The sequence below is a fragment of the Castor canadensis genome, chromosome 12 (genome assembly GCF_047511655.1).
Source record: "Castor canadensis chromosome 12, mCasCan1.hap1v2, whole genome shotgun sequence".
In the NCBI taxonomy this organism is placed as follows: Eukaryota; Metazoa; Chordata; class Mammalia; order Rodentia; family Castoridae; genus Castor; species Castor canadensis.
In genome coordinates this window covers 121,630,723-121,919,080 of record NC_133397.1, presented here as the reverse complement: position 1 = coordinate 121,919,080, position 288,358 = coordinate 121,630,723, and the positions used below count along the sequence as shown (strand labels likewise).

The 288,358-nt window shown below is 35.7% G+C and overlaps 1 protein-coding gene across 2 annotated transcripts; it reads right to left on the bottom strand.

The window, feature by feature from the left end:
• Positions 1–77,977: 77,977 nt before the first annotated feature.
• On the bottom strand, positions 77,978–280,359 carry Olfm3 (olfactomedin 3). 2 transcript variants are annotated; one of them, XM_020154970.2, is made up of 6 exons: positions 279,910–280,359; positions 118,885–119,031; positions 104,801–104,956; positions 100,804–101,023; positions 81,913–82,019; positions 77,978–80,793 (listed from the first exon to the last, which is right to left on the bottom strand). In XM_020154970.2, exons 1-6 carry the CDS (start codon positions 279,976–279,978, stop codon positions 80,116–80,118), a joined length of 1,377 nt encoding a protein of 458 aa, XP_020010559.1. In that variant the 5' UTR covers positions 279,979–280,359; the 3' UTR covers positions 77,978–80,115. The 2 variants fall into 2 exon arrangements, with proteins under 2 accessions (XP_020010559.1, XP_020010558.2); XM_020154969.2 differs by lacking the exon at positions 279,910–280,359 and adding an exon at positions 129,664–129,907.
• Positions 280,360–288,358: the final 7,999 nt, after the last annotated feature.

Here is a 288,358-nt window from a genome sequence, read left to right as displayed (position 1 = left end):
TGGAGTTCCTTAAATCTCCTGGACTTCTGGCATCAGCAGTGATAGAGGCAATCTTTCAACTGTCCAGACCTCAGTTCTGAGATATAATCTCAGGCCTGTGGTTGACCTGTGAGTGCTTTTCTAATCCACCTACACTTTCTCCACTATGTTATAAACACTCCATTAGCTAACTCAAGGTTACACCACCACCCGTCAACCCAGAGACTCTTCCAAACAAAAGGTTTGGATCAGCTGCCAACTTCACCCAGAAATACAATAGTAGTGCAGGACAGATGAGTCAGGCTTTGAAAATATGCTCATTTTTACCAGCTCAAGATCATTTCCAGTAGTGCAGGGGTCAGCTGGGGACAGGCTGCCATTATTCATTGCCTCTTTTGTTAGGGTCCAATAGCAAAAGCCTATGTGGTTTCAAGAGGAATGACCCACCTTGGTAACCAATTTGTAACTGAACACAATGGGTTTGCATCTTCCTGAGTTCAAAGCCAAAACAAGCAGGGCCAAGAAAGTGGAGAAAGATTTGTTTCCTGCAACAGATAAGGGGAACATGAGAGTTATTTCCAAAGCAATGCCTTCACCAAATAAAGAAAACCCAATGGGCTTATATTAAGGAGTCCCTTGCCTATCCATATAAAGGGTTGGACACATTCCTGAGAACACTCAGTTTAAGGTCATAGTTTAAGAAAGATGGCAGACATATGTTTGGGCATGCTTAGATCAAGGTCATGGAGCACATGTTCAAAAGATAAAATGGCAGGCAAAAATACCTCAGGGAATGTTCTGCTGTGTTATAAAGTTTTAGCTAAAAATAAAGGAAAGGACACTTCAACAGTGCATTAATATAGGAGTTTGCCCCAAAAGATGCTTGCCTCACTTGCAGGTCATAGCTCCAGTCCAAATTGTCTTGAATAGAGAGCAACCTGTGTTCTTGTCTATATTCTTTTGTGTGTCAGTCTTACTTTCCACCACATGGAGCTCTCCATGCTTTTGATTCAAAGTCTTTTCTTCTTAGCCAGACTTGCTCTCTAGGTTAGCACTCGCTGTATCAGTCTCTGACTTTTGCTGTGGGTTTCCAGAGATAGGAAATGTAGGGCCTTTTTGACTCCCAAGCAATAAGCTTAGACAAGACCTTCTTAATACAGCTTCTGACACTGCACCTTGATTATGTCAGGAGGAACAACAAATTTCTCTAGTGCCAGTGCACTATACAGATTCATGTCCCCTTTCTATTCCAAGCATATATCTCTCAGTGCCAAGACTTTGCAAATGGTGTTTTCTTTCTTTTGTGTTTATTCATTTATTCACATGTGCATATATTGTTTGGGCCATTTCTCCCCTCTGCCTCCCTCCCCCTGCCTTTCCCCCACAACTCCCCTTGCTTCCAGGCAGAACCTGTTCTTTATCTCTAATTTTGTTAAAGAGAAAACATAAGCAATAATAAGAAAGACAAAGCATTTTTGCTAGCTGAGATAAGGATAGCTATACAGAGAGATTCCTAGCATTGCTTCCATGTAAAAATATGTTACATCCCAAGTTGATTCATCTCTAACTGACCTTTTCACTAGTTCATGACCCCTTTCTCATATTGACCTCTGTCACTTTAAGGTTTCTGTATTAGTTTCTCTGCAGTGAGGACATCAAACGCTTTCATGTTTTGGGTTTCCTACCTATCCCCACACCTCCCATATGTGCTCTCCCCTTGTCATGTGACCCAAGTCAAACAACATTGCTGCATTTTCCCTAAGATCTAAAGTCTGCATATGAGGGAGAACATGAGATTTGTGGTCTTCTGAACCTGGCTAACCTCGCTCAGGATGATGTTCTCCAGTTCCATCCATTTACATGCGAATGATAAGATTTCAGTCTTCTTCATGGCTGCATAAAATTCCATTGTGTATAAATACCACATTTTCTTAATCCATTCATCAGTAGTGGGGCATCTTGGCTGTTTCCATAACTTGGCTATTGTGAATAGCAATGCAATAAACATGGGTGTGCAGGTGACTCTGGAGTAACCTGTGTTGCATTCCTTTGGGTATATCCCCAGGAGTGGGATTACTGGATCATATGACAGATCTATGTTTAGATTTTTAAGAAGCCTCCAATTTTTTTTTCAGAATGGTTGCACTAGCTTGCATTCCCACCAACAGCATATGTGGGTTCATTTTTCCCCATATCTTCACCAACACCTGTTGTTGGTGGTGTTTTTGATGGTGGCTATTCTAACAGGGGTGAGGTAGAATCTTAGTGTGGTTTTGATTTGCATTTTCTTTATGGCTAGAGATGGTGAGCATTTTTTCATGTGTTTTTGGCCATTTGAATTTCTTCTTTTGAGAAAGTTCTGTTTAGTTCAGTTGCCCATTTCCTTATTGGTTCACTGATTTTTGGGAGAGTTTAGTTTTTTAACTTCCCTGTATATTCTGATTATCATTCCCTTTTCTGATGTATAGCAGGCAGATATTTTCTCCCAATCTGTGGGTGGTCTCTTCAGTTTAGAGACCATTTCTTTTGTTGTGCAGAGACTTTTTAGTTTTAGGAAGTTCTACTTGTCCATTCTTGCTGAGCTGCTGGGGTTCTATTGAGGAAGTCCTTGCCTATACCTATTACTTCCAGAGTGTTTCCTGCTCTTTCCTGTATGAACTTCAGAGTTTCAGGTCTGATATTAAAGTCCTTTATCCATTTCGAGTTGACACTAGTACAAGGTGATAAACATGGGTCTAGTTTCAGTTTTTTTTGAGATGGATAACCACTGTTCCCAACAACATTTCTTGAAGAGGCTGTCTTTTCTCCATTGTATATTTTTAGTGCTTTTGTCAAAAATAAGGTAGGCATGGTTGTGGGGATTCATATCCGGGTCCCCTATTCTGTTCCACTGGTCTTCATGTCTGTTTTTGTGCCAGTACCATGCTGTTTTTATTGCTATTGCTTTGTACTATAGTTTGAAGTCAGGTATCGTGATACCTCCAGCATTGTTCTTTTGACTGAGTATTGCCTTGGCTATTCGTGGCCTCCTGTGCTTCCATATAAATTTAATAGTAGATTTTTCAATCTCTTTAATGAATGTCATTGGAATTTTTATGGGAATTGCATTAAACATGTAGATTACTTTTGGGAGTATAGACATTTTTACTATGTTGATTCTACCAATCCATGAGCATGGGAGATCTCTCCACTTTCTATAGTCTTCCACAATCTCTTTCTTCAGGAGTTTATAGTTTTCCTTGTAGAGGTCGTTCACATCCTTTGTTAGGTTTACACCTAGGTATTTGATTTTTTTTGAGGCTATTGTAAATGGAATTGTTTTCATATATTCTTTCTCAGTTTGTTCATTATTAGTGTATAGAAATGCTAATGAGATTTTTCTATGTTGATTTTATATCCTGCTACCTTGCTATAGCTATTGATGGTGTCTAGGAGCTTCTGAGTAGAGTTTGGGTCTTTAAGGTATAGGATCATATCATCTGCAAATAAGGATATTTTGACAATTTCTTTCCCTATTTGTATTTCTTTTATTCCTTCTTCTTGCCTAATTGCTCTGGCTAGGAATTCCAGTACTATGTTGAATAGGAGTGGGGATAGTGGGCATCCTTGTCTAGTTCCTGATTTTAGAGGTAATGGTTTCAGTTTTTCTCCATTAAGTATAATGCTGGCTGTAGGTTTATCATATATAGCTTTTATAATGTTGAGGTACTTTCCTTCTATTCCTAGTTTTCTTAGAGCTTTTATCATGAAATGGTATTGGATCTTATCAAAGGCTTTTTCTGTATCTATTGAGATGATCAAGTGGTTTTTGTCTTTGCTTCTGTTAATATGGTTTATTACATTGATTGATTTTTGTATGTTGAACCACCCCTGTGGATGAAGGGGTTGATGAAGCCTGTTTGGTTGTGGTGAATGATCTTTTTGATGTGTTGTTGGATTCATTTTGCTGACTTGATTTCAGTTTCTCTCCCAATGTTCTAATGACTTTCAACTCAGGGATTTTTTAAGCTGAAATAGTGACTCCTTTTTGTGTTATAGTTTATTTATGCTAACTTCAGGTTCATAACATTTTCAACCTGCTTCATCTTTCAATAGGTTTTGTAACAATTTCTGTTGTCTTTTCTTCATTATAATATATTGATTCCTTTTTTAAGAGAGCCAAATACATTGACTTAGTCTTGAATTTTTATTTAAATCATTTTTATTGGCTTTGTCTTGTTACAATAGTAAGAAGGTACAGTTTAGTAAGTTTAGACATCAGAAAAATTATAGAGAAATTTAAAAATTAACTCATAATCTTGCAACTTAGAGATACAGATTGTGAATATTTATATGTTTCTTCAAATGTCAAGGTGTATGGCATGAGGCAGTATTTAGATGCTTAATAGATTGACATGTGTACAGACCGGCTTAAAATTTTAGCTTCAACAATAAATAAGGATGTTGCCTAAGGCAAGTTTTTAAATCATTCTGGCCTCCTGTTCTCTTTCCCAGTCAATGGAAATAATAATACCTCATCAGATTATTGTGAGTGATAAATGAATTAACACAGATAAAATGCTTAAAAGAGTACTAGGCATAAAATAAACAGAATGTTAATATTATTAATTGTTCTCCTTTTAGCCATGTGATTCCAAATGAGATCTAACAATTTCATATGGATTTTTGCCAATCTGATCATTGTGATTGCTCTAGGCATGAGCCCTTCACAGTTAAGAGGAAAGAGTCCAGTGGCTTCTCCCTGGTGAAATAAACTGATTTGAAAAGGTGAAGAGAGAAATTTCTTGTGATACTTAAAACCCTGGTTCCAACTATTCTTGGGTGTTTGTACTTTCATTCTTCTATAGCTTATTCTTCTCTTATAAGTGGTGAGCCAAAACTTTTCTCTATACTACTCAAGTTTAGTTTATTCAAAGTCAACATAAGAATTTTGAGGAGCAGTTGTCTTCCTGAATATTAATGTGAAAGGGACACATTTATTTATTTATTTATACAGGGTCTGTTTATGTAGCCCAGGTTGGCCTTGAACTCACATTCTTCCTATCTCAACTTCCCCAGTCCTGGGATTACAGACACAAGGCACCATGCCTGGAAGAATGTTTCTACCACAAACATCAAATACTTTACACATATCTTTTCTGTATTTACCATAACCTATATGATATATGTTATTATCTCCATTTAATATCTGAGAGTACGGTGATACAAAGAAGTGAAGATGTTTTATTCCAAATCAAGATGTCTGTTCTTAACTTCTATGCTATTTTGACACGCCCTAGTCACTTGGACTATATTTTCATTTGTAAAATGCAAAGAGAATATAGATTCCATTGATAGAACTTATGTACTGAAGAATCTCATGAACTAGCATCAGCCCCTTTGCCATGGCTCCTTCATGCTTAGGCCCTCCACACCATTTCTCACAGTGTATTGAGAAGAGATAAACTACTAAACTTGGTCTCACCTGGCAAAATTATTCTGATCTGATGTTTTAAACAGGTCCTTTGTCTTTTTTTCTCCTTTGCTCAACTCTTCCTAGAGCTGGCAACAGGTTGGATGAAAGTTTTCCCCTTAACACTTTGTGTCCAAGGTGAATTCAGAGAGAAAGCAGACCTGTATACCATTTCTCTTTGACCTGTGGGTGACGATTGGGGCAATCTCCTTTGGAGGGGTTTCATGATACAGTTTTGCAAAGCTGATTACTAATTTCTCTGATCTAGGTTTTACTTTCTTCTACTTCCACAAAGAAACAAGCTTCATAAGCCAGGAGACATGATTTATGAAGGAAAACATACTAGTTTTTAAAACATCATCACCCTTACTTTAATATGCCCATTTCAGTTTCTTTGGGTTGGCTTTTATTTTCTCTATAGTATTTTGTTCATCTTCAAAACTTCATATTTTTTTGTTAGTTTGTTTTAGTAATTTTCTTAGAAGATATACATGTCTGGAGTTCATCTAAAACCTAAAGGTAGTTTTTTGCTTTTTAATTAGTGTGTTTAGTTGCTTGGGTGGGTATGCTTTATTTTTTGATATGATTTGAGCTATTTGGGTTTATACTTTATGTATTTTGTTATGCCTTACATTTTTCATCTAATTTTCTTTCTTTTACCTGGGGAAACTAGCTCTTTTATTTTAGCTCCTTATGTATGTTCTCTCCATACTATTTAAATATCTTTGCTCCTTGCCTCTACTTTCTGAAAGAATTCCCTCAAATTTTCCTTTACAGTACCCAATTGATGATTTGTATTCACTTCTAGTTTCTTAGCCTTCTTAGTTGTTTTACTTATGTACTATGGTTGAAATTTTTTGTGACTTTTTTTTAAGTGCATCAAACTCTTTTTCCATCTCTTTTGTAAGGACAGACCATTCTTTTATTATTTATAGTTCATGCTCTCTTGAATATCTTCCAAATTTTTCTTTTATCTCTTGGAGAGAACTATTTTTAGTGTTTTTTTCTTCTAAGCCTTCAAAGCAAAGACTCCTTTCCCTTGGTTATAAATATATTTTCAGAAACTTCATGACCTTTGTCTGTCCCATCTGCTCACTCTTGAATGAAAAAGTCATTTTCCAGCTGGTTTATTAGTGATGGATGTGGAATCCTTAGCTGCTCTCAATGTCCACTTGAGTCCTAGCATCTCACCCTGGAAGGCACTTCTGTTTTCTTGACCCTTAGCTCTACTTGTCAAGCACCATAGCCATTCATATACTGAGGCTCATTGAAGGACAGTTGTTGGTGTCCTTGCCTTGGAGGGTGAGCTATATTCTATTGGCAGTCCTGCCTTCTAAGTAAGGACTTGGAACACTATATCACAATATATCACAGTTATCAGCATTTCCATGTCTGCTTCCAAACACCTTTACTTAGTTTTCTCAACTGTCCTGCGTGCAATGTGCAGAACCATGCAGTTATAGTTACTGTCATAGTATATGAGGAAGGTTTTATTCTCTGTATGATTTGAAAATAAAGGCTCTGATGGGGGATAGCTAAGAGGAGGACAAGGTTCTGGCTCATTATTTTAACACAGTTGAGCACAGTTATTTCTATAGTTAGTATAGTTCTGGTATCCAAAAAATAGTTGTACATTTTTGGTGTTAGTAATTGTATTTTCTCTATCAGTTATAAGGTCTTCTAAATTCCAATGAGGTTTGTATAGTATATTCCAGACCCTTGATTCCTAATCCATGGTCACTGAATATTACCTTGAGTAATAATGTACTTCAAGTGAGAATATGGCATTCCCCACAGCTTTGATTTGTAAGGTCATTGAAAGTTTTTTTTTTTTTTGTCTTTTTGTGGACTGTTCCTGTAATGCCTTACTTCTGTTCTGATAATCTGGTAACCAAGAAGATCTGTCAATTTATCTCTTTACTTAATCTGATTCTATATAAGTTTAGACTTCCTCTTTCCTGAAGGATAGAGGAAGGATAGAAAGACCCAAATCATGAAGGAATGTGTTTGGAAAACAATATATGGAGTTGACAAATCAATTGTTTGGGAAATTCATTCAACAATCTGACTCTATATTGATCAATCTATCTACCACCCAACATCAGAGGTTTCATCGGCCTATGATAAGGGAAAGAACATGGGCAAAAGATGGGGAAGCCACTATCATCATATTCCATCATGGTATAAAAATGACTAGATGCTTGGTGTTACTTTAAGTGGAGAATGGAGTAAAGGGAGCTGAGTTGGGTAAGGCAGGATGAAACCAGACTTGTTAAGCTAGTGTTTGGATTTTGTGTGTTAGCTCTGTGGAAACAGTGAAGGTCACTAAGCACCGGAGTGACTTGTTCAGATTTGTATTTCAGGGACTCAGTAGCTGAAGCATCCACTGGTGAGTTGGGAAGGGAGGGACCACAGGCAGAGATAGTAGACATCTCTAGTATTATGATAACTATTGTAATAACTTAGATGAGCACTTCTATAAAGCCAATAGTAAGACTGTAGTATGGGAGTGGGACAAGAGGAGAAATAATATTTGAAAAATACTAAACTGATTAAAAAAACATAGATGGTGGATTTGATATGGTGGACTATTCTTTTTATTCTGTCTTTATTTTTATTAGCATATTATTGTTGTACAGGGAGCACATTGTGGCATTTATAAAAGTGCTTATGATATATCTTAGTTAGATTCACCTCCTCCATCATTCTCCTTTATCTCTCTTTTCTTTCTTCTTATGATAGTTTCAACAGGTCTCATTGTTCCATTTTCATACATGAATACAAAATATTTCCACTATATCCACCCTCCTTCACCCTTTCCTTATACCCTTTCCCCTCCCACTGGTACCAACCCCCAGATGAGACCTGTTTTACCTTTCTGTCCTTCATTTTTGAAAAAAAGACATTTTCATTTGTTTTAAGATAGCTACACGGGGAGTTTCGTTATGATTTTTCCCAGTTTATATGTATTATATCCTGAATTGGTTCACCCCCCTTCCATTTTTCTCCTTTCTACTTTAGTCTCCTTCTTTTGGTGATTTTTCTATTCATTCTTGTATAGAAAGTACATCAGACATGTTCACCATCTTTATTTCCTTCTTTTATATTCCCTCTCCCATTAGTGTGACCTGTTTTTCATTCTGGTCCTTTGTTGTTTAGGTGTCCCTTGTTCAGGAAGTTTTTTTCTTGGTATTACACCTGTACATGCATTGTACTTAAGTCAATCTCATCTCCCTTGACTGTACTCCCTCACCCTTTTCCCTCCAATGCTGCACTGTTCAACAGTTTTTAGTGCTTCCTGTGTCTTGTTCTTACACAGATATGATGTTATGTGATTAGTATTTTCTATCTTTCTTTCTTTCTTCTCTTCCATTCTTAGTTTCCTCTGCCAATCACACTTTTGGGTACATGTTCTGTGTATATTTCTATGTATATGTAATATTACTTGTATTTGTATTGAGTCTATATTCCACATATGAGAGAAAACATGCAGCCTTTGGCTTTCTGAACCTGTCTAACTTCACTTAAGATGGTATTCTTCAGTTCTATTCATTCACCTGCAAACAACAAAATTCCATTCTTCTTTATGACAGAATAAAATTCTGATGGACATAAATACCACATTTTCTTAATCATTCATAAGTTGTAAAGAATCTTGGCTATTTCCATAGCTTGGTTATCATAAATAATTCTATAATAAACATGGCTGTGCAAGTGTCTTTATTGTAACATTACTTAACATTCCTTTGGATATATGCCTGGGAGTGGTATTGCTAGATTATATGGTAGTTCCATATTTAGTGTTTTAGGGAGCTTCCATACTGTTTTCCGTAGTGGTTGTACTAATTTCCATTCCCACCAACAGTGTATGAGGATTCTTTTCCCCCCATATTCTCACCAAAATTTGTTGGTTTTTTAAAATTTTCATATTATTGTACTGGGGGTACATTGTGACATTTATAAAAGTGCTTATAATATATTTTAGTTAAATTCACCCCCTCCATCATTTTCCTTTATCCTCCATTCCCCATGCTTATAACAGTTTCAACAAGTCTCATTTTTCCATTTTCATACACACTTTCCACCATATTCTCCCTCCTACACACTTTCCTTATATCTTTCCTCCTCCCTCTGGTATCAACACTCAAGCAGGATCTTGGTGACAGCCATTCTAACAGGAGGGAGGTGGGGTTTTAATGTGGTTTGATTTGCATTTCCTTTGTGGTCAGAGATGTTAAGCATTCCTTCATGTGTTTTTTTTTTTTTTGCCATTTGGACTTCTTCCTTTGAAAAAGTTCTGTTCAGTTCATGTTTCCATTTCTTCATTGGGTCTTTGGGAGTTTAGTATTTTGAGTTTCCTGTATTTTCTGGTTATTAATCCCTTGTCTGACATAGCTGGCAAAGATTGTCTCTCATTCTGTGGGTTGCCTCTTTAATCTGGTGATCTTTTTTTTTTTTGCTGTGCAGAAGCTTTTTAGTTTCATGTAGTTACACTTGTCAATCGTTTCTCTTAGTGCTAAGCCAATGGGGTATTATTTCGGAAGTTATTGCAATGCCTATAAGTTCCGATGTATTTCCTACTGTTTCCTGCAGTTGTTTCAAAGTTTCAGGTCTCATATTAAAGTCTTTAATCCAGTTTAAGCTGATACTTGTACAGGGTGAAAAACATGGATCTGGTTTGTTTTCTGCATGGAGATATCCAGTTTTCCCAGCAACATTTGTCGAAGAGGCTGTGGTGAACTACTCTTTAAGTGAAGACAGCTGAGAGTTTTACTGAAGCTCACTGGGTAATGTTAATTTCTCATTGCATGAAGACATAAGAGGAGGCAGCAAGTATCTGGGGTTTGACCTTGTGATGTTTTCAAATGTGAAGTGTCTGATGGACAACCAGAGGGAAGGGGATTAACCTTTATCAGCCATCCACAATTCTTGGGCACCATGCTGGAAACCTTACGACATCAACCACAGCATGGAATTTAATAATTCCATTTTTTATAGACAAAAATTCTGCCTGCTTTTCAACTTAATAAAGTTGTCAAGTTCTCATTGCTAAAAGAAAATTCCTATGATTATTATAGCAGGGCTCAAATTTGAGCCCATATCCCTCTGTCTCTAAAATTTATGCATTTCCTATAATGAGATTCTGAGAAGCAAAAAAACTTGGGTGCAAAAACCTGGGAACCAGGTTCATGACCCATCTCATCTTGTAGCCTGAAGCAAGATGTCTTAGCATTCTGTGCCTCATCTCCCTCTGATAAATAAAAAGAGAAAATAGTCATATCTCCTCCATAAGATTGATTTTTGGAGCTTAAATAGCATGTATGTGTCATGTATATATCATGCATACACAGATACATGAGTAAGTCTATAATACATATGTAATATACACATTATATATATATATATATATATATATATATATATATATATATATATATATATATATATAATTATTTATTTATATCACCCAAAACCAGATTCCTATACATATTAGCTCCAGGTAAGTGTCTAATAATAATATTGGAACTATTATTATTTTTTCACTATTATTATTTTTGGTGGTACAAGGGTTTGAACTCAGGGCCTCATGTTTGCTAGGCAGGTGCTCTACCACTTGAGCCACATCTCAGGCCCCCTGTTATTACTATTATTGGTCTTATGACATATGCAGTTTATGTGAAACTCTTGAAGAATTGGAGATACATATACAAAGGCCGAGAAGAAAAGTTAGAGATCAAACATTGTGATGTAGGTCATAATAGTTAGACTCACTTCACTAGAAGGATATTAGTTTTTTTTTTTTTAGTTTTCAGTATATTCAAAATTATTTTGAATATATAAAAATTGACTTTCTGGAAGAAGACTTTCTTTCAGAAAATAAACCTTATATTTATAATATAATAATCCTCCCAAAGTATAAACTTCAGAAATCTTCACCTGTGTTTTTCTTTTAATATATTAAAACTGCTTTGTTGTTTTTGATAAATTTTTATCAGGGTTTTCTAGAAATGCTTTTGGGACTTTAGTGAGGAATAAAAAAATACTGTTTTCATATGTAAGTGTAAAGCACAAAGCTTTCTTTTACAGAGTAATATAATAAGAGACCCACACAAATCCTGATGGATTCAAGCTCTGATTCTTACACAGTATTTCAGAAGAAATTATGATAAAGGCAAAGTGTAAGCCCCATGGACATATGAAGCTGGGGTTTGCTATCGAAATCTTCTTGTGTGGGATTTGGCACAGCGAACCTTAATTATCCAAGAAATTCTAAACTTCTGCCCATGCTGTTATTGTGTTAATCCTATAAATTCCTCATTTTGCTTTTTCCTTGATTTATCAAATTTTTTTAAGTCCTTTCAATTCTAAGACCTGTGTTAAGGGCTCAGATACGAGGCTAACTAAGGTACAATTCTCCGCAACAAGTAAGACACAGTCACGTGAGAAAGACAGACAGGAAATGGATTGTTAAGCAGAAGATATTATGGAACACAAAGCAGATGACAGTTGAGAGAGGAATGTCTTCTTTGAGGAAATGACATTTTAGTGGATCTTTTAGGGACATGTCAGGTTACACAGGTGGAATAAAGGAGAGGAAGGAAAAGTTCTGGGGGACTTGGTACCAGCAGGAGTAAAGCTATGCAGGTGCAATGTATGCTGGCAAAAGCAGGAAACACTTAGCCTTTTGATGTTCTTGGAACATGAGGGGCAAGTCCTGGCTGTGTCCCTGGTGAGAGTGTAGAGTTCTCAGATCAGTGTTGGAAAAGATGGAGGCAGCAAACAGGCACATTTTACAACTATGTACTCGTTCAATGAAGAAGACCCTTAAGAGTGAAAAAAGGAGAAACTTAACCACATAACTTCTTGAAAATTGATTCTAGTTAGTAAGGTCATAATGCTTCATGCAAGTGACAGATAATTATGAAATTTCTTGGTATATATAGTGTTGTTATAACTCAATAAGAAATATCCATCCAAAAGAACGTATTCTTTGTACAGAAAGAGGTTGTGTTTCTCTGAAGACTTAGATCTTGAGGGCCTTCTCAGCTTGGTCCAAGTCTGCTTGCTCTTACTTGCTAGAAGCTATTCTGTTAGTTGGTTAAGATCATAATTTTCTCAATGATTCCCCAAACCCATCAAAGAAGGCAGCAAAGAAATTATGAGAAACCAGTTATGTCTCAGCTTGTTTCATCTTTTTAGCTAGAATAATATGTATAGAATGACTCTAGGTTCAAATGGTAACAACCATAAGGTTGTTATAAGAGATACATGTAGGAGCATGAAGGAAATGATTACACATTTAATCTTATGAAATACTAACCACACCCTCATCCTAGAAAGGCCCCTTACATAAGAACAATAACATTTTTCTTTCAGGATCAAAGCTTTTCACTTTAAAAGACATGTCTATATTAAAGTAGAAGGGCAATGTGGTTTACAGATGCAATTTCTCTTTAAAACTAATACCAGCTAACTTTGAAAACTTTCCAAAATACAATTGTGGATTAGTATTTGTGCAGTTATTTTCACCCTACTTCACTGGACAACTGGGCAAACTGACCTATTCACATGTATAATTCAGAAGAGAATAAGGTGTAGAGCTGTCCAAAATTTCCATGTTGTGTATAGTTTTCCCATGCTTCCATACAAGGGGTGAGCAGTTTCCTTCTTTCTACTTTTCTAAATCCAGAGATTTATCTGTCAATCTGGGCTGTCAATAGAGGCAGCTTCTTATTCCAGGCAGGATGCTGAATTTACAAGGTAAGGATACTGTGTGGGAACTTTATTTACATACATTTACTTTGCTTTCCTTTTTTGAAAGTTATTAGGTGCACTTTAATAAAGGAGACAAATTCGAAAGAGTATAAAAAGGAAATAAAACACCTTTTCTTTTTGTACGTGTTGTATACATTTTCAATATCTTCTTATTCTCAACAGGGAATTGAGTGCCATATCCTATTAGAGAATATAGATTGGGTTTGTAAGCTAAAGGATCGCTGGAAATAGGTTTGGTCATAGTTTGTGAGTTTAACTTGGTCATGTATGTATTTTCATTCTAGAATCAATTTTATTTCTATTCTTAACAATGAAAGAAGAAAACATATTTATTTAAAGTCTTGTTTGATTGCCATATTTTAGACAAACTGGATTGAAGTAGTCACATTCCTAAATTTAAAAAATAGACCTGTGATTGAAAAAGGAAAACATAAATAATAATAATAAAATAAACCCCACAGAAATACTAAACAACTATTTTTCAGCCAGCTGCTGCTTGAAAACATGGGGGCCTGTCTTCAGAATACTTTTGAGAGTTGCTGAAAGGAAGGACTGCAGCTAATACAGCTACAGAGGAGAAACAGTTATTTTTAAATGTCATCTATTTGCTGGACCTGAACTGGGTAAGGACTCAGGTTTGATTCATTCAATTACTGTTCCCAGCAGTGTTCTCACCAGCATATTGCTTTTTTGGCTGCTCCAGAAAGCTGAAGTAAGATTGGGTTGTATGCAAGAAAGGCCTCAAGAACAGAAAGAGCAGGTTATTGGCTTCTAAAATCACAGACTTCCCATTTCATATTTCCCATTGTTTGAGTGAATCAGAATAGAGCACTTTTTGAACCTCAGAAAAGTCATAAAATTGACATTAAGTTCAAAACATGAGTCTGAAAGTTATATTTTGGGAATCTCAAAACACAACACTCTAGTTTTATGATAAAATTATATATTCTATTTAATGCTGTATTAAAAAAGCATAAGGTAAGAGGTAGTAGAATTAGGAAAATTTATTTTCTGCTCTTATACCCAATTTCTCTTTATAAACCAAATATTTGAGTGATATACCTCATACTTCAAAGCTATGTTACCATATTCCAAATGAAGTACTGAGTTACTAGGAAGTAATTTCCTAAACAGATCAATTTTATTGATTTAATAAATTTTTGTAATAAGCCCCATGTAGTATTGTTCTAATTATGTTTTTAATTAGTTTATTTTTAATTGACAAATAGAAGTTGCATATCTTTCTAACATACAACTATATGTATATTATTAGAGTATATGTTCATACATATGTATACATACATACTATTATATATGTATATATACTGTATATAATATATAATATATAGTATATATACATATAATATATACATATATACATATATACATATAATATCTACTATTATATATGTATACATATGTATATATATATGTACACACAGCACACATATATTCTGGAATGGATAAGCTAATTAATATATCCTTTATTTCATATACCATATTTTTATAATGAACACATTTAAAATCTCCTTTCTTACTAATTTCAAGTATGCATTATTCATGATTGTTAAATGTAGTCACTATGTTGTACAGCAGATCTGTTAAGCTTATTTCTCCTCTCTAACTGAAGTCTTATTTGAACAATATCTGCACTGATATTATAGTTCTGTGCATGTAACATGTTCTCAAGAAACTTGCACTGAACTGGAAAACTTCTATGACTTTAGATGCCTAGAGACACATTAAGTTTAAAAATTAACAGTGTAGTAGAATTTGCTTTCACATTATTTGTAAATGAAAAAAATTATTTATCAGGAAATTACTGACTATCAGTGGAGTCCTTAAAGTCATACAGGCAAGTAATTATTAGGTATATTTTTTCTCGAATGTCCTGAAATACTTATTTTAAAAGGGACATTTTAATTGGGATCCTAGAACTGAAGTTAGAATATTTGTCTCCAAGTAGAGTTCATAATATTTTGTCTGATGGACTTAATCACCTTGAAATTATTGCACTGACCTCTTACTTTTAAGATCGGGCCAATGGAAAACTTTGTGATGAGAAAATATTTCTGATGAATCATTTTCTATTATATTCTGCTGAGGTTAAGTTTTAGAATTTTATGACTTTAATGAAGGAGTTTATAGAAGGTGTTTTTTCAGAAGACCATTAGAAATATATAAGAATTCTACCACCAGTGACAAATGACTTCAACACATAAGTGTAAGTAAAATGTGATATCAGTTGAAGCTGTGTTTCTCCTGTCTGGTAATTTTATTGGAGTGCCTCTTTTTCTAACTAAGTAATGAAGAATTTCTTTGTTCATCTTTTTCTTGTTTGTCTTATTAGACATCTTCTGATGAATTACAGAAAAAATTTCAACCATTAAAACATAACACTAGCCTTATAACAAAACACAATGTAGTAAAAAGCCCTTATAAATCACAGGTAGACCAGTAAGTGAATTTTAATCTTTCTCCTCTCTAGCCCTTGAACACGTGCTCCTCTGGGTAGACAATCAAGTAGAAAAAGATTGACGCATGGCCAGTGTTTTTTCCCCCATGAGTTTCTCAGGAAGGATGCCTAGGAGATTCCCATTCCTCACTGAGAAGATGCTGTTTTGCTATGTGGCCCCAAATCAACCAACCCAGAATATACTTTCCCCAGATTCCACAAGAATGTTGCATTAAACAGAGTAGAGCAGGTTCTGTCTATCTAAAAGAGAAAGTGAGGTTCCATTGTAAGTCAGCAGAATGCTAGAGTAACTCAATCCTAGGAAACTGGAGAGTTGTTTGAACCCATCAAGGTCTTAGAACTAGAATTTTATGTAGTATATTAGTCAGTAGGTTCATGTCCTGATTGATACTATAGTTCTCCAGGAAGTCTGTGTCAATACCACAGTGACTCTGTGTCTTTGATTTTATAAGACAAGTATGATTGTAAATATTTGATCCTTAGAAATATTTTTTAAATGCATTTATTCCACAGTAATAATGTTGAATAGTATTCCGAAGTCAAGTAATTTTGTTGTTATTGTTATTGGTTATTTGAATATTTCATCAGGGATCTTTTATTACACTCATATACATTGTGATTCTCCAGGACTTATTTGGCTACAGAATTTTTTATTTTAATTTTTAAATTATGATCATCCTCTTACTTGGAAGGCTCATCTAGAAATACTTTTTTTTCAAGTGGTTGAAAAAAACCACATAGCACATTTTCTTAGCTATGGATTTCTCATGCATTGAAAATAAGAAATTAATGAACTCATATAGAGACAGAAATAAAGTTTGTCATGTGTAGTTTATAAGCCAGGTGCAGTAGCTCACACCTGCTATCCCAGATAGTCAGTCAGGAGGCAGAGATTGGGAGGGTTGAAGTTTGAGGCCAGCCTGGGCAAAATGTTAGAGAGATCCCATCTCAACGAAACAAGCCAGGTGTGGTTATACAGATCTATCATCCCAGCTGCCCATGGAGGCTGTTAGTTAGTAAGGAGGATCATGTCATTGGGGAAAAAAATCTGAGACCTTATCTGAAAAAAAAAAAAAACCTAAAGCAAAAAGGATTGGAGACATGGCTCAAAAGGTAGAGCTCCTGCCTCCTAAATGTGAAGCCCTGAGTTCAAATCCTAGTCCACCAAAAATAAGCATTATAAATCAGTGTAGTAATAGATTTCCCATATTAAAGAATGATCTTGTAATGAACTGTGTGTTACAAGATACTGCTGCCAAGCTGTCTTTATAATTCTGTTTTAGAGATTTGGCTTCATTCTTTCCTTAAGGCCAAACATTCAAACTGAGACTTGGAAAGTGTCCTCATTTTGCTGGGATACAACTGTTCTTTCAGTTATACAAAGAGGCAGCAAACACTGCCAAAGACCAAAATTATTATTTTATAGTATGATGCCAGCCCAACAGAGGTCATTTTGAAGTTGGTAAAACAGCTCTTGTAGGAGCAGAGACCTTTGACTTAGACGATGAACACAGCCACAGTGTCTCCAGAGATTGCCCAGCTCAGTGAGATTGTCTTTTAAATAAAAATGCGTGTGTCATTTCTATCGGTTACTGTTTTAAAACCTAAATGAGCTTAGACCCAAAATCTTACAAACAAATGAATTTACCTCATAGGCCTGTGGTTCACCTTTGCAGAAATGACAGGGAAAGGACATTTGCTATGTCTTCAGTAAGAACAGGGCTTCCTCTGACAAATTGCAAGCTAAGGTTCTTCTAACCTACCTCCTGTAGCTCCTGTCTCGTCCTCCTTAAACACTGTCATCTTCTTAAATCCCACTAATGACAGCAGTTCAGGCACTGGAATAAGGCAGGGATGGAGATACCTGAGAGCTGAAAGCCTACGCACAACTCTAATACCACACTGTGTAAGCTAAGACCTGCTAGTCTATCATGGGGGGCTCGAGCAAGGCTGGCAAGCCCACGTTAACTGGAAAGAACCTGGCTTTATCCAAGGGTCATCACTTACTACCTTGTGGTAGGGAAGATAGGGAGAATTTTGTTTCTCCCTCAATTTTTGCTTTTATAAAAGTGAAGACAATAAATTTTTTCCTTCACAGGATTAAAGGAAAAATGTCAAGTCATTAAACTATCTATGACTCAGTTTCCTTGCCTAGAACATGAAAATGCTGGAATATATTATGCTTGTTGCATATTGTGCTCTTATTCCTGATCATTAATGTTCCTTTTCTGCCCCCAGAGGGGAGCTACATTCCAGCTCAGTACCAGCTAACTCCCAGTGCTTCCCGTAGGTGAGGTCACAATACCCATGGAGGCATTTCAGTTTTCAGCAGAGGTTGAGTCTGAATTAGAGCCAGAGGTGGCCTGCAGTCCACATTTGCTATGAATGAGAACTGCAATTGTAAACCATCTCACTAAGTTTTCTGCTCTGCTCTATTTTTTCGTAATATTACAAACCTTTACTAAACTATTTCTGCAACTATTTTATTACCACTCAACTATTTTAATAAGTTTAGACAAGATGAATTTGAGAGCTGTGTGTAGCAATCTCAGTCTATCAAGTGTGTCTTCTAAGTAGTCCGTCACTGAATTTTTAGGCTGACCTCAGTCGCTGATAAAACATCAACTTGACAGCCAATAAACTCAGTAGAGATGCTGCAGCACAACTGTCGACACACACCTATTTTGGAAGGCAGCCCCTAAATTGGTCCCTAATAATCCTCATCGTCTAGTATTCATGGCTTTGTATCACTCCCTTCCCTCAAGTAGCTTGCTTCTAATTCACATAATCCCTCAGTGTTGAGCAGATGTCACTTCTGTTATTAGACTTCACAAGCTACACATGGGAAGGAACTGAGGTTGCCCTCTGTCCAGTAGCCAAAAACAAATGGAAGCTTTCAAACTCTCAACAACTCACCAGGAATGAGATCTTGCTAACAACTATGTGATCTTAGGGACCCTTCCTGGTCAGGCTTTAGATGAGAGGGCAGTTTTGGCTCCTTCCTTGACTATTTAAGAGAGAGAGCCAGTAAAACTTTGAGATAATAAGTGCTTATTATTTTAATTCTCTAAAGTTTGTGGTAATGTTTTCCACAGGAATAAATAACTACCATAACTCTGACTTATTCATTCAACCCATCTGTTCATTCTACAAATGTTGATGAAGTATTAATCACGTGCTGAATACAGCATTGGCATGGTGATACAGCAGTGAACAAGCAGACATGGTTATTGTCATATTGAAGATTATTGTTGGTGCAGAAGGCAGACCATCAAATTAGAAATTTGAATAAAGTATGGTAAGAGGGTGCAGGTGGGATCATAGGGGTCTACATGGAAGAAAAATCTGACTAACAATATTGGTGTTTGGAGGATTTCTCTTTTATGACCCAGATATGAGAGAGAAGGACAGAAGCTCTCAATCTTTGGACCCGAGAGATGAAAGTCTATTTGGATAGGTTGGGATCAGAATATAAAGGCCTGGTAAGCCATCTTTCAGCAGTAATGCTTTATCTTGAAGCAAATAGACTACCAACTGGCCATTTCTAACAGGTGAAAATGTGGTTCAGGTTGTCTGTGGAAGGAACATGAGATGGCACCGTGAAGAACGGTCTGTGTAGTAGAGTGCAGATGGTGAAGCGTAGCCATGAGGATCTTTGGGAATGGGATTTACTGCACAAAATGAGCCTTACACAAATGTGTGAGAATCAGAAATGCAGAGGTCACGAAGGGGATTTTTGCATGGAAGTCTTAAAAAGCCAAACACACTGGGCTACCAGAGGGCATCTGAAGGAATTGTTCACAGAAAGGTCTGGGGTTCATAGGCTCTCATAATAGGCCCGTTAGCAGACCAGTCATTAGGACAAGGAGGTAGTGCGCTCCATCTTTTCGCTTTTTCTTTTGTCTATAGCATTCATCACCTCATAACCTACCATGTGACCCTGTTCAATGACTGTCTCTTAACTAGAAATATAAACGTCATAGGTATATTTGACTCTTTTATCTAATAAAAAAAATCCTATCTTCTTTTTTTTCCTTTATTGTTGTGCTGAATGGGGGTTCGTTGTGGCATTTACACAGGTTCTTGCAATGTATCAAATACATCGTAATTGAATTCACCTCCTTCACTGCTCTCCTTTATCCCCCTCCCCTGATTTCTAGAGTACTTTCAATAGATATCATTTTTGCATTTACATACACATGTACAACTTTTCCCTAAGCATATCTTCCAAATAACTTAGTTCTAGCCTAAAACAGTTCTGGGCTCATCAGAGTTATACAATAAATAGTCATTATATATAATTTAACTTATAAAAGCAAATGGGATAATTGTTGATAATTCTTTAAATCCATTAATTGGTTCTGTTCTGTTTATGTTGAAATAATAGTTTATCTCAAACATGATTAAAATTTTATAAATGTCCACACATACCAGGATTGAAGGCATTTTTACTTTAGTTCTTACTTTATTTTTGGCCATTACTGGAGTTTGAACTCAGGGTTTTGTGCTTGTGAGGCAGGTGTGGTACACTTGAGCCAAGCCTCCAGCCCCTTTTGCCCTGGTTATGAGACACTATGTCTATACATGTGTATATGTCTATATGTAGGGTCTCACTTTATGCCCAGGCTGGCCTGACTGCAATCCTCCTGTTTATGCTATCTCTGGATTACAGGCACATGCTTCGCACCCAGCATTTTTCCTTGAGATGGGGTCTCACTAAGTTTTTTCCCAGTCTGACCTGGAATAATGATCTTCCTGATCTCAACCTCTTAAGTAGCTAGGATTATAGGCATGAGTCATCACAGCCCTGCTCTCACTTTGCTTCTTCCTGCAGAGCTGAAAATGAAATTACTTTGTCAAATAAATTTTCAAAAATCCAGATGAGAATGATTGAACATATTAAAATAAGAGGAAATTCTGAGTCACATAGGAACACAGACTGTTTCTCTTTTCTATAATATTAATCTTCAGCTCATATATGATCAATTTATTTTGGATGATGCAATCTCCAAAATACGAGTTCTCCCTGTAGTAATGAGTTTCCATATTATTGGACTGTTCCAACAGTGGTAATTTTCCTAATCGCTAATTCTTCTAAAGTTTTCATACTTGTTCTGCATATTGGGACTTAGATGAGGTGGCATAAGTTTTCTGTTACCATTAGAGATGATATCTTACTAAGATAGACCTGATTTCTGCACTTCATTCTCCTGAGATAAAACCACTTTGAAGTTTCTTGAATAACTTGCCATCGTATTTCTCATTATTGGTATTCAGTAATTTCTTTGGTCTCTGAAGTCTTCTTACATATTAATGTTGCAAAGATAAGCCTGGTTTTGATTCATGGAATCGGGTTTGGCAGTTCATTACTTGCCTCCTGGGAAATCCAATGAGAGGTCTCTTTGAATATGAGCTTGTCTTCATGCATATACAGTGACTTCCTGGGGCTGTGTCTGTGAAATTCTGCTAGAGATGAATTCAGCAATCATGGGGTATACTTTACATCTTTGCTGTGCTCTACTTCTCCTTTGTCCCCTACCTGTCTCCTAGGTCATCTAGTCCTGAACCACAAGCCAGAGTGCTAGATGGACATTGTAGGAAAAGTCTTTGAAATGAGACAGTTTGAGTTTTAATTCCAGGTCTGTCAGAAAGGCCATTAAAATTTTTGAGGTCTTTGACATTTTACTTAATTTTATTGACCTCAATTTTTCTCATGGTAATACAGAAAATTTCATATCTCAACATTGTATGAAAATACAAATTAGATGTGTGTGTGTGTGTGTGTGTGTGTGTGTGCCTACAGTCTCTGACACACTTTAGGGAGTAAAAGAATGTTGATTACTCGTATTAAACATAAGACTGGAAAGTAAAATGGCATAACAAACCTTTATGTATATTAAAACAGCCTTTTTACTAAATGTGGAAAACAGGATGAAAATTGAATGTATGGGTCTTGTGATCCTAAATAATCAGGGAGCTGAGGGGGTAGCTCAGTTATACAAGGTTTGCCTAGCATGTGTGAGACACTGAATTTGATACTCAACAGCCCTCCCACACACAAACACAAGATCTAAATAATCAAGAATCATTTTCCTAAATCAATTCTGAACTAGTCCTTTTTTCTTGCTTTTCTGATTTTATTGAGGTATAACTGACACATAAAAATAGCATACATACATTTGAAGTGCATGTGATGATTTGGTGTACATGTACATCATTAAATGATGGCCACAATCATATTAATGAGCGTATCAGTCACTTCACATTTTCACCATTTTGTGAATGGTGTGTTTGTGTGCTGAGGACACTTAAGGTCTACTTTTAGTAAATTTCAAGTAAACAATACAGTATTGGTAACTATAGTCACCATAGGATGCATTAGACCTCCAGGACCTATTCATCTTATAACTGAAAACATTGATTGTACCCAACACCTCCCCTTTCCTTGTCACCACCTATTCCTATCCCTTGTCAACAACCTTTTTAATCCCTGTTTCTGTGAGTTTCAGTCTTTTAGATTCCACATAAAAGTGAAGTCATACTGTCTTTGCATTTCTGTGCCTGGCTTACTTCACTTAACATTACATCCTCCAGTTGACCCATGTTGTCATAAATGGCAGAATTTCCCTCTTTACAAGGCTGAATAGGTTCTCATTGTAGATATCACATTCTTTTTATCCATTTATCTGGTGATAGGAAGGTAGGTGGGTTCCTTACCTTGGCTACTGTAAATAGTACTTCAATGAACGTGGGATCACAGATACCACTTTGCCATACTGAGTTCATTTCCTTTGGATATATAGCCACAAGTAGAGTTGCAGTTCTATTTTTAATTGTTTTTCTTTCCTTCTTTTTTCCTGGTACTGGGGTTTGAACCCAGGGCCTCACATTTTGCAAGGCAGGTGTGCTCTTACCACTGTTTGTTTTTTTGTGATGGGTTTTTTCAAGATAGGATCTCATGAACTATTTGCTCAGACTGGTCTCAAACCGCAGTCCTCCTGATCTCTGTCTCTTGAGTAGCAAGAATTACAGGCATGGGCCACTGGTGCCTGGCTCTATTTTTAATTTTCTGAGAGACTGCTTAAGTCTTCAATAGTAGGTATGCCAATTTATGTTCCTACTAACAGTGCACAATGGATCATGTTCTTTTTCTTTTAGGTGTGTGTGCTGCTGGGGCTTGAACTCAGGGCCTACACCTCAAGCCACTCCACCAGCCCTTCTTTGTGAAGGATTTCTTTTCAAGATAGGGTCTCCTGACTCTTTACCCAGGCTGCCTGCCTTCAAACTGCAGTTCTCCTGATCTCTGACTCCTGAATATCTAGGATTACAAGTGTGAGCCACTGGAGCCCAGCAAGGGCTCACTATATCTTCACAAATGCTTAGTTCTTGTTTCTTTTTAATAATAGCTATTCTAATAGGTGTAACATGCTACCTTTTGTGGTTTTTGATTTGTGTTTCCCTGATGATTTATGACACTGGTTGTCATACCTGTTGGCCTTTTGTATGGTTTTTTTTGGAAAAAAATGTGTACTCAGGTCCTTTGCCCATTGTTTTTGTTTTCTGTTGCTGTACAAAATATCTGGAGATTGGGAAATTTATAAAGAAAGGGGTTTTATTTTGGCTCATGGTTCTGGAGTCTGAGTAGGTACTGGTATATTCTCAGCTTCTTTTGAGAGTCTTGTGAAGAGTCAACTCATGGAAGAAAGGGGAAGAAAATTGGTGAAGAAAAGGAGAATACAGAAGAGATGAGACAACCCACTTTCATGAGAATTTTATTAATTCCTCCCTGAGGTCAGAGCCTTCCTGACAAAGCACCTTTTAATGGCCCCACCACTTTTCTATATTGGTACATTAACAATTAAATTTCAAAATGAGTTTTGATGGGGATAAACTAGATCCAAACCATAGCACCCATTTGGTTCAACTTCATTCTTTTGCATGTGGATATACACAGTTTCTCTAACACCATTTATGGAGAAGACTATCTTTTCCCCCATTGTGTGTTCTTAGTGCCCTTGTCAAAGATTAGTCGACTGCATATTTGTGGGTTTACTTCTAAACTCTCTATTCTATCCCATTGATCTGTTTCTACTTTATAACAATTCTATGCTATTTTATTTATAGAACTTGGTAATACAGTTTGAAATTAGGAAGTATGAAGCCTCCAATATTTTTTGCTTTTACTCAAGACTGCTGTGGTTATGTGGGATCTTTTGTGTTCGCATAAAAATTTTAGGATTTAGTTTAGCTTAGTTGTTTTTCTATTTCCATGAAAATGTCAACCAGAGAAATGTTCAAAATAACAATAAAATGAAAGGAGTAAATACCATGTTGTGTGTCTGTGTGATGAGGACTGAGCTATTCATATGCTCATGTGCTTATATCAACTTATATGGTCCTACAGCTCACATGCTCATCAACACTGAACTAGGGGAGCACTAGGGAGGCAGGTGAACCCAAATATTTAGCTTGTGAAGTTATGCAAGGCATATGCAAATATTTGTTGTTGCTGCACATAAAACATGCCTCCTATCATCCCCATATTCTCCAGCCACTTTCTTCTTCTTAGTCTCTTTCATGGCCAAATTTCCAAAATTTCTACCTGTACCATTCTGTAGGATTTTTTGTAAGTTCAAAGTTTGCAAATTTTAAATGGTGAGGTATGAGACACATGTACACTGGTACTAACATACCTGTGTGGACAAAATTTGAAATTATTCAAAGCACAGTGGTTGAAATGTTAATCAAGAATCATTCCAATCCAGAGATGTAAAACCCTCGTGTATAAAATAATCACCTGATCTTGCCAGACTGTATCTTGAATTATAACAGTCTTGAAGAATGCAAGGTTTTCAAGAATGTTTTCTTCCCGTTATGATCAACCACACTGCCCTCACTGTCTGTGTGCCCTTACCATCTTTTATCACGATCTCCATATCATACCACAGCAGTAGCTCCATGAATTCTGTGCCATTAATTTTAAGGGATATTTTGCATTGTTAAATGTCCTCTTCATCTTAAAACATTATCTTTACTGAGCACGAAGTACTTCCTGCCTCTCTAGCTTTTTAAAAATAAATTGCATATATTTAAGATACACAACATATTATGGGATACAAATAGAATGCAAAAATGTTACTATACTGAAGGAAATTAATATCATCTCCCTTACCTGCTTATTGTTTTCGCAGCAAGGGCAGTGAAAATTTTACTCAATTTAGTTAGAGTACCAAAGACAGTGCAGTTTTATTACCTATAATCTTATTGTTGCACCTTAGATCATTAGAGCTCAAGCTAGTTTTCTGTTTCCTCGGTAAGCTTATCCCTGTAGGCTTCACTCGGGGCCCTCTTCTCTTTCATGCTGTCTTGTGCTGCTGAGCAGTGTTACTATGGCTAGGACTAGTTATTATGCATAAGTTGAAGAGTCAGAAATAGAATTCTCTTCTTTCTAGTGGATATGCCATCTTCTTATTGTCACTCATGATTTGTCTACTTCTTTTCAGTTCCAACCCTGATGTACCGATCCATAACATCCACGATACCATCAACTCACAGGGATTACACAGCAGTTTTCTGCTCTTTCACACTTGCACCATTTTTTTCCATTTCAAAGCATAGTAGCCACACTTAGGTTTTTAAATGATAACATGATATCTTCACACTCATGTGCAATTAAGTAATTATTTTTGTTTTCTATATTATGAATGAAGAACAAAATACTTAATTCCTTTGATACAGCTTTATATTTAATTGTCTCACCTAAATATGTGTTCAGACCATTTTTTGTACAACACTTGTTTCCCATTCTATTTGGAAAAGGTACACTAATCTTTTAAAGTCTTTTTTTTCTCTTTTGTTTTCTTTCTTTTTTTGTGACACTGGTTTTTTTTTTTTCTTGTTTGTTCATGTGTGCATACATTGTTTGGGCCATTTCTCCACTGCCCCCCTTGCCCCGCTTCCAGGCAGAAACTGTTCTGCCCTTATCTCTAATTTTGTTGAAAAGAGAGTATAAACAATAATAAGAATGACAAAACATTTTTGCTAGTTGAGATAAGGATAGCCATATAGGGAGATTCCTAGCATTGCTTCCATGTATAAATGTGTTACATTCAAGTTGATTCATCTCTAACTGACCTTTTCTCTAGTTCCTGATCCTCTTCTCATATTGACATCTGTCACTTTAAAGTTTCTGTATTAGTTCCTCTGCAGTGAGGACCTCAAATACTATCATGTTTTTTGGGTGTCTTTCCTATCCCCAAACCTCCCGTGTGTGCTCTTGTCTTATCATGTGACCCAAGTCCAATCCCCTTGCTGTATTTGCTCTAGATCTAAAGTCCACATATGAGGGAGAACATCCGATTTTTGGTGTTCTGAGCCTGGCTAACCTCGCTCAGAATGACGTTCTCCAGTTCCATCCATTTCCTTGAGAATGATAACATTTCGTTCTTCTTCATGGCTGAATAGAATTCCATTTTCTTGATCCATTTGTCAGTAGTGGGGCATCTTGGCTGTTTCCATATCTTCGCTATAGTGAATAGCGCTGCAATAAACACGGGACACTGGGGTTTTAACTCAGGCTTGCACTTGCCAGGCAGGTGCTGAATATTTGAGCCACACGCCTATCCCCTCCCCGCCTCTTTTTGCATCCTGTTTTTCTTCTTCCATGAGCTATTCCTTTTGTCTGGTATACTTGTCCTGTCCTTCCCCAACTTAGCCTAGCCGCCTTTTCCTCAACTCCCACCATAATATTCACTTCTTCTAGAGAAGTCCCTGGTCTCTTTGACCAGATCAGTTGTCTCTATTGAAAGTTCTTATAGTATCATGTACAACTCTGTCATAGCATTAATGGCTCATGTAAGTTGACATTTGTGTAATATGAGCCCTCAAGTATTGCTTCTCTCTGCTATGGTGAGGTCCAGAAGACTAAGAATTCTACCTTTGTTGTAGTTGACTCATTATTTACTTCACTCATTATTTAACTTTGACACCTACCCCTGTATCTGACAAAAAGTAGCCGGCAAAATATACCTTTTGAATGAGTGCCTGACTGCATTTGGCGTACGTGTTTTTTATTCTACTACTCATTTCTAGAATAGTAGGCATAGACTACTTATCTTCCTTTTATGATCCAAGCAAACAAAATAATAAAAGTGCTAGAGAGTATGTTAAAAAGAAAATAACTGGGCTGAAGTGAGGTGATAGAAGTTTGGATGTTAAAGCATCAATTTTAATACTTGACTTACTTTAAGCATTATGTAATAATAACAATGAAAATAGCAAGGCTAAATTTTTTGAAGAATTTATTGTATGTGCCAGATATGTGCCTAAGTGATACAAAGATATTATCTAAATTAATCCTCAGAATCTCTATGTAATGCATTTTAATATAAAAATAAAAACAATAACATCTTACATCTATAGCACTATGTGCTCAGCTCCCTTTTGAGCATTATATATATATATATATATATATATATATATATATATATATATGTTATTTCTTTTCATCTTTCTTAATAATATTGTTAGGAGGATAAGATGAAATATTCATGAGAAACACTGTGCATAGTGTATGCCAGAATACAGGAATTGAGTAAATAATTATTAGGTCTCCATGATCTGATTAAAAGGTACCCCATTTTTGGTACAGATGTGGTGGTATACATATATCTGTAATCCCAGTTACATTGGACACACAGGTAGGGGGTACCACCATCCAGACCAGCCCTGGGCAAAATATGCAAGACAGTGTCTGAACAAAAACTAAAGCAAAAAGGGATTCCAGTGGTAGAACACCTGGCTAGCAAGTGCAATGTTCTTAGTTCAAACCCCAGCAATGCACTCCCACAAAATGATCCACTTTAAAAGTTCTTCAGTCAGGACTACGTTCTTTTATGCCCTCTTTTGCAATAACCCATTGCCATTCAGTTTTCACTGGTGAGAATTTTGGCATATTCAACATTGCATATTTAGTATTCACAACTCCTTCGCATGGCCAGAGGAAAACACTGCTTTACATCCTTATAGTGTGGAATAACTGCAGAGAGTTGATAAATTATTTTTATACCCTTGAGGCCTATACAATTATATTTTAAAGGTGTTCACAGGCTTAAAACTCAGAACTATGCATATCATAAACAGGTTCCTCTTCCATGCATTTTTGAGATATTTTACTAAATGAAAAGTAATTACTTGTTTCACTAAACTGTTTGACATAAAAGAGACAAATGTCCTGAGTCCATTTTCAACTTTTGAAGAAAATACCTTAAGTAGTGACATCATATTTTAGACTATACAGAGCACCAAATTTAAGTTGAATCTATTGTTCTATTACAAACTAGATAGCATTCTGTATGGAACCTTACGATGCAGAAGAAGAATGGAGAAGAGTACTAAAATGTTAAATTATTTATTGCACGAAGCCTAGTACTTTTCTATTTTTCCTGAGGTGCACAGAGCTTTCTTAAAAAACATAGGTTTTTTTATCACTATGTTTTTGTTAGCCAAGCATAGACCTTTAGTAGTTAACTTCAGGTGTTTCTCTATCTATTAAAATTCATTTTTATAGCACATTTTTCATACTCTCACATACCCAGCAGCAGTAAGAATAGCATGGAAAATTGCAAGTTTGCTTCCACAATAAGGAAACTTGGGATAGAGAGACCTACATCCTACCTCAATTTAAGACAGGGCTTCTCTCTGTTTCATCTTGTGAAAGGCAAGAAAATTGGACGAGAATTTTACTTTCTTTTTATCTTTCAAACAAACAGCTTTTATGAGAGTTACAATGTGTCAGGCATTGTTCTAGATGCTGGGAGAAAAGTTGTTCATGAAGTTTATGTTCTAATGGGAAGACAGTTAATAATAAAAAAATGAGTTTATGATGGAATAACATTCTGTTTTCTGTATTTTAAAGAAATATTTTTTAACTTTCTTCATTTCAACAATATGTTATGTTTATACTTATTAAGTTGTTTATATTATATTAAGGTGTGTCATAATCACTAGTTTATAGAGAGTTTCTAGTTGTCTCAAAAATTGGCTTTTATTTATAGGTTGAAATACTTAATATCATTTCTAGACATACTGTAGGTTTCATGATGGCTGGCTAAGGGAATGAATGATGAATGGAAGATGGAGGGGATAAGTGAAAAATCTGAAACCTACAGGGTAGCTAATTCTTCCAATAATCCTGTTTAGGCTATAATTTCTGAGTGTAGAATTTTCATGAGTTTATGAAGTCAAAAATACATTCCCAAAGATTCGCTTGCCATTACTCCCATGGTAAAGTCGAAAGGTACACTCCAAAGATCTTCTCCCTCCACTAATATTTAACTAACATTCTCAGGTAGGTTAGAGTATTCTGAGGAACAATGATGATATATGTAAATTTTAGTTTAGAGAGTTTCCAAATTTAATTAATTTGAGAGTAAGAATAACCTGTGACTAATAAATACAATTGAAAATGTGAATTAGATGTGGGCTTGAAGAACTTGCTTTGTGAATAAATATAACCAATGCTATTAAGATCCAGTCTCTTTGTCTGGCACAAAAAGAATTTAAAAAATGGTGGCATTACTGTCCCTTACCCAGGTTGAACTGAACAAAGTAAAGTACACACAGAGTGGCGATACATTGAGAGACCCTTTTGAACATTGGCTTAGTAATTAATAATGAAAGACAGAACTATAAAATAAGTACAGTATATGGAGGGTACTTGTGGGACTTGGGAGGGTGAAGGAAAGGGATGAAAATGAGGGAATATGGTTGATGGACTTCATATACATATATAGAATAGAAAATAAAACCTCTTGCAATTACTTTAAGTGGAGAGGGGAGGGGTTGGGGGAACTGGTGGGGGTGATTTAAGGAATGTACAATTAAGTCTATTTGGAATTGTCAGAGTGCATCCCCCTTGTACAACAAAAATGTCCTAATAAAATGAAAAAAAATTATAAGCAAAAAAACTGGGATTCATCCATATACCAGGCAAGGTTACATTGCTGCTTCCATGCAAGACAAAGAACTGTAATAAGTAAACATTAAATAAAATGTCAGAAGCCCAAACAAGGCTCTGAAATAGTCTGTTACAAAGTATTTCAGATGAGCTTCATTAGACAGTTCCTTCTTCCTTACTTAGATGGAGTCTCTGTCTCTCACCACATAGTAGAAAAGCTGTATAAAAGTGGATAGACAATGTCTCTATAGCATTAAGAGTTATGAGAAGAAACATCTAAGGAATAATTATTGCATTTTTTTAAAAAGTGGCATCACTTTTTCACCCATCAAACTCATGGAGATTAATAATTTTTGACACAGTTTTGTATGAAACATTTTATCTTTTATATAGGTATGTGTGTTTACATGTATAACATATATAGTATATATGTTCGCCCCAAAGAATATATAGAAAGACGTATAATAGATGATATATTCCTTAACATTTTGAATTAGATGGTTCCTCAAGCATGAGTAATTTAATTTGAATATATTTTATATCAGCATTTTGAACTCCTGTCATAAGTGTTTGACTAAAAGTATCCAATGACCTAACATTAAATAATCGCAGAAAAAATGTAACTCTATACCTACATGTGAGTTGCTCTTAGTAAAAGTTAAGTTTTTCTGCATGTATAAATCATCTTTAAAGATAAAAGAAAATAAAAATTCTTCACTTTTAACATTGTTTAAGTTTTGGTGTGGATACAAGTGCATGGATTATATCTCAGAATGAAATCAGTAAAAGTTCTGGCTAATGGTAGGAACTTTCTGCCAGAACCAAGGTCAAGTTCAAATTTGAATGACATTATCTCTGAAGCATGATGGGAAATTGTGCTTTGCTGGACCTGAGGAATGGGGATATAGTCACTTAACAAATCTAAATGCTAAACAGCAGTATCCAGATCCCTTCTCTGTGTCATTGGACTTGATTTAAGCCCTGGTGAACACTGGGGGCTTTATCGAGTTGAGGGTAATGTCTTGGGACATCACCTTGTAGGTGCTCTGAAGATCTGGTAGATGATCCATGACCGCAGAAATGAGATAATACATCTAGAGCTTCAATAAAGTGTGCGATGTACCTCTTAAAACATGGTGTTTATTATTAGGGTTAATTTAGATTTTTAATGTATATACCAATTTTGATGTCTCCAGGGTTCCATCTTGAATTATTTTGATATCCATAGCAAATTCCCCTTCAATATTGTTTGTGTACTCCTCATGGTTACATTGCTTGGATTTTTTTTGTTATTTTTATATTTCAAAATATCTTAATTTTATTTTTTTTTTTTTTGGCAGTACTGGTTGGTAGGTGCGCTACAATTTGAGCCACACCCAAGACTTCTTTTGCTTTTAATTATCATTCAGATAGGGTCTCACATTTTTGCTCTGAGCTGCCCTGCAACTGTGATTCTCCTGATCTTCAGCTCCCAAGTTGCTGGAATTACAGTGCTAGCCACCATGCACATCTCAAATTCTTTTCTGAAAGTTGTTTTCTGTGCATATAGAAATGTAAACCAACAATTATTTTTGGGTGGATCCAAGATGGCCTTTAGGATAGGGAATCAGAATTCCTGAGCTCTGTGATTCCAGAAACCACCTTGAGATGTGGGAGCTACACTTAGTAATTCTGATTGCTTCTAGCCAAAATAATAACAGCTGATACATTAGGTGCACATAAAATTCAAGGACTGACCATTGAAACAGCCTTCAATTGCACCTAAAAGCCAGGAAAATCCCAGCAGGCACAGCCAACAAGGTGTGTCTGCCCTGGGGAAAAAAAAGCCCAGGCCGTTTCACCCCCTTTCTTTTTTCTTTGTTCACTTAGGGTTCAGCTCCTTGCCCTGCCCATGTTCTTCAGGGCACGCTCAACATTGCACCCCACCTCTGTTATTGGTGTTAGGTTACCATTTGTTTATACTTTTCAGTTTTGTTGAGTGGGTTTTCTCTGCCTGGGGGCTGCTCTGGATTATGTTCCCAGGAGGTGAGTAGGGGAGTTACATGTGGTGTGTGTTCCTCACCTGTTGGGTGCAGGTTTATGCAGGCAGCTTTGAAACTGGCCAGTGGGGAGAAATGGCATACTGTTTTTCTCAAGGCACCACCTTTACCAATTATCCAAGTTTCCAAACAACCATTATCCCAACTCCCACTGTTTATAGATATTATCACCAATGGGTTTTATATGTAATAGATAAACAACTGGTCTGGCATTGAAACTGTGAACTTGATATTGCTAATTTACATCTCCAGGCTAGGGACAGAAATAGCACATCAACCTAGCTAACAACTAAGTTAGTCACAACACAAAAATTAAACCAAGGGAAAGAAAACAGGCAATTAAAACCACCAAGTGGTCAATCAAGAACATAATTGCCCAGCACCGAGTGGAGCAATGGGGAGAAGAAAAAGGAAAGGAAACTACACTCCTCAAAAAAGCAATTCAATGGAGGATTTGTTGGGAAATGAAGAAAATGGATACCCAACAAAACAATGATAAATGTCTCTAATGAGCCCAGTGATACCCACAAAAAAATCCCTCACAAAGGAAATCGTGGAAGAGGTCACTGAGAAACTCATGGAGAAGATACTAGACACCGTTAACAAGAAAGTACAAAATACACTCAAGAAATTTCAAGGCACCACAAATAAAGAACTTGAGAAGACACAGAAACAACTAAATGAACTCAGAGAGGATTTTAACAAACATCAAAGTGAAAACAAAGGTGACTATAAAAAAAGAGATATGACATAAAGAGATAACACAAAACATAAAGAGAAGTTGAACAAAGATGTGGATAACCTCAGAAAAAAGAATCAAACAGAAATCCTGGAAATAAAAGTGACTTTAGTCAAATGAAAAACACAGTGGAAGGTCACTCCAGCAGACTAGAACTAGTGGAAGAAAGAATCTCAGAGCTTGAAGATAAAATAGAAATGAAATTAAAAACAGAAGAACTCTTAGTCAAACAACTCAAGAGCTGTGAAAGGAATATACAAGAACTCAGTGACTCCATCAAACGACCAAACCTGAGAATCATGGGTATTGAGTTATAAGCCAAAAGGATATGTAATGTAGTAAATAATATAAAAACAGAAAATTTCTCAAATCTTGAGAAAGATTTGCCCATTCAGGTACAGGAAGCCTCCAGGAGACCAAACAGACTTGACCAAAATAGAAACTCTCTATGGTATAAGGCATCAAAACAACTAGCACAAAGAACAGAGAAAGAATATAGAAGGTTGTAAGAGAGACAAAGCAAATAATGTATAAAGGTAAACCCATCAAAATAACAGCAGATTTCTCCATAGAAACCTTAAAAGCAAGCAGGGCATGGAGTGAGGTATTTCAGACACTGAATGAGAATAATTTCAGCCCTATGATACTCTACCAAGAAAAACTATCATTCAAAATTGACAAAGCAGTAAAAGTCTTTCATGATAAACAGAAACTAAAACAATATATGACTACCAAACCACCACTATTGAAGATTCTGCAAGGAATTCTGCACACAGAAGATGAAAGCAAACAAAACCACAAGAGGATGGGAAGGATTAAACCACATGAGAAGAAAAGATAAGAAATCAGAGAGTAGCATTGATTAGGCTGCACACAATCAAATCTTTAAACAACAAAAACAACCAAGTGGCAGGAATCACCACATACTTATCAATATTAACACTGAATGCCAGTGGACTCAACTCTCCCATCAAAAGACATCACTGGGCAAACTGGATTAAAAAGGAAGATCTGATAATCTGTTGTTTACAAGAGAACTACCTTGTTGATGGAAATAAACACTGGCTTAGGGTGAAAGGCTTGAAGATTTACTAAACCAATGGCCCTAAAGACAGGCAGGTGTAGCAATACTTATACAGACAAAGTAGACTTCAGGCATACATTTACATCTCAAAAGAGACAAAGAAGGTCACTTTATACTAACAAAAGGGGCAATACATCAAAAGGACATAACAATTACCAACTTATATGCACCCAATGTCAGTGCACCCAATTTCATCAAACGTACTAAAGAACTTAAAGGCACATATAGACTCCAACACAGTGGTAGAGAGGTCATTCAAACAAAAAAATCAACAAAGAAATCCAAGACCTAAATGACACAATAGATCTAATGGACCTAACTGATGTCTAAAGAATATTACATCAACAACAGCACAATATACATTCTTCCCAGCAGCCCATGGAACTTTCTCCAAAATAGACCATAACTTAGGGCACAAAGCAAGTCTCAACAAATATAAGAAAATTGAAATAACCCCCTGAATTCTATCTGATCGCAATGCAACAAAACCTAGAAGGTAACACACATGCACAGGAAATCAATGTGAGTCAATGCCCTGTATAGCTATCCTTATCTCAACCAGCAAAAACCCTTGTCCCTTCCTGTTATTGCTTATACTCTCTCTACAACAAAATTAGAAATAAGGGCAAAATAGTTTCTGCTGGGTATTGGGGGGGAGAGGGAGGGGGTGGAGTGGGTGGTAAGGGAGGGGGTGGGGGCAGGGGGGAGAAATGAACCAAGCCTTGTATGCACATATGAATAATAAAAGAAAAAGAAAAAAAATAAAGCCATAGTATTGTGACCTTAAAAAAAAAAAAAAAGCAACAGCAGAAAACACTCAAAAAGTTGGAGGCTAAATAACACATTGCTTGATGACCAGTGGGTCATAGAAGAAATAAGAGATGAAATAAAAAAGTTCCCGGAATTTAATGAAAATGAAAACACAACCAATCAGAACCTATGGGACACAGCAAAGGTAGTCCTAAGAGGAAAGTTTATAGCCATGACTGCATATGTTAAAAAAGAGAAAGAGCTGAAATAAATGACCTAATGCTACATCTCAAACTCCTAGAAAAACAAGAACAAGCAAAAGAAGCAGGAGAGAACTAATAAAAATAAGAGTAGAAATTAATGAAATAGAGACCAATAAACAAACAAACAAACAAACAAAAAAAACCACACAAGGAATCAATGAAACAAAAAGCTGGTTCTTTGAATAAAAGAAAAGGATTGACAAGCCTTTGTGAAATCTGATTAAATGAGGAGGCAAAAGGCCCAAATTAGTAAAATCAGAAACAGAAAAGGGGAGATAACAACATACAACACGGAAATCCAGGGAATCATAAGGACTGCTTCAAGAAGCTACATTCTAATAAATTGGAAAATCTTGAAGAAATGGACAATTTTCTAGACACTTATAACATGTAATGAAATTGATGCAGCCACAGATTCTCCCAAAAAAGAAATGTCCTGGACCTGATGATTCTCTGCTGAATTCTACCAGAACTTTACAGAAGAACTGATACCAACACTCCTTAAAAATTTCCATAAAATAGAAAGGGAAGGAAAACTGCTAACTCATTTGATGAAGCCATTACACTCATCCTAAAACCAGACAAGGACACATTCCCTAAAGGAGAACTACAGGGCAGCTTCCTTAATGAACACTGAAGCAAAAATCCTCAATAAAATAATAGCAAACCAAATCCAACAACAGATCAGAAAGACCATTCCCATGACCAAGTCAGCTTCATCCCAGGGATGCAGGGGTGGTTCAACATATGCAAATCAATAAATGTAATGCAGCACATTAACAGAAGCAAAGACAAAAACCACGTAATCATCTCAATAGATGCAGAAAAAGCCTTCAATAAGATTCAACACCACTTCATGATAAAAGCTCTGAGGAAACTAGGAATAGAAGGAATGTACCTCAACATTGTAAAGGCTATGTATAATAAAACTAGACCCAACATCATACTTAATGGTGAAAAACTGAAACCATTTTCCCTAAAGTCTGGAATGAGACAAGGGTGCCCACTCTCCCTACTTCTACTCACCGTAGTCCTGGAATTCCTACCCAGAACAATAAGGCAAGAATAAGAAATAAGAGGAATACATATAGGCAAAGATGTAGTCAAACCATCCCTATTTGCAGATAACACAATTTTATACCTTAAAGGCCCTACAAACTCCACCCCAAAACTCCTAGACATTATAAACAGGTTCAACAAAGTAGCAGGATACAAAATCCACTTACAAAAATCAGTAGCCTTTCTATACACCGCCCTGTATAGCTATCCTTATCTCAACCAGCAAAAACCCTTGTTCCTTCCTATTATTGCTTATACTCTCTCTACAACAAAATTAGAAATAAGGGCAAAATAGTTTCTGCTGGGTATTGAGGGGGGGGAAAAGGAGGGGGCAGAGTGGGTGGTAAGGGAGGGGGTGGGGGCAGGGGGAGAAATGAACCAAGCCTTGTATGCACATATGAATAATAAAAGAAAAATGAAAAAAAAAAAAAGAAAAGAAAAAGTGAAGGGATGAGACACCAATCAAGATAAAAGGACAAACCTGGGATTATCTCTTTTAAATTATCAAAATCAGAAAAAAGTAATCTAAGTACTGAATTCATGTATAATGATTAAAAGAATTTAATCCTGAAACAAGAGAAGAGTTTTACAGAAACAGAGTAACTAGAAAAATGAGTAATGAGTTATAGAAATGGGCTGTGTACTTATTTATCAATGTAAGGTCAATTAAAGAATGTTGGAAACCAATTTTGTTCACATAACCATGTCCTAATGAGTATTACTCTCAGTTGTTATTACTGAACTGCCTAGAAGCCAGAAAATAAATATATTCCTTAGGAAAAAAAAAAAAAAAGAAGTCCTATTCAGAATGTTATCTATGCCTATATCTTGAAGGTTTTCTTCTGCTAGTCTCTAAGTTTCAGGTCTTACATTAAAGTCTTTGATCCATTTTTAATATATTTCTGTACAGTGTGACAGAGTTTCAGTTCTAGTACCATTTGTTGAAGAAGTTGTTTTTCCTCCAAAGTATGCTTTTTATCAAGAATCAGATGGCTGTAGAAAAAAAAAAACAAAAACCAAAAGACAAAAATCAGTAGCCTTTCTATACACCAATGAACAAATTGAGAAAGAATATAATGAAAATAATTCCATTTACAATAGCTTCAAAAAAATCAAATACCTAGGAATAAACTCAACAGAGGATGTGAAAGACCTCGACAAGGAGAACTACAAACCTCAGAGGACCTGGATATGAATCCATACAGCTTGTCTGCCTAAATTTTGACAAAGGTGCCTAAACATATGGTGCCTAAACAGATGTTGTTGGGAAAAGTGGTTATCTGCCTAAAGAAGACTGACACTAGATCCATGCCTGTCACCCTGTACTAGTATCAACTCAAAATGGATTAAGGACCTTAATATCAGACCCGAAATCTTGAAGTTAGTACAGAAAAGAGCAGGGAATATATTGGAAGCAGTAGGTATAGACAAGGACTTCCTTAGTAGAACTCTAGCAGCCCAGCAACTAAGAGAAAGGATTGACAAATGGGACTACATGAAATTAAGAAGCTTCTGCACAACAAAAGAAATGGCTTCTAAATTGAAGAGACCACCCACAGAATGGGAGAAAATCTTTGCCAGTTATACTTCAGACAAGAAACTGATAACCAGAATATACAGGAAGCTCAAAAATCTAAATTACTCAAAAATCAATGAACCAATAAAGAAGTGGGCAGCTGAACTAAACAGAACTTTTTCAAAGGGAGAAGTCCAAACTACCAAAAAAAGAAAAAAAAAATATGAAAAAATGCTCACCATCCTTGGCCATAAAAGAAATGTGAATCAAAAGCACACTAAGATTCCACCGCACTCCTGTTAGAATAGCTATCATCAAAAACACCACCAACAACAGGTGTTGGTGAGGATGGGGGGAAAAAGGAACCCTCATACACTGCTGGTGGGAATGTAAGCTAGTACAACTGCTTTGGAAAACAATATGGAGACTTCTTAAAAAACTAAACATAGATCTGCTTTATTATTCAACAATACTACTCCTAGCGCTCTACCTGAAGAAATGAGACTCAGGTTGTTACAAAGGCACCTGCACACCCATGTTTGTTGCAGCACTATTCACAGAAGCCAAGCTATGGAAACAGCCAAGATGCCCCAGTACCAATGGATGGATTAAGAAAATGTAGTATTTATACACAATGGAATTTTATTCAGCCACAAAAAAGAATGAAATTTTTTCATTCTCAAGTAAGTGGATGGAACTGGAGAAGATCATCTTAAGTGAAATTAGTCAGATTAGAAGGTGAAAAAGCACATGTTCTCCCTCATATGTGGATTATAGACCCAAAACAAATGCAGTAATATTATTGGACATGGGTCACACACTAAGGGGAGAACACACACACAAATAGGGAAAGGGAAGGAAACCTAAAACTTAAATGTAGTTGATGTGCTTGCTGTATAGGAGAGAATCTAGTAATCTTAAACTGACAGAGGCCACTGTGGGAAGGGGACTAGGAAGTAGTGAAGAGGTCTCATAGAGATGAACCATTTTGGGTTATAATACACACATACATGGAAGCAATGCTAGGAATCTCCCTGTATAGTTATCTTCATCTCAACTAGGAAAAACTCTATTGTTTTTTTATCCTACATGTTTTTTCTTCAACAAAATTAGAGAACCAGAGGACAGAACAGGTTCTGTCCAGAAGTGAGGGTGGGGGGGGAGGTGGTGGTGGGGGTTGTGTGCAAATAATGTATATACATGTAAGTAAATACAAAATGCTAAAATTTAAAAAAAGTTATTTTTGTTGTAACTTTACAAAATTGACAGTTTTTTCCATTATCAATTGAATTTCATCATTTTTCTGAAAAAAGTTGTGTATTAAATCTTTTTTGTTCCATTGAATAATATGTTATAAAATTATAACTTATTTTTAGATATTTTTCCTTTTGTTTCAGTTTTTCTAGGGTGGATTTTCTTTGTTTTAATACTTACAGTGTGGGTTGCTGTCTTTCCTAAGATTTTAAAAATTCTCCCTGTTATTTCTTTCTCTTTTGCCTTTGATCATTTTCTTTCTGATTTACCTTTGGGACTCTAACTCTACGTTTGTCAGGAGCCTAAGTACTCTCTACATTTCTACTTTTTAAAAAATTGCCAAATTATGTGTGTATGGATTTTCATTTGTACATTTTAACTATCTGCTATTTAATGGTTTAATATTTTATCATTCATTTTTCAATCATATTTTCCTTTTGGGATTATTTTTCTTTTTTCTAAAAATTAAACATGTTTCCTGAAATACTCGAACATGTATTTAGTGAGAGGTTTTTGATAAAAAGCGTAGTTTTTTAAATAAATATTTAACAATTCATTTTCATTCTGCAATGAAGATTGTGATAGTCTCTAATTATAGGTTAATTAAACAATTTTCTTCTCTTGGCATTTTGAAAATATTATTTCACTGTTTTCTCAATTCCATTTTTTTTTGTTCTGAGGCTCCTTTAATTGAATTAATTCTATTGCAAGTATAATCTTTGTGTTTTTCCCTTCATATGTTTTTGAGGTTTTTTTTTTCTTTTTTAGTCTTTAAATAATGCTTCTACATGAAAATTGTATTTTGTTTATCCAGTTTAATATTTGTTGAACTTCCTGGACCTGATGATTTATGGTTTTAATTAATTCTGAAAAATTCTAAACCCTTTTAAAACATTTTATTGAAGTATAATATATAATCAGAAAAATGATCATAAAAGTACAATTCAAAGAATTTTTATAAACCATGCATACTGATCCAGTCAGCAAACAAATCAAAATATGCAACATAAATAGAACTCTTTTTATAAATTTAGAGAACAAGGGGGCAGAACAGGTCTTGCCTGGGGGAGTTGGTACCAGTGGGGGCAGGGAGGATATAAGGAAAGGGTGTGTGAGGGTGAACATAGTACAAATACTGCATACACATGTATGTATGAATTCAAGTATGACATATGTGACATATTGTAAGAACTTTTGTAAATGTACCCTCCACCCAGGAAAACAATAAAAAAATGAACTCTAGATGTCCTTTCAAATCCCACAGAAAAGGTGTTTGTGTAGTGAAAATCTGCACATTAATGACAGGGAATAGTGAGCAGAAGACATCAGGCACAGAAGAATGCAATTGGTCCTCCATATCTGTGGGTTTTCATCCATGTATAGACTTTTTTCTTTGCATATGAAGCATGTGCAATTTGTCCTCTGAGACTCCTAGGAGCCCTTAATGGATTTCTGTTTGTTTTATTTTGTTTCTTTCTTAGGTTAGTGTGTTTCGTGTGTGTGCGCACACACGTTTGCATGTGTGTGTGTATGTGTGTGTGTGTGTGTGTGTGTGTGTGACATTTGCCTGAGAACGCTGGGCTTTGACCTGTTGATTATTCAGGACACTAGCACGTTAAGTTAATATTCTCTTAGATCTCATAGATAGTATGAATTAGAATTCCTGTCACTTGAAGAAATTCCCAGAGGAGATTTATTTTTGCACCTAAATTTCACATAAAAGCTATTTCTTCATTTCTTCCCCCCTGTGCTGACAGTATTTTTTCTCACTTATAGTTTTACTGAAGCCATGGACCTCTGAGGCTTCCATCTTTATGTAAGGAGCTCAGTTCTAATATTACACCATTTGTGAGACCCAAGATCTTGCTACTTTTCCCATAACTGACAAAAAAACCCAACTACTTTACTGAGATCAGTAAATCATCTTAGATTAGCGATAGCTTTAGAGTAAGCTCACTATTCATGTTCCAATTTCATATTCATGCTACCGCTGAGGTTCCTCTGAGCTTCTTATAAATTCAGCTATATCTTTAAAATGATGTTTGCTATATTTTATAGATAATTTCTAAATGTTTTATATTGGGAGTTTTTAAAGACATCTATTCTGTCATATATTTGCAGTAGAGAATTTCTCTTATTCTGTAAGAATACTGTACTTCACTGAGTTACTCCCTCAGCAATTAGCTATACAGTCTAAGTTCTCAGTAAGCGTTAGCCATTGCTATTCCTTGTATTACTAATATTGTGACTGACTCTTTGGAGAGATTTATTTCCATTTATTCAATAATTGTGTTGACAATAAAACTGATAATATTATCAATTTTATAGCCTTTTAATGCCAAAATCCTTTCATGTGAGCTTCAACTCATGCTTCTAATTTTTCCTTGAATAGTAGTTTCTTCAGAGTTTGAAGATTTCATCTATTCTAAATTCTAACTCATTATAATAAGACAGACAGATTCCTGGCAAGTCTTTCTTGACACATACAGAACTCAAGGAATGTGTCTTGGTGTTTTTTCTGTTACTATAACAAAATACCTCAGATTGGGAAATTTATCAAGGAAGGGAAATTATGTAACACAGTTCTGGAGGCTGGAAATTCAAGGTCAAGTGGCTGCATCTGAAGAGGATGTACCATGGAGACAAAACAGGAGGGTGGCTTTGCATTGTGACAGCCTATATTCATGATAACTAGTCCAGTTCTATGGGGGGACAGCACATTCACTTCTGGGAAAATTAACCCAGTTCAAACAGCAGCACTAGTTCCTCTAAATGGCGTCATCACTCTTAATGTCCCACTACCTCTCAACCATGTTACACTGGGAATTGCAACATGAATTTTGGAGGATGCAAAGCATATTCAAACTGTAGCTGAATATAATTTTCTGATAATCTATTCTCACCTTTCTTTGGATTATGGAAATGATATCTGTACTAACGTAATAAGATGTACGTAAAAAGGGCATAATTCCTAATGCTAATCATTGGAGAACCAATGCTAACCTTGAGAGAAGTGAGAAGAGAGGTCATTAAAAAAACGAGTTGGTTCAAGGTCATGCATTGACCTTGCTTCTTTCATTTATCTTCAGACTTTTTCAGTCAACACTTCAAAATGGTTTCTAGATTCAGTGAGACAACATGCCTGTGACTTGTATTTATGAGAGGTCAAATTTTTGAAAAAGTATGCTCAAGTGTTTCTGTTGATTCATTTAAGATTCTTTTTTTGTGATTTAATGTTTTGGAGACCAAGATTAAATACCCTTTGGAACTACACTCATATAGTAAAGCATGTTTTATTGAATTATACTTTCCAGGCTAGCTTAGAAAAACAGGTGTAGTTTTAAGCCTGACAAGTTTAGACCAGTTATAAAATCTAATATTTCTTACTTCTTGTTGTGTTATTCCTACAATGGCATTTTCACAGTCCTGCTTTAAAATATGAGAATGAGTGTTATAGATTCTACTTTATTTCTCTCCTTCTGGCATAGTTTTAAAACCCTCATAAAATAATCAGGGAAATTGTCTCCGTGAACAATTATGAAAAGAACTATTCCAACTGAATGCCTCTAAGTGAAGTTTCGAGAATGATGTTAATTTGTTGTAAGACACATTTCTGATGAGAATTATGATAAAGGGAGAACAAAACCATACGAGAATTTCAGGAGTCCTAAAAACTAGCAGCACAGTCATATAGCAACTTCCTTTCCCTTTCTCTCTTTCCCTTAATATTTTGAATGAAAAATACATAAGAAGCCTCATTTTCACTTATTGTGCTGGTAGTGAGCATTCTGAGATAAAGGCTGGATCTTTTCAACTTCAGATTCTCTCTTTCATCATTGCAGCAGAGATGAAAAGTGTCACTTTTCTTCCAATTCCAGCATATGAAGAGAATCCAAGTTTTTCATGTTAGCACTTCAAAATTTCTATTTCCTGGCACAATATAATAAGACTTTTCAAGCACTAGCAACATTATTGATGGTGTAAAAAAAAAGGGTGCTCTTTTCTTACAAAGAGCATATCTCTAGTAGTAATTTTCTCCTTCTTAGGAAATCACATTGACTACCACTTACCCAAGAATGATTTAAAAATCTTTAATTTTGGAACAGCAGACCTGTACTTACAATGACTCATCGTCATCTGAATGTACCATGAAGAATGTTTCTAAATTTGAACTCCTCCTTATCTTTCCCCAAACTCTGCTTTTCTCATATTGAATGAATATCCAAAACTGGACACCCCCTAGACCTCACCTACTAAATAATTGTCTTCGCTTCCTACTTTTAGAATGGACCTTACAACTCTCCTTATCAATTCTTCCTAGTTCTTTCTATAGGACATATGGCTTTGGATCTTACAACCTTTTTACACTCTCCTCCCTTTGCCTGGAGGACATGTCTTCCTCTGGAATCCTTTATGCGTCCTACTCATCCTAACTTCCAACATCCTGACTCTTCTAGGAAGTGATGATAACTTAAGAAGTTTGCAGTCCAGGAAGAGAAACACGTGGCTGAAAGTAGTTTTCCATACAGAAAAATGTGATGGCAGAAATTCCATTATATCAATTTGTTTGTATGTCTCTTTACTCTTTTCCATTGTGAACTTTTTAAGGCAATGGTCTAATTTATCTTTATTGCTTAATCTAATTACCAATAAGTATCACTGTATGCTTATTGCAAAATTAATGCTCAATAAATATTGGCTAAATCAATGCAGCTTTTATGAACTACGATTACAAAAATATCACACCAGGCTCGATAGCATTTCTTTCCCTTCTCACATAAGCTCTAGTCACCAGCTCACTGACGAAATTCAAATTTACATGAGATTCTGAAACAGAGTCCCAGGTGTTTTTTAAAATTAGCATAATATAGTTCACATATTCTATTGCAGACTGTGATTTTGAAATGCAAAGTTACAGCATTAAACTATGGCAAAGATGAAGCTCTCAGAATGAATTTGTATGAGAGAATTATTTCCTACACATGGAAGAGGGTTTTTTCCCTCATATTGCATGAAGGCTTCTGTTTTGCTATTGGTCTGAGGACATGAAGATCTGGTTTGTAGTTCTGGTTCCTCTATATGCCAGTGATACAATGTATGAAATTTTCTTTGAGGATCAGGTTTCTTACTCCCAAATGCAGGTGATACTACCTGTCATAATTGCCTCATGTATATATTGTGTCCAAATGAGCCAGTGCACAGGAGAGAATTTTGGAATATATAAATTGATGTGAAAGCATAGGTATTATTGTTAGTTATGATGTATTAGTTTACTAAGAAGATCAAAAGAGAAAAAAGTGAATATTTTGTGTGAAAATAGATAATATTTCTGAATTTATTTTAAAAATGTTTTCTTATCAAATACATTGTCTGAGACTAGCTAATTTCTTGAATGTTTATGATGTACTAGAATTCATAGCTCATCCTACTTAATTCTAATTGCAAATCCATAAAGTAGGAATGATCCTTTCTACTGCCTTGTAGACAAAGGCTTTATAGATACCAAGTGGTAAGCTTATTTTTGACAAATTTTGACAAATTTTAGCATCTAAACTAATTTTACTGTGGTTTTTAAAGTGGTCATTGTAAAGAAAGAATAAAATGGAAGGTTGCACTCTTGTTAGTGACTTATTTACATCTGCAATATTTTTCTAAGTATTATCCTAAGGCAGTGCTACATAAGATTACTACTAACGTGTTTAAATATACCTGACTTAAAAAAATGTCTAACTGCATAAGAGTAGCACACAGTAGTACATTAGAAGGGGAAAAAGTGCTGCTTATTGGAATCTATATGAGGTGCTGTACTATTCCACTAAACTCTGGGCCCCCCTGAGGCATTTCTTTATGTTCCCCAACATTCATGGATGCATCATTCACGGATCTATCTTGTAGCTCAAGGTAGAACCAGTGGGTTGTTATTCCTCTCCTCTTCCCTGCTTCACTATCCTCATTCCATTCAGTTACAAATTGCCTTTTCTTCTAGCTTGTATGTATTTCTGGATTAAGTTATCTTCTATTGTTTGCTTTCTATCACAGTAATCTAAGACAAAAATGTCCTTTGTCTAGAATACAGAAAACATCTCAACTGATCTTATTGAAGCTAGTTGTTTAACAATAAGTTTAATTCATTCTCTAAAAGCTAAATTGATCTTTTAACCTTATGATGTTACACCCGTACTTAAGAGTCTGTTGATCCTAGTTATATTTCAAGTGCAGTTGAAAAGCGCTTGTATGGATTTTAGTCTTGTATGATCTATTTTACTTAATCTCATATTTTACTATTCTCTTCTTAGTGTATCTCTTCTAGACAAGCTGGCCTTATTTTAGTTTACCAATACTAATGCTTTTTCAAGCCTTGGACATCTGTCCATGTTAAATTCCTCTTCCTGGAATGCTCTGTCACTCTCAACCAAACACCTGGATTCCATGGAATGCATTCTTCTGTCTGCACCTTATGTGCTACTTCCTAAGAGAAGCAGTCCTTTTTAGTGTGTGTGGTACTGAGGATTGGACTCAGGACCTCTTGCTCTTGCTTGCTAGGCAGGTGCTCTATCACTTGAGCCAACCCTGTGTGTGTGTGTGTGTGTGTGTGTGTGTGTGCTAGTTGCTTTTGAGGTAGGGTCTTGCTTTATGCTTAGGCTGGCCCCGACCACAATTCTCCCTTCTGTGCTTCCCCATTTGCGGCTAGGATAATAGGTGCATACACTGAATCATTGGTTGAGATGAATTCTCATAAACTTTTTTCTTGGGTCTGGCCTGGACCTGTAATCCTCCCAATTTCATGTAACTAGGATTATAGACATGAGCCATCAAGCCCAGGGGAGGACTGTAGTTTTTATTGATCCATAGATTAGGTCAGATCTTCCACTTAATTGTTCTCATAGCATGCTGTGGTTTTCTTATTAAATAGTTTATACTACATGCTTCTGAATTACTGGACCAATTATCCATGTAACTCCAACAATAAATAGAAGTTGTGTTTCTCTTATAGCCTTATCCTTATACACGAACAGTATAAAAATTTTATTTCCCTCAGAAGGTGAGATGGTAAAAGATCATGAATAACCACACTCCAAATTATCTTCTACCATCTCTGTTTAATATCTGTTTGAAGGTATAATTTCTATTTTGTTCCTTTGCACAGTGCTTGGCATATAGTGTATTCAATGACTGAATGACAAATGAATATAGAAAGTGTCTCTAGAGATCATCTAGAATCCTACCTATGATAAAATAAAATACAATGCAGTTCTCACTACATAGATGAATTGAATCTCTTGTCAGCACTGAGGTCTTTTCTAGATGTTATTTGTCTTCTGTTATCCTTGGTATCTAATGTATTTGTTTATTTTTCTTGTCTCTTAAATTCTAGAGACACTAGTCTGAGCTAGAGGTCTTTATTCTTATTTTATAGATAAACTTAATATGGCAGAAACTTCTAGCTACCTTCCAACTCCTTTCTCTTCTTCCTTAGTGACAAGACTCTAGGTGGCAAATAACTAGACACCATTTATCTGACTCTCTTGCATTTAGATGTGGTCTTGTGGCCAATTCTATTTAGCGTCCTGTGTGCTACATTGCCTTTTCAGCATGGAGCTTTTCAGGGAATGGGTGTATCTCCTGCTCTTGCTTTTTTTCTTAGGATTAATCCTGTATGTGAGGACTCAGCCTTCACTACCCAGAGAACACTCAAAGGGACAAGGAACCTGAGACTGTATCCCTAGATCTCTGTGCTGAGGAGAACACCCTTTGGGCTAGGAACATACATATAAGTGGGGAATTAACTATTATGTCTAAGTTGTTGCAGTTTGGGGGCCAGTTTTTCAAGTTTTCTTATAAGGTAAGCTCAGAAGCTTCCATTGCTACCTCAGGCCACCAGGTGGCACCCAATCTCAAGACTGCTTGGTTCAAAGACCATCCATCTCCCTCAGGGCCTCTCTGGTGAGCACGGTTTAGAAATGTCTTTTTAATTTGTGTACCTATTTAACCTTGGTCCATCTATCCTAATACTTATGTGATTTTTTTTCTCTCTTTTACTTTTTAGGTGATAGCATGTTTCAATTATTTATGCTGTCATTCCAAAGACTAGTTAAATAAAATCTCTGCTCTCAAGAAGGCTGTTGGTGTTCAGAAGAGGTCAGGAATGGGAAGTAAAAGAGAACACAATGAAAGAAGTAGTGTATATAAGAGTGAATCCAGGTTTGAATGCTGCAAGGAGGAAGTACCTGTCTTGTTTATGTTAATATTACCTGGTGATTAATTACCCAATAACCTGCTTGATTTATTTTCTGCTTTATAATCCAGTAAGGTCAGAGCACTTCTGACATCTCTATTTGGGCTGGAACAGACTTGGGCTTGAAAGAGGAGGCCTCTGATGGGATTCTAGACCTTCATCTCCTTGTAACAGCCCTTGGACATTGAGCCACAAGTCTACTAATGAGAACTAAATTGTATCATTAAGCAGGTAGTTTGGTTTTCATTATCACCAATTCCTTCAATGTGGCATGGATAATCTTTCCAATTAACCACAGGAAATCACTGCCTACCAGTCAGGCAACTGGACTGATGAAAACCTGGTTGCTATGAAGTAGTTGGTTTAAAACATAGTAATTTGTTCAGAAAATATTTTAAAGGAAAGAATAATTTTAAGGGGCATGTCTGGACATGAACACTTTAAAAATAGGTCTGAGTGTTTGTCTTGGAAATTTTACAAAGTAAAATATTTTCAGCAGTTTAATAAATTATCTTACTTTTTGAACATTTTCATCTATTCTTGGATTACATAGGTATTCTGTGGTATAGGTTGTTACCCCCCCACACACATTCACTTCACATACACGTACACTTTCATTTTGTAATTTCATCTGTAATGTCAAGAGAGCATTGGTCCAGACAATACAAGTTTCAAATTCATTAGTTTTCTTTTATTGACATATTTTAAATCAACCTACATTTTATTGTAGTAGAAATATATAGACAAGGGTTTTATAGAAATTGCCTCTGGTACAAATCACAATTTCCCCTTTGTTTTTCACAAGACAGCAAGCCAACCTTGAATCAACAGAAATCATTACAGGTAATTCCAGGTAAAAATACACACATGGTCCTTGATGTATCTGATTGCAATCATGTTGTAGAGCCTTTTAAGAAGGTTCTTATTTCATAGCTTTAACCTGAATAAGGCCAATGGTTAATCATTGAAAATAACAGAAGTAGAGGTTTTAGAATAGACTATGTTAGAAAATCAATTGCTCTTGCTATGAAAAAAAAAAAAACAAAACTTATCCTGAATTGCTCCTGCATTGATGTATGGTAGGAGGTCGCTGAATAGCAAAACTATTTTTTGTGTTTGGCATTAGTTTTTAATTTTACTCTATGTTTTATAAATACAAAACAGAATTTTAAATCTTTATTCTATTGTGCAGTTTTCCTACCTAAACTCATCATCCTTTGTTTCTTGTTTGTTATAATGCATGAAATGTAGAATTGATAAGAGATTCTGCTACCACTCCTTATCATACCTTCTCCACTTGATTTGTTTTACTTTCTTCAAATCTTATTGTTACATTACTATTTTTAAAGATGTTTCTTATATAACCTTCAATTTTCTCATTACCTTCTATTGCAAGACAGGCCATTATAGGCTATTCTAATAATAGCACTGAACCCAAATCTCATAAGCCTGTGTATTGTTGAAATTATTTTTCATGAGAAAGAAAAGTTGTAGAATAAGTTCTTCAGTGTCACTTTAGATTTGTCTGGGGTTAAACTACTGGGAGTCAACAGCTAACTTAGTTTTCTATAGAGTGAAACAAACTGGAGAGCACAGATTACTTACCTCTGTAAATAGATCTTGCCTGGTCCTACTTATTTGTTTATGGAAAGATTATATCTACCTGTCCTGTATGTTTATGGAGAATTGGAGATGACTGAGATATTATAGAATTTAATTATATTAAGTGACAATTTCAATGAGAGGCTTGAAGTCAGACCAAGAAATCTAATGGGAATCCCTTCTAAAAAATATATTTAATTGAGGCTTGAACATGTTTTAAAAGCAGAGATGAATAATTATGTTAAGAAAATGCCTCTAACAAATAAAACTACTAATTGAACTGTAATGCTGACCTTTAAAATAACAGACATGATTAAATGCATATCGTTAGAGAGACCTCCTTGTCTAGATGCAATGCTTTTAAGTGTTTCATTCCTCTCTGCATATTGACTTTGGTTAATATATTCTGGGGATTTACACTTGATGTATTCAGGAAAGTAGAAAATAATTAACCACCACTTAGGTTACTGTCAAGAATGATGAAGTAACAGAGATCTACTAGGCTTTCATGGACTGCTAGCCTCACAACATTTTAAATCTTTAGGATCTCATTAGTAATACTTCTAGTACAGTATCTTTGAGAATGAGTCCTACTTCCATTTTATGAAAAGGACACCTGATTTTCTTGTAAATTTAACTTAAAACAAATTGCAACAAAAATAGGATCTGTTTGACAGGTACTAGCTAAATACTTGAATGATCTCAGAGACTGAACTCGACGATTTGAATGGTTGGCATGGTACCAAATTCTTACTCCCTTGCATTTCTGCATTTTTTCCATGAAATAATGAGGTAAGAAAACCCTTACCACATGCATGACCTTGGGCTTCCCCACCATCAGAATTATTAAGAAATACAGTTTTTCTTTGTAAATTACCAAGTCTCAGGTATTAGGTAATAGCAACAGAAAGCAGAGTAAGATCGAATATTGGTTCTCACGAGTTAGGCTGCTGCTCTAACAAATATCTGAAAATGCAGACATAGCTTTGGAACTGGGTAATGAGTAGAGGCTGGAAGAATTTGAAGAAACAGACTTTAAGAAAAATCTACAATACTATAAATGGGGAGATAAGGACAATTCTGGTGAGGGCTCAGAAAAAGACAAGTTAGAGGGAGAGCCTAAGTCTTATTACCTATGTGATTGAGATCAACACATGGACATCCAAGGCCATTCTGATAAGGCCTAAGATGAAAGTGAATCCCCTCCCTTTTCTTTCGTTCTTGTCAGTACGCTCTTCTTCCCAAGTTCCAGACTATAAAACACACATGTCTGTTTGTTATAAATTACCCAGTCTTAGCTATTCTGTTGTGACAGCATAAAATGAATTTGGCTTGCTTGGTAAAGTTGAGTAACTTGCCCAGAGTTACAGTGCTGGAACTCAAATCTAGGTCTCTGCGGCTTCACACTGATTCTAAGTTGGACACTGTTTGGAAAACAAGGCAATGAATTCTAACTAGTGAAAAAGAGCAGGGGTTGTCACTTGACAGACAACAGGGTTAAGAATGAAAGGGAAGCAAAACAAGGATTTCCACAAAGGAGAGACCAAACAGAAAATCTTTGGCATTTAAGATTCTTTGAGGTATTTTTTCATAGAACTCAAGATGTACATTTTACTTCTTTTCAGCTGTGTCCCATTTAAAAAATGCAAAAATTCTTAATAGCCACTTTCATTTTCTACTTAATGTTCTAAAAAGAGACACACTTAAAGTCAAGTGTCAAGTCAAACATGAATCAGTCTATAATTATTTTATACGTATGGCCTGGCGAACGTCCTTTAAGTTACTTCCTATTCATTGCATGATTTAACATCACTCCTTTTTATATAATTAAAATAGGATTCACTATGGAACTCATACAATTACTACCTTCAGCTATTAATTAAGAAGTCATTCAAGTGAGAATGGGGATCCTTTGATGCTAAAACATTTTTCATTTTGTAAAGACCAATGGAATGACCCATAAAGCTAACAGTGACCTATTTCAATGGATTGTACAAGAAAATTATTTAGAATATAATGACAATTTGGGATTTCAATTTAGACTATTCCCACCCATGTCCTGAAAATGACTTTGGGTGTGACAATAACATTTCAAATAACATTATCTGATGGTTTGAACATCACAGCAATTTACCATAAACTTGTCATCTGGTTTCTTGAATACACATTGTTTGAGAGCAGAGCAAGTAATTGTGCACACTGCCTCAACTGTTTTAATTAACTCAAATATAAGAAACACCATTAGCATAACAAATGATGGGAAAAGGAACACTTCTGCCATCTTTCATTCAGATCAGGGAAATAGCAAACTTTGTCTTTTCTGGGGTTATTGTTGGTATCTGTTACAAGCACTTGACTGCTGTGGCCAAAAGGCAGCTACACAGGATGTAAATGAATGAGTGTGCTATGTTTCAGTGAAACCTGATTGTGAAAACAGGCAGTGGGAGGATTTGGCTTCTGGGCTTTAATGTGACATTCCCTAACTTAGAGCAACTGCTTACCTTTTGGAAAGATGTGTCAAGTAGAAATTGAAACTTTAGAAATATAAGGAATTTTTGAGGTTTTTTTGGCATTTCCTCCATTGATTTTAAGTGAGAAAAATAAGGTCTGGAATAAAGGAGTGGATTGACTATAGCAGGACAGACATTCAGTCACAAAGACAAAGAATCCTGGTCTCCCAAGCCACAGGTTCCTGGGTAATCACTGCTTTGTTTGCAGTGGTCACATTAACAACATGCCTACCTGAGATCGTAGAGGGACATCCTTTTGGTACTTCAATAGCGCATCTTTCTGTATGTCAATATATGCAAATACATGCTAATTTAAATGGGATTTTTGGCAGGCCTTAGGGATTCCCATTTAGTTGCTATTAAGGAAGTTATCCCCAAAGAATACTAACTAGAATAAAATTGTTCCAGAGCCTGGCTAATTTTTTGTGGTGTGAATATTCTGCCTGCACATGTATCCAGTTCTCTGAGCTGTGCCTCCTCTGTGGCTGTCGTTCATTTTTACAAAGATCACATAGCCACTGTGTTCAGACTCATTCCTTTCATTTGAGCACACAGCTACCACAGCTGAGCTGGGCTCTGTGGATCCTGGTGCACACAGACAGGAGGTCCTTGCAGACTGAAATTTTTCATGTTCAGTGGTAGACTGGAGTTGAGTGACTTTAAAGTTGGGATGAGCTTTGGAGATTAAAGGAGGTGGTTCATTTTTGGAACTCAACTCTTAGAACAGGAGACTAAAAATAGGAGCAACTTTCCTGCAATTTGTTTTTGTAAAAAAAAAAAAACCAACACTTCAAAAATACTAAGGACAAACTGAAGGTATTGCCATTGAAATACCAACATAACAACGAATCTGCACAAAGTTAAGGATAAGTTCTTATAAAAGGAATAATAAACTGGATATAATAAAGATGATACCAGCAAGGAGTTTCAGAAGGCTTACTGTCTGTCAGATATAGTTCTAAGTGCTTTTGTGTGTATTAAGTCATTTACATTATGTTTTGGATCCCTCACGAGGGCTCCATTATATACAGAATAAATCTCAAATCCTTCACATGTAGATCAATATTCACCCACATCTGTTTTTCATACTTTCACTATTCTCCTTCATATACCATATGCCCTAGACATTTGGTGTTACTTGCTAACTTATTATCTTTTCTGGACCAGACACTGCTTAGGTGTTGGGAATATAAAAAATAGAATTCCTTTTTTACTTTTGAGGAGCTGTCTGTCTAGCTGGGGAAATAACTTTTGGCTGGTTATAAACCTCTAAACCTAGCTGGAAAAAATGGAGATTACTAAGCCCTATGTGGAACCCCAAATAGCTAACTAATTAACCAGGATAACTATATTTATTGAGCATTTTGATCCTCCCATTCAAATATTCTCTCCTTTTTTTTACTTGAGTACTTTCCAAGGTTCTGTTGAATAGAAAGTTCATGTCAGATAAATATTGGCTTATTTAAGCTTAGTCACATCTAGGGAAAAAGATAAATAAACACCTATGCAGAAGCTATTCTAAATGTCGGAGGAAAATAGGACTGATTTTTTTTTTTTTTCCTAAAGGAAGGGAGAACAATCAGAATAAAAAGACAGTAAAAGTAAGAGATATTGAAAAGGATAGATAAGAATGAAGGCTGAGATAAGGCCCTTTAATTTGCTAAGGAAGTCACCAAGAAAGGATTTTTTTTGGCAGAGCGGCAGTAATAGAAGCCAAATTTCTAGTGGCTACAAAGGAAATGGTTGACCATGGTCTAGGAAGTAGTCATTTGCATTGAGTAGAATTTACTCCATAGCAGCTTAGAAACATCAGAGGACCGAGGTCTACATTTTCGGAATCTCCATTAGTTACCTGTGTTATCTACAGGAAAAGATTGATGAGTTCTGTTTATACTAGTTTTCTACACAAAACATTTTTAATTCTAGAAAATCTTGTGTTGATATTGTAAGAACATACAACAGGAAGGGTATACTTTTAAGGCAATGAATCATACTGGCCCCTTTCAAATCCCTTTGTTTATTGAATTATCTTTTCTAAATTTTATTTTCAAATTAGCATACATCAATATTATGTATGCTATCATATATAATTATCATAGTGATAAGTCCATATGTGGGAAGTGAAGAATTATTTTCATTCCAAATATTGTAAGAGTAACTTTTTCTTATTGTTGTTCAGGGTGGAGGTACAGTGTGACATTTACAATAGTTCTTAGAATGTAACAAATATATTGAACTTGAATTCACCCCCACCAACATTCTCCTTTGTAATTCCCCAACCGCCCCTTATTGAAACAGTTTCGACAGGTCTCATTTTTGCATTTGCATACATGTGTACATGGTATTTACAGTATATTCACCGTTTCCCCTCCCACTAACACCAACCCTTGAGGCAGGGCCTGTTCTGTCCTCCTGTTTTCTAATTTTGTAAGAGAAAAAAAAGTGACATTTTTGTTTGTTTAAGATAGCTACACAGGGAGTTTCCTTGTGACATTTCCATGTATATATGCATAATAACCTGAATTGGTTCATCTCCTCTATTTTTCTTCTTTCTTTGAAACTTTGGTTGGTGATTAAAAAACAAGGTATCTGACAGAACTCGAAGTAGTCTATAGAAAACACAGAAGAAATGGCTGGCTTAGTTTGAAAGATGGTACTGATTTCTTTTTCTAGAATGATCATACCAAATGTTATTTGGACCAAATTTTAGTTACAAATATCATTTTTTGAGAAAAGGTAATTCTTGTGCCATTCTTAAAATACACAATAAAATCTACCATGTTTTTACTTACCAAACAGAGAGAATGTGCAGTATTAAGCAGTGCCAGCTCTCTAAATGGATTCACTTCACTGATTTACGAGGAGTGCTGGCATAATGGCTGAGAACTCCTTCTTGTTTATTCTTCTTGTTTATTAGACTCTTACATTCCCTGAAGGCTGAGGACCCTCAATTTTTAGCTAGAATAAATGTTCTTTGCATCTAATTATGGAGAGAAAAATAAAGTCTGATTTATATAAAAATGTTAAAATTTTCAACTGATTATAGTGCCCATTTACTAGAATCTTACCTATGATTATGACTTGATGGTTGGAGAATTTTTAATTTATTCCGAGTGATTTTGGCCAACTTAGCTGTGTCTTAGCATTGAATCAGAATCTTTCAAAGCTTAAAACATTTGTTGAAGTCCCTCCAAAAATTTCAAGGTGTTTGCTATCATTTGGGGTATAATTTTATTTCAATGTTATAAAATGCATATCTATTGAGTATGTTAGATGAAATAAAGTGATATTTTTCAAAAATGTTTACATTGTGTAAAGAAATGAACATCTGTTTTATGGGCTAATTATGTGATGGGAAGCAAGCTTTTTTGTTCATAGCTATGTTTTGAAGCATTGGTCAATGAGTCATACTGTAAACACTGTCAAAATAAGATTCTTGTGCACAAATAAATCTGGGCTTTTTTCTGTACTCTCAGCAGATTTTTTTCATTAAAAGATTTGATTTTTAAATGTATTTTGTAGCAAAAATGAAACAATTGACTTTAAATCATGTTAATAGGCAAAAAAAAAAAAAGAGTTTGATTTGGTGAAGCTCATTGCTTCTTTATCAGGAAATTATTCCCTGGTTTTGTTAGTCCCGAACACTAAGCTGAGCTTCTGTGAATTGGAGGCCAAAGGAGAGAAGTGGGGATGTGTTTTTGTGAAAAAGGGAAAATGCTTCATAGTTAAGGATTTGCATTGCATCCAATTCCATTTGGCAGAAGACAGAGGAAAAACTGGAAATGAGATAAAGCAATTGCAGACTGCTCTTGAGGGTGGGAATCACTACCCTTCTTTAGTCCCCCACAGTATGTGGGTTTAGAATTTCTGCTCAGTGGCTGCTTGACACTCAGATGAACAGTCCTCCTCTTGGTTTGCTTTTGATGTTTCCTGTTGCAGGGACCTGAGGTAATGGGCCATTTTGCACAATTTATAGGAACAAAGTGAAAGCAGCAATTTCTCCTTCAGAAAGCTACTGAAATGTCACCTGCAGTGAGCATGTGTTTGGCAACAGCAAGGTCATGTATTTGACCATTTATACAGTTTGATCAAAACCTAAAGGCTCCTTGTTTTGAAGTGCTGCAACTTCACTCTGGACGTTATTATTTGGCTCAATTTTATCAGTGTCTTTTTTTAGTGGGTCAACTCTCAGTTAGATGGTCACTATTTCATTCTAATAGTTTCCTGAATTATTAATTCTACCTGTGATGTGTGCCTTCCATAGCTGTGGCTTTACTAGATAAAATAGATTTAGCTGCTTCTAGGCTTTAAGGATAAATAGTGTGGTAGATAAAGCGTGTGGGTTTGGGAGCCCATCTATCTTGATGTCTTAGTTGGTTTTCTGTTACTGTTACAAATAATCCACTTGAAAAGAGGAAAGGCTTCTTTTGGTTAACAATTTCAGAGTTTTACTCTATGGTCAATTGGATCCATTGGTTTTAGATCTGTGCCAAGTTATCATATCACAGTGGGGGGTATGTGGTTAAGAAAGTTGGTCACCTCACGGCCAGGAGGCAAAAACAGAGACAGGAAGAGGAAGAGACTGACTTCACACAATCCTCTTCAAGGGCACAAATCATTACCTAAAACCTCCCACTAGCTCTAAACCGAGGACTAAACATTTAATACGTGGACCTTTAAGGGACATTCAGATACAAACAATGGAAACTGAGGTTCAAATCTCAGCTCTGTCATTAATTAGATGTATGATTTTGAAAAATTTACCTAATATACCTGTGCCTCAGGGATGTAAAATACCTGTAGTGTAACTACTTCAAAGCTTGATTGTGTGGATTAAATAAAATAACATAAGTGAGAGTGCCTGGCATATTTTAAGTACTCTGTTAGTGGAAATTACTTTTTTAAATACTTCACTCAATTATTACTTTTTGGATGATCCAGAAAATGAATGATACTGTCGTAAAATTGGTTCTGGAATACTGTCATAATTACTGTTGAAAGTAGAAAGGCAAGTTATTAACTCTTGATGAGTATGACGATGTTTGACGGGGATGCTTTTGAATACCAGAATAAAGATAGACAATTTTGAGATTCGTTTTGATTAGCTAGTTGAGGAATAAAGTAAAACAAGTCCAACAGTTGATGACAACATTAAAGATACTGGACGGACACACAGATTAGTAATACTTTTGTGTTGATTGAAGCTCTTTGAACTTCAGTGTCTTCTTCCTGTGCATTTAGGTCTAGAATGAACACACCATCTGGTTCTTTTTTTTTCCATTTTTCTTTTATTATTCATATGTGCATACAAGGCTTGGTTCATTTCTCCCCCCTGCCCCCACCCTCTCCCTTACCACCCACTCCGCCCCCTTCCTTCCCCCCCAATACCCAGCAGAAACTATTTTGCCCTTATTTCTAATTTTGTTGTAGAGAGAGTATAAGCAATAATAAGAAGGAACAAGGGTTTTTGCTGGTTGAGATAAGGATAGGTTCTTAAGGCTACCTGGTATACAGTAAATATCTGTTGAATAATCATCCTCTCAATTCCTTCACATATACATTCTCATCCAGGGTTTCTCACACTAGGCAATTAAGTGTTCTGGCTGGATTATATTTTTGTTGTGAAGGACTGCCTGGTATATGTGGACATTAGAAATGTGCTTGGGCTCTGTTCACTAGACCCACATTCCCCACTCCACCTACCTCCAGTTATGATAATCCAAAATATCTCCAGACATTGTTAAATGTCATGATGGCCACTATTACTTCCTTTTGGGAACTGAGAACTGATTCTTGATTTATCCTTAAACTTTCTCCTGTGGAGGATGGTGGTATCAGATTTCAAGATTACAGCAGAGAAAATAGAATTTCAGAGCATTGAAGTGGATTATGTAGTGCTTTCTGGTTAGTGACTATTAGAGCCAACACCTGAACTTGGTGTGTCTTCCAACTCTGAATCCCATGTCATTCTCTGACTTACATGACTGTGTATGGCATACAAGTCCACACAATTGAAGTAGGCAGAATTTACCCAATGCCTAGCCGATTCACCTGAGCCAGTGGTGACCACACAGCTGCTGGTTAGCTGTGTAGATATTCTCTGAAGAAATACAAAATGCCACAGCAATAGTTTCTGGGGATCAGTAATATTTCCAAGAGGAACATACTCTTTACTTACATTAAGAGGGAACAAGTGTATATGCTATTCACAGAAATAGAAAAAGTAGCTTGATGCAGTTTTCCTACCTCTGAACAGGGATTCTTGATGTGGAAGGACCCTCTGATTTTGTTTATATTTGTGATAGTCTAATTCAATTTCCTTTCTTTTGAAAAAAATACTCAAATCTTTACTTGGGGGAAAAAGGTAAGGAAAAGAGTGCCTAATGTCTAGAGTCTGGTTTAAATCATTGTGCAGACTGGCTGGTGAAATACAATTGCTGTTGCTTCCAGGTGGTTTTATAGACACAGGAGATCTAAATTTTACATAACTGTGAAAATAAATTAGGGTCTGCTCCAGATAATGCTCCCTGAACTATAAATCTCTTTTGTAGTTTCAAATTCTATCTACACAATTTGGCATTAAAATTCATTCAATAAGATGCTGAGCCAGAGCAGGTGTAAGCTATGATTACGATTAATAGAAAGACAACAGAGAGAAAGAGATACAACAGAATGGAATGAGGAAGCTAGAAGAAGTCAGAGGACACTGTGAAAATAAACTTGCCAGAATGACTTATATGAAGAACTTAGTAAAGAGGTAGACCAGAACTCTTGATTTTAATTCATATTTCTTTATATGCATCACAGGGAGCACATGGACACCCAAGCCATATTTAACCTAAGAAAGTGGACACTGCTAGAAAAGAATTTGACAGCTTTATAGTTATTTATAACGCTGCTATTAATGTCACCAGTAAAATATTCATTGATTTCATCATGAGGAAAATCAAAGGATTTGAAGCAAAAGTGAGACCCAAAGCAATAAAAACAGATGTTACCATTATCTACCTATAATCTTAGACCAGTAATTCTCTGACTTTATCCTAAATTGAATCTGAAGGACTTTTGTTTTTTTATTTTTTTCAAGATTATTTTCTTTCTAATGTTTTTATTTGTATAAAATACTCGTACAGGGGGTTTCATTGTGACATTCCATATAGGCATACAAGGTACCCTGGTTTGGTTCAACACTCCATTATTCTTCCTCTTCCTCCTCCCCCTTGTTAAAGTGACTTTGACAGGTTTCAATGTTCCATATTCATACATGTTTAGAAAGTACCTCAGTCATATTTATCCTTGTTTACCCTCTTTATTAAGCCTCCCCTTCCCACTAGTGCCCTCCCCTCAATGTGGCCTGTTCTACATTCATGTCCTTCATTGTTTAAGTGTCTGTCGATTGTTTAGTGTGGGTTTGCTTTGGTATTTCATCTATAAATATATTGTACTTTAACTAGTCTAACACCTTCTATTACTATTTCTTACCTTGTCCCCTCCTACCCTGTGTTTTTCAACAGGTTATAGTGTGTTTTTTGTGTCTTGTTCTTATACAGATGTGATGTATTTCAGTATTATTTACTTTCTATCTTTCTCTTCTTTCCCTCCTCCCTTAGTCTCCTCTAACAGTTCCACTTTGGAAACATGTACTTTCTCTCTCTCTCTGTATGTATATATATATATATATATATATATATATATATATATATAGTGTACAATTGCTGTTGCTGTTGCATATATACATGATACATCTATATGATAAACTTGTATTTGTATTTGGATCTGTCTTCCACATGTGATCTTTGTCTTTCTGAACCTGGTTCACTTTACTTAATCTGATGTTCTCCAGTTCCATCCATTTACCTGCAAATGATAAATTTTCATTTTTCTTAGTCTAGCCATCAGTAATAGGGCATCTGGGCTTTTCTCATAGCTTGGGTATTATGAATAATGCTTCAATAAGCATGGATATGCAAGTGTTTTCATTTATCCTGGCTTATATTCCTTCGCCATATATCCCAGGAGTGGTATTGCTGGATCATATTGTAGTTCTATGTTTAGTTTGTTGAAGAACCTCCATACTGCTTTCCATAGGGTTGTACTAATTTACATTCCCAACAACAGTGTATAAGCATTCCTTTTCCTTTTGGAGGACTTTTAAAACAGGGATTACTGAGTTTTAACTAAGAGTTTCTGGTTCGATGGGTCTGAGATAACAGCACAAGAATTTGCCTTTATAGCTAGTTCCTATGTGATACGAAAGCTACCAGACTGTCACCCATGGGTTCCAGCTGTTATTGGGAACTGTATGAAGCCCATTTTCTAGTTGTATAATGTGGCTAAAGACTAACTATCACAAAAATTATTTATATGTGAGGAGTTTTAAAAAGTAGTATGTGTGTGCATGTGTACATACACTTTAAAAAAAATCCTTCCTATCAAAATAAATATGCTATCTGTGTGGGAAGATGGCATAATGAAACTGAAAGCTGCTGAATAATAGAGGATGAGGAGGAAAAGGTTGGGAAGGGTAATACAGGATATTAATCTGATTAGTGTACAACATATTCATGGTGAAACACCATGGAGACACCCTTTCAAACAATGAATATCCTTAAAAATGAAGGATAGAAATGTAAAACAGGCCCCATTAAGGAGTGGGTAATAATGGAAGGTGGGAGAGTATATGAAAGAATATATTTCATATATATATATATTTCATATATATATATATATGTATATATGAAAATAGAACAATGAAACCTGTTGAAATAATTTTAAGCAGGGGGACAGGAAGATGAGGGAGAGTGATGGTGCAGGTGAATCTAACCAAGGTACATTCATTATAAGCATATATGGAAATGTCTCAAACCCTCCATACAACTAATATATGTTAATAAAAATGTAACTTAAAAAATCATTCCAGCTACAGTCTAAGACTATTCCACTGCTCTGACCTACTTTGTTCAGAACATATTAGATTATCATAGTATTTGAGAACTGTACAAATACTGTATGTCCTTGTGAATATTCTGCATAATTAAGAAATAGATGTGTTCGCAGGGTATTGATGTTCAGGCCTTTTAGGAAAGCCTATTTCCGTCTTAGCTTTCCTCTTATTTTCTGGTGTTTTTTACAGGAAATTGGAAAATACTCTTTTTGCAGAAAAATTCAGTAAATAACAATTCTATACACAATTGATAATTTATTTCACAACTCCTCAGAATTCCAGACCATCAATAATTAAGAACAGTGTCATGTTTGATGCTGAAATACTAATTTAAAAATCCAAACATTTTACCCCTGACCTGTAGAGACCTCTAACTTAGAGAGTGGCTAACTCGAATTATATGGACATCTGAAGGACAAAAATGTTCTTTAAAAAGTAGTGGTAACTAGAATACTTCATAAAGTATCTCTTCATTTTTTATGTAGATCTATAAATAGGAAGAGACATTTAAGATATCTAGATAAATATTTTGTCCAATTTTGGAGAAATCTTATCCATATTTAAACAAGCATTTTGAGCTACACTATGTGTGGGCATTATACCAACTGGTGGAAAGATACATTTAAATGAATTAAGTTTTTTGAGACAGGATCTCACATGGTAGTCCAGCCTGCTTCATTTCCCAGGTCTGGGATTACAGGTGTGTGTTACCATACTTAGTTCTTGAGCATACTTGGTTCTTGAGTTTAAGAAATTTGCAATATGTGAGGAAAATAATTTATAACTGGCTAGTGATATTTAATGTGATATGAAATTTGTAATGTAATGAAGACATGTGCAAAATAGAAAAAGACAAATGAGAATGGAAAATGCAGCACAAATGGAAAACTTTCTAAAATGAACTACCTCATGACCAATTAAGTAATCATTTAAAATGAAGATGGAACAATGAAACCTGCTGAAGTTGTTTTAAGATGGGGGAAAGGTGAGGAAGAATGATGGTGGGGTGAATCTAACCAAGGTATATTGTAAGCATATATGTAGATGTCACAAAGAAATCCCCCTATACAACTAACATATGCTAACATAAACGTTTAAAAATAAAATTATTTCAGCTATTCAGAACCACAAAAACTATTAGCTTTTGTGTGAATAAGATGCACAATTAAGAATCTGCCAGTAAAATTTCTCATGTGTCCTTGTTTTGCATATTATTCAGGCCTAAATAAAGGTCCTCATACCTTGATTACTATGTCTCTTTCCATCCATCTTTCCATCCTTCTATGTGGTTCTAAAGATGATTTTTAAAATTTTGGTGTGACTGGGGTTTGAACTCAGGGCCTCATATTTGTTAGGCAGGCACTCTACCACTTGAGCCACTCCAGCAGCCCCTAAGTGGTTCCAAATGTTTCACTACATTTGAAATACATGACCATTTGCTGATGAGTTACAGAGGTATACCCTGATGCTGACTATAATTTACCACTATCCTTCATATACAAATACTGAAGCACTCATAACCTTTTAATCACAGAATATTTTTGAATCTGGAAGTTAATATAATTGTTAAGATTATGTAGTATCATTGAATATTAAAGCTAAGACTAAAGTTCAGATATTTTGATTTTTAATATAAATGAAATTTCTGCTACATTGTTACTTCCTTTTGAAAGCTGAAATGGACCTGTGTTTGGAACATACTCAAAAAGGAGTCATTTCAGATGAGAAGCTTCTTAAGCTTGGCATGACAGTTCTGTTGGTGAATGGGGGTGAGAGGTAGAGTAAACTGAAAAGAGGAACTTGAATTAACATTTGATAGTGAAACATACAAGTTGTCTCTTTTTAAGGAAATGCTTTTCAATTTTAAGTTTTAAATGCCTATCTGCTTGTAGAATATTAATATTTATCTACTCAGAGCAGGGTCACCCCTGTATTTTAGGTTCCTATCCATAGCAATTGAATTGACCTGTTAGTCCTGCTTCATTGACTAAGAAAGAAATTACTTGGATATGGACTGATTGCATATTCCCAAAATTTATATGTTGAATCTCTAATCCCCAGTGTGACTATGCTTGGAGATAAGGATTTTTAGATAGGAGGTCATTAAGGGTAGGGCTCTAATCTAAGAGGATTAGTGTCTCATAAAATAAGAAAGAGACACAAGACATCTTTCTGTCCACAAACACAGGGTAAAGGCTCTGAAAAGACATAGTGAGAAGACACTTATCTGCAAGCTAAGAAGAGAGGTGTCCCCAGAAACAATTCCTGTTAGCATCTTGATTGTGGAATTCCAGTCTCCAGACCTATGAGAAAATCAATTTCTGTTCTCTAAAACACACCATCTGTGGTGTTGTGTTATGAAAGTCCAAGCTCACTAATACAGTAGTTAATGGTATTTCATCCATTAACCAGATTTCATCCATTTGACTTCACCGATCTCAATGTCTGTAAGATACGACTACATGCTGGTTGAGACTGGATGCATTTTTCTTAAAATATTATGTTTGAAAGGGATGATAGGCTCCTTGGTTGAATGGTTAAAAAACTGGCAAGAAACTGCCTTATGGCAAAGACGGAATGATTCTATATAATAATTTAATGTAATAATGAACTTTTGCAGTTGAAATGTATAAGTATTCATTCTCTGAATAATGAATGGTTCCTGGTATATTTTAACAGTGTTTGCTTAATACACTCCTTACATTCATGTATGGAATGTCCTCTGACTAATACAAACAGAGAAGTCATCTGATCCATTTCATTAAGAAAAGATTAGGTAGAGATTCTGAAAATTTCCCATGAAACTTTGATGTACAATTCATTGCTTAATTAAAAGCAAACAGCCTTGCGATTAGGCTACCTAATTATACACAAAAGGGAGAATGTGTTGATAAGAAATGTTGGAGCAAGAAGGGAAGAAAACACCAGCAGAGTTTGCACTAGAAATTATGGGAAGTATACAGTCCCAGAAAGTGTGGTACAGAATGAAAATTAAAAACACTTTGGAATACTCAATGCTTCAAATCCTTCCAACTCGTGAAGAATTAAACTCCCCGGTGCTCCAGCCACAGGAAGAAATGAAGCCAGTAAACTTTGAGAAAAAGTGCAGATAAGAAGAGACTGTTGATTCAGCTATAGAGGACGTCTATCTGAAATTTCAGAGTTTATTTTGCCCTCCCATACTAACTCACTCTGTAACCATAGGCAAGTGAGTTAATCTTCCTGTGACTTCATTTATGCCTTTGTCAAATGGAAATAATAACACCTACTTCATGGAGACCATTTGGAGGTTTAATTAAATTAGTGCTTTGAGCTTCTTAAATGAAAGTTCCTGTAGAAATGCAAAGTACAATTATTAAAGTCATTTTTCCTTTTCCTGTATGAAGCATGATGATTGAAACACATTTATTTTAATTGGAAAAGTGACAAATTGCCTAAAGAAACCCTTCTTTATGGTATATGATACATGGGACAATAGGTCAACCCTTTTTATAATCAACTGGATCATAATCTAATTATTTATTAACAACAAAAACTTAACCTGGTACAAAAGAGTAAGTTATTTCAAGAGTCATTTAGTATATAAAATTCCAGTGCCTAGAAGGACTAGCTGTGGAATTTAGTTTATAGTCTGGACCTGAAACATGGTGCCTCCCACACCACTGTTTATAGGATTCGTTCAATCCCTAACTCTTTTACTGAATTGATTACACTTGCTTCTTGTTTAGAAAACAAAAGCAGTGATGCTGTATGAGTAAGGAGGATGCCAGGTCTCTGAAAAAAAGAAAGTTTCTACCAGAAAAACAGTTTGTCTAGGGTATGACAAGGTGATCAAGTCACTTATGATGCAGTTGTTGGTAAATGGTTGGTCAGAGGCTTGAAAAGCTCCAGTGTTGGAAGATCATATATACCAAAAGAGTGGTAATGATCAAAAGACTGGGAGAAAAAAAGAAGACCTGAGGGTCTGCACATGATTCTGCAAAGGAGAATGAATGCAGAAGCGTGGTGACAAGGGATGAACTAAACACTAGTATTGTTAAGATAAACAAATATTAGGTAGAAATGAATAGCAGAGAGGACCAAGCCTTACCTCCAGACGCAGGTGTCTGAAGTCCATTTGGAGAGAAGATAGTTGTCTTTGGAAAGGAGACTTTCCATTAGACTCTGTAGAGGTTCTTAGCATTGATTACACACTAGAATCTCCTTAGAAACTATAAAAGCAATACTGCTGCTGGGACTCATCCCAGGCTAATTAAATCAGGATATAGCATGGTGGATTCCAGAAAACAGAATGAGCAAAAACAAGCAAATCATGTAAATATAGTCAGCTGATCTTTGACAAAGGAGCAAGGGCAATGCAAGGGAACAGAGATAGTCTTTTCAACAAATGATACAGAACCAACTGGACATCATTTCTAAAAATTTAATCTAGACACAGACCTGAAACCATCAAACATTCAAATCTAAATGGACCACAAACTTAGATATAAATTATAAAACTAAAGCTCACGGAAGGTAACACAGGAGAAAATCTAGATGACCTTATGTCTGACAGCGACTTTTAGTTTTAACACCAAAGGCACAATCCATGAGGAAGCACTTGATAAGCCGGAATTCATTAAAATGAAAAACAAAAAACAAAAAAACTTCTGGTCTGTGAAAGACACAATCAAAATAATGAAATGACAAAATAATGAAAAAATTTTCCCACTGAGAGAAAGTATTTGCCAAAGACATTAGATAAAAGACTATCACTCCAAATATACAAAGGCTATTAAAACCCAGCAAGAAGATAAAAAAAGCTGATTAAAAAGATGTACCAGACTTTAAAACACACCTTACTAGAGAAGGCAGAAAGATGATAAGCAAGCTTATAAAAATGCTCTATGTCACCATTAAAGAAATGCAAATTACACAACAACGGGATGCCATTACACTGTTAGAATGGCCAAAATACAGAACTCTGACAATACTAAATGCTAGTGAAGATGTGGAACACGAGAACTGCAATTCATTATTGGTGAGAGGGCAAAATGAAGCAGTCACTTTGGAAGATGGTTTGGTAGTTTCTTAGAAAACCAAATGGTATCTGACTGTACAATACAGCAATTGCATACCTCATTATTTCCCCAAAGAAACTGAAAACTATGTTTGCACAAAGCTTCTTACAGGTGTTTACAGCAGCTTCATTCATATTTGTCAAACTTTGGAAGCAATCACAAGGAACTTTGCAGGTGAATGGATAAACAAACTGTGACACAGCAACATTTAGACATTGGAATATTCGTCAGCACTAAAAAGAAATGAACTCTCAAGTCATGAAAAGAAATGCAGGAAATTTAAATGCATGTTACTAAGTGAAATGCAATCTGAAAAGACCACATACTAAATGGTTCCAACTATGGAGCTTTCTGGAAAAGGCCAAACAATGGAGACAGAAAAAAGCTGGGCGATTGCCAGGAATTAGGGAAGAGCAAGAGGAGCTCAGAGGTTGTATAGGGCACTGAAATTGCTCTGTATGATTGTATAATTGTAGATACATGTTCATTACAGAATGTACAACATCAAGAGTGAACAATGCTGTTAAGTTTGATCTTTGGGTAATAATGATATGTCAATGTGGGGTCATAAATTATAAATTGTAGTCTGCTCTAATGAGGATATTGATAAAGGGGGAGGCTATGGATGTGTTAAGTACCCATGTGTTTTAGGTTTGTTCTCTAGGGTGGCACTACTGGGAGGTGGTGGAACCTTTAAGAAGTAGAGCCTAGTGCGGGGGGCCTTTAGATCATTGGAGTGTACCTTTGAGGGGGATGCGAGACCCTGGTCATCCTCCTTCTTCTCTCTTTTGTTCCCAGCCATGAGGTGAATAATATTGATCCATAAGCTTCCATCATGAAGGTACAGCTTCATCACAGGTTAACACAGGGTACATAGCAGAGATCTCTGCACCTTTTGTTCAGTATTTCTGTGAACCCACAACTGCTATAAAAATAATGTTTGTTATTAAAAAAAAAAGCCAGCAAATAAAATCTATCAGTCACTTCTAGGAAATTGAGCTAGGCTTAAAAACTACTGCTGCTGGCAGGTTTTCCATTAGATCAAGGTAAAGAGAAAGCATACTGGGAGTAGAGGTTAGAAAGACAGGAGATACTGTTTATGGAAAATTTTCCATTCCAGAGGACATTTTGAGTCAGAAGACTGAAAATGTAGATCCAGTTCCTTGGGGGGTAGGAGTGACTTGTGTTAGATTGATGACCTCAGGCTGTGAACCCGGGGCAGAGGGTGGAAGGCAGGGAAATCCTTCCAAGATCACACAGAGTCCTCTTGCCTCTCTTTCTCTCTTTACCATGAGACACAAGGAGGAGAAGGGAGGATAAACTTTATTTTCAGTAAGCAAGTCCCAATTTTGACCCTTGTCATTTGGGAATAGCAATGAGTATAAGCCAGAATCAAGATTTTTTTTTTCTCCTTTATTTCTTATTTTATATACTCCAAATATTAGCCTTAGTATGTTTCTCTGTTTTTAAAAATAGCTTTGATTAGTACACTTGATAAAAGAATTGTGCATTCTTATTTCATGGTTATTCCTCATACTTAGAAAATCTGTATCTCATTCAGGAGAGCACCTTAGGCTTTGACAAAGGAGGAACTCAGTGCCTGCCAGCTTTATAAATAGCATTCAGTAAAAGGGAAATCATCTTAATACAGCTGCTTGTTAATGACAAGAAAGGGAGAAGCAGGTCTCCCCACTGTGGACTAAAACTCAGCATGACTCTCCTGAGGATTGAACTCTGCAGTTTGGCCTCTCCAGTGTCTAAGTTGCTGGTGAAATGAGACTTTTCAACTCCTGTGGTTCTGAGAGTCAAGTTATAGAAAAGAAAAACATCAACATTAGCTGAAGACCTGATGTGGTTTGATTTAAGAATTTAGGAAGACAATAAAGTGAACACAGCATTTAGGTGCAGAAGATAACCTGTAGGGCCTAAATTTTCCTGTACTCTTTCTAAACTGTGGCATTCGGGGAAAATAGGACTAACACAGAACAGGACAGTGGGCAAATGACCCAATGCATCTAACTTAGCCAGACTCAATGCCTATGTCATATACAACACTGAAAGCTTTATGATCCTTCTACCTAACTGTGTCCTATTCTCTTAGATCATACGTCACTCTTGTAAGGCATTTATTTTATTTTTCTGGCGAAGCAGTGGGTGTAGGCACAGCTCTGCAGAATGTTCTGGGGAGACTCTAAAGGCAAGTTACGTATTACTGCAACAGATGTTGAGGATTTTTAGGGAAATGCTGACTTTATATTGTGAATCTCTCTCTCTCTTAGGGAAAAATAAGGAATTTCCAATTGCCTCCTAGCTATAAGAACAGAAGGTCTAAACAGCCTAGCTATAAAAGTAGAGCACTAAAATTCTGACAAAGAAAAAAAAATAACAGAGAAGTCTCATCTCAGTTCTTATTAGAGAGGAAGCAAATTTCTCTCTCAGTGGTTCATTTTTTTGTTATGGTTCCGCAGATATGACTATGGAAGGGAAAATGTTTAGCTCTACCTTCCAAAATACTAATCTCTGTTATCTGATTAGATACAATAATTAAGCTGACCACTGATGAGAAAGCAGAGACTGTTCATCTTCCCTACTGCTGGAAGTTAAACATTACTAGTAGGGTTCGTAATATAGAGCGGTAGCAGCATTTATAGAAAATATTGTGATAATCCTGTGTCCCGTTGTTACCATTTGACAAGTGGAATAGCAGGGTTTTGGCATGTGTCATCACAGATGTCTTTTAACCTGCTACTTAATCACTGTGCTTGTGTTTTAAAAACATTTTTCTTAGTTTATAATAGCTGTACACAGGGTTTCCTTATAACAAGTCCATACCTGGATATAATGTATCCTTGTTTGGTTCATTCCCTCCACTTTTCCCTCTCCTCCTCTCCCATCTTGAAATAACTTCAACTGATTTCCATGCTCTATATTCATACATGTGTAGAAAACACATCAACCATAGTCACCCTCCTTTGGCCTCTACATTCACTCCCCTCTCACTAATGCCCTCTCCTTAAATGACCTGTTTTATATTCCTGCCTTTCATTGTTTGTTTGCTCACTGTTCAGTTAATCACTGTGTTTAAACAAACAAATATTTAAATCTATTATAACTATAGGCTTTAAAAAGATCCAAAACAATTCAGAGGTAACAAGGAAATAAATAGCTAAACACCAGACATTTGAGGTGTGCAACCTGGAGTCCTGACTTAGAGATAATTTTTTTTTGTTTTGGTGGGACTGGGGTTTGAACTCATGGCTTAAGGTTTGCAAAGCAGGTGCTTAACCATTTGAGCCACACCTCCAGTTCATTTTGCTCTGATTATATTGGAGATGGGGTTTCACATATTATTTGCCTAGGCTAGTCTAGAACTGTGATCATTCCAATCTCAACCTCCCAAAGAAGTAGGATTACAGGTGTGAGTCACTGGTGCCCAGCTAAGATAATGATTTTTAACAATTGATTGCTTCATTCCTTCATTTGTTCATTTATTGATTCAATGGATATTTACTAGGGAAACACCACATTCCTACTACTTTAGGCACTGCAAATAAAAACAGTGCTGGGGCCTCTACCATGATGGAAGTTATTTGCTGTTTGACAATATAGGAAAATTAGAGAAAATAATCAGATTTGATGATATGAAATTGTCTCTTGTAGGTGCATCAGATTGGGAGGCATTTACCAAAGTGACTGAGAAAATGAGCCTAGGTAGCCCAGAGTGGAAAGCAGAAGGGTTTTCATTGGTAGTCAATGGCTGCATCCTGCTCTTATAAAATTCAAGACACAGGACGTCACTTACTATGGACTGCAGAATCCCCAAAAGTAGCCCCTAAGTTTGCCTTTAATTACTTGCTATGTCCACAGTAACTAACACCTAGATTATTTAATAGATACCCTTGGAATTACCTGACTATACCATGAATATTTGCTGAATGAAGGAATTAATTGAGTCATCTCAACAACCAACTTGTGTATAACCTAAATATTTTATTTTAGTTCTTATTGGTAAGCTTATGTATATCTTTGTTTTCTCCCTTTCTTCTTTTATAACTCATTCTGATCTAAACTACTTTGGGGGATGTCCCTTGTCCTGATGAAGCTGAGGTATTAAGATTTGAAGATGCTTTCACTAGACATAAATTTCAAAGTCTAACTAAAGAAAGCTCTATAGAAGTTAAGGATCCCAAGGAGGGATGTCAGCATAGTTCAGCCTTGTTTGTACAAAAATACTCAAACTTATTTTGGGAATTCAGTAAGGAAGTCTTTCCCAATAGGACTTTCCCTCTATTCCCAGTAGTATTTCTGCAGAGTAACATACCAAGGTGAGTTGATGCAATAAAATGTTGGTTCAAATACCAGGCTTACTTAAGGCGATATTGCAGCATCGTTAGTCAGTTTCTGACAGAGGTTGACCTAACAAAACAGCTCACACTTATTTTGGAAAGCAATTATTTGAGCTATAATAAGTCAAGGGCAAGTTTTTTGTGTGTGTCTGTTTATTTTACAAGCACATGATCTAGTCCTTTCCTGATCATCATTTTACCAAAAGTCACTATGAACTCCTGAAGAGTCAAAACCATTATTTCCTTGTAAGTTTGTCTGACTCCTGTTCTACTTTGTGTTTTAATGTTGATGCTGCATATGGAATTATTTGGATTGAATGTGCTTTAGGTTGGGACAAGAAGAACAAGTGAAGATTTTTAGGGCATTCAGAATCTGGATCCCAGATAAACTTAAAGGGAATGAGTCTTACGTTATGTACTAAAGGATAAAGAAGATGGCTTTATAATGGGACTAGAGGAGCTATGTTAGGAATATAAAGTCATGCAGGTAGATTCTGACAGAGCAGGTACAGATTGATATAATGGGAAATAGGGAGATATGGCTTGTCGCTGAAAAGAGGGGTGTGTCACAATCCTTTATCATGATGAACCTGATGGAAGAAGGTAGGTTAGATTTTGTGTGACTGGGACAGAGGTACCCACCAGCAACATTTTCCAGTATATTTTGCAAGTAGAATCTGGTGAGACCTTGTGTAACTTATGGCATTGGGGAGAGTTCATAAGATGGAAGAAAAAAATATTTTGAAGGAAAAAATAACAGACTATTGCATTTTAATAAAAGGGAAAAATGTGATGAGCATTTGCACCTAAGTTTTATTTAGATAACTAGTAGTTCTGAAGTTGGAGATGCAAAATGGATTTGTAAGTCATTCAATTATAGTTGAAGCCTTATGAGAGGTTGGGTTCATGAAAGCAGTAAAAAGAGGAAAAAGAAACCTTCAGATTTTGAACTGTGTTAGGTGGGAGACTATCCATGGGAGGAGGTTTGAGTCAAATAACAGATATTTGAAATATTCATCTGAGTTTTAACATAATATAGGTAACTCTCTAGAAACTAAAATTTTTGGAAAATGACTTAGTAAACTTTCACTTTCATTCCTTCCTTCCCTCTGGTATTTCCCTTTCAGTCTGCTCTATTCAAGTATCTGAGTCCCAGTTCATGTACAGCCTTCATTGATCTTTCAGAAACATAGATCAGTTGAAGGTTACAGCTGAAAGGAAACCTTGGGGACCATCTAGCTAAGTGGTTTTCATAGTCTTGTTTTTAAACAACAAAGTGTGTTGTGACAATAAAAGCTTAACATAGACGCATTCTCAAAAATAGATAAAAGTAAAGCTGTTTTCATTGGGGGCAGTGGGAGAGTTTGTGATTTATTATTCTGTCTAAATTAAGTTCATTTATGCTTTCATGGAAGACCCTAAGGGACCATTCTGGAAACTCAAGCCCTAAAGGGCAACTATGAAGTCTATTGCTAGCAACCCATGTTTTCTTTTACAGGAAATAAGAAATTTGATTAAAGACTTGTAATTAGACCTAAGTTTAGAACAGATATTCTGTCTTCTAGAAGAGTTGCTTGCACTATGGAAAGATCTGCTCTTCACTTTTATTTAAAAGGCATCTCCAGATGCATTTTCTTAGGATGACTGTGCAGTGAACATCAGGCTGCTTGCTGACGCGTCCCTCGAAAACACAGGCTAAGGAGGAAAGGAGTAAAATGCGAGAGAGAAGTATTCCTCCTAATTTTTTAGGTGTCTTACCTATCCTCACCCCTCCCTTGTGTGCTCTGGCTTTTATCATGTGCTCATAGTCCAATCCCATTGTTGTGTTTGCCCTTGATCTAATGTCCACATATGAGGGAGAACATACGATTTTTGGTCTTTTGGGCCAGGCTAACCTCACTCAGAATGATGTTCTCCAATTCCATCCATTTACCAGCGAATGATAACATTTCGTTCTTCTTCATGGCTGCATAAAATTCCATTGTGTATAACTACCACATTTTCTTAATCCATTCGTCAGTGGTGGGGCATCTTGGCTGTGTCCATAACTTGGCTATTGTGAATAGTGCTGCAATAAACATGGGTGTGCAGGTGCCTCTGGAGTAACCTGTGTCACAGTGTTTTGGGTATATCCCCAAGAGTGGTATTGCTGGATCAAATGGTAGATCAATGTCTAGCCCTTAACGCAGAGAAACTAAAGCAGATACCTTAAAAGCAACTGAGGCCAATAGGAAAAGGGGACCAGGAACTAGAGAAAAGGTTAGATCAAAAAGAATTAACCTAGAAGGTAACACACACGCACAGGAAATCAATGTGAGTCAATGCCCTGTATAGCTATCCTTATCTCAACCAGCAAAAACCCTTGTTCCTTCCTATTATTGCTTATACTCTCTCTACAACAAAATTAGAGATAAGGGCAAAATAGTTTCTGCTGGGTATTGAGGGGGGGAGCGGGAGGGGGTGGAGTGGGTGGTAAGGGAGGGGGTGGGGGCAGGGCGGAGAAATGACCCAAGCCTTGTATGCACATATGAATAATAAAAGAAAGAAAGAAAAAAAAGAAGTATTCCTCCTTTGCCTGGCTTGGTAGTACATGGCCCTTTGTTAAAATCGTGTCTGTTCTGCTAAAAGCAAAGCATATTCTCAGAAATGTCTATACTTAGAGAAGAAAAAATGCAAAATAGGGAGGCAAAAGTTGAGTGGGTGGAATGCTACAATGACCTTTCCTTTTAAGGTTGGATACAATGAGGCAAATAATTATGAGTATCTTTTATGACACTTCCTCCTGCAGTAAATTTACCATACCAATGAGAGACAAACTCACCCAAGTTTTTTTTATACCTTCTTGACACTTCCTATATTTAGAATATGACCTTAATAAGAAGTAAAAACTTATTTACAATACAATAAACTTGCAAATGCTAATTTCTCATGGTGTTCCCAGGCTGTAACAAAGACTTCGGTGTTTAAGACTTGACCACTCAGTCTTATAATTCTTTGGTTATTAACATTGACTGTGGTATTATTCTGTGTTGGTCACTTTGATTAGGACAGGTATATAAGGAAAACAAACCATTGGTCCTATGATGGGGAATCTATACTAACTTAAAAGAAACAAATCATCGCAATCTGATATGAAAATTTTGACAATAGGAAAACAATCCTATGAGAACACAAAAGAATGGCTTTTGTGTATCCTTTTGAATGAAGACAGTATTTTAAGTGAATTCTTAAAGATGAATAGGAATTTAATCAGCGGGTAAAAGGTAAATCTTGACCATGAGTCATGAGGACAGGAATGTCCTTCACCATTTCATCTGTCTTGGAAAATAAGGACTTACATGGCCAGGAAGCACTTCATGAAGCCATAGTTGACGGAAGAGGTCCTTGGCCAAAGAAAGAAAGCAAAATGGATCTTAAAGGAGAGGAATCAGATGTCAGTAGACAAAGTCCCATACAAGGCGTGATTGGAAGTTAATTACTGAGAACAAACACTGGAACAGGCATGGATTTCCACAGATAGATTTTATCTCTTCATAAAAACATTAATGTAAGAAACTGCTTAACATTTTTTGCAATGCTTATGATGCTTCCAAGAGAAGCTTCTAATGAAGTATAATAAGGACATTAGACAGAAATGAAAATACTTATTTTTCCCAGCACTTAGGAGATTGACAGGAAGGTTACAAGTTAGAGGCCAGTCTGGGCTACATAGCCAGACCTTTGCCTGACAAAATAATACTTACTTTTATCATTTTTTGTGTATATTGGAACAGAAGCTAATGGATAAATCTTTTCAAACTATTTTGGAGAAACAAAATAGGCATCACTTAGCATGGCTTTATCTGTATAAGCATGGCTGGAGGAGATTTTTAAATAAAACTTTAAAAAATCTTTCTGTAGCTGTACTGTATAGATCATACGCATGTCAACTAAAATAGTTTGTAATCCAAGGCAAGTGTTAAAACATTTCCCTTTGCTGCTTACGTGTTGCTTTGGTAGCTAATTTCAGGAGTTTGTAGTTAAATTTGATGGAACACACTGTAAAATCTGCTCAATTCCAGATGAAAGGTGCTGACAGAGGCCGAATGGAAATTTTAAGAGGATGTTCTCCAGACACAAATAGATGTAGGACAGACCTCCTAATAGAAACTCTCTGGTCCCCAAATTTGGCAAGAATGTCCCTGAAAGACTAGATCACAGAAAAATTGTTGAATTTGGTCCAAATATAATAAATTCTCTTCAGAGTTTTCATAGGGAGCAACTTAATCTTGAGATCTTTTGAAGCAAAAAACTTAATGATAATACTATCATGTTGATTTTGTTTAGCAAAGAGACAAGTTGGAACTCTTGAGGGCTGCAGGAAAGGTCACAGATATTCAGTGCTTGTTATAAAGGTATTTGATAAGCTTGAAATAAAATTAATTTGAATTCACAGAGTGATGGTCTTTTAGGTCATATCATTCTTGGAAATCTGATGAAAATTGTAAACCCTCTTCTAGAAAGGAAGCACAACCACAGATACTTATCAAACTTGCCATATATTTTCAGGGAATTCAGCTTCTCCCAGAGTTATAAATTGAAAAAATATATATATCTACCCCCTCCACCAAACTTCTGCCATTAAAAAAAAACAAAACAAAAAAACCCCTAAAAACCCTTAGGAATATTTGGTTGATGGATTTCTAGGAACAAAAAGGAATTGGAAGTCAAATTTTTTTTCTCATAAAACATGGTGACATTCCATTCTTGGAAGGAATTTACCACACAGGCTTCTTTCCAGGGAGATCTCTGTGTTTCCTTTAAACATCATCTTCAACCCTACCTTGTCCCTGGAAAACACCTGATAACTCTTTACCATGTAGATTTAAACATTTTTTATAACAACAGCATTAAATATAATCACAATTTATTTTACATTATGTTTTTTTCCTATTGTTGTAGCCTGCTCCCAACAGAATAGAAACACGGAAAAACTTGTTTATCTGTTGATAGCTTTGCCTCTAGCATCCAGGGCATCTGATAGTGCTGACTAATGATTACTTATTAATAAATAATTCATTAATAAGTAGTTTTAAAGCCCATAAACTACCCATTGGTAATATATACCAACTCATATAAACTTAAGAGTGGTATAGACAAACAGCTACCTGGATATGTATTACTATAGTGTGATTAAGTTCTATAATATACTTACACTTAAAATGATTAGTGTTTTATTGCACTCTCTTACTCCATTTTCAGACTTTTATCATATATTTTCTGGAAAGTTCCACTGATATGTAATATTTCTGAGTCTTAATTATAGTAGAGAATGATGTATTGTGGCAATATTTTTGTTGGTTAAAAAACAGAGGCCTGGGGATAAAGGAGAATGATGGAGGGGAAGAATTCAACTATGATACACTGTAAGAACTTTTGTAAATGCCACAGTGTAGTACAACAATAATAAATACTAAAATAAATAAAATTTAAAAAGTAAAACTTCTAAGGGCATTTGAAAAAAAAAAAACAGAGGCCAGGTTTGGCATGGTGTTTGACACCAGGAATCCAGGCTACTCAAGAGGTAGAGATGGGGAGGATCACAATTAGATGCCAGACTAAGCAAAAATTTAGCTAGACCTCATCTCAACAAAACAAGCCAAGCATGGTGTTACACATAGGTAGTCCCAGCTATCTGGGAGGTACAGTAGGAGGATCATAGTCGAACATCAGCTCAGACAAAAAGAATTGTGAGACCCCATCTGAAAAATAAGCTAAAGCAAAAAAGAGTTGAAGGAGTGGCTCAAGTGATAGACTTGCCTAGCAAAACATGAGGTCCTGAGTTCAAAACCCCAGTACTGCCAAAAAAATAGAGGCAAGGCATAATGGCATGTACCTGTAATCCCAGCATTTGGAAGGATTGAGAGTTTGAGGCTAGCCTGGGCTACATAACATGGCCTTGTCTCAAAAACTAAAAATAGATAATAACTACATGCCAGCACTCTGGGCACACCGTGGCTTTGGTGGGAATGAGAGTTGGTGTGGAATGGTTTACCAGCCCTGAAATATTCCTGAAACTGCTTTATCTACATTTGCTAAGTCTCTCATGTCTCTAACGAGGAATAATGTTTCCAGATGGTCATGGTTCTGAAAGTTTTTGCACACTCTTGACTAGACACAGCCCAATGCTCTGCGTTTATGTCCTTTTTAGTCATGGTTAGTAATAATTTATTTTTGTGAAGGTTCTTTGGCATGTCATAAGCTGAGCTCCAAGGGTGGTAGGTTTGATACCAGTAGTATGACATTATGGAGACAAGGCACACTCCACATAAGAAAACAGCCCTCTCAGCTGATGAAACCCATCAACCCGAAGGGATAAGCTGTGTGAAGTCATCTCAACAAGAGAGTCACATAAATCAGCGTAGGAAACTCAGTTTGGAGGAGGATTTTCTGACTGGCTAGAGAGTAGAGAAAACAGCTTTTTAGTTTTTTGTTTAGTTTTTATTTTTTGAGGCAGGATGTCACTGTGTAGCCCAGGCTGGCCTTAAATTTGGGATCCTCTTGACTCAGCCTCCTGAATGCTGGGGATTACAGATATGTACCTGAATCGAATCCATGAATTCATTTTTTTTTCTTTCCTCCTCCTTTTTTTCTTCTTCTTCTCCTTCTTCTCCTCCTCCTTCTCCTTTTCCTTCCTCCTCCTCTTACTTCTCCTCTTCCCTCCTCCATCTCTTTTCTTTTTCTTGAGTTTTTAATTTAGGGCCTTGTACTTGGTAGACAGGCCTTCTACTACTAAGTCATGACACCAGCCCACTCTTTTTGTTGTTGTTGCTTGTTATTTTTCATATAGGTTTTTGGGCTGGCCTCTGATGGCTATCTTTGGACCTAGGCTTCCATGTAGCTGGGATTACCACTGTGCCTGGCTTTTTTGTTGAGATGGAATCTAATTTTTGTCTGGGCTGCCCTTGAACCAAGATCTTCTCATTCTCTGCCTTCCAAGCAGCTGAGTGAATTCATGATTTTTTAGAAAATTGCTGGAAATTGTTAATGAAGTTGTTTTTTTCTTCCTTGTGCTGATGTTTCCATGGTGCTTTTTACAATTTCAGTAATTGAGTCCCAGATATTCTCTGAGCTCTCGATCCTGTCAAATTCTTAGTTAATAGCTTTATGCTGAATTTAGTTAAATTTTAGAAATCAAGACCCATGATAATTTTAGCATGGGTACAGTTTGCTGAACCAAAGTCTTTTTAACCTGGGTGTTTTTAGAAATAACTGTTTCTGGCCAGTGATTGAATTTTACCACCCTGCAGCCTCCAAATCTTGGTTTTTTTTTTTTCTTTTTGGTGGTGCTGAGTTTAAAATCGGGCTTTCATGCTTGTAAGGCAGGTGCTCTACAAATTGAGCCCCACCTCCTCTCTTTGCTCTGGTTATTTTGGAGATGGGGGGATCTCACTTTTTGCCCAGCCCTGCCTATATCCTGGTCCTCCTATTTCACTCCTCAGTGGGATAACAGGCCAGCGCCACAGCACCCAGCTATTGTTAGAGATGGAGTCTTGTGAACTTTTTGCCCAGCTTGGCCTGGAACTACAATCCTCTGTATCTCAGCTTTCCAAGTAGCTGGAATTACAGGTGTGAGTCACTGGCATCTGGCTAGCATCCAAATCTTAATTCCTGCTCCCAGACTCTTGTACTACATAAATGCTTTATTGTAGCCCTTCTTTTTTATGTCTTTCTTTTTTCATTTATTCACATGTGCATACACTGTTTGTGTCATTTCTCCACCCTGACCCCTCCCCCTGCCCCTCAGTTCCAGGCTGGTCCTGTTCTGCCCTTATCACTAATTTTTTTGAAGAAATGACATAGGCATAATAAGGGAGACAAAGCGTTTTTGCTAGTTGAGTTAAGGATAGCTGTAAGGAGAGATTCCTACTATTGCTTTCGTGTACCCACGTGTTACGACCCATGTTGATTCAACTCTAACTCAATGATCTTTACATTGGTTCCTGATCCCCTGCTTATGATAACCTCTGTCGTTTTAAGGTTTCTGTATTAGTTCCTCTGGAGTGGGAACATCAAACGCTTTCATGTTTTGGGTTTTCTACCTATTCCTATATCTCCTGTATGTGCTCTCCCCTTGTCATGTGATCCAAGTCCAACAAATGTTTTTGGGAAAAGTGGTTACTCATCTGCAAGAAACTGAAACTAGATCCATGTCTATCACCCTGTACTAGCATCAACTCAAAATGGATCAAGGACCTTAATATTAGACCTGAAACTCTGAAGTTACTACAGGAAAGAGCAGGAAACACTCTGGAACAAATGGGTATAGACAAAGACTTCCTCAATAGAACTCCTGCAGCCCAGCAACTAAGAAAAAGGATGAATAAATGGGACTTCATAAAATTAAAAGGCTTCTGCACAACAAAAGAAATGGTCTCTAAACTGAAGAGACCACCTACAGAGTGGTAGAAAATATTTGCCTGCTACACATCAGACAAAGGACTGATAACTAGCCCTTCTTAAGGTCTGCTTATCACATGGGTATGCAGAAGGTGAAGTATACTTTATCTCTAGATGTTGTTTTGATAATGTCTCTGGAACATAAGTTGTATGTGTATTAGAGATATAATTATTGTTATTCTTTTAAGTCAACAAGATTCCATTTTGATTCTGCTTCCAAAATTACCCCATTTCTGAAAGATGTGGTTTTAGAAACCCTGCAATGGCTATATTTTTTCATAATTATAGAAACAATTTGGTAATTCTGAATGCTGAGAAGACCAAATAAGTTTTTTTTTTTAATCTAATTTAGAAGATACCAGTTACACAGCTCAGTTAGGACTCAGACTTTCTGAGTTTTGACTCCTTTACTGCTAGGATTATGTGGCTGATTTAAAAATACTCATTATTTACCTCGCAAAATTAATTTTATTTGGTAGAGATTAAAAAACAGTGGTTAAGTTCTTATTTATTTCAGGCACAAAACTGAACATAATTTGCTAAGAAATATTCTTTCAAACTGCAAGTATTTAATGCAAGCCACATTTTAAACTCATGTCACACCCACATCTAATGACAATAAATCCCTGCTTTCAGCATATACACTATAAATTGGATTTGATAATGAAAACTTACAGAGAAAAAAATGGGCTCTTTACAAGCTGCAAAACTCACAGATAAAGCCATGATTATTCATACTTTTAATGTGTGGTATACTATATAGCATCTTTTAAAAAAAAGTAATGAAAAGATATCTATTAGAGGTCATCACTTAAAAAAATTATCTCTGAAATTGATGTGAGTTTCCAGATACAAACTTGATATACAAAGTACTGACTGATTATTTTTGTGGAACGTGTACTACAAAGGAAGCTCCTAAATTTTCCAACTCTCAACAGCAGAAGGGAACATATGTAAACTTTTTAAAAGAGAAGATGACATTACAAAAGGATCCACAGCACTCATCAGATCATGCTAACTTTTCATAGGCAATAAAAAGAAATCTTTACTAAACTTTATTCATTTCAAGATTGTTATTAAATTCTACAATTTGACAGTGTTATATTTGAGAATGATGTTTTATTTGTGACATTCAAAATGGATTACCCTAAATATTAGTGTTTCTTTATACAAGGCTTTTATCTGGATAACTATGCTGTTATTTTTCAAAGAAAATTGTGGTATCATGTGTGCATGAAACTCAACATAATAATTTAAGGTATGTATTATTTATCATAGACTCTACTTCTTGAATTGTAAAACCACTATAAGTGTCCATAAAGCTGTCTTAGAGAAAGTCTTTTCAAAGTATGGACTACATCCAAACTCAAAGACATGTTTGATATATGCTTTGTAGAATTATTCACATAAAGTATTATTAAAGCTTTCCTTTTTTGATTACATTATTTCTGCCGGTACAATGAGGCTGGGACAATGAATTGACCTCCTCATCTCATTTTCTGAATTCATTATTTACACATTTGAAACCAAACAGACAGCTCCCAAGTCTTTTCATCATTTTCTTTTGCACAGCTTGACAACGACACTCCAGGTCTCCTAATGTAAATCTAGAGGACATTACAGAAATTTTCTTCTTTTTAGAGTTTTCATGTGCTTCATGTAATTTTATAATTATGATACAAGGAATTGCATAGCAAGTTACATGTAAAATATAAATTAGAATGCTAATATATTTAATTATGAAGAATAAGATGTGCATTTGTATAAACAAATGAGTAGAGTCAGCTCGAATCCAATTTTTGTAACTCAGCTACATCTTTGCAAGCAATTGTATGTGAAGCTTTCAGTGAGCAGGATATCTGGTCTGATTTTCTTTTTAGTTTATTATGCAAAGGGGTGAGTCAAGAAGATTCTTCTTGACCACACTTGAAAATTGACTCAAATAATAACTGAGATTAAATTTCAGTGTATTTTTTATAAAAAATATTACTTTCACAGAAGTGAAGAAATACAATTTCACAATGGTGGTTACAATGGTAGAAATACATATTGTCAATAAAATGTTAGCAAGAGATCTAAAAACGGCTGTACAGCACCGCATCAGAGAATTGTGTTAACAGCAAAATGATGAATACTATTTTCCATATAAATGAAATCCTTAAATCTGTTTTTCAAGAAATAAATGGGGGAAAGTACTGTTTTTTTTAACCCTAATTCTTACTAAAATATTTCCTGATGTGGAGCATAAGACAGTAAAAGATGACAGTTAAAAAAATAAAAAGGACATTCATGCATTTAAAGCTACCATTAGTCTATGACTCTAATATAAGGCAGATCATTAATCTTTTGCAAAATTATGACTTCAGCCACTTAAACTCTTTTTAGTGCTTTTCATGACAAGGACATGATAGGCCTTATAAATTTAGGAGTTAAGATGCATTTCCAACAAGCTAACTTAGACAGACTTGGCTGCTCTTTTGAAACACCAAATTTACAATAAAAAATGGTTTGCTTTTGAGAAATGATGAAAAGTCATAATAAAGAAATAGACAGACAAGATCCTACAGAGTTTATCACAAATGACAGTGTTTAGATAGAGGACAAACATATGTCCTTTAGATAGATGACATCTGCCTATGTGTCATCCTCAGTCTTAATGATGTGGAAAAGGGTGACATTGAACAGGACCTGGTGGCCATTGTTCCAGGCATAAAGAGCTCTATCTCTTGCATTGTAGTCAAGCATTGATATGTGAAAATATTGATTATGGAAGGGAATGTCTGTGTACTCATAAGTGGAGGTTTTGGTGGAATAGGAATAATACACCTTGGCTCCAGTTAAGTGGGAGTTGGTGACATACAGGGTCCCACAGATCATGAAAGATTCTCCTGCACTTCTCTTGGGATAGCCCGTGCTCCAGCTCTTCATCACCTCCAAGGTATCTTGGTTCAGTTGGCTGATGACAATGTTGCCTGCATTCTGGTTAGTTGCATACACAGCCCATAGCCCGATTTCATCAGCCATTAGGTCGATGTCAGAGAATCCACCCCATGTGTAGGGGTAAACATTGTGAAAACCAGCATATTCTAGGCTTCGTTGGGCAAGCACTCTCCCCAAGTCCAAGCTGTATTTGATGATGATGTTACTCTGATATTTGTTAAAGTAGAGTGAGCCATTGTACACAACATGGTTAGTTCCTGCCCACTTGAAAGGGAGGTTGTATGTCCTTGATTCAGCCCCACTGACAAAGTCTGCGATGGACTTGTACTCACGGACAATTTTATTGTTAGTGTAACTGTCCATGTACCAGACCTGAGAAGAAGAGAAAAAATGGAGTGACTAAGTTTTGTACTTTTATGAGAATTCCAAAGTAAAGACAATGAGAGTCAACACATATTAATATTATAATTTTAAGAAATGATCTTGCTTCTTAACTGCTACAATTGATATTATAATTGATTAATGTTACATTACACTAATTGCTACAATTGATATTAAAGTGTTGTAGGTTTTTGTAAAAATATTAGCATGGTCTGTGTAGAACAGACACAGGTGAATTTCCTGCCTACAAGTTCATTTTCTTTTTCTCTCTTCTTTCTTTTTTTGGCTATTTAGTGCATATTGCTAAGTAAACCAAACATATGCCAGTGCAGATTATACCACCTGACAGGTGAATGTGATCAATGACAACTGAAAATTATCATTATTCCACTTCTTTTTCTGAAAAAAATATGTAGTCTAATTTTGCTTATTCAACTTATTTTTATTGTATATGTACCACAGAAACTTCTAGTAACATTTGTTCATTGGATCAGTTTGTTGGTGCAACTTCCTTTTAAATAAACCATTTTGCTAATTAAAGAACAAATCTTATTTGAATAAGAAACCGTTTGAATAAGTAACCATTGAGAATCCAAATGTGTGCTAAGACCTGCAATTAATAGAGGTATGGCAAGTTCCTAGTATATTGGTTTATGCAATGCAGGCATTGACAACTTATGAAAACATTCTCCCTAAACTACAGTGTTACTTCTTTTGAAATTGTCTTTAGATTTCCAGGATATATTAGTTTTATTTAGTGAATTGGTTAGCTCATAAGTTTTTCAGTATTTAGTGGTATTTTGTCACACTGAAGTCATGTTTTATAAAGAATATACAGGGAATTTTGTGCACTTGTAATTAGCACTGTCCAAACAGAAAACAAGACTCAAATCAAAAATTAGAATAACCATGCTGGTGAACTATAAAATGGGACATTTCAGTAAAATGGATTTGTCATGTAATTTTAGATATGTTGGTATTTCCAAATGGAAAATATTTGCAAATAATGTAGCATGCTTCCAGGTGGAGCCAATATACAAATGAATAATCCAGGGGGAAAGTGTAAACAAAACGTAATTCTAAACAAAGACATCTGTGAAAGCAACATACTCGGTTATTTTTCTCAGAAGCTAAAGGATCTGTCATCCAAGCGCCAAATCGAGTTCCAGAAGTCTTGACTGTGATGGGACCGGTGATTTTCATCAATTTCCCACACGCTGAAATCAGAGAGAGAAACATAAACATGTTTGTGAACACAGGCAATAATTCCAACACAAGTGCACATACCAATAGCAAAGTGTGGGATTATAAAACAAAGCAAATTAATGGGATTAATATCATATATTCTTCACGAAGTATCTTTCATACTGGCTGCAGTGCATTTCACCATAATATGAGCTGTGACTTCCTGCTTCGATGGAATTTTCAGAGAAAAATTATCTATGTAATCTGGAATGACATCAATTTTGCAGCTGTTTCATCTAAGTAGCAAAGTAAGAAAAATTAAATTAATTCTCTGGGGGCCTGTGCATCTGATCACCAGTAACCCCTGTCTTTCCTCTTCCCCCACACTCCGTGACCTCAGATAACTTACACAAACCAGACAGGACTTTAAAAGCTTACTTTCAATTTGTGCTGGTGAATGAGTAGCCACATGAAAAATATCCTTATAGATTATAACAGTGAAATATTCCATCAGTTCAAACTCTACCTGAAATAGCTAGAGTTTTAATGGGTTAAAAGTATAGCTATCAGGGCCTAACAGAGCAGCCATTATTATGCAAGGAATAAAAATCCAAAATCTTGAGCCTCCAGTGCCACAAAAGTGAAAGATACTGAAATGCAATATATATAATGAAAAACTTAGGAGTTTCTTGAAAAAAAAATTTATCACCCTAACTGTGAATAAGATGTTAAGAATAGCTAGGATTCAAAGAGAAACCCTTCTGCTGTGAGATTTTTAAAGTTTAAAAGTGATTTATTGTTTATGTTATGAAAGTTAATCTGACTACCTACAAATGTTGACCTTGGTCTAAACAAAAGAATACTCTTTCTGTCCATTTATTTCTTTTCTCTTCCTCCCCCTCCACTGCCTTCTCTTCTTCCTTCTTCTTCATCATCTTAAAAAATTTTTTTTTTTACCTTTTTGGGTCTTATTTGTTCCATGTGTCTTCTGTCCTTCTCTGCCTTTCCTTAGACTTCATAAATGTCTAGTTAGTTACTATTGGTTCCTGTATGTCTAGATGATAAACAAGCACTTAAGACAAATAAATGGCAAAAGTGATTTTAGTTTGGAGCTTATTTTGATACGTGTTTCTCTACCTATGTTCCTCATAAAAATGACTTGTAATTGACAGGATACTAAGCTGTGTAGTTAGGAAGATAACTTACTTTGCTCTATTATTTCAGCGGTTAAGTACAAATTCAGTCATCTCTAGCATTTCAAGAAATGAAAGATATTGAAGAATGGGGGGCTGGGAGGTAAAGGGGTAAGGGAGAGTATTTGAAGGGGTTGAACAGACCAAAGTAAAGCACAACCATAGAGGACATACATTGAGACACCCCTCTGAACATCAACTCAAATATTAATTATGAAATCCAGGACTGTAAAACAGGCACAGTGTGTGCAGGTTGGCAGGTACTAATGGAAGGGGAGAAGGTGAACGAAGGAGATTAAGGTGACAGTATATGGTAGATGGACTTTATATACCTACATAAAACTAGAAAACCTCTTGCAATTGCTTTAAGTGAGGTGGGGAGGAAGCTGAGGGGGAGAGACGATGGGGGTGATGTAAACAATGTACAATATAAGTCTAATCGAATTGTCACTATGAATCCTCCTGTATCATGAATATATCCTAATAAAAATTTATTAAAAAATAAAAAAATTGTCTCAGTCTAAGAAAAAAAAAGAAACCTTAGTTGAATACACTCTCCACCTTTTGTGAAACAAGCTAAATGTGCTGTCATAATTATATCATAAAATTGCTTTATAATTTCCTGAGACTTGAGAAAGCAAGGAAGTTTATTCAGAAGATTTAATGGCATTATATTGAATGTTAAGAATTTTGGTTAAACCTGTTTAGAACATATAAATTCAACTTTCTATAAACATATGAAAATCACATGAGTAAAGCAGAGTGAATTTTAACCAGCAAACAGTTAATGCATTCTGAATGGATCTAGTTGAGTATATGATCAAAATATGTGATAGATAAGTGAAAGTAATATACTATTTAATGATGTCCTACATAAATATTTCCAAATTTATAAGTGATAAGAACATGAAAAATTTCAAAAATACGTAGATTGAAATAAATACAAAGGTATTCCTCTATTCGCCCAAACAAAATGCTACAAAACTAAACATGATTTTTTCTTAATCATGAAAAAGTAATTGTAGCTTAAAATGATGGACTAAAACATGCTTTCATCTCCTTTCTTTTCCATGATCCCATTAAAATAATAGTATAGTAGCACAAAAACAAAAAGAAAAGAAAGCAGTACACGAGCCATTAGTGGAGAAATTATAGCAAATTTCTGGAAGGCAATGGTTATTGAAAGTGGTCATTAAAGATGTAGATAAAGTAAGATGCTTCAGGGTCTATGCAGAAGGGGCCATACCCCAGCAGGGAGAGGCTTACCTTGAAGGAGCAAACTAAGGGATTCAGAAAAACAGGTTGAAAAAGTGTTGGGAGTAAGACAGGACATTGGAAACACAAGCACCACTAAACCAAGCCTATGAACATGTACCTTCATCCTAGATGCAGGACCTCAAAAGGCACGTTTAAAAAACCCTACACAACTGTGTTAATTACTTGTTGAAAATACTTAGGGTGACCTCCCATAAGAGGTTCTGCACAATGACATTGGTAGTCTCCCTGTCTATGAGCTATGGAAAGAAGTGTCAAGCTCTACTTTAAATACAGACCTGCCATGGAGATTAGTGTTCAAAAATGTAAAACTTAATGAATATCATGGATTATCAGATAGATTCAAAACTTAGTATAGGAATTATTAGGTAAAAGTACAGAAAAAAAGTAGTGTCCTGATAAAAGAGAATTGACCCTACTGCCTTCAGAGAAGTTTGTATACTATAAATTTTGGACTATGAAAAGAAAACACAAAAGACCTATTTGAAATTAAAAATATGATTGCATGGTTTAAAATCAGGAAGATAAAAGAAGATATGCCAAAAATTAAAATGAAAATGATAAAATTGAAAATAAAAGAAAAAATATGGTGACCTCCAGGATCATCACTTCAGAACCTCCAACATCTAAAAACTGAACTTTCTAGAATAAAAGTAGAGAGAGAAAGAAGAGAAAATTATCAAAGAAGTTGTATATGGAATTTCTCCAGTTATAAACTCTAGCTATTCACATTAAAAGGGGATATCATAGTGAAAGAAAAAAGATCTACTCCTAAAACAATTACTGTGAAATATTAGAAAATTTAATCAATGTACAGTACAATATAAACTTATTTGGAATTGCCACAATGAATCCCTTATATACAAGGAATATATTCTAATAAAAATGAATAAATTGAAAGAAACTTTTCAGAGAAAGAGTTGCAGGGTCACATGCAAACAAACAAGAATTAGATTAGAATTGGGCTTCCCAACGCCCACACTGGATGCTGGAACACAATACTCAGTGCTTTATACTGAGGAAGAAAAACCAGAGGAAGACAAAATAAGGATATTTTCTGACATGTGAACTTTCTAGAAATTTACCTACAAGGCAATCTTTCTTATTACTTGAGGATATATTGCCACAAAATAAGTGAGTAAATCAAGACAGAGGAAAACATGAGATCAACAAAATAATGACTTCATGTCCCAGAATGAAAATGATTCAGTATACCTTGAGAACACTTGTTCCAGAACAGACAGACAGCAACAAGAGGGAGATCTCAGTGACAAATTCGTGGACATGGAAATGAGTGTAGCGTTTTTGGAAACCAATGTGGAAGTTTCTCAACAAAATAAAAATAGAGCTACCTTTTGATTTTGCAGTCCCACTAGTGGGTATATATCCAAAGGAAATGAAATCTGTAGGGCTGGTGCAGTGGCTCAAGTGGTTGAGTGCCGGGCTAGCAAGCACAAGACCTACGTTCAACCCCCAGTACTACAAAAAAAAAAAAAAAAAAGAAATGAAATCTGTGTATGTAGAAGAGACATCTACACTCCATGTTCATTGTAGCACTATGCATGGCTTTCAAGAAATGAGAACGACCTAAATGTCCATCAACTGATAAACAGATAAAGAGAGCATGGCAATATACACAATAGAAATATATAGAGCCATAAAAAGAATTAAACCCTGACATTTGTAACAACATGGATAGAGCTGAAGATCATTATGTTGAGTGAAATAAGTGAGGAAGAGAAAGACAAGTGTGGCATGATTTCACTCATAGGTGAGTTCTAACAAAGTTGATTGCAAAGAAGTTGAGAGTGGGTATTAGCGGTTGGGGAGTGTGCAGAAATTTTGTCAATGGGTATGAGGTTATAGTTAGCAGGAGTAAGATTTTCTGGGGTGTTATTGCATAATAGGGTGACTATAGATAACAATAATATACCTTTAAAAAGCTAGAAGAAAGGATTGTGAACCCATAAAGAAATGATAAATGTTTGAGAAGGTAAATGTTTAGCCAAATTTAAACATTACACAATATATACAGCTATCAAACCATTGCGTTACTTCATATGCACAGTTTTTATGCTTTACATACCAGGTAGAAATAAACCTAATTTTTATAAAAGAGAGATAAGGGAAATTGGTCTATAGATAGACTAACAGTCTACAGGCAAACCTAGGCAGGGTTAAGGCAATTATTGATGTATAAAAAAGAAGATTTCACTTAACATTGAATCACATTTATATTGAATGGCACAGATGCTGTGATGCTGGGCTTAGACAGGAAGGGACAATATCTGAATATATCACTTAGCTTCCAAGGAACAAAATAAGCAATCATAATATTTTTAGCACTTGTTTAACTTGTAGAATCAGCTCATAAACTAATTACAGAACACCTGACAGACATTTCATTCTCTCTGTGATTCTGGAAAAGTCAAAATGCCTCTGATGATAACAGAGAAGATAAAGTTCACATTGTTAGGGAATAATAAATTGTGAGAAGAGATGGAACCGTAAGAGTCTGTCTTCATATTTAAACAAAATACAGTTGTAAAAGTGTTTTTTCTATAGTTGATGAAAAATTATGGAAACATAACAAAGTCTGAAAAATCACAAAATTGACATGGGTCAAACTATAGGTTACCACAAAAGTGTGTTAGGAAGAGACAGGAAAGAAAATGAGGCTTACTAAGTTACCTGGATCTTTTTTTGTAGAGCAGGAACTCAGTAGACAATGTTTAAAATTGGTAGTCAAAAAAGTAGAAAAATAAACATATTTTTTAGAAATATAGATTTAACCACGTGAAGCCCTAAATTAAACTGTGAAAAATGGCTACTTCTGGGGAGCAGAGCTGAAGGAGAGTTGATTTGCATTCTAAGGCTTTTTTTTATATCTTAAGCATAAAATTTTCTAGCTACGTGTGTACAATATTTAAGTTATAATTTAAGACATTAAAGTAACTGCAAAACTTCATGACCATTAACTTAAAAGGTAAAAATAATCACATTTATATATTGACTGTTGAAAAATCATTTCCAGGTTTTATGTGCCATGCATCTGTGCAGTGCTAGGCAGTAGGTGGAAATGAGAGCTGGAAATAATCTGTAGAAAAGGAAACTGTGAATTTTCTGCATTTTAATTTGGTTTCATTCCTGCAAATATTAGACTAAAAATGTTTTTTTAAACTTGCAACTCTTAGGGTTGACAGAGCAGTCTCTCCTCTCTTTCTCTCTCTCTCAATTCTTTCAACATCAGAAAATAACACTATGAATTATAACATTTATCAGTTAACCTCACATGGATGTTTTCTTAAACAATAAATTGTGGGTTTATAAAGGACAAATTGAATAGAGCTATAGCTCTTACTAGGTCTCACTGATTTGATTCTACACATGTCTCTTAGTTGGAACTATATTGCCTGTATGAAGGAAATGTATCCCTACGATATAAGTAAATCAATTTGATTTTGCAAACTTTAATTCTGTGAACTTTCTGTGAATGGCTTTTAAGCAAATCATTTTGGAAATATGTATATGAAAGTGTGCGAGTTTTGGTTTTAAGAAAAGATATCTTATATCTAGTCATTGGTCAGGGAAGATTTTATGAGTAGCTGAGAATTTGTGTTTTTCATTCTTTGATTCTCTTATGCATAATCTTCTTTTGGTCATTTTCTTTAGTGTTTGTTATCACGACCTATCTCCCGACTTCCTCTGACACAATACGCAATGCTAAGCTTTGTCTCCTTGGCACTGTTCTGCATTTGATCTCAAGTTTTTATCTTTGAGTAAACAGATTTTTGTAGTATTAATCTAAGAAGCATACATACAGATTTAATGACCTAAAGCACTGGGTCATTAAGATATTAAAGTTAGTAATTTACAAATAATAACTGTGTCCTTCATGAGTATTTCAATTTCTTAATCTGAGAAAGTGAATGCACTCAAAATCTTGGACTTCACAACAATAAACTTGCTTAAAATTCCAAATAGGTCTGTGATAAATATATCTGAAAATGTCCTTTACTTTTCAGTTAGTGGACAAAGTACTTTACAAAAAGTACTTTGGATAACTTTGTCAGTTAGTCTCTGGCTAACTGACTCTTAATATGTTACCAATTTGGTGAGAGTAATTGATTCTTAACCTTACAAAGAAAATTCTTAGCTGTTTAAAGCAGACATGTTTTATTTATTCATTCCATTTATTTATAAATTTAACTCAGATTTACTTAGAAGTAAGCAGTGTCCTAGATATTAAAGTTACAGTGATAAATAGGGCATGGTACCTCTACCCTGGAGCAGTTTACATTGTGGTGAGAAAAAAAGAATATTTTCTTTGTTGGTAGTGGGGTTTGAACTCAGGACCTCATGCTTGCTAGGCAGATGCTCTACCACTTCGAGCCACTCCACCAGTGGGAAAAAATAGATAAATAAACAAATCATCTAAATAAATCAAGTAGGGACAAATTTAATGAAAGGGGAGCTACTTTATTTATTTGAGCAGTGTGGGGTATGAACCGAGAGGAAGTTACTCTAGGAAGGTAACTGACCCTTGTTTGCTTCAGTTATTTTTTGGACAGTCTCATATTTTTTGCTTGAGGTGAACCACAGACCACCATCCCACTACCTATACCTCCCCGTAGCTGGGATAATAGGCATGTGACAACACACCTGGCCTAGGGAGCTACTTTAAATTGGGAGGTCAGGGCAGATCTCCTGGAGAATGTGGTGTTTCATCTGAATTCAACTGATAAGGTGTCAGCTGTGGACTCATAAGATGAAGGAAAGAATATTTAGGCATGTAGTTCTTTAGCAGGTCAGCCATTTAGTAGATTTAACCAATCACTAGATCAGCTCAGGGAAGACAGAATCTTAAAATTGTGTGTGTGTTGGGAAGGGGGTTGTGGATTAAGGATTTTCACTGCCTGGATTTAGGTCATGATTACATCCATTACATTCTAATGCGTTGAACAATGTGTTAACCTCTCAATCTCTCATAGGTAATAATATTAATAAAATCTCTCTCACAGTGTAATCAAGAATGTTAAATAAGAAACACGTGCTAAGGATGTTTGTACATACATAAATACTTAAGAAATATAAGCTATTGTCAATATTCTTGCAAAGGACCTACGTTGATAAAGGTTGGAGAAATAAATAGTGTAGATCATGAAGTTTGTAAAATCAAAGTAAGTATTTGTATTTATTTTGGGTATGATTGAAAGTCATTGTAGGATTTATTTATTCTTTATTTTATTTTGCTGGGAATTGAGCCTAGGGCTCGAGAATGCTAGGCAAGTGCTGTGCCACTTAAGCCATGTATCCAGCAAGTTGTAGAATTTTAGAAAAGAGAACGGGAAGAGTAATCAAATGTGAGCTGCATTTAGAAAAGATCACTCTAGCCCCTGGGAGGTCAGTTAATTGTACATCAAATAAAATTCAGGCAGAAAGTCTCGTACAGAGGTTATCAACACTGGTTCAGGTGAGAGATATGGAAGTAGTGACAGAGATGGAAAAAAAGTGGATATGTTTGGTTTTTAAGAATAAAGGTGATGGAACTGGCACATGGATAACAAAGATCTCAGGTTGAAAAATAATCTAGAATAACATCCAGATTTTTGGCTTGTCCAGTCGGGAAGGTTATAGTACCATTTACTTAGATGAAACAAGGGAGGAATGGGTTTGAAGAGACAAAAATCAGGAATCCAAGGCAGGTTAAGCTTCTCATGACTGTGAAACAATCCAGTGGGGATAGTATATAGATCAAGGCAGCAGGTTCCCTTTTGAGATACAGTTTTGACAGTCTCGAGTGGGATGATAATGAAAACAAGGGCGATGTGTTACCTTATGGAGAGGCAAACACAGAGAGAGGTATCTATATCAGAGCTCCATGAGTCACGATATTTATGGGAACAAGCAGAAAAGCCCAAGAAGTTATAAATAGGATAGAAAAAAAAATACTGTGTGGTACCAAAAAAATCCAAAAGAAAATGCTTTAGGAAGAATGTGGGACTGAGCTGTGGAGAATACCACCTAGATAGCTAGCAAGATACAATCAAAAAAATAATGATTGAACTTGGTGGGAAGAAGTTATTGATAATCACAAGACTGAAATGTAGAGTGATGGGTCAGAACTGGGATGGGAATGGTTTGAAAAACCTTAAACCAAAGCACCAGGTACAATAGATTCTTTTAAGGGAGAAGAAGTAGAGAGAAAGGGGTAAGGAAGATATTGTGTTACATTATTGCTGTTGTCTCTTTATGTTTTGTTTGTCTCTAGTAATAATCTAGTAGAAGGAGCTATTGATGATATGAGAAACAAATGTATGAAGCCTGTGAGCAGATGGCACTTGATCTATTTAGTAACCATGGATAACCACGCCTTTGTCTATCCTTAATATTATGGCATGCCCTGTATAGCTATCCTTATCTCAACCAGCAAAACCCCTTGTTCCTTCCTATTATTGCTTATACTCTCTCTACAACAAAATTAGAGATAAGGGCAAAATAGTTTCTGCTGGGTATTGAGGGGGGGAGCGGGAGGGGGTGGAGTGGGTGGTAAGGGAGGGGGTGGGGGCAGGGGGGAGAAATAAACCAAGCCTTGTATGCACATATGAATAATAAAAGAAAAATGAAAAAAAAATATTATGGCATGGGCATGCATGTTCATAATTCCCTTATTTGGAAGTTCTGTTATTTGTATAGCTAAAAAACTGGGACAAGGAGGTAGGAAATCTTGGTGACACCAGTAAATCATTGTATAATGCATTTATTCTTTGGAGTGGAGTTTCTTCATCTATAAACCACAGGTTCTTTACACTTTGTCATTTTAACTAAGGGGACATTGACTAGATGGTGGATCAACAAACTTTTATATGCTGGTGAGAAACTGGTACTTGTGGTTGTAGTCAAACAAACTAAAGAAACATCATCAGCTTGATTCTGGAGATCTTCTTCTTCTTCTACTTTCTCCCCCTAGGAAGCAAAACAACATCTTCCCACTAAAAACATCATTGACAAATGACTGATGATTTCCTAAGCTAAAATTTGCCTTGTCAAATGAAACTAGTAAAACTAAAGTTGGAGGACTTCATAAGATTCCTGGCTGTTTTTGCAGTTATAATTTCATGGACCTTAGTGTTAAGGAAAAGTGAGTATCCTTAGATTCTAATAGAGCACAGAAACTGTAAAGATAAACAATAGCAGCCATTTCTGTTTCTCATCTCCCCCAAACTGGCTTTGGTTCAAATGAATCATTATCTTTCTCCTTTACTTTCCCTTTCTAGGAGGACAAAGGGAGCCAAACTGGAAGAGTAATTTCCCCAAGTGCCTGGAAGACAAATATTCCCGCAAAGGTGGATGGCAAAGAAGGAAGTTAGGAGGCTTGCTTCATTGATTTTCTCCTGCTGTGCTCTTCTGTGTAGTGAGATACAAGAAAATATAAGGATTTATAATATATTGCATGTGTATGTTTTGCATATTCAGAAAACATACTGAATAAGTTATTGAGGAAAGTGACTACTTTATTTTATGACTTTCATACACTAATTTTTTATAAACAGTTACAACCATGATTATCAATCATTAGCTGAAGAAAATGTGTAATTTAGGATTCAGCAGGAAGATCGGTGCTTTGGATCAATGAGGCATAAAACCCATCTGTCCTGCCTTTTGTTTATTTCTTTAATATATAAATGTAATATCCTTGAATAACAGCTTCTAGATTTGGATCCTCAGGCCATGCCTATATAAGTAATTTAAACAGAATAGTTGAGTATGTTTACAGACAGAATGTTATTTCTTTCTACTTAAGGCCACTGGAGAACTCATATAGTAAGAAATAGACATGACTTGATTTTTAAGGCCCATCTGGCTATTAAGGCTACTTAAAATGAGTTTATCTCCTCATGATTTGGTATACACAAAACCTACTTTTATAATTTAAACTTTTATCTGCATGTTTGGTCTTACCAATTATGAGGGAAAAGGGAAAAGTTTAGAAATGCATAGACCCCTAGAGTGAGTTTCCAAGAGGATCTTTGGTAAATGTATCTAAATAACTCACATTTTCCAAAAGTACAATAATTTTATACTCTTAGTTATTATGGAAAAAATGTTTTCACTCTTCCTTTGACTATTTTAGACTAGAGCATAAATTCGAAGTACACTGTAAAGACAAGTTTAACATAAAACTGAATGGACAATTGTGGAATGGACAATTGTGCCATGAAATCCCAAACAGTTTGGAAATTCATGCTTGTTTGTAGAAATACAGGCCAGATGTCCTTAAAAGGTTTGTTATTTAGTTGTAATCTAAGAATATATAGGGCATAAAAAGGAAGATTAGTCATAAGTCAGTTTAATGGTGAAATTTACCAATTATTGAAAAAACGTGGCTAAAATAGGGTTTCAGAGTTCCCAAAGAATTAACCAGCCAGTGCAAGGACACTGAAGAAATTGTCACCTTACAGTACAGTTTAGAATTTGGGGGCAAGGAGGATTGTCTTTGATAAATGATTTCAAATGACTTATTTGAAGTTGTATCAATTCAATCTGGGAAAGTAGTCTTGTAAATTTGTCCTGTTACTAAATTCTGAACTAAATCTCACTCCTCCACCGCACTTTTTCATTACTTTCTGCTTTCACTGAGATTTTCAGTGTCTCTCACTGTAAATGTTAGGCAGAACAAGGAAAAACTGAAATCATTGAGGAAAAAACCTCCAGCAAGAAAAACAAAGATGGAAAAAAATACTGTGCTTTTGTGATCTTTTCTCCCAAAAATTTTTGGCTTTGTGAAAGATGTAGATGTTTTATGTTTGACATCCATTGATTCCTTAAAGCAACTTAAAGCCTTTTATTTTAAAAATGAGATTTGCTCTTAAATGCTTTGAAGACACTAAATTTTGCTATTGTGTTTCAGGCATGTTGGGATAGTCTCCACGGATTCATCTAGAATAAGACAGAAGTAGTCCTTTCTTGTAGGAACAACACATATATAATGGTGTGATGATCAAAAATGGGTAATTTCTGTAAAATGTGCTAATGGGCTTTACCATAGAGGGGTAGGGAGGGTAGGGAGTCTGAGGAAGATCACTCCAGAGGAACAATCTGAGAAGGCTCCTCAAAGAATCGATGCCTGGTATGTAAAATGAAAAGGTGATAGAATTTAGATAAGTAAGGTACAGAGGAAAACGTTCCATGAAAAGGAAGAACACAGTCAATGTCCAGGAAAGCGAAAATGGGCACTACAGAGGAACTGAAAGATGAGAACGGCCAGAGTTTAGGGTGGGTGTCAGTGAGAACTTGAGAGATGAGGGCTAGAGAATCAAACAGAATCCACTTGATCGTGACAAGCCATGCAAAGGTGTCTGGATTCAGTTTTAAATATAAAACACTTAAATACAAGTGTAACATGACTGGATTTGTATTTAGGAAAGATTACACCAAGTACTCAAGAGTGCTAGAGATCCCTTCAGTCAAGTCAAGTGGAGGCCATTGCAGTAATTCAATTGAGAAATGCTAATGATGCTCTGGGTTTGGGTGCTAGTAACGAGGATGCAGAGAAGAGGTGGTTTTGAGGGATGGGTGTGATGGGAGGAAAAAGATGCCGTTGTACAGGAGAAAATCACGAATGACTCAGTTTCTGGCTTCTTTTTTTCTTTTTTCTTTTCCCAAAGTGATTGGGTGGATAGTGGTTCTATTCATTAAATTCAACTTTTTGAGGTAGCTGGGGAATTTCTTTACTACTGGAGGTATTCTATAAAAGAAATCATTTGTGGAGAAGAAATCTGTCTTTGAGTTCAGAAAGAATTGGCCTTACAGTTATTGACTCCAGTAGGTGTGATTGGAAGTTAATTTTTCCTTAAATTGCCAATATCAAAGCCTAACCCAGAGTAAAACAAACACATGTAAAATAGCTGTCATCGTGCCTGTCAAGCACTACGCACTCCATGAAGCTGTACTTATCTACTTGGGTGTTTTTATTTCCCACTGAAATATAAGTTTCTCTTCAGTCAAGAGAATTGGTCTCCTACTCATCTTTGGATCTTCAAATACCTATCAGAGTAACATGGAATCTCAAGCCATCGTTTTAATAGAAAGATGCATCTAGTGCTTCACTAGATGGCACCAAACCATTGCCCTAAAACAGATCAGAGGGACTGGGGCAGAAGACTGGAAAGAGAAAAGCTTGATTATAACCTATGTTAAATATCTATTGATGATCGCAGGGGGTAAAACAGCTTTCGCCATGGTCTTTTCAGGCAAATTCTCACATGCATGTAATTATATTCTGCATGTCTAGGAATGTGATATGATTTAATTGAACATGGGACTTTATTCTATTCAGCCTCTCATAGGAGAAAATTAAACACTTAGGGAAGAATATCACCATACCCCACTCAGGCCACTAGGGTGCATTGCTGTTGAAGCACTTTTCTAATTTCTATTTTCTCCAAACTTTTAATTCTCTGTTAGAAATGCACTAAATGGCGCCATAATGCTTTCCACGACTCGTGATTCCCTCAGGGTCTTATTTACTGTTTGGGAGAGACCTTGAAGGGGGTGAAGTTGATTTTTTTTTTTTTTAGCATCTTAAAATTCATGTGATGTACCTTGTGACAATTTGCTTAAAAGCAAATCCATTGCAAAAGTGAGGGGAAGTGCATTCATCACTGCTGTGATTTTATGCTCTCTTCCAATCCATTTCCGCCTTCTGCTAATTGGCCTTGTGTGTTGAGAAGCTTTGTGAAGAGTGGAGACTCCACTGATCAACAAGCCTGCTTGTCCTTGCTACTGTATTGCTGTACTGTAACTATCCAGTGCCTCACCCTCCATCTGAGTAGCATAGCATGGATTTCAGACCCTTGGGAAACATTGAACCCTTGACTTGTCTTATTCCTACCCTTTCTGCCAATGGTCCTCATGATGATTAATGATTGTTTCTTTCTCAAGTCCCTGTGTCTGATATTTTGATATTCTGGCACTTATGAGATAATAATGGGCATAGATTTTAAAGGATTTTCAGACATGAATTGATCCAACCTGTACCAATTGCAGGGAAATGTAAATACCAAGTCAAATATATTTTAATCAAATTACAACCTAGTGTCACACTCAAAATTGTGCTATGTTTGATTTCTTCTGCAACCCTACACATCTATATCTATGTCTATGTTTCTATCTGTCTATCTAATCTATCATCTATCTTTCCATCTATCATCTATCTATCATCATCATCATCATCAATCATCCATCTATCATCAGACACTCTTTAATTGGAGTGATTCTTATTTAATGGAAAATATAAAGTTACTTTTTTTTCACAGACCATGTGACTTTGGGAGTGTTTTCTCCATGGTTATCAAGGGGTGTGGTGCAGTCGATAAATATCCTTTCTGCTCAGAGACAGTCAGTAAGTGGTTCACCAACATAAACCTGATAGAATGGGCAATTACCTAGTTTCTGAGACCATAAAAGATTTGGATTCATTGTTTGCGGCACTGGCCTCCCTGCTAAGTGAACAGGGAGCAGAGAGCATTCTTCAGATTCAACCCGCCATGAATCACAAATATCTGAAAAAATTTCATCCATACTGAACTACATACACTACATTTTCTTGTTATGATAACCAAAATAATATAGTATAACAACTATTTATATGCCAATCACAGTATGTTATATTTTATAAGTAATTTACAATAATATAATAAATATGGGAATGCCCTTTGTGTATAAAGGGTGGATTTGGTTATCTGTGAGGGTCCTAGAAACAGTTCCCTCAGATATTGAGAGACTACTGTATACAGACATCTCAATTAACAAAAAACAACCATCTCATTAAATTAAAAAAGAGAATACCAATTGTATTATCAATTGATATTTTTATTATATTGGCTGCTAGAGTATATGCTTTAAGTTAGTTAAAATAAATATTTACAGGGCCCTGGGTTCAATCCCCAGCATTGAAAAATAAATACATTAAAATAAGGAAAATAAAATAATGAAATAAAACAAGTATTAATTAATGGAGTTTGTCATAGTCTTTCAAATCTTGTGGTACATGAGAAAATGAATAAAATTGTGAAAATATATAACATATATTATAGAATATTATATATAGATATATTGTAATTGTACACACATATAAATATATATTATAGATCAAATCCTAAGGCCTAAGGACACCATTGAAATATTATCCATAATTTCATAATAAGAAAAAGGATCTGCCAGCAAGTGTGAGGCCCTGAATTCAACTCCCAACACTACCAAAAAAAGGATGAATTTACACTCATTTAGATTGACCTTGTTTGATTCAAATACAATGTTCAGCATCGGAGGAGGTTGATTGTAGCGAGGTATGTGAAGACTGGATGAAAGAGGCTGTGTGTCATGAAAGTGCTGAGGGTGTGTAGTGTAAAATTATCCGGCTGCAATTGAGACTATTCCCAGCTCAGGGAACACAGACACAATACATGTAGCAGTGAAGCTCATTTCTAAAATTGGCAAATCCTGAGTTTTCCAAGTTAATTGTTCAAAAATATAACTGACACGCCTTCAGGTGCAAGGGGTTGTTAGCCTGAGCTAATATTGTCTGTCTTTGTGTAGCAGATCCATTTATAGTTAGAGGGACTGGCTTCCACAAGCAATGCCTATGTGAGCTGTGAGACACTAGGAACAAAGGGGCCACTTCATTCTTAGGGTCTGGAAAGGTTCCTCTGGAACATATGGATCTCATCTAAAACAAGAAAAGTCCTACACAGACCCATCCTATATACTGTCATTTAGCAGAATATTCTCAATTGGATATTTTATGATAAAATATGCATTTGGAAGCTTCTTTGTAACTGCCAAAGAAATTTGACATTGTGTACTAAGTAAATGTGGTTTGAGATTTTTATTCTTTTTCTGGGGACACATCATTTGGTAATTATTCTGGACATTGAACTAAACAACAGGTGTTGGCGGGGATGCGGGGGAAAAAGGAACCCTCTTACACTGTTGGTGGGAATGTAGACTAGTACAACCACTCTGGAAAAAAATTTGGAGGCTACTTAAAAAGCTAAACATTGATCTACCATTTGATCCAGCAATACCACTCTTGGGGATATACCCAAAAGACTGTGACACAGGTTACTCCAGAGGCACCTGCACACCCATGTTTATTGCAGCACTATTCACAATAGCCAAGTTATGGAAACAGCCAAGATGCCCCACCACTGATGAATGGATTAAGAAAATGTGGTATTTGTACACAATGGAATTTTATGCAGCCACGAAGAAGAACGAATTGTTATCATTCACAGGTAAATGGATGGAACTGGAGAACATCATTCGGAGTGAGGTTAGCCTGGCCCAAAAGACCAAAAATCATATGTTCTCCCTCATATGTGGACATTAGATCAAGGGCAAACACAACAAGGGGATTGAACTTTGATCACATGATAAAGCAAGAGCACACAAGGAAGGTATAAGGATAGGTAAGACACCCAAAAAACTAGATAGCATTTGTTGCCTTCAACGCAGAGAAACTAAAGCAGATACTTTAAAGCAACTGAGGCCAATAGGAGAAGGGGACCAGGAACTAGAGAAAAGGTTAGTTCAAGAAGAATTAACCTAGAAGGTAACACACATGCACAGGAAATCAATGTGAATCAACTCCCTGTATAGTTATCCTTATCTTAACTAGCAAAAACCCTTGTTTCTTCCTATTATGGCTTATACTCTCTCTTCAACAAAATTAGAGATAAGAGCAAAATAGTTTCTGCCTGGAAGTGAGGGGGTTGAGGGGCTGATGGGGTGGTTAAGGGAAGGGACGGGGGGAAGGGGGAAGAATTGACCCAAACATTGTATGCACATATGAATAAAATAAAAATTAAAAAAAAAGATAACAACAACAACAACAAAAGACATTTCTTGATTAAAAAAGAATGAAACATAACAGTGGATTTTCTTTGTCTCAATATTGTTTGTTTACTGTAGTAATAATCATAAACTCTACAACTGGAGGCATCTAAGAGCTTTGTAAGTGTCATGTCAAGTGTGTTTTCTCATGTTTAGTAATCTTGTCACAACTATGCCATTTTTAACTTAAATATTATGCAGCTAAAAGGAGGATCTTAAAAAAATTTGGGGCCTTCCTGTTTCTGCTTTCTAAGTAACTGAGATTATAGACTTCTGCCATCACACCTGTATTGTCTTCCCTATCCCTTGCTTGGTAGGTGAGCATCTACCCCCTGCTTCAGTCACTGCACCAGCTCTTTCTTTAGTTATTTTTTGAATAAGGTCTTTTTTGCTTTAGTTATTTTTTAGAGTGAGGCTGGTCTCAAACTGTGATTCTTCTACTTATGCTTCCCAGAGCTGGGATTAGAGGGCTGTGCCACTACACATGGCTTGTTGATTGAGGTGGGGTTTTCATTAACTTTTTATTCAGGCTAGCCTTGAACAGAAATCCTCCCAACCTCTGCTTTCTGGGAGCTGGGATTACAGTCTTGAGCCACCGTACCCCCCCTTCCTTTTAACAAGTAAAATAGATCATTCTTTGCCATGTAAAATAACTAATTTTCTGTTGAAAAGTTTAGAAATAATTCCTAAGGTTCCTTAAATAATTTATTCAGCAAATATTTATAGAATAAACTTTCTCTGCAAGTAGAGGGAACATGATAGACAATGTTCTTCATGGAACAAAAGTATAAAAATCATTCTATTACACCTGCAACGATGATGAAACATAAAAAGTTCAATCTTCAGTGAAATATCAGGCCCTAGGAGCATATAGCAGGGATAGTTAGGAAGGCAATGAAGGATTCTGGGAAGACAGAACATGTAACCTGAGATAGGAAGGCTACTTAGGAGTATGTCACACGTGATAGATGAAAGTGAGTTGAGAAAGAAGGGGTCCACAGGAGGCAGAGTGTTTTGGGAGCAGGAAGCACTCCATGAGACCACGTGGCTGGGACACAGTGTGTGAGGGAAGAAAGGGCAAAACCTAAGTATAGGGAGGTGGGGTGGGCTGCCCTCAAAGGGCCTCACAAGCCATAGAGTGTGAGCCAGGACACAGGAGCTTTTCAGCAGAGCAAAATAATTTTAAATCTGTACTTCACAAAACTGTGCTTGCAAAGACAGGTACAGTGACTTGCAGAAGAATAAGAGCTGGAGCCATGATCTCCATCACTGATTGTTGCCCACTCATGTGAAAAAGTATGGACCTTGGCTAATGAGGAACTAGGAGCTGAACATTCCTGTACATGTATTTAGCCCTTGGATTTATCTCATTTCTCTCTGATTTGGTTTTGTTGGATTCTCTTAGAAAACCTGGGAAAACTATAAGAGGGGCTCTGTCATGCTGGTTCCCTCATTTTTGAGACTGTAAACACTGAATGCTGCATTTCACATGAAATTTATCATTCTTCATTTATCATTCGAACCACATCGTAAAATGTTCTTGTAAGCATTCACATTTTATTTTATGCATTTATAGTTATTCACTGAAGTCTTTTTTTACTAGAAATTAATATCTTTTGGTTTTCAAATATTTTACTCCCCTTGTCGTTTACTTTCTTTTCTAGATTGTCTTGATTGAGCATTGCTTATTGAGTTTAACTCCCTGCCATGTCACTTCGTGTCAACAACTAAAACGTTGTTCCTAAATGGACTTGTTTCCTCCTTGGTCCATTCATGGCCACTTGATAATTTTGCATTCGAGTTCCAGACTGGTCTCATGTTGATTTCAATTGAATAATCAGCTCATGGATGAAAAGGGAGACTTATAAACCAAGACCAGGTTGAACCACACATTTTAGGAGTCCAAAATTAGAGTCCGTAATGTTCTTTCACATACACATTTCACATACTTTCCCCTTGCAGAGTGGTGACACTGTATTTAAAGACGTCTTTTCTTTTTATTTCTTATAGTATATTGAAGTGCTAGATGGCAACTCTGCAGAGGGAAGGAGTTGTTTTATTTTGTTCTAGTCACACTAAGTTCTAAGGTTACTTCATGTTCCTGTGCTTTGAACTTTCTTCAGTACCAAAAATGTCTTCCCTTTCTTCCAGTCAAGCAATGATTGACCATCACATTTAAAAACAAATAATAAATAAAACATTTCCCCTAGTGTAGGCATTAGAGGTGACTACTGGCCAGACTACTTATTTCAAGCTACCAAATGGCAACAAAGTGCTGTAAAAGTCAGGAAACTTAAGTATCCCGAGTGGCCAGGCAAGCTTCGGTCATTAAGGGATGTGTTGAATTGATTCCCCTAGAACTGGGTAGTTTCTGACTCCTTGCAAAAGGTAAGGATGCAGTTTTCACTGAAGCTACCTAAAAACACAACTTAGACAAATAAGAGCCACTCACTTAGCTTTTTCATGCAGTCACGCAGTCTGGTTTCCAAGCTGAGCACTCTTTGATGCAGTTCCTCATAGTCATAGGCACCAATTTCCTCCTGAATCCCGGTGAGGACAGCAGACAGGTTCCGGATTTCCTCCTTGAACTGGGTGATCAGCTTGGCGTCTGTTTTGTACTGTTCCAGCACAGGGATCAAGGGCAGGAGTTCATCCATCTTCTCTTTCAATTCCTGTAGAAAACAGAGAAGACTCATTTAATTCAGATCAGCTATGTTCTTTTTACTGTGCTACGTAGAAGAGGCTATTAAAACAGTTCCAAAATTCTTCAATGATTCTTGGTGAAACTGTAAGTCCTAGCATCATCATCATTCACAATCAAGCCATGCATCTCACCTTTTCTATATAATAACTTTTCTGTAAATGGTTATATGCTTTACTATAAAACAAACTGATCCTTATCATAGTTAGAAAACCTTCCCATAGTAACAATTATGAGCTTTTGTGTTATCTCACTTTCTGTTAGCATTTTATAAAATGAACAATGTGTTATCTAATTAGAAAATAGAAACAGGATCCCATTCTCTTACTATGTATCAAATAAAGTGATTGGAAACAGGTCACACAAATCTATGACTGTTTATTTAAGAGTAATTTTCCATCTGTTGAATATCCTGGTTATAGGACTACATGAAGGAAATTTTGGATTCTGGATCAGCTTTTCCCTCACACTGAGATGTTTCCTAGTCATGGCCACTTACTCCTTTGTCCTTCATTGTGGTTGGCTATTCCAAGGTCTTTTTTTTTGCAATATGGGGCTTGAACTCAGGGCCTATACTTTGAGCCAATCCACCAGCCCTTTTTTGTGATGGGTTTGTGATGGGTTTTTTTTTTGAGATAGGGCCTTGCACACTATTTTTCCAGGCTGGCTTCGAGCTGTGATCCTCCTGAGTAACTAGGATTATAGGCGTGATCCACCGGTGCCTGGCTGCTAGCTCTTTTTAATATCCATCTTAGTCCAACTTAATTCGGAAGCTGAGCTGAGCAAGTATAATAAATCATTCACAGCTTCCCAAAGCTCAAATAAATGTTTGTTTCTGTTTACTATTTTGATTACTACTTGTGCTCTGATTGCATTTGTCTTAGCATAGGTAATTTAGAAGTTGTTATGAAGGAAGAATGACTTAGCCATTTGGTGTATTAACTCTTTAAGGGACCAAGATGTATAGTTTATGTAACATACAAGTCAATTACACAGAATGGTTTGAAACTTAGATGTTGATTTTTGTCAAGGGGACAAGAAGTACATCTTGTCAAAGTAGGTCCCTGGCTTCTAGACATCACAGAACTAAGTACCAACTTAATGTCACACACATATTTTTTCCTTTTAACTCAGTAGTGGTCAACAAAGATATTTCAAGCATTTGATTTAACTGTGAATTTAGTGCAGATGCCATCACTTGTGGAATGACTTACTGCTCTTCTGATCATTAGAGAATAATCCATACGTGCTGTCAGAAACCATATTGTACACTAATTTAAGGAACTGCAAATTGCACTTTTAAATTGCATTTAGAAGATGTTATCACTATAAATGTATGAAAATAGCAGCGGCTCCCATTGCTACCCTGATTGATGAGTTTGTGTTGCTTAGGGGAAATTTTGACTTGCTTTATAAATTCAGAAATCTTTGAATTCATCTACACATGCATGTTCAGCAGGAGGGTAAGGAAACTTAGTAATGAGAAAGATTCATCGCTATCACAGTCAAGAGGCAGAACTGCAGAGAATTGCTCATTTCTGTGACTCATTTTGGAATAAACTTATTAGTTTGAGCATTTTGTGGCACCCCTAAAGGGAGACACAATTGTTTCATTAGGATTTTAATATAAAAGTTCTGGTGCTACCATTTGCTGCTTATTATAACTGTTAACAATGAAAAGTTTTATATTCTACCATATTTAAAAGAGCAATTCAATGTCAAAATATTGATAGCTTTGTTTCCTTTGCTGCGTTAAAAAGTAAGTTTTTAAAAATCTTTTTAAAAATTCATAATTAGATTTTAACAATGAAGTTTGAAAGTCTGGAAATTGTCAGAGAACAGTGGTTTGTCCAACCAATGCACAAATCAAATATAGTGTTTGCTAATCACTTCTCAAATTTCACTTTCCCCTGTGTTGCTCTGACAGTAGACAGAGTATCTTGCAAATGGCAATCTCTTCTTGTACGAATGGTAATCTCAAGTGGGATGACTGGCTTAAGTATTTTATGTGGACAGCCTTATGTGATATAAGATGAAAATCAAGCATCAGAAGATGATTTTTAAAAAAAGCAGTTATCAAAGTTAAACTTGTTTTGGGAATGTTGATTTTCTTGTTTTCATGTATGGTACCTCAGCACCTGTAGCAAAATCTGATTCATGATGGAACTTACAGAATAAATAAATTCAACAAACATATGCTGAACATCTAATTATTATTGTGCTTTTTAAATTTTAAAGTCTACTTGCAGAGGTAATGTAGTATCAGTATTGAAAGCCACAAGTCTGGAGCTGAACTTGTGGGTTTGTATATTCATTCTAATACATGTTAGCTATATGACCCTGGAAAAATTACTCAGTCTTTGTGTGTCAGGAGGTCCTGGGGTTTGAATTCAGAACCTTGCACTTATTAGGCAGGCACTCTACCACTTGAGCCATACCTCCAACTCTGTTTGCTTTTTTAGGTTATTTTTTTGCCCGGAACTGGCATCAGATCACTGCCTTCTTACCTATGGCGTCCTGTGTAGCTGGGATGACAGGCATGAGCAACGTTGCCAAGCCTTTTGGTTGCAATGCAGCCTCACTAACATTTTCTCTGGGCTAATCTCTGCTTCCTGAGGAGAGTAACTGGGATTACAGTGGAGAGCCTATAATGAGGCACTAGGCTCACATTTCCTGTCATCTTTACACTTATTGAGTCTTCTAGGTGCAATGTGTTCTAATTTCTTACCCCTCTGGCTTTGTTCTCATCTCCTTCAATTGAAACTCCACAGTTTATCACTTCAACCTTCTTTCTTGTCAATACACTCAACTTTATTGCCCTTTTATTTTCCCCTTCTGTTGTGATCTATAAAGCTTGGAAGCTGATTCAGTGTTAATCTCGGTCATCTACACCTCTGTATTCAAACTCCTGAGACCACAGATAGAAATTGCAAACCGTGGCAATTTCTGCCACATTAAGATGTACCTTGCAGGGGCTGTCGCATATCTCTGACTGGCTCCTTACCTCTCTCCAGTATGTTCAAAAACCATTTCTTTCCTTGACCATGTACTTCAGGTCCATTCCCCAATATTGGGGTCAACTAACTTCCTAATTGTCAGGGAAAACAGAGGCTAGTATGTGGACAACGATGATGTGTTTTATAAACTGTATGCTATGTCCTTTAAGGCAGGACATTTCAATAGAGACTCAAGTGGTATTCTCAGACCCATAGGTTTTTTTAAATTAATAGCTGTCATATATAGTTAATAAAAGTCCACCACAAACTTAAAACACTTTTTTCCATTTTCTAGATAATTGCCAACAAACCACTTAAAATCTTAAAAAAATAGTTTATCTGTATAAAATTATGAAATAATCTTCTTTTAATATGCTTTTATTAATGGTATTATTGCTACTTTTAATAATTTATGTTTTCTACTTTTCTGCTCACACCAGCAGAACCTAAAATCATTATAAAAGCTTTAGTAATTTAATTATTAATTCTCCTTGTGATTTCCCCCTTGTCTTAGATATTGGAGTACCATAAATCTCTCTGGAAGCTCCACCTCACTCAGGAGGATGAAGCCCTTTTCTTAGCAGTCTGCTATGTGCTCCTCCCAGCGAATGATCAGGTTCCTGCAGAAATGACTGAGTCCCCAGTGAGTCTTTACATCGGCACATGGGCCAAGGCACCGTCATCGCTATACTGGAAGTCTACTGCATGCAGTGTGTCATCTGGATTGACAAGGTGGCGGAAGCCAAACTCACTTGAAAATGCTTGGTCATGAGTGTCTTGCGATCATCTTCAATCTGCCGAAACTTGGCCTTTAGCTCCTTCATTTGGGTTTCCATTTTTAAGACATATTGGAAATCTCTCTGCGTTCTCAAGTTTAAGACTTCGATAGACTGAGACATGTTTTGAACCTGTTAAACAAGATCGTTAGTGGTTCGTATTTCCGTCTGTGGGTGTATGTAATCTGTTCCGAAGGACACCCACAAGGCGTTAGCATAAAATACTGGGAGTGCCAAGTCCATAACTGCTTTTCTGCATGTCACATTTTTAGAACAGCAATTCTCCATGATAAACGTTCAAGGAATCCAGTAAAAGAAAATTGTACTCAGGCATGGCATAAAAATGAACACTTTATCATTAGAAATGACTGAATATATATAAGAATTTAATAGATCAGATGCAAAAATTTAAAAATAGAATTTTCATTCCAAGGCATTGTAAGCGTATAATACCCCAACATAATAAATATCAAAACATGAAGTTTCTGTACGTACTAACTCAGACGTCCTAGATATTAGGGATGCTTACCAATTGTGGATGGTAGTGGAGGGTCCAAATGACTAGGATGCAACCATTCCTGTACAGTTATTTCATGATGAGTCTTAAGTACTGGCAACCACATACAGCGGTTGGTAGACTGGCAGTAAACACATGTTAAAATGATGGTACTGGCCCAGGGTCACTGAGCCCTGGAATATTTAGAAGTAAGAAATAGGTGACTTAAAAACACCAGAAATGAGATGAAAGAAAGGCCGCTCTAGTTTTTGTGTCAGCAAAACTGTGAAAACAAAGGGAAAGTCTCTAATAGTGAGGAGCTGTTAAATGGAGAATACAGTATGAATAAAACTTTCTAAAGATTCAAACAGATCTCTATACCCATAGCACTCAGGAACAATGCTATCATCATCTGGGAGCTTGTCAGATATACAGAATCGTGAGACTCTTCCAAGAGCTACTGAGTTAGAATTTGCATTTTTATCAAGATTTCCAAATGAATCCTAATACTTTCAAAGTTTGAGAAGCACTGCTCATTAGAAACTATCCATGAGAAAAGTAAGTGTAAAGCTCTCTACATAATTTGATCCTTGTATTTTAAAACAAATAACTGGAAACCTATAAAAGAAAAAAGAATATATAAAGAAAATTATGAAGAAATATACAAATGATTAGAAGAATATATATTAGGTTATTAATATTAGATTTCTGGAGAGAGGAAAGAAAATAAATATTGTATGGAAAGATCTCTGGGTTTATGCATATGTACATAATATATGAATAAATCCATTTCCATTGAAGGGTATATTTTATTTACATAAATGAATATATGAATGTTTAGGCACAAAAGTGGTGGTAGGATTGCAAGTGAGTTTTACTTGGTTTCACATCTTGTATATGTTGCTCTATTTATATTTTAATGAACATCCTTTACTTATATAATTAATAACAAGTTATATTTATTGAAAAATTGTGAATTATAAAGAGATAATTTGCAGAGATAGATTTTTGCCATCAGGAAGTCAGACAGCCTCATGCATGCACCAGTCAGCTACAAAGAGACCCTGGCTGATACACTTCTCAGAACTGTCATATTCAGAAAATATGTTAAGTTCTGCTATCTTGGCCTACCTCAGTTCTTCCAGTCTTCTTGTCAGACAAGTCAATTTGCCTCTGTCTTTTTCCTTAGCTGTCTTGATCCCTAGTCCTGCCCTGTGTGAATCCTAGCTTTTTAGTACATATCACATTCTGGCTTATATCAAAACTAATGTTTTAATGTAACATTTGCTTGGGGTAACACCAGGAAAGTAACTCTCACTTTGTGATTCCCATGAAGTAAGAAGCTGTGCCTTATTCATGTCTTTTACTTCCAAGACATTACACAGAACCAGACACAGAGTAAGTGCTCAATAAATATATGTTGAGAAAAATCATCTTGGGTTTCTAATAGTAATAATGGGCAATTAGGATCTAAAGGAGAGTTTTCCCCCTCCTGTCACTGGTAAGGCATAGCAGTACATACCTACAAGTTTTTTATACATTTTTATTAAGATATAATCATTATACAGGGAGACAGATTCATAGTGACAATTCCAATTAGATTTATATTATACATTAATTACATTGCCCCATCATCTCTTTCCCTCAGCCTCCTCCCCACCTGACTTCAAGCAATTGCAAGAGGTTTCTGAGTTCTATTTCAAATAGGTATATGAAGTCCATCTACCATCTACCCTCACTTTAATCTCCTTCATTCACCCTCCTCTCTCCCACTAGTATTCCCCCCGACTGTACCTATTTTACAGTCCTGGTTTTCTTTATTAATATTTACATTGATGTTCAAAGGGGTGTCTCAATGTATCTAACTGTGGGTGTGCTTTACTTTGGTCCATTCAACTCCTTCCGTGACTGTCCCTTACCTTTTACCCCCCACCCCTTTTTCAACGTCGTTCAATATGCGTCCTTACCTCCTCTACTTCACATCTTATGTTACGCAGTCTTACTGAGGCTCTATCATTCTCTTTTTCTTTCCCTCGTTCCCCAAGTTACATAAAGCAGTTCCACTATTTTAAACCAGCTCTACATCTGAGTTTGTATATGATCGTGATTGTTTTGTGTACATGTTTATCTGTGGATCTATCTTCCACGTGTGAGAGAAAACATGCGGCTTTTGTGTTTTTTGACCCTGGTTTACTTTATTTAACATGATGTCCTCCAATTCTATCCATTTACCTTCAAACCATCATTATTCCTTATGGCTGAGTAATACTCCACTGTGTATATAGACCACAATTTCTTGATCCATTCATCGGTTGTAGGGCATCTGGGTTGTTTTCAGAACTTGGCTATTTTAAATAGTACTGCAATAAACATGGGTGTACAGGTATCTCTACAGTATCCTGTCTTACCTTCCTTTGGGTAGATGCCCAGGAGCAGTATCACTGGATCATATGGCAGTTCTATCGCTAGTTTTTTGAGGAATCTCCATACTGCTTTCCACAGTGGTTGAAATATTTTGCATTCCCATCAGCAGTGTATAAAAGTTCCTGTTTCACCCCCCGCCCCCCAGCATTTGTTGTTGTTATTACCTTTGATTCTGGCCATTCTAACTGGGGTGAGATGAAATCTAAGTGTTGTTTTGATTTGCATCTCTTTTATAACCAGGGAAGTTGAACACATCTTCAGGTATTTACTGGCCATTTGTACCTCTTCCTTTGAGAATTTCCTGTTTAATTCATATGCCCATTTCTTCATTGGGGGGTTGATTCTTTGGAGGCCGAATTTTTTGAGTTCCCTGTAGATTCTGGCTTTTAGTCCCTTATCAGATGAGTAGCTGGTAAAGATTTTTTCCCATTCTGTGGGTTGTCTCTTGAGTCTTGTGACTGTTTCCTTTGCTGTGCAGAAGCTCTTTAGGTTGATGTAGTCCCATTTGTTCGTTCTTTCTCTTAGATACTGAGCCTTTTGAGTTCTATTTAGGAAGTAATTCCCTATACCTATCTGTTCCAGTGTATTTCCTACTGCTTCTTGGAGTTGTTTCAAAGTTTCAGGCCTTATATTAAGGTCTTTGATCCACTTTGAGTTAATTTTGGTACAAGGTGAAAGATAGGGATCTAGTTTCAGTCTTCTACATGTGGTTATCCAGTTTTCACAGCAACATTTGTTGAAGAGGCTGTCTTTTCTCCATCGTGTGTTTTGGACTCCTTTTTTGAAGATCAGTGGGTGCAGCTGCGTGGGTTTATGTCTGAGTGTTTTATTCTGATCCATTGGTCTTCCTGTCTGTTTTTGTGCCAACACTGTGCTGTTTTTATTGTTATGGCTCTGTAGTATAGTTTGAAGTTGGGTATTGTGATGCCTCCAGTATTGGACTATTTGCTCAGAATTGCTTTGGCTATTCAAGATCTTTTGTGTTTCCATATGTATTTCATGATTGCTTTTTCTGTTTCTGTGCTGAATGTGATTGGAATTTTGATAGGGATTGCATTGAACATGTAGATTGCTTTTGGTAGTATGGCTATTTTCAGAATGTTGATTCTACCAATCCATGAGTATGGAAGGTCTTTCTATCTTTTGATGACTTCTTCAATTTCTCTCTTCAGTGGTTTATAGTTTTTATTAAAAAGGTCTTTGGTTTCTTTTGTTAAATTTATTCCAGAGTATTTTTTTTTTTGAGGCTGTTGTAAATGGAATTGTTTCCCTGATTTCTTTTTCAATCAGTTTGTTGTTGGTATATAGAAAATCTACTTATTTCTGTATGTTAATTTTGTATCCTGCTACTTTGCTGAAAGAGGTTATGATTTCCAATAGTTTTTTGGTAGAGGTTTTGGGGTCTTTTAGGTATAGGATCATGTCATCTGTAAACAGGGATAAGTTGACTTCCCTCCCTATTTGAATCCCTTTTATTTGTGCTCTTGTCTTATTGCTTTGGTTATAAATCCCCAAACAATATTGAATAGGAATGGAGAAAGTGGACAGGCCTGTCTTATTCCTAACTTCAAGGGGAATGGTTTCAGTTGTTCTCCACTTAGTTTGATGTTGGCTCTAGGTTTGTCATATAGAGCCTTTATTGTGTTGAAGAATGTTCCTTCTATTCCTAGTTTCTTCAGAGCTTTTATCACAGAAGGGTGTTGGATTTTGTCAAAGGTTTTTTGTGCATCTATTTAGAGAAACATGTGGTTTTATCTTTGCTACTGTTTATATGCTGTGTTACATTATGGATTTATGGATGTTGAACCATCCTTTTATTCCTGGAATGAAACAGACTTGGTCATGGTGTGTGATCTTTGTAATGTGTTGTTGAATTCTGTTTGTCAGTATTTTGTTGAGAATCTTTGCACCTATATTCATTAAAGATACTGGTTTATAATTCTCTTTTCTGGCTATGTCATTATTGGGTTTTGGAGTGAGTGTAATGCTGGTTTCATAGAATGAGTTTTGTTGGGTTTCTTCCCTTTCTATTTCTTGTAAAAATTTGAGGAGTATTGATATTAGTTCTTTAAAGGTTTGGTAAAATTTGGCTGTGATTCCATCAGGTCCTGGGCTCTTCTTTGTAGGGAGACTCTTTATTACTGCATCAATTTCATTGGATATAATAGGAGTATTTAGGTGTCTAATATCTCTTGGTTCATTTTGGTTGGTTATACATCTAGGAATTTATCAGCTTCATCTAGATTTTCCAATTTAATTGAATATAAGCTTTCAAAGTACTCTCTAATGATTCTCTGTTTGTATTTGTGGTTATGCCTCCTTTTTCATCTCTGATTTTGGTAATTTGGGTCTTCTCCCTCCTCTGTTTTGTCATTTTGGCTAAGGGTTTGTAGATCTTGTTAATCTTTTCAAAGAGCCAACTTTTTGTCTGTGATCCTTTGTATAGTTTGGTTTCACTCTCACTAGTCTTAGCCCTGATTTTTATTATTTCTCTCCATCCGCTGGTTTGGGTTTGGTTTGTTCTTGTTTTGCTAGGTACTTACAGTGCATCATTAGGTTGTTTGTTTGAGAGGTCTCTGATTTTTTTAATGTAGGCACTTATAGCTATAAACTTTCCCCTTAGCACAGCCTTTGCTGTGTCCCATAGATTCTGGTAGGTTGTATTTTCATTTTCATTGGATTCTAGCACTTTCTGTTTTCTTCCCTTATTTCTTCACTCACCCATTCATTTTTCATCAGTGTGTTGTTCAGTCTTCGTATGTTTGAATTTTTTTTTTCTGTTGAGGTCTAGTTTTATTCCACTGTGATCTGATATGATTCAGGGGATTATTTCAATTTTCTTGAATTTGTTGAGACTTGCTTTATGTCCTAAAATGTGATCTGTTTTGGAGAAAGTTCCATGAGCTTCAGAAAACAATGTGTATTGCCTAGTTGTTGGGTGAAATACTCGGTAGATATCAACTATGTCTATTTGGTATAATGTGTGGAGTAGTTCTGAAGTTTCTTTGTTGATATTTTGCTTGGATGACCTGTCTATTGGTGACAGTGGGGTATTCAGGTCTCCCACTATCACTATGGCTCTTATGGCTATTAGAGTTTCTTTTTTTTTAATGTAGATGGGTGCCCCTGTGTTTGGTGCATATATGTTAAGGGTTGGTATTTCCTCTTGATGAATTGTTCCTTTCATTAATATGAAGTGACCTTCATTGTCTCTTCTGATTGATTTTAATCTGTAGTCTACTTTGTCAGATCTGAGTATAGCTACTCCTGCCTGTTTATATGGTCCCTTTGCTTGGAAAACTATTTTCCACCCTTTGACTCTAAGCCAGTGTTTATTTTTTTCAGTGAGATGAGTCTCTTGTAAGAAACATATGTTTGGGTCTTGTTTTTTAACCCAATTTTCTATTCTATGTCTTTTGATTGGGGTGTTGAGGCCATTTGCGTTCAGTGTTAATATTGAGAGGTGCCTGTTGTTTCCAGTTATTTCTATGTCCCTGTTGTTCAGTTTTACCTATTCCCTGTTTACTGATCTGCTTGCTCAAAAAGCGTTTATTCTTTCTTGAGTCTTCCTGTCTCACTCTGGTTTCTTCTTTTATATGTAAAAGTCCTTTAAGTATCCTTTGTAGTGCTGGCTTGGTAGCTGTAAATTCCTTCAATTTTTTTCTTATTGTGGAAGGTTTTAATTTCTCCTTCAATTAGGAAGGATAGTTTTGCTGGGTAGATTAGTCTAGGTTAACAGTTGCTTTCTTTCAGGACCTGAATTATGTCTTTCCATGACTTCTTGTGTTTAGAGTTTGAGATGAGAAATGTGCTGTTTTTCTAATGGGTTTTTCTTTGCATGAGACATGTATTTTCTCTTTTGCAGCTTTCAGAATTTTTTCTTTGTTCTGTGTGCTAAGTGTTTTCATTATGATGTCTCTGGGGGAGTTTCTTTTTTGGTCCTCATGGTTTGGTGTTCTGTAATCTTCCTGCACCTGTATGACTCTCTCTTGAGGTTAGGAAAGTTTTCAGCTATTATTCTATTGAATAGGTTGTTAATACCTTTAGTTTGTATCTCCTCTTCTTCTAGACCCATGATTCATAGGTTTTGTATTTTCATGGTGTCCAAGATATTTTGCATGTTCCATATGTATTTTCTTAGTATTCTTTCATGATCTTTTACTGTTTGGTCTAATTTCTCTACTTTGTCTTCAGTTCCTGATACTCTATTTTCAACTTGTTCCACTCTTCACCCAGCTTTCAATTGAGATTTTTAAATTTGGAATATTGAGTTATTTCAGACTGATTATTTTTCAGGATTTCTGAATCTTTATTGATTTCCTCTTTCATACCCTGGATAGTCTTCTTAATTTCATTCATCTGTTAGTTTGTATTCCATTTGAACTCAATTAATTATTTATTCATGTCTTCTTTGAGGTCAAATACTAGATTTTGTGTTTCTTCTTTGAGGTCATTTATCATTTTTACTATTGTTTTTTGGAATTCATCATTTGATATCTCTTCCTCTACACAGGTGTTTAGATCCTTAGTGGTAGAATTAGTTTTTGAGGGAGAGTGATTATCTTGCTGTTTCATTTTGTGTTAAGATTTACACATCTGGAGTTGTTTTTTGCTTAGGATTTTAATCACTTGTATCCCTATAGTTGGGGTTTTGAGTTTTTTCTCTTGGAGCACCAATAGTGTTCCTCAGAGAAGAGTATGCTGGCAGTGTTACTCCTTGCAGGGTTCTTGTTGTGGTGCAGATTACCTCTTTTCTCCCCTCAGTGAGGGAGCCAGAGCTCCTGCTCTTTTATAGGAGTCCAGGGGGCTACCCTGCAGTTGCAGTGGGGAATGCTGGGTCTCTGTGCAGTGTGGGAGGCAGGCCTCCTAGCACCTGCAGAGTAACAGGTGCCCCTCAATGGAGGAGCTGGGATTGCAGCTCTTGGAAAGTTGAGACCAGAATCTCTTGCAGGGAGGCACAGTGTGAAGCCCTAGGCTTCTGGTGCTGCCCACAGAGAAGCAAGACAGTTTTCCTTCCCTCAGGGGGAATCTGGCATTCTTGCTCTTCAATGGGGGAGCAGGGACTCTCTTGATGTCAGGAACAGTGGGGAGAATTGGGCCTCTGTGCACCTTGGGAGGTCAGCCTCCTACCAGCTGCAGGGCAGCAGATTTCCAGTCAGTGGGAGAGCTGGGGTTCCAGCTCTTAGACAGGGGAGACTGGACTCTCCTGTAGGCTGACAAGGTGGGAAGTGTTGGCCCTTGCACACTTTGGGGAAGCAGGTCTTCTGGTGCTGTCCACAGAGTAACAGATTACAGCTTTCCTCCTCTCGGTAGGGAATCTGGCATTTTTGCTTTTTAATAGAAAAACAGGCTCTTCAGTTGTCAGGCACAGTGGGAAGTGTTGGACTTTTTTGTGCCTTAGCAAAGCAGGTCTTCTGGCACCCACAGAATGGCAGATTTCCACCCAGTGAAGAAGCTGGGTTCCCACTCTTTGATGGGGGGTTGGGAGATCTCCCAGGGGAGGGCTTGGGAGCAACAGGGCAATGGGCCTCTGTGCTCTGTGGGGAGGGAAATCTCCAACAGAACAGCAAAGCGTGGAGCTTGGGGTTCACTTGTGTGTGTGGTGACAGGCTCCTGGTACTGAGTAGCAAGTTGAGGATGCCTGTGGGACAGCAAAGCCAGCAGGCTTGAATCATCTGGTGTCCACAAGGCAGTGAAGGCCTTGGGGTCACTTGTGTTGGGGTGTAGGCTTTCAGGTATCAAGGCAGCTGTTGCAGGCACAGGGGAACCAAACCTTCAGGCAGTGGCAGTTCTGGGGCCTGCTTTCCAGGCATGGGCTCCAGGAGGCCAATTCAGTAGCCCTGTAGACATGGGGGAACTGAGCTTGTGGGTAGCAGGAGCACTGAGGCCGCTTGCTGGCATGGGTTACCAGGAGCCAGGGCAACTGATGTAGGCATGGGGGAGCCAAGCCTTTGGGCAGTAGGAGTTCTGGGGCCCTCTTTCCAGGTAGGGGCTTCAGGAGGGCAGAACAGTAGTCCTACAGGAAAGGGGGAACCAAGCCTTCAGGTTGCGGAAGCCCTGAGATCTACTTGCAGGCACAGACTACCAGGAGCCATGGCAGCTGCTGCTGCAGGGATGGGGGAACCAAGCCTGCTGGCCTGTGCCTTCTGTTACCCTGGAGCAGTAGGAACTGTGCTTATACGGGGCGGTGCCAGTTTCCCTGGTGTTTCAGGTGAAGGTATCAGGTCATGTGGCAGGGGGGAGCATGGAGCTCCAAGTTCCTGTGTGTGCCAGGAAGCAGAACTTATTGCTGAGCACTAAGTAAGGGAGCCTGGAGCCATGCAAAGATTTCAAGGGTAGGGGATCGGGAGTGTTGAGCTGTGAGTTGTTCTTCCTATCTTCTCATGGTTAGTTGCTTCTCTGTGGATTCAGAAAGAGCTTTGCTTCTTAGTGGTTATTGAACCCTGTGGGTGCCTTTTGAGGTCCTCTGATCTCCTTTTTTCAGGGTAGTTAGTCACTGCTAGGCTATAGGGATGTCAACAATCTGCCATCTTGCTTGATCCTTACAAATATTTCTTAACTTACTGTCATTCTTACATGTAGAAAGCATCTTTTTTTTAAATCTTTAGTGCAGCACAAAATTACTTAGACAACACTGAAAGCATGGCATCTCATTGTGGAAAAATGCAGTATTTTCAAAGTAATTTTCAAACTTCATTTATGGCTAAGCATGAATAAAAGAAAGCCATTTGCTATAAAGAAAGTGACTACCTTTTAAGTATGGCATGTGTCTGTGAAAATATCCATCTTTAGATGGCTGATATCTTCCTCAGAATTCTGTATACTTAGGCAGTCCATGCAATCAGAAAATGATGGGCAAAATAAGGTATTCTGAATAGAGTTTAAACAGCCTCTATTTTATTTTACCTTTGAGTCACCCTAGCAAGTTAATTTTCAAAATTAATTTATGTTGGGGTCAATACATTGAGAGAACTCCTGCTGATACTTGATTGGAAACTTCATATTGCATAATCATGTGAGAGTTGCAGTTGGGGCAAAGGCTGGAGATAGAATTGTCTAATTCTCATTGGACAGGATTTGGCTCTGGGTTGCTCTTGTACTTCTTGTCAGCTGTATCTAGGATTAATTTCTTACTGCTTATAAGGACACATTGACCATCAGGTTCCTGATGGTACAGGGCACCATCCTCATTGACTTGTAGGAAGATCTGTCTGACATGTTTCCTCTTTTAGTTTGCTTGTTTCTGAAGTCATTCTGCAGTTCTGTTTTCCATACATGTCCCGTGTCCCTATTATGGTTTGAATATGAAATGGCTCCTACAGGCCCATGGTTTGAAGACTTGATCCCCAACTGGTGGTTCTCCAATGGGAGGTTCTGGAAACTTTATCAGGTGGGGAGTAGCTGGAGAAATAGGTCATGTGGTACCTCCTTGAGGGCTATCTTGTCCTGGCCCCTGCTAATTTTCTCTCTCTGCCTTCTTTCTGCCATAAGATGAGTAGTTTTGCTGCACCAGATACTCCCTACCTCTGTGTTTTATCTCACAGCAGAATCACATGAGCCAAAAGAAATCCTTCTCCTTAAGTTGTTTTTCTCGGGTATTTGATACAGCAATACAAAAGTAACTACATAGTCACTCTCTACAAAGTTCGAGAAACTCATTGTCCTCCTTTACTAAAGATTACTGTGAACTCTTTGTACTGGTTTTATGTATAAATGAAATGCCTGAGGTGTTTCTGGACAAATACAAGTTAATATATTTTTACTGTTACTCACTATAAGTATGTAGGCCACTTGAGATAAAAAAAGCTGTGGGGTTCAGTATGTTTGGAAAGCCCGTGTTTAACAAAAATAGCCAAGGGACTTTGCTATGGGACTTTCCAGAACCTTAGTGTTAAACTGTGTGTTGAAAGTTTTCAAAGTGAAGTATTACATACTGTTTCTTAAGTGTATTTTATTGGCGATAAGATTGCCAGTGTGGTATTTTAAAAGTTCTGCTTTAGGAAATATTGTCCTAGACCACACAGAACATATGCAGCTGGACAGAGAAGCTACGTAGCTGTCAAGTATTGTTTTAGGTGAACAATTTTAGATCTGGCTTAATAAGACATGAGCTACTATGAAATTAATTTTCTAATGTCTAGTAAATTACATACTTCTAAGATGTTTGGTTCCACACTTAAGTAAGTAAACCAGCAGAGGTATTCAGAATGGTGTAAAAACAAAATGCAAAGCAGACCCAAGGTTCGCAGCTCATAGGACCAGTGGCTTGGAAAGTTTTTAAACTCAGGAAGCACTGATTTTCCTTTATGTACACATGGAGCAACAGCTAGCTCGTCTACAGGGATTGAATGGAGTGGATCAAAATGCAATATAAAATCGTGATAATGGAAATATTATTATCACTACTATCTTTTTAACAATATTCCCTTCGATTGACTAGATCAATCTATTTGGTGAATGAATGGCTGCTGGCAAAAGGCCACACCCCTATTTGCCTTATGAAACCCTGGAGACAAGTGAAGCTATAGAGAAATCAGGCATGGACTGACTGGGTCTGAAAAAAAAAATGCTCATTTCAGACATCATTTCTTGGGATTTGTGCAGCAAACAGGCTACTTATCTCCTCCAGCCACTGTAAAAGAGTTTTCACAATTGACTATTTCTCCACTGTCATAAAACTATCTTATAGTTAATTTGATAAATCCAGTGTTTGTGGACTTTGAGTTTTTTGAATAAATTTCATTTGTTTTCTGTCATTTGGATATTGATAAATTTTTACAGATACAATTTCCTAGAATTTCTTTAAAATATTCAAATTATATGTTGGATGGAGTGGTTACACTTATTTCTGTGATTATCTGTATAAATAAAATGATGTACTTGAAATAAAAGTGTTAGCCATCTTCTGCTCATACTTTCTTGCCTTACTCATTCTTTACTCACCTCTAACTCCATGTGTCAGAAAAACATTTCACTTTGGACCTATAGAAAGAATTATTCACTTGTTGCCTTTTATAATGCATTTGAATTTTTTCAGCTGATTTAAAAAAATTGTCTATGAGTGTTTATGTACATGCGATGCTATACTGAAAAACACAATACATAATACAATGTAATGATGTCTAAGGAAATCTATCTTAGCATATTTGATGTAGAAATAAGATATATCTGATTGAAAAGATTTGTGCAGAATATCAGTAATCTGAGTAGAAATACAATTTAATAGAAAATCAAAATTGGATTTAAAACACTAAATTTTTTTCTGTTGTAATGAATTTTCCTGGTAATCAAACACAATAAAACCATATATTTGAATTTTTCATAAAAAGTTAATCAAGATTGGAAAACAATAAATTAGATGTACCAATTTGGGTTATAATACACATATACATGGAAATATCACAAGCATACTCCCTGTATAGCTATCTTAAACAAACAAAAATGTCTCTTTTTTTGTATAAAATCAGAAAGCAGGAGAGCAAAACAGGTTCTGTCTGGGTAGTTGGTACCAGTGGAGGTAGAAGAATGTAGGGAAAGGGTGTAGGAGGGGGAATATAGTGTAAAATACTGTGCACACATGACATGTCTGTAAATGGAAAAGTGATGCCTGTTGAAACTATTCCAGGAATGGGGGCAGCGGGGATAAAAGAGAATGGTGGAAGGGGTGAATTCAAGTATGATATATTTGATATATCATAAGAACTTTTGTAAATACCACAATGTACTCCCAGCACAAGTGAAAAACAATGAAAGATTTAACATCTCTCAATAACTAATAAGATAAAACATAAAAGTGATAAAGATAACTAAGATTTGAATAAAAATAGACACATTTTTAAAAAGATTGGAAAACAACATTCAAAGGTGATCATAATTGATCTTTAATGATTTCTAATAGTTAAGAGACCCATTAGCTAGAGTTATTGATTTGAATGGACTTGACAAGTGCTCTTGTCTGGGGACAGATATGGAAGGAGCAGGGAAATTGGGGGCTTACCATGAAAGAAGGCTTGAAAAGAGAGAGCCAACAGATGATCACATCTCCAAGGACAGGGGAAGGAGAAACAGACTAAGCTTTGTGTAAAGGTAGGCTTTTTAAAACCTTAGAACAACAGATTTTCAAATGATGCACACAGAGGAAACTTATTTTCACTATATTGGCAAGCAGGGGAAAGTTACTGTAGCCTGGCTTGAAATAGTGAAAACTTCTTTGTCTATATTAACAGACTAGATTCTTTCATATTTTAGCTTTCTCAATTTTAGTTTAAACAGCTTCTATTCAATGCCATAAGTGTATGATGATCATGGAAATGATACAGCACAGAGTGAACTGGTGACCATGATATCCTCTAAAACACATACTACCTGATTTATTTTATCATCTCTGATATTTAAAATTCAAACATGTCATCCTTGCATCGTTCTGACCATTCCAGATGTCCTACTGTATTCAGAGCCCAGCTCAGGGAAAGTCTGAATGGAGATAATTGAAAGAGCCTTTCACTGAGTTTTCCCCTTCCTAGCTAAACATAAATAACCTTTCATGAGCTGACTTTTATCTGCAAAAGAGAATAAATCAAGGGCATTCTGCATTTGATTATTATGGCTCCAGCTTAAGTAAATTACGGAGAGGATGGTATTGAATGAAATTGAAGAGCTTAATGTTCAAAGGAATGACTTAGAGAATGACGATAAATACTTGGAATTATTCATTATCCGTCCAGAGAGCTTGCATATTGCAAGCCATTATTTTAGCTTTCTTGCAAGATTGCTCGTGGTATCCACAAACATGAGCTCAAAGGGCCTAGTGTGATCCTGAGAGTTGGAGCTGAATTTCTGGCTCAGAATAAGACCACTTGCTTTTTCATTTCTCTTAAGGAGAGACTGACTAGATATTAAGATACATGGTTGAAAGCTTGTCTTAAGTATACAATGTTGGGAAAACTAAAAAAACCCATATAAATAGAATAATATAGCAGGAATCTTGAGATAATCCTTTCAAGGAGCAGAAATAAGTTTATATGAAAAGGGGGACAAAATCAGAAGGTTCCTCCCCACCATCATATTATCAACCATATTTTCTTTTCACAGGATGGTAAATTTCAATAGAAGATATGCAAAAGGGACACAGGACACCTACCTTTTCCAGCAGTTGGCGAAGTTGCCTGCTTTTGGCATCCCTGGAGCACAGGTTCTGTTCTGGAGCCACCACTGTGCAAATGCACCGCCCATCAGGATCCTGTGCTGAGCTGTACACTTGCCAACCTTCCTTGGGACTAATCTGAGTCTGAGATAACCAAGAGCAAACACACAAAAATAGACTGTTGTTATAGGTGAAGGAAAAGGTGAGTATATATGCAGCAGCTTCAGAAACCACTTTTTTTGGATGAAGTTTGTATTGTCATTCTTTAATGTTAGAAGAGAAAGATTAAACAATACCCATAGGCAGATCAGCTTCACTTAGTTATGCCTCCCTTATCAATGTCCAAAAGGAGATCCTTTGCCTTCCTCAGATTTTGTAGTATTACCTGTTTGCTGATCTCACATCAACTACTTCCTAGTACTTTTTGTCATAGTTTGATAATTTAATGACACTTTGGAACTTCCTACTCTCCACTTAATCACACATAACTTGTCTTTCTACATTAGATCTGCTGGCTTGTCCTCTTCAACAGTAAATAGCAATTAATAGCATATTCCTTCTTGATCATTATTCATGTCTGATATTCTGACACAAAACCCTGTCTCAGGAGCTTCTTATGTTTTGAAGGCCTAATTATTAATAAAGCAGGAAGACTTCACCATGATTACCTAGGATAAAATAAGCTACACTATTTTATTATGAATGCAGAGTTTTAAAGGAGTTAAAGAGAGTTTATTTGGCAGTTTGCCAAAGTGATGTCCCAGTAACTTCTCCGAATTTATAATCCTACCTCTCTAGAACCCTACCATATAAAGCCATGGTACCCAATTCTTCCTCCAGCTTGTGCTCATAGTTTCACCTCTTGTGCTGTCCAGCACTCCAGCCAGATATGTCTGTGTGTTTCCTGCAAATTTGCTACGTTTATTCACATCATTGCTCATTTTGCTTCTATTACTTGTATTGTCTCCTTTGTGAACACGAATTTATTCAGCCCTTGTCATTTCTACCTGTTCTGAAGAATTGTCTGTACTATCCATTAGACATTTAATGTGCACTGTACAGCATTATTATTGTATTGAATATGTCTTATTTCAATAATTTGTTTATGTGAATATTTCTTATCTGTCTACCAAGTATACTCCATAAAGTGCAAAGATAATCATTTTGATTTTTTTGTCTCATTATTTTCCAAGAAGAACCTCAATAGTTTTTCAAATAATATATGCAAAACAAACTTATTTTCATTCTATGGTAGTGGAAGAATTTCACCATGATTAGAATAGACTTGAAATTATGTAAGCCAGCAGTGTCTGTGTTGGCAAATTCAAAGGATTCATTTTTCTAGCTTCTCTTAATTTTCCATTGAAAGTTCCTTCTGTTATACAACAAGGGTTATTATAGATGGCAGGGTGCGCCTGCCAGGCACACATTCCTCCAGCTGCTGGGAGCACTGGAGGCTCATGTCTCCATTGAGTCTGTCTTGGGGAATTGCCTGGCTGAAGAATGCTGCCTTGCTCAAGGTCAGGTCCATTTCAGGGACAGCTCACTTCCACTGACTTGCAGATGCAAAGGTACCAAGAAGCACCCAGAGCAGCAGGAACTATTACTGTTATTCTCCGCCCACCTGAGAATGTGCAGGCTGTATATAGTGGCTCCAGGGTATGAAGACAGAAGTTTTGCTACAGAGCAGCACGGTACAAGAAAAATACAATGGGAGCCATGTGTGTAATTGAAACTTTTCTAGTAACCACAGTTAAAAAAAAAAAAAAGACAAGAAACAAATGAAATTAATTTTAATAACATTCACTTCAATTTATTCAAAATGTCATCATTTAACATCTAATAGATATAAAACTTTTCATGAGATAATTTGTATTCTATTTTTTAAAAAAATTGTAAGAAGTCTTAGAAATTGAGTGTGCATTTTACACTTCTCAGTTTGGACTGCCCACGTCTCACACGCTCCACAGCCACATGTGGTATCCTTTTTTGGACAGTATATTTCTAGAGTTTTGCTTTTAATTCATGTGCTAGTGACAAATTAGTATGATGCTAAACTTGAATATAATTGCATTTTTAAAGATTAATCATGGATATTGAGAAAACACCTAGCAGATGTTACATAAGCACACTGTCATTTTGTGCCTGATTTTGTTTTTCTTCTGAAAATATGAAATAAATTGTTGTTGGCTTCCTTCTGACTCAGCTCTGAGCTTCAGTCTGCATTCAGGCTCTGAATTCTTTATCCTTCCTCTATCTTTCCTTCTATAAGTTTCTGAGATTGGGCAGATAGAGAAGTATTTCTTGGTTGCTCAGGAGAAGAGGGAGAAGAATTCAGAATCTAATGTCCTGTTTTTTTTCTGTCCCAGGTCCTATCTTACAGTGTACTATAAACCAACTCACAGTTTTCTTTTCAAGGGCTTGAATGATAATCAATATTGGGGTCCTGATAGGCATTACAACCACAATCATGAACAAATATTGGGAATCCATAACTATAAATGTAAGATATCATAATTCTTATCCTCTGTTTACTATGAAAATCAAATGGTGCCATACCTATCTCTTCAGTCTCTTCTTATCTAAGTCTTATGCTGCGTTTTATTTCTCAGTGGTTGGACTCATTAGTATTCCTCTATTTTTTCCTATTCCATTCCCCTTTCTTTCTGGCATTTATGCCTCATTATCCAGTTAGAATAGAATCATGTTCTTAGAATTATATGTTACTGGAATCAGATAAGATCTTAAAGATCTTGGATTATCTTTTTTGTGTTACAAGAAAACTGGGGAGATTATCCACAGAACAGAGGTAGATACAGCTTTGTGAAGTAATTTCCATGATATAATTAAATCTTTAAACTGACTAACAGCATGGGATTAATGTATCTGGACATAGGCCTTCTTTGTTTTTCTTAACATTGGACACAAACCTCAAATATTTCAAAAAGTTAAGGTTTGTCACTAGAATAAATTTAGCTTTTGGATAAAAAAGTAGGGGGGGTCACATAATTATAATATTAAAATATTTTAACACCAGTGCAAACACTGATTATTAAATCTGGCAGCTTTAATGTGATGTGCCCTTGCCAGGTGTTTGGCTAACAGTGTGGAGCTTATCCTTACAGGGTTAGGTATCAGTCGCTCTTTTGAAGGAGGCAGGTGGGAAGGGTGAACAGGGTTTGATGTTCATTTACAATTCCTCCTGAAGGGTCAGCTTAATGCAGTAAAGACTCTCACCATGTTTTTACTTCCAATTGTCTTCTTGTAAGAACCAATTAAAAGAGTCACATCATTCTCAGCGAGGTTAGCCAGGCTCAGAAGACAAAAAATCATATGTTCTCCCTCATATGTAGACTTTAGATCTAGGGCAAATGAAGCAATGTGGTTCGACTTGGGTCACATGACAAGGGGAGAGCACATAAGGGTGATATGGTGATAGGTAAGAAACCCAAAACATGAAAGTGTTTGATGTCCCCACTGCAGAAGAACTAATACAGAAACTTTAAAGCGACAGAGGTCAATATGGGAAGGGGATCAGGAACCAGTGTAAGGATCAGTTAGAGATGAATCAACTTGGGATGTAACACATTTGTACATGGAAGCAATGCTAGGAGTCTCTCTGTATAGCTACCCTTATCTCAGCTAGCAAAAATGCTTTGTCTTTCTTATTATTGCTTATGCCTGGAGATAAAGGCAGAACAGGTTCTGCCTGGGAGCGAGGGGGCAAGTGGGGGAGGGAGGGGATAGGGGGGTAGGGGGGAGAAGTGACCCAAACAATGCATGCATATGTGAATAAATGAATTTAAAAAAAAGAAGAGTCACACCCTTCTCTATGACAGTTAGCTTGAATGATTTAAACTGTAAAAGATAACTTGAAAGAGGAGAACCTTAATTATAAAAGGATGAGTGCTAACAGTCCTGTGGATTTTAACTCAGACCTCTGTGTAGGTCAGCGATAAATAAAAGAAATATTATGAACATTTCTAGGACTTCTTTTAGGGGCCCCATGCTGGTGTTAAAAAGAGAGTCAAAATAAAACCAACTCTGACCTCAGGCGGAAGGACGTGTTTAGATATTTCTTAGATACCTATGAAAAAAGACCTGCTCCGATTTTAACATGTAGGAGGAAATTATTAATAAAACTCATGTGCTAGAAAGAGCAGTCGTTTATGGAACTCTATCCACTACCTTCAGTTTACGTGCTTTATTACCTTTGAATTTCAAAATAGTTCAAAGGGTGAGGTCACAGAATCTTGGCCATTTTATTGATGAGGAAACTGAGACAGGAAGGAACTTGCTCAAGGTCATGTAGGCGAGTCAGCAGAACTGGGATTTATACTTGCACAGCCTGTTTTCAGAACATGAAGTTTACCTACCATATTGCACCATCAATTGTTCTAACACCCCCCCAATACACACTACAACCCCAACAGTGTTACCTGGGTTCTGTGAGCCCTAAGCCTTGGACCTGGGAGGTACGTAGAGTTTATTATCACCCAAGGTATCACAAGTCACGGTGATTACCATTCTCTCTGAACCTTTTGTGTTAATTAGAAGAACTAAATGAGCTAGTTAGTAGTTTTTAACATCATAAAACTCATGAAATATTTAAGAATGCTCTAAACAGGAGAATTAAAATGATAATTTTAACAATTGTATTTCAAGTCTGGGTTCTTTGCTTGTAATTTAAGTATAAATTTATGCTTTATAAATACAAAGTTACCGTCTGAGAATTCTCCTTTCATATCAGAAAACAAATATCCTGAGACCTGAGAAGGAGAGGCAAAAATAAAACAAAATACCGTACATTTTAAGAGTTTTTAACCTTATCAAATTCCTTATCTTATATTAGTCTCACTTCTTTGGAGCCAGCTACACTTAGAAAAAGACAGTATCTTACTTCATTTAGGCAGAAACTGAAATCATAAGCATTTACGTCATTTTTTTCAAAGTCACCCAGTTAGTAAATGTCACATGAGACTTATACAAGTTTTCTCTAACTTTCAGCCTAGAGTTCATTGAGGTCATTTACTAGGGCCGAAATGAATGGTCAGAAAAAGGGAGAGAATTCTGATCTTATGAGCAGAAGCAAATCAGCTGGTTGAACATTGTTGGGTTTTATGTTTTGTTCTGAGTTCCTGGGCATTTCACAAAAATACGGACAAAGGCAAAAGGAATAATGGATCAAGTGGTGTACAAGGTGGAGACATAAAGTAGAAAGAGATACACTTATTAAAACCTATTTGATTTAGAGTGAGGATACATGAGCGATGAAAACCCCTTATAAATTTTGTGAGGATACGTTTGTTCCCAGAGAGTGCATGCAATTTTAGCATGCTAATGATTTCAGTTGTGGAGAGAAGAGAAATGTGAGGACAGAAATTAGAGAAAGGTTGATAGATCATGTTAAAAGAAGCTGTGTTCTGAAGGATGTGTTAATAAAGATACCACTTCCAAGCAGTTTTCTTGATATTACTTACTAGAATACTTGGAACTGAGACAAATAAGTATTCCTGACTTAAGGAAACGTCTAGGCTTTAAGATAAAAAAAAATGTATAAAAATAAAAACAACAAACCAGAAACAAAAAGTCATCATAAAATTTATGATGGTTACTTCTGCTCATACCCTTAGGAAGTCACACTGACTTAGAGTTGGGAAGGACCTTAGAAGTCTTATTTAGTCCTGCGTCTTTCCACTCAATGAACTGTCTCCTACGTATTTTCATGTTTCGATTTGACCTCACAGGCAGTCCCTTCCATGGGCGGGAAGCCGAGGGTAAGAGATCTGCACTTCTTCCTGTAATTTTTCCTATTTGGCCTTACTTCTGCTTCAGGCACTAAAACAAGAATAAATCTATTCTCCTCCATTGGACAATTCTTCTATAAAAAGGCAATTGTCACACTTTGTCTCTGTCAATATTTGCCATTCTGTTCTTCCAATCAACTTCCTTCCTTAACTTGTTCAGTTGCTCTATCACAAAAGGGCTCTGCTTAACTCTGCGGGGGAAGAAAGTCATATTAAAAACAGTGAAGTGGTTCATGCCTTAATTGCAACTACTCAGAAGTTGCAGACCAGGAGGATCACAGTTTGAGGCAAGCCCTGGCAAAAAACTTTAGGAAACTCCTTGACAAACAATAAATACTAAGCATGGTGACAAACACCTGTTGTTCCCGCTATTCAGAAGCACAAAATAGGAGGACAGCAGTGCATGCTGTTCTGGGCATAAATGCAAGACTCTATTTTCAAAAAAGAGTTGAAGCAAAGATGGTTGGGGGCATGGCTCAAGTGATACAAGCAACTGCCTAGCAAGCTTGAGGTCCTAAGTTCAAACCCCAGTAGAGCAAAAACAAACAAACAAGCAAACAAACAGAACAGCGAAGTAGCTAGGTGTGGTGGTATACATCTGCAATCCTAGCACTTGGGAGTCTGAGGAAAGAAGACAGTGAGTTCAAGTCCAGTCTGGGTTACATAGTGAGATTTTTGTCTCCAAACAAAACAACAACAACAAACGAACAACAAAACAAAACAAAACAATCATGTAGGGGATTGAGAATGTAACTTAGTGGTAGAGCGCTAGCCTAGTATTCACAAGGCACTGGGTTCCATCCCTAGCACTGCAAAATGAAACAAAGCACCAACAAAAACCCAAAACCTCCCAGTGAAGTCAGATACCTTCATGCAGGATTAAAACAATTTTGGTTAGTTGAGGGTAATAAACTTAGAGTTCATCGACAGCTTGTCTCACGGTATTTCAGAAGTTTAAATTGACTGACTCATCAAAGTCAGTATTTATGAGGAGAAGCAAGCTAGATGTTTGAAAACATAGCAAAACAAATCGCTTATGCCCACAGGTCCCTTCCAGAACTGTTCCTGGAACAGCAGTAGGGTTGACTGAGAACAGCTTGTGTCTGCTGAATGCTCTGCTGTTTTAATTGCTCTTTTCCAGGTTCTTCCTGGTGTGGAGTTCACAGCGTGGGGGATTTCTCAGAAGCTCAGCCTCCAGGGGAGGTTACTGTACATCAGAGAGAAAGGCCAGAGGGAGCCTGAGCCTCTGAGAGCTGACGCCCCTCCCAGACACCAGTTCCTCCAGAGGACACAGCCCACTCCACAGTTTAGAAGGAAAAAACCAAAACAAAACAATAACTACAACAAGGAAGGAAGGAAAGAAAGAAAGAAAGGAAAAGCAAAAAAGAGACTCAAACAAGAATAAGAAAGGAATGTTTCAACATTTGAATTAAAAGCAAAAGAGAGTATCACCTAATAATGAGTTGTATTTATCTACTTACCAATTTTTTTAAAATCCCAGGAATTTGGAATCTCAGATTTTTTTAAAAAAACATTTCTATTAGTATATGATAGCTATACAGGGGATATCATTGTGACCTTTCCATAAATACACATATTTTAACCCAGTTTGGTTCATTCCCTCCATTATTCTCCCTCCTACTCCATTATCTTTCTTCAAATAACTTCAACAAGCTTCAATGTCCCATGCTCATACACGTACAGAAAGCACATCGGCCATATTCACCCTCCTGAACCTCTTCATTTACCCTCCCTCTCCTGCTAGTACCCTCCCCTTAGCATAACCTGTTTTACCTTCCAGTGCTTCAGTGTTTAAGTATCTATTTGTTGTTCAGTGAGGATTTTGCCTTGGTAGTTTACCTGTAAATATATTCTGCTCTTTCACCTTTTGAGACGATCAAATATATCTTCCTCGTTTTAGATTCACTTGTCACAAACCAATTTAATTGCCATTAAATGATTCAAACTCTCCTTTTTTATTTCCTGCTCATTTGAAACTACCATTTTAAAGAAAGACTACATTCACCTTTGTGTAATTGTATTTTTTGTCATCTACCCATTCCAAGAAAAATCATGAAACAAATTTTGAAAACAACATGCACAGTTGAAAGGAGATTTCATTCGTAGTTTAAGGTGACATAGCACACAGTGGGGAAATTGAGAAAGGGTGGCTTATGCTTTGTGTGTAAACCCACTGGGTCAAGGAACTGTTCATCCTTCCATCTAAGAGAACTGAAGACTATTGCCAGCCTCTATGCAAAAACAGAAGGAAGGGTCCATTATGGAATCATTTGAGAAACATAGGAAGAATTGCCTGGTCAGAAAGCCTCCTTCACAGCTTTTCCACAATGCCTAAGATGCAACAGAGGAGGGTCTTTTCTTCTTCATACATAGAAAAACCTTTAGTACTATTTGGAACATGGTTGAGTTTACAGCTTTTCTTTAGCTCTGAGGCCAAGGAGCTGAGGAAATATATTTTAAGCAATGAGGTACTGGTGTACAGCAGGGAGAGAGAGAAGAATCCAGGGATAAGGGATATAACTTGATAAAGGGAGAGATCCCCATGGGGCACTAGAGACCAGGAAGATAAGAACTAGCAGAGGAGACGGTTTGCCAGACAGAAAATGATCTCCCTGGGCAGGTATGGCGCTGTAACTTGGTCCTAAACTTGACTTGGTCATTAACCATCTGGGAGAAATCCGAATAGCCACTTGCACATTTTGAGTCAGTTTCTCCACTCGGCAGTTGGATTCAACCAATCATATTTCCAATTAAACTCTTGATAGCTCTAAGGTCTCTGTGGAGTAGATTAACTGGGGCAGGGGTTTGAGAACGTGGGAAGGAAGCAAATGGTGCAGGTCCAGTAAATGCTTCCTCCCACCGCTTGTTATTTGATCCGTGACCTGTTTGACATATTGGATTTCCACTTCAGGTTTCATTGAAAAGATGTTTTTTCTGCACACATTTTTTAAGCACTAATTTGCCAAAAAAGGTTCTGTTGCTAAAGATAGTGTACAAATAACCAGCCTAGATAGTTTCTAAGATCCTTTCCACCTTTCTAGCATCAACATTTTCTGGTCTTTATCTAAGAAATACTGATTCCTTCATTCTTTACCATGGGACTCCTAATATGAGAAATCATCTTGAGTAATTAGGAAATATAAATTTACATATAAATAAGGAGACATATATATATATACATATATACATACATATATACATATGCATGTGTGTGTGTGTATTCTCTCTTCCAGAGGATACTATTTACTGATTTATGATACTAGCAATAGTGAAAACTTTCTGATTTTTTTTTTTGCTAAGGAGAACAAAGCAAGAATTGATGTGTCAGAAAATATGTATACTATATAGCAACGCTTTTTAATTTTGACCATCAAATTATAAATCAGGAAGTAAAAAGAATTAATTAACTTTAAACTTAAAAGATAACTAAAAAGTCTTGAAAGAATCATGTGTAACTTTGGAAATTTGATTCTCTTCATTCAACAACAGTAGACAATAATGACATCAATGTTTATGTATACAAAAAGGAAGCATCTCAGAACTAAGGTGCTACATTTGAAATACAACTCGTTCTCTAGTTTCTTAGTTTAGGATCATTCATCTCTGAAAGAGTTAATTTACCAACTGTGTTGTTAGAAACAATTAGGCACTTGGATATTGAAAAAACTTGGTTCAATAAATATTAAATAATGTGAATTTCTTTGTTTGGTAATTGCATATTGATGGTGCATCACACTCACTTTGTAACTAGAAATGTCTTTTAAACCCTCCTGTCAACCCATGACAAGCAGGTACGGACAATAATCCACTCCATAATGGAGTCACTGAGGTCCTATGAGTTGTGAATCAAGGGGGCAAAATCTGAAAGGAGGTCACATGTGCCTCACATGTTTCTGCTGGTGCCTAAGCACAAGGAGAAGCTGGAAAATTATGTAATTAATTCAATCTGGCTCTTCTCAGTTAATTACACATTGATTGATAGATTAATTATTATTAGTAACTGCAGATAACTCTTAAAAATGGAAGGCTACCTTTTACATCTGACTTTCTATGGTCCCCTGGCATCATCCTCATAAAGGTGAGAAGGCACAAATCTTAATTGTTTCTACAAATTTTTTTGATTACAGAGAAGTTGATTTTTTTCAAAATAATCCTTATTTGAATTTTTATTTGAAAAAAAAAGTAGTTTTTACTATGCTTTAAAATATTTCAGAGTGTTGCTAACCAAACCTTGCTTCAAACCACCAAGAAAGATTACTAAAATGTGGGAGGACTAAAAGCCATTAATCTTAGGTGAATGAAAACTATATAAGATGACTCATGATAGGAAAAGTCTTTGCAAAACATTAAATATACAGGACAATATTTTTATAAGTAAGTTTCCTAGTGTTATTATTACTTAGCTTCCTTAAAGGTCTTTCTGCAGGCTTTAAATTTCTGAGTTTTTTTCCATTCACTTACACTTAAGAGATGTTGGTTTTTCTTACTGAATTAATTGTAATCAGTCTCAAACATTGAATGTCAAAGAAGAACCTACTGTAGTAAAACTAAGAATATATTCTATAGCTGACTCTGTAGGAAAAATGGTAATTTCAGAGACATTCCAAGATGCAAAATAATAAGAAACAAAACAAGTATCTTTAAGATCCTTCCAAATCTCAAATTAATACAGTTAAACTAAAGCTTTCCAGTCTTAAGAATTAAATGAGTCTAGCATTCACTTTTATAGCTAATTTCTTACTTTTATAGCCTTTATAGTCCTTTCTCCCTTCCCTCCCCCGTTTTTTGTGTAACTTTAAAGTGTCCATAAATAACCAAGACTAAAGTTACCCCATTTGAAGTCGACCTATAAAGAGAGAAGCAAAAATCTCAGCCTTCGCAATTTACAAAACCCACTGGTTTCATGCTGTTACTTCCCAAGGTGGCCAAACCCACCCGAATGACTTACTAAGGTGTCTGGCATCGACAGGCTGGTGGTGTTCAGTCCTACCAAGGATGGAAGAGTTTGGGACATCCAGTTTGAGATCATTGCCAGGGTGCTAAGCACAGCGCCAAGCTTCAGCAGTGGAGGGCTCATTGCTGTGGAGCTAATGAGTTTTCATAGTGACTGATTAGGATCCCAGAGCCTGGCTGGCAGCGGGAGGCGTGACTGCAGCAGCAGCCACATCTACAGCATAAGAAGAGATCAACAGCCCAGCTGTAATCACCAGCAGCGTCCAGAGCCTTCTCCACCCACTCTCACGGGAAGTGCCCTGTTCTCTTTTTCCTCCCTTATCGGGACACTTTGCTGGATCATCAAACAAAATATTCTTAATAGGGCTTAGTTGCCAATGATCAGAGCAGAAGTTGGAAGGCAGGGGAAATGTGAGCTTTTCCAGCTCCACTATACTCAGTTACCATCAACAGGGTCCATTTCCTTTGGGATTTTTGTAAGTGTAATCAGCTGCTCTTTATCTTTCATAGAAAAAAAATGCCCTTAAATGGACATGTGCCAAAGTGCACATTTCAAACACCAAACTTAATATCTACAGATTTCTCTGGGTAAGCAAGAGCAGAGTGCTTTTAGGAGAGCATAAAAACAGAGTCTGTAAACAATTACCAAGGTGATCAGATAGTGTGAAGAGGAAATCATTTGTTAAAACAGTAATGTAAAATTAGCATCATTGCTTTAAAAATACACTCAATGATTAATGGCTGCTGCCTGTGTAACTATCACATTTAGGCACCTTAGACCGGAGCAAACAGAAAAGGCAGCCTTTGAGAAAAAGTTCTGATCTGGAGACCTCATGTTTCTGGTTTTGTCTTTGAGACCATATGCTTTGCTTTGCAGGTGATCGGTCACATGACCAGCACAGTTAACTGTATTTTCGCCTCGTGAGGAATGACAGACTGATATTGAAAAATCTGTTTCTTGAGAGAATGTTTGACTTATTAAAAGGGCCACAGGACTTGGGCTTGGGACTTCTGGGACTGTGGCCCTTGTTCTTCAGTCAACTGTGTGACTGGCCAATGACTTAATCTTGCTTGGCTTTAGTGTTCTTTAATAGATGAGGTTGGAGCCTATGCGTTTCAAGGCTCCAGCTATGAAGTTCAATAGTCTGTTTAACAGAACTCCATCCGCAAATGTGGTATATGGAATCCAGGGTGTAATTTTATTACATTCTTTTCACAAATACTACAAATTGCCCACATTCAAATCTCGGGTCTCAGATGGAATAAATCAGCAGCCATTGTCTTGTACGGTACATGTAGTTTAAAATAAAAATACAGGAAAGGCACAAAGGGTAATATAGCTGAATGAGAATTAAATGAAACAGAATGGGTCATAAAGAGGAAAAATATTGGTTTGATTCCTTAAGAGAATTCTGGAATTGTTTCTATCTAGAATTTTCATCCAAAGGGATTCATTTTTCTTAACAATTTTGACAGGACAAATAAATAAAATGTCTTTAATAAAATTGAAAGAGATGCATACTTATAGTTTGTGTATACTTTATCCTCAAATGTAGCTTCAAACTGGGGTGGATGCTAAGAAAATCTTTAAGTCTTCCTTGCACGTATTAGCTTAGAATCGAGACTATTTTTTTCCCCTTTAAATTCATCCAAATGATTCTAGTTGGTCCTTGTTTTCTAACTCAATACTATTTCTTTTTGTCTTTTCAAAATCATGCCATAGAGAAACCAATAAGTACAGAAGGACAATAGTTTATGTATTGAATAACAAAACATTCATAGAAAGGACTGTGGAATTTTCCATTGGTGTTACAGCATGGTGATGACAGAAAGCAAAGTGGATTTATAGATCTAAATGTTTAGAAAAACACCTGTACTCTACCTGACTTATGAAAGGAGGGGGAGTCTTTTCAAGAGCTTAATTTCCAAAACTGAAAATTAATATACATGCCATTACTGGATAATTTAAGAGACAATATGACAGATGGTAATTGTACTTATTAATGAACTATCAGTCAACAAAATAATAGCATCTTTAGAAGAATACAAGATAGAATGTCAGGGGAAAACAAGCCTCTTATTTGCAAATTAAAAGGAAAGGAAGAAATAAAGTACAGTATAAATGGAATATATCTTTTGATTTCCAGGAGATGCAAATAACTATACTAAAGAACTGATTGAGAGCCCTGGGGAAAGTTTATGATTCAGTGATGTTTAAAATGTAAACATAATAAAAGCTAAAATGTGTTGTTATTAGAATAGGTTTAAATGGCACACATTGAAATAGAAAAGTGCAAATTATAATGATTATTAGTTGTGGAAAGTAAAAACAACTACAATTTGCAAAGAGCTAAATATTTGCAGAACTCTTATAATCTTTGGAAATGATTTCCGCTTTACTTATTTATTGAGTTTCATTTAGTTAGATTTTGTGAGGCAGGGTCTCATTAGATAGCCCAGGCTGGCCTGAAACACTCCTCCTATGCCAGCTCTGAGTGCTAGGATTATAAGCCACACCATGCCTGCCTGTGATTTGCACTTTACAACTTGAGCCTCCTTTACAGATGGAGGAGGGGATTTTTCAAGCTAGAAGTAGCAGCCTGTGTTCCAGGCAAGAAAACCCATGGTTGCAGAAGTTCCATAGCACATTGAGAATGGTAAAGGGATAAGTGGCAGGTGAGATGGAATACTGGCTGTGACCAGCTCCAAGGCTTCAGAGCCACCTAAAGATATTGGATTTAATTTTGTATGTATTGCAAGGGCTTAATGCAAAGCAATGTGGTCATTAATATTCTGTTGTGAATTACTTTGGCATTTTCATGAGGCAGGATAGACAGGTGGGGGCTACAGTGAAAGCAATGCATATCACAGACAGGAAGGTCACTTAGAGGTATATTCTCATATACCTCCAAACAGCCAAGTCCTGGCATTCAAAAGTATTGGCTCCATGAAGTATTGCAGGAGAATTGTCAGCCTTCAGTGATTGCATAGGTGAAGGAGAAGTTATCTGTAAGACTTTCAGGTTTGGGTTTGGGTGATGAGTGTCATTCATCATGATTAGAAATACAGGTAAGATCATGATTTTAGCAAGAAGATAGATTTCCTTGTCAATGTGAGTTGCTTATTGTACAAAGGATCACAGGATGGTAAAGTGCTCACATATGAAGCTCATAAAAAAAAAAAAAAAGCTACTTTACCTAGGCCATGTAACCTTACTGGCTTATTGAAAATAGTGTATCTACATAGATGACACATTCTTAAAACTACCAAAGGTTTTATGTAGACATTATTTCAAGATGATTTCTAGATTTTTATCTGTGTACCCTTTTTTAAAAAATAGCAAACAGCTGAGTTTTGTGACTCATGCCTGTAACCCCACAATTTGGGAGGTGGAGACGGGAGATACAAATTCTGGGCTAGCCTGGGTAAAAAAGTTAGCTAGACCCCATCTCAATCAATAAGCTGGAAATGGTGCACATCTGTAAGCCCAGCTATGAAGGGGATTGTAGAGAGGATGATCGTGGTCTAAGGCTGACCCTATGCAATAACTTGAGAAATAACTAAAAATACTACCTGAAAAATAAATAAAGCAAAAAGGGATGTGTAGCTCAAGTGGTAGAGCTCCTGCCTAACAAGTGTGAGGCCCTGAGTTCAAACCCTAGTACCACCCCCAAATCATAATAATAAATAAAGATAGCAAGCAAAACAACTTCTATCTCTAGTAAATAGTGAATATATGTCTCAATCTACTAATCTCTCAGAAAATGTGACCTGACTATGAACTTATTTTCTTTTTGGAATCTTGTAGTAGACCAATAACTATAAAATCTACAACCATACATAATAATGCAAAAATATTGTTTAGCATATTTATTCATTAGATTTTTATAGTAGCTTGTCTTTTTATTACTCAAGAGTATTTCATGATAGATCTACAATGAATAATTAATAAAAAAATAAATATTAAGTGAGAAAGACATAAGTAATCTCGTACAATATTGACATGTTCTGTCATTGGAATTTTCTCCCTAGATTTATAGCACAAAAATTTCCAAGTGCTTTTTTTTTTAATGTTTTAATTTCTTGATTTCCTGGTGCTTTTTAGCCTCAAGATATACTTCCTACTTTGGGGGCTATTTGTGGGCTATTTTGGGTAGCTGTGTGTGTGGGTTTCTGGGGAATACAGCTTAGTCAGATAAGAAAAGTTAAATATATGAATAGCCAATAGTCACATAAAATATGGCAGAAAATAACCAGTTAATGAGATAATAGTGTTCTAAAAATTGAATTTAGGCAAAACAAATTGAGACAGTGAGATTATTTGCTAAACAATAGAAAGCTTAAGAAGGAATAGTCCATGTATACTTTGCTTTAGTAATTTAAAACAGATTTTTTAAGTGCAGAGGTGAAAATGCTTAATTAGATGTAGCTTGCTAGCAAGGTGACTTTGATGAAGTTAAGTCTCTCTGAGTTTCATTTTTTCAGCTGTAAAAAGAAGTTAAAAGTACTCATGTGCAATGGCTATTTGAAAGACTGATTGGGAGAATGTATCTGAAAGTGACCACAGCTCAATGAGTAGAGCAGCTGAAGAAACAATTATGCCTATAAAAGACAGGAAGTTTGCAAAGGGTAGCTGAGTGGAGCTTGCAGTATTCACTGTCCTGAACTCAAATACTATGGGTGAAGAGAATAACAGAATTGGGATGCAGGATGCCATGTCACTTTGGGGTTGTAAGCAAATACAGGCAAGTGACCGATTGATGATCTTGATTCTTCCTTCGCTGAGAAATTGAAGCAATTACAAGAAAAAGCCCACAAGTTTTCGCTTCTGTAACTATCTACCTACCTCAGCTGTACCCACATATTCTATCTTCTCTCCTGATGCCAAAGATAAATTGTGTTCCTACAGAAGTTTCATCTCTCCCCAGTCACTAGGTCAGTACCTTTGAGATATTGTGCAGAAGCATTACCTGGACGCTTGTTAAGAGCCAGGTTCCTAGGTCCCACCAGGTGAGTCTGATTTAGTTCTAGTACAAGGCACAATAACTTACACTACTAACAAATTCCAAAGGTCATGCTGATGCCTCATTCTTGGTCCACGTTTTGAGTAGAACCAAATCAACATCTTTTTCACCTAATCAAAGACCCCTTCCTTCCTCCCTCTCTCTCTATTACTCAGTCTCTGTCTCTGAGTGCTAGGGATCAAATCTAGGCCCTTACACAGGCTCTCCCACGGAGCTACACTCTTAAACCTTCAACGAAAGTTTCTTGATTATACTTTTTCCTGAGTCATTCCTGTATTTCTCATTTTCCCTTTACAGCATGTCTTCTTGAAAGAGTTATATGTAGTATCTTTAATTTCTCTTTTCCTAATCAGAATTTTTATCTGTGCCTCTGTACTACACCAATACTGCTTCTATGAAGCGTACCAATGACCCCACATCACTAAATCTAAGAGCCAATTCTTGGTCTTTACCTTCCTTGACTATAAACAGCATTCATCAATTTACTTTCTCCTTGAAATAATTTCTTTACTTGGCATCAGAATGTGACACTCACCTAGTTTTTTTCCAACTTTCTGACCTCTCTTTATATCTCCTTTGATGATTCTTCCTCATCTATATGCTAATGACTCCCAAATTCATCCCTTCCTCACAGACCTCTCCTATCAATTCAGACTTGCATATCCAATTATCTACTTGACATCTCCACTTCGATGTTTAATAGACATCTTAAATTGAACGTGTTAAAAATGAGATCCTGATATGGCTTCCCCTCCCCCAGCAAACAACATGGAACAAAACAAAACCCAAACAAACAAACAATAATAATATTATAAAAAAAACTACCACCCATTTGCCATTCTTGCAATCATCCCCATTTCTGTTAGCTGGGCAACTCCACGGTTAAGTTGCTTAGTAAAAAAAAAATGTAGTTTTCAACCTTCACTGCCTCTGCTCAACATCTCTTATCAATTCCATCATCCAGTCTAGTTTCTACTTCCAAAATATATCTGGAATTCAAATATTTCACACAGATCCTATTACCACCAAGCTCATCCAGGCCACAGTCTTCTCTCATTTAGGTTTTTGCAAAAGCAACCTTCACCTTGAACAACTGTAGTCCATTTGTAACCTCATATCAGAATGATCTTGTTAAAATAAAAGTCAGATTAATTTATCCCTCTGCTTAAAACTCTTTGATGGATTCCTATCCTATTCATGGTAAAAGTAAAAATATTTTGTTTCAACAGTAAAGTTGCTTATACAATGGTCTCCTCTTATCTCTCTGATATCATTTTTACAACTTTTCCTTTTGTCCCTATGCTGTTCCTTACAGATATAATGTCATCTTCCACCTCATGGTCTTTGCACATGTGCTCTTTGGTGGAATCTTAGTCTCCCAAATGTCATCTCACTTCCTTTTTTGTGTTTAGTCAAAAATCAGCTTCTCACCAGGTCTTTGAGATGTAATCTAAAATTTCTAATCTTTTCATCTGGCAGCTTCATATTGTCTTTTGCTATTTTGATTTCTTTCTTCTTTGAAATAGCGAGATGCCATATACAATAAGCCTACCTTATTCGCAGACTCATTATATATGGTTTTAACAAAGAGCTGTTAAAAAAAATGAAAAAAATAGAAAGAAATACCAAAATAAAAACTTTAAATTCCTGCATGTGTAATACAGAGCTCAGTTGATGGGGAGCAGTTCTCAGTCAGTCCACGTTTATCATTGGCTGTGTTTAAATCACTGTGAGATCTGCTGAGAGTTTTCCTGCCCTTAATATTGTAAAAATCTGTATCCAAAAAAGCAAATGCTGTCCAGAAAGCAAGGTAAATGCTATGGTAATTTTCCCAAACCAAAAAGGACACACAATGGACTTAATTTAAGTGATAAAGTTGAAAGTCGGGTATGGCGTTATGGGAAAATGAATCAAGTGTCTGAAAGTATTTGAGATGAAGAGCATGAAATGAGTATCTAGTTTTCAGTGAGCAGTATTAAGGTGCACAATAGTAATTTTTGTGACTGTCATGTAACCTACTCCAGGTGTTATCAAGTTATGGTTGCTCAGACCTACAGTATGCATCCTGACAGCCTTTGTGGTTTTTCCTCAATGGCAGTCTTTTTAAAACCATGTATCCACCAATACCAATGATCCACTGAATCTTGTTTATTTGACCTATTTTAGAATCTGTTTTCTCCACTTTAAATCAAGTGCCCTGAGAACAGGAATGTTGGCCTTGTCTTCCCTGGGAAATCCTCAATCCCTAGGACAGCGCCTTACTCATGGTAGGTTTGTAATAAATATTTATTAAAGTAAATAAATATAGTTTCATTTAGTTCCTCTGAGTTTTAAAAGGAGACTGTTTTTAGGGAAAATTGATAAATAGAGCCGATTCTTGCAAAAACAAACCAGTGTAAAATATTCATGAATTGCATTTTACATGTGTTTTTCTATGTCAATGATCAATGTTGTATTATTTACTTTTCTTGTTGCTGTGACAGAATCCCTGACATCAACAACTTAAAGGGGGAAGGATTTATTTGGTCATCACTTTAGAGTTGTCCGTTCACCATGGTGGGGAGGGTGTGGCAGAGCAGAGCAGTTCACATCATGGCTACCAAGAAACAGCAGCAGCACAAGAGGTCAGGGTGAGATACAGTCCCCAAGTACACATCCTCAACTCCCTCCAACCAGGCAGGAAGTGCCATACAAAGGTGTGTATAAATTTGAATCCATTTAATAATGGATGAAACCATTCATTAGGTCAGATTCCTCATGATGTAATAATCATTATTAGAAACACCTTCACAGACACATCCAGTGATGGTCTTTAGTAATCTCTGAGGCATTTCCCAATCCAGTCAGGGTGACCATGAAAATGAACCCTCACAGATTTGTAGGTGAGTAATGAATAGTGCAAAGTATTGCAACATTTCACGGATGGTGACAAATGTTTTTTCTTCTAATTTTCAGATTTAGAATGCAAGCATTTTTGTTCTAATTCAAGAAGTACTTGCTGCAACTCTTGTTCTGTCTTTTCTTGATAAACCTAAAAGACCATTAGAACTTTAAATAAACATGAAAGCAATCTTCTCTTTCTCTTTCCTTTGGCTAATCAAGTTTGTCTCTAATACCACAGTGAAGATGGAAGCTACTATAGAAAGGATGAGTTTGAGAAAAAACATTTTACTGTCTATATGTATATCAAAATATCATGCTGTGTATCTCAAATGTATATGATAAAATTTAAGAAAAGAAAAAAACATTAAAAATGAATTAGGAAAGATAGAGGTCTGAGTGTTCAATTATCCAACTCTCCTGAAGTCTGGCCTTTGACAACCAGCTGGACACTACTTCTTGTTCCTGGAATTCAGAGCTGTGCACTTTTTGCCTCCAGGTTCCAGCACTGTCTTAAAAGTGCGCTCTAATGAAAGAATGAGTTTAAAGTGAAAAACATTAGCAAAGTTCTTTAAAGGAGGGATTTCTGTCTTCTTATCTTCACCTTCATCTGCGAAGCTGACTGATGTCTATAAGCCCGAGGGACCCTTTGTTGGCAGTTGTTGTTCCAGCTTTAAAAGAACAAAAAAGGATGTGTGAGGGAGGAATGTATCCAGGATAAACTTTATTTTTCCCTGACTTTGTGCAGGCAGTGGTGACAAAAAGACCCTTAGCTTAGTCACTGTTTTGATCTGTCTGGGTCTTAAGTTCGCCAACTGGAGATATAAATGTTTACTTCCTTTACAGTCTCCTCCATACTATAGTGCCACACTCAAGCGCTCAGTCTGTGTTCCTATAGTCATATGTATCTCTCCCCACTCTTACTTCTGGTACTACTAGACCACCAGCTGTGAGACTTTGCAGAGCCACAGTTTTCTCATATTTAATCTGGGGGATACAAGAGAACTCAATTCTTTTGGTATTTGTGAGGAAAAAATAAACTGCTTCCTATGCAGTACTTATTAGGGCTGGGGATATATGGCTCAGTGGTACAGCATTAGTTTAGTAGGTGCAAGGCTCTGGGTTCCATCCCCAACACTGCAAACAAACAAACAAACAAACAAAACTTGTCGAAAACAGTTATCACAATGTCTGGAACATGATAAGCTCTCAATAAATTCTTGCCATCACTATTCCGGAGAAAAATATAAAATCTAGACCTTCTTTCCATCTTCATGGAAGAAAGACTAGGAGCAGAAATTGTTCTTGATAAAACAAGTAAAGACAAACAAATTTGGAGTAAATTTCTTTATCTTTTAAAAGTATTTTACAGGTTTTTAAAATGCATTTGCACATTCATATTTGTAATGCGATTTGCTCATTAGGAATGACTGCTATCAGTCTTCTAGAAAGTACATAAAACATGCTATCCCATAGGGAATCCTCTGATTTCAACCTGTCTGCTAAAATCTCTTCTAAAAACTATATAAACTCATTTAATCCTCTTGCAAATCATTTGCGGGGTTATTGTTATTATAACCAGTCTATTGATAAGGAAACGAGCACTGAGTAGTTAAATACTGCAGCTGAATTAAAGAAACATGCCATTAGTTCAGTGTATGAACCTCATAGTTGCATGTGTTTGTAATTCACATGCTCACACCCACACTTGCACAGTAGTAATCTTACAACCCACCTTGGTTTCAAGTTTTGTTTTTTAAACAATTGGAATTGTTTGGGTGAAACATTATAGCTGAGTCACTTGCATGTGTTCAGTATCAAAATGCTTAATGCTGAGCACAAAAATGGAAAATAACATGTCTTCACTTACTGAGTTTATTTGTGAATGTGACAGAGCAATGGCCTCACTAGGGAGATACTGACTCTCAGTAAGAATTAGTCCCTGATTCATTTTCATTGGACTCCATTTTCAGACTTTTCTAATTTTCTGAACTCACCAGGGCAGACTGAAGTGTTAAATTATTGCCAAAAGCTTTTCTGAAAAAAAAAATTATTTATGAAGAGAAATCTCAAAGAGGTTGGGAAATTGCCTGGTGATCAGAAAGGAGACTGTTTCAGGAGTAGAGTGAAAGAACAAAATCGAACCTTGAAATGTGCAATTTTCTGTAAAGTTGTTATAAGTTGTTACATACAGCTTATCTCCCTCATAGAATTTGAAATGTCTGTTTAGTAGCAGCCAAAAATCTGGTAGTAGCAAATAACCCCAAACATCAAAGAATGAAAGAAGACTACATTTGTAGCCTGCTTTTTTTTTTTAAACAAATTCACATAAATAGCAGGAGATCTGCAGAAGTCTTTTTTTTTTTTGCAGTAACATTAGCTATGCTGTGTGTTATCATTGTCCCCTCAAAAATATGCACAGTCAAGGTTGTTTTGTGATTTGAAAGCTCTCAGTAGAGAAACATACGTAAATATAAACATGTAAAGATCTGGACAAGATTATATCAGGCACACTTTGTCATGGAAAGCGTCAGGACAGTCACAGAGTTTTGCAAAAGAAATTCACAAGGATAGTTAAAATCAGGCCATTGAAACAACTACCGTATAAATACACCTGTACAAACTCAAAATTAAATCGCCTCTTTTAGTTTCAATGCCATTATAAACAATTATAAAATCAGTTTTAAGAAGATATTCATAACTTGACTTAAAAACAAGTCCATTTGTGAATACTCCTATAAAAAGCTTCCAGTGACTTAACAATAAGTTAAAAAAAAAAAAGTTGTTGACAAAGGTTGCCTTTTGTTATTGAAATTAGTTGGTTTTTTCCTGATTCTAATATTTTTTTGTTATCTTCATATTTTCCATCTAAATTATACATTATTTATTGTCGTCAGAAAAACATAATCAGAAGGATGTTATTATTCTCAGTTTCCTTTAGAGGTATTTATGTATTAGACATTTTTAAGTGCATTCTTTGGAGAAGGAAATGTATTGTGCTGGAAGTTACAAGATTACTATGAACGGCTTTGAGTAATTTATCAAACCGATTATATACATTAGAACCAAATAGTTTCAATCTTGTGAGAATAGGGATATAATGAAAGGAATAAAGTGTGGTGGTGAAATGGTTAGGAAAAGCTTCAGTGGAAAAAGTAATGATTGAGCTGGTTTTAGGTTAAGTTCTTAATTTCTAATTCACTCAGATAAACAATCTATTGCAGGCCCTATCATAAGATAAAACACCAGTCATAAGGAATTTGGTCCTGGGTTACAGATATTAGATATGTATACACACCAGTCTTTCCTTTATCAACATGCATACAAATTCTTTGTTCTAGTACTTTACATTTTGATTTCTCTTTCCACTAATAACATGAAAATTGTGATATTTACCTAGACGATAATGTAAGATTACTCAGTGTAAAGAGACAGTGAAATGGAAATGATCATGATTAGGAAAAAAGCATTTTCCTTGAGAAGGCAGGCAGGCAAATGGAAATACAGCTCTTGAAAGACCTAACATTTTCAAAAAAATAGCTTCAAAATTACTTGCAGATGTCAACAAGGAGTAGTTTGAACCCTAGTACAATGTATTGAGTCACAAAGTAGAGTGTTGAAACTTTAGTTATAGTACAAACCTTCTGTCAGGTGTCCTTAAAAAGGTAAATAGACATACGAGTGTTGAGATGTCTGTGGTTATTGAAAGTGGATTGACTGTGCAGTGTTTTTCTCTCTCTCTCTCTTTCTCTTTCTCAGTTCTCTTCCCTTGCTTTCATTTGTTAGGGCCTTTCTTTCATTCATCTTAATTTTCTTCTTTTCTTTTCCTTCTCTTCTTCCTCTTCCTCCCTTTTCTAGGAACCCTGTATTGAGGTAATATTTGAGTAGGATTTATAATGATTCTGATGTGCTCTTTAGTTCTTTGTTGTTGTTTCTGTGATTATGGAGATTAAACCCAGGGCCTCCCACATGCTAGGCAAAGATTGTACCACTGAGCTACATTCCCAGCTATGCTCCCTTCTTCTAACCATTTCTTAGGCTGTTTGGATGCAACATAAGAACAGATAATAATTTTGTCTTGTACTCACTCAACACTGTTCAAAACAAAACAAAACAAACAGAAGTTCCCTTTCCTCAGCATTGAGACATGCATGTTTAAGCTCTGTTTTGCCTCTTACTGCAGTCTCTAGGAAGTTATAGGACCTGCCTATAACTGCTGTTCAACCCTGTTGGTTCACCATCCATGTGAATCTCCAAAAATAGCTTTTTCTTCAAAAGTAGTTAGTAAATGTTGGGAATAGCTAGACCCCAGTGGCTCATGCCTATAATCTTAGCTATATCAGAGGCTGAGATCAACAGGACTGCTATTTAAGGCCAGCCTGGGAAAATAGTTCAACAGATCTGTCTTCAAAATAAGAAGAACAAAATGGACTGGAGGCATGCTTCAATCCAAAGAGCACCTGCTTTGCAAATGTGAAGCCCTGAGTTCAAACTCCAGACCACCTTCCAAAATGCTGTCAGTGATAAATATGTTACTTCTCATTTATTTTCACTCTAATAATATATTTATTAATATGTGCCAAAATACACACATGTAGGTTAAGGGTATAGTGAAGTGGTAGAACACTTACTTAGCATGTGTGAGGCCCTGGTATCCATCCCCAGAACCAAAACCAAACAACAACAAAACCCTGCAACATACATGGTCATCAATATTTTTTTCTACAAAACTATATTTAAAATTATTTGAGGAATGAGGTTGCTTGATGGCGAATAATTTATGCATTGAGCAGACATTCATTGATCATCCTTTAAATGTGAAGCAGAACTCATTCAAGATTTCACCTTCCTGTGCAAGTATGAAAGGAACAAGGAAGAAATATCCCATAGAAGTAATTTCAGTAAGATGCACAAAATGCAACAGGTCATGAGTGTATTGACAATTAATTTTGTTTGGGTTGGACAGAGGAGACTTTAGGAGGACAGTGAATTTAGGAGGACTCAGTAAAATTTCCCAAGTAGTTAAAGAAGGAAAAGCATTCAGTACTTATATGACAACTCACTATTGGAGTGTATATGGTCCCAAATTATTTAGGAGTGGAGAAAATACAGAGCATGTGATGGCGTAAAGAGAGTAGATAAGGTTGGAGAGGCAGTGAGGACTTGTGGCTCTCCAAGGAGAAAATTCAGCATTGCTAAAACTATGTCTTTCAAGAGTGTAATAATACCAGATTACTTTGTTACAGGAAGATTGTTTGTAAACAATGTAATACATACTGACAGTATGTTAAGTAAGGAGTGAGAATGACATTTGGGAGAGCAGTTGGAGAGCTACGTCAGTGCCTGCATGTGAATTAAGAGAAAGACAAGTGAAGGATAAGACATGGCCAAAGCACTTCTGTGGTTTGGATAAATGTTTCCCAAAGACCCATTGTTAAAGGCTTGATCCATAGCTTGGTGTTACAGGGAGGTGGTTGGAAACTTTAAGAGGTGAAGCCTACTGAGAGGTGTTCAGGTTGTTGGGGCATTGCTCTGGAAGGGGATTGCAGGATCTGGTTCTCTTCTTTCACTTAGTCTTGCACTTCCTGGCTGAGAGGGTTATGGTTTCACTCTCTCACATGCTTCCACATGATGTGTTGTCTCATTATAGGCTCAGAACAATGGGACCAATTGATCATGGTCATGGACTGAAATCTCCAAAATTGTGAGCCAAAATAAATGTTTTCTCTTTATAAATTGATTATCTCAGGTATGTTACAGTAATGGGAAGCTAACATAGGCATATTACATAGAACTTGTGAATTGATTAGACATGGACATGAGAGAGAGAGAAAGAAGACAAGAGTGTGTTTTAACTCTTCAAAATACAATATTATAGAAAAATAAACATTTAGGAATTGTTTAAAGAATGCTTCTTAAATATTAAAATACATATAGATCACTTGAGGGTCTTGTGAAAATGCAGATTTTGGTACAGAAGGTGAAAGCAGGTCTGACATGCTGCATTTTTAACAAGCTCCTGGGTGATGCAGAAAGTAGCTGACCAACAGATCACATTTTCAGTAGAAGGGCCCATGGAAGCCAACGCAGAGAGGATAGATCCACAGGAGGCTGATGTGTTTGGGTAACCTGCTCACCATCTCTAGCCATAAAGGAAATGCAAATGAAAACCACACTAAGATTCCACCTCACCCCTGTTAGAATAGCCATCATCAGCAACACTAGCAACAACAGGTGTTGGTGAGGATGCTGGGGAAAAAGGAACCCTCATACACTGCTGGTGGGAATGTAAACTAGCACAACCACTCTGGAAAAAAATTTTTGAGGCTTCTTAAAAAGCTAAACATTGATCTACCATTTGATCCAGCAATACCACTCTTGGGGATATACCCAAAAGACTGTGACACAGGTTACTCCAGAGGCACCTGCACACCCATGTTTATTGTGGCACTATTCACAATAGCCAAATTATGGAAACAGCCAAGATGCCCCACCACTGACGAATGGATCAAGAAAATGTGGTGTCTATACACAATGGAATTTTATGCAGCCATGAAGAAGAACAAAATGTTATCATTCGCTGGTAAATGGATGGAACTGGAGAACATCATTCTGAGTGAGGTTAGCCTGGCCGAAAAGACCAAAAATCATATGTTCTCCCTCATATGCGGACATTAGATCAAGGGCAAACACAACAAGGGGATTGGACTTTGATCACATGATAAAAGCCAGAGCACACAAGGGAGGGGTGAGGATAGGTAAGACACCTAAAAAACTAGATAGCATTTGTTGCCCTTAACGCAGAGAAACTAATGCAGACACTTTAAAGCGACAGAGGCCAATAAGAGAAGGGGGCCAGGAACTAGAGAAAAGGTTAGTTTGAGAAGAATTAATTTAGAAGGTAACACACATGTACAGGAAAGCAATGCGAGTCAACTCCCTGTATAGCTATCCTTATCTCAACTAGCAAAAGCACTTGGTCTTTCCTGTTATTGCTTATACTCTCTCTTCAACAAAATTAGAGATAAGGGCAAAATAGTTTCTGCCGGGTAGCGATGGGTTGGAGGGGTAAGGGAGGGGGCGGAGGGGGGTAAGGGAGGGGGAAGAGGGAAGGGGGGAGAAATGACACAAACACTGTATGCACATATGAATAAAAAAAAAGGATGCGTATTGTAAGGGATTTGGGTAGTCCACTCTACAAGAGAAGTGAGGATAGGATTGCTCAAATATACACGATTCTTACCGAAAAAGGAGCTGAAGAGATTTTACCATTATCATTGTTAATAGAAAAAAGACATTTAAGATTAATCCACTTCAAATGGGTCCTCATATTTCTTAGAAGTTAAGCAAAGCTGTAGTTAAAATACTATATTGGAAAAAGATAAACATGGAAATAAAATAAATTATCTTATTTTACAATTGTGAGGCTATATTTGCAACTCAGCATGAATAAAGAATAAAGTGTTAATTTGAATGAGTATATTTATGTGATTTTTAAAAAAGTCTTATAATTTGGTTTCATAACACAATCATAAAGGTATTTGTTTTGGAAAATTCTTCAAGGACTTCCTTATTTTTTTCTGGGTTTCTTTTATTCCTTTGATATTCAAATACCTCTCTTTGAAGAACTTGTCTGACAATATCTCCCTTCACTCGTGAAAGGATATAAGTTGACAGCTCCTATTTATTAATTCCTTTACATTTGGTCAGATTAGTGCTCTCACAACATTTTCACCAATTTCATGAAACCATATGCCTTTTAAATGATAAAGATTAACTTCCATTATATTTGATTGAATAGCATTAGATGGTTACAGTATCCAAAAACAATGGCTCAAGATAGATTCCACTGTTGGGTAGTGGGAATTAGTTTATCAGGATTTAGAAGTGACTCATTAAATAAGTGAACATATAGTGAGTGGGAATTTCTGAGTTGTGATGGTTTTTGCTCCCTTATACAGCTTCATAGTGGCAGGAACCGTGTGACACATACATAAATATATATAACTTAGGTTTAGGTAGAGGTTTAGATGAAGCCCGTCACCAATATGACTGATTTTGAAATATGGGAGGAAATGAGACAGAGGATGTTGCTTTTACATAATTAAATCATGTTAGGGAAGGATTTTAGTAACCACATGTAGAGAGTTAATTCAATGTGCTCTCAGCACGTATGGAAATTTGCAAGTCATTTTTTTGATTGACTCTCCTCCCATCAGTCTGGAAGATGATAAACAAGAAGTACCTGGAGTGTGGGTGGGGACTAGAGGTTACCAGTGTGTCTCTAGGTATCCAGGAGACCTGATGAAATACTGGGTCCACAGAAGGTGCAGGCAAATGGTAAAGTCTGGAAAGCTGTTGACAAAAGTGTATTGATGTGACAGTAGATTGGAAGTCAGGATGCCTGAATTCTCCATTTAAAGTTAGCAGTATGGATGCTGAAGGTATGGTTCCAATGGTAAAATTCAAATGAGGCCCTGAGTTAGTACCCTAAGACTATCAATCAATCAATCAATAAAATAAACAAATAAAATAATAAATAAAGTCAGTAGCACAGGAATGCCCTAGTTTCCTTTGAAACTTCAACCTCTCTGACTCTGTGCTTAGTGCTAGGAATGTAGACCTTAACAACATGCAGACATGGGTTGAGATCTCAGTTGTGTGACTTACTGCCAGATTCTGGTGAAATTAAGTGTTTTCCTGAGCCTTATTTTTCTGACCTTTAAATTTATGATATCTACAGTGAAGCCCATTTGATAATGAACACCAAGGATCACTATAGGGAGAGTTCACCAAAATTAAAAGAGCTAAGTTGTTGCATTAAGGGATATTCCATGGCAGAAGAAACATGAGTGTCTCAGCAAGTGAAGGAAGTAACATGGTTAAAAACAGGACTGGGGAAAAAATGGAGTTCAGATAATATTTAAATAACATGGAATCTCGATAGCACCAAAATGAGCAGAGCTCTATGCAAAGAGTTTAACATCAGGCTTGAGTGGAGAAGTAGATTCTGGATTCTGTTTCCTAGGAAACTACACAGTTAAGATAGATGTTGAATATCGTGTCTGAAAAACCCTTATCTGAAGCTTTGCACCTGGACTGAAAATTGAGGCTGCTTCTCAGTGTCAAAATGACTCCAATCCTCCAGGCAAGAGTAGGCTATTCCATTTTTACTGATCGGATTTCAAGAGTCAAAGTTTCTAATAGTCTGTGACTTTAGAGAACAAAGTGTCTCAAATACTACATCTCTGATTAAAGTAACAAAGCAGTGTCTAGTGCTGACCTCATAGGCTGTACAAATAATGAGACAATGCAGATGAAGTGCTGGACATAGTACCTGTCTTATAAGCAAGTGATATTATTATTGCTTAGCTATCCATTCACAAATAAACCACCCATAATAAAGTTAGTTACTGAGCTAAAGTGCTCAATCTTTACTCATTGAAAAGCACAACTTTAAAATCTAACCAACCAGTCAAGGGATGGATCTTAGGAACCCCATGCTTTGAATAAGTGGTTTGAGGATAGCACAACCATACATTGCTTTTGATAATAGATATTTCCTGAACCTGTTTCACCAGGAATGCTAGTCAATGAGTAGGCTTGAGTGGAAAATGTATTTTGACATGTCACCAAATTTCAAAAACACTCATATAGTGAACCAGCATAGAGAAACATCAGAGTATAGGTGTTTATGCTTTTCCCAAATGGCTAAGAGTAGAATTTTTTTCTGTTTCTTGTTGTTGTTATTTATTTGATTGTTTGTTTTGAGACAGGGTCTCACTATACAGCCCAGGCTAGCCTAGAACTCACAATTCTATCCCTCCCAAGTGCTGTGATTAAGACATGACCACTATTTTCAACAAGGTATAGAGGTTTAGAGCATCAAAGAATTTGGTTTAAAGGTTGTCCAGTCAACCTTTAACTCAATAATTGGATGCTCTTTACAATATCTCTGACACATTCATTTTTCAACTTGAATATTTTCAGTGTTAACAAAATCAAGCCTATGTAACAAACTGATTCTATATTGAATATTTCTACTCATGAGTAAGTCCTGCTTACATTCATGCACCATTCACTGTCGTAATTCTGTTTTCTGATGGACTGGCCAAGTGTTGTACTTCTTTCTGATTTATAATTACATTTCAGAGATCAAGATTCTTCAGATATCAAGGATCCTAAACTTGTCTGGTTTGGGGAAGGTATACCCAGACTTGACCATTTCTGTTATGAAATGCTTTAAGAACTTCTACCTCCCTCATTTTTCTCATATGGATACACTCTCGTTGGACGCTGTTATTATGCTCAGAACAGAATGTAATAAATACTCTGAGACATTCCAGGTAAAGAAGTAAAGATGCTCATTCATAAAAATAGTAGTATATTTTTCCTTTTGCAGGATTAAGGAAATAGTACAATTTAAATAGTTTATCCTTTCCATAAGGAATTATAATCATGACACACACAGTTGGGTTATGACTAACCCAACAAATGCTGTTAATGTGAAGTCTAGTTGCAGAGACCATGGCAAATTTGCACTTATGATAATATATATTTCAGTGATGAATTAGATTAAATTTTCTCATCACTCTGCACAATGATTTAAGATACATGCTATTTTTATATCCCATGAAAGATTCACTGTGCTAGGATTTCCCAAATAGCTATTGACCTCTAGAGAATTTCAAAGTCTTACAGCATTGATTGCACTTCCTAAGTGGCTAAGACTCAGTGGGGAGGACAGGTGAGAGGCCACCAGCACTGCTGCTTCTTGCTACTTTAGGGCTTTGAACTTTAGTTTGAAATTAATTCCCCACCACCTTACCCCTCTCCTAACAACTTCAAGCATGGTGAAGTAGCTCATATGCAGTTAATTGAGAAATGATGTCTGTATAATGCTAATTTATGTTGGTTCATACATAGTTTTTGAGATTATTAATATGTTACACCAAAAGTAACAGAAGCAAGGTGTACAATGATAACTGAATTCAGCAAGCTGCAGTTACATTGTTCTTTACACAATGAAAATTCACCTGACATTATTTTTGAGTGTGATTTTGATAGGCACTTTGTCTACTTTCTTGTGCAAACAGGTTCTGATTATGCCTTTGCTCTTGTCTCTTCAGCTCAACTGACTCAATCCACTTTTCCATCAAGTAATCTTCAACTTTTCTTGAATGTTAAACTCTATACAATGAAGTACTTCTTATTTACTAATAATCTCAGATTTTTAAAAATGTGACATAACATAGTTATTGTTTTTGTTAGTTCTCCAACTAAATTATACAGGTTTGAGGCAATAGCCATAAACTATAGTATCATAGCCTTTCCGAGTTTTAATGCATGATTTTGGAAAATATAAGGTTTTCTTCAGGAATGTAAAGATTGCATTTTATTTGATAGGTCTGTCCCAAACAGCACAGATTGAGACAGGGTGATAGAGAGGACAATGTGAGGTTGGGATCCTGTGAGCCTCCTTCTCTAACTCAAACATTTACAGTCAACTTCAGTATCAATGCTAAAATGCTCATTTAATTTGAAAATTTAGTGGCTGCATAGAGGACACCCTTTTTCCCTCAGGCCACAATCCCTAAGCCACCCACATCACCACATGCAGAGGCTTTCCTACAGAAGTCATTTCTCACTTTCCCTGTTTCTGCCCTCAGCTCAATGACTTCTATTTTAGCCCATTCCACTCAATTTTATCCAATAGGATTTTTCTCTGTCTTAACTCCTTGGCTCCAATTTTTTGACTCAGAGCCCCCAAAGTTAATCAGCATTTCTGTCCTTTCTTGATTTACCTTAGCTCTTCTCAGGAATTTGTCTCATGGACTTTCTATGTGGTTTCTTATACTATGGAGCTCCCTCTTCTAGACTAATTTTTCAGCAGTGTCTCTGGGTGGACAACCTTGGCCAATCCTTAGGACAAAGGTGATTTAAAAAAACTATCCTGGGAAAATATAATGGCATTTTTGGTGTCTCAGGCTTGCCTTCAAAGTCACTCTACCTTGTAATAAGTCTCTGTCTTTTCAATCTTTTTATCTGCAAAAGCAATCTACCTATTAACACAAGCTCATAGTAGAATTCAAACTACAATTGCAGATCCCCGAGGCCTTCCTTCTTTCCTAATGATGTTTTTAAATGTTATTTTATATTCTTGCAGATTCTCCAGGTATGTGGTATTACACAGGATATGGGAGAATATCAGTATAAAAGGTGAAAGCACATTAATTCTTTCAGGCTAGTAGCAGGTCGTTCAGGAATGTTTTGTGCCAGTGCATCATATCACAACTTCTTAGCATAAAATCATTAGTATTTAGCTTAGCATAAATCTAAATCATAAAATCAGTCTGGGCAACTCTGGGAGATACTGGCCGTGTTACCATAAGTCCAGGGTTGAGAATAACCGCATTGACTCAGAGTTGCTAAGTTTAAGGACTGTTGGGTGGAAATTATGCGACCTGAAATTGCATACCACTCAGCTCTACTAGGTTTGATTTTTAAAAGCAAATGAAGAGTCTTACTTAACATCTTTAAGAATTCACACAGCTTTTCTATTTGGTTGAATATTCAGTTTATTTGGCCACAATCTTTCTTAATGAGAAACTTAGCCCAATGGTTTGCCATTATGGGCGACAGAGCTTGCCTTTCCAAAAACTCAGAAAGGAGAAAGCGGTGATCATAGTCTGTCAGCTGGAGGAGTCTGTCAGTATGAGCACAAATGGCCACTCATTTGTATATTTAAAATACAGTCAAATGAAATAGTGTCTGAATTTTCAGAAAGTTTTTTTTTTTAGCCAGAAGTATATAAGAAAACAGTTTAGTAAATATAAATAAATATAATACAATAATTTCCACTTTTAAAATGTAAATTGCTTTGTTGTAATTAGATGGTCACTACTTTTTATCTTAGTCAATAAAATCATTTTAGAATAAGATGTATTTTATGCTGGTATTAAATTGAATAAAACTATTTCTGCTTTATCGGAATAAAAGAACTTCAATACTATTGCATAAATACTATAATTTACATATTGAGTCAATGGAGAGTAAAATATTAAAATACATAATACCACATCATTTTTAGCTTGTACTTATTAGCATCTTGATTTAAATGCTTGCCTTAATAAAATTATAAGTAGTTCATTAAATGTCACAACACATTAGGAATGCAATGTGCAGTTTAAAATCTTGTTAATGTTAATTTAAAAAATCTATAAAAGCTAGAAAATTAAAAAACATTTAATAGTACTTAATATAAACTTAATAAATTATGCAAATAAGCATCAGTTTATTCATATTAATTCTTTATATATGCATTCTGCAGAAAAGTTTTGAAATTAGGTAGTAAGTGAAATGTAATATGTAATGATAGGCTATTTATTCAAATACTTGATGTTTTTAAAAAAGAAATAATAAGCATGGCTCAGTAATGGAATGTAGCTTTATTAATGTCAAGTTTTATGTGTGACTGGTTTAAAAAATTTGATTTTACTACATGTTGTGCCTGAGAGAAAACAAGCAGAACTATCACATCTTATTGGAGCTAAAGGATCATCCCATTCTTTAAAATCAGAAGCACTCAGTTCATTATGGATACAGACAATGGTAAATTACCTGTCAGTATTCCATGTAGCCAACTGCAACAGCATTAGGACCATGGGTGTAGACAGTAGTTTGTTTTACAAGTTGTTATGAGCTGTTGCATTGCATATATTTTGTGGTCAGTTTTTATTGTAATACTTATTTTCATGATGAGTAACTAAAAATCTAAGAAAAGTTAAAAACTCGCACAGCAAGGGAGCAAAGGTGAACCTCTGATTTATCAAATCTAGTGATTATCTTTACTTGGTAATCTTATTTTTTGTGATCTTCTAGGACTAAAGCATTTTAGCTCTTAAAACTTCTGCACTGCAACTTCTACATTACAAGGCTGGTATGTTCTTTTATTTATTTATTCACTTATTTTGGAACAGGGGCTTGAACTCAGGGCCTACACCTTGAGCCATTCCACAGCCCTTTTTTGTTATGGGTTTTTTCAAGATAGGGTCTTCATAACTATTCGCCCAGGCTGGCTTTCAACTGCGATCCTCCTGATCTCTGCTTCCTGCTAGGATTACAGGCGTGAGCCACCAGCACCTGGTGGGGTCTGGCACATTCTTAATGTCTTAATTGTTCTCAATATGGACAATTCTCCTGAATTATTGTTGCCCTCCTTGATGGAGCTACAGGAGGATTATAAAGTGATTCAGGACTAGAACCTCATTTCCGACGCTGGCAATTTGCATGTGGGGCAACACTGTTCACTGAAGCAGGTGAGATTTGTAGACACCTCACCACAACAGTGTGACAATAATGAAGAACTTGTACTCTAGAGTCAGCCAGACCTGGGTGAAAATTCTGGCTGTGCTACCCAACAATTGTCAGTCTTTAAGCAAGTCATATAATCTATAATATCTCAGTTGCCTTATGTTTCCAACAGGTCTGAACAACACTATGTGCCTCATGGCTGCCATGAAAGTGATTAAGGAATAATTGATCGTCTAAAATGCTTAGTTTAGCAGGGGCGGGGGAAGGTGACACAAACAATGTCTAAGTAAATGTAACAACAATCAAAAGGAGAAAAGAAAAAATGCTTAGTTTAGTGTCTGAAATATACTCATATTGAAACATGATAGTGTTATCTATATTAACATTCCCATAATATTTTTGGATAAATGCTCCTGATAAATAGAATGTAGCAAATGGATAATTGTGAAAATTTCCTTGGTAATTATAAAATAATTGCTTTACTTTCCCCAGGCAATATGTGTATTATCTCTTTGTACCTGGAGATGTAAAAGACCTCTGAGCCATCCATGGCTCCAGGGACGTTGTTCATTGCCTTAAAAGTCTTCCATAAGCAGGCACTGGTGGCTTCCATAAGCAGGCACTGGTGGCTTGTGAGTACAATCCTAGCTACTTGGGAGGCTAAGATCAGAGGTTTGTTGCTCTAGGGATAAAATGTTTACTAGATACTGTCTCAACTAACAGCTGTATTCTGTCATTGCACAGCACCAAACTTTTGTGGGAGGTTAAAATAGGAAAGGTTGCTATTCCAGGACAGCCTGGACAAAATAGTTTGTGAACCTCAAGGGAAAAAAGCAACGTGGCAAATGCCTGTAATCTTAGCTACAACTGGAAGCATAAATTAGAACGATTGTGGTCCAGACTGGCCTGGGCAAAAAAAGCAAGACCTTATCTCCAAAATAACCAGAGCAAAAAGGGCTGGAGGCATGGTTCAAGTGGTACAGCACCTGCCTAGCAAACACAAAGCCCTGAGTTCAAACCCTAGTACACCCCCCAAAAAAAGTAAAACAAAAGCTGTATAATTCACCAACATGGACATGCTCACCTTTGCTCCTCACCGTGATCCTGGATGCAGAGTTTTACCTTCAGTGCATGGCAAAGACTGCTGGTGCCATGTTCCCCTGATGGTGTCACTGAGAGAAGTTATCCATCTTCAGATGAGCTGCAGAACCACAGTTGCCTCATCCTAGTAGTATATAACTGCCTAGCTTTCCAACCACTTTTATTATGTTTCCTCGCACATTTTGATCACAGTTTGCCTCAATTACTATATTTCTGATGTCTCTATGTCGTTAGGTATTATTTCCTAGAACGCTAGTAGACTAGGAATTCATCAAAATTTAACTCAAAGCCTACATCCTCTCTGAAGATTTTCACAACTCCAGCCTTAAGCAAGCTTAGGAGTGGTGGGGATCTCTTTGCTTTCTTACAATGAGTCCCTGTGGAGGTTTAGGTAGAAGAGGTCAGAATTACCTAAAAAGCTTTTTTTTTTTTTTGAAATACCATAGAAGCTTTGGGTTTTTCTCCCACAAATGCTGTAGGAATGAGTGCAAAACATGTATAATAGAAAAGTTTTCCAGGTCCCTTTACTAACACATTTAGTACTCTCTTTTCCTATGAGTCTGTAGAGAAACATTGATTCTTGATTTTACACTTCTTATACCCACCTGGTTACTGTGCAGTTGCATTATTTTGTAGCTGTTTATTTCTGTATTTGCTATTCCCACCAAATTCCTTGAGGGCAGGTGCTATTCACCATTTTAGTTCCAAGAAAGTGCAGCATTAAACATCTAATAGTTATCAATAAGTAGCCTTACATGCTGATACATGAATGAATATATTTTAGGACCATATTTCTTATGTCAGTCAACTAAAAACCTCAACTAGAATAACAGAATGCATTTGAATGCTTATTTTAAGTCTCAAACATAGTCTAAGCATTTCAAATACTTTGTTTCATAACGGGGTCACCAGGCAATTTATTTTTATTGTATAAAGAATTATAATAAAGTTAGTTTTTTTGGTATTCTCACAGAAAATTGAGGGAAAAAAATGTAGACTTGGTCGACATCTTCTGCATAACGATGCACCATCAACAGTTAAAATTGATAGACTGACAGACTATTAATAGACACAGATCCTAAAACAGTCAAGAAGTTTGGTGTAATTTAACAACACACATCTCCGTAGATGTGTCACACAGACACAACAGAAACAAAATAAAACATGACACGTGCATATTTATAATCATCCTATGTCATATCAAAAAAGGTTCAATTGTTTTTATAAAATATTGAAATATATCAAAATATAATTATGCTTTAAAACAAGTAGCTGGATATGCATTTATGTTCATTGAGTATACGCTGAAAACAAAGTGTGCATTAATTATTTTAAAGGCTGACGATGTAGCTCAAAATACAGTGTGTGCTTTGCATGTGTGAGACTCTGGGTCAATCCTTAGCAGCAAAATTTATTTTAAAAATATTTAGCTGTTTTGTTAGAGCTTGAGTCATGTACAGAGCTGTGAGGTTATGTGTGCACAACACAGTGTGATAAATGTTGTCACAAGAAGAATGAATCAATACTGTGGGACCACAAAAAGAGCTCCTCATTTTGAGCTGAATAGTTATGGAATGTGTGAGAGTGATAACAATTAAGGTGACACTAAGAATGGCAACAAGAATGGAAGCAGATGCTTTGTAGGAGAAACCTGAGGGGGAAAATAAAAACTTCAGTGTCCTTATGTCCTTGAAATATAGGGAGGTGAGGAATAGAGATGAGGTGGGAGAAGCCAAAGAGTTTCAAAAATACATTAGGCCATTTTGAGGATTTTAAATTAACATGATGGGTAACAGGGAGATTTTTATCAATCGTTTTTATCAAGACAGTGACATAATGACACTCATTTCTTTGTTCATTTTAGAGAACTCAAGTAGAGTGTGGATTTGGTAATCAGTTAGATGATCATTGCAAGAGCTCAGGGTCAGTATTTTTAAAGGCTTGTATAGGGCTAAAGCAAAATACTAAAAAGTTATTGAGAACTAACTAGATTAGAGAAAATTAAGTTGTGAATGTGAGTACTCAAAGATGAATGAATCCCTAACAAAAACAAGGAAATGAAGATAAGACATAGATTTGGGCAGAAAGTAATGTCTGAAGTTCTGACCAGTGAATGGAGCGAGAAGAGGACATCCAAGAGGAACTGACAGAAGAAATATAAACTAGTAGTGTTGTTGGAATGAGAGATTCAGCTTTGATCACTCTCACTCATAATAGTAGATGTCCCCATTGAGAAAGAGTTACAGAATGAAAATATAAAACATGATCACAGATAGAAAACAGATAGCACAAACTTTAAAGGCAGGCAAGAGAAAACAGGATGAGCCAGTGCAGACAGAAACAGTGCTGACAAAGGTCAGAAGAGGTTCTCCATTGGACAATGTGGAGAGCCTCCATGTGAGGATTAAGGAAATGCTGTGTGCTGCAGAAAGTGTACAGAATGTGGACAAAGTCAGATGTTGTTAAATTATATTTGGGGTAGTCATTCAGTAAATATAGACTTTCAAGTGATTCTGAAATTAGAAGTTTGATGTTATCCTACGCTTCAGTCATCTTTAATAAAACTATTCCTGCCTGAAGTTAAATGTCACACTTTTCCTTAAAGGGAATTTGTTTAAAAAATGAAAATGATAGCTTACTTTTCAAATTCTAAAAATAGTGTCTCTAAAAGCATTTATCTGTCTTCCCTGAAAAGATCTAAATCATTCTTATTCAATCTCATTTCCTCAGAAGTTAGACTTTCCAAGCTAAACAGTGGAGAATGATAATTATTCTGTAACGAAACTTCAATTTGGCGTCAACAGTTAGACAGCAGTGGAATGGGGGTAAAAATGTTAAATCTGATTACTATATTTTAGCAATTACGGTGAACATTTTGATGAGTTTTTTTAATTCGAAAGCTTTATTCTATCATTTTTGCTTCTGTAGCAATTCCACTAATGATTTTCTCTTGCTTCTATCTTAGTAAGTACAATACAATAAATAAATAAATTTCAGAAAAAATGGAAAATGTGTTAATTTTCAAAATCTCTTTTTAACAATCAAAGCTTCCTTCAATAACCATAAAGGCATAGGTCTGACCAGTGAGTGAGCATATGGGTTACACGATATAGTGCACTTGAAAAGATGTCAGCTTAAAAGTTATATTTCAATTAATACTTAGATTTTAAGAAGCTAAAACTTAGATTTTCACAAACTAAGAAAATTGATAAAATTAGGTTTTCTATCAAAATGCCACTGCAAAATACAGTGATTTTAATATAAATAAAAGTGAAGTCGGATGGAATGTGGTTGTAAAGTGGAACAAGAGTATCCTGTGTCCTTTTCCATCTCCTGCAAGCTTCCCTTCAGCTGCTCTTCCTTCTGCAAATGTGAGCTATTTTATGGTGATGTAAGGAGGAAAGAGCAGCCTCGAGGAAATTTCTAGACTGGCTTAACATGGCTTCCTTCTATTTCATATATCACAATTTGTTTTGTGTGGGGAAACTTGATATGTAAAGTTCAGGCTTATAGAATGATAGACGAACAAAATGCAAGCTTACGTTGTAAATAAAAGAAAAATATAAAAATTAGAATCATGTAAGCCATCTTGTGGAACTTTTACTCTGCACCGTAGGAAGATATTTTAATGACGAATGTCAAATTGGATACTTTCTAGGTTTTTGACTTATTTGTATGTTGAGAAGGACACACTCCTAGAGACAGTTTTATGCACACACACACACACACACACACACACACACACGTCTATATCTACACAGGCATACTGTTCCAGCCAGTTGTACTCTGCTTGACCAATGTCAGACTAGCCCAGAAGGAACCCAAAAGTTCTACAATGCCACAGGGGGTCTCATGATTAAAAATAGTAAGTTTAAAGTCTTGCATTTCCCTTTCTGGGTTTCAAAGTCCTTCAATTTGGTCCCCCAGAGCGTCCCTATGTGGGCTACAGGAATTTAATTTAAGGAAGAGGTAAGTAACACAGGGAGGCTGCATCCTTTCTGTGGTTATAAGTTGAATGTGGTAGGTCTGAGGAGCTGTAACCTCAATTTTTTTAATTCTTAGTGTAATTTTCCTAGTACAACATAATAGTTGAGTAGGGGATTTTTGAGAGCAGATAACTTGGGTTTCATTTCTGTTTCTACCATTAACTCTCTTAATCCAGTTATTAGTGGATCTTTTTCAGCTTTCTGTAATGTAGAGTAGAGTAATTTTGGAATTCAGAGAGCTACTTTGTGGGTTAGATGATATACTATTTGTTCAACATTTAGACGTTGCCATGCCAATTAAACATCAATGAATGTTATCTGTTATGATTATTCCCAAATAATTTACATTTTGCTTATGAAAATATGTTGTCTCCAACTTTATCGCCTACAAAGAAGATATCATGACTTCTTCTCCAGTGTTTTGTTATTTATTTCTTCTCATAGTAATTTTTATGTGCAAGCTAGACTGACAGCAGGCATGTTTATCATATCTTGTAGTCTTCTAATTCCATAAGTTCAGAAAAAGATTTGGAACATTTTTAATATATTTTACTACCAATGATGAGTTTTGAAAATGCCTTCTTTTCTATGTATTGATAATGTGGTTTTCAAAAACTGATATATTTTCAATTATATCCACTATTATAGAAGTAAATAGATTCATGTCAAACTAACTTAGAGGGAAATCAGGAGAAATGTCAGTGGATATTTATTGAATTGACTATTGCCTGTTCCATGAACATGCTAAATTATTCTAAATTATTCTGGATAGATAATGCTATCCATGTCTGTCTGTGATGGATGTTCTGACATATTTCTTGATCATTTTTGCCAACTATAGGCAGCTGTTGCAATGGTAAATTCTTTTCTTTTATACCTAGAAAAATTATTATAATAATAACAACAATGCTAAATATTCACCTACCATGTATCAAATGTCAGGCAGTATGTTAATAATTCTGATATGTGTTAAGTAGTTTGATCCTTGCAGCATCTAAGTTAGGCAAGTGTTATTTTGATATTTTCAGTTAAGGAATGCAAGGTTCAATGATATTAAATATCTCACCCATGGCTGCACAGTAAAATTGGTAATATTTTATCTTCTGTGTTAAAAGTGTTGTCTTGTGACATTTATTGGACGATGCGTTGAGTATAAGGAGAAACAGATTTTCTGCAAGTCTAGCTGTAAGAAATGAGGCTAGGGGCTGGGCATGGTGGCTTATACTTGTAACCTCAGGTACTTGGGAGGTGGACATTGAGACAATACCAGTTGGAGGCCAGCCAGAAAAAATGTTCTTGAGTCCTATCTCAACCAATTGCTGGATGAGTAGCATGCACCTGTCATCCCAGCTATGCAGAAAGCATAAATAAGATGATTGTGTCCCAGGTCAACCTTGGTATAAAGTGAGACCCTATCTCAAAAAACAACCCATGCAAAAAGAGCTGGTGGAGGGGCTCAAGTGGTAGAACTACTGTCTAGAAAGCATGAAGTCCTGAGTTGAACCCCAAGACCCACCAATTAAAGAAAATGAAAAAAAAAAAAAAGGAGAAAAGGAATGAAGAAAGGAGAAAGAAGGAAATGGGACAGGAATCTGATCTCCCCTTCCTCAACTGCCTAGGCAATTTCTACCTGTTCAGGTGGAACTTGTCCAGTTTTAGGACATTGTGGAGCACTGAAGCGCCACTTCTCGTTCCTATGGATTAGACTTTCTGGGTTACAATGTGAGTTCCTCTATGACTAATAATTTCATTAAGTGGAACTATTTCTGACCTCATAGTCCTGGGTAAAATCCATGTAAAGAAATTAGTTTATGAAACAAAGTAATTAAATTCACTAGGAATGAAGAAAAATAGAATGACTGTATACACCAGAATTTTTCAATAGATAATCTCCTCTAGCCTGGAAGGAAAGGTACAGAGATGATAATAAGCAATCTGGAAAAACAATTAAAATGCGTATTTGATCAGGGCAGTGAAGCGATTCTGTATGATTCTGTAATGGTAGATGCATACCCATTACACTTTTGTCAAAATCCATAGCAGCTACACACTAACAGTGAACTGTAATGTAAACTATGGACTTTAGTTAATAACAACATATCAATATTGGCTCATCAATTGAATGCAAGATGCTGTCAGTAACAGAAGAAATAGCGTGTGTGAGGGGTGGCAGAAGTCTATGAGAACATTTCTGCTTTCTGCCCAATTTTCTGTAAGCCTAAAATTGCTCAAAAAATAAAGTTATTGATTTAAAAATACATATTCTAAGATGTACAATGAGTTCAATGAAGGTATATAAAGCGACTGAAAGAACTGATACTCCATATTCTAAGATGTACAATGAGTTCAATGAAGGTATGTAAAGTGATTGAAAGAACTGATACTCCATAGTCCTTCTACTGAATTTGGTAACATAGCAGTTTAAACTCAGGGCCTCATGCATGGCAGTACCACTTGAGCCAAATTCTTAGCCCCTTTTTATTGAGTTTCATAGAATAAGATTATTTCAAATGTTACTTTTCCTGTCATCTGACCATTTATCCCCATTTTGAGGCCATAACAAGAGTCCCCTCAAAATATCTGCATAACAACTGAAAGAGGATATGAGGAAAGGATGAAGAAGGGTAAATGTGGTGGAAGTTTTATGTGCTCATGTGTGAAATGGAAAAACGAGACCTGTTGAAACTATTCCAGGAATGGGGGAGAAGGAATAAAGGAGAACGACAGTGTGGGTGAATTCAACTATGATTTAGCATAAGAACTTTTGTAAATATTACAATGTGCCCCCAGTACAACAATAATACAATAAAACAAGAAAAAAACCCACAAATTGGAAAGTATCAGTTCTTGTACCTAACTTCCAGAGTCTAGCCAAAAGGGTCCCAGAAAGAAAGATTTCAACACCATCTATTAAGTGAGTGACACAAACGAGATTTCAGCTCAATAACAAAATGATTTGACTTTGCTTGAAAAACTATTTGGGCAAAAATGAAGTAACTATTTACATAAATGACTGGTTTGCTCATTCTAAGAAAGAATCCTTCAGAATTCTCTGGCAGATTCAAATTTACTCTCTTAATTTATTTACTGTACTTCAGATTAAAGGATTTCAGAAGTAACACAAGGCTATAAATATTTAAATTTGATCAGCAATTCCTAAGGTTCTCTCTATAAAATTTATTTTTCACTTATACTTTGAATGAAGATTAGGATTGTTCATAAATATTCATTTCATAAATCTCTTTCCATAACTCTATCTACAGCAGGAGCCACCTGCTCTGAGCAGCCTTGGAGTGCACAGTGTTAGAGGGAATTGGCAAATACCAGGAGGCAGTGGTGCCAAGCCTTGGACGGCTTTTCAAGCTCCCTCTTCCATACAGCAAATCCCTAAGGACCTGGGCAATGAACACTGAAAGAAATGATTGCTTCTGTGTCACTACATAATAGAAGATTCCACAAAATTCTCTTACAAAATACTTGTGTATCTCTGGATGAAGACTGGCTAAGATGTTGCTCTCAGAAGTTTGAAGCAGTCATTGAAATAGCTCCAGATCTGTTACTTGGTTTGTCCTTGTTTGCTTTTGATAGAAGTGAGTTTAAGTCTGGCCAAAGTAAGAGATAATTTTAACATTAAAATTCCAAGTTAAATATTGTCATGTACTTATTATGTTAAGCTTTTTCACATTTAATCTGCTTGTTTTTCATAACAATCATTCTATTTTAATTCTCTGTGCTGAACACCAGATTATCCTTTATAGGCTATAACAAGCCACTGAATTACATATTTGTGTCCATACTGATTTATGAGTGGCACTGTGGTAAAGTAGGATAAACACAAAGCACACAATTACTATATAGGGATTCCATAATTGTGTAGCCCTCTCATCCCTTAGGTGTGTTCTTTGGGTTAAAATATCAGTTTGTCCACTAGAAAAAGAGAACACAACTTCTTTACACAATATCTGAAACATACGTATTATTGAATGGTTCTTTCATTGAGCTATTCTGAAAAACAAGTAAGCTTATAGAAGAAAGTTTTTAAAAATAATAAAGTAGTATGCAAAAATTAATTATTAAATATGCATCTGATTGTAACATTTGACTATTAATCAAACGTACAAGTCATAGCTATTTCTAATATGCTGATAATTTGAAATAGTCTAAAAGTGAATCAGAATCTTTGCTATTTCAATTTCCTGTTCATTTATTATATACCTCTATGAGTAAGACTGTCGGTATTCTATGTGATTATAACTGGCTTCCTGGCACCAGTTATAATCCCTTGCTCTCTTTTTTATAAACTGGAGATCAGGAGATCAAAATAGAGAACATTTATTTTGTTCTAATTAAAGATGACTTCGATATTATATATGCAACTATTATTAGAACCATTTTTTTCTTGAAACTCCTAATTTTATTTTATTTATATTTTAAGAGTTGCTCTTTTTATTTTTTACCATGTTAACATTGTTGAACTGGAGGTAAATTGTGACATTTACAAAAGTTCTTACAATGTATCATAGTTAAATTCACCCCCTCTACCATTCTCCTTTATCCTGCTTCCCCCCATTCCGGAACAGTTTCAACAGGTCTCCTTTTTCCACTTTCATACATAAGTGCGTAATATTTCTACCATATTCATGCTCTCCACTTTTTCCTTATATCCTCCCCCTCCCACTGGTATCAACTCCCCGATAGGAGCTGTTTTACCTTCCTGTTCTCCATTTTTAAGAAAGATATTCTTATTTGTTTAACATAGGTATACAGGGAGTTTCATTGTCACATTTCCTTGTATATATGTGTTATAAACCTACTGTAAACCAATTTTTCAATGATTTATATTTCCAAAACCATGTAACTACATAACATGTTCAGATTACCTTTGTATATTTTAACAAGTCTGAGAAAATGTGTACAATCATTTTGGAATATAAAGAGGATGAGGAGAGAATGACAAATAGGCAAAAATCTATTTTGGGTTTTTAATGTTTAGAGCTCCATTCAATATCTATCCTTTTAAAAAATTAAATACCAAAAACAAAATTTTAATGTTCAGTCTCACTAAAACATAACCTTAGTTAAGGTATTGTAAAGTAATTTAGTTAATAATATGACAGTTTCATGTTGAATTTTAGTGCAATCATTTTTGGATTTATTTATGCAGCACAGTTTTTATTAAAGCTTAGTTATAAGTTTAATACCATTGCAATAACGTCTTAGCAGAGCATTGCTAGGATTCTGTCAGAATTTGCTGGTTAAGGTTTTTCCCTTTGATAACTATGAAATGTGTGGCAGATGTTCTCTTAGGATGTGAGAGGATGGTATGAGTGTGTTCTTATTTTTTTTTTGGATGGGGGACAATGCTGGTGTTTGAACTCAAGACATTGAGCTTGTTAGGCAAGTGCCCTACTTAAACCACACCACAGACCTATGAACGTGCTCTTGAGGAGGTGGGATTTAAATGCCTTTCCAAGTGTGGGTCCTAGAGAAGCTGCAATGAACTACCAAGGCTTTTATCTCCATGTAAGACCATGAGGGCCTGGAAATCAGCAAGTCATTGAAGAGCTCCAAAGATGGACTTTAGACCTTAGACAAACACATTCATCAGAGAAGCCTAGGCAACAGTTGGTTAAAGTAGTAATCGTGTGGAGGACTTTTATTCCATGTTATTGAGTTAAGGGCCATATGCATCATTTTGCATTATGGGAGGTGTGTGCTGTAGATCCAGCCTAAACTCTGTTCTCCCGTGTGTTCTGTATGGAACTCATCAATGCCAGAGGAAGTAGATGTAAACTTTCTATGCAAAGCCTACAAAGCACATAGCATTCATATGTTAGGTCAGCCCATTAAATTATTGCACCAAAGGGACATTCACTTCTAAAGCTGACAAATTTGTACCCTACATTTGCATAATAGTGATATGGTGCCATGTGTAAACCTGTGGCTCTAACACTGCTTTGAGATTGATGTTTAGATGTGGCAGCAGGGGTAGAAATAATGAAGGCAATATTCCAGTTATCAACCTGGGTCTTTGCCAGAAGCTATTGCCTGTGAGTTAGCAGCATCTACAGTAGGAACGTGTTAAAGATTGATCATATGGGTCAATGTTTTGGTAAAAAAAAGAAATTTTTGTCATAGATCTTTGAAACACAGAAGGCAACCACAAGCTAGCCTTGCTGCAAATCTGTGTACTTCTAGGTCAGCTATTGTTCAATTAGCAGAGCACAGTTATGAAAAAAGCTTTGGGTGGACCTCACCATAAAATTTAATGAGTCAGTAATTATTGCTCCTCAGAGAAAACATCTGAGCTGCAAAAGGTATATGACTGAACTATATTTGTTGGAATATTGACCACCAATGTTTGTGAAAGTTCTGAAAAATATCACCAAGGGAAGAAAGTGTGGAGTGGGATAATTTGGAATGGATTGAATTATCACTTCAGCCTTGAGATTCTAATGAAATTAAGGAGAACTGTGCAACTTCTTCAGAGGCTTCATCCAGTCCCAGTGGATTATGGCACCACTCTTTTGTCAAGTACTAATAAGGATGCATTTGGTATAAAACACAGAAAGTATGGCATAAGGTTTATTTATCACTATATTTTCTTTTGAATTTCAGCTTTAAGGTGTTATTGGTGTGTGCTACTTACTGCATAACATAAATTGAATAGTGACTTCTAAATTTACTCTTAGTTCTTGTTCTTGGTGGGACTGGGGGTTGCTCTTGCTAGGCAGGCACGCTACTACTTGAGCCACTCTGCCAAGCCTTGTTTTTCTTATTCTTGATGATAACTTCAATTTACATATATGAGAAACTATTTTTAAAATAATAATCTTTCAAGTCAACCTGTTAATTGTTTTGTTCTATATTAAATTATTTGAAGACATGCTCTATGGCATTTTGTCTTCTCCATATGAAAGATTTGATTTTTGTTACCTATTTTACATGTCTCACTTGGATTTGGAGAGCTTTTTTTTTCTTTTTGATGCAATATATCCTTTTCTTCTATCTTATAGCATGAATATTACTAAGTCACATAATAAAAATAGGTTGTATAAAACCCTGGACTCAACAATGGATTGATTGAATGCCATTTTGATAAAAACAATCCTCAATAGGAAAGGGCTAAATATTTTCTATTCTGTATTCAGGAAAATTTAATTTATAGAACAGTGAGACAAAAATCATCGGCAAATGCATTTTCTGGATTTCTTAAATATTCACAGAGTCAGCAGTCACATCTCCATGAATTTACAAGAGGCCAAAAATGCTCTAAGATCAAGACTCTCCTAAATTGAATTGTTATTCTACGGAAAAATAGAATGTAGTAGGTTTTTTGAAAAGAATGCACAAAATATCCTTCCTCCATCTCCTGAAGTATGGAATTATTTAAAAAAAGCAGCTGATACAATAAGCACTCTGACCCTCAACTCTCAGAAATCCAATACGTTTTTATGTATTTTTGCCTAGTTAATGTTATATCCTGATGAAACCATGGAAAGATTAACTATTTCTTCACTGATTACAAGTTTAGCCATAGGCCTTAGGAAAATTTGTACCAGTTAATATGGTTTAAAGTCTTATATATCATGCATGAAGAGTTGGTTATATGCTTCATATACATAGACATATGTATATATACATATATTTGTATATATATTGATATATGTACACAAATATATGTATATATACAAATATTTATTTGATGTTAATATAACATTGAGTGTATGATTGTAAAATACTACATGAATATTAATAGTGTTTTGGAATACTACTATATTAAACATAAATAATCTAATTATATTTAAAACTATGTATATATTAAAAGCAACTGGAATAGCATTATACTATTTCTATCATTTATATTGGTGCATAGATATGTATTTTTTCTTTTAAGATTAGAGGTGTCCTGCCACTGTGATATTGCTATGTAATCATATATGTAATATGCAGATATGTTGGGTGAGGGTAGCTCTGAAAAGTACCAAGATCATCTTTAACCAGACCCTCTTTCATGTCTATGCAAACTCTAGTTAGTACAACTCTAAATAATGGCACTATGGCTGTCTACAAGATAGTAGTGCTCTGGCATCTGGCATCGTGAGAGCCATGAACTCCCTGTTGGCTCACGCCTGTAATTCTACCTACTCAGGAGGCAGAGATCTGTAGGATCTCAGTTCAAAGTTATATCTGGGCAAAAAGTTAGTGAGACCCTGTCTCGAAAAAAACCTATCACAAAAACAGAGCTGGCAGAGTGGCTCAAGTGGCAGAATGTCTACCTAGCAACACAAGGCACTAAGTTCAAACCCCAGTGCCACCAACAAATAAGCAAATAAATAACTGATTTATCTGCCAGAACCACAGTGATATAAGCCTGGCAGGGCACCAAGAGGTAAAGTGAGAGATGTTGGCTATGAGTTGAAGTGTGCTTCATTTTGGTGCAGAAGACACAATCTAGACCTTCTGGATGATGAAGGATATCACTGACCAAATTTGGTTGCAATACCTTATGAGGGTAAGACTGATCTTAATAAAGTAGGGAGAACTGCCAAGGATGGTGAAGTCCTAGAAAATATATGGTAGCATTTTGAATCCTGTCCCCTGGGAAGTAGTCTTATCATACCTTCTACAGCGACAAAAGTATGAATCATCACAGTATATATCACATGAAGATGAATCAATCTCTTTGAAAAACTAAGTATCATTGATGCCGTGTCTTGACTATTGACCATGAATAAATAGTTCGCAGATCAGGACAGTGAAGTGGACACTGACTATAGACTAGGAAAAAATTCTTCAGGAAGTGTCTTTCTGTATAAAACATCGTAAGACTGCAATTAACCACTGTCACATTAATTGTCTATGAGTTGGACAAGAACTTGAAATCCATCAATCCCAAACATTTCCTGGAAGACCAAGAGAGTAAAGGGTACAGTCATGGAAACTAGCTGTTCAGGACAAAGAATGACCACTACTGATAACGTCAGAATCCCAAGTTGTAGCTTCAGGTGGGAGAATAAAGCTTCCATTGTAATATCTTTCCCATTTTGACATGTTATCCTTATAAAACCTATCTCCCTCAAAAAATCTGCCCAGAATTCTGGATACATTTTCTTAGATGGAGGATTTTGAAAGTTGTTTCTTTACCAGAGTCCTGCTTGAGTGAAGACTGGAAGGAACTAAGATATTATAAATGAGGTTCAAAAAGAGCCCAAGGTTTTTCCTAGCAGATAACCTTACTCTGCAGTGAGTCTCAGTAGGCTGATATCATTCCAATCAAACAGAAGATGAATATAAACAAAAATGAAATAATAAAATCTTAATGTAAACAACTAAATTTTTATAATAAAATCCCAAACAATTCAGTAGAAAGATAGACAAGAAATATAGAAATATAATTCATGGTATAAGCAATTAAAATGGAAAATAAACATGTACTATACTTAGAGTCAGCAAAAAGAAAAGGTAAATTTGAAAACACTCTTTCTGGATTATTAACATGTTAAAATCCACAGCATCTGTTAAATTAGTTCAATTGGAGAAACATATTTTCTTACACAGCTTGGTTTGCAAAGGTGGGAAGAGGAAGATGTTGTACCAAAAATAAGAAAATCCTGAATTCTAAAATTTGATAAAGAAAGAGCTTCTCATTTCACTCCTTAAGTCATTTAAAAAATGCAATTTAAGACATAATTTGAGAAGATTGGATTTCTGTGCTAATGAAAGAGGTAGTGGTTAAACAAATTTCAGACAAAAGAATAGATTAACATTGTTGAGGCAAATTAATCTTCAAACTGCAAATATTTTCACTTCGAGTTGATGGCATAGGTCTTTCAAGCCTTATGTAAAGCAGCATAATTTTATCCTAATCAAATAGTTAGATAATCTGGAAATTTGATTTAATAAAATACCTCTCTTCCAATAAGTGGTTAGTAATGCATTAGTTTTCAGAGTAATTTGGCAAATTTATCTTCATAATTACTCTGGTTGAACTAATGACAACACCCTGCAGATAGTGTGGGAATAGAGTATTACTTCTCCCAGTCCTCAGAGTTTAGAAAGATTTATCTGGAGCCCTTACATTTATACTAGTTAGTCCACACATGAATCATTAATTTAGCATGAAGAATTTACTGTGCCTTCTTGATTGGGTTAGGCCCAACAATTTAAATCCCTTGCAGAGATTTAAAGAGGAAATTTATAAATGGTCATTAGTTTTGGTTGAAATAATATACATTATCAAGTAGTCTATATGAAAAAGAGAGATACTGTATGAAAATCATGCTAGTGACTTCTAGCATGTTAGAATAAAAATAAAAACGCAAGTACCAGAGCAAAAGAACAAAATTATTTATGAGATACAGGCCATTATTATTTATAGCAAGCACAGTTTGCTTGCTTTTTAAATATTTGGTACATTTCATATATAGGATCTCCATTTAAGTAGATTTATCTTTTTTCCATTTAGGTTCACAAGCTCACTCAATGATTGCATGATGTGATAAGTAATAGAGAGGAATATTTATATGCATTAAATCATCTGCATAAATATAATTTAATTTTTGTAAAGTCAAGCATAGTGCTGGCCCGGGCATAAAGAGAGGCCCTTGGTGCTGGCCTGAGCATAAAGAGAGCCCCCATTTCAAAAATAAACAATGCAGAGCCTGGCTAAGTGGCTCATGTGTTAGAGCACCTGCCCAGAAAGCACGAGGCATGGAGTTCAAGCCCCTTGTATTCCCTCCCCCCTGAAATGTACTTATATTTTACTATGTACCAGGAACATATGAAATTACTATTTTTAAAGATATAAAATTGAATGTGATCAATTTGATATGGTTTACATGACATTTGTGTGTTAATGCCAAATTTGCCTTTACATGCATTATGAATCATAGAACTAGGCGCACACTTTTAATTTCAATCATGTCATAATTTCAGGCTCATATTAGCTCAAGCTCCATGTTTTCTATGATCCTATTGAGCAAAAGCTGGATGTTCTCTCTCATATGTGGAATATAGACCTAATACAAATACAGGAATATTATGAAACACTGGTCACACTAAGGGAGGACACATGAGAGAGGGGGTAAAAGAAGGAAACTAAGAAGATGAATATGGTTGCTATACTTTCTATAAGAATGAATATAGATTTCTTAAACTGGCAGAAACCACCATAAGAAGAGGACTAAGGTAGAATGAAGAACCAATTGGAGTTATAATACATATGTACATGGAAATATCACAGGTAAACTCCCTGTGTAGCTACCTTTATCACAAACAAGCAAAAACGCCTTTTTTCTTTCTTCTTTTTTCTTCTACAAGAATAGAAGGGCAGGACGGGTCCTGCACAGGGTTAAGGGGAGGGCTGGTACCAGTGGGAGTGAGGAGGTGGCAGGGAAAGGGGGTGGGAGAGTGAATACTGTGCAAAAACTGTGCACACATGCATGTCAATGCAAAAATGATAGCTGCTGAAACTATCCCAGGAATGGGGAGGAGGAGGGGGATAAAGGAGAGTGAGGGAGGGGGAGAATTCAAGTATATTTGATACATTGTAAGAACTTTTGTAAATGCCACAATGTACCCTCACCCAGCACAATAAAAAAATTAAAAAAAAAACTTAAAGTTACACACTTATCTAGTAATTATCCTTTCCTAATTTCTTGTTCTAAAATAATCTCTGTAAAAAAGAATTGCTGCTTTTTAGAATCGGAAAAAAAGTTTCTCTCCTTTCTCTTTATTTTTAATGTTCATGACCATTGAAAGAAACTCAACAGTATTTCCAATTCATGCTCTAAAAATGGTGAAAATTACATTGGGAGCAATGTGTAGCCAGTATTTTGACTCAACCTTTATCTCAACCTCGTGTATTCCCCTGACTTGCTCTGAGCATGATCATAGCCTCCACAAAAAAACAGCAGGGACAGTTGAACTCCACAAGAGAAAGTGTTCTCAAGCAAGTATTTTTCCCCTATTCAGTCATTAATTATTTGACAAAATAAAAGTAATTGTACTCATCACTTGCTAGCATTTCACTCAATATTTTTGGTTAAAGATAACAGGAAACAGGGTTTGTTTTTTCCTAAGAAGACTGAATGGTAGATTTTCCATTATTTTCATGAATTCATTCATTTATTTATTCATTAAATTGATGAATCTTAATCCTTTAATGTTGGCTCTCTCCTGTAGGTGAAAATATCCTTAAAGGTTTTATGTGAGCTAATTTTTTTTTCAGGAAGCTGTCAAGCTCACAAGGATAACCATGGCCAAAAAAGCTTTCTTTATTTTTGCATCAAATAATTTCATATTTGGTTTTGACAGCATGTAAACAGACACACTACAGATAACCAGAAATGTAAACTTGTAAGGAAATGGTTGTTTTCGGTTATCATTTGATGTTTTAAAAAAATTATCTCTTTTGAGATAGGCAAATAAACTATCTGGTTTATTCAATAAGTGTTTATGTTGTTTAGATAATTTAAACCCTCAGAATAAATTGGACTTTATTCATTTTATGCTGGGTTAACTTGAAAAGAATCATACTTGCTCAAACTGTGTCATTTACCATTTTCAATTTTAAAGAGAAAAAGAGTTTGCAGTATAATGGGTGCCTTTTTTGTATTGTCCTTTGTGTCATATGTAAAGTTTCCTCTGAATAGTCATCATAAATGGACATTTCACAGTCCAGTACATGTAGCAATAATACAAATTGTAGATGTATTTTAACAACTTGAACTATTTGTTTTGTAATCATGTAATTTCAAACATCTTTAACACAGGTCACATGTATTAGAAGGATAGTTTCCTGCTTTAAGCTTGCCATTAGCTAGGGGCAGGGAGGAGAAATGACCCAAACAATGCATGCACATATGGATAAATGAATAAATTTTTTAAAAACTTGCCATTAGCATACTTGGACATGTTTTCCCTAAATGGAGCTGCAAATATTATTCCTAGTGTAGAAGTAGTTCAGAGATTTCTTTGGTTTAGAACTCAGAATATAGTGCACAGTGCTACAGTATTGAGTTTCTTACCTTTCACAGAAAGAAGCAACATGAATCCTAATGGATGTAAATAGGATGCTTGCCTCAGGCCAGCAGGGGTGGAGGAACTAAATGACATGAAGGGACTCAAGCTTTTAATATCTTTACTTCACATGATTAGCTGAGAGTCATCGTCCCCTTGTAGCCCTGAACTAAATCTGCAGAAATGTATGCCAGAAAATTTAGCTTGGGGGTCTATTGTCTCACTTCTGCTGGATTCCACTAGAACTCTGAAACTTCAGTTTAGTTGCTGGAGACAAATTACGCATAACAGCATACTTGACCAAATTGGTCTTTAGATTTTGACCTTAGACTAAGTGCTGTTCTACCATGGTAAACCTTAAGGAGATTTTTTTTTTTTTTTGCTTCTATTAAAATTGACCTACATTCCATGTTCCATTCGTCACTTTCCAAGAATCTCCTATTAATCTCAAACATTAACAAGAGCTTTTAACAACATTTTTTCTTTTTTGAAAGCTTGACATTTTCCTGTTGAGCCCAGGTAAGACCTTTGATCCAGGTCAGGACACCTCCTGAAGATTGTGGACTGTTTTGGCAAGTCCAGTGCATTGGTTTACAAAGTGTGTGGTTTTACTGTTGTTAGGCTGTTAGATTTAATAGGTTGATAAGGGCTTTTGATAATGAAATAGAATAGAGTAACATAAATAGATCAAATTTCATAATTCACAATAAATGTTAGAATTAGGAAGTTCCTGGTTTGTGTATGTGTGTATACATATAGTACATATATATATACATATATAATCCTAAAATGACTATAGAAATATAAAAATAGGTAACCAAGACAAGACAGATATTACTATGTAACATAACAAAATGTTCTTTCTAAAACTTATTAAAATTTCAATCATTTATATTTGCATATGGGTTCCAAGAGCTGTACTAAATGGTTAACTATTACCTGACAGTGGACCATTGAATTACAATGTTAAGTAAACTCTATTTCTTCTAAATTAAGTTTGTTGATTCCAAATTATAACGACCTCTATTAAATCTTTTAACAAATTTCTAGAATAGCCCTCAAGTGAACATGAAAAGTATAACAGTAAAAGTTCATGAATCTAAAGTGTGTATTTTTAAAAATCAGTTTGCAGCCACAGGAGCCCACTTGAATGGTGAGTATAATAATATAAACACGCTCACCTACTTATCAACCTTCAGAAAGGCAAAGAACATTGTCTCATACTAAAACGTTAAGTTAATATATGTAATTTTGGACTATACAGCTTAGTGTGTAGATCAACATATTTCAAGAAACCTGTCTGATATAATGAGGAAAATTGTTATTTCTAGACAAAATACATTTTTTGAGATTATGATTGGAAATAGCTTATAAGATCATGAAAAGAAAAAACTTCTGTTTCTAATGCAGTTTTCTGATATTTCTTATAAATTATATCAGTAATTAATATATTTTAATTGAGTTATCGATTCTTAGTTTGAGAAACTACTATTTGTATGAAAACAAAATTTCAGGCAGTTATTTATTTGTTAGTTTTCATAAAAGGAAAATTTCAAAGGAAATTAATTACCCTCTCTTAATATTTATCTATACTGATAATGTCTTCAGATTACTGAAAAAAATTATTTTAGGGAAGTCTCCTATTTTAAGTTTTAGAAGTATGGTTTTAAACATTACATACTTTTTAACGAATGTTTTGTTGATGACAGTATCATGTGGACTGTCTCATGTCATTTATTGTTGGGAATTTTAATAGAGAACTTCAAAGTATTGCTTCATTGATGTGATTTTCCTTCGAAAGAGCAGATTTACTTCACGAGTACATTTTTTTCCTCAAGTTTATAATTTAGAAATTAAGAATCTTATACCAAAAGAAAATTTTTCTTAATTATTAATGTTTTCCAACTCTGCCAGGATGTTGGGAAAAATCACAGAAAAGTTAAAAAAACAGCAGCTTGGCCTTTTCAAACTGCATCGCAGCTTCAAAGTGACCCATTAAGGAAAGAAAGTGATGAATAAGGACATTAAGTTGGGAAAATTAATGACAGCTCTGTGTGCTTTGACATTTCTGCATGCTGAACAAAAATAAATCTGTTTTGCTTTCACAAAGCTTCACAGACCATAAACAAATAAACAAATAACACATAATAATGAATGACTTCTAAATCCTTCATGTCAACTTAACCTCGTATGTTCTAACCTTATGTATAGATTTTTTTCCCCCTAAAAGAAATTAAAATGACCTGCTTCAACCACACTTCAGTGTGTGAAACCTTCAGTCTAGTTTTCAAGGTTTTGCAGAGAAGATATTTGTTCAGAATGTCTTCTTGGAGCCTAATTTTAGTATCTCTACTTTTGCTTACCATTGGCTAACCACCTATGCCAGTTGCTTTGCTTTAGGTTAAGAAATTAGTGAACTTAATCTTCAGAAAACCTCTGCAGTACATAATACAATCTCCTTTTGGCAGAGTAGGAAACTGAGATTTAATAAGGTTAAGCAACTCACCCAAAGTCATATTACCAGTAAACACCATATCCAGAATCTGATGTTTATTATATGTAATAACAACCATTTTATTTGTGAAGTGGTTAAAAGGGTTTCGATTCCAGGGAACCATTGTTTTAAATGGTGTCCAAACTTCACTTTTCCACGGTTAGGTGATTTTTCTAAATAATTTGGGAAGCTTTGTTTATATCATTAAATATGTCTTGCTTATAAAAGAAAAACAGAATTGGATGACACCAGTAGAAAACCCTGAACATGAATTTAATTCATCATTCAACATTTACACAGATAACAAAAAGTATCCAAAGAGAAAAGGCAATTACGTCAGGTATCCATTGCTGTGTAATAAAGTTCAGGCATAACTTGGAGATATTGTGGGTACCACTCCAGACCACCACAATTAAGAAAGTATGGAAAGAAAGTGAATCATATGAGTTTTTACATTTCCTAGTACATATAAAACTCATGTTTACATTATACCGTAGCATACTAAGTGTGGCATTCCATGACATATTAGGAAACTGTTACAAATATTAGTTAAAAATGCTTTACTGTTACGAGTGCTGATGCTCACCTGAGCCTTGAGCAAGGACTAGTATTTTTTAGTGTGTGTGGGAGGACTCTTGCCTTGACATGGCTCGGACCCATCAGGGTAGCAGTTACTGAAGGAAGGCAATTTCTTAAAGTGACACAATGAAGTTTGCCATTTTGATTCACTCTCCATTTCACACAAATTTCTCTATAGTGTGTGATACCGTTTGATAGCATCTTAACCACATTGAAAACTTCCTTCAAAATTGGAGTCAATCCTCCCAAGTCCTGCCTTATCAACTAAATTTATGTGACATTCTAAATCCTGTGTTGTTATTTCAATAATGCTCACAACATCTTCACCAGTATTAGGAATCTCCTTTTTTCTCATCCACAGGAGAGATGCATGCCTTCACATCTTAATGATCTATCATGATATTGTAGTAATCCACTCACATCTCCTGGCCCCATATCTAATTCTAGTTCTCTTTTCACCACATCTACAGTGACTGAAATCACATCACCACAGAAATCTTGAACTACTCAAAGTCATTCATGAGAGCTGGAATCAACTTCTTCCAAATTCCTGTTAATGTTGATATTTTGACCTCCTCCAGTGAATCATGACTTTTATTAAGGGCATCTGGAGTGGTGAATTCATTCCAGAAGTTTTTCAATTAACTTTGTTCAGATCCATCAGAGGAATTACCACTTATGACATCTACAGCCTTATATAATATATTTCTTAAATAATAAAACTCAAATGTCAAAGGGCTGCAGAATGGTTGCTGCATTAGCAGGTATAGAAACAACAGTAATCTCATCGCATATCTCCAGCAGAGCTGTTGGGTGACCAGGTGCATTTTTAGTGAGCAGTAATATTTTGAAATGAGTCTTTTCCCCCAGGTAAGTCTCAAGAATGGGCTTAAAATATTCAGTAAGCCATGTTGTAAACATATGTGGTCTCATCCAAGATTTGTTGTTTTGTTTATAGTGTAGAGGTAAAGTGGATTTAGGATAGTACATAAGGACTTGAGGATTTCTGGAATGGTAAATGAATTTTGGCTTAACTTAAAGCTACCAGCTGCATTAACCCCTAACAAGACAGTCAGCCTGTTCTTTGAAGTTTGAAAGCAGGCATTGATTTCTCCTTTCTGGTTATTTATTGATTGATTGATTGGCAGCACTGGGATTTGAACTCAGGCCTCATGTTTGCTAGGCAGGAACTTTTACCATTTGAGCCACTCTGCCAGCCAACTTCTCCTCTCTCTGGACAGGAAAATCCTATATGGCATCATTCCCCAATACAAAGCTGTTGTGTCTACATTGAAAATCTGCTTTCTTAGTGTAGACATGCTCATCAATTATCTTCACTAGATCTCGATAACTTTCTAAGGTTCTCCACCAGCAGTTGCTACTTCACCTGTATTTGTATGTTGTGGGGATGGCCTTTGTCCTTAATTGTCATCAGCTGACCTCATATTTCTTCTGCTACTTTGTCACTCTCTCAACACACACAGACTGTGAGTTAGGTCCTTGTGCTGGATTCTGGGCTATGGCTTAATGTTGTGACTGACTTGATCTTCTGTCAGAACCACTAAAACTCTCTCCATATTAACAATAGGCTATTTGGATTCCTTTTCACTCACATTTTCACTGGAATGGCACCTTTATTGCCTTCCAAAACTTTGCCTTTGCATTTACAACTTGGTTAACTGGTACAAGGGGTCTAGCTTTCAGGTGTGCAAGATTACAGGTGTGACCTACTGTCTTTGATTATATTCTTACACATAGGTCCTTTTCCACAACCCAATTCATTTTTATTCTTTAGAACTTATTATATGGTATAGAAAAATACAGAGGTAAACAAGATGAAATCCCTTCATTTAATAAAATGGTTAAAATGAACATTGGGTAAGACAAGTAAGCAACCTTATAAGAGGGTTATGTAGTTTGTAGCATGCAAAATAAAGAGCTGTTACACTAGTTGCAAAGACCAGGAAAAGCTTTAGGAAAACTATGTTTGAACGGTGTTTTGAAGACTACATAAAGTTTTATCAATTACATCAGATGAAGTGAAACTTTAGAAGACAAAAATCTGAGGAAAAACAGTGGAGACAATTAAATGCGTCAGGCCTTCGGGAAAGGTGGGAAGTCTACATAGAGTGTATTTATGAGATATAGAGATAAGATAGGTAGAAAAATCAGGTCATAGGAATAGGAGTTTGGACATAGTGAGTCTCTGAATGCCTTAACGTTGGCCAGTGACATGATCAGCGAAATTAAAATGGACAATAGAGCAAATTATAAGCAGGAAAATCAACTAGGAGGATATTGTAACATTTCCAGAAAGGATTACTAAGAGGCCAAACTGGAATAATGGAAGTATGATTGGCAGAGTAAGTGGATGTCAGGACCTATATGGTGATTAGTAGACCTGATAAATATTCTGCTTGCAGCAACTGGAGAAAATCATGTTAAAGTTAAGATTTCACATGGAAGAATAGTGGGTGGTACCTTTACAGAAAAGGAAAGCCAGTGGATAAGCAGCACACATAAAGATTTTCATATTTTCTGAATTGATTGGAAATGGTAAAGATGAACCATTTTGAGGAGGTACAATATTCAACTTAGGTTTTAAGCTAGGAATTCAATAGTAAGGTCATAATTAGGCTTTCAGATTTGGAAATTATCTGCATAGAGATGAGTCAAAATCTCCAAAATGAATAACATTATCAATTAGTAGAGTAGAGACAGCTAAAAATAGAGCACATCTATGAAGAGAGATTACTACTGAAAGGATGAAGTACTGGAAATGGCCAGTACTTAGAAAGAAGACAAGAGAGGTAAATGATGAGGGTACAATGACTGAGGGGAAGGGAGTGTAAGGATGGCATGGCTGGTGATGAAGGTCTATAATAGTTTGTAGAGAAAAATTTCAACATAACTTTGGAAAATATTTTCAATATAATATTCAATAGACCTTATAGAATAATCCCACATTAAATCCTGACCATAAGAGTTAAATTTGACGAGTAAATAGTTCTGAGAATGTAGAGACACCAAGATATGATCGCTTTCCATAAGTCTGGCAGCCAAGCAAGGGGAGCAGATGGTATGGATGCTTAAAAGAGTAGCATCACAAAGAGGAAAGGAAGAAACTGAGTTTTTTTTAACCCATAAAGGAAGGAACTATGTAGTAGAGAGAAAAGGAGAGAGGGAGAGATTGAAAATAGAAGTGAAACTAAGAGGAAATAGGAAATGTAGAATAGGCAGGGCCCAAAGTACAGATTAAAACAGAAATGTTTGCAAGAAACAATTAGTCATCTGTTATATAATAAAAAATAGAAGTTCCAGAAATAACTGACATGTTAAGGAAACACCAGTTGGTTGGTTCCAATTGTAGTAATTAATGACAAAATTAATAGCTACTCTTTGTTTAAGGGTTACTATTTTCCAGAAACTATGTTTATTGGTTTACATGTACTAGCTCATTTAATCTTTTCAACAGCTCTGTGGAATGTGTACTGTAAATACTCCTTTTTCACGTGTAGGAAACTGATTCTTTTAAGAAAGATTCTTTGTGTGTGTGTTACTGGGGTTTGAACTCAGAGCTTCATGCTTGTTAGGCAAGCACTGTACCACTTGAGCCATGCTGCCAACTCACTATATTTTTGAACATGTAACTTGTTTGAGGGGCTAAGTGAAAGGTACTTCTCTGAGTAAAACCTGATTTTGCCACCAAAGAACATATTGTAGGACTGGGTTTTGAACTCAGTGCTTCCTGGTTGCAAAGCATGTGCTCTACTAATTTAGTCTATTTTGCTCTGATTATTTTAGAGGCGGAGTCTTGTGAACTATTTGCCTGGGCTAGCCTCAAGCTTCAATTTTCCTGATCTCAGCCTCTCAAGTAGTTATAGGTGTGAGCCACCAGTGCCTGGCAGCAAAGAACATACTCTCAACTGCCATGCTATGTGGGTGAGTTGAGAATGTGAATGATGGAAATAAGGATTTACCACTTTCTAGGGGATGCAAGTGTTTTCCTACCACTGGTGGCAATCCACTTGAAAGCACTGCTTTGTAATGTTTGTATGTAGGATGCTTTTGTGAATTCTTCAAGCTGAGTTGGATTGAGTAGAGAATTCCAGGAGTTCTAAGACAAGTATTATAGAAGAACAAAGGGCAGGAAAATTCTAAGGTGAGAGTTGACTTCTATTTGAAATGAGTGCTACTGGAGTACAATCTGATAGAGAATGGTTAATTGGAAGCGCAGGCAGTAGCTAAGGGCCCAGGCATCACAACAACAAAGAAACCCAAACAGAGTTATTAAGTAGGAGAGAATGAAAACTGTGCAGCGGAGTTTCATTCTTTCAAAAATACTTATATGCCAAATTGAGGCACTGTGATAGGCCCTGAATATACAAAGGTTAATTAGACATAGGTTTGCCTGAGAGAAAAAGTTTGATATGTCTGAAATAGAATGGAAATGGGGGTCACTGCAGTAATGGTGCTAAGGAACATGAGGCCAAGATAGATAGGAAGTTTAGTGCATGATATTAACTCTTGAGTTGGTAAGGCAGATAAAATTGACTATAGAAAAATTATATTCTGTAGCATTTTCTTTTGCTATTTTATACTTTGTGATTAGTGATGCTTAATAACCACTTTCTTATAACTTCTGCTAATACCTGATTTCTTGCATTCCCTATCAAGGAAAAACACATTTTGAAACTTATTCTGTGAATGTGTGGATTTATACATTTCAATATATGTCTTTGTTAAGGGAATTTGAAGTCTGAGAAACTCTTTGAAACAGAACATAATATTTTAAACAGATAAGAAGTTTTCAAAATGATAATTCTCATGCATTATAAAAAAATAGGTTTAATTATTTTGATATAAAATAGGAAATATGATTACAATAAGAATAAATGTCTGATTATAATAAAGAAACGTGATTGTGTTTTATTTGCTAGAATGATGCTAGACAAACTTCTATATTCTACTCTATTTTCTTTTTTTTGGATTTGATTCCTTTGATTTTCAGAGGACTCTGGATACAAGATGTGTTTTTATTGCAACAAAATCAAACTTTCCCAAGCATTACACTTTTTCTTACAACTGTTGTTTACTACAAAATGCATTCTTTTCCTTTAATTCAGTCATCATTATAGTTTGTCAAGTTATAATCCTTTATAGTGAATAGTCAGCCATCATACACTTACTTGATTCAACTAAGATTAAAAAAAAATAGAAGAAGCTAATAGGCAGTGTTCTTGAGTGAGTGAAGATTAGAGAAGATAAGCTGGAATAAATTGGAACAGAACTTCAAAACTAATCATGTCAGGCAGGAAGGAAAAAAAATCTTGACTTTATTTTAGGGACTAGTCAGAAGTTATTTGTCACATTTAGCAGGGAGGGGGAAGAGAGGGAAGTCCCAATTTTTATTTCTGAAGATGCAGCTGCTCTGTGCCAGTCCTGGCCTGACACATGGTCCACAAATGCTATACAAAGAGTGGGTGAGAAAGAGTTTGTCAATTTCTAACTTTTAAATAATCTGGAATGTATTGTTTATCCTTTAAACTATGGAAGAAAACTAAGTCCGTTTTACCCTTAAATAAATAGTTGACAAACACATGAAAACTGCAGCACTACAAACTGTGAACAGAATTTCAAAAACTGGAGGCCAGGCAATACAACTTAATGATAAAAAATTATTATTTTCCAAATAGATCTTCTTCTTGTAAGTATAAACTGATGGCAAAAATTCAAGGCAAGAATCTTTATCCTTATCAGTGAAAATAACTCTTAAAATTATGGAAAACAGCCTTCCAGAAAAAATGAAATTGTTGAGCCATTTTCCTCTGACCTATTTACTTCACTGTAAACAACCATGACAAAATGTCTCAGCTCCCTTTAAGCATGCAGTAGACAGAAACAAAACCTGTAGTCTGCACAAAACAGAAGGGAAAAGTGGGAAGGGATGAGGAGGTATTTGTCAAAAACTCTGTAGGGTAAGACAACAGGAAATTTTCTAAGTATTTCCAAGGAGAGATTTTGGTGCTGGAGTTGTGTCAACAAGAGATCTGAAGGATGTGCATTCATCAGAACCCATATCACTTTTCACCAGTAGGCATTCAATCAGCTCTTTTTATTCCTGTGTGCATACACTGTCTATACCATTCCTTCCTTCCATCCTGCAAAAGTGGAAAGCAACCGTGAAAGAAAATATCTCCTCCAGTTTTGAAACAGTAAGAGTAGTCTGATTACAATGAAGCAGTCATTGGATTGCAATTGACTCAACTAAACTTCCTGGAACATCAAAATCTCATTAAAAGCAGTCATTGAATATCACTTAAGATACACTCAATGATGGATTCAGGCCAAATGTAATTTAATACTCTATATCCAGACCAAGGATGGGAAACTGTTAACTCATGTCTGTGTTATATTGCCAAGCAAGTTATTTTACTTTAGATCTATTTACTTCTTCAAGAAAGCCTACAATTTGCTCTGTAAGGGTTCCCTTATGGGTTAAAGAAGGTGATAAAGTAAATTTCTCAGTGGGGAGTGATAATCAAGCTAACAGCTTATTTCCAGGCAGTAAATAAAGGTTGTGAAACTGAGATGAGTCCATCACAAGGAGAAAACACTGTAAAAGTTGTGATCACTGGCTTTCAGAATTGTGATTAATGCCTAAAATCACAACTGTGTATATGTGTATATAAATGCAAAAATGATACTTGTTGAAACTATTCTAGGAATGGGGGGTGCGTAAAGAGAGTGAAGAAGTGGTGAATTCAACTGATACATTTGATGCATTGTAAGAACTTTTGTAAATGCCATAATGTACCTCCATCCAACAATAAACAAAATAAAATGAATAGCGTTTTAAAAAATCTTTATTTTTAAGGTAGAGTTAGTAACAGCTGCAAGGACCTATGAAAACCCTTAACAATTGGTCCACACTTGCCTTTAAGGTTTGATGAATAATTAAGACCAGAAATAATCTGCCTCTGACTTGGAGCAGATGACCACGATTCTCAGCAGGGAATGACTTACTTAAATCATACCAATTCTGTCTAGGTTTCTTTTTACTTTACCATCTGGTCAAATTCCTAGTAGCCAATGAGAGTTGGGGAAAACTCATCCCCTCTCACCTCTTTTATTTTCTAAGAAAGAGTAGAAATAGAAGTTAATTTGCAACTCTTTTTCCTTGAGGGTCCAGGGGAGAAATAGCTATTTTTTTCCTCCATAAATTGGAGTTAAAAAAATACCTGTCTGGTAAATCAATTTCATAGTAACCAGCATCCGGACTGTCTTAAAGAAATGCTACCGACATGTTCCTTTTCTTCCCTGTTAAATAGAATTACAAAATTTATGTGATTTTTCATATTACTGATGAATTATTAAATTGGAATAAATATGTATTTACAAATGCTGTGGACCTCAGTTTAATTCAAAACCTAGCAATAGTGAGATAATTCAAATATCTGAAGACAAATGATGAGTCTCAGTCCTTCTAACTGTGCATTGCCTAGTACATTTTATATTACCAAGGAGATAACTTAAAAGTGATTTCTTTTCATTTCCTTTTTATATATGCAAGAAAACAGAGGCAGAATGAAGTTAAACACATTTCCAAAATTAGAAAGATAATAAACAGAAAGTTGGGTCTAGGATTAGAATCTTTTGATTCGAGATTGATAGTTTTACATAATCATAGGTGAGTCCCACCATGTTTAAAACAAAACAACGGAAACCATAGGAAATCTTAAACCTTCCAGGACTCACAAAGTAGAGCAAAACGTACCTCTTATTGTAAGCAACCACTGCTTTATAGATGGAGGCAATATAGTCCTCTCTATGAAAGCTAAGCTTTTGACAGGTGAAATTTGAATACGACCTACATACATAGTCATTCTCTCTATAATGAGGTTTCAGTCAACAATGGACCTCATGTGATGGAGGTCTTATAAAATTATAAAGAAATTAAAAAGTTCTTATTGCCTAGTGACATCATAACTGCCATAATGTCATAACACAATGTATTACTTACCCTTGTGTAAACGCTAGAGTAAACAAACTCACTGCAAGGCTAGTTATATGAAAATATTACAGATATAGTTATGGATATAATGTAATACTCAATTATGATAGCAAATGACTTACTGGCTGTATCTACTCTACTGTTACTGTATCATTATTTTACAGGATATTTCTTCTCCTTACTAAAAGAAGTTTACTCTGAAACAACATGCAGTATTATGCTGGCAGCAACCTCATGTTGTATCAACTAGGTTTGGGTAGGTGGACTCTATGATGTTGGCACAATGAAGAATTTGTTCAGCAACGCACTTCTCAGACCTTTCCGCATCTTTAAATAACGCATAATCATTTAGATACATCAATTTAGAATATGAACAGATACATGCACACATACACAAATGTGCACGCACACACATATATTATATGTTCTTTTCAAACTCATCCATTATTTTCATATTCACATTTCATTTTCTTTATTTTGGAAGAAAAATGTTCATTATTCTGCTTTCTGTGATAAATTTAAAAGGATCAAAATAGAACTAAAAGAGAATAGTGACTGTTTGACATGTGACCTTAGACTAGGTTCCCAATGTAACAGCAATTGAAGCTTTTAGCCTGTCTTTATTTTTTGCTTTTAATTTTGCCATAGGATTCAGATAAAACCACAAGCTAATTGAGATATTTAGACAATCACTTAAAAACAGTAAAAGGAGAAATGTCAAAGAGATTTTAAGGGTTTTTAAATTTTTTTAAAGAAAATATTTAAAATATGCCCAACCCCAGCAATACCACTCTTGGGGATATACCCAAAAGACTGTGACACAAGTTACTCCAGAGGCACCTGCACATCCATGTTTATTGAGGCACTATTCACAATAGCCAAGTTATGGAAACAGCCAAGATGCCCCACCACTGACGAATGGATTAAGAAAATGTGGTATCTATACACAATGGAATTTTATGCAGCCATGAAGAAGAACGAAATGTTATCATTCGCTGGTAAATGGATGGAATTGGAGAACATCATTCTGAGTGAGGTTAGCCTGGCCCAAAAGACCAAAAATCGTATGTTCTCCCTCATATGTGGACATTAGGTCAAGAGCAAGCACAACAATGGGATTGGACTATGAGCACATGATAAAAGCGAGAGCACACAAGGGAGGGGTGAGGATAGGTAAGACACCTAAAAAATTAGCTAGTGTTTGTTGCCCTTAACGCAGAGAAACTAAAGCAGATACCTTAAAAGCAACTGAGGCCAATAGGAAAAGGGGACCAGGAACTAGAGAAAAGGTTAGATCCAAAAGAATTAACCTGGAAGGTTAATACACCCACACAGGAAATCAATGTGAGTCAACTCCCTGTATAGCTATCCTTATCTCAACCAGCAAAAACCCTTGTTCCTTCCTATTATGGCTTATACTCTCTCTACAACAAAATTAGAAATAAGGGCAAAATAGTTTCTGCTGGGTATTGAGGTGGGGAAGAGGGACGGGGCGGAGTGGGTGGTAAGGGAGGGGGTGGGGGCAGGGGGGAGAAATGACCCAAGCCTTGTATGCACATATGACTAATAAAAGAAAAAATAAATAAATAAATAAAATATGCCCAACCACAGACACACACACACCAATCATCTGTCAATTATTAGGATTATTTACACATGACATAATGCAAAATAACCTTGGTAACAATGCCATCCCCTTCCCAGGTGGTATCAAATGTAGACAGTGGGATGTTGGTTTCACAAAAATCTACCTCATTCCTGATGACTGCTGACTTTATGTTCAGACTGTTGAGGAGACTATCTCAAGAGATTCTGATTTGCTAACTACTCCTCTAGTTTTAATTAGCAGAATTGTAGAAGTAACTCAGGTCACCAGGCAGAGCTAGCAAAGGGTGTGTGTGTGTGTGTGTGTGTGTGTGTGTGTGTGTGTGCATTCTAAATCACACATTTCTAAATATTCATTCATTTTAAAGTTTTTATGCATTGCCTATCATTGGCATGACTATAACATCAAAACTTTTTTTGAACACTGTGTGTTGCAAGGCTGAAAAGCTAACTTCTAATGAAAAGAGGCAAAAGTCCTTGATCAGTCTGACATTTTGTGGGTACTTATTCTGAGCTCAGAAAATTTGTTTTTTTACAAAAGGAAGAAAGTAGTTGGGATCTTTAGGAAGTTCCATTTGTTTTAAAAGAAACCTTGGTTAGTAATACTAAAATCATGGTTTTTTTTTGTATCAAGCTAAATTTTCTGCATGCCTATCAGCTTCTATTCACATACTTGTAATTTACCTATTTACAAACCCAAATATATTAATTGTGAAAAATGTTTGCAAAATTAATCTACTTATAGTTCATTTCCTCAACAATTATGTAAAAACAATTCAAAATCTAACACTATGAAGCAATCCACTTATTTATTTATTTTATTTTACTTTACTTAACTATTTTGACAGTACTAAGGCTTGAATTCAGAGCCTTGCACTTGCAAAAGTATCAATAGTGGGAAAGAGTAAATGACACATTCCAGGAGCTCGTGAATAGCTTTGCATCTTTTGTTGAAAAGAGACGATGTAGGTAGAAAAATGACATTCTCAATGAAGTAGAACTGTACAAATAGGTATCGTTTGAGTATTTGTGGGGGTGTTTTTGGTTATCAAAAGGAGACCTGACAGAACCAGAGCCTACTATGGGAGTGGGTTGTTTTGGTTGAATTGTAGTCCTGAAAGCTATGTTGGGACTGTAGATGTGGCTGAGTAGTAGATTGTTTGCCCAGTATACACAAGCCTTTGAATTTGATCCATGGCAATGAGAAAAAAAGTCCAGATCTCAAATTCCAGAACCTGTGATGTTACCTTTTTTGGAAAAAAGATCTTTACAGAGTTAAAGATTTTGCTGTGAGATGATCCTGTGTTATCCAGATGGGCCTGAAATCCAATGACAAGTGTCCTTATAAAAGACACAGAGAAGGAGATACGCTCACAGGGAAGAGGAGGATGCAATGCAACCCAAACAGAGACTGAAATTCCTCTGCCACCGGCCAAGCAATGCCTGGAATCACCAGAATCTATAAGCGCCAAGAGGTGGAGCCTTCAATGCTTGAGAGGCTCCACCAATACCTCGATTGCAGCCCTAAATCTTTCAGGATTGTGGCAGAATGCATTTCTGTGATTTTAAGTCTCCAAGCTTGTGGTAACTTGCTGGAGCAGCCACAAGAACCTAATTTAGAAGAACAGTAGACAACTTTTGTGCCCTCATTCCACTCTGCTTACTTTCTTTCTTTAGCCCTTGGTGTGGGATTTCAGCCTCCATTCAGCTGTGCAATTCATCCCACTCTGCTCTGGGATGTCCGTGGCAAAGGCACTCAGTCATCCTGATGGCTTTGAGTGGCTAACCAGCAGAGAGACCACAGGTCTTGCAGATCTCAGGGAAGTCCCAGGCAATAATAGTTTAAAAATTCTTGGATCCCAGCCAGAGGGGCAAAAATCTTGTTCTAATTTATTATCTATTTGATCCTAGAAATAATTTTGTGTGTGTGTGTGTGTGTGTGTGTGTGTGTGTGTGTGTAAATGAGAAGTTTTTAGGCATGTGTTTCACATACACTGAATTTAACAAGAATATAGTCACCATTTAAATTGAGGGAAGACTTGTGTTTTGTTTGGTTTGGAACTTTGTCAAGATTAATTCACCATTTAAAAAATTACCCATTCATGAAATGTAGGTTTATTTATTTCTATTTTGGCAAAAATACCTGAATTCTCCATACCAGGCACAATGTGAAAATCTTCATTTATACTGCTCATATGAGTTATGCTTATGTCTTTGTAGTATTGACATACATCTTAGTTCAGAATAATTAGTTTTCTTACAGATTTCAATTTTAGTAAAGTCAGATAATTAAATTAAGCCTTAAACTTTCGATGTTAGTACGTTATGCTTTTTGTGTATAGGTTGGTGGGTTATTTTTTTCTCAAAGAGTTGTTTTGGAGCATTAAGAATGCTTGTATGAAAAGGGAGGGCATTGACTTAAGGCAAACTTGATGTGTGGGTAAGCTATAGAGTTATTGCATAATGTTCTTTGCATCAGTAACCATATCTCATCCTGATCATTTTCTTTCTTCTCCTCCTCTTCCTCTGCACTGAGTTTCTATTCCTCTTTTCACTCTCCTCCCTCTCCTCTTCCTTATCTCAAAGATGCTTCAGCTCTATACTTCAATAATCCTCTTCACTTTCACTCGATGTTTATTGAGTATTTACCATGTAAAAAGAATATTCTAAATTAATATTAAAGTATAACTTTGAACTCCTATTCTCAAAACTTTATCACATGAGCTGAAAAATATAAAAGCTGGACTTAAAATTGGTTATGACAATTTCCTGGCTTTCTCCCCTGGTTAGTATTTTGCATGTCTTTCTGTGTTTTTCTCTTGCCAGTATTTTCTTAGATTGTGGCATCCTTAGGGATTGGGATCATATTTAAATAATTCTCTTTGTACAGGACTTAAATAGCACAGTGCAGAATTAGTACTTTAAAATTCTTTTTGATGAGTGAGTGAAGTTATGCCTAAATCTCTGATAGAAATCACCGCTATTTCCAAATTACATAAAGGCTATATTTAAAGCTTCTGAAATTGAGCAATTAGTAAAAGCTCAGATTCAGTGATGCCTTTGGGGAAATTAGAATTCTAGTGAGCATTTTTTTTTTGGTCACAATCCAAAAAGGATGCTTACTCTATAGAGTTATTGATATTGTAGTTTTAAAGTATTTGAAAGGAAAACAGCACAATGGCTTAGCAACTCATAACGGTAATATTTTATGCATCTCGTTATTTTTTCATGCATAGCTGCCCTGTGAGTAGAGGCATCATAAATCAAATCAATGATTTACTAGGGGACTCAGTGGGTATCCTTTGAACAAAATAGAAGCAAATATCTGGCAGGACAAAGGCATAATCTTCTACAATTTAAATAAATATGGTTATATTTAGAAGATGACAGTAGTAGATAGGAAGGATAGATAGTAGAATACTAGAATGAAACTCTTAATTTAAACAGAATATTAACAATATTTTTTAAAGGACAATCCATCTCAAAAGAGCAACACTCAAGTCTTGACTGAACTGAGCCTCCATGGCAACTTCAGTATCCGTAGTACAAGAGGTAAATTACTAGAGCTGCAAAGAAAAGGGATTTACTTTCAGGGCTGCCATGATGTGGTTATGTATGGAAGGACTATATCTTGGAAGATATTGTAAATGAAATTTAACATGTTCTAGGTTTCTACTTTCATGTGTCATGCAATTTTAACCTCTAAATAGTTCTCCAAGGTCTCCAGTTGAACATCCGTGGTGAAGAAACAGTGATGAGTTATACATAGCTAGTAACACACACACATGTAGTTACCCAGACTAAATCAGATTAGGAAACCATCATTGTGTGAACTTCAGTGGAATGATTTTTGACTTGAATGTAGATAGCTATAGAAATCTTCACACTCACCTAAACGTGTAAGATTTCAATGTGTCCTATACCTTGAATTTCTGACCTTACTTAGCTAGATAATTTCAAAAGTTGTTTCATTTTTAAATTCAAGTTGTAGTGCTATTGTTATAATGAGTGCATGAGTTATTAATATGAAAAATGTCACACATAGTGAAGCTTTGCCAAAGAGGTATGAAAGGCCCTCAGTCGAGAGCAAGGGCTTACTGAACACCTCTTGGCTCTGACTGCAGTTATTGCTCTTCAAATGAGCTGTGCAGTTATAATGTGACAACATTTCTTCATGGCTGCATCATATGATGTTTAGGCTCTTTTTGCCTTGGGACTTCTCTAGTGCTTTCTTTAGGAACGCCTGTCGAAACCCACTCAGACATTTGGAAGCACATTCATGTGAACCCTGAAGTGCAAAGGACTTAATATTGTAAATTTTAACCAATGGGATACTTGAGACAAAACATGAGTTCTCAAAGGGTTGACAGAGATTGGTCCCTATCTGTCATTCACTGAATCTTTACAACAACCCTATGAAGTAAATTCTATTATCTCTATTTTAAATGTGATGAAACAGAAATTTAGAGATAGAGAGCAAAGTGCTCAAAGTCACACAGTTTCTTAATGGATAACTTGGGGTTTGAAGTACCCCAAGTAGTCGTATAAAATGCACAGAGCTGAATCCATTGGCTAAAGGGACCTAGGGTAGAGGTTGAGAAGGCCACAGGTATACTTAGAGGGAGAAAGAGAGAGAGAACTGTATACTTGAGGTGCTCTTCCATGATAATTTATGTTTTCTCCAATAGATATTTATTGCATCTTCAGGATCTGTTCAAATACAAGTATCTTTTAGAAAAATCATAATAAATTAAACCATAATTAATGCTAATTGCCATCCATTTGAGAGCAATAGATTTTAAAGGGTAAAATTCATTACAAGGACACACAGGGAAGAAACAGAATAAAAGAGGCAAAGGAACCACAAAGTCAAATCTCACTTTCATTCATTTTCTTTAAGATTTGTCCTACCAGGAACTATAAAAAGTATGAAATTTCAAAGCAATGAAGATTAATTAGTAGGAAAGCCTTCTTATTTGAGCAGTCTTGAAAGCATTTTAGGAGCAGAATAATTTCTAAAGCAGTGCTCCAAGTTTAGCTTTCTAACTTTAGTTAGGATATAAAGCAATAATTATGTATCTGGTTTAGCCATAATTGCACCGTCTTCTCACTTGTGAAAGGCTGCCTATTATTTAACTACAACTATTGATTTTCCACATCAGACATTTTAATTGAAAGGTTAAGAGGAAGCTGGATCAGCAAAGTTTGAGGTTACTGATTCTGCATTAAATAATTTGGGATTTAACAGTTCCTTAGCATACAAAAGGCCAAGAATTTTATAAGAAAGATTTCACTTCTTAGAAAAGGAATGTTACTATTACCAATCAAAAGAGGATATTTAAAACCTGTACTGAAATAAGTGAAACGAGCTTCACATAACTTTAATTTATGAATATGAATGTTTTGCCATTATTTTGTTTTATAGACTGTGTTACAGATGACACAAGACCCTATTGCCACTATACAGATTATATCATTTTCATTGACATCGACATTTGGATATTCAGATGAAAATGATGTCAAGATGATCATCAGTAGCTGTTGGCATCCAGTGTTTAAGAGTTTGATCCTTAACCCCTAAAAGTCCTGCAGAACGAAAGACCAATACCCACTACTAAACTGTGAAATATACTAATATCCCCAAAGCCACTAAGTAGCAATAGAAAGTGATCATTCCCCTCACCAGTAGAGTTGGAAACAATCTAAATATTCATCATCAAAATAAATGATTTAAGTGCTTCAGGAAAAGACATGAATTAGGTAAATGCATATGAAATAAAGGGAATTAGGAAAGATCAAAATATTTAGGTCTAGGACTTGCTCACAGAACTCAAAGTAAAATTCCAAATATATTCCTTGTATACTGGGTTAATTAAAGCTACACTTAAGGCACAAACTGAAAATCAAATACATGAAATTAAATATTTACAGTGAGACTCATAAAAATTCTAATTATTTTTGTCAATACTTTCCAAGTAGGCTGCACCTTACTTACATTATTCCATTTTCAGAAAGAATTGGGACATGGATAACTAATTAAATAAGCCTTGGGTTACCAATTACACATTGTGTTGAGCTAACAACATCCTCTGTCACTGTGCAAGTCTGCCTTGCTGACATCTAACCACAAAGCCACTCTCAATGCCTTTGTCTGAACTGGGTTCCCATCTCCTTGTTCTCACAGCATACTGCACACAACTAATTTCTTAAGATTTTCCATATTGTCTTCGAAATTGTTTAATTAAGTGTTAGTCTCTTCTAGGAGATTTGCTGTGTAACTGATAGTGCCATGTTCTGTACAGCTTGGTAATATACCATTATCCCTGTATTGCTTGTTGTGTGGCAGTGTCTGACATCCCACATTTGTTAAACTGGATGGAGTCTTGATTCAGAATTTAACCTGATTTGTTTCTTTACCCTTGATTACTCAGTTTTGGAACCACCCTATAGAATTAGATGACCTCATTGTTTGGAGTTGATATTCTGCTATGGGCCTCTCTTCTAATAACACTATGATGCCAGAAATTTCTCAGAGACAGAATGTGATGATGGAGTAAGCACGTGGTAGAATTTACTGCTCCATAGGTAGAGCTAAGGGGTGAAATGCTTGTATGGGACTCCAGCCTGCCTTTTATATATTCCAGTGGTCAAAATAATGAAAAAAATTTCAATGGTTAATGCAAATGTTTGACAGCGTTTGCATTATTAATCGTTTGGTACTCAATGAAGGCACTTCATTTTCTTACCTAGATTTCATTACACATTTTACCTACTAAAGTAACTCACTTCTCCTAAAGTCAGAAAACACTGACAGTTCTGAGACTTTCTAAACTTAAGCACATACCAACAATAGATGAACGAAGTTCACACTATAGCACATTGTATGCCATTAGTATTCACCAAATGTGCGGTTGATGACTTCATAGCGTGTGTTAGAATACAAAGTAGTATAAAAGGTCAATTTTATTCTTTAAGTAGCAACATATGTCAGCAAATATCAATATTTCATATACACTTGGGCATTGTACTATGAAGGTACAGAAAATATTTTGCTCTTTTGGTGTTCTTCATTTAACCATCCTGAATAATTACTGATAAAATAATGTCTACTTTCACTCTTTGAAAATTGACTACAAATAATCTTTATATTATAAATATCTTAGCATTTGATCTGTTTTATAAAAAAATCATGTTTTTTAAAGACATAAAGAATCAATCAAGAGGGTTCTGTTATTTTAAATGAAAGAAACATGTAATTAAAACAATGAAGCAATTTTTATCCTAAAATTCATGCTTATTTTTAAAAACTTGTTTTTAAGAGCTTAAAGATAATGACAATCATTTAGTTGAGCTACAATCCAAAAAATAGCTCTCCTCTTTGAGTAGAATTTGTTCAAATTCCCTCCTAGAAAATAAGTTGGCAAATTTTCAAAACATGGAGAAAGTGATGAATGCTAACCCAACGTAATAATCATCTTTTCAAGGTAGGATGGGTTCACAATCTACAGTTGGAAACCACACAGAGCTGAGGATATTCTACCTCTGGCATCCTTCCAAAAGTCCATTTCTATAGACTTGGCAAATCATTGGGAACTTTCTATCCTGAAAATAGGTCATTGTAATGTCCTTTGTAAGAAGCCCATAGTTGAATTAATGCCAGATTTATCTGTGCTTTTAAAATTATTACGAGTGTTAGCACAGCTATTAATAACACCAATCTAGCTTTCAAAGAGCTTCCATTTCTATTGCCTCATTTAATTCTGTCAGCAACTTGGAGATGTATAATTCACATTATCACCCTCGATGAATATGTGGGAAACTGAGTCATAAAGACTGAATTGACTCAGTCAGTTATAGAACTGGAAACCATGATCTACTGATCAGGAATCTTTCTAATTAAGAAAAGTATTAAAATGTTTATTGATCATTTGTTTAATATTTGTAAACATTTGTCACTCTCACTTATTTTATCAGATAGTTTAACTACCCTACTTTTAAAACCATCTCCCTCTTCTAGATAAGGAAGCTCCAGAGAGGTGAAATGATGAATTTTAAACTCAGGTCTATCTGATTTCCAAGTTCAAGCTCTTCCTTCTGAGATATTCATTTAATTCTCACATGCCTGCTACGGTAACATCTGTCCTTTTTTGTAGTCCTGAAGGTGCTTTCAGAGAGTTAATATTATAAGGATAGACTAGAAAATTGGCATTCTGGTTGGTTGAATTTTCAATTTTCTTGACTATTGACAATACTTTGGATATATAGTTAAAATTTCTGCCTTAGTAAAAAGAGTATATTGAGAAGAACTGGACTTTTTGTTAAAAATGCTTACCTTTCCATTCTTAGGGACTATTATACCTATCCTTACTTTGTATACTTTTTGTGTAGATAGTATAAAGTAGCAGATGGTTTGAACCAATATTGACTGTCATATCTCAAAGAATGTTGTTTTTAAAAATAAATTTTTAATGTCAAAGATTTTTATGATTATTTGAGAGCTCTATAAAATTGGTTTATTATTATGACTTTGTATGAGCTACATACTGAATATACTTACACAAAGAGGCAAGCACAGAAGTAAAATAAATATAAACATTAGATTTTATAAGCAGAGAGCATCACAGTACTATGAAAAAAGTTCAAATTAGGTTTTTATACTTGTTAAGCTTAATATGAGGATAAATGCTTCACTGAGCTAAGAACCATTTAATATTGAATCATATATGTAAAGGAACCATAAACAGCAAAGCAGTTCTATAGATTTAAATACTTTGTTAAATGTAAGATAAACATTTGAGTAATTTTGTTTTAGGCTACTTGTGCCAATAATTATTTAAGATTGGAATATTCTGTTTTGTGTGCCAAGAGGAGCAGTTAATACATTTTACAGCTAAGTCAAGAGGTATGTTACAGGCATGTATGACAATAGAATAATGAATCCCATTAAAGATAATAAGAAATTGTGTAAGAAAGAGTAATAAAGGGGTGAATATGATCAAAATACATTATACATATGTATAAAATAGCACAAGGAAGCCCCTTTGTAAAACTGATATGTGCTGATTGGAAGTAAATTAATGGATGGATAAGTAAAATAAATAACAGTTATAATCTCAATGATTTTTAGACTATTCTGCAACTGCAAGATCACCAATTTTATGGATAAGATTGCAGGGAGTAGGAGGGTGAATGTGGTGGAAATGTTACGTACTCATGTATGAAAATAGAAAAATGAGACCCGTTGAAACTACTCCACAAATGTGGGAGGATGGATAAAGGGGAATGACAGAGGAAGTGGGTTCAACAGTGATACATTATAAGAACTTTTGTAACTGGCACAGTGTATCCCCAGAACAACTATAATATGATAATAAAAAATAAATTAAAAAGATTACAGTGAAAAGTGGAAATGGAATAAGCAAGTTTGGGAAAGCAGTCTTAGAATTTGTGCTTTGTAATTAGAAAGTTATTTTCAGCAAACTAAATCTATTTTTAATAATTAAATTATCATTACTGTTCTTTCCTTGACACTACACTAAAATAAAAATAAAACAATAATAAATACCATATTTTACAAGTTGCAATTTCTATTGGTGAAGTTTTAAAGAAAAATATTGAATAATCTTATTATTTCTCCTAAAAATATATGTTTAAGAACATAGTCATATTACAATGTGGATTGCAAGTGTACATGAATAAATTTGTAGAAATAATATGATGTATTTCTCCCCATGTTCAGGTATTATAAATAGTATTCTCTTGAGCAAAAAGTTCATTAATTTATAATTATCCAAGGTGTCTTTCATTTATGTGGATAAATTTATTTATTCTGGAAAGAATACCAATGATAAATATCACATTTCTTCATTATTCTCCCCTATAGAAGTTCCTCTGCACAGACATTTTTAAAATTACAATTTTGGTTTTGATACACTATTTAAATATTACTATCTAAAGAAATTCAGCAAACATTTATTGAGCAACTATGATAGGCAAGGTAATATGGTGAACTGTAAGAAAATAAAAAACAGAGACTATTTTTCAGGAATACACTGTTGACTGAGGAATCTAGACAAGTTTATCAATAATCTTAATATATACTTATTAGTTTCCTATTACCATGGTAGAAGTGGCTACAGGTTTAGTTACTTACACTAACACAAATGCACCAAATAATTCTATAGTCAAAAATGGGGCTAAAATCAAGGTGCTGACAGTGGGCTGTGTCCCAGCTGGTTATTTTTGTTTGGTTTTTGCTTTGCTTTTTTAAAAAAAAATTTTTTTGAGATAGTGTCTCCCTATGTAGTCCAAGGTAGCTTTGAACTCATGATCCTCCTGCCTCAGCCTCCTGAATGCTGGGATTAGTGTGTGCCACTCTTTCCAGTTAGGGATATGTTCCTCTTGTAAGCTCTAGGAAACAATCCAGTTCTTTGCCTTTCTAGGGGCTGCCTGAATTCCTTGGTTTCTGGCTTCCTTTCTTCCATTTTCAAGGCCTGCAGTTTCATCACTGCAACCTCTGCTTCCAGCATACCTCTCTGACTGTGAGTTTCCTGTTTGTTGTTTTTTCCTTTATGATTGCATTGGGTCCACCAATATCATGGAGGATATTCCACTCAAAATCCTTAATCAAATCTGTGAAGTCTTTTTCTTCCATGTGAAGTAACATATTTATAGGTTCTCAGGGTCTGCAGATGAGGATGTAGATGTCCTGAGGGGAGTTTGATGGGGTGAACATTACCTGCATATCCATGTTTGGCTAACCAGAGCAAATAGAATAATAGCAGTATTTTATATGTATGTATTGATGAACCCCAAAGTTCATCATTTAGGTTGTTTTACACTATTCATATTAAAATCCCTTAAATATTAACCCTGAATGTTAATAGGCCAAAATTTTAACATATTCAATTCAATAATCAAAAAACATTTCCTATCTTTGGTTTCTAAAGAAGGAAGCAAATTTATTGATAATATGTGGATTTATAAGTCTAATGTCCATATTCATTTTTTCAGTTCATTGTTACATGTCAGTCACCTAAACTTGATTTTCTTGCAAAATCTTTTTGTCTGCCAGCAAACACAACTGCACAATAGAACTTAATTTGATCTTTCAGAAATTCCTCACGATGACTTGTGAGGCAAATAGATTTGAAAGAAATGTTAATTATTAAATGACTTAATAATAAGTCTTTAAATGTCATTAAAGATCTTTTTATTCCATGTATCCATCACCCTATTTCTCTGTTCATCTTAAAAGTAAAATGCCTTGAAAGAGAGTTCTGAACTTTTTGTCCACAGTGCCATCCCACATTTAATCCATTTCAGTCATGTTTTGCCTCCACTTGTGAGGTCACCAGTGACTACCACATGGCTGAACCAAAGCAGAATCTAAGTCCTCATTCTACTTGGTCTCAGCAACGTTTGATGCAGTGATCATTCTCTTCTCCTTGGAACATTTTCTCAATTTGACACCAGAACTCCATCATCACAGCTTCACCGTTCATTCCTCAGCCACTTTTGCTTCTCCCTCTTAACCACCTGGCCTCTGACAGTGGATCACTCAGAGTAAGTCTGGATTTGTACTCATCTCTCTATCCTCTACTCAATTGTAGTGGGATTATTCATTCTCAGAGTATAATATAATCTCATGCTGTCTGCCCCTAAGGTTATAACCAGAATCTCTTTCCAGAGCTCTGAATTCATTTACTGAAAGTCCCTATTTGATACCTTCAGTTGGACCTCCACAGGCATCATACAATGAGCAGATCCTAAACTGCATTTATCTGTGCTCCTCCTTTCACAAAAGTAAAACAAAATGGCTCTAGTAATCTTCCTTTTCTTAGTTAATGGCAATTATACTATTGCATATGCTCAAGCCAAAAGCATTGAAATCAATTTCGCTCCTTCCTTTTCACTCACTCTTCATCTACAATCCATCAGAAAATCCCAGTGACTGTTTCAGCCACAGTTCCAGAACAAAAATACTTCTTATCATGTCATCACCACTGCTTGTCTCTCACCACTGTTTAGATGATTTCCATGGTTCTCTAAATGGAGTGTCAACCTACAGTGTATTCTCAATCTACCAGGCAGAATGACTCCTGAAAACTATGACTTAAATCACTCAACTGACATGTGTACAACCTTATAAAATTTTCCTCTCTCATTTTTTTTTGTTTATTCATATGTGCATACAATGTTTGGGCCATTTCTCCTCCCTCCCCTTCCATCCCCCACCATGCCCCCTCGCTTCCAGGCGAAACTGTTCTGCCCTTATCTCTAATTTTGTTGAAGAGAGAGTATAAACAATAATAAGAAGGACAAAGCATTTTTGCTAGTTGAGATAAGAATAGCCATACAGGGAGATTCCTAGCATTGCTTCCATGTACTTATGTGTTACATTCTATGTTGATTTGTCTTGAACTGACCTTTTCTCTAGTTCCTGATCCCCTTCTCCTATTGGTCTCTGTCACTTTAAAGTTTCTGCATTAGTTCCTCTGCATTGAGGACATCCTGACTCTTTTTGAGTAACATCCAAAGTCATCAGAGTGGCCTATATTCTCTGTCTCTCTATTACCTACCTGAGATTATCCTACAGCTTTACATATGGTCTTCCTCCTTCTGGAATGATCTTTTAGATGTCTTTATGGCTTGTTTCCTTACTATAATGTCAGTCTCAATGTAATACTTGTTCTGACCATTGTAACCTTTTCCCATCAATCCAGAATTACATTTTTTCTAGCCTTGAATTCTTTCTACAGCAATCAACATGATACAGCAATCTACATTTACTGCCTTTCTTTCTTTCCTTTTCTCTTTCTTTCTTCTTTCTCTTTCCCTTCCTTCCTTCCTTCCTTTTCTTCTTTCCTCCTTCCTTCCTTCTTTCTTTCTTTCCTTCTTTCCTTCCTTTTTTTCTCTCCCCCTCTCCCTTCCTTCCTTCCTTCCTTTTATTGTACCTCTTCTCTCTAGAAGGTAAGCCCCATGAAAGCATAGTTAGTTGTCTGTTTAGGGTTCCAGCTTCAGGAGCAGTGAAGGCATTCATGAGTCTTTGCTACGTTTACTGTGTGGATGAACATATCCACTCTAAAATTTACTATGAAATAAAACATGGTCACTACTCACTCTTCCACTTACAAAATCTAATGACAGCAAAAACATGTAAAGAGGTTCTTTTTCTTGCTGTGTTTGTCATCAGATTCTAAAGGGATTTATAGGCCAGTAGCTTGATGAGGTTTTCCCATCAGGGTTCATCTGACAGGTGACAGGGAGCAGGTTAAGTGCATTTCTGCTCACGACTGAGCTCTTGTGTCAGCCAACCTTGGAATTACTAATGGCGTGTTAGTAAACAGCAGGGACCCTTACCAGCCTTTTCCCCAGGTCATGCTGCAATCAGGCAGGTCCTAGTTTTGGTTAATTGTTTTATGTATGCATTTACCTTTTTAAAAATCCCAAAGTTGTTATAATTTCTTTTTTCTCATAAGTTGATTTTCACCTTTGTGTCTTCATTATTTCTGTTAATATATAATACTCTGTTATAACCAGTTTTTGTACTACTTACCATGTGAACATTTCTTGTGTTCCACTAGCCTCCCAAAAGATAGGTGCTACCATGATCCTTTGATCCAGAACAAGATTCTTTATAGCAGAATGAAAGTGAAGTAAAAAGCTTTACTTTGGACATAAACCCAAGGTCCAGATATAAAGGAAGCATATTTGGAAGAACACTGACTCTCGCAAATGTCTTCCTCTCCTCCCAATATTGTACTTCACTGAGCTGGAAGGAGGAGGAATCACAGTAGAGGAGTAGCATTGAAACCGTGTCTTCGAGAAAAACTCATAATAAGTCCCCTCTGAGGTAGAGCGATGCTAAAATCCCTAGAGAGACTTGGGAAGGAGTGGGCACCCGGGCTCATTTCCATCTGGGACCAGTGAGTCAGCAGTCCTATCAGCCAACTGCAGTCACATGCATTCTTCCTAAGGAGTAATGTCAGATAATACACCTTATTGAGCAAGAGAAATGCATTAAAGATGTTATTGAATTTTATCTCTACAAAAGTTCTGTAAAAGCTAATGAAGGAAACTGAGATTGTGAGATTTAAAGAAACCTCCCTAAAATTGTACCACAAGAGAGGATGTGGTCTCTGCAGTCAGATACCCTGGAGGTAAATCCATACTGCATTTCCTATCAGTTGCGTGTCTTGGCAAAGTTCCCTAATGCTGTTATGCCCCATTTCTCTGATACTCTTATCAGTTTTAAAGATAGAATAAGATGAATTATTACATGAACGCTCATGAGTCTTAGCTGTGCTTAAAGAATGTTCGCTCTTATTTTATTATGTAGCACAGTTAGGAGTCAGATTAAGGTTCATCTACTCCAGACTTTAACCACCATACATACATTCTCTAGTGGATCTCATTTCAAGAATGGAAGAGGACTAGGATGGGGTTGATCTTCCAGAGCAGCGTTTCCTAATTCTGGCTAAGGAGGGCTGGTTGAAGTCCATGCTGAGAGTTCATGTTTTTCTTTCATAAGGATTTTTCTCTGTTGGCCTTCGCCTCCTTATTTCTCCATCCTTTCTATGGACAAAGTTATTTAAAATCAATGACGCCTATGAATTCCCTTTAGGCATCTCTCATACTTGTCTTTGTGGAGTAGGATTTATTAAAATGTCTGTAGTGAAAAGTCCTCACACACCCTACAAATATGTCCTTTCCTTAGAGAGATCAAATATGCCTATGGTTATATAAACCAGTATTTTAAATTAATACCTCTAAAACTGTGAAGAGTAATTTGTAAAATTAAATAAGAATAATGGCTAACATACTTTGAGCTTTTTGATGAGTTGTTTTGATGTCCTAAACAACTGATGTTCAATAATTCATTTAGTCCTCACAAAAGCTCTATAAAGTGGTTGCTCTAATTTCTTCTAGTTTACAGAAAATAAAATTGCAACTGAGAAAGTAACTAGCCCAAATTGGTAAAGTCATAGAACCTGAATATTACTCAGGCAATCTGACTACAGAGACCCATGGCTTAACTGAAACTCAGAGGATTCTGTCCAGCCACTTTCTGAATGCAGGTGGCCATAAGTAGCTGAATATGCCCTTTTTTTCTTAGGCATATTTCTGTAGACTAACTAACTTTATTTAACCCGATTGCCCAAATGAATGCTAATTTTAAAATTTACACAAGCATATTTTGCTTCCTGTGTGAATATTCCTTTGCTTTTTGAATATTTCCTCCTGACTATCATATGAGGAGATTTGGTAGAATATATACATATTTTAAGAGTCTCCTAAGGCCAAGTTCTTATTTATACTCTCAACTCAATTCCTTCTTTTTAACTTGTAATTTTGAACTAAATTCTATAGGGGAACTTGAAAATCCTTCCACATTTCTGAATTCTGAATAACCTGGAAATAGGGATGTCTCAAGTCTATTCTTAGCTTCATCTTGTTAGTGGGATAATTAAAGCATGGGCGAAATCTGTTTAAAGTTTCATGTAATTAGCAAAGCTTAAGGGAAAATTTCTATGTAAATCTAACAAATGAAATCTGTAGTTTTTTTTAAATGTATAAGCAAAAAGGAAAAAAGAGAAATCAAGTCACTTACCAAAATGATTCAAGGTTCTAAAACTCTTGACTTCTCTGAATCTTATCAATTTATAGTCCTTTTGAGAGTTTCTTTGACTTCCTAATCCAGTTAACGTGCATAGTACAGCATTTAGTCAGCTACATTACACTGGTTTCCCTTTGATGGTAGCTGTTGGTTTTAGTCTGAAATAATGTCTCTCATCATTTTCATGCATATTTTAAAATCCTGAAATTCTTTTCTTTTATCCGCTTTAAAATAACTGTAATAACAGAATGGTTGAGGTTAATTTATCAAGACTAAAAAGTTCCCAGTCTTTATAATGTTAACTCTTCCCGTAAGGTCAAAGTATAGTCTAGAGTCTCAAGTACAGTAAATAGTTGTACAGAACTGAAAATGATTTCTGTTGGCTAAGGAACGCTACCAAATATAAATCATAAATGTGCATCCACAATCTTTGATAAAATTTTATCATGCATACTTAACTTAGAAGTCAATCACACTTGTCAAATTCAAATGTACAAAGATATTATTTTATCAATTATATTTATATTTATATATTAATTTTAAATATATATATTTGCACAATGGTGGATATAGAATGCCTTTGTGGTTTTTTCTGTAGAAATGCACAAAAGCAAAAATCTTGCTCTCAAAACCAGACAGGAATTCACAATTCTTACTGCTTTTATTTCTGTCATTGATCCTAGGAAGTCAAGAAGATTATTTTTGCTTTAACATTGAATTGTGCTAACAAAGGAATGTTGAAGCAAGCATGATATAGAGTATAATATAAATCTAAGCTGTGTTATGCATGTTCAACATATCATACTAAAGTTTGCATTCTGGAAAATTAGCTGCATCATATAAGTTCTCACTTGTGTGACATTTGCACATCTTTACACAGTATTTTTGCTTTTATCATTAATTCTTATTCATCTTCCTTTGAATTCTGTGTAATACTGCCATTGAAAGCACATCTGGAGAAATATTTTCACTTATATCTTCTGAACTACACCCAGTAGTCTATTTCTTTGGCCCCTAAATTGAATTCCCGTGAAGATTTATTTTAAACACTTGTATTTATTTATTTCCACAAGGTAGCTCTATAAATGTGGCATCTCCAAGCAGGTCAAAGCTCAAGACAGGTGTCAATATTTCAAAATCCAAAGAATATTTATTTAACTCCTGTTATAGGTCAAAGAAGTTTGTTAGGATCTGGGAATTCAAAAATGAAGAAGGTATCCAGGAAGGTTGAGGTCAATTAGATTGCTGCAATGGGAGAAACACTGTAGTATGGACATACACAGAAGGCTGTGGATTACAGGGGAGTAGGTAAACACTTCAAGTGAATGAGGTTCTGAGATGCGAAAAACAGCATGGAATGACGGGTGCTTCCATGGATGAGCGGATGCATTTCTGATGTGTCAGTGGGAGCTTATAGGAGCAAGACCAGGATGTCGGTTAGCATTAAGCATGGTTTGCTTAGGAAGGACAGTACAACAGTGAGATGCAGGTAACAGGGTTCAGGAGAAGGATTGATGGAAGATAATGTTAGATGGGTGGAATGTGGTCTGTTGGGAAGAGTCTAATTTGTCATTAATTTTTTCCATAGATATTTATATTTACCTGGTAGGAAGTGGACAGAAATTGATCAATATTAGAGTGTTTTAAAGCCATATGCTACTTCTTTAAGGAGTCTCAACCATATTCTCTACCTCATCAGATACTTTCTTATGTACTCCCATATTACACGGTATGCTGTATTTGATACCATGGTATAAATGACAAATATTATACTAAAATTACTAATACTATAGGACATATGTAAGTGTGTGCATATGTCCATTGTCCATTCTAAATTGTAAGCTCATGGAAGACTCTGACATACCTTATTCTCTGTTATATTCTCTGTACCTAGCATGTTAGTTTACTCCATGGTGGATGCTTAGGAAATATTTGGTGAATATACTAGTCAGGTTTTTAGGATAACATTTCTGCATCTTCAAAGTTTCAGAAAATTGAGGTGAGAGGAACATGGTAGTCAGAATTTGAACCTGAGACATTGCCTTAAAGTATAGGGTTGTGAATATGCTATGCTCTTGCTCATTATGAGTATCTTAATGTTTGAAGCTTTAGGTTAATTTAATAGAACTGGACCATTAAAATACTATAATTTTCTAATTACAGATTTAAACCAATCAAGTCATATAGAACCACAACTATTTGGTCATCACTCCTCTTTCTAAGGCAGCAGAAATGGTAGTAAAATATGAATGATATTTAATTTATATCTAATAGTTTAGCCTATATCAAGGGGAAAATCATGTTTATCATATTTTGTCTGAAAGCCCTTAGCTTTGCCAATATAATCTAGTATCTGAGGCAATTTTTCTTCATTTAGGTTGTCACCGTATCCATGTAAGCTTTTAACTGATCCATGGTGCATCACAGGCCGGTATAGCACGAGGAACGCTGCACTGAGACAAAAGTCTTCAGAAAAAGGCACAGTCCTGCAATTAACCTGCCTTATGACTTTGGAAATGTTAGCATAGTCTGTACTTAATGCTTCTGATTACAAGTTGGTTGTGAGATTTAAAGACAGTAAAATAAATAAAGCACCAAGGCAAACAGCATATTGGCAGGGTTGAGCATCACTCTAGTCTCTTTGAATTTCTTCATGTATTAAGGTGGGAGAGTTAGTTGTGATTGTTTTGATGACTTCCTAAGTATATGATTTTGAAAAGATGGTTATGAAAGTACTTGTCTATATTTCATATATGGTAGGCAATTGTCTCAAATATTAAAGAATGAAAAACATAGACACTATATGACATTTTCTAACACTGGATTTAAAAAAAGAGTTTACTATTCTTAATGTATTTCTAAAAGGAAGTCCTTTCATACTAGCTTTGCCTTATGAAAAATAGCACCAGTAACAAGAGAACTGAGAAAATAATGCAATCACTTTTGCCTATTGAAAATTGAATGACTCAGTATTCCTGGGGTGGAAGAGCATTTGAGATCCAAGCTTACCTTGAAGTCTTTAAAAAAATTTTAGCCTTATTTCTAAGGAAGACTGGCTTTTTTCTCATATAAGCACTTTCATTTTTTATAAAAATAGAAGGGACTGAAAATGACAGTCTTCTATAACACTATGATATAATGGCCTCAAGGAGACTTGTGAGAAAAGAAGTAAAAACTGCTTGAAATGGTTTGATATAAAATTGCATTTTTCTAAAATGATTTGGACTCGTCTTTCAAATTTTTTGAATGAAACAGAAAAGAGCCAGCTTCCTATTAATCTAGAATAACTTTTTATCCTTTTCAAAATAATCCAGTCAAAGATTTCTTGGAAATGTGGAAGAAGACTTTTTATGTCACTCAAAATTTTCTTTAAGAAGCGCTGTCAGTCCAACTTTTAAGATGTGGGGAACAATGACTAATGAGTAAGAAGATAATCGTGCTAAAGCCAGCAGCTCTGTGGAACATTTTCTTTTATGAGTCTTTAAGAGCTACTTGGCTTTTCTAAAGACTAAAGCCTCTCCCCTATCTCCTTGACTTTAATTTTCAAGTTATTTTTTCAATTGACACATAAAATTATACATATTTATGGGTGTCTTGTGATGTTTTAGTACAGGTACGTGTTGTGCAATGTTCAAATCTTGATAAGCATTATTTTTTTCCTCAAATGTTTATCATTCTTTGTGGTGAAAATATTTGGAATTATTTATTCTAGCATTTTGGAAATACATGGTACGGTATTATGCATAATCACCTCACTGTGCAGTAGTGCAGCTGAATTTATTTCTCTTATCTAATTACAACTTAATATCCATTGATCACCTTTAGCTTAAATTCAAATTAATTCAGAACTTGCAAACTTTATTAAACTTAGATGAATTGAATAAGTATGTTAGTCATTATGCTAGGTATTAATAACTTTATCATATAATAACATTTTGCAAAAGTAATTATATACACAAATATATATAGAGAGATAGATAGGTAATAGAATGAAAAAGTGCAATAATACAAACTAGATAATTTATGGTGTGGTTTCACACTAAGATGATAGAGTAAGTTTTCTTTCTATTTTGTATTTTTTGAATTTTATATGACACTGTACCTTTAATAGTTAGAAAAATATGTCACTAAAAATTAGCAGTAGGCCAACATCAGGAGAGAATGAAATGTGAATGTAGAAACTCCAGAAATACAGGCTCTATTTCTACATTCTTCACTATTGTGTTTCACAATGCTTGACTTACCAAAGACTCTTAATAAATAATCCTTGAATGACTGAATGGAAACATTAAAGAAACTGCCACAAGTATTTTAGAGGTTGTCTAAAATTTAAAGACATCTTGAAATCTTTGCTTTATATGGGACACCTGCATTGCTACATCTCTGGCCATTGTCACAGGAAATAAAAACTTTCAAAATACTTACAGGTGCTCACCTTTGCAAATACAGTCATTCCGTGGGGGAGAGGGAGAAAAACAAAAAAACAAATAAAAAGCAGGTTCATTGCACTTGCTGGAATGGCTCCTTTTGGGATTCTAGGCATTTATTGTGTGTGACTTAATACACTTTGAATTTGCTAAGCTTTACAGAGTGAAAGGAAGAGCTCCTGACTCTCCCTATCACCTTGTGCCTTTGTTTCTCTGTGAGAACATTTTACTAGCAAATTGACTCAGTAACACTTCCACAGAATATGTTTGCTTCTACTTAAATTCATATAACACAGAGAACCTTAGTAAAGTCATTGCGTCCTAGAATTTCACAGTCATTCCTGCTCAATTCTTTGGGGTAGGTACTCACTGTAAGGGTGTAATGAGGAGGGTAATAATGTGCTTAGATGTACCTACAACTCCACAGGAAGCAATAACTGAAATGGTCTGAAGACCTATTATGTGATTGTCACTACATATGTTTTCTAGTTTAATTTTTCTTAAAATAAAACCCATAGGGAAGGTACTATTACAAGCATTTTATATGGTGAAACTGAGGCTCAGGGAGTTTAAGTTTATTCACACAAGGTCAGAATGGAAATGACTGATCTCAGTTTCAAACTCTGGTTGATGTAGCTCTAAGGATACTTACTTTTGTTGCTGTTTTGTTCTGCAACTTTAGTACAATCCATTGTCTCTATGAATTTATTTGCCAGCTTCACCTTCTATATAAAGACTGTGCATGCCCTAGGAAGTTCTGCTGGAAATTAGAGTGCAATCCTGAAGGAGCAAGGCTTGGATTGTACTCAAATGTCACATGCTTTCCAGCTATGATATATGGGCCTAAACTCACTGGTGATGGATTCCTAGCAGTAGCAAACGCACAGGTAAAACTTCTTAACTAAGCAGATATTCAATCATCCTGGCACTGTAAAATGTCATAAGTGCTCCCAGTGCAACCATCTTTTCATTTCCTTACTTCATTTGGATGAGTAAAATCAGGAAGCATTAGAATAATGCCACGCTCTACCAAAAGCATAGTCTAAAGACAGAGGCATTTTGGGAAACCCACCTTTTGTGTTACACTAAGCTTTCTTGGATCCTGATTATGGAATGTTAAAAGTGCTAGGTGAATTGCAGTCTCGTTCATTTGAATGCAGAAAGGTAAGTGGGCTCAGCTCTTGCTAGAGAAATACCTTTATTTCTTTTCTCCCCACACTGGCAGCCATTCATCTGTCTCAACCCCTCAGGCTCCAAGAATTTGGCAATTTGCCACCCAGTCAGCTCCTGAGACAGTGTAATGAAAGTTAATGGATCTTCAATTCAGGTAATTCACATGAATTAAAAATAACTTAAGAAACCATTTAGGGCTCTATAAAATCAAATTTAAAATACTACGTGCAGAGGTCATAATGGTTCATCTCAAACCTTCTGCCACACAAAATAAATGAAATGTATTTGAGATATCCAAAACTTATCAGAAAGTCTGCAAGAATATAATTTTTCCAAATTTTTTTGTGAAGTAAATCCCAATAATATTTTCTTGCTTGATTTGTTCTAAATAGTTCAAGATCTTATGTAAAGACTATTTACAAAATATAAATATGTGTAGTAAAGATCTTCAGAATATGATAAATGTATTTAAAGTATTATATGTTTTCCAGTAATTCTGTGAAAATTATGATACAATATAGAATAGAGACTATTGACAAAAAAAGTGTTTGTTTGTATACAAGCCACTTGGTATTCTACAATGGCTATGACAGAAAGAAGGGATCTCGAATTTGCTATAGAAGAGATATAATCTTGCTGCTGAAAACCATTTAATTCTGTCCTTTACCACAGACAGAGCTCACTTAAATCACTCCAGAGGGACTGCTAGCATCTCTTTAGAAAGCTAAATTTCTCAGTTCTACAAATATTTATTAAAGTAGGCATTATGAATTCAAACACAAAGGTCAATACTGTGTGCTCCTGTCCTCAAGGGATCTGTGGTTCCGTTAATGGAGCAGACAAGAGCTGGCATTGCAGGGCAAGGAGGAATTCTAATACCAGCCATGGGCAAAGCACAAACTGCTCTGCGAGTTTTCTGAAGAGAAACTACATCATGTTCAAGTCTGGGTGGAGAGTGAAGAGCTACACAGCAGATGTACAGCTGAGGCTTCGTTATGGTCTGTCCACCCTCCACACTTTAGTCCTACACAAACATTTTAATCTTTTGGAGTTTTAGCATCCTTTTTCCATAAAATGAAATTAACTGAATGCATTTCATAAGTGTTTTTGCAAGATGTTCTTATTCAAAGATTCATTAATTCATACACAAGTAGACACAGAATGCCCACTGCTCAACTGGCTGGCCAGCTTTCCAATGTGTGTTGTGGGTGGGGAGCAGAAAATATGGTAGGTGTTAGGATAAACAGGCTATAGCAGGTTATAGTATTCATACATTTCATATGTGTTATACTTTTAGAGTTAAAACCCAAAGCTTACCTATGGAGTTTCTTTAATCTGTCTCTACATTTTGCTTCAACAAGGAAAATAATTTTAAGAACCTCACTGGACCCTCAAAATCTGAATCAGTATGGTCTTATCTGTATTTTTTTAAAAACAAATTCTTATTTAAAGCTGATGCCTATGTTAGTTCCACCAAAAAGCAAATATTTTACTACATAGTATTAATCACTTTCCAATTACTCATTCCAGAAAGCTACTAGATTTATATCTATATATTTTGTAGCACTTTCTAAAACAATTTTTCGAGGTACTGGGGTTTGAACTCAGGTCTACACCTTGAGTCACTCCACTCAAGTCCTTTTTGTGAAGGGAATTTTTCAAGATAGGGTTTTACGAACCATTTGCCCTGGCTGGCTCTGAACCGCGATCTTCCTGATCATGCTAATATTCTTTTATTTTTTTAATAGTGGTTTTAAAGAGAGTGTGGTCCATGTAAGTGGAAGGACATCCAGATGTCCTTCAAAAGGAGCTTGTGATTACAGATGAGAACATGAAAGCTAGGACATTTGAATGATCCCAACAGTGTACACTTACTAAGTGGCAGAACCAGGAGTCTAGACTTCAGCATTATGAGGCAATCAATTCTGTGTTAGTGTTGAACGGGATTATCAAAACAATAGGTCCTAAAGGAATCATTGGCGTCAATGAGAACAAGAATATTACATTATCTCAGAGGGTTTCAGACACATTGGTATTTTGTTTTGTAATTATTTCTTGTAATTAATGGTGATATATTCTAGCTCAGATAACTGCCATGCACAGCAGGCTTTTATTATTTTATTAGCACATATTAATTGTACAAAGGGTTTCCTTGTGACACTTCAGTACCTGTGTACCCCACCACCAATTTTAATGTGTTTTATTATTCTATTTTCATACACGCTTATAATGTATTTTGATCAATTTCATACCTCCATTAAGCTCTCCTTTTTCCCTCTCCCTTCCTGTTGATTTTCCCTCAATAGTCCTTCTTTTACATCCATGTCATCCTAGAGAGTCTACATTATGCAGACGAGAAAAGACATTTCTACATTTGTCTTTCCGAGTCTGGCTTCTTTCACTTAACATGATGATCTCCAGTTCCGTCCATTTTCTTGCAAATGATAAAGTTTCTTCATTAAGACTGAATTCATTTTATATATATATATATACATATACATACATAGATATATATATATACACATACATATATATATATATATATACATACATATATATGTGTGTGTGTGAAAAAGACTATATATTTGTCATTTTCTTTAACCATTCCCTGGTTGATGACACCTAGGCCGATTCCATAACTTGGCTATTGTGAATAGTACCACAATAAACATGAGTTGAAGGTTCTCTGTTGTATGCTGATTTACATTCCTTTGGCTATTTGCCCAGAAGTGATACAATGGGGGTCATTTGATAGTTCTATTTTTAGTTTTCTTTTTTGAGGAATTCCATACTAATTTTCATAGTGGGTGTGCTAATTTTATATCCACCAACAGTATTTGAGGGTTTCTTCATCCCCCAATCCTTGCCAGTATTTGTTGATGCTTATTTTTTTGTTAACAGTTATTCTACCTGAGGTGACAAAGAATCACAATGTCGTTGTGATTTGCACTTCCTTTATGGGTAAGGATGTTGAACATTTCTTCGTTTATTAGCCATTTACACTTTTTCTTTTGAGAACTACCTGTTCATTTGCCTATTAGTTGAATTATGTATTCTTTTTGTACTTATTTTTTGAGTTAATATTCTAGATATTAACCCTTGTCTGGTGAATAGCTGGCAAAGTTTTCTACCATTCTGTAGATTCATTTGCGGTGCAGAAGCTTTTAATTAGATGTAATCTCATTAGTTAATTCTTGCCTTAATTTCCTGAGCTATTGGGGTCCTATTCAGAAAGTCATTGCTTATGCCTATCTCTTCAAGTCTTTTCCCACAGTAGTTAAAAATTTTCAGGTCTTACATTAAAATCTTTGATTCATTTTTATTTTGTTTCTTTGTAGTACTGGGGTTTGAACTCAGGACCTTCACTTGAGCCACTCTACCAGCCCTGTTTTTGTGAAAGGTTTCTCAAGATAGGGTCTTGGGAACTATTTGCCCAGGCTGGCTTCGAACTGTGATCTTCCTGATCTCTGCCTCATGAGTAGCTGGGGGTTACAGGCATGGGCCACCAGCACCCGGCCTTGATCCATTTTGATTTGATTTTTGTACAGAGTAGTAGATAAGGGCATAGTGTCTTTCTTCTAGATGTGAATATCCAGTTTTCCCAACACCATTTGTTTAAGAGGCTGTCTGTTCTCCAACATAGGTTGCTGGCATCACTGTTGAAAATCAGATGGCTTTAACTGTGTGGTTTTATTTCTGGGTTTTCTATCCTAGTCCATTGATAGGACTGTTTTTGTGCCAGGACCATACTGTTTTTGTTACTATGGTTCTGTAGTAAATTTGAACTTAGGTATTATGATACCTCCAGTATTGCTTTTTATTCTCTGATTATCTTGGCTACTTGGGGTACTTAATGCTTCTACATGAATCTTAGGAGTGACTTTTCTATTTTGGTGAAAAATGACACTGGAATTTTGATGAGGATTGCAATGAATCTTCAGATTCCTATAGTATATCTTTACTATAGCCATTTTCTTTTCTTGTCATATTGTTAACTTTATAGTTTTCATTGTAGAGTCTTTCACTTCCTTAAGTTTTTTTCTAAGTAATTTTGAAACTATTACGAATTGTATTGTTTTCCTGATTCCTTCTTGGTCTGCTTATTATTCATGTATAGAAAAGCTACTGATTTCTGTATGTTGACTTTGTACCTTGCTATTTTGTGTTATCTATCGTATCTATTTGTATCCCTTTTATTTCTTTCTCTTCAGAGTAGGCTTTTAAATAGTATAGTACTTAAGAAGTCTTCATTTTCAGGTTCTTTTCAAGGAGTTTATGTGTCCAGGTTTTCTTAGTGACAATAAAATAAACAATCTTGTATTGCAGTAAAAAGATATCATGATTTCCACCAAACTCACATATTTATCCCATGTTAAGGTGCTGTGGTCTTATAAAAATGCTTAAAACCAAAAAAAGTTGTTTTTCTCCATTGTTCAAGACATTCATACAAATAAATCTCACAGGGGAGAAATCTGACCCTCTGCACCTTCTTTTTCATCTCCGCTTCCCATTGCTTTCACACTCTCTGGAATCTGCTAATGACATTTTGCCCTGTTATTTGGAGGCAACTGCTAAGCCATAGCTGAGCTTCTGAGTAAGTGGTAGGAGTGATCTTACAAGAAGCATCCTTCAGTGAGTGCTCAATCCTGTCTCTCTCTTTACCTACACTCTCTATGGAATAATGGCTCATGTATTATTGCACTAGCCATCACAAATAGCATACACAACAGAGAGAAAGTTCAGCTTCATGGAGAAAATTAGATAAAGGTGCCTGTAGCTATAGTGAACAGATGCCTGGTTTTAATGAGAACTGGGAAAAGGTGGAAGGCTGCTCCCGAGCTTCAGAATCCACAGGTATTTTGACTTCTGTCTTAACACAGCTTATGGAGCTCAGCAGCAGCATCTCCTAATAACAACTGACAATCTGCTGGGATTGTCTGGGAAAGCAGGCTCAAGAACCTTTCTGTAGCTTGTGGGCAGCCACATAAACAGTATCAAAATACATATGGCAATTTGTCCTTGCCAAAAAGCTATAGGGCAGCATGTCACCTGGGGACAAGCTCATCTTGTTCTCACATGAGCAGCTAAGGGTGGCTCCCATAATGCAACAGTTGTTTTTCATGGGTCATAAGTATATTCAAGCACTTGGGGGAATCTCATTGCAAAGTCTGCATGCTCTGAATTATTTTACTTATGATGAATATAAAGTAGAGATAGCGATTATTTTTCCTGTCTGTAAAGCTTTCCAAACAGAAAAAAGATTATTATTTTTGGGTGGACGTCTTATATTTTCTTTATTGATTCATTATAGCAGCTTTCAAACTATACTGTGTACAAGAACCCTCTGTAAGTTGGAGATTGGTGGGGCCACCTTCAGACATTTTGACTTAGTAAGACTGCTGTGAAACCTAGGAGTACGCTTTTTTGTTGTTGTTTGTTTTGTTTTGTTGTTCTTGTTTTTAGACAGGATTTTACTATGTAGCCCAGGCTACCCTCAGACTCTCAATTCTCCTGCTTCATCCTCCCAGGTGCTGTGATTACATGCACTTACCACCATTCTTTCCTGTAGTACACATTTTAGAACAAGAAGATTGTTTGACTCCCCACATTGTTACTTATTATAGCTAACGTTAAGGAGTTGGTAAGTGATGACTGTGTTCCAGTCACATCATAAGAACTTTACACATGCATGTGCCTCAGATTTGTCATAACTCTGGTGTTGACACCTTTGTCATCCCCTTATACAGATCAAGAAACAAACATATAAAGTTATTTCACTCTTCTAAGGTCACACAACTTGTACATGGCAAGTTGGAGCCCAGGATCAGGTAATCAGACTCCAGGACTAAAAACTTTAACTTATTGCTTGATATTTCTTTAAATAAGAAAAGGGAGTCACTATTTCAAATTTTATATAAATTTAGTTGTAATAGAATGATGTATAGTTACCAGTATGATGACCACAAGCATCTGAATTTTGGGGGTCCCAATCGTAAATATTTAAATGTCTTGCAGTTACTTTCACTGTGCAGAAAATTTCCCTAGAACTTAGTGGTTTAAGCAACCATATCGTGTATTATTTGTCATAACTCAGGAATTGAGGCAGGTTACAGAACGGATGGATTACTCCTTCGCTAATGATGGCTAAGACCTCAGCTTGAGAACTAAAAGATTGGACCATGGGAGGATCCAAAGGATTCTTTACTCATGTGGAGTTTGATGTGGACTTTCTGCTGGGCGCCTAGATGGGGGTCTCATAACACCTTTAGGTATCTTTCAATGTAACCTGGGTTCCCTTACAAAGCAGTGACCAGATTTCAAAGGCCATGTCCTAAGAAAGAGACAGCATGCTGCTTCTTATCGCTTACCCATGGACATCAGGAAATGTTTTTTTCTAACACATTCTATTGGTCAAGGCAGTCACAAATGTACACCCAGTTTCCAAAAAGGAAACAGAGACTTCACCTCTTAGTAGAGGAATATTAGTGTTCCATTATAAGAAAAGCACATAGAATTGGAGCCTTGGCCATCTCTGGAAAATATAATCTGTTCTAACAATATTCATTATAAATAGAATTGTCATTTAGAGAAAATTAAAATTGATTTGCTTTGTTTGGGTAGAGAATGATGCAAAGCCAGAAAACATTCTGTGCCACACTAAAGCAACCACAATATTCGTAAGTTTGAGTATACACAGATGCCTTATTCTTCCTATGACGTATTTCCTTAAAATGAGACTCCTGCAGACAAAGCTAGGACTCCTTTTCTAAAATAGAAAATCCTTCTAGACTGACTCCTTCCCTAAATCTTTTCATACCTCATATTTTGACCACCTTAATGCATCCAGCAGCAAAAAACAGCGGTTCTATCCCCCTGCATACCTTCCAGACTAGTGCTTCAAGTTACCATCTAATGGTTTTTAGAAATAAATGTGTTAAAATGTTGCAGAAGAATGTTTTAAAATACATTAGTAACATGATTTTTAAATACCTTTGCAATATTTCCATGGTTATAAGTACACGGACGAAGTTCATCACCAGTCAATTTTAGGATTTCTGAAAGTATTTTTAAAATTTTTATTTTATTCATATGTGCATAAAATGTTTGGGTCATTTCTCCCTCCTTCCCCCTTCTCTCTCCCTTACTTCCCCAACCCCTGCTTCCTCCCTTAAACCCCCTTACCCATCGCTACCTGGCAGAAACTATTTTGCTCTTATCTCTAATTTTGTTGTAGAGAGAGTATAAGCAATAATAGGAAGGAACAAGGGTTTTTACTGGTTGAGATAAGGATAGCTATACAGGGAATTGACTCGCATTGCTTTCCTGTGCATGGGTGTTACCTTCTAGGTTAATTCTTCTTGAACTAACCTTTTCTCTAGTTCCTGGTCCCTTCTACTGGGGAGAAGTATAATATATATACAGAAAAATGCACAGTTCATAGGTATTCACTTCGAGGTATTTTCCCAAATTTAACATGCTTATGTACCCAGCACTCTGGCCAAGGAAAAGAACCTTGCCAGCTCTCACAAAGACCTCTCAAACTCTGCTCACTCTCCAGTCATCATCTCTACCACACAAGGGTGATCAGAATTCTGAGTGCTAACTGAAGATTGATGGTGCCTGACTTGATGTAAATGAGGTCATGCAGTATACACCTTCCTAAGCTCTCCTTTCGTTGAAAAACATAGATGGTGAGCTTGTGAAGGCTTGCTGGATCTGTTTTCTCCACTCTGATATCTCCATTGCTCTACCATGGGTGTGATACATAATGGACTTCAACAAATACTTGCTGAAAAAAACAACAATAAAGCAGAAAAGCTCTTTATTTAGATCATCTTGGCCAAACTGCTTTTAAGGCTGCTTTGGAAAATTACTCCACATTTTTGAAATGTAAGTGTTTCATTTCCTTAAATAAAATGGAAATAATAATCAACACACACCATGATGAATATTCAGGGGTCAAGAGAGTGCTGAAGAGGTCCAGCAAGTTCATTTCACCCTTTTACTTTGCTCTTAAATTAGGTTTCCTGCTGTTTCTTATTTTGCAAATAAGAATCAGAGATTACCTGAAAACATCTTTCCTCCCATACGTCTATTTATTTCGCATGTATTATCCACTGCTGAGCATCAGATCATTGTTTTACAACCAATGTGGCCCCAAACATATGAAAAACCAAGTCCAGTATGAGTAATTTCAGCTCCTCAGTCTACTATCTCTTAAGGGGCTCTGTAAAGTACACTGTAAGAGAAACTCCCTATAGCTCTACAATTCAGCATGGAGCCGAATTTCTCTATTATTGAAATAGCATAATCCAATGCTTCCAGATTTCTTTCCATGTCTTTTTCTACATGTAAACTGTATTTACAAAATGCTAATAATAATGCACTTATGTTATAATTTTCCCATAAAACAAATAAGAAATGTCCTTGTTTTTCTAGTGTATGTGTGATTTTAATGAATTGTTTTTACCATTTTTATTCATCTATCTGTAATAGAAGATTTAGGTTGTTTTAACTTAGATAATGAGAATGATATTAGTAATAGGTATATTTGAGAGTCCATTAACCACAGAAATTTTAAGTGGACTTACATTACATAGCTCTTTCCTCAAAACAATGATACAGGTGCTATTCTTATCCAAATTGTAAGGACAATAAAGAACAGAGAGGTTAAATCTTATAATGTCATACAGCTAGTAAACAGAGGATTTGAATTTAGCAAATCTGATTCTGAATAACATATTTATTTCCACATACCTATTTTTATGTCAGAAATAGATGTGAGCACTTTATAAATCCTCATTTGTGAAAAAACTAGCATTAAATCTTAGAATAATTTTTAAATTACTGAGTTAAAATATTCTTTGCTGGTAAGAATTAGTTGTTCTTCCATAGTTCTTGAGTGTTTCTTTATCCCTACCATCTAATATAACACGTGGAACATAGACAATACTAAGAAACATCTTCTGAACTGAAATCTCTAAATTACACAGTGACCTGATCAACAAGAGCTTTCTTTGTCTTTTTATCTTTGGTACCTAGAGATCATGAATAGATTTCCAGTACATTTTAACTCAATTCACATTTTTCTCAACTTGTGTAACTCATTTGTTGCTTGTCTCATTGTAATTTCTTTTATTTTGAGCTAAGAAATTATGTTATTCTGTATGACTCTTGTTATATCAGATGTAATCACTTCTCATATTCAAGTGCTTGTCAAGTTTAAGTATATGATTCATTCCAATATTTCAAAGGTAAGAAAATTATTTCCAGAGTTGATAAACATGTTCTTTTTTTCTCTGACTATATTTGTATATCATCTTTCTTTCTTGAAACATTTTATCCATTTGACTTATAAGGCATCATTGTCTCTGTCCTTACTCATCAGTCACTCCTTTCCCTTCATAAAATGCTAGTGCTTACCCATGCCACTCAGAGTAATCTCCAGCATCCTTAAAGAGGGTTATTTATATATAGTGTGTGTGTGTATAAATATAGATATAGATATAGATGCATGCATATGGAAATGTCACAAGGAAATCCCCTGTATAGCTATATTAAACAAACAAAAATGTCATTTTTAAAAATAGAAACAGAGAACAGAAGGGCAGAACAGGTCCTGTCTGGAAGGTTGGTACAGTGGCAGGGGTGAGGATGAAGGGAGAGGGTTTAAGAGTGTGAATAAGGAGCAAATATTGTGTACATATCTATGTAAACAGGAAAATGAGAATTCAACTATGATATATTGTAAGAACTTTTGTAAATGCCATAATGTACACCCAGCACAACAATAAAAAAAATAATAATAAAGAGTCAACAAAGGCTACATGCCTTTTACCCCACCCACTCATACATCATTGACTTGACCTCTCACTGTGCTACCTCTGTTCCCAGCCATTACAGGTAAGATGTCTTCTTTCATGTTCATAAAAATATAGACATGCTCCCATTTTGTGTCTTTTGCTCTTTCTCTAGTCTGCATGAAGGGTGTCTCCTGACTACTCATACCACATATCTGTTCCTCCTTTCTTGTGTTGTCTTTCTTTCAGCTTTTGCTAGTGGTGCATATTATACATTTTGCTCATTTACATCTTTCTTGGCTGTACTCCCCATCAGAATGTGCTCTCCTCAAGGTCAGGATTTTACGAGCTGTATTCACCGCTGTCCTTCTAGCTTCTTGAATGCTTTTTGGTCCTTGGTAACTTCCAGCTAAATGCTTATTGCATGAATAAAGACATATGGTGGTTTTCTTGGTTTCCATCCTAACAAGTAGCAAGAAATTGATTTCTTTTTCTTTGAAAATTGTTAGCAATTTAGTCCAACACTCTTCAGTGAATCATGTTTTCTTTCTCTAGTGTCTATGTAGTCCCCTTTACTGGAGATACAATTCTTAAACAAATAGGGCCTACTATTAGGCTTTTTACTTCACTAAATTATCTCTGTGTTTATTGTTATTTATGTAATCCTTAATATTAAGCCAATTCCAGCAAAATTCATGTCTAAATATACCAAAGTAAATTAAAAGAGTCTGTTAGTTATGAGTCCTTACCCAAGTGAGTCACTGAGGACTCACCAAGTCCTCTTATTCCCATGAAACATGAGCTCTAAGTGACCATTAATATGTCTTCAGTTTTTGTCTTTTTGTTATCTTTATTTTGTCTTCTGTTGGCCTTACTTGCATCTCAGACTACTGGTCACTAGGCAGTGACTTGCTTGTCCCCATCAAAATCATTAGCATAAAGGAGGGTGGTGAAGGAGGATAAGAAAGAGAAATACAGGGGACAAGTCTGATCAGAGTATGTTATATGTAGGTATAGAAATATCACAATAAAACCCGTTTGTACAACTAGTTTAATTTAATAAAAAGACAAAAAAAATCATCAGCACATAAATGTTCCTTACTGTATGCACATTGTAACACATGCTGTTTCTGTTAGAGAAGCTTTGGCCTACTGAAGGTTATTAGGGTCCCCGCTGAGCTTTCTTACTCACTCAGTTTTGTAGATTGCACCTTGGCACATATAAAAGGGAAATTCTTATTAGGCACACTTTTTTGGTTTCTTACCATTGCCTATATCAAGGTATCTGTAACAAGTTCTCCTGAGTCTCTGAGTCTCAAAAGAACTGGAGTGTCTTGACCAAGCATTCACCTAAAACACCTACCATGCTGATCAACATGTGTGCCTGGAAAATCACAGATGGCTTGTCTTTCTCTGTCTAGGGTAAATTCCCACCCACCTGGAGTCCTTGTGGAGACTGATGTCAGAGAGAGGTGGTTCTGTCTGTCCCTGTTCTGTTCCAAAACCATAATTTCAATATCTCTTGCACATTAGAATTCCAAGGTAGATCTTGTTTGGAAAATCCCTACAATGCTTATAATAATTCTTTAGAAAATAAGTCATTCCATATAGCATTTAGTACTATATCCAGGTAAAGAGGAAGACTAGTTCATATACTAAACCTCTTATAATTTTCATGACCAAGAAATTCACTTTACTTCACTTGCTTTTTTATTTGATTTTATAGACTGCATTGAAAATTACAACTGGATGAAGAAATGATATACATGGAAGTTCATGGCTAAATGTAATTTATATTTGATAAATATTTAGCAAGTGGCATTTGTCATTTATGTGTTCATCTAACACAGGGTTCATTGCTCATTAGTGGTCAGGCATGCTGGGCCTAAGAACTGAATATATAGTCTGTACCCTCAAGGGCTTGCAGTACTAGATATTTAAATCAAAATGATGGAGGGGGGTAAATTCAATTATGATATTTTGTAAGAACTTTTGTAAATGTCACAATGTACCCCCAGTACAACAATAATATGATAATAAAAAATAAAAACCCAAAACATAAGGGAAGACTTTAATTAAAAAGAAAAATCTACATCACACATTTTGAAAGGAAGTCCCTGACAAATTTCAGTGCACCTTCAGGAATGTGATGATACTGGTGAGGCTCTTCAGAATGATTATAAAAGAAGATAAAACACAGTAAGCCCAGGACATCTGTCTTCCAGTATTAGAAAGGCAATTATGTAGGCAAAAGAGTAGAATCGCTTCAGAAGAAAAGTGAAAGAGAGGCAAGATTGAGATCATTGAGAAGGAGCTATATCAAGAAGGATGAAGATAAGATGGGCTTCCCTACGAAGAAGGCTCCCAATGGTGTAAGTTCTCAAGCAACATCAAAATAGAAACCTTGGAGTTGCTGTTTTATTTTGTTTTGATGAGAGGTCGCACCTAAATTACTTTTAGGGTACTCTGAATGATCGAGATATTGATAATGAAATATCATCATAACCTTTATCCATACAGTACATATTATTTCTGTTATATAAATTTCATCCACTCCACAAATCAGTCATAAAACAGCATCAATTCAAAATCTACAAGTTATGGTAATATTAGGGCCAGGCATGGTGGCTCACACCTGTAATTCCAGTTACTCAGGAGGCAGAGGAAAGAGGATTATGGGCTAAGTCCAGTCCAGGCAAAAGCATGACACCCTAGCTGAAAAACAAACTAAAAAGCAAAAGAACTGGGGCCATGGTTCAAGTGGTAAAGTGTGAGACCTGAGTTCAATCCGCAGTACTGCAAAAACAGATCAAAGCAAAACGAAAACCTGAAAACAACATGGCAAAATTAATAAGAATCAAGAAACTGTGAAAAATATATAGCCTGAGTCGTATTTCCATCGCATTTTGATTGAACTTCACAGCACCTGCTCATGCATATGGGAATTTATATGGAACCATAGGAGTGTAGAAAGGCACTGTGAGTACATTTGTGAGAGGAAATGCATATGTTCTCTCCAGTGTCCTAAAACAAGAAGTTATGGAAAGTTGTTTCCAGGCATAAAACAAGCAGTCAGATCTGTCAATAAAAAATTGAATGAAAAGCAAAACATGGAACCTTGAGATTTTCCTTTACTTCTTTGGTTCTGCTCACTTTTCAGAATAACAAAGCTGCACTGCTCTCAGTATTAGTTGTATGTGGGTATGTCTTCTAGGAGAACATTATTTTTTGGCTTTTGACTTCAGTTCTCACATTCTTTTCATGAGCTTTGAAAAATATCTGGGTCTTGGTTTAAGAAAACATTTATGTGTCTATATCTAAATAATAACCTAACATTAATCTATTTCTATCTATCATCTATATATCTATCTATCTATTATCTACCATCTATCTAGCTATCATCTGTGTATCATCTATCTATCTATCATTTGTCTATCTATCCATCCATCCATCATCTATGTACTTTTGTGCAACAGTAGGTCCCAGCTAAGTTGGAGAAACATGTAGGTATGTTTGGTAGGTAGGTGTTAGGTGGCACAAATTCCTTGACAGTTCCCAAACACTACTAACTACCCAGACATGTAATGCATTTGTATCTGGCTATATCCATTTCCATACCTAATCTGCTTCCAATATAGGTTTGTTTATCTCACTACCAAAACCTAGAAAACTGGCAATCAAAAGTGGGACATAGTTCAGTGGCAGAGAACTTGCCTAGCATGAGAGGCCATGGGTTCCATCTGCAGCACTACACACATATGCACATACACACACATATACGCATGCACGTACATATACACATATCTATACACACACAGATACATGCACACAAAAAGGAGATGTTTATCTGGGTTATACATACACACACAGTATCTGTTTTCTGAATCTGTGCTGGTGGACACATTTTTCTCTGGGACTAGTAGGTTGTAAGTAAAATGTAAAGAGCTGCCTTATTAATTTTGCAGCAATGCTCATGGAGCCCTTCTATGAGACCATTATAATAGAAGGAAGTGTGGCATTTCCCATTTCATTTCATAGAGAACTGTACAGTATGAATCTACCAGTACATTAAGCATCCAGGTCCCTATGGACTTGACAAGGGTCTTTCTGGGAGTGGAGCAAAGATCATCCATCACAATGGCAGAAATGTAGCAGAACGGTGCTGTGGACAGGCTCAGAAGAAGCCTAATTACAGCATCATGGCACTGATATTGAAAAGAAGTATGGTGGAAGCAAATGGCAGCCAAGTGTATGACTCATCAGGGAGTTGATTTTCCAGATGAAATCGGTGAATAAGAAACTCTCACTGGGGTCTTCTGGAAATATCGCATTGGAGAGAGCTGAGAGATATAGATTTTTACATTGTTTTGCATTAGCAAACTTATACATGTGACCTCATTCGTGTTCATGAATGAGGCTGGTGAGGTCAGTGTAATTTAAGTTCTCTCTGTTATCCCATTTATTTATGCAAGGACCTAGTGAAGAGTTAATAAAGGGAAGAAAAAAATCCCAAACAATGAAAAATTAAAGGTGTAGAGCATTTCAAAAGTGTTAAAGTTTATGACAATTGGAAAGTTATAGTCTATTAAGAGGTGAAGAAATACCTAAGTAAAAACGTAAGTAACATTCCCTAAAACTGAAGTCAGCCTCAATTCAGACAAGTGGAGCATTAAAATCAGCTGCTGTAGGATTTCCAGACTGTTAGAAAGAGTTCTCAAAGACCAGGGTTATTATCCTTCATCCCTAAAATGATGCTAATAAAACTAACTTATGCAAAGTGCTTCATAATCAGAAAACCATACTCATATTCATTACTTTATTTATTATTAATAGTCCTTCCGAAAAAATATTTTGTCCCAATTTTGTAGATGAAAAAGCAAGATTCAAAAAGATGAAAACACACCTTACATTTGGATTCCAATTCTAGCTGCCTAGCTGTGAGTCTATAAACCCAGAGTTCATCATAACCATTTTAGGGTAATGGAACTTTGGAGAATCTCAAGCAAGTGGTAATACCTGCCCAGAAAACTACACAGGTATTCACACATTTAAAAAATGGGATATTTGTCAGTAGCACTCCTAAAGCATATAAAAGTCCACTACAATGTAGTTAGCTATACAGTGATGTGCTTTAACAATTAGATTTACTAAGTAGAGAACTTATGTTCTTTAAAAAAGCAAAATGACAGCCTTTTTATTTATTTATTTATTTATTTATTTATTCATATATGCATACATTGTTTGGGCCATCTCTACCCCTGGTTCCCTGTCCCCTGAAACCCAACCCCCCTCTCTTCCAGGCAGAACCTGTTTGTTCTGTCCTCTTCTCCAATTTTGTTGAAGACAAGACATAAGCAATAATAAGGAAGACAAAGCGTTTTTGCTAGTTGAGATAAGGATAGCTATACAGAGAGATTCCTAGCATTGCTTCCATGCACAAGTGTATTACGACCCAAATTGATTCATCTCTACCTGACCTTTTCACTACTTCCCGGTCACCTTCCCATAGTAACCTCTGAAACGACAGCCTCTTAATTTTGTAACTGTGATCTCACATCTTGAATTCTAGGTTGATATTAGCAAATGATTCTTCCTAATTTAATTTACATATTCATATTGGAGACTGGGATTTTTTTATGCAGTTCTTGTTTCCTTTCTATGTGTTCCTAAGACATCTCTGCATACTTTTTAGTAATCCACATCATTGCTATATGGAACAGTCTTTTATAGGCCCTTATTTTCTTTTATTTTTTTATTTTATATTTGTGTTTATTTTATGGCCCTCTTAGTATATTTTCAATTACTGCTAGACAATTGCTTGTCATAATTGGCAGCCATATAGTGAACTGTTCTTTGATGCATGTGGCACAATATGAGGACTTTTAAATTATTTTTCCTGCTACAGTTAATGAATAAATTACTGCAAAGTGATCCTTGAATAAGAGCATAGCATAAGGAGAAGCTATACTTCCATTCTTACTTTGTTCTTACAAAGACAGAGAAAAAAAAATCAAGAATGACCTTTTAGCTTGTCAGCAATTAGACTGTAATTTGCTCTTTGGTTAATAACAGTGACTGCTGTGAGCAACTATATTTACAACTCTCATGGTTTTCATAAATCTTAGGGTGGAATGAGCAATGAATGTCTGAGCTTAGAAATATTCAAAACTGGCAAGGCCCTCACCTTTCTAGTTCATGTCCTGTAACAGGATGCCAGAGCACTGTGATGGCCTTTGGATGTATTAACATGGCTAGGCGACAGTTCCAACTCATTCAATCAGACACAAATCTAGGTGCTGCCTGTGACTGTATTCTAAAGATGTGATTGAATCCATAACCACTGACTTTGAGTGAAAGATACTATCCAAGAGGGTTTTGATGAGCCTGAATCAATTGGTTAAAAGACCTTAAAAATAGAAATGAGGCTTCCTTGAAAGAGAAGAAACTTCTGTGATTGGCAGTTTTATCTCTGCTGTGAGTTTCAGACTGCCCTTCCTGACAATGTGTCCTATGAGACTTCACACTAGTCTACCTGACCACACAATTGTATAAGGCAATCCTTGGCCACACATTTCTTCTTTATCTCCTGCTTCTCTGACTAAACAACGACACAGCAGTGGATGTAAATATCCACTGAGGCACAGCTGTAACATGAGGTGTCATCTTTTTCTTCAGGGGCCATACAAGCTCAAATGAGGACTGACTTGTTAGACAGCAGCATGTGGACTCTAAAACATTAAATGGGTCTGGATCAGAAAGCTGCCGTTCTAGGTAGTGTCATCTATTATTCTACCTTTACTTGCAGGTGTATCGTTTGCCAATCTGAGTTGAAGTATTTTCATAGTAAAACATGTATGGATGCATGTCTTATATATTTGCAAGTCATCTATTATATTTCTACATCTACATCTAATAACCTATTGCATGTATTTTCACAGGGATATGCAAAGAAAAATTACTGCTTTTATAATTTATTGGTATATTTAATATATATCTGGTTAAATTCATAAAACTTTAGAAATACAATTACTTTGTCTTATACTACCATTCTGTTTATGATTGGGATAAATTACTTTGACTCTTTCAATATTACCTAATAATTTGTGGTAAAGTAGCTTCACCTCAATATTTAATTGAGAGCTATGATGTCATGGCTTTTATTAACAAGGCAATGACTAGATTATTGTTATGTCAGTGACTTTAAGTAATACACAGCTATGTTTGCTTTATATTTTATTATTGCCTATGAATCATGTGTAATTTCTGTCAATACTTAGAAAAATAAGCTTTGAAAGTCAAACATCTTGATCAATCTGTTATGAATAAGAACATAATCTTAAAAGAATCACTTAAAACTTTAGTTCATTAGTAATGTAAAAGGAGTTGGTGATGGTGGTTAGTCTGGAGAGATAAAGGGAAAAAAGCTAGAGAAAAACTAGGTATTACCTACTCAAGCACTGTTTAAAATGAAGCTGGAACCATGCAGAAAACCGTACTTCACCTGGCAATGAATAAACCTAACTCCCCTTACTTTTATTCCACATGTACATCTGCTCATTTTTCTCCATTTCTCATTCAGAGACTCCCCAACCTACCACTAATTATACCTTGGACTTGTGCTGTTGATCATGAATTAAATATATGCTACTTGATTGCTGTTTTGTTCACCCTTCAAGACTCTTTATCAGTACTACCAAATTAAAGTTCACTCCCCCATGAGATAAAGGATTATTTTAATTTTAAAACTAAAAATAGAGATTCAGAGCAGGGGAGGGACTTAACTAAGATCACATCGCTGATAGATTATCTCCTATTTGAAGCGTTGACTGGACCTAATGTTCCTAATGCAAAAATATAAGAAAACACTAATCTTGCAAGTCAGTTGTCATATTATCTAACAGAGGCTGGTGAATCTCAAAATAATAATGCTGAGTGAAAAATTTAGATGAAAAGAGTATATATTATTCCATTTATATAAGGTTCCTGAAAAATGCAAATGAATTCACAGTTACTGGAAGCAGATCAGTGGTTTCTGTAAGGGAAGGTCAAAAAGGAATAGGACGAAGAGATTACTGAAGGGGTTGTGGCAAATTTTGAGGGGTGAAAGATATAGTCTCTAGATTGACTATGGTGATCGCTTTCTGAGCTAATGAACATATTAAAACTTACATAAGGTATAAAACCAACTTAGATTGCGTTATTGCGTATCAGTTATTTTGCAATAAAGTTGTTTTAAAAAGAAAGCCAGTAAATACTGCAGCAACAAAAACAAGGCCAAAGGAGAGCTAAAAGGAAGACTAATCACGCTTATAAGGAAGGGGGAATGTTCTTCCTGTCCATCACGCTGAGAAGGGAAATGGCAAGAGTCTGACTATTCCTAAACACGGACTCATGTGCCAACAAGGTCTTCTGGGACTGGTGTTACTGGTACCATCCCTTCTGCCGGAACTACGTGAGGCTTTGTGCTACTCATTTTACCCCGCAGTTGCATTTTGGTGCTTGGATCAGCATGGCCTCTCTTAATTAGCATATATGAATTACACAAAGGGATTTCATTGTGATAATACCACACACTCATATCATGTACTTTGGCCAAATTCAGCGTTACCCTTTCTTTATTCACTCCCTTTAAAAAAATAATTTTGCCCATGCCCATGGCTCATTCCTATAATCCTAGCTACTCTGGGATCAGAGAACAAGAGGATCATGATTTGAGGCCAGCCTAGACAAATAGCTTGTGAGACCCTATCTCTAAAATATCCAACACAAAAGAGGGCTGGGGGCATGGGTCACGTGGTAGAGCACCTACATAGGAGGTATGGGTCCTGAATCAAACACTAATACCACAACAATAATAAAAATAAATAATAATAGTTTTAGTGGGTTTCATTATTCTATTTTCACACTTGAACAATAAGTACTTTGGTCATATTTCCCATTATTCTTTAACTGTGCCTGCTACTGAGATGTATTTCAAAATCAATCTTTAGGAACCCAATTTGGATCAATATTTTTCAAATGTCTATCATGTGAAAAGCAAGAAGTTAATTTCCTCTGCAAATGAGAAGACAACCAACTAACAATACTTATGTGTTGGATATGAATTTTTGGATTTTCACTATAATCCTTTGAAAAAATATTACCATTATTATCTCAAATTTACAGGCAAGGAAACTGAGAGGCAGAAAAATTAGATAACATGTCTGTGGCTCCAAAGCTGATAAGAGCTGGATTTAGACATCCCACATCTATAGTCATTATCAATTACTGTAATTTTTGGTTTTTGGTACTTATAAATTAACAATTTGGTGTTCTTTTTTTGAGCATCCAACTGCCTTCCAAAATGAAAAAGGAATATGAGGTGTGAGGAGGTGATTCCTCTCGGAGGTAACGCATGCGTTACGTGGAGGGGAGTGGTGAACATGGAAACGGTCAAAAGTTTTTGAAAACCCAGAGACAAAGGCATATAACTTGTACTGCAGCTGTATCAGTTTGTAAGGTTGTTAAGCAAGTCAATAATGTTAGGATTTTGTTTTGTTGTATGTATTTAAATAAACAAGCAAGCAAGCAAATAAATAATTTAAAAGTTTGTTTTGGCATTACTTGACAGAGTCAAGCAGCCTATGTTCTTTAGAGTAGTTATAATTTGAAAAGCAAAGTTATAAAGATTATAAGTGGCATTCCTTTACTCAATTCATTGAATATTCTGAATTGTTCAGCCATTTTAGTACTCAATCAACAATCATTGCATTGACTATTTAGTACTGACCACTTTCAGGCACTGTCATTGAGACCTCAGATTGTAGAGATGAAGGATAAGACCCCGTGCTCCACAAGATTCAACTAAACCTTACAAACTTCATTTAGTAGATAAAGTGGAATTTGAGCCGAGAAACAAGCCAAAAAACTGTTATACTGTAGTAAGTTACACTTAATGTGTACTTACAACGTTTGAGGAAATGAGATATAAGCACATTGCACATAGTGAAATGAAAAATGCATTTTCCTCTTATTTATTGTACATAGAAAAATGAAAAATGAGATAAGATTAAATGCTTTTCTTAATGTAAAATAACTTACTTTTTAAGTGAAAGAATCATGACTGATTGTCTATTTAGCAATCAATTTGCATAGTGTCATTGTCCTTGAGATAATTTGCTGATTTTTTTTGGTATGCTTTCTTAAGAATGTTTCAATCTTAATTGTAAGCACATTCTCAAAGGTGAAAAAATGTTTAATTCTTATGAATTATTTTAAGAATGTTTAGATCATCCATTTTAATATCTTAGAAAGCTTTGCTTGCTCAAAAGTATGCTGAAAGTTTTATTACTTGATTGGAATTTTACCAGAAGAAAACCAATTGAACATTGAAAGAATTTTATTTCCTTTTTGCAATGCATATCTAACATTCACTATAAACACAACATTCACTCCAGCCATGGTTATAAAGAATATACAAACAAATCGTGAGTTGTGGCCTCTAATCTAGGAGTTCATGTTTTATTTGGAGAGAAAAGATGAACAAAAATGTAAGTCACAGTTCAGAATTAAAGTTATTTTTAAAAGCTATGACAAAATATGGTGCAGAATTAAGCTTCAATATGAGTGTCCCAGGAATAAAAATGCCTATGGATTTTGGGTAATTGGTCAAAGTGCAGTGATGTGACATCGTGGTGAGGAGCCCATGTTGAGGTCCCATTTTTGTCACTTAATTATTGTATTAAGTCAGTTATTTCACTTCCTATGTCTCCTTGCATAGCAGATGGATAGCAGTAATTCCTGACTTGTAGCATCGTCTAGAGGATTAACTAAGGTTCCCTGTGTCAGTTACTTACAACAGCACTTGGCACAAGTAAGTGTTGTATGATGCCAGTTAGTGGACGGGAAGGCAGTAAAGAGAGCCACCGGCTGCCATCTGTGTGTCTGAAAAATTGTACAGGCACTAGAGTTATCAGAACAGGCCTGAAAATTCATCTAAAAACAAATAATAACTGAAGTCTAAAAATTATGAGCAAAATGATTAAAATGTGAAGTATGCAAACTTTTTTAATCTTTAAACATTTCAGTGAAACACTAATGGGTACAACAAAGAGTAAGAATTTGAAATTAAACTAGCATGGACTTCAATGTCAGTTCTGCTTACAGTCGCTGCATGAATGGAATAAATCATTCAAGTCCTTTGGCATAGTTTATTTACCTATGAAATTATGTCATGCTGCTTAACTGGAGATAATGTATGGAAGGTTTTATAAAGTAAGTTCCTTTTTTATCCTTTTCTTCCTAAAGGAATTATTAGGGAAGACCTAATAGAATATGGCAGACTTCGTCTTTACCCTACTGAAGACTTGTGTCAAGACATGTTGAAGGGTTTTTGTTTTTGTTTATATTTTTCCCCACCCAACCTCCATCCTCTAAGGACTTGAGTCATACTTGCTCAGGTGTTTTTGTTTTGTTTTTTACAGTACTAGAGCTTGAATTCAGGGCCTTCACCTTGAGTCATTCCATCAGCCCTATTTTTGTGAAGGGTTTTTTGACTATTTGTGAATAGTTCATAAATAGTCTTATGATCTAGTTGCCTGGGCTGGCTTTGAACCATGGTCCTCCTGAGTAGCTAGGATTACAGGTGTGAGCCACCTGCACCCAGCTTCTTCCCTGTTTTTGTAATTGGTTTTTCTCTCCAGCATTTTGCCTGTACTTAATTTTATTACATGCATAATACTATCACATCTGAATTACTAGTTTCGTTACAAACTTTCAGAACTCAGTCTCTGAAATACTTTTCGTTGTATGGCTTGCAAGACACCGTTCTTCTTGTTCCCTTGCTACTCCACTACCTATACCTGCTTCACCTTCTATTTTTGTTCTCCCTCATGTTTCTGATACTTGAATGTTGGAGTCTTCAGTCCTTCAGTTGAGAAAGTAGATATTTCTTACTCACCTATACTCATTTCCTAAATGAGCTTGCTCCATCCTCTCATTTTAAATACAGTGTACATGTCGAAGTTTTCCCAAGTTGCCCCGTCTCATGTTAAATCAGCAAAAGATATTGATGCTGCTCTTAATGCAAGATGCTTCTGACTCTTTGCTGTCTGTCTAGACAAATCTACATTAATATATATTTCTATTTGCATCTCTGTCAATTTCTGTTTCTTACAAAGTATTAAGGATAATCTTTCAGGAAAAAAGTTTATACCCAGTCACTTTGTTGAAAAGCCTCTGTTTGCAATTTTTAGATTCAGTCTCAAATCTATATACAGGATTTAAGACCTTGTGTGGTCTTATCCTAGGAACATCTAACATTATCCTTGTTCACTGTCTACTCTCCTCCAGGCGTGCTGGACACTTTGGTGTTTCTCACACATGCCAGTATTCATCTTTTATTTGTCTTAGAAGAAACACTTTTTTGTTTTTCTCACATTTCTACTCAACTGTCATTTTAACAGACAAGGAAAGCATGACCTCTGGGCATAAAATCTCAGACCAGCTAAATCCTTTACTTTTTTATCCTTTCACACAGATGGATTGCTCCTCTTAAGACACCATTTGCTACTAAGATATTTATTTGTATTTTTAAATTGATTCTGTCCCCTAGAATCTTTTATAAGAGCAAGAGCATTTTCTGTCTTGTCACTTTTTCCCTTAGAAAAAGTGCAACATTCAGAAAAGAAACTTCAGAAATATTTATTGATTGAACAAACAAATAAATTCCGGGTCCACCACTTAACTTCAAACTTGGGCGAGTTATGCAAAGCCTCTCTGTCCCAGTTTATTATTTGCTCGGCAAAATGAAAGAAAATCTAACTTCCAAGATCTATTTAAGATTAAATGGTGATATATACTATGGGAATATTTTAGTCTGTAATAAATCTTAACAAATGACTTCTATTGTTTTGACAGTCTAGCAGGAGCTATTTGGATTAACCCAATTTTAATTACCAGCTAAATTTTTTAATTCTAATTTGCTTATGAGATAACTTCACCTGATAAAAGTTAATAGCAAGCACCACAAACATATGTTTTGGAAGATCAAAGGAAATAAATGAGTACATTTTGAATTAGTAAAGTTGAATGATCTATGAGGTTTTAAAACTTTATTTCACACATGCTCATTCATGTGATAGGATATTAAGTAGTATAGGATATTAGGTATTAACCTACATTTTGGCAAATCCTTTAAACACAATGATCTCAATGCTATCTCAATATGCCAGGTGTATGCAGCTTAGACCTCATAAGAAACTAGACTGACTTAATGAATCATTCATGATTAGTTTGAACTAATCATCAAAATGATCAGATCGTTGTCAAGGGTTTCTGCGATAAAAGAGAATAATGTGTTATCTGTAAGTGCTTCAGAATTCTGAAGATTTTTAACTTCTTTTTTCCCCTCCTCTCAACACTTAGTCATTCTGTAGCCATTTATCTTGAAGAAGCCAAAAAAGGCAAAAGGTCAGCCAGATGCAAGATTTCAAAGGCGTCACATCTTTAGCAAACATGCCCTATTCTTGATAGATCTTGAGATACTGTGCATCAATAAAAGTTTCCTTCAGAATCATAAATTACAAGATCTTCTGATCTTTAAAACACAGACATGTTTGGAGATTGAGTCAGCAAAATGATTCAAACTCAACTTTCTTTGCTCCAAAGGATTGCCTTAGCTAAAAAGGATACCTGAATTTTGTGGGGATATTACTTTTCTGTTTCTTATTTTTTAATCCTTAAGAAGGAGGCATATTACAATTGAGAGGTGCTGACTGGGATAATCATCTTTTTTTCAAATAAAATGAAATTTTTTTCATTCACAAGAAATTGATGGAACTGGAAAACATCATCTCAAGTGAAGTTAGTCAGGCTCAGAAGGCCAAAAATCACACGTTTTCCCTCATATGCGGACCTAAAACAAATGCAGTAATAATATTATTGGACATGGGGAGAATGCATACAGGAGGAATAGGGAAAGGGAAGGAAATGTTAAACATGAAAGTGTTTGATGTTGCCACTGTAGAGGAGCTAATAAACTAATCTTAAACTGGCAGAGGCTACTATGAGAAGATGACCAGGAAGTAGTGAAGAGGTCTGGTAGAGATGAAGCAATGTGGGTTGCAATATACAAATTCATGGAAGCAACACTAGGAATCTCTCTGTATAGCTATCTTCATCTCAAATTGGCAAAAATGCTATGTCTTTCTTATTATCTCTTATGTTTTCTCTTCAACAAAATTGGAGAAGAGGGCAGAACAGGTTCTGCCTGGAAGCGGGGGGTGGGGGTAGGGGACAGAGGAGAGATGGCCTAAGCAATGTATGCACATATGAATAAATGTATAAACAATTAATTAATTAATTTTTAAAAAGCTAAAATACATAAATATTTTAAATTCTTTAAAGGACTAGAAAAGATTTGAGCTATCCAAAGAATAACTGGTTGATATTTATCTTTTTACTTGGCTCAAAAAAAACTGCCTTAAAATCATATGTTCTCCCTCATACGTGGACTTTAGATCAAGGGCAAACACAACAAGGGGATTGGACTTTGATCACTTGATGAGGCAAGAGCACCCACCCAAGGGAGGTATGAGGATAGGCAAGAAACCATAAAAACAAGATAGCATTTGATGTCCTCAATGCAAAGGAACTAATGCAGAAACTTTAAAGCGACAGAGGCCAATAGGAGAAGGGGACTAGGAACTAGAGAAAAGGTTAGTGTGAGAAGAATTAATTTAGAATGTAACACATATGTATAGGAAAGCAATGTGAGTAAACTCCCTGTATAGATATCCTTATCCCAACTAGCAAAAACCCTTGGTCCTTCCTATTATTGCTTATACTCTCTCTTCAACAAAATTAGAGATAAGAGCAAAATAGTTTCTGCCTGGTAGCGAGGGGGTGGGAGGGGTAAGAGAGGGGGAAGGGGGAAGGGGGGAGAAATGACCCAAACGTTGTATGCACATATGAATAAAAAAAATAAAGAAAAATAAAGAAAAAAGTGCTCATAAAAAGACTGCATTTCTGAAGATAGTAGAAACTATCTTGACTGACTCGTGTACATAAGTTTTTTTTTAATTTATTTATAGAATCCTTTCTAGTTTTAAGTTACCTAATATTTGATGTAGTTCTATGCTAGAGCTCAATGATTTACTTGAAAGCAATACAAACACTTTTATGAATAGATGATAAACATATTAACTATAACATTCAGAGGATTTATTTAAAGGAATGTTTTTGTGAATAGATCACAAATATAATGACTATATTTACGTTCAATGCCACTTCAAAAAGTATTTTTTAGCCTGTCTTTGAAAATTATAAGAAAAAGAATACAGAAGAACCATAGAATTATAAACATATGCAACTAAGATCCTTCTTTCTCAAAAATTCCTGTCTAAAAAATAATGAAAACACTTTGCTGAATAAAATATAGCTCATAAGAATGATCCATCTACTTACCAGGTAGCATTTTTATCATTGTTCATGCATTTACTTATTTATTTAAATTTAGGCTAAGCTTTTGGGGTTTCCAAGAGTAAGATCGTCCCAGGATATCTTTAGACAAATGGTGCAACTGAAAATCGTAAGGACTCTGGCATCACAGGACACTGTCTGCTCTCCTAATCTCTTTCATCACCTACAGATGCAGAGTTCAATGTCCTATCAACTAGCCAATGCTGGCTACTCAGGTCTTGAAATGTATTTTGTCTTGAGCAGTGCTAATATACAATGCTCACAGCATTTCCAAAATTATATTTCAAGAGAATGTGAAAACTTCTCAGTTTTTTTATTAATGACATGTTGAAGTGATAGCATCTCGGACATATTAAGTTAAATACAATAATTTAATAAAATTAATTTTATCTGCATTTTATTCTTTGCTGTACTAGGAGTTGAACCCAGGGTCTTGTGCATGTTAAGTAGGTGCTCTACCACTGAGACATATCCCCAGCCCTTATACTTCTTGATGTAACTAATCTCATAGGTGGTTAATGCTATTTTTCTACTGGACAGCAGTACTTTAGGACAGAAATGGACAAATTATGGCTTATGGGCCAGATTCAGCTCACAGCCTGCTTAGGTAAATAAAATTTTATTGGTACACAGTCACACTCGTTTGTTTATGTGTTCTTCTGCCTGTGGTTTGCTGTAATTGCAGAGGGGAGGAATGAGACCTACTGTGTAGCCTGCAAAGCCAATAATCTTTACAGTATGAACTTTTACAGAAAAAGTTTGTAGAGCTCTGATTTATTTATTTATGGTTTGGGTACCAAAAGGGCATTTAAAAAATTTTGTTGTTCTTGGTAGGAGTACATTGTAGTAGTTACAAAAGTTCTTACAATGTATCAAATATATCACACTTGAATTCATCCCCTCCACCATTCTCCTTTACCCTCCCTCTCCCATTCCAGAAATAGTTTGAACTGGCATCTTTTTTCCTTTTTACATTCATGTGTACACAGCATTTGCAATATGTTCATCCTCCTACACCTTTTCTCCCCTGCCCCCCAGTTGGTACCAACCCCGCTCCCCTCGCCCAGGCAGGACCTGTTCATTCCTCCTGTTCCTTGATTTCGCAAAAGAAAGGAAAACGAAATGGCATTTTTGCTTGTTTAAGATACACAGGGAATTTCCTCATGGCACTTCCATGTATATATGTATTTTATCCTGATTTGGTTCATTTCCTCTATTTTTCTTTTTTCTACTTTAGTCTCTTTCTTATGGTTGTTTCAGCCAGTTTAAAAATTCTATATTCATTCTTGTGTAGAGAGTACATGGACCATATTCGTCTTTGACAGGTTCTTCTTCATGACATCTCTGCTTAGTCCTTAGTCTGTTCTGCCACTTTTTGCTATGAATTAGGCAAACAGTTTTGTAATGTCTACATCTTAGAACAAAACAGACTTTTTGGTTTATCTGCTACTATTGACCTTTTTGGTTTTGGCCAGGCTGTTTGATTCAGCCTACAGATCAACTTCTCAGTTCAGTCCAATAAGTGGCTAATCTTAGGCAAATCTGTCTATCTAACTCTCTCTTTATCTCTCTCTTTCTATTTATCTATCATCTATCTGTCTATCACCTATCTCTCTATCATCTATCTCTCATCTACCTATCGCTCTCATCTGTCATCTATCTATCATCTATCTCTCTATATTTATCTACCTATCTCTATTATCTCTCTCTATCTCTCTCTATTTCTCTCTGTCTATCACCTATCTATCACATCATCTCTATCAACCTAGTCTTTTTGCCCTTCACAGACTTCTATAAACTGGCAGAACAAGATAGCAGGCCCAGTAGGTATTGTGACAATGTGTCCAATACAGTTATCCTTGTATTCCTTGGTAAGTAAGAGAAAAGGGTGGGAAGAGGAAAGGTTGATAAGTAGGTAGTAAGTCACAGTTATCTAGGATTAGGAAGTTCTGGTGAGCTTTTGCACAACAGGGTGACTATAGATAACAATAATATACTAAATATTTCCAAACACTGGAAGAACAGATTTTGAATACTTTTTTTTGTTATTAGTACTGGGGATTTTGGAACTCAGGCCAAAACCTCTATCCCTTCAGCCACACCCCTAGTCCTTTTGCTTTTCAGGTTGTTTTTCAGGTATGAAGTCACACTCTTGCATGGATTGACCATTGATCTTGGTCCTCCTACCTCAGCCTCCCAAATATCTGGTACCACAGAAAGGCATTACCATGCCCAGCTAGTTTTTGAAATTGGGTCTCACTAACTTCTGTACAGGCTGGCCTTGAACTGTGATCTTCCTATCTCTACCTCCCGAGAAACTGGGATTATAGGCATGCACCACCATACCCAGTCAGGATTTTGAATATTTTCAATATAAAGATTTGATAAATGTTTAAGGAGAGAGATATGCTTAACCTAACTTAAATATTCTGCAATGTATTTATTCAGACATCACATGGTACATGGAATCAGTTAAAAATAAATTTAGTTTAAATTTATAAATAGAAGTTAGAGTGTCACAAATATTGATGCAAATAAGAGGAAAAAACTAGCTCAGATTCTGCATTATAGGAGAGCGTTTTTAAGAGAAAGCTTTGAGAGAAGAAAGATAGGCTGGTAGATAAGAAAGCAGGGGAGGTGAACCATCTTGCTCACTTTTCCCTACTTTGATCTTCATGGATTATTGTGCTAATATTTTACTTAAAAGAGAGTTTATTCTCAGGGTACATTCATATTTGATTATAAGTATTAAATATATATTTCACTATAAATTTAAAACGACCCTTATATTACCCATTTAAAATTATTTTAACGATATCACTATTTCTTCTATAATTAAGAACTGACCAACTTACTCATACATTTGAATCAAATAATTGCCAAAAAGTAAATTGCTTTTCTATCTTCTGCTACAGAATTAAATAAATTGACTTGTCAACTTTCATTGTAAGAAGATTTACTTCAAATTTAGCTGTAGGAATGTATAATTCCTTCTACCTGAAACATTCATTTTAGAATTAAAATGAGCAAGTGTGCAAAATTCATAGCACAGATGATGGATATATTTGAATATGTTACTGTGAAATCAGTGAATTTCTTTCCATTACTGGAAATAGGGCACGTTTCTTATTTGTAATGAACAGGTACATGTGGTGAACATGTGCCCTAAAATGTTTTACTTTATCTTTAAAATGTCCCTTGATAATTATAGCTTTGTTAAGGGGAATTCTTACCTTGAGCATAAAAAAATGACTGGCTAAAAGCAACACCTCTGCTTTAAACATTTCAAATTAGATGTGTGTCCTAAATATGCAGATTAACTAAATGAAAAGTGAAATGATAGTTTATCAAAATAGCCGAGTATCAAAAGTTTAATTAACCAGGTGCCCAGTGGTTCACACCTGTAATCCTAGCTACTCAGGAGGCAGAGAACAGGAGGATTGTGGTTCAAAGGTAGCCCGGGCACATAGTTCTCAAGACCCTATCTCGAAAATACCCATTTCAAAAAAAAGGGCTGGTGAAGTGCCTCAAGATATAGACCTTGAATTCAAACTCCAGTACTGCAAAAAAACACAAAAGTTTAATTAATAAATTCCTCTTCTCAATGAGGATGCTTACCCTCTTTATTCTGCCCAACAAGGACAAATGATTATCTGGCTTAGTCTAAATTTAAATCATTTTATCAGTGTCTGGGTTAATAAGTGACATTCTTGGGTAGTCTGTGTCAGAGATGCATGACTCTTTTCAAGTTGGTTTCTTATGGTTGCTGTCCTCCTCTCAGTCAGAATACAGTGCATTGTGATGATGTGTAACCTTTCTGAATATCAAACTCAAATTCAATGCTGGAGTTAGGAGAGGTTGAGCCAATCATATCATCTGTTTCATTATGAAACTCTTTCAGAAGATCAGGTATTTTTAAAAGTAAATTCTCCATATGGTCTATTTTGAAATGCTAAAACTCTAAATTGAAATCTTTGGTCATAAATAGAAACGTTAAGTTGCTTTTCTGCTGTGATTCCTTTAAGAAATAGTTGTATGACAACTGAGGCCAATAGGAAAAGGGGAACAGGTACTAGAGAAAAGGTTAGATCAAAAAGAATTAACCTAGAAGGTAACACCCACGCACAGGAAATCAATGTGAGTCAATGCCCTGTATAGCTATCCTTATCTCAACCAGCAAAAACTCTTGTTCCTTCCTATTATTGCTTATACTCTCTCTACAACAAAATTAGAGATAAGGGCAAAATAAGTTTCTGCTGGGTATTGGGGCGGGGAGAGGGAGGGGGCGGAGTGGGTGGTAAGGGAGGGGGTGGGGGCAAGGGGGAGAAATGAACCAATCCTTGTATGCACATATGAATAATAAAAGAAAAATGAAAAAAAAATAAAACTCTCATGACAAGTTAAAAAAAAAAAAAAGAAATAGTTGTATGAAAGAGGGGTCCTGGCATCCCTAGTTTCAACAAACCTCATCATGACGCCACCCCAGTTGGTCTGAATTTATAGATAAGTATTAACCTGTTTTTAATCTCCTACCCAAAATTCTGGCACTCTGAACTATTTCTTACTGAAATAATAATAATATATCTCTAGTTCCTTGTACCATGTTCTAATAAATTGTTGCACCTACTTGACATCTATTCTTTACGTAACTCTCCTCTGCTGCTTCATGGAAACACTTTTAGGTTTCTAACAAGCCCATGACCATCATATTCAATAACCTATTTTCAGTAGAACTCAAGTTCCACATGTAGTTTTTACTACTACTACTCATTCTCCACTTAAGTTTTTTCACTATTAGATTCTAAGACAATTCTCCTTTCTAAATTTTTTCTTATCTCTCTGGCCATTAGTTCTCAGCTCTTTCCACTGACATCTTTTCTGTACCTGTTGGAAGTCCAAAGGTTTTGGATTTTTTATTTTTCACTTCTAACTGTGTATTTTTTAGGATAATCTCATTTATCTTCAGTGTGTTGACTTCTGCATGTCTTGAGCCCAATATGTACTTATATCTCAGTGCCTCTTAAATGTGTTTCAGGCTCCTTAAATACTTAAGTGCCAAATTGAAGTTCCATGATTTACCATTACCAACACCTCCAAAGCCCACTCCAATTCTCATCATATTCCTTTCAGTTAATGGCATAACCATTTACCATCACAGTGAACACACAGAGATATTACTCTTTTATATTTATAAATTCACCATTTCCAGTCACCAAATTCTGTCAGTGTTACTTCATAATTCTGTGTGCCACCTGCAATATCTCAGACGTGATCACAAAGTTAAAAAAATACTTTCTCAGGATTTTCTTAGAATTTTCTTTCTTCTCTCTTACCAGCCTACACTTCAAAGTACAACCATAGCAATCTTACTGAAAACAAAATCTGCTTACAATCTTCAGTTAGCTCTTTGATTTCAAGATGAAATTAGAACTATAATATGCCATATAAAGCCATTAATAATCAGGTCCTGAGTAACTAACTTAGTCTAATCTCAGACCCCATCATCTACTCTGATCCTGAAAACCATTTGTTTTTTGTTCCAGCTATAACATTCTTTCCTCTGGACCCTCAAACATGAACTTTGTTAAAACTACATTCCTTCCCTTTCTGTCATGGTGCATGTGATACTCTACTCTCAACTTTTCTTAGGAAACATCTATTTGCTTTCCAATATTCAAACATTCTTTTTTCTTCTTGATACTCTTGATAGAGATCTTCCTTCATTGAGCTAGTGAATGCACTCAACATTAAATATAAATTTGGCTTTGAAAATTTTGAGTCTGCAGGCACTTGTTTATTCATTCCATATAGACTAACTGATGGAAAGCTCAGATATTTGCAAAGGCCCTTTGTAGATCTTCTTATGTCTATTTTGGTCATTTGATTAAAAAAACACACATAACTAAAAGAGGATGGTTCCTCCAGACACAATTTTTCATCTTTAATTTTAACCCCTATTCTTTCCAAATCTTTTAAAGTAATGCTAGAGTTGATGATTTATGCCTCTTTCTTTTCCTGTTGGATGCAGTGAACTCCTGTAAGATGGAGATTGTCCATTCTGACACATCTGACTAGCAAAGGAACAGCTCAGTTCAGACTGAAGGTAAAGACATTTGATAATATCAAAGGATACTTCTTAGAGGAAATCTAAGGCATGCAAAAGACATGATCTTTCTTTTAGTTCCATAAAATGTCTCCTGTCATGATGCACAAAGGCATCTCTTCCTGTATAAATAAGAATTCACCCCACAACTGGTTTTGGTGCTTCTTAGTAGATTAAATAAAGCCAACTGCACAGCTATCATTTAAAAATATCTTTTGGGAACAGTAATGATGAAGGGTACATATTTAGAGGCTAATCTCACATCTTCTGCTTTTGTTTTTTCCTGTGATACTAGGGATTGAACCCATGACTCTCCTGCATGCTAGGCAAGCACATTACCACTGAACTACATCCCTGCCCATTATTTTAGTTTTTATCTTGAGATAAGGTCTTGCTAAATTTCCCAGACTGGCCTCAAACTCTGAATCCTTCTGCCTCAGTCCTGAGTAGTTAAGATTCCTGGTAAGTGCCACTGCACCTGACTCATATAATCTTTCTGGGTCAATCCTCATGGGTGAAGACTCTGTGATTCTTTAATCTTGCCCTGTTTTAGCTGGCCAACTAACTTGTTAAAATAGCATTATGACATTTTAATTACTTTATTGGTAATGATTGATATTGCTATTCAGTCTAAGGAGGAGAAAATGTAACGATACTACAAATTTTAGCTGAGCCTTTCAGGTATATTGAGCGATGCTATTGATAACTGAACAGAATCTGTAAATTCTCAGAGTCAGGAAACACAGAACATTCGAGACCAAATACATGGCCTTTTATAAGAGGAAAATAGTTGCGAGAGTAAAGTTTTTTCTGCATCTCTAATTTCTGGGAAGAGAAATCTTTGAAAGCACTACTCATCTCTTCTTTTTCTGATAATATTGCATTTTGTAGTTCAACCAATTCTCTCAAGATAAATGTCTAAACTCAATTATGTCCTTTATTGCCTGCACTGTGTCTTTGCAAATATTCTGTGGCTTTAGGCGGCCTGATTGTATCTGATACAAAACGCTCACATAGTATTTGGGGAGACTTGTTGCCACAGTGCACTATTTCCAACTGGGAACCATGCACTCCTGATAATATAAAGCATATAGGTATGCATTCCAAAGATGGTTCCAGAACTAATTCTGCCTGATAACAGCAGGCAATTTTATAGCTCTTGTGCCAGACTTGGAGATTACATATGAATTTCCACTCAAAGTGTAGTGAACAAAGCCTTTTACTTGGTGGCTTGATTGCTGAAAAATAAAAGATATCTGAAGAACACTTAAACTGAATGCTCATATAATATACTTACTTCATCAGAGTGCCAGAGGAAATGAAGAGCAAAAGGCAGGTAAATCACCAAAGGGACAATATAAAAGCTATATTGCAAACTGAATGCAGATGAAAAGCATCTTCATCTTCACAGTAAACCACACAGAGGTATTAAGATTAAAAATAAAATCGCGGCAGAATGTTCTGTTGAAACATAACCCAATAATGTAATCGTTACTAATTGTTTTGCCAAACATGGCTGCAATCATGTGTGTGATTACCTATTGCACCAAGGAGTGGTTATAGAAACAAAATAACAGCTAATAAGTTACATGTACTTTCCTTAAAATTTAAGAAAATTATAAAGACTAGACGTTACATCAATTAGATCTCTCTGGGAAGAAGCTGAATAATTAGGAAGTGAAAAGATAACATGTGGATTCTTAAAAGGCTAGAGACTATTAAAATTGACAAATCACCAGTTCTAAGCATCATATATCAAGGGATGGTAAAGAAGTGAAAATGGAAATTAGAGAAACTTTAGAGCTTACTTTTCTTCCTAAGTGTGTTTGATTCAGGAAATATCCCAGGGGGTAGGGAGGATGGTCACATAATGCTTGCATTTAACAGACAACCAGAGCAAAATGTGAGTGCCCTTCAGGAAAGGATGCAGCAGGTATGGAATTGCACAGTGATTTATGTGGCTGAATGAATGAATTCTAGAAGTGCTATTGCAGTTAGGAGGTGGCATTGGCAGGTGAGTGGCTCTGATGACATATTCTGCCTCTAATTTCTGAGCCTGCAGTAGCCAACCCTGCTTTCCTGAAACACTGAAACTTTTAAAAGCATGGTGCTTCACTTAGTACTGACAGTTCACACTACCTGTCAATTATGCCCATTGCTTTTTTAACTTAGATTTTTTAAAACAAAATTTCATGTTTAAAATCATTGCAATTTTAGAGTAATTATAGACCTTTTTTGTAGTCCACCAGAAAATTTTCAGCTAAGACACATTGGTGGTTCTTTTCTACACTCTTTACTACACTATACTAGGTGGTAGGCATAACTGATGCTATTGGTGCATCTTACTTGGAGAAATTAGATTTAGCAATGTCTAATTATTTTCCAAGTTTAGGCAATTTATTAATGTTAAGTCCACATTATCCCATCAATCCAGAGTTCTTTCTACAATGTTACATTGTAGAACTGGAGGCCACCAGAGTATAGTGAGCAGCTGCATTGTACCTTTTCTTCAGGCCATACAAGCTTTTTATCATGGTAATTTTTGAATGTGTTTGCTCTCTTCAAGCAGGGCTGGAGAAGACGCAGGACGAGCTTTCTACATAAAATGTATGAGCAAGAAAGTGTATTCTTGAAGTAAGGTGATATTTTTCCCACTAATAGCACAAGCAGAACATTCTAAATGACCTACTTCTTTCTTTATTTTTAATCGACATAAAATTATGTGTATTTATGGTGCACAATACGATGTTTTCATGCATATATACACTTTAGGATGATTAAGTCAAGGTAATTGACCTTGTCACCTCATGTATTCATCTATTATTTCTGTAGTGAGAATATTTGCAATGTATTTTCTTAGTAATTCTCAAGTATACAATATATTATTAACTAGAGGCACCATGCTGCACTAGTGCATTGATTTTTCCTGTCTAACTGGAACTTTGTCATCTTTTGACCAGTATCTCTCCATGCTCGACACTCCCTTGGCTTCATCCTTAGCACCAGAGAGCAGTTTTAGATAAAATAGTCGTAAAGTGTTCTACTGATAAGGCAGCTCTTTACTTCCCAAGAATGATATTTGGGGCTGCAGTGTATACTATACTCTTTGGCAGTACTATAGAATGTTTTTATTCACTATTAGATATGCTACAGGTGAGAAATAGATCATAAGTTTCTAAAATGTTAGTACATTCTTTCTTCTCTTCCCCCTGTACTTTTAAAGCCCTGTTAAATTTGAGGCATAAAGGTGGGAAAGGATGGGCCTGACTGGGGTGCATTCCTTACTGTGACTAGTAATAATAATAATGATAATAATGGATATACTTCTACATAACAATCCCTGTGCTTGACTTACAACACTTTCACAATAACCCTAGCAATAGGTGTATAAATAATGTAATGTCATAATGCAGAAAATTAGCCTTAGGGGTTCACTGAATTATGCAGAGCTGGAGTTCATATCAAGTTCTGTCTTCACTGGATTTCAATAGAGAAGATGAGTATTTAAAAAGTTTACTAAGATAGAAAGGTGGCTTGATCCTGAATGAAGCTAGTAGGTGCTCAGTCAAAACCTCATGAGTTGATATTAACTTCCACTAGTTGCTTCAAATTCAGAATCTGTTACAGATTTGTCTTGATTGTTCCATGGGTTGCTGATACACGTCAAACAAAGTCATGAGAGATTCACATACATAATAAAAATGCAAATTTATAATTCTCCATGAGAAATAGGGCAAATGGCTAGTTTGTAATTATCAGAAAAGAAAAATCGGTGCAAGAACACTTGGTCATATAATTCAAATGACATCCATATCTGTACCCATAAGTCTCTTTAGTAAGGGTAAACGTATTTCTATTACAACAGGACACGTGCACTCTTGGAACACCCTGTAGTCTGCAAAACTGTGCGCTAAAAATAACATAGCTTACAGGACAAACGAGGATGGGGTAAACCACCACAAATGGATCTAACAGTGAACCCAGAGGACTAGTCAAAGCAATGTGGTACCTTGACAGAATACTTGAATATCATGGATATTTGGACAGGCAATTAAGTGCAAATGATCTCTTTTTCCTCTTTTTTTGTTGTTGTACTAGGGGTATATTGTGACATTTACAAAAGTTCTTAGATCAGATGTATCACATTAGAATCCACCCCCTCCATTTTTCTCCTTTATTCCCCCTCCTCCCATTCCTGGAATAGTTTTAGATGGCCACAGCAGTAAATTCCAGGTATCGTGAACCTGGAGCAAGGCTTGTAGTACAACATACTAGGGAGCACAGTCTGACTCAGACAATTGTAGTTTTACTCTATTTCAATTCCTTTTGATAGAAAAATATCATATCTATAAACAAACACAACATTCTGCTTTACTAGCATCATTTCTGTATTTGACCAATCACATGAGCTACCTGAAGATGTCATGCAATAAAATAATTTATCTGCATTGGCAGCCCCCTTCCCTTGAGTGGTTTGGGAGTAAGTCCTGCTACACTGCCTCAAAGGTTCTTCATTTATATTTATGTGTAACTGACCAGCTCTCCCTTTGGACTGCCACAGGCTTAAGGGATGTCATGCTTTCAGTCAGGGTTTCTCATTGTCAACCTTTTCAAATGAAAAGCATTAGAATTTCTGGAATCCTAGAGCTCTGCTAGTCCAACTGAGGAAAACCTACCACAACATCCACAGTCCAGGCTAACCCAACTGTGCTTGAAGTTTTACAGAAATGGGGAGTCCACTGACTTCTAGGATAGCCCACTCTTTCATCTTCTTGTAAAAATTCACATGTGCTTATGATATTTCTAATATTTTAAGTATTTGGAGAGGATATAAAATATTTACATGGGCATTAAGTTTAAGAATAAATTAAACAAGAGGAAAAATTTAATTCTTAGGACATATTGAAATTTATTCTGATGATATATATATATAGAATGTTCAATGGCTCCAGGAGACATACTATTGGATGTGACAGTTTATCATAGAACAGGCAATAACATTTTTCCTGAAGTGTATTTTATATGATTAATGACTTTTATAGATTCCTGAAGTGATTAATGATGGATTTTTGCATGAAGACTTTGAAAGACAAAGTAATTTATAATTATATGTAATTTTACATCTAATTTGTAAATGGGAGAATTTAAATTCAGTAAACCATATGATCTGCTTTAAGATGGTTACCATATTTAGCAATCAATGTTTCTAAGCACTTAAAACAACAGGAACTCAATAGTACTTGTTAACACTTGAAAAAACAATTCATACTCTATACTTGACTCCTACCTAGAACCTATTATATACCATATGTCAAGGCTTCTGTTAGTGAAAAGTAACAGTTATAAGAAATCATTTTTAAGAATTACACATCTTTGCTGAAAAATGAATCATCTTAATGTATTTAAATCTACCAAGTAAAATGAAGTCAAAGATAGAAGACACATACAGAAATTCTATTCGTAATGCCACTGTCCTCTAGCAGAGTATAGGTCCATGTAGTAAAAGCTATTAACATTGTTGTTATGATTTATCATCCTGCAGTGCTCACAACACAAGAGATAAAGATTTACTGCAGTGACAGGAGACCATGCGTTAGTAAAAACCAAATTCTCATCATACACAGCAAGGTAACTAATATATTTCCATGAATGACCTGGGTAACTGAGAGAGTGAGCCAACACACTGGCATAAAGCTCACTGGAAGTGATCTTTAGATAAAGATTGCTAAAAAAGGAATTTAAAAAAGAAAATTACAGAGCAATGTGTACATTTTGTGGAATTTCCATGATTACTCAGGGTTCCACTACTTAGCTTCTTTTCTCTTCTTCTTGATTGTCAAATTGTCCACATTTTTCTGACACTATTTGTGAATTCTGTATAATAGGTGTAGAGTGCTTCTGAAGTGAAGTCAAAGGTTTATTTAGGTTACTTCTCATCAGTTTTTAGCATACTCATTTTTTTGGGGTGGGGGACAGATTCAGTATTGGAAAGGAAAGGGATTCTTATTAGAATTACAGGGATTACAAGGTGGGTAGAGAGTGACAGTTCAGTGTCTTAAACCTGTACGGAGAGTTTTGATAGGACATTATACAGCCCCCTTATTTTTGATTTGTTGTATCTAACAACTTTATATAGTAGAGAATTTGACAAATGAGTAATTGATGTTAAGTCATGATTAGACTTCACAAAAGTAATCTATTTTCAAATTCTAGAATCATCAAATAAAAGAAAAATAAATCACCTGTAAGTTTCACACACATAGTGAAACTTACTGTACTGTATTCCTTTCAGGTAAAAGGCCAATGCCAGTCCACAGTCATCTTTCAGTTCAGTGCCAGTTTTTTGTGTCTAACTGCAGAAAATCCATTTTATATTCTGCATTCTGCAGCCCTTTTCACAAACATGGGCATCTGGAGAGTAAGGCAGTGGCTTTCTGTTCTCAGGAGAAATCTCTTCATGGATTTTCTCTCTCTGATTTTATATTTTCTTTCTTCCTTCCTCCCTCCTTTCCTGCCTTTCTCCCTTCTCCCTCCCTTCCTCCCTCCCTTCCTTCCTTCCTTCTTTATTTTGTAAAATTTTCTCTCTTAGACTCCTTTCACATCATTGTGTTTAATGACAATTCTAAAAGATGAGAACAAGTTTTTTTCATCCCTATGTAAGTTATTTAATTATCTTTTATATCCTTGATTTCAATAAGAGGATTGGAGATATTTTAGTCTAGCCCCTCTTAATTCCTCAAATGGGATTGAAAAACTAACCTGTCATCTATTTTGCTGGTTTTTCTGTTGGAATTTAGGAATAAAGGAAAGAAAGAGATTCATTTGAGTATCCTTTTATACTGTATTGAAAATATTGATTTAGAAACAAGTTTATTCCACCAAGGATAAGCATATTCAAGAGGGCATGGGTTCTTATTTGTGCTTATGTTGCCTGTAACTAATGCTGTGCTTGGGGCACATTAATATTCATTGAATAACAGTAGAAACAAAATTATGCCTGTATTGTATAGTTTTGACTTTCATCAATGTAAGTCTAGCAATTGATTTCTCTCCTCTGTTCAGTTAGCATTGAACAAGGTTTTAGGCAAAGGATGCTACATTATTCTTGAAGCAGATTGTAGATAATGGTAGTGGTTTAAATTTATTTGAAAGAAAAGTTGGTCATTTCTAAGAGAAGAGCAAGTGTCAAAATACGGGAGTTTGAGGAAGAACATGTTGATAACCCTTGATTTTTGCATGAGTGTATGGTGGAATGAGAAAGGCAAGACACATGACAATAACATAGGGTGACTATATGGCATACTGAAGAGTTTGCATCTTAAGTTTACAGTCATGAGGGGAGGGTTGAAGAATTTATAAGTGCAAATAGATTGGGAATACAATCTATTTTCATCAATTTATAAATGGAGGACTTAAAGTAGAAAATTCAGTGTTTTGAAACATTCATCAAAAGAAGTCTATTGTTTCCATTAATTAGATAGGCAAAGCTTTCAATGGACCTTTACCAATATCAAGCAGGTGTAACTTCCTGATGTTAATGTTTTACAAAATAGATCAATCACTTTAACTATGGACATTGTTGCTATTTTCCCCTCACTCCGTGAGGGGAGGGCCCTGAAGTTTTATTTGCCATCCTAGCAACTCAATTCTTTCCTTATGCATTGTTTTAACTCTTACTGAAAGAAAGTAAAACTCAAGACAGTAACATCAAAATGCCAGTATATAGAAGATAAGCATTTTTATTTTAGAGAAGTTGGCAGAAACCAAGGCAAGAAAGTAGCAGCTGAATAAGATGGAAGGCAAACTGTGAGGGGCCTGGCATTTTGCAATACCTCTTCTCATTTATATGAGGGTGTGTACCACCATGTGGATAAAAGAGAAGTGTTTCTGAGACAGCATTCGAGTCAGTACGTGAAACTCAAAACTATGTTCTGGCTCAAAGGGAAGAGTGTATTCAAAGCCTCTTTAAATTGTGATGAAGTTCAAAAACTGAGAAAAGATACTGACCACCATGTTTTTAGGTAAGAATCTTAGTTTATCAAGGTCACTGAAGAACCTCAGGAAAATACAGTAGTAATTGGAATTTCCTCGGTATACAGAGAACAGTGTTTTTGCAACCTATATAAATTTGAATTTTTGTATATTTTTATTAATGTATAACAATTGTACAAGGGGATACATCTTGAAATTTATGCATGTGCTTACAATATATCTTAATTAGATTCATCCCTCCATCTTTCTCCCTCAGCACCCCTCCTATTTCTTAAAACAATTTCAATAGGTTTCATCATCTATTTTCATACATGAGTACAAAATACATCCACCATATTCACTCTCCTTTACCCAATACATATAAATATATACAAGGCATCTTTCCAGAAGTGAGACTGTTAGAGGAGACTAAAAATGGAGGAAAAGAAGAAAAGAATGATACAGAATAAATAATAAGGAAATATATCACAAATGTGTGGGAAGAATATACAATGAAAGACATTTGAAAACTGTTGAACATGGTGGGGGGGGGAAGGGCAAAGAAGAGCAGTGGAAGGGGTTAAACTGATTTAAGTACAATATATTTACACATAAAATACCAAGACAAACCCCCCTGAAAAATGAACAGACACCTAACAATGGACAGAAATGCAAAACAGATCATGTTAAAGGGAGTGCATCAGTGGGAGAGGGAGGGCAAATGAAGAGACTAAAGGAGGGTGAATATGGTTGATGTACTTTCCATATAAGAACAAATATATGGGAAGGGGAGCAGAAAGTAGCAAAGAGGTCTGGTAGAAATGAACCAATGTGAGTTGCAATATACAAGTGCATAGAAGCAATGCTAGGAATCTCTTTGTAGAGGTATCTTTATTCCAAACTAGCAAAACCGATATGCCTTTCTTATCTTTTATGTTTTCCCTTCAACAAAATCAGAGAATAAGGCAGAACAGGCTTTTCCTGGAAGCAGGGTGAGGTTGGGGGGGGCAAGGCGGTGGTGAGTGAGATGGCACAATGTATACACATGTAAGTAAACATAAAAAGGAGAAAATAAAATTAAAAAAAAATATATATATATATAGAGAGAGAGAGAGAGTATGTGGTGATTCCTGCCATTTAGTTGTTTTTGATGTGTAAGTGTTTGTGTGTGTGTGAGTAATTCTATGCAAACTCTCTAATTGCTCTTTTCTTGAGGTTTAATAATTCTCACCCTTTCATGACTATGTTTGCTTTCATCTTCTGTGCATATAATTCCTTTAAGAATCTCCTGTAGTGGTGCTTTAGTGGCCATGCATTGTTTTAGTTTCTGCTTATCATGGAAGATTTTTATTCCTCTTTCAATTTTGAATAATAGCTTTGCTGGGTAGAGTATCCTAGGACTGAAGTTACTATCTTTCAGGGATTGAAACACCTCATTCCATGTCCTTCTTGCTTTTAAAGTTTCTGTTGCAAAATTTGTTGTTATTTTCATGGATTTACTTTTATTTGTTATTTGATTTTTCTCTCTTACAGCCTTCAATATTCTTTCCTTGTTCTCTGTACTAATTGTTTTAACTATAATAAGGCATCGAGAGGTTTTATATTGGTCATGTCTGTGTGGTGTCTTTGAAGCTTCTTGCACCTAGATAGGTAACTCTTTCTCAAGATTTGAAAAATTTTCTGCTATTGTTTTGTTAAATATATTATCCATACCTTTTGCTTGCACCTCTTCTCCCTCTTCAATGCCCGTGATTCTCAGGTTTGGTCTTTTGATGGAGTGGCTGAGTTCTGCATATTCTTTTTGCAGCTCTTCCTGCTTTTGTCTAAGTCTTCTTCTGTTTTCTTTTTAATATCTATCTTGTCTTTGAGCCCTGAAATTCTGTCTTCCACTTGTTCCAGTCTGCTGGAGTGGCTTTCAATTGTACTTTTTGATTTAAGGAACTTTTTATTTCCAAATGGCTAAAAAACACATGAAGAATTGCTCAACATTATTGGCCATAAAGGAAATGCAAATCAAAACCATGTTGAGGTTCCACCTCACCTCCATTAGAATGGCTACCACCAAGAAAACAAACAATGACAAGTGTTGGTGAGGATGTGGGGAAAAAGGAACCCACATACACTGCTGTTGGAAATGTAAATTAGTATAATCACTATGGAAAACAGTAAGGAGGCTTCTTAACAAACTAAAACTAGAGCTGCCATATAATCCAGCAACTCCACTCCTAGGGATATACTTGAAGGAATATAAGTCAAATTATAATAAAGGCACCTGCACACCCATGTTTATTGCACCACTATTCACAATAGCAAAGCTATGGAAACAGCCAAGATGCCCCACTACTTCTGAATGGATTAAGAAAATGTGGTATTTATATACAATGGAATTTTATTCAGTGACAAAGAAGAATGCAATTTTGTGGTTTCCAGGTAAATGGATGGAACTGGAGAACATCACCTTAAGTGAAGTTAGCCAGGTTCAGAAAGTGAAAGGCTGCATGTTTTCTCTCATGTGTGGAATATAGACCTAACACAAATACAGTAATATTATGAAAAACAAGTTATGCTAGGGGGTGGTCACATATGATAGAGGGAGAGTAGAAGAAGGAAGTTATGGTTGATGTACCCTCTACACAAGAATGAATATAGAATTTTTAAACCTGTTGAAACCACTATAAGAAGGTCCCCTTCTTATAAGGTAGAAAGGAAAAAATAGAGATGAACCAATTCAGGTTAATTATGTATATGGAAATGTCACAATGTCAAAAGGAAACTCCCTGTGTAGGTATCACAAAGATGCCATTTTTTTTCCTTTGCAAAATTGGAGAACAGGAGGACAGAATAGGTCCTGCCTAGGAGGGTTAATACCAATGGGAGGAGGGAGGAGGTGGGAAAAGGGTGTGGGAGGGTGAATATGGTACAAATACTGTGTATACATGTATGTAATTGGAAAAATGATTCCTGTTGAAACTATTCCAGGAATGGGGGGAACGGTGGATAAAGGAGAATGGTGGAGGGGATGAATTCAAATATGATGTATTTGATATATTGTAAGAACTTTTGTAAATGCCACAATGTACCCCCACCCAGCACAACAATAAAAAATGAATAAATACAGAACATTGAAAACTGTTGATGTCACAATAAGAAGGGGAATGGGGTAGGAAAGAGAATAGTGGAGGAGATGAACCAGTTAGGGATATAATACATATATTTAGGGAAATGTCACAGTGAAATCTTCCGTATAACTACCATATAGTAACAAACGGTATCTTTGAATCTCCTAAATGAATGCACAAAACCATGTAAATACTCAAGTTTTGGGGAACCACCCCTTGGGGGCAGAAGAGTTTCCAAAAGAATGATGAATGTTGTAGATTAAAATGTGGGCTGCTGAATAAGATAAAGCTTTTGAGGGAAGGATAAAAAGTAAAATTCTGGAGAATTAGCTATTAAATTATGCAAATTTTTTATAGTCAGACTTGGCAGTACAACTGCTAGTAAAGAGATGTCAAAGGTTTCAATACAAAACTCTTATTAGAAGCAGCTATTGTGTAAAATTAGCATCCCACACCATCTGGGAGACACACACAAACCCAGATGCCCTATGTCTTTATGCAGAGCTTAGAGTCATTGGGTTTGAAACCAAGAGCTATAAATATCTTATTCTCAGAAAAAGCTGTGATATTGTTCAATTTACTCTACAGTATCATTAGTTCAAATAGCAGAACATTTTTTATTTATAGTACCCACTCCATTACAACTATACCCTTCATACATTGAAGAAGCGTTTATTTTCATCTTATATCCCAAGATCTGCTGTATACCCTTCACTCCTGCAAAGTGATTAGGAGGAAGGAGCCTAATGACTGGATTTTGATTGCATTTGTCCAATGAGAGGTGATGGTGGATATCAAGGTCACAGGAAAATAAGGTCTGTATATTTACTCCCTTGACTTTTTTTTCTTTACCAAAACTCCAAGTTGACTTTGGATGAAGCTTGCTTACCAGGATTTGTCTCTCCATAAGGGTTAATGCTAACTCTTCTTTTGCCCTTTAGGCTTGGGGTAGTACTTGCTTTCTTCTTAGTTACTGTAACCTTTCCTGTTGATTTTTTTTTAAATCTTCTCATACTTTGTTAAATGAATTTTTCATCCAAGTTTCTCTTTTGAATTTGTCATTTGTACCGGGGACTGTGATTGATAGATATCTACTTTATTTAAAGATAAAAGCTTAGCTTAAAAGGAAGTATTTTTCATGTAATGTGCTGGTTTGTGTGGGAAAAACAGGCAAGAGGGCAGAAAGCAATCCTAAGGTTCTATTTCACACCTACTAAATCATCGGGATGTCTTTACTGAGACGTCACTTTGGCTTTCTCATATTTCCAGTTAGTACACTGATAAGACCTGAGTTGCAGAAAGTGAGTTTCTGAAATTTAAATGTTCTATGTACATGCCAAACACTTTTTTTATTATTAACCTAGTTTTATTTTAATTAGTTTCTTATACCTGATAATTGTATGAAATTCACATGTAAAACTAAGCAAAATGTAAATTTCCAAAAGGGAAATACTCTGAATTTCTACCGTGGAAATATGCACAAATATGGCTGCTTTACTACTGTTTTTTGTTTTTTTTTTTCTTTTTCCTTCTTCCTCCCTGGCTATTTCTTCTCTGTCATGTGTGCTCATTAACCTCCACTAGTTGTCTTTCACATTGGCAGTTCCTTCAGCCTATCCATTTTTTTCATTCTTTTGTCCTCCATACTTCCTCTTTTGGTATTTAATACCCATCCAGGATTTCCATAACTATGAATATTCATACTACTCACTAATTTGAATTTCTCTTTTATATTTTTAATTTGTCATCCAATAATGTCAGTGTCTATTCTTAAAGTCTTCTGTACTTAAAATTCTAATGGTTTTATAGTTCATTTTGACAAATGCCTTAAAATTGTGACCTCTATCACTGGACATTATTTGTCTTCTACTTTCCTATGTTAGAGTACAAGCTTAGCTGCTCTAGCAAAAAGGGGAAAAAAAATACAACAATGAGTTACTGAAGACTGTTGATTTCTACATTATGTAGCAGTCAAAAGTCAGTTGTACAGGGCTGATGACAGAGGGCTTTACTGACCACTTGTGTATCACTTTTATCCTGGAATCTGAAGTGGCTACTTGAGTTTGTGCCCTCTCATTTTCATCCCAGTCAGTGGAGAAATGAAAATACAAGTGTGCACATCAGCCATTGCTAGGACACACCAAGAAATAAGGTAACTTATCCGCAGGAAAGGATGGTGAGTAGGAAATTGTGACAGTTATCCTAATCACGGTACAGGCATCTTTCCTTCCTTAGACTATGTTTCTTTACTCTGAAATCCTGAGAAACAAGAATGGTTCATCTAGAAGAGTTGGGCTGGAGGTTATGTGGCAATCATTCCTCAGAATATCTGTCCTTCTTTAGCTTTCAGGATCTACTCCCATCCTTTTCCCTTTTTCACAGATTATTTTCATTAAAGTTTGGTTGCCTGTTAGTTTGGGAACAAGCATAAAATAAGAGAGATCCCACCCTTTCCTTTTGTTTGTTTTAAGACTCAGGAAGCTACTTGTTTTATTTTATTTATTTATTGTTGTTGGTGCTGGTGGTGGTGCTGTGAATTGAACCCAGAGCCTTGCATGTACTACTCTACCACTGACCTTCATCCCAAAACCTTTATTTTGTTCATTTAACAGTAATTCCATGATGCTTTAGTTTCAATGAGTTAGCAGAGGCAATAATCTGTGTGGGATGTGATCTTGCCTAATCAGTATGAACCTGAATCCTGGAAAGGATGGGATATACCTTCATGCTAGTTCACATATTTTGGGAACCTCTACGCCTATGAATTGATAGCTTAACTATAACTTTGGCACAAGTTTAAATGGTCTTATGACATTCTTTTTTATAATTATTTCATTCATATAGAGAAAAACTCCACATGATAAGGAATTACCTTACACGAGATTTCTAAGTCAGTTGCTTGGAACTCAAAGAATATGGCTTTTATGGAACTAGTGTAATTACCCCAGAAAATTATATTTAATCCATAACACAAATAATGTGTAGCACTAACTTCATTTCTGGATCTTCAGAGTAATAGAAAATTAATGAGATGAAAGAGATCTTCCTCTGCATTTATTAAGGAAAACCAAATCAAAAATAAACAGAAAACATCACATTTAAAAGCCCTCTGCATCTCCACACATACTCCAAAGGTACTCCATATACTCTTACTGTTTTAAGGCTGCTTATATGGAAAAGCTCAAAGTAAAACTAATTCTTTCTCCACTACTAAGTTCTCACATACCCCACAAATTAGCTACATCATATAGGCTCAATGTCTCAATGACTTCAGACTGGTAGGAAGTATGTTCTACATTTGAATAAACTCATACAACTGTGGACAAAAAGCACATTAGCATTATCAGAGATAAATACAGTTTTTAAAAGGATATGAATTTATCAAGCATTTCTTGATTAGTAGAATTTTAATAAGTATATCAAAGACACTAAGTAAAATCAGGAAGCACAGATGTTGGAAAGTTAAGAGTGGGGACACTCCTGTTTGAGATGGCTCTGCCTAGCTCTCCCTGCCTTTATGTTCCTTCTCCTGTTTTACCTTCAAAGATTACAGTTCTCTGAGTTTTCCCATGGGTCTCCAGGCAATGGCATTAGTGGGCAGGGTGACCACCTTTTGCATGGTTGACTATTTTTGTTATTTTTTTATTTAGGGGACTAGAAATTAGCTAAACAATGTCTATATTTATTCTCATATAAAACTAACACATAGTGACTTATACAAGAAGGTACTCAATGAAGCCTTATAAAAAAACTAGGACCAAGTACATAGGTATCTTTAGTTTCATTTAAATATTCCATTTTCTTCCTGTGTTATTCAGACTTTAATAATAAGCAGGCAATTCTGACTTATTAGGTGAGATTTCCTACCTTTATTTTCAGCAATGTGGAAAACTATCCTGGAGCACAAATCTGTTCTAGACTTACTTGCTTGTGTTTTGTATGTGTAGTGTTGTGGTGGTTTGTTATGTATTGTCTTCCTCTTTGGACTGTTCTTTTTTTCTCTATGGTCTAGGAGAAAATGTCTATGTGGATATTGGGAAAAGGAATGTCAATCTTAGAATGATGGAAGTAGATCAGTTCTAGGTATACTGGAACAAAAGTAAATAAGATAGTATATGAGCAGAGATTTCACTAAAAAAGAGAGCTTCTTACCCTGCCAGCAGCTCAGTGGGTGTACTGCAATGATTAGCTGAGAATTCCCTCTGTGCCCCTTCTACACTGTCAGGTTGCCATTCTGTGCTTAAAGACTCTTTTAATTTTGATATTTTTATTGGTATTTATCTATTTATGTCTCAAATATTAGGGATAGAGTCTACGGAGCAGATGAGGACGAGGCAGTTTGTATATACACATTCTCCATTAAAGAATTGCTTCTTTACTTTCTCCCTTTCATTCTTCACTTCTTTCTCTGTCTCCCCCCTTTCCCTGTTCTCTCTCTTCCTTATTCCTTTATCAAATCTGTATTGGGTATCTACTTCATGAAGCAGTCTGAGAGGTTCAGGGAGCATAAATAATGAAGACAGAGTTCTGATTCATATCTTAAGATTCTCACATTCTATTTGGGAGACAAACACAAACATAATTAAGAAAATCAGAATAAAATAAGCTTTCACAATGATTTTCCAAAGGGAGGAAAGAGCTCCACCACCCCAATTTTTTACTAGATTAGCTTCACACAAAAGAAACAGTTGGAGCTGAAGCATTGGTCAGGGTTCCCCAGAAAGAATAACCAGGAGGAGGATATTCCGATCATCAGGGATAGCAATGCATGTGTTTTAAGCAGGCAGGACAAACAAAAACACATCATGTTTTTGATTTTAAAATAAATTATTGCTGGGTGTAAAACATGAGGTAGGTGAGTGGGAGATGATCAATGAACAGACAGTTTATGAAGGTCTTTCTAGGCCAGATAAAAGAGGTTAAATTTAGCTCTGGGATAATGAACATGTTTTGAAAACTTTGATTCCGGAATAATTGTGCTTTTAGTAAGATTACTGGGAAGATTATGTTGTGGGCAATGCTGATGACATACAGATGCTATGGCAGCTGTACTTAAAATGGAGTTACCTGCTATGTGCCAGGGGCTCACACCTGTAATCCAAGCTATTCAGGAGACAAAGATCAGGAGGATCATGGTTCAAAGCCAGCCTAGTCAAATAGTTCAAGACCCTATCTTACAAAATGTCCAACACAAAGAAAAAGTACAAGGGCTGGCAGGGTGGCTCAAGAGGCAAAGTGCCTGCCTAGCAAGCATGAGGTCTTAAATTCAAATACTCCCTCTCCCCCACAAATGAAGTTGCTTCCCTGTAAACCATCTTAACTTGGTTCTTAGTACACATAACCTACTAAGCATCATACACAGCTTAACAACACAGCACATGCCTACTGTAGAAGCTGTTTACCCTGCGGTTGCTTTGCAGACTGGGAACTGACTTGCTTTAGTTATTTTTCAGGTAGTATCTCACGTTTTTGCACAATCCAGCTTTGGACTGCAACCTTCTTACTTATGCTTCCCACACAGCTGGGAATATAGATGTGAACCAATGTGTCTGGGTTTTTACTAAAGTATGGTTTTTACTAAGTGTATATTACTTTTATACCATGTAAAGTCAAAAAAATCTCAAAAATATCTTGAGATAAACCAGAAATAATCTGTACTATGAACAAGTAGACATCAATTGTTCTGTCCTCGTGAGAGATGAGGTTCTGAGACAGAGCAGTTAAAAAAAGATTGCAGGGGAAGGCAGATTTAAGTCAGATTAATGGTCAGATGCATGGACCAGTGATTGGTTAGATGTGATTTTAGGGCATGGGAAGGATTTGGGATAGCTCTTGCATTAAGATTTAAGATGGTGAACCAATAACACAGAGTTTAACAGTATTCTAAATAGATTCTATTATGTATAGCTATTCTTTTTTTAAAAATTATTCATTTATTCACATGTGCATACATTGGGTCATTTCTCTTCCCTGCCCCCCTCCCCGACCGTCTCCCTCTCTCCACCCCTCAGTTCCAGGCAGGTTTTGTTCTGCCTTTATCACTAATTTTGTTGAAGAAAAGACAGAAGCCTAATAAGAAAGGCAAGGCGTTTTTGTTAGTTGAGTTGAGAATAGCTATACAGAAATATTCCTAGCATTGCTTTCATGTACACATGTGTTATGACACAAGTTGATTCATCGCTAACTGATCTTTACACTGGTTCCTGATCCCCTTCTCATGATCTTATTTTTGGCTTTAATTTCATGTTTGTATAATATGGAATAAACAGAATTTGTACTACAAGAGGATCTTATATTTGAAGAAGACAAGCATTACACTGGCAGTTACTGGCAAAATGGATCAATGGGTGACCAACCACAGATGCAGCTTCTACCTCTCAATTCTTGTCTTCTTTTAAAAGGCCATAGATATTAGCTCTAGTTGTTCTTATCCAAATCACCATATCATTTTCTAAGACTCCATGACAATGCCCCACTGTTTACAGTTATTTCCAAATTGTCCTTCAAGTATTTTTTTCTGCTCACCCTGATTTTAAGAATCTCTAGTTACTAGTAAGAGATATCCACCGAAAGTATATGTCCCTTCCAGACTTAGAGTTCTGTAGGATCTGCTTCATACCTCCATCTCCAGTCTTATCTGGCACCACCATTCTCCCCCTAGAGCTCTCCATCCACTCCACTGGCCTCCCTTCAGTTGCTTCTATTGGCTGTGCTCCCTTCCACAAGGTCTCAGGGCAGTTTTCTTGGTTTGGAACACTATGCACCCTTCCTCACTAAGAACCTGCACTTTTTCTTGAAAGCCCACCACTAAGGCTTCTCAGGAACGCTTTTCAAGAACTTTCCAACCAACTGAAAACCCATATTAAAGGAATTCACAGTTCTAGCACTTGGCTTTCAAGACACTGATCACAACTAACATGTGCATCAGTTTGGGTGACTAGTTGACTACTAGACTCTATTATGTCTGTTGGTTACATTTTATTACCAGACTTTGATGTTTCTGCCTCCAAGCATTATAAAAGTAATTTTAGGTAAGATATTTTGCTCCCTACAATAAATTTAGATGGAGATATAATCCCCATTTAATAGATGAAGTAACAAGCTGAGAGAGGGAAAACAGCTTGCCCAAAGCCACAGAATCAGGAAGATCCACACCCTTCTCACTCCAGGGGCCTTGTATGTATTTCTCTCCATGCTGCTTTTACAACATGTTCACATCTCTATCTTAGTTTGTGTGTGATTCTTTAAACTTAAAGAAATAATATCATAAATAAAAATGTACCTATCTCCCATCTTAATAAAATTTTGCCATTTTGCTGTATAAAAAAAAAGATTTAAGATAGCTCTAAGCTTTTCACTTCAGCTCTTTTTATTTTTACAATTGTGAAACTTCAATTTATACAGAATATTTGTAAAGATTTCAGAATGCTGGAACTTCATTGACAAGTGTTTTGGTAAAACCATATCTTTTCTGTAAATTAGAGAAATGCCTTCCTTACTAGTTGAGATACGTTTGGTAGCCAGCCACCAAGAAATATCTAGCCAGGATTGGTGGAGTACTTCAAGTGGTAAGAGTGCTTGCTTAGCAAGCCTGAGGCTCTGAGTTCAAACCCTTGTGACACCAAACAAAATAAAGTAAAATGAAGATGCAAAAAATTCCAGAATGACTTTCAGAAAAATTGCTGAATCAAAATGAGTAAGTGATTTAGTTGGGGTATATGGCATTGTTTATAATATTGAAGTTATTTTTGAATCCCAAGCAGTCCAGCCTTTCTCAAGACCTAAAGATGTCAGAGGTAATACCATACTTCAAGAACTAAAGCAGGCAGAAAAAAAAAAAATCTCAATTTAATCACATCAATTTTATTTATATAATTTCCTTTATTACAAGGATTAAGCAAGTTGTTAGGAGTGTGGGGAGAACCCCAAGGAGAAGTAAAGAGTACCTTTCTTTTGAGAGCCTAATGTGCTAATAGGTTCATAATTTAATTTTGTTTTGCTTTAAACATTTAAGATGTGTGTTGTATCTATTTTATATATGAAATATAAAGATACTATGTAAATATAAACTTGACTTTAAGATATCTTTAAACATCAATGTTTTAGTTCAGCCATTAATGTTTTAATTGCATTTTGCTTTTTGCCACTATATAACTGTGGTATAACTAGTATTTTAAAAAGTTTATTGTTAAATTTGTTACAAGTCCCTGACATTTAATTTTCCTGCTTTCATTTTTGTTTGAGAAAGTAATGGTGATGTGGCCCCTATCATTCTTTGGGCAGATTCAGTGTTTCTGTCCTAATTGAGAACAACCCTGTGATATTTCCAGAAGGACACTGAAAATCTAATAATAGGTTGAAAATTGGGCCTTTGTGAAAACCAAATGACCTTATGATAATGCTCTGTTATTCTTCATATATTTCTGTGGGAAAAACTGAAAATTAGTGCATTGATTTTGACATTAAAAATGCATTCTTTTGCCACTTGACCAATAGTATTTTCTAGTCTGGTTGAAATGTTTCTTATCCTTCACTGGCTAAGTCTTGAGATTAAACATTAGGATGTAGGACTGGCAAACATATTTAGAGATGACTAAGTCCAACCCTTCAATTTTCAGATGAAGACATTGCAATTCAGAGAGTTCAGTAAGAATCACTGCCTTAAAAACACTGTGGAACTATGGCTAGGATCTCAGCACGCTGAGCAAAATCTAGTATATTCCCCAAATTATGTCCTTAATATAAAAATTGCTACTGTAAAATAAAAGCATAAGGTGATTCATGCCTGTAATCCAAGCTATTCAGAACTTATTCAAGGCCAACCTGGGCAAAAATTCTCAGATGACTCTTAAAGATAAGTTGTTATACACACACACACACACACACACACACACACTTATGTTCTGTTCAGGAAGGAAAATGAATAAAAAGATTTGAACTATACTGATCTTAAAGGGTGGTAGATGATGTAGACTATGATTTCAAAACCCTTAGGAAAACAGTATATAAATATACTGGTGTGTGTGTGTGTGTGTGTGTATGTGTGCGTATGTGTGCAGAGAGAGAGACAGAGAGACAGACAGACAGAGAGAGAGACAGAGAGAGAGAGGAGCAAGAATCTCATTCTGAAACTGATAGTCTCAGAACCCAAGGGATTTGGTAGGGGTCTTGATTATGCTCTGGAGTAAGAAAGAATGAGAAACTATGATATTTGGTACTGTGTACCAGAGAAGATGGAGGTTCCAGCTCAACAAAAGACAGTGAATTTGCCATTTTTTTTTTTTACCATTTTGCTCTATCTAGATGTGATGAGGCCCACTCACACTGGTAAGAGTAAATCTTTACTTAGTCTATTGATACAAATCTCTTCCAGAAGTACCCTAATAGGCACACCCAGAATGTTGGGGTTTTTTTTGCCCCAAAAAAGTTATCTGAGTTTTCTCAGATATCAGTTATCTAAATTATCAGTTATCTGAGTTTCTCTTGGCCCCTTCAAGTCGATACATGAATTACCCATTGGAGTGGACCTGGAAAGAAAAGTAAATTGTCCCTGGGGGAAGAAGAAACATCTGAGTGAATTAGTGAAAGATCAATAGAATTAAAAAGTGGAAAGACTGGTCTTCTAGGCAAAATAAATATCACAAGGTAATGGCACATCTTTTAATAGAGCTACAATAAGAATTATAAAGGGAGACTAGAAAGACAGGTGACATCACAGTGTCATAAGTTTTACATGAAATATAATATATATTCTGAGGCTAATTAGACTATTGAAGATTGATAAGAGGATAATATGGAAAGTAAATTTGATTTGCCTTACTGTTTTGCATGGCGTTTTGAAATCGTACAGGGTAGACCATCTGCCCTTATAAAATCACTACAGCTCAAGTGTTTTTGTTCATTTGCCTAATTCCTTTCTGTTTAGCTGCAAGATCCAGTTCATATGGCATTTATGTTATGTGTCTAAACCCTCCAATTGTCAGTTTAGCCCTAACTCATATCCTAACAAAGAATTCAGTAGCTTGAACACAGTAGAAACCTAAAAATGGCTGACAAAATTAACTATCAATGATCAGGTATTTCAGCTCACTGCTGACCTGAGTATCTTTGCCAATGACTCTTGCTTTATTCAGAGTTTGTGGGTGATCAGTGCATGATGTATTAAGTAGGTGAGTGGGTTTTCTAGAGTTTTGAGTGTTACCATTCAAGATGCCTTGTTTGAAATCATCCTGCTCACAGTTAACTGTATTTGGGACCCATAGTTAAATTGTGAACATCTTTTGTATCCTCTCCTAGGTTGATAATTTTTTTAGTTACCAAGAGCTCACACACCTCAATTGGACTAGCATATTCCCATTTGTCTTTAGTTTTGGACAGTGCACAGTGGATCCTCTTTCACAATTTTATGTTACTAGGGAGATGTGATAAATTCACTCTTATCCAGATGATAAGGGCTTGCAATGTTTGTCAATTTATTATTCTTTAGGTCGATTGGTGCATTGCCTTTTAATCCAAATCTGATGGTTTAGTGCTGCATAACCCTACAATCACTCATACTTGTTCTCTGAAGCATTCTTTTGACCAACAATTTGTAAACACTATCTATTTTTTTATTTGGTGTTGCGTCCACAGGTAGATTGCAAGACCCATAAACAGGAACTGTTCCTGACATGCTTTTGGAGCATATCTCTAGAACAAGGGCTAAGTTAACTAGAAAATGAGAAAACTTCTTTTCTTTAGGGTGCCTAATTCTACCTTTCCAGAAGAGGGAATTCAATAGATCTTCATGTTTTTGTTATGGTTTCTATGGTTGATGCCACTGTTGACAATGTCAGAAAAGCTCTTGTTCAATCATCATGCATGGAATTTGTTGTCTGTGTTGACCATGACTTTGACTCACCAAATAGGCAGCCAACATGAGGTCGTCAGTACTGGAAGGATGTGCTTTATGGATGGGAGAAAGTCATGTAATTCTCCCAGCTCAACAGGAAACAAATTATTTTCATCATCTGAAATTAATTCTTTATCCAAGTTTCTCCCAGGCAGACAAATGTAGTATGGGGATAGTGGTGTGGTTATTGTCAGATAACATTTACATTCATTTAAAGTGACACAGCAATACACCTATATAGTCCCATGGATAGAAAGTAATTATCTAGCTAAACCACACACATGTCTTTGGTTTTAAAAAGTAAGTTAAGCTTTCTATGTATGCACTAAAACTTTTACCTTTTTGGAAACACAACCGCTATTCTGTACACAGTAAGAAATTAATAGTAAAAACCATTAAAACAAAGATTTCTGCTATTTGGAATATGAGATTTTTCTGTCTGTTGGTAGAGGAACCTCCAGAATACATAAAATGGTTAGCTTTGTTTTCTAAGGGAACAGATTTTTTTTTTTTTGTGGCTTTCTGACTCACAGCCAGTCCTTTTTGTCAAAAATATCAATGTTTTGCTGAGGATAAAAATAGTCTCATTCCAGCCAGTAAAATGTCATTTAGAAATGCAAGTGACCAGTGCCATAGAAAATGCAAGCCACCTATTATTAATGCTTGCAACACAATAAGTAGAACAATGATTTCATGAAAAATTGTTATTTCACACAGATCCAAGTTATCAGAAATAGACAGCAAAATTAGACAAAGACCACAGATGTGTCTCACACAGAGGACACTATCTCCAGGAAAGAATATTTAAGAGATTCAGGGTGAAGACATATAAAAGGAGTTGAAAAGATTAAGGAAAAATAATATGTCAAAATGAGAAAAAGAGAATAAACGAAGAGCAAAGTAAGAAGGAAAATACTAGAGGAAAAAAAGCAATTTTTGAAGATCTGTTGCAAGTTAGCACAAGTATAATAGCAGTTAAGGAGACATTATCAAAGTACAATGAAACATATTAAGTTGTTTGAAAAATTAAAAAGCAGTAAGACATTATAGAGTCAACTTCTAATTAGTGATTTGTGTTTATCTTCTTCATTAATCTTTTAAGATAAATTTACCTAATATGTAATTCAATAATTCCAAATTGCTTCATTTTGAGTGTGGATCCCATTTAACAAAATTCTGACTTGGTGTTATCTGCAGGAGCACAGCATGTAACCAGGTAGACTGTAGTGACCAACTGGTCACTGGACAGGTGCCCAGGACTAGACAGACTATGCTGATATTTAGCTTCATCCACACCTTTTCCACCAACTGGAGAGGGCTTATGTAATTGGTAACCTAAAAAAAGACAATTACACACAGACACAGATGCTAATACAAATAATAGAATTAGCAATCAGGCTATAATTGGTATTAGTGTTTTCAGTTGTGCCTATCTTACTGTGTTCCAAATATTGTCAGAAAATATTATCTCCTATACTTTCCACAATAATCTTGTGTGGCAGGTTTCATATTTCTCTGAATTTATATGTAAGTAAACTGAGGCTTATGAAAGTTAATAATTTCTCAAGATTGTATAGCTAAGTAAATACTTGATAAGACTAACTTCACATCATGAGGTTTTAATCATGCTATTTTCTTTATACACACAATATTCTCTAAACTGAACTCCAAAAGAGAACCTTTACATTGCTTCCTTTTTAATGAGAATCGGAAAATTCTTTACACTTTCATTATTGGATTTATTTTGCATGATAGTAGAGAATAATTTAGTAAAAAGGGGAGCATATCTCTTTTTAGCTAGTGGACAATGTGGTTCGTTATCAGTAAACTCAAAACTTTCCTGAATAATCTGCTCTCAACAATGCTTTCAGTAAAAATCTGTAATAGTAAATATTTTACCCTCTGGAAATTTGAATGGTAGTTACACAAACTATGTGTGCGGAAAATTGTACAAGAGGTAGGATACACATTCTTTGTTAAAATGAAGGAGTTTAAAACTAAATTAGATGATATTCATTTGAGAGTTTGAAACAACCCTTTTCTTGTTCTCAACATTGTCACTGTAACAGTTGGGAAAAATTCTCAGATGATCTAGTAATGATTAATTGTAGGATTATGGCCTTTTTATATTATTTTTTTAATTCTTTGAGATAATCTATCTTGCTTAACAATGTATCAAAGTCAACTGAAACTTAGATCTGTTTGTATGTCTGTTTTCCTTGAACACTTGCTATGGTTCTTGGATAAATAACAAATGAGCTATATATACAAAAAAGAGCATGGAGAATAGAAACTAAACTAACAGTATCCCAGAGAATTGACCCTAACATGTGTTCAGCAAAGATTTGTTCAATTGAAATACATTGCAGTTGGGAGGTACCTTAGAGGTCATTCCTTAGTCTAGTTTTCTCCTGCCTTATGCTAATCAGAAGCAACATCCCAGAGATTGGGGGTAATTTGTAAGTGAGTAAAAATAAACATAAAAATTTGCGTCCTTTCACTCCTTATTTGCTAACTCTCATGGCAAAACATTGTTTATCATTTTTATTCTTTTTATTATTATTATTATGCTCTTTATTTATTCCTACAGATTCAGATATATTGTTTTCTGTTTAAAATGTCTTTGTGGCTTCTTTTTCTCATTTTCTCCTTAAATATAAACATTTTAGCACTTTCCAAAGATAATCTAAAAATATTAAACATTATGAGAAGGAGGTAGGAACAGGTACTGGTTAATGAAAAGAAAGTATGTCTTTACCTTGCTGTTTTCCACAGCATATTCTTAGACTCACAAAATATTGGATAAGATCAGCTGAATAAGTAATGTTAGTTGTAGACATAGTGTCAATGGTAAATGGTGTTTCCAGAAGACCTTAGCTCTTGTGCCAAGGAAAAATCTTCTTGCATGGAAGAATCCAAGCAGGATATGTGAATGTTGAGAGAAAGAAGAGTTTTATTGTATGAAAGGGAAAAAGGATTACCTGCTCTACTGAGAGGGAGAGAGTCTGTGCCAGCAGAAAAAGGAGAACATGGCTTTATTTCAGGTTGATTTTATAACGTATTAAATTGGGAGGTGGGGAGAGATTACATGTCACTACCTGGCTTCAATGATCTTAAGCAGGGGGAGGATCTGGGTATGACAGTCTTGTATACACCTAAGTTAATTCTTAGGTGCCCCACCCATGAGGGAGGAAGTTCCTATTCTTTCTAACTTACTGTAATTACAGTGGAGCTCCCAAAGCCAGGGAGAGGGCTCAGACCCAAGCTTTCCCTACTTTTAGCCTGCCTCATAGCACCATATCAATTAAGAAATTGGATATTTGGCACAAGTAATATTTTCAACACTAATTTATTAAAAGTAACTTACTATTTACTAAGACTTTCTAAACACCAGTCATTGGATTCAGTCCTTCAAATGCTATTTAGCCTTCATGCAGGCCCATGGGGTGTACATTCTTTTTCTCATTTGTGTTACTGAGAACTGTGTGATTTGGACAGAAGTTAGCATGCTACAAGTGAGACAAGTTATTTATTGCAATTCCATACAAGAAAGGTTATTTTTTGAAATTTCTTGTCATTTGGACCATATAATAACTGTGACAGAGGTTAAACACAACATTTTCTTTGCATAAAAGGAAAACAGGAAGCAAGAAAAGAGGGATAATAAGCTTTCTCAGTGTAAAAACCCATTTTTACACAAAGAATTTAAATTATATGAGAAGGTAATTTTAAATCACTCATGTTTATTTAATCTATTGGATAATTTGAGAGTTTTCTCATCTAATTTATAATGAGTTCTAAAGGTTTCTATTGGGTAATAGTTTAAATAAAATGTTTATAATTAGTAGACTTTCATATGATATGAAGCTAAGGATGCATTTAAAAAATTCTATAACTCATGCTGCTCACTTACTTTTTCTATAATAGTTTAGATTATTGAAATTTAATTCTGTAGTAATTGCCAGATAAAATGCTCATTCTTTCAAACCAAACATATATTTGTACACACAGACACACGTTTATTTTTACCCTTTCATATTCTTAGTTCAACAATGCTATATCATTTTATGTACTCTTTTTATTCCATATGTTATCCTTCAGCAAGAGAAATGAGAATAAGGGCACATAGATTTTTTTCTTGCTTTAGTCACATAAAACTAAACATTTTTTTTCTTTCATATTTGTTAGATAATTAGAAAGACACTTTATAATGGTTTACAAGCCATATGTAAGCCATGTATCCCTAGGCATATGCTGGAGCAGAAACACATTGCTAAATGTAATGAACCTCAAATTTATTTCAATTAATATAGTGTGTAGAAATTAGGCTTTACTTTTTTGTCTCAGGACTTATGGATGGAACAAAAGTAAGTCAAATTCTCTTGTGTGTGTTTGGTGGGGGTTGAAACAATAAATTTTCTTTATTATAGGATTATTGCTATTTTGAGTTGATAGCTCCCCCATCAGTCAATAACACAGCTTTCTTATATTACTTTGAAAGTATTCCAAGATATTTTAAGGATAGGATTTTGATTCAATATGGTTTGCCCTTTTTTCCTAATTATATGACATACACTTCTAAGACTCAATGCATGAGATGTCCTGTGAGAGTGATGTGGCCATCTAGGATAAACCTGGCCCAGAGTGAGGGGGAAGAAGTGATACATCTTCCCACTTTCTGCTAAAATCTGTGTTGGATTCCCTCTAACTAGTTTATGGTGTGGTACATTTTCCATATTTAGGGAAAATTGGACAAGCTACATCTTTTCATAGGTCAATGAAAAGATAGTTAGGTCTTGGGGAAAACCTGGACTTGTCTTTCAATGTACACAAAAGACTCAGCATTGATTAAATGCAGACTGCCTCGTGGGAGAAACTGACAATCAATCACTAGTGACATTTCCTCATGTCTACTCACTTCTCTGAATTTCTTTCTCTTTTTGCTTTTATTGAAATCTGGTTCTACTCTGAGTACACATCATGCCCTGAAGAACTCTCAAGCACTTTGGCATTCTTACCATTAACCCAAGCACTAGGGAAGCTGTTGGTCCTCTTTGCTCCTATGCAGTTTTCTGGACCTTATCCTTTTTTTCTCTTAATGATAAGTCATCCTCATTCTCAGCTACTGAACACGTTACTTATTCCTCCAAGGAAAGGAAAACTATTACTAGGGAACTTCCATGTGTTTTCACTCCCTACCTAAACTACCAACATCATTCATACCATGTTCCCATAGAGAATATCTCTATGCTTCTGTATAAAACCAGTCTTTCATGGGTCATTTCAATCAACATTATAGCATACATAGTATTACTTACCCATTTAAGATATAACAAAAATAAACATGTCTAATGCTGTATTTTTCTCTAGATATACAATATTTTACTTCTCTTTACAGAGGAACTCCTTAAAAGTCTTGTTCACGTCTGCTGTTCCCAATTACTACTCTCATACTTTACTGAATCTATTGTAATAAGGATTTTGTTGCAATCAGTCTACTGAAACCACTTCCTAATATCTCTGTTTATTTCCATTTCTACAGAAAATGATGAATTTTCAATTTTTTTATTTGACCCATATGGAGCATGTAATAAATTAAGAATTTAAGAACTCATTCTTCTCAAGACATTTTGTTCATATTGGTTTAAGGACAGTATCTTCTAGTTTTCTTTCTACATTCTGGATGTTTTTTAGTCTCTTGACCAATTTTTCCTCAGCTTTTAATCCTAAATATTTGAAGCTTATCATTCAAGCTACTTCTCTTTTTGGTCACCTTAAGTTTCATGGACTTAAATAGTGTCTTGTATTGATGATTTCCAATTCAATATACTCAGTCTAGACTTCTCCCTTGAACTACAAACAGAAGTTTCTTATTCAACTTACCACTTGAATGTCTAAGAGACAGTTTGAACTTTCATGTCCCAAGTCAAACTCCTGCTCCTTCTACCAGCACTTCCATCACAAAAAATATATTTTCTTACTATTGTTCAAGTCAGAAAATTAGCAGTCCTCCATGACTCCTCTCTTTTATTGTCAGTTCCCAATTTACTGCGATTAGCCTAATTAATTTATACTACTTAGTTATTTTATAATACATCTTAATTATCACTCAAATTATATTATACATATAACAACGCAGATGGTTTTTAAGATATGAATCACATCATGTTAAGATTGTGCTCAAAACTCCCTGGTGTCATCCTACCTCACTCAGAAACCTTTAAATGACCCGATCTGGTCTACTGATAAACCATTGATCTCATTTCCTGTTAGCCTCCTTTTTGCTCATTTCAGTTAAAGTTCACTAACCTTGATTTTTCTCAAATATGCCACAATTATTCATGCTTATATGAATTTACAGTTAGAATATTCTGTCTTGGAATTTCCTTCTTCCATATATCTATAGGATACTCCCCTCATTTTCTGCATGCAAACACCTTTATCACTCTTACTTTGAAGCCCATTTTCATCATTTTTCCCTATCACACAACATACTTTTGTCTCTCACTCTTCTCTTTCTGTTTTCCCTCCATATAAGGAACTAACTTCTAACATACATTTTGCTCATTTGTTCATTTAACTACCCCGTGATTTTTATGAAGTAGACACCATGTCTTGTTGATTGGTGCTACATCCTTAGATCTTAGATAATGCTGACTTTTCAATGATAACACATTGAAAAAGTTGGCCACTGTCCCTGGTGACATAGGTTTGTAACTGGTGATCAATTCCAAACTTCTACAGCAGTCCTATCCTGGTCACTTTGTTATTTTTTTATGTAATGTAGGAACTTGTTTTATGTGGTGTGGACTTTGGAGTCTGAATTTTAACATTTTGATAGAGAAATGTTTTATTTTTTAATGAATTTAATAATGAAAATTAGTAGATGAAAAAGGAAAAAATGAAGGAAAAGGAAAAAAGGTAATGGAAAGAAATTTCTCTTATTTCTAGATGAATAAACTTTGAATCGTGAGAAAACATTGGTCAATAGGATCTGAAATCGGTACACAGTCTGACTAAAATTTAGGTTATGCTAAATTCAAGGCCAATTTAACCAGGCTAGAATCATCTCGTAACCAGATAAGAGTACAGTAAAAGATCCTTTTTTTGGGGGAAACACCCCCCAAAGCAGACTTCTTAATGAGATTCATAATACTTTTAATAATTGAATAATATAAAATTTTTTCATGTATGCTGATAGGGGTGCAAATCACAATGCAAAGAATCTTGAGTCATTACTATCCTGGGTGTGAACTAACACAATAGGGACTAGGCAGAGACATGCAAGCACATGGAGTCAGAAGATCTTGGGGTGAAACATGTAATTTTTGTTTTGATGATTAAAATAGGTAGATACTTACAAAGTTAGCTAACTAGGTATACAGTAGATATATAAAGTATAGACATTTAATAGCTGCATACTTAAATTTTTATATTACTACTATGATAGTTAATCTTACATATAAACTTGACAGAGCCGTGGGGGACATAGATATTTGCTCAGACATTATTCTGGGTGTGTCTTTGAGGGTGTGTCTAGATGAGATTAACATTTGAATTGGTATACTGAGTTAAGAGAATGTCCTCTCTAGAGGGAATTGACCCCAAGCAATCTGCAGAAGGCTCCATAGAACAAAAAAGGCTGAATAAGAGACAATCACAATTTCCTAACTGCTTTTGAGTTAGGGCTGTGGTTTTTCCTACCTTCAAACTAGAACAGTGTTTCTTGTGAGGTCTCAAACCTACAGGACTTTAGACTAGACCTACAGCATCAGCTTTCCTGAGTCTGTAACTCACCATCTGTAGCTCTTGGGTGTTTTTAGCCTCCACAATCGTATGAAAAAATTTCTAATAAGTCTCTGTCATCTTTCTTTCTCTCTCTCTCTCTCTCTTTATCTTCCTCATGTATATATGCATGAAATTTATATACTGGCTTTGTATCGTGGGGACTCTAGATTATACAATTAAAATGTGTTTTGATATTTGTTTTATCATCTTGTTATTTGGGATAACATAACTAAATTCCAAAACTTTTCTAATCTGGCTGTATCTTGGGAACATTGGGTAATGATTTCTCAATCATTTTAATGCCACAGAAGGATCTCTTTCTTTTCCATCTGCATCGTTTTCTCTTGCTTCTTACATAATTAAGAATAATTAGGACTAACAGAATTCAAGTCACATAAAACAAGCTTTTTTATAATTCACATGTTATTTTACATCTTCATGACTTCGTACACAGTGTGCCTCTTAATGGATGTCCTTTCCTTCCTCCGTCGTCTATCTTATCTGCCTTTAAGCATTGCCACTCCCAGGAAATATTCTTTTATGCGTCATTCCACTGAAGAGCCACTTGTCCTACTTATGTTGTCTCTTCTACAAGACATATCATACAATTCTCATTTTACTTCTATGGGTCCTCCAGTAGAAAAGATGAAGGAATTTTGAGGCTTGTGATATATCTTTTCCAAAATTGCTATAGTTCCAATTCCTAGACGAGTGGCAGTCATGATTATTTGTTTAAAAATGGTTTCAGTGTGAATTTCTACGATCTATTTATCCCATGTGACAATTTAAATCATTGAGAATCATTCTTTCTAGACTGTTTTCTTCATTATGTATTTTCTTATGGCTAAAACAAATCTTAATTATTTAAGATTAAAGGAACTCAACAACATGAATTTTTTTTCTCATCTTCTTACTAAAAGGGGACTCTTGCTTACACTTTGTGAAAATTCATAACAATCATTACATGCTAGACTGTGTCTGAACTGAGTATTATGCATTATTTCCCTGAACAAAATTGCTTTCATCTGAAGACTTGCCAATGCTTTTGGTAAATCAGATTTTGACTGATGAAAACAAAGAAGTCATAGTCATCACTGTACTGAATCATAGGTCATCTATTTATTTGTGTTTTCACTGCCAAAGAAGGTAGATTATAAAACCAATACAAAGAATTTGCCATTCATGCTTTTAAAAGTCCTGCAGTAGAAAAGAAATAAAATGACAATAACTTAATTCTTATATTGTGGATGATTTTCTATTATCAGACTTTACCTAACCATAGGTAAAGACTTACACTGTATGTTATAAATGTCAACTGAGAAAAAACAAGCTTATTGTGTAATTCAGTTAAGCTTATGTATAATTGTATTAAGGTCTTCTCCAGGAAACATGTTTTATTTTTGTTCTTTTTTCATTTCTTTTTTTGTTATTGTTGTGTTGGGGGTACATTATGACATTTACAAAAATTCCTACAATGTATCATAGTTGAATTCTCTCCCCCATCATTCTTCTTTATCTCCCCTCCCCCATTCCTGGAATAGATTCAATAGGTCTCATGTTTCCATTTACATACAGGTGTACACAGTATTTGCACCATATTCACCCTCCTACACCCTTTCTCTACATCTTTTCCACTCCCACTGGTGCCAACCCCTGAGACAAGATCTGTTCTACTCTCCTGTTTTTCATTTTTGTAAAAAACAAAACAACATTTTTGTTTGTTTAAGATAGTTAGATTCAGGGAGTTTCCTTGTGATATTTCCATGTACATATGTATTATAATCTGAATAGGTTCACCTCCTCTGTTTTTCTCCTTTCTACCTTAGTACCCTTCTTATGCTGATTTAAACAGATTTTAAAATTCTATATTCATTCTTGTATAGGATGTCAAGTGTGAGGTCCTGAGTTCAAATCCTAGTACCATCAAAAATACTGTTTTTTTCATTTCTATATTATTTAGCTTCCTTAAAAATTTTTGACAGCACCCTAATTTCATGTCTATGGTCTTTCAAATCTTAATATTCCTAGGCATAGACAGACCATTACTGGTTGATTATATTTTGTTTAAAATATTAGATATTTATATAGTTTGGATCTAAAATGTCCCCAAAGGCACAGTGTTAAAGCTTGGTCCCAAGTTTGGTGCTATTGGGAAGTGGTGAAGACCATTAAGAGATGGAGCCTAGTGGGAGGTTTTAGGCCATTGGTAATGTGCCTTGGAATGTGATGATGGGACTTTTGTGAGCTGAATAGCTGTTCTACCATGGTTTCTGGCCACAATACACTCACATAGCCAAAGAGCAATGGAGCCAATCAATCATGAACTTCACCTTCCAAAACTGTCAGCCAAAATGAAATTATCCTTTTTATAATTGATTACCTTAGTTTTTTTACAGTAAGTGAAAGCTCACTGATACAATTACTAATATAGTTATCACTAATGCATACAGATCAATGTATTAGTTTATCATTAATGCTGTAACAAATTACCTCAAAATTAATTCATTAAATGCATTATTTTATAGTTCTGGCAGTCAGAAGTCTGACAAGAATCTTAGGAGCTTAAAATCAAAGTGTCTACAGAACTACATTCCTTTCTGAGGTCTCTGTAGAAGAATCCATTTTTATTGGCTTTCCAGTTTTCAGAAGCAACTTGCTTTTGTTGAAGTTCCTTCCTCCATCTTGAAAGCTCATCTCCCTTATCTCTGCTTCTGCCATCCACTCTTCATTTTCTGATTTTGAGCCTCTAGTCTTATGAGGATTATTTTGGTTGCACTGAGCCCCTAAGAAAAGCCATCACCACTGCTGGAGTAATGGTTCAAGTAGAGGAGTTCCTGTCTAGTAAGCATGAGGCCCTGAGTTCAAACCCCAGTAGTGTCAAAACCCAAAAATCCTTCATCACATCAGCTTATATGTTAAGACCCTTAATTTAGTCAGACCTATAAATTCTGTTAGCTGTATAACTTAAGACATGCACAGGTTAGGGGAACTGAGAGATGAACATCTTCAGGAAGATATTATTCCTCATATCGTAGCCAATACATTTTTTCTTTATTGACCAAAGGAAGACTCACAACTTAGTAGAAGAAAATACACTGCAATTTTAAAGCAATTTTTCTCTCAATTGTTTTTGATTGAAAATGAATTTAATTCTTTGGGTACTGCCCCACTCTTTAATATTAGAAACATGTAGACAGAAGGTAGAAAATCATTCATCAGTTACGTTACAGAGCTCTGATTTTTATGCAGAATTAAATGTGTGAGCTATTTCTTAATAACTCTGAGTCTCTTTAGTTTTAACATTTGTAAGATGAAGACAGTAGGAACACAAAGCCATTGATTCATTTAAATTTTAATTAAGTTCTCAAAACCTAATGAAAGAATACAGAAGAAATGTTAAATGCTTGGGATTTTTAAATATATTTTTGTATTTGTGTCAGTATACATACACAATTGAATCATAATGTTTTTATCAAAGGCAGTACCTTTAGTTTAAATAATTTGAGAGACTATGAGCCGAAGGGAAAAAAGCAAGCGGATGGATGAATTACATTTTGAGAGATTAAAGAGCTTCATTTTAGGATGACTGACCAAATATAAAAGAGCATTGGTGGCTCAACACACTCATTTTGTACATGAGAAAATTGAAAACACAAAACTTTAGTCAATTTCCCAAAGACATAGCAGTAGACGGTGACAAAGCTGAAATCACACCCAACTTTCCTAACTGCTACTTCAGTACCCTGCTCATAATACCATGAGTTGTCCAGTTTCCTACACAGTGCATGCTATTCTCTGATTTGAAATGTTCCTCTTTTTCACTACCTTCATTTTATACACTAAATTAATATTATTTAGGTTGAATCTCTTGAGAGAGAAAAAAACTTGTCTTTTCCAATATGATAATGTAGAAATGGACAAAATGCAATCTAGTGTCAACTGCTTCTTTCTTTGCAAATTAAGATGCAAATGAAGAAAGGAAAAGAAAGTTAATGTTTTCTTGCTTTATTCTGACTTCTATTTCTTCTTACTAAGGAATCTTAAAGATTAGATGAACTGTGTAGATCTTCTTACAAATTTGATGCTAACAGTTAGTAAAAGAAGAGTGGACAGGTCTCAGATTAATTACAATAATTTTATGGTGTGTGTAGTGTCCACAGCTGTGCTTGTGGTATTGGTAGGGGACAGTGAACCTCACTGCAGTGTATATAGACATAAGGACAAGCATAAACATCATCTGTGAGAACTTCAGGCCATCCTTGATGTATAAACAAATACCTGCTTCATCTTCTTTTTCTTTTAATTGTATTTGTTTGTGTTTAGCTCCATGGTACACATAAATTAATGCATATTTACCTCACTCCCTAAGGTCTTTATCATTGTTTTAGGAGAAATATTCAGACTTTCAGACTTTTCTTGCTTTGATTGACAAGAAAGTTAGGATGCTTTGACACCAATGAGAGGCACCATGAATAAATTGTTGATTCATTCCATTCACTTGATCCCTCACCCTCAAAAAATCTTCTGTCCATTTTTGAATCATTATAATTACAAATAGTACTTATTTGGAATGAGCTTTATAACTCCTTAACTATTTCTTCATGCTTATCCCTTGAGTACATTAAGGTATCTAGTGATCATTTTGTTCTTTGTCATCTTTATCTACATTTCAACTTGTAAAGAGTAGAATATGCCTGTAACACAATATAAATAGCAAACAAAATAAAAATCTTTAGTGAGTCTTGAGTCAGATAATATTTCTGTTTGTCTGAACTGTAATGATGCACTAAAATGTGGTCAGTATGCCTGGAAACATATCAGGTGCAGAATACTCATCACTGGTACTAATTCCAGACAAACACTCCCCACACAGCCCTAGACATAGATCATTCCCAGAAGTGATGGTGTCTTTTGTAAGGCAATATTTCACCAATGACATTTTGGTGCCAGTGAATCAACATTTGCAATACTGATTCTCTATTTGAAGAGATTCTGCCATCTGGAATCGTTCCCTTTAGTAATGTTATTTCAATCACCGTGGGATCATACTTCTTAATCATCTTCAACTTAGTTTGAAAAATTAAAAGGATTGTCTATTCAATTTCACCCTACCCTTGGGGTTATCTAGCTAGCTGTTTATTTGTGCTGGTTAAACAATTTTATTACTGGCATTTCTTTTCAGAGCATTTGAACTGACAAAGTTAATTAGAAGGCTTCTAAATTTCTTCTGTTAAGAAGTTATAATACTACAATACCTGTATTGGTTTTTAATAATCAAACTTATTCTTTATCTACATATTATGCTCATATAGGAAGACCACAGAAATACTGAGACAATTTGATTTTCTTTATATGGCATGGTAGGAATGTATAGTAAGACAATAATTCCAACCAAATATTTTATACCCTTAAAGAAACAACTCAGTCTGCAAACAGATGGAAAAGTGTAGAGAATACACCAATTAACCAAATAAAACTATTACACAACCTAAAGGTAGTCAAAATAACACATATATATTTATAAAATGTTTAGACTTCTAAACCCACAAGAGTGAAATGGAAAGTTTGTAAGAAGAGAACATACTAACCAGGAGGTAAATGAATTTATTAACTTTGCCACTGAGCCTTATCCAACACAGCAAGTGATTTACAGGGGCATCCAGGTTGCTTCACCCCAGAGAGCTACCACAAGTCAAAAATAGAACTGAAGGTGGTGGGGGGAAGCAGAAGATTAATAGGAAATTTGAGGAGACATAATTTCTCAGCATTAATCAAGATAAATAACCAAATATAAAATTTCTAAACCCTTGAAAATAAGGTTCTTAAAAATCAGTCTTACTTCCCTTTATCTAATGTCTTATCTCATGGAAGAATGGATTAAGAACAAAGAATGAGACTTGTTGAATCTATTCTAAAGGCAGGGGAGGAGGAAATAAAGGAGAATGAGGGAGGGGTGAATTTAACTAAGATGTAGAGTAAATAGTTTTGCAAATGTCACAAAATACCCCCACTACAACAATAATATGATAATAAAAATTTTAAAAAAGAAGAGAAGTCATGTTCACATAGAATTTAACCCATGATTTGAAGGGTTGCAAATGTTCCTTGAGCTATTTATTTTATTTATTTGTTTTTTCATTGAACAAATATTTATCAACTATCTTATCTTGAGTAAAGCACTATGCTACTTGCTGGATAGGAAAGTTGAAGATAATGATGATGCAGAGAGTGGCCCTTAGAATTCAGTAGGAAACACATAATACCATAAATACCTTAGAATGTAGTAAGGAAGAGTCAACAAAATAATCACCAATAAGAGAAAAAATTAGTAAGTGTATAAGAAACATCATTTTTACAAGAGTGATTAGAAATTAAGTGTTTTACAAACTTGGGAGGGAAAAGAACTCCAATCCACTTGTGTTCACAGAACCACTCTTTTGTGCTAGACATAATATCAAAGTGACTTTGTAGCTGCAAAGTTGCAAAGATAATTAAAACATGATTCTTACAGGAGTTCATATTTTATCAAAATTATTCCCTCTTGGAGTGCAAGGAGTGTCAAAGAAGTGTTTCTGGAAGAAGTGGTATTTCAGTTGCATCTTAAAATATAGGTAAAAATTTGACATATGGGCAAAAGGGAAACAGCTTTGCAGGAAGAGGTTCGACCATGAATACAACAGCATCTGCAATCTTTTCTCTTTACTTATTTTTATTCTTCAAAATGTTTGGTATGAGAATGACAGAAGGCATAGCTTTGTGATAATTCTTTATAGCACTTTGTTTTTAAAGTGAGAAAAGATAAATATTCTTAGGAAATTTTTAATTGTTTCAACAACCTGTTTGAATATTATTATTAGTGCCAGTAAAATTATATGACCCTATAGGTAGAGCTAATCTGATGTCATAGATAGATAGATAGATAGATAATCTTAAATCTCCTCAATTGTAACCCTCTATAGCAAGTATCAGAGATAAGTTATACATTATTATGATACAACCTGCAAGTATTTTTGAACTAATACATTTTTTAAAAATTAGTTTTTCATGAGTAGAGTCTATGTGACATGGTACAAAGTTGTATTCATGTATTTGTATCACCTAATGGGTTGAGTTGAGAAAAAGAAAGGAATGATTCATGAGTTACTCAGGTGAATTCACTGGTGGCTGAGTAACATCAGCAGTCATGTTATTACAGTGGTTAGCTTAAGATCCAGGTCATGCCATGGACTTTCTAGAAATCTCTATTGAAGAGAGCAAGAGATAGGTACAAGTGAAGAGGCAGAAAATAATTCAAGAAACAACAGCTGAGAAACTCTATTCTTGAATGTCGTCCTTTCTCCATGACCCTTGCCTTGAAAATTTTGAGATTGAGTGAGTTGAAAAAATCCCTTTCCTTTTTCTTTCTTTAATACTGTATTTGAGTCTTCATAATGATTTAAACTGTTTCACCATGGGCATACTTTGAAAAGATACACAAAATCATAATTGGCATGCTGGGCCAAAAAAACAAATGCAGCTTTTCCCCTGGTAGATTCTTTGTTAACATAAATCCATTCTCTCTGTGATCTCTTGTCCGTGATTGCTATAAACCCTTTTTGATTTGGATTTGATATTATGGAACCATTCTTTGTGCCTTATTTTTCTCTCTAAGACACTTGTAAAAAGTGATTATTGGCACTGCACATACTTAAGATGACAGGTTGAAATTGGAAGCCTGGCAATGGTGACTCATACCTATAATCCTGGGAGGCTAAGATCCATAGAATGACAGTTTGAGGCCACTGTCAGCAAAAAGTTCATGAGTCTCCATCTCAACCAATAGATGGCCACAGTGGCACACATCTGTCATCTCAGCTACATGGGAAGCTGAAATTGGGAGGATCATGATTCCAGGCAAAAGTTTGCAAGACCCTATCTCAATAGAAGAAAGCTAGGTGTGGTGTCACATTCCTGTCATCCCAGTTACAGCTGGAAGTGTGGATGATCATGGTCCATGCCTGCCTGTACACAGAGGGAAACCCTATCTCAAAAACAGCCAGAGAAAAAAGGAATGGGGGCATGGATCAAGTGCCAGCCTAGCAAATACAAAGCCCTGAATTCAGACCCCAGTATCATAAAAAAATTTAAATTTCCATTTTTACCAACTCCAGTCCCTAGATCTGAGAACCTATGCTGATAAGTTTACATGACTTTCACTTCTCTGAAATAAGTTGAAAATAGATAACAGTGAGAGTAAAGGGGTATGAGTACTTTTATTATTATGAGTCCTTAATATATGGTACACAAAGACCTAAGATTTGGTTTAAGGCTAATTGCTATAAGTAGAATATTTGTAAATGACTTTATGGTTTAAAATAAATTTTCATATATTACCAATAATAATGTAAATTCATTGGCGTTATATTATTTCAGGTTGATTGGCCATTGAAAAGTTGTACTGTTAGGACTTAAAGTCAGCCCTATTTCTTCCTTCACTAGTTCAAAAATCATATTAAAAGCTGTCATGATAGTGTTAACTTCCTAAAAAAATTTCTGAAGGTTTTTAGCTGATAAGTGGCATAGATTGGAAAAGACTGATGACCAGTTTTAGTTGGAGTAAAATATTCAAGCATGGGCTGAATGTATGGCTCAAGCAGTACAGCCCCTGCCTAGCAAGCATGGAGTCCTGAGTTCAAAATATTATTAAAATATTAAAGCACTGCATTTCAGGATCATATTTTAGATTTAAACTAGACTAGTGAGTGTTTAAAACTCTTTTGATATTACCTTAATACTTTAATGCCACTAGGAAATAATTTTATTCCCATATGTGCAAATTCACCGATAATCCCAATGACTCAATCCCAAAGATTTAACCTTACTTTACCTACAAAGACAATAGTTTGGTTTCACATCTTGTTTTTTTAGTTTCACTATTGACAATTAAATTCTGTTCTGTTTATAGGTAAAATTACAGTTATTGGTTAAGTAAATCAGATACCATATCTTACTTCCTAGATTGCAGTTTTCCTCAGTCTCATATTTTTCTTAGCACATTTTCTTAGTTCAAACTTGATGTTTTCCTAATAATCACCAGCCTATAAAATATTGTTAAGACTGTGCTTGCTTGGAAATAGTCAGCAAGAGAAAATGTGCTACCATTTGTAAGAAAATGTGCTTCCCAAATACTTTTCATATCTCTTCAGTATACCCAGTAAGTCTTTTTATACGGGAAATAAGTTTTCACTTACTTTTCACTAGAGAATTTTTCATTAAATAGCAGACTTATAACTGAAGTAGGAAACCCTTGGCTTTCAGTTCTGCTAGATTTATAAATGATCTTTTCAGAGAGGAAAGTCTGATGGGTGAATGGAGAAAAGCCTGAACACATGGATGGTGTATGTGGATAGAGGAGAGGAGAGTGGTATATCAAGAAATTTAAAGCCCTGAATGTCAAACCCAAGAAATGAACTTCATGATATTATTTATTTATCTTTATTCATTTATTCATATGTGCATACATTGTTTGGGCCATTTCTCCCCCTTGCCCTTCACCCCCTACTTCTCCCCCCACCCCCTTCACTTCCAGGCAGAACCTGTTCTGTCCTCTTCTCCAGTTTTGTTGAAGAGAAGACATCAGCAATAAGAAAGATAAAGCATTTTTGCTAGTTGAGATAAGGATAACTATACAGAGAGATTCCTAGCATTGTGTACAAGTGTATTACAACCAGGATTGATTCCTCTTTACCAGAACTCTTTACCACTTCCCTGTCACCTTCCCATATTGACCTCTGTTGTTTCAAGATTACTGTATTAGCTCCTCTACAGTGGGCACATCAAACACTTTCAAGTTTTGGGTTTCCTACCTTTCCCTATTCCTCCTGTATGCATTCTCCCCTTAGTGTGTGATCTATGTCCAATAATATTACTGCATTTGTTTTACACCTAAAGTCCGCATATGAGGGAGAACATACCATTTTTGGCTTTCTGAGCCTGGCTAACTTTGCTTAAGATGATGTTCTCCAGTTCCATCCATTTACTTGAGAATGATAAGATTTCATTCTTCTTCATGGCTGAGTAAAACTCCATTGACATGATATTATTTAAGAGAATCATCTGGAGGTCTCCTAAATACGATCTTGCTATGTATACCCTACAAAAGAACTTACTAATTTTTGATGAATGATCAAATATTAGTAAACAGAGTCATTCTAGAGCTTAGTAAAGAAGTTTTAAGGACGTCTAGTTTCTCATTTTGTAGGTAAGGGCCCTGCGAACACAACCTCCTCCAGCGTCACATAAATGTATATATCATCAGTAGCAAAGTATGCACCAGAAACCTGAAACCAGAAACCCGAGTGCTGCCCCTGTTGAAAGGGCACTGAGCAGCACAGTAGTCAGTTACAGAGACATAGGCATTAGAAATTTTAGGAGAAAAATGAAGGAAACCAGCATCATTTTAACCTTTCCACCTTGCCTTCAGGATGAGCGAAAAAGAATGTTTACCTTGTCCAAAGTAAAAGTTTAATTAGGTTAAGGATTATGGGACAAAATGATAGCAGGAATCTGATTTTTTTTTTTTTCAAAACATTGGTGAGTTTCCTCCAAACTTTTGGGTATTTACCATGTAAGGGTTTGCTGGTGCATAATTACAGATTCTTACCAAATGTTATCAATCTATGTCCTTTGTTTTCATTTGGGCTGATCCTGTTGTTTCGATGATGTCTCTAGCATACAGGAGATGTAAGAGAGACAGTTTTTTAAAGCAAATTGGTAGTAATATCAGTTTATCTTTCATACTATTTTTTTTCTTTTTCACAAATTTATTTAAAATTGTGAGAAAAAGAACTTTAGATAGATTTATGTACAAAAACTACATCAAGGCAATTTAGGTTTTTCTTTTTAATACTGTCTTTAGCAATACCAAAATATGAAGGCATTATGGCCTATTACATTATAAATATTTAACAATACAATTATTGAAATTCTTTTAGCTTCCTTCATGTCTATATGATCTTAGAACATTTTTCTTATGTAGAGCAAGAGTGTTAATTGACTAGGTTGTTTTGGCAGATAAAACAGTTTGGTGTTGGAGATTATTGCTGAATCATTGTTGTATTTTATGTCTGTAGTCTGAGCTTTATGGAGATAAGTTTCATATATTTCCAGGTGAGAAGATAGTGAGTTTTTACTTAATCTAATATGATTACTCAGTAAAGTATTTTGCAATATATTTATCCCAGAATTATGACTACATTAAAGTCCAGCAGTTACCTCCATGTGTGGATATGCTCATGTCAAGTCTTTGTATCTGTTCCCCAATTGTCTGGCGCCAGTGTAAACATTCTGTTCAAAACCTGCACAGAAATGTTTATATTCTCCTGTCTTCATAGGTTAGCATTACAGAGCAGAAAAAATTCATGGTTCTGGTTCACAGAAATTACTGTTTTGTTACAATGTTCAAGTCTGTTAAAAATCTTCTTGTAAAAGAAAACAGAAGTCCACTCTCCTACTACCAAGGTCATTACTGAACTCAAGATGCCTTCAGTTTAAAAGCACAGAGATGCCATCTAGCAGCCACTGTCAGGAATTTCCTGCCCAGAAAGAGTCTTTTCTGTATGAAAATGGGCAATAAGTGAATTTCTACAAGCTTTTAGATTTTACATTTTTACTTATTGAATGGTGATTTTGGCATACTGCCTACAATTCAGGCATTCCATTACAAATGAAATTAGTTGACATTTCTTTACATAAGCAAAGTAATATACCCATGAGTTTCTCTAAAAGGAACTGGAAACTTGCTAATTAGACTTTAATTAAGGAAAATAATTCAAATTAATTTTCTGAGAAGAAAATCAATATGTCTATATGAAAATACAAATAATTAATTAGCAGTGAATTGCCTCCAGTGGGAAAAAAGTACTAATCTTGTCAATTTCCTAAACTATTAAATGAGAAATAAACAAAGCAAGTGCATGCTGAAAGTAAATTAGTTGTATGAGCAGAGATATTTGGACTTTTATTTAAAAATAAAATTGATTTTCAAGTAACTTACCATAAGATGGTAATACCTGAGCACTTTATAAAATGTCATATGAGATAAGCAAGCATCAGTCACAGGAAAGACATTATAGATGTAAACAAATGGTCTTCCATAAGATAGATTGGTACTGTGGCTAGCAAACAATTTCGGTTTTAGCTAAATTATATATAAGAAACAGTCTGTAAGATTTAGATTAACATTTGTTGTATATAGAATCCTATGCTTTAAAAAAAATCTCTGCTTAATTTTTAGAGCTGTCAGTTTGCCAATTTGTGTATGTCCATGTGTGATTACACATATTTACAATAAAAACAAAGTATAGAAGATAGAATTAATACCTAAAGGAAAATAAACTTACTTTTAAAATTTGGTGGTATATTATAGTCCTAACAAATTAGTACATAAGAAGTACCTGTGTAGAATTTCTGTTCATTAAAGTGTCATCACTTAAATTATTACTTAATTTGCCAAAAAATTGTGGTCTTCTGTGGTACTGTGTTGTTGAATTTTATTTTTCACTTTGACAGACATAATTTGATACATCAATTCTAGTTTTTAAAAAAAATTTAAACCCTTAACCTGTATGATAAAAAATGAAATTGAGAAAAGGTAGAATTCACAACTTAATTGGCAATTATTTTGAGAACATATGGTGATATTTGTAATGTTTTGTGCAAGAGATAATATAATTTGGTAACCAAAAATAGTTGGGCAAAACATGTAGAGTAATCTCTATTCACCCTTTTAAAAGCAATATTATGTATACAAATCCAAAACATTTTACTATATTGAAATTACTGGTCATCAAAATCTTAATATTCTATATAATCTCATGTGTGATATGGGACAAAGTATTATTTTTTGTTCCTTGCACACTGTCTTGAAGTATCTAGAAGCTGAGAAGTTTGAAAAGTTGACATATTCCTTTCCTCCTTGGACTTCCAGCTCAGTTGTACCAAACATTCACAGTTCAGTCCACCCAGATTAGAAAGTTTTATATTTATGCAGAAATAGACTCATCAAAACTAGAAAACATCATATTAATCAAAACTGAGTTATTTATTTGGGGAATTCATCTCCATACTTAGCAAAAGGTTTTATATATAAAATGATTATACATAACATGTTTATATATATGTATAATTTTGGAAAGAATGAGGTGTCACCAATGAAGATATTTATGCAATGAATAATTTATGGATATCAGACAAACCAAATCATAAGCACAATTGTTAATGAGGCTCCATATTTCTAAATTTTTAAAGAATGACAAAACTCACTTTAAGTCCAGTGACTTTTCCTGTATTAACTCAGTAACTAATTTTGTTTTTGAGAAATGTCTCACCAAGAATTTTCCAAATGAAATCTGTCAAGGAATGTATTCAAAAGTTTTGACCAAGATCTTATGAGAGTCGTAGTGGAATATGTCACTACAGGTGAGGAGGCATAAAGAAAAGAAGATTTAGAACTATGGAAACAAAATTGACACTTTTGCACTGGTATAAGATGCTCTGAAACTACCCCACTGTATATGTAATATGCCATTCAGTTCACTCAAATGGCATTCATACACTGTGTAAAGCTTCACAATATAGCCATCAAGTATTTCATCAACACAACCATAATTCTAAAATAAAAATATTTTATTTCCATCACATCTCTCTAAATACAAAAAGTGCACAGAAATAATTATGAGTACATATGACATGTCCCTGAGTTTTCACTGTGTTCTCTGTTAGGCCTGGAAATATCAGGACCCCAGCATTTGATTTTGGTTACACCTTGGTTCTATCCAATTATGACAGGAAACTTAATTTGCCTGCGCTACACAGATGATGTTAAGCTTTAAAAACAACTTTAGGGTATTCCAAAATACAGCTTTTAACTGTAATCATTTTCCCAATAGTATCAATCTGCTGTTGGCCAAATAAATAAGTAAAATAATAGATACATTGTAGCTCTTGTTCTTTTTACCAAATGCCTTATTTCTTAGTCCAGATAACTGTGATTTTTTTTAGCATGCTTGAATCCCTGAAATGACCATTCTTTGTCATCGAGACTTTTCTCCTAGATCGCTGAAAATCTTTTGCCATGTCTTTTATCAAAGGACCTTAGCGTTCGCTTTAATTACCAGTACTGGGTAATTTTCAGAGTTCAACAGCTCAGGAGAAGACTCACCCTTCCTATCTCCTCCTTAGTTTGATGGGTTCTCCTTCCCGTTTCTTAACACTGATAATCAGAACTTCCTCGGTGTTCCCTAATTTCCTTAATGAAAAGAAAGAAGCAAACATAGCCCCTTTCCCTCAGCCTCCCGGCCATGGTGGAGCACAGCTCTGCTGCTGTGCCCGGTGGGTTGCAATCAGCATCCCAAATGTTTCGGACACACACCGCAGCACGTCTGCCATGGGGGGTATTATTGACGGGGATCAACTGGAAAACGCTTCCCTGCTTTCCACAAAGAAACGATTCACCATCTCCTCACGCATGTTTATAGATTGCATTGTTTCAGCTACAAACTCTTTGCTTTTCCCGTCCCACTTCGGAAGAGAACAGGAGGCAGTTGGATACCGAATGAGCTAAATCCCCCGGGGAGCCGCATTGCCCGCTGCCCGTGCACAGCATCTTTGCTCCTGGTCCCTCCCCCGTCACACCAGGACCCTAACTCGAGAGGCAATTCCTCCGGTAGTTCACCTTGTTATTTTCCCAGCAGTGCGGAGACCCCAGGCACTGCCAGGTAGCTAGCTCAAAGAGCTACGTCCCCTTGCCGTTTTTTTTTTTTTCTCATATGTATTTGCGTTTTGATCGGTTTGCACATTTATTTCAAACAAAAGTCAAAAATATCGCCCATACCTTGGAAGGATCTAATCCAGCAAGCAAAGACAGCAGCAGGAGGTTGAGAAGGCTGGACGTCGCCTGCATTCTGATCTGGGTTTTTGCCCCTCTTTGCTCTCTTTCCTGTGTCCACTCCGCTCACTGCAGAGACCTTTCCTCGCTCCCTGCCCGTTGCACTTTCTGCCTGCCAGCCAGGGAGAGCAGAGTGGAGGCAGAGGCAGAGGCGGCGGCAGCACAGCACAGCACAGCACAGCACAGCACAGCAGCAGCAGCCGCCCCGGGGACGATCATTCCGCAGGCATCCTCAGCGCGGAGTCCGCCAGCTCCCCGGGGTGGGTCGCGCTGCAGTGGGCGCTGGCCGAGGTGCTGAAGCGCCTCCAGCCAGCGCGCCCAGTCCACCCTCTCCCTAGCTGCTGGAGAGCCAGCCCACCTCAAAAGTTTTGACCCAAGAAAGAGATTAAGGAGAGAGATGGGGAGACCTGAACAACGGATATGACATCACTACAGCTCCTGGGGGCTTTGGGGGGTGATATTTCGCGGGGAATTTGTTAACCAAACAAGGATGGACTCTCCTGCTCCAGTCCAGCATTTGTGGGAAAACTTGAGCCACAGAGTAAAGAGTCAGCTCTATACAGGATTAGGAAACAAACAGTGCGCTGGGACCTTCTGCTGTCATTGACAGAGGACCTGAGGTACCACTTAGTGTTTGAAACAAAGTTTGCAGTGCAGACTCTCAATGTGCATTTTCTATCCAAGGCACACATTAAAAAAATGTATTATAGATGTATTCTTCATTTATAGATGGATATGGTCATTTATGAACACTATTGAAATACTTTTTGTGGTTACGCATTACATATTTATTTAGGGCTGGAGTTCATCTGAAAATGCCATGCAGGAATAAATGAAGGGGCTTCATTATTTTTTTCTTTGAGTGTAAATGGTATATTCCATTAGTGCCCTTCCCCAGATAAAATATCTCTCCCCATACACACATACATACACAGAAATATAGTCTCCCTGTCAGTCTGACTTGTGCTTATGCCTGAGGAAGAATTCAGTGATGAATGAATGATGGAAAGGAAAAAGCGATTATTTCTAAGTCTCCAAATACTTTTGTTTTCCAAAGTTAAAGAAAAAGAAATCTCCACCAAGTTTTTATTGAAAATACTCAGATTTTAAAAGATAGTAATCATGATTAGGATTGAAAAATTTAAGAAAGTTATGATTTTGGAGGATTACAGCATATTACATCTGTTCTTATACTGACACCATAAGTACATATGCATTTGTGCATGATTACTTGATATCTCTTTTCCTAGAAAACATAATGACATGAAGTAAATTAAATCCAAAACTTCCATTTGAAGGAATGGATTGTGCATAACAATGAAATTGCAGAATAATAGGAAGAAGGTGAAATTAGATGGGGTGCTATCAGAATAATGATAACCCTTGGAATTAAAACCACATTCAGAACTTCCCATTATTTTCTAGCAGAAATAGGGAACAAAAGTTTTCACTTGGGGTTTTAGGTAAAACTGAAGTTATTTCTGACACGTTTTGGCATGACTCCCTAAAGCATATTTGTAGCTAACTCTTTTTTTCCTTCTTTTTTTTCTATTTACTTATCTATCTTATGTAGGGTAAAATCAGCCTAGTTTTTCAAGATCCATACAAAATAATTGTTGGAAATTTTATTCTACACTCATGTTAAAATCTTTCATCTGACTGCATTGCTTGAAAATGAATTTGTGAAGTAGTGGTAGTTGAAAGATACAATAAAACAAGTTTATTACCTATTCTCAAAATAGAACTTAATTTTTATGATTTATACTTACACATGCTGTTTTTCACTTACCAAAGTATGTTCTACCATCTTTGTTTTTCACCTCTCAATTAGGCAGTGAAACACACATTTAAGTAAAGGAAGTAGTATTGAAAAGACACACACAAAAAAGGTAATATGAAAGCATAATTGCATCAATGTTATCACTTCAAGTTCGTTAGGTATTCTTGAAATAATAACTATTTTTTCTGGAAAGAAAATTTTCTAATTTTGTACATGGTTCACATATTAATAATTAGAATAAGACTTTTTTATGCATACTGTTTTCCCCTCTGTTTTTCTCTATTTCCTGAAAACAGAGTAACATTTGTAACAAGGAACTAATAAGTAGTAGACAAATTTGGTGAAACTTTGCCAGAAAACCGTGATAGAAGAGGAGGTAATATTTAGAGATTTAAAGTAAGTAATGTATGGTAATTATATTACAAATGAAAACAGATGATCTTAGCATACATACAACCTACTTGCCATAAGAGAAAGATAGTCCTTTGTAGAGTACAATCAAGTTCAGTAATAAATCAAAGCTGTACTAAGCATGCCACTAAAAACACAAAAGCTTTAAGCTAAACAACACAAATTCACCAATACTCTACTACTTCTTTTGAATGTAAAACAATAAAATCACCTAATTTCTCTTAAGTATAAATCTAACTATCTCTTTTAGTTAGTTGTTTATTTTGTAGTAAGGCCCCTCTTATATTTCCATACAATCAATCTGATGACATTGAAGTCATATTGTGCGATATATCTGTGTTTGGCAATCTACAGAGCATTTCTTCTTACATGGAAGAAAGTCTGTGAAGCTCTTTGTGTCTTACATTGGGTAATCAAGAGTTGCGCATTTATAGGAATGAGATAGGGTATTTACTTTTGTTATTCCTGCTATTTCAGATCAGTGACTAGTTCACTTAAAAAAATTATAAAATGTGATGAATAGTATACATTTAGAAATTTTGCATTTTCAGTAGATGGATGAGAAAATATTTGACATTTATGTATTGTGTCAAAGTTAGCTTTTTATGCCTACAAACAGGCACAAAATTGCTCTAAAATTTATATAGCATTACTAAAACTTTAGCTAGTGTTATCTACAGAGTTATGGACAAAAATGAATTTGTGTGCATATATAACACCTAGAACAAAGACTGAAATTAAAAAACCTTGATATTACAAAGTAAATTCTTATTTATATAGTGGGTTATAATGTTGACTGACTGTTATATGTGTCATATCTTATTTTGGTAAGAGACTGAATGATACACCTCTTTCATATGTTTTATGATGCTTCAACATTATGAAGATGTTATATTGTTTTAAAAGTGATGTTTTGATTCCGTCTACCACCTGACATTGAGCAACTTAGTTTAGAATAAAAATGCGAGTTATCCAGCAGGTACTCACTAAAAGCCTTAGGAAATTTTTGTTTTTAGCTTTCATTATTTAAATGAAAAGTGCTGTTCATTTCCCAATGTTCTTTACCTGTCGGCATACTGCCACAATTTTATATTTTGCCTTCTGCTGTTTTACTCACTCTTGTGGTTAACTTTTCTTCCTTTCTAGGTTTTAAACCATTTTCATCTATATTCTTCATAAATTACCCATCGAGATTAACACCCAGATCATTCTCTATTTATTATTGGTTTATTATGGTATTTATTCTCTGTTTGTTCCCCTTTTTAGAATATATTCTATGAAAGATCTTTGTTTGGTGCTCTGTTCTAATCTAAGCATTTGGAACAGTGCCAGGCAACTGGTAGTCTCTTAATAATGATTTAGTTCGTAAATGAATGAATGAGTGAATTTTCCAACTTTGTATACTTAACACACAATATTTACACACTTGTTTCTTAGAGTTCACTATTTATTTATTGGTGGTACTGGGGTTTGAACTCAGGGTCTCACATTTGCTAGGCAGGTGCTCTACCATTTGAGCCACTTGAAAGCCCAACCCTACTTAATTTCCTATAGGCACATAAGACTCACCGTTTAAAACCAATATCATTCCTACGTCATGTGAGTGTGTAGTGTGATTTTCTCCCTATGACAAGGAATGGAAATCACGTTGATTTCTTTCTCATCTGTGTTGCTGCATTCAACGCATCAAAAATCCCATTAATTTTATTTCTAGAGCATCTCTAAATCAACCGACTTCTCCATGTATACCTGGGTCAGGACTTCAGGTCATATCATCTGAATTATTAAAATGGTTTGTTTCCCTTCCTATACAACTAGTTTTTCTTTCATTTCTACTTTCAATTGCAGTTTATAGGTGATTGATGGAAACATTAATCTGGCATGTTTGCATCTCAGATTAACAGCCTCCAATGGCTTCTTAAAATGTCTTACTGGGATTTCTACATGTTCTGTACTTGCCTGCCAATCAAATGTCATTTCTAACCATTGTTTCCCAATAAATTGAATCCATCAGAACCTTCTTTTAGCCTGAACACTATTCTCAGAGTCTTAGTAGTTTTACTTTCACAAGAATAATTCTTGTTCTGATTTTAGTTTCACTATAAACACTACCTCCTCTATAAAGACTTTACTGGACCTCTAATATCTTCTCTCAGGGTGTCTCCTCTCACTAGGTTTCATATCTTGTGGAGACTTTCTCTACACTTCATTATTGCAATATTCACTTGTATAGCTCTATATAGAATATATAGGTCATCAATTGTTGCACATCTAACACTTCCAACATATTGTAGCTCAAAGTAAAATATGTATCTGTCATTAACTCTCTTGATTTTGTGACGATTCTCTCTTGGAGACAAGGTGCTTTAGGATTACACCTGAGCGAATTTCCAAAATGGCCCACTCACATGGCTGCACTTGAAGCTGGCTCTTAGCTAGGAGCTCAGGTGGAACTGGGTGATAACCTACACGTTATCTTGTCTGTGGAGTTTGGTTTTTCATAGCACAGCAGGAAGGTTTAAAGCAATATCTCAGGAGCAATTATTCTAAAAGACCTAGGCAGAAACTACAAGGATTTTTATGGCCTCTGCTCAGAAGTCCCAGAATTCACAGTGTTTGTTGAAGCAATCAACTAAAACTGTTGACAATGAAATATGGGACCAAGAGTTGGTAGAGCAAAAGTTGGAGATTTGAGACCACTTTTTCATTTAGAGCATCTATTATCTGCAGAAGAAGTTACCTACAGAATGAGGAACTTCTTGGGGTTTTTGCTAGTTTCATAGAATTAGGGAAACACAAATTGTGATTACATGTTCTGCTGCCAATGTAAGAGCTCTACTGCCCTTGCCCCATCCTCTTTGGATTGTGATGTCAAAACAGACTAGTCTTCACAGGGACTTTTATGGCCAGCATATGACCTTCTCCATTCCTGACACTGTGTAAAGGTAGCCTCGTCTTACTGTTAACCCTCGACCTCTGACAGAGGTGATTTCTTTTTAATTTTCATTCACACTGTACATATTTATTTCTTTCTATTCTTATTTTAAGAGTAACTTGGGAGAATTTTGTACCTAATGTTTAGCAGGTAACTACAAAATAACTATATTTCAGTCTTGGGAGTAAAGTAGTGTATCAGTAGTTAAAATAACAAAATCAAAAAGTGAATCTGGGGCTGGGATGTAGCTTGGTAGTACAGCGCTTGCCTAGCATGCGTGAGGCCCTGGGTTCGATCCCAGCACCAAAAAAGAAAAGACAAAAAAAAAATGAATCTGTTTTATAGTTTTCTTTTTCTTTTTTGAGAAAGCAGGCAAGACATTGGTTAGTTTTAATCAATTCTACAAGGGCAGTTTTCCTACATCATAATTAACCAGTGATACTTATTAAAAAGTTTATTTTAGAGGAAAACAATAATCAAAGATGCTGCCTTTTAAAATTCAGAAAAAAATTCTAGAAGTTTAAAATAATTGGAAATTAGCTTTGACAACTTTGATAGAAGGACATCTTTCTTTTCTTTTTTTTTTTTTAAGATGGAGGTTGTGATATGCAGCTCAACCTAGTCTCCTGATCCAAGTGCTCTTCCCATCCCATCCTCTAGTGTAGCTGGGACTCCAGGCATAGGCCACCATCTGAAGTTTGAGGATGTCTTCAAGTGCATTTTCACTTGAGATCAGACAGCACAGCAGATGATCTGCAGAACCTGTGGAGGAAGATGCAGAAAACCAATTCAAATCAGCTGCTTTTCATCACTTCTGTGTGTCAGGCTCTTTGTGAAACACATAGGAAGGACTCACTCATATCATCCTTACAAAAAAACCATTGAAAGAGGTTCTGTTCTATTTTCCATTTTGCAAATGAGGGATTGGAGGCACAAGGACAGTTTTTAGTGCAATCAGTCACACAGTAAGTGAGCGAATCACTGTTGAAGACCTGCAGTCCGACTCCATTAACTCTATATCTTTCTACCCTGCCTAGATTGCCCTTGATTTTTATTAGAGGGAAACAATAAGGTCTCTTTACCAATATTTCTTAAATTTGTTCATCATTGCAATTACCCAAGACAGCTTTTTCTGTGATGCTAGGGTTTGAACTCAGGGCTTCATGCATTCTAGACAGACAGTCTACTACTTGACTCAGGTGGCCGGCCCTTTCACTCTGGTGATTTTGGAGACCAGGCCTTGCTTTTTGCTCATGAGGCCTGGAACTGTGATCCTTTCAAACTCAGCTTCCCAGAATCTAGGGTTATAAGAGTGAGCCACCAGGGTCCAGCTCCAAGACAGTGTTTAAGAAACAGATTCCTCTGATGTGTTTAACAAGTTTGCTACATATTGATCACACTTGGTAATGACTGAGAAAACTCAAGTGAATTCTGAAAAAGGATTCCAGTATGTGCAGTAGCAGAAGAGTTACTGTTCTAATGCATATTATTAATACTTTAGGAAAATTATGCTTAAGTATGCCAAACAGAATAGTGTTATCATAGAACTGAGTTCAGGGACTTCTATAAATTCTAGCTTGCTTTTATGTGACCCAGGATAGGGGATTACACATGTCATAGATAAATATTTGGAATCCAAATGATAACTGTAGAAATATCCTGAGTCTCAATTTGGAAAATCCAGCACATAAAATATTTTTAGAGTCATCTCCGCAAGCCTTTGTGCTGTTTAACTTTACTGAATTTTATGTTCATATGTGTGTGTACAAGTACACACACACACTTCTTTTGTAGTCATTTAAATAATTTTACTCTACATTTTCCAGAGGGACATAGACTGAGAGAAAAAAAATCTGTTGTACTCTTATTAAGAGATATTTTCTTTTCCTCTTTGATCCAAAGAGAAAGAAAATATTACCCATAGATCCTAATGGGTTGTCTTTTTATGTAAAGGTCATATGTAAAAGTCTTCTACACTTTAGAAAAAAAGACTACATGAAATATTTTACAGTGAATATTAAAGAGAGGGGTATGTTGGAAGCTGGTTGGAACAGGAGGTGTTTGAAATACAGCTCTTAGTAGGAATTCTAGCACTGGCATTTTCTGTTTGATAGAAATCACTCAGACTTCTGTACCTCATCCGAGGCCCACCTGGGCACTTCCTTTTTTAGTAAAGAGCCCTGAAAAATCACTTTTTCAAGAAGCCCCTCCCTATGATGATATCTGATCAGATCTTCACCCTCAACATCCACCGATGATGTCACATCTCTTTGACCTGCCTTCAGCAAGAATCCTTTCAGGTTTAGCCAGAATCTCCTCCTTACTTCTAGTGTTTCCATGAGTAATTTTTCATCCACTGACCCCTACCTTGCTCCTGATTGATGCATCACACTTGTGCATCATGTACTTGAAGTTAAGCTCAATCTTTCTCTAAAATCCTATTTCAGTGCTCTCTTAGCTATCATGATAGTTCTGAATAAAGCCTTCCTTCCCCTGCTTTAAAAAGTGTCATTGAATAATGCTTTATTTAACAATATCTGACACCTTCTCCTTTGAGAATCTTCCTAAAATCTCATTAGAGTTTTGTCCCTTTAGTTTCTTGTCTTTTTATAGCTTCATTTATAAAAATATTTCGTTTTAAAAGTTTTTTCAAAAGCAAGAGATCTGGGATTATGGTTCAGTGGTAGAGCACTTGTCTAGCATGCACCAGGACCTGTGTTAGATCCTCCTTATCAGCCTTCATACATAAAAGAGATGAGGTGATTGAGAATGGACTAATAGAAGGTTAAGAAAAAGGAAAAGGTAGAAAAAAAATCCATCTGCAACTACAATTAGTTAACTATATTTTAACATTTATTCATATGCAAAACATGCAAATAGGACAAAAACTTCAGAAAACATCTCTTACTTGCCCAACTCATTTATAGATCAATATGAAAAAACCTAATTAAGGGTTTAAAATTATCTGGGGTATACTAACATATTACAACAATGAAACTTATTTATATTAAATAATATGCGTATTGGATCAAACATTGGAACTTGGAACTTGCACAACTCCTCGTATTAGCAGCAAGAAGGCGATGAGTAGAGGTAGTCTTGGCTTAACCAAGTAGTGTATGATGATGAAAATGTGTGAACTGCATCTACTCAAAGGAAGCTAGTGATTGATGGGAAAATTAGAATGAATGTTTTTCTGAATTTTGTCACTTTAAAACATTAAAAGTTCCTATCTCCTGCCTTTAAATGTGTAGAAAAATCAATGAATA

What these genes read in the sequence shown, in the direction of transcription:
- Olfm3 (XM_020154969.2), bottom strand. Translation starts at nt 129,792, where the DNA reads ATGAGCCCTCCACTGCTGAAGCTTGGCGCTGTGCTTAGCACCCTGGCA. An exon ending in TGTCGATGCCAGACACCTTA is followed by an intron (nt 119,032 to 129,663) that starts GTAAGTCATTCG and finishes TGGTTATCTCAG; the next exon opens with ACTCAGATTAGTCCCAAGGA. An exon ending in TTCGCCAACTGCTGGAAAAG is followed by an intron (nt 104,957 to 118,884) that starts GTAGGTGTCCTG and finishes CTTGTTTAACAG; the next exon opens with GTTCAAAACATGTCTCAGTC.